Raw genomic sequence first — 288358 nt, 5'->3', positions numbered from 1 at the left:
TTGGTCGAGCCAGACAGAGAAACTGCTTCAAGGCATTTTATTGAGGATCTTGTAAGCTCAGCACACAGATGTTGAGTACATTATGAGGCCAGGGGGAAAGCTAGTTGATAATACAACTGCACGTCTGTGTATATTACACTTAGGACCAAGGCCCCTGACTCAATGCCATAATATCTTATGCTTCTTGGGAAAAAAAGTCAATTCGGAGTCAAAGATTTCTTTTGTCAGACAATCACTGAGGGGGCTTACAGGTATTAATTGGTGAATGCATTAACTACTAGACCTTTAGATTGTGATTCTGTCCTCTTAAACCTTTAAAAGAATCTCAGGTCAAAGTAACTTTTCAGGGAGATGTTGCTACCTGAGTATGTTGATTAACAAAATGAAGGGATGATCAGGACAGTGAAGGCGGATAGTGAGGCATCACAGCTACCTTGGGGGAGGGGAGGATAAGGACAAGGTAATGAAATCCAGAGTGGTGAGGGGTGATGTCATGGTGGGACAGGGGACCAGACCTTGTTTGTGTGTAAATGGATAAATGGAACAATTATTCTGTTGACCTCTGATGCATGTTCAGTTGAATTTCAAGCAATCAATTCTGGGTTCCATTGAATTTGGAAAATGTATTTTATTAGATTTTAGTATAGTATAGTATAGTATAGTATAGTATTTATTAGTATATTGGTATATTAGATATTAGTATTTTATGCATACAAAAAGAGAGGGCCTAAAGATATTGAGTCTGAATCTGTGCATTTTTTTTTTTTAGAATTTTTGAAAAAACTTTTTTGCATCATAATTTAATTATTTAAGCTATAGATCTTCAGCATTGTAACTTAGCACAACATAAATGTAGAACAAGTTGATACTTTGGTTATGCAGAAAGTTTGAAAGTAATTGGTTCTTTTGAAGTTTTGAAACAAGAAAATTATTGACTTTGGAACTAAAAGTGGACAGACAGTAACGAATCCTCAACGTCCTGTGTTGATATATGCATTAGAAATTCATAGATTGATTTTTTTCACTTCTGCTGTGATCGAATCAGATTTCATTATCCTGGGGCTATTATTATTGTACCACTTTGTAATTGCTGACAGATGTTATCTTACACATAACTATTGTTTTGCAAGAATTTTTTGAGTTAATTTGAAATCATTGATGATAGTATTTCAATTATAAGACTTAACATAATAATATTCAAAAGATCATTATTTCAACAGGGATATGAAGTTCTCTTTCATCATGTCAAAGCGGTTCTGAAATTTAAACAAGGGTTACTGTCAGAAAAGCCAGGGGAGTGCATTTTGCCAGCAGATGTCACTGTTCATCTGCAGCAATGACACTAAGAATAAGATACTGATACTAAACTTTAACAGAGAAAAACTCACAAAAAGTAATACATTATGGATATACGAATAAAGCATACACATAAGAAAATTGATTTTTTAAAAATTAACACGTATAACACATATTTCTTATGACATCAGAGTATAACTGGAAATACTACATTCTAAGCACGATGTGGCAACATTCAACTAGTGTCTCCAACATTTCTGAATGAATGGATTTCATTACACAATAAAGTTAAGTGCTTTCGGGGCTTCTCTAAACTGTTATGTTAAAAATATCACTTCAATTAAATCTCCCTCATAAAAAATACAATGAAATGGAACTACATTTTTATTAGCTGACATACATGCATGTAACAACACAAAATTCTGAGTCTTAATTTGACAATAACTGATCTCACTAAACAATTTCCTGCACTCTAAATGGCTTCCTTGAAACCCAGCATATATTACCTCCATGAAATTCAGTAATTCCTTACTGTTGACACGGAGTTCACACAACTCTCATGGATCTTTTTTTGTGAAACCATTAGCTCCATTAGATAAAATGATGATTGCTGCACTACTCCGAGAGATGGCTCTGGGGGTTTTCTCAGTGCACACATTTCCAGATGTGATCACCAGGTATTTGAAAGAACAATTTTCACCATTACTTGAACCCCTGTGGGGATGCTTTTTCCTTTATGTATGACAAAAAAGTTCCATCCACAATCTTTTGATGTCATGTTGGTTCAATGTACTCATTCATTGTCTTATGTCAAAAGGTTTGGCCCCTTCCGGGATAATTATACTTTTATCATTTGTTCTTTGTGGTTTTCATTGTGGTCTTCTATCAGGTGTTTTCTTTGTCCTTTGTGTATGGGAATTTAGTGTGTGAAGCTGTAGGACTGCTCCATGTGCAAAGATTGGTAGACAACTGATGTTGTCTCTCATCTGCATTCTTAAAAGCCTCAAACCACAAGCCACATGAAGCTCTGAGTCGCTAAAACACATCTGCTGCGCCTGGATGCTGCAGGATACACACATGTGTATAAATAGTGCTAACCCCTATTATAGATGCTTGTAGACACAAACACATGTTCTAAAACACACAAACTCATGAAATATCCTAATTTTCCGATATGCCTATCTTTCATTTTTCTATGTAGAATTCAAAATCTGTTTCTGGTATGCCATTTAAAATATTTCTCTCCAATTTACATACTTTTATAAACACCCTGAGTGAAATACAAAATCAATGTCAGAGGCCTTCTATCTGCAATCTGCTTGACAAAACCTTTTCCCTGGAGATTTCCAACATACCTAACTAGCCCTGTGCAACTAAATCCAAGATTAAAAAACAAAATAGCCCTTTGATGAGCTAAAAGACCACTAATAACTCTTAATTAAGCAGGTATTTGAGTGGGGGGATGCCAGAGGGCTGACATAGATGTCAGTTTCAGCTTACATGCCTAAATACCAATGGCAGCCGGGAGAATTAGTTGGATGCAACCAGAGCTCATTCATGGAGTGTTTTTCCAATAGCACCATGTATTGCACATGTTTCAAATATGTTGTCTACTCCTGGGTAAACAAGTGGTGAACAAGAAATAAAAGAATATGATCAAGCCTTGTATGGGACATGTATGCTAGCTGTGAGGCAGTGGCGCGGTGGGCTGTAGGGATAACAGAGAAGTTCAAGGTGGAGGTGGGACCCCATCAGGGATCAGCTCTGAGCCCCTTCTTGTTTGCAGTAGTGATGGGCAGGAGGACAGATGAGGTTAGACAGGAATCTCCATTGACCATGATGTTTGCAGATGACATTGTTATCTGCAGTGATTGCAGAAAACAGGTTGAGGAAAATCTAGAGGGGTGGAGGTATGTGCTGGAAAGGAGAGGAATGAAAGTTAGTCGCAGCAAGACAGAATATGTGTGTGAATGAGAGGAGCTCAGGTGGAACGTTGAGGCTACAGGAAGTGGAGATCAAGAAGTTGGACGATTTCAGGTACTTGGGGTCAACAGTCCACAGCAATGGAGAGTGTGGAAAAGAGGTGAAGAGACAGATTCAAGCAGGTTGGAATGGGTGGAGAAAAGTGTCAGGGGTACTATGCGATAGAAGACTATCAGCCAGAATGAAAGGAAAGGTGTACAAGACAGTGGTGAGACCAGCTATGCTGTATGGCCGAGAAAAATTTCAAATGACAAAAAGACATGAAGCAGAGCTAGAGGCTGCAGAGATGTAGATGTTGAGGTTCTCTTTGGGAGTGATCGGGATGGATAGGATCAGGAATGAGTCCATCAGAGGGACGGCTCATGTTAGATGTTTTGGAGAGAAGGTCAGAGAAGCCAGACTGAGATGGTTTGGTCATGTACAGAGGAGGGAGAGTGCATATATTGGTAGACAGAAGCTGGAATTGGCGCTGCCAGGCAGGAGGTCTTGATGAAAACCAATTAAAAAGATTTATGGACCTTGTGATAAAGGATATGAAGGTGGTTGATGTGAGAGAGGAGGATACAGAGAATAGGGTTAGATGGAGAAGGTTGATTTACTGTGGCGACCCCTGAAGGGAAAAGCCGAGAGAAGATTAAGCCCCAGAGCACAGAGATCACATGGCCGTCTGAATGTAATTAAACAATCACATGTTAGACTCTTGTTATATAGCATTCCAGAAGTCTGCAAGAAGTCTGTTATGAGAAGACAATTTTGTTATCCTCAAGTAAGGAAGACCAAGCTTAACATTTAGACGATTATTATAAAATATGGGTAGAATCCAGGCTACAAAATACAGGTGGATGCCACAGATGCCTAATTTCTACCAACTGGTGTGTCACTAGTAAGTCACACAGGCCCTATAAAATGTAATGTATAATCAGTATTTTGAACTATTTGAGTAACCGAAACCAAACGCCAATGCTGCTACGCTCTCATAGATGCCACATTATACCCCAACTCTGTAATGAGTGCAAACGGCAATTCCCTTGCTGTATTTCATCTTTACTAGCTTTTATATAGGGGACATCAATCCAGGACTAGCAACCAAACCATAATCTATTTGTAAACATCCAGCTCTCAGATGTGGTTGTAGAAAGAATTTAACCCAATCCCTCATGCATAGACCCTGATATTTTCACCATGTTTGTATCCTGACAGTGCTTCTGAATTTTCTTCAACTATTACAGATGCTCGAAGGGCGTCTGACCAGATGCCTTTGTGGTCTCCAGTCACAAAATACAACTCAAAGCATGATTAGTGGATAAACCTAAAAAGATTTCATAATATTCTTTCATTATGATTGTGCTTTTGTGGGAAGGTACACAATGTAAGTGACTGCAGAAAAAAAAAGATGACTTTCCACATATGTCGCCCCTTTCTTCTTCTCAGGATCTGGAGGACATAACAGTCCCAGCTGCCTGCTTTATGTAACATCATAGACCACATAAAATAAATGAGTTCATGGTCACAAAAAATGCATCTCCTGTAGTTTAACAATCTCAATTAAATGCCTTATTTGGGGTCATTTTTAAACACAGGGTAGACCACAAAGTCTAAATTTAGCACGGTTGGGTGCTCATTCCTACATTGTAATGCACTTGTCTTACTGACTAAACATTAATCGCCGTGTTGTGATTTTGGAAAGCAATTAAAAGCATCTTTAGTGTGTTGTCACCAGCCTATCTTTTAATGAATAGATGGATTCTTGATGCTATAATCTGCCTTCTAACCAGCTGCAGGCAGCCAATATCTAATGTTTATTTCAACCAAACCAATGGAAAAACTTATTTATTCGCACAGTGAAATACACAAAAACACCAAATCGATGGCTCCTGATTAACTGGCATTACAATGATGCAAGTGATAAAAACCTAAAAAGACATAGCAATAAACAAGTCAAAACAGTGAATCAGCATGAATGAGTAAATACCTCTTCGGTTTCCCTCAAGTGATAACAGAGACATAAAATAACTCAAACAAATAGCGGAAGACATGTTCCTTGCACAGTGCAATAGGAACATTTACCATCCCAACATTAAGTTTGTAGCAGGACTATTCAGCAGGCCATTACCTAACTGGTCCATAAAGATAAAAAAACTGGCCTTTTCCACAGTAAAAAGAGTTTTCCAATCAAATGCTTACTTCTACCTTACTCCTTTACCTACCTATCTTTAAAGACTCAGTTTCAGTTGATTCCCCAGAATTGGAGGAAGGCTGAATGACAGAATAGTTCTACAGTCAACTGCTCACAACAGGCTCTGTGTGTAACAGGTGTAAGATGGACCTGATTGCAGCACAAACGAATCAGGTCTGCAGTGAAGCAGTTTTATTTCAGCGGGCACACAGATGCGTCAGTGGGTGTTGGATCGGGTCGGCCGACGGTACCAGCGGTGAGGAGCCGACGGGGTGAAGCTGACGCAGTAGGTCGGGGATGAGACGAGAAGCAGAGGCCGGAGGCAAGTCGGGTCGATATCAGGGAAGCAATCCGGAAATAAACGCTGGAGAGTCAGGCATGAGAGCAAAGACAATCTGGCAAAGACTGAGTGGAGTGAGGTTGCATATAAGCTGGCTTGATTGGAGATGGTGAGCAGGTGACAACAGCAGGTGAAAGCAGTTAAGCTAATGAGGGGTGTGGCTGAGCAACAGAGCAGGGGAGAGGGAGAGCAGACTGTGACACTGTGGACTAGGAGTAATCTGGACAGCATTTCTCTGATGCTGTATTTCTTTATGCTGTAGAAATTGTTTTATTTTGCCACTCTGAGCGAAGTAGGAGAACCATTGATCTGTTCCACTGTAGAGACTGGATCCAAATAGGTGGACTATGCACTTGGACATTTGGGCAAAGGCCTTTAAGTTAAAAGTGAAAACCACAAACTTGTGGTAATATTTTATGAAATCCACTTCCCAGAAAATTTGTCACAGAAAAGCAGAGGGAATTCTCTCTTATGTCAATATGGATGTCTTGGGGGCCAAAAACCTTTCTTATGTACATTCTTCCTTCACTGATAGCTCTTCTAATGAGGGTAATTAAATCACAATTATCTCAAGGACTCTCCTATGATGATGTCATCATTCATTGGAATTTAAATATCAAGACTGATGTGTTATTGAGCTTTCACCCTTTAAGCTCTCTAAATGATCATGCTTCTTCCTGTAGTCACAGCGGAATAATTTATTTTGTGTCTGAGGTGCCACATACCTAGAGATTTTAATGAAGTGTGAGTGCATTACTCTCATATCTTTGGCAACTCTTAACAAGGTCTCCAGAGATATTTTTGTACCACAAAGAGAGGACAGAAAGGACTTGCACAAGGGCCTTATGTGAGTAAATTGAGATCAGGCAAGCTTCAAAATTGGCTTTGGAATGACCAGGGTTTCATATTTTTATTGTCTCAACAAATATATTCCCTCATTAATTCACTTGGAGATTTCATTTTCATTGAAGCTCAGGGGACTGAAACCACTCTTGTTTACTTCAAAAAAAAAGGATGAAAGTTTGCCTGCAGCAGGGACAACCACTTTGCGGTGTTCTCTTTTTGGAGGTAAGACCTGAACACAAACATAGGACACCACACCAAGACCAACTGGGTTAGAAGCAGTAGTTTTACTTAAACCAGTGAACAGGTACATGCAGTTTGGGTAGGGGGATGCAGGGCGGATACAGGGAGACTGGGTAGGGGGACAAAGGGCAGTCCAGTCCAGGCGGGGGGATACAGGGCAAGAGCAGGCAGCCCAGGTAGGGGGGGAACACAGGGCAGGGGCTGGCAGACTGTGTAGGGGGATGTAGGGCAGGAGCAGGGAGTCCAGGTTGGGGGGACACAGGGCAGGAATAGACAACTAGGCAGAAGGCACTAGCATATACCAATGAGGGAGAGGCCCGGTCGGGGTTGGGCAGCCAGGCGGCCAGCACTTGCATACACCGATGAGGGAAGCCTGGTCAGGTCACAGGTGTCCAGGCAAGAGGTCCTGGTAAACGCCAATAAGGGAGGAAACCTGGTGAGGAACAGTCAGAGAGACACTGGGCAGGAACAGGCAGAGGAATGCTGGGCAGGAATAGGAAACCCAGTCAGGAGCAGGTGGCTGGGCAAAAGGCACTAGCATAAACCGAGGGAGGTGGTGGCCTGGCTGGATGCACAGGTTTTCACTGTTGGGGAGAATGGCAGCCTGGCGAAGTGCACGGGATTACACCACCGGAGGAAGTGGTGGCCTGGCAAGGTGCATAGGATTACACCACCAGGCAAAATGGTGGTCCGGCAAGATACAGGGGTTTACACCACTGGGGGAAAGGAACAAACAGGGAAAAGCAAGGAAATTGGCAAATGACCCAGCAGCCAGTAAGGCTCAAACTCTGGCTTTTGAACCCTCAAAATTGCCAGGAAACAGGACCAGCAATCTGCAGCAGGTGTGCACTCACCGAGCTCATGTCCAACGCGAGCCCAACCCTGACAAGGGCACACAGTCAGGGTGAGCTGTGGCTGAAAATGCACTAAATATTTGGAGCTGGTGCAGTCAAACCTGCAATTCAAACAAAATGGGGTTTAACCAAATTAGGGTTCTATTTAGCCCCGGACATATGGCAACTTCTGGCAATAGAGGAGAGACTGGGCCTCCTACTGCAAACAAACCAGCTCATATTTAACTCACTGAAGACAGTAAAATTCTATGTTGCAAAGGCAGAAGCTGCTGGAATAATTCAGTAAAGAGGCAGAAACATGTATTTAATTCTAGATGTCCTAGCAATCCCCTCCCCAATATTTATGCAAAGTACAAAAAAATTTTTTTTGAGGGATTCAAAAACAAAAAGCAAACAAGCAAGAAAGGATCATTATGGTTTATTGGAACACACAAATATTGACTTTTTTTGAGATTGTACCCCTTGAGCAACAAATTGGTTGAGCGGTTCAACTTGCAAACCTGACCAGCCGGCAGCAGCAAAACTGGGACCTGCTCTTAACACTGATCTTACTGGATGGCGATTCAGAAGTCCATCATGTATAACTGAGCTGTCCTTAGTTTGGACAGGATCTACGTACATCTGTGGACTTTGTTTTTTGACCCCTGCCTGAACCCCAGTTGGAGGACAAGCCTGGCTTGGACTATTTTTATCATCTGCGAGAATGACTCAGGAGGGTGTATGACCTAACCAGGAAAGCCCTCGCTGAGGCCGAGTCTAAACAGAAACAGGCCTGTGACACTTGTTGTTGTGGATTGGATTTTGCTCCTGGGACACAAGTGATGGTCTACAGCCCTGAGAGGAAAAGGGCCTTTCCCCTAAACTGATGAGCCAAGGGGTTGGACCCTGTATCATCTGTGGATGTCATGTACAGGGCCAGGTTGATAAGGAGGGACTGTGCAGTGGTCCTGCACTAGGACAGACTGGCACCATACTGACCAATAGCAGAGGGTGAGTCAATGATACCTCATCTAAAGAGCTTGCTGGGGAGGCACCCAACCAACCATGCTGACAGCAAAGGGTCCCACACCATTCAAAGGAATCTATAATGGGTTCTAAGATCAATGAAGACAGCTAACAAGCTATGGGGGGGTTAGTGTCCTATACAGGTGCACGTGTTGCAGTAACACATGCTGTACTTTTGCATTATGGGAGAGCAGACTTTGGAGACACCATGAACGAGACTGCTTTCGTCGAGTTTTTTTTTTTTCTCAATTTGTTATACGTTTTTTGCGTATAGAACCCACACATTGATTAAAGAGGATAATCTTGAAGAAATGATTCCTCTCCTCTATTTGCCCACTGAAACCCTGGTTCACCACAGTTGTTTTTATAAAAGTGGTGGCTGAAGCTTTTTATAGAGTGATCTCTGTTCCTGCTCTCTAGCATATCTATTTAACCCTATTATGAGAGCAGGTTTTTGTCTCAATCAATGTGAAAAAAATTGAGAATATTCCCTTAGCCTCACATACCAACGCATCAGAATCATTTTCTTGTTATTTTTCAAGGAACTATGGAGCATCATGTGTATGTCAACATCAGTAACAATATCTTAACCTAACCAAAGTATATGCAGAACATGTATTTTCCACAACTTTCTGTTCAAAATGAGAAATTACATTCCTTCACTGATACTGCAGTGGCAAATAGATACTTCTCTGAGTTTGTGGAAGAACAGCGCTCCAGGTACGTCGAAAATAATGAGGAAGGGCTCCAATGCATTGGTATGCGATCCAGTCTTGGGAGTGAGAGCATGTAGATTTGAAAGGTAAGGCAAAACAATTGTCATCTTGTATATTTTCAATAATTTACCCAGTGTGACTGAACTCAATAAATCACACTAGGATAGGTAATCAGATCAGGTCATGTGGTATGTGAGTTTCAAAAAAAGAAAGAGAAAAAAAGGCACTTCTTTCTCAATCAAAGTTCAGGGGGACGTTTCTCTCCTTTTTGGACACAAACACTGGTGTGACCAACCCAGTACGTGCAATTTCAAGGTTTTGCTGCTTGAAAAGTTAACATTAGCATCTGGCGCTGTCTCTCTAATCAGGCTTTCTTATTACATTCATGGTTTCTCTGCTCTGGAAGCTTTTCTTCAAGAAAAAAGGTGTAGAATATTTTCTTCCATGTGATGGACTGTCCACTGTTGGTCCAAATGATTACTGCATATTGAGAAGTCTGCAAGCACTGTCTGAACTCTTGAGCGTTTTCAGTCATTTGGCAGGTAAGTGCGAAAATGAAATGCTTTTCATTTTGTTAACTTTCAAAATGACTTTAATGGTAACCTCAGCTTCACGACCATGTACATATTTGTACATAGCTTTTGAATGAGCTTTTCATTTATATCAGTCATATAATGCCAGTTTGACATAAAAACAGATTCCTTTGGTGGCCAGACTTGGACATAAATCCCCCCAATATCACACAGTGGCTATTACACAGTAGTCAACACTGCATTCCCTCTGAATATTGAATCCATTGCACTCATTTTGGTCCTCATCACATGATCACCCACACGTGGAACTATATAATAATCAACACATAGCAATCAGGGAAACTATATGAATCTTTCCTAAGTCACAGTGGAAAGTCACAGTGGAATATGCAGTTTCGGTGGAGCCTAATACAGATACATGAACTTCATCTAAAAACCTGATATGATCTAATTAAATTGTTTTATTAAGCAATTGACAAAAAATGATGTATAGAGCAAACCTTTGGAAAAAGGCCTTGAGAGTATCAACACACATTTCCTAGTACATATCAGAAAAAATGTAAAGAAACTGCAACAATCATAATAACTACTTACACTTTTCAGACTGTTGATTTAACTGATCATGATGTTCCATTAGAAGTTCAATATTTGATATAATTGCAGTTTACATTGGATGTGAGGAAACGTATGTCTATTTAAGTGATTCACCGCACAAAATTGAAATAAGAGATAGGAAAATTTTGAGCTTGACAGGGGATAAAATAAACTGGGCTGAAACCACTTATTATACAAATGGTTTGCAGGATTCTTTTAGCAAGTCAAGTTTGTTTGCAGCCTAGTATGACAAACACCTTCATGCAAAATTGAATATCCTATTCCTTTAGGCCCTTGAGTCTAGTCAGGACAAACTCCACCAAAGACAAAGAGAAAGCTGAGCAAAAGCTTCAGAAAAGGGATTCTTCTTCCGGGACTGGCAGATTCATGATGGATGTTACATATACAAGGAAAGATATCTAGAAAATAATGATTTACAGCTCATTAAAACAACTGCCTGATGCTTTTTAGATAGATAGTTGTCAGGGTTGGGCTCACAGCAGGCATGCGCTTGGCAAGTGCACACCTGCTGCAGATTGCCATGCATTGGGAGAGCATGGTCGGGCCCGGGTATCAGCAATCAACGAGGGCTTAAAAGCCAGAGCTATGACTCTCATTGGTTGCTGGCTAATTTCTCTCTGTCTCCTGCGTTACCTCTCACCATTCACTCCTGTCTCTTGTCAGAGTACGCCAGCACCTCTGGCCTGGCCGCCAATCCTGACCGGGCTTCTCCCTCATTAGTGTATGCCAGCACGTTCCGCCTAGCCTCCCATCTCCGAACGGTTGTTTACTCTTGTTACTCTTGTCGGTGTATGCTAATGCCTTCTGCCTAACCGCCCTGACCAGCTTCTCCCCTGTCAGTGTATAATAGAGCCCTCTGTCTTTCCCAAACCCCATCTGTTTGGTGCAGAGTCCTGTGTCTGTGTGTGGGTCGAACCTCTGAACCGTAACAGATAGTTGTAAGATGCAAAATGATACCAAATGAGCTGCTATGAACAGCATTTCAAAGGAAGGGTCAGTTTTCAGTTCCACCTTCCCTGCAGTACTTTTCATCTTGGTATCATGCTAAATGCTGATTATAACATATATAAAAATTAACAGTTTCCAGGGTTAACCATATAAGCTACAGTCATACTAAAGATGTACAATAAATTTGAATGGTGGTCATCCATTCATCTTCCACCCTGTATCTTACACTTATGGCTGAGTCCCCATCCAGCCGTCATTGGGCAAGAGGTAGGGTACACCAGTCAATCACAGGGCTATACACAGTGATAAACAACCATTCAATCTTTCATTCACACACAAGGGCAATTTTACTAGTTTACCTTATGCATGTTGTAGACTGGTGGAGGAAACCCATGTTTACAACATGCAAACACAGAGAATTCCTGTCGAAATAAAACCAGGGTCTTTCATGCTGAGAGGAATAAGCGCTACTCACTGCGCAACCATGTCAATGAGGTTTTGTGCCATTTTTTGAAGCTACAAAGCCATTTGCATGCTTTGCTACTTACTTCATCATCGTACTAGTAGGTCCAGAGTTATTGAGAACAGATGGCTAACTGGTAGGGTGTAGAAAATAAGCTCTGAGGGTTGGATTATTAAAATGAGTTGACAACGTGATGTCAGTTGATGAGTTGAGTCTGGTTAATAGCAAATTGGTGTCTTTCAGAGATTGCATCTCTATTTAAAAAAAAAAGGCTGCTTTCCTTTCCATTTTTCTTGTGAATAGCAAATCCATATGCTTTAATATTAGTTTTTAAAATCAAGTTTTAAGTCAAATCATATTTATATTTACAGCAGCTCATCGCAGAATCGTCTCATGACACTTTACATTTAGAGTAGGTCTGGACAGCACCTTTGAAAATGATTTTCAGGACCCTGTATTTGCCGATATCACATTGCTTCTCAAATAGTCCATGTGACACTGGGGAACATGCTTATTGTGTAGTATTAGCTCTATGGTGTAGGTTTTTTTTGCACCAAGCATGCGCACACAGCACAGAGCAGGACATGAAGATCAGTGAGCAAACCCTGAAGAGACACCTCTTCATCTCCTTCCTGCGTTACCCTGAAAGGGTCGCCACAGCGACCTAACCCTCTCCATCTAACTCTATTCTCTGTATCCTCCTCTCGCACACCAACTACCTTCATATCCTCTCTCGCTATGTCTATAAATCTTCTCTTTGGTCTTTCAGTCTTCCCCCAGACCTCCTGCCTGGCAGCTCCAATTCCAGCATCCGTCCACCAATATATTCACTCTCCCTTCTCTGTATATGAAGAACAATCTCAGTCTGGCTTCTGTGACCTTCTCTCCAAAACATCTTACACGTGCTGTTCCTCACTCCCAAAAAGAACCTTAACATCTACATTTCAGCAACCTCTAGCTCTGCCTACTGTCTTTTTGTCATTGGAACTGTTTCTTGGCCATGCAGCATCACTGGTCTCATCACTGTCTTGTCCACATTTCCTTTCATTCTGGTTGATCTTCTACCTCATAGCACCGCTGACACTCTTCTCCACCCATTCCAACCTGCTTGAACCCATCTCTTCCCCTCTTTTCCACACTCTCCGTTGCCCTGGACTGTTGACCCCAAGTATTTGAAATCCTCCAACTTCTTGATCTCCAGTCCCTGTAGCTTCAGCGTTCCACCTGAGTTCCTCTCATTCACAAACATATACTCTTTCTTGCTGTGACTAACCTTCATTCCTCTCCTTTCCAGCGCATACCTCCACCTCTCTAGATTTTCCTCAACCTGTTCCCTGCTCTCACTACAGATCACAACGCCATCTGTAAACACCATGGTCTATGGAGATTCCAGTCTAACCTCATTTGTCAGCCTGTCCATCACCACTGCAAACAAGAAAGGGCTCAGAGCTGATCCCTGATGGAGTACCACCTCCACCTTAAACTTTTTTGCTACCCCTACAGCCCACCGCACCACTGTCTCATAGCTACCATACATGTCCTGCACCTTACATACTTCTTGGCTACTCCAGATTTCCTCATACAATACCAGAGCTCTCTTGGCACCTTGTCATATGCTTTCTCTAGGTCTACAAAAACACAATGCAGCTCCCTCTTGCCTTCTCTGTATTTCTCCATTAGCATTCTCAACGCAAATACTGCATCTGTAGTACTCTTCCTAGGCATGAAGCCATACTGCTGTTCACAAATGCTGACTTCTGCTCTCAGTCTAGTTTCCACTACTTTTTCCCATAACTTCATTTTATGGCTCGTCAACTTTATCTCTCTGTAGTTGCCTCAATTTTGCACATCCCCCTTATTCCTAAAAATGAGCACTATCAAACCTCATCTCCATTCTTCAGGCATCTTCTCACTCTCTAAGATCCTGTTGAACAATCGAGTCAGAAACTCTACTGCTGATTCTCCCAGACATTTCCACACCTCCACTGGTATATCCTTAGGACCCACTGCCTTTCCACTCTTCACCCTCTTCAGTGCCTTCTTCGCTTCACTTTTACTAATCTGTGCTACTTTGTGGTCTACAACAGTCACCAGTCAGTCCTCTCAGTGTCCCACTTCTTTGTTATCCACTTTCTCTGTCTATACTCCTTCACTTCCTCATTCCACCACCAAGTCTGCTTATCTACTTTCCTTCTAGATGACACTAGCTGTTGTTGTCCAATCATCTGGAAGCTCTCCCTGACCACCCAGAGCCTTTCTCAACTCCTCCATGAAAATCATCAGCTTCCATCACTTTGTGCTATGCTCTGCCTTTGTACTCACGATCTTACTTGTCACCAGAGTCATCCTTAAAACCACCATCCTATGCTATCTGGCAACACTCTCACCTACAACTACTTTGCAGTCACTGATCTCTCTCAGGTTACCTCGCCTATACAAGATGCAGTCTACCTGCATGCTCCTTCCTCTGCTCTTATAAGTTACCATATTTTCCTATCTTTTCTGGGAAAAAGTGTTCACTATAGCCATTTCCATCTTTTTTGCAAAATCTACCACCATCTGTCCCCACTGTGTTCCTATCCTGTATACCAAATCTGTCCATCACTTCTTCATCCCCTTTATTGCCCGCACCCACATGCCCATTGAAGTCTGCAGCAATTACCACTTTCTCATCTCTGGGGATATTCTGCATCACTTCATATAGCTCTTTCCAGAACTTCTCCTTCTCCTCAAACGCAGATCCCACCTGCGGGGCATAGCCACTAACAACATTGAGAATCACACCTTCAATTTCCAATATCAAACTCATTAGTCTATCTGAAATTCTTTTCACCTCCAGAGCATTCCGAACAAACTCCTCCTTCAAGATAACTCCTACTACATTTCTCTTCTGTCAGTTACATGATAGTACAACTTAAAGCCTTAAAGCCTCTAGGCTTACTACCTTTCCACCTGGTGTCCTGGACACACAGTATATCCACTTTTCTTCTTTGCATCATACAACCAACTCTACCTTTTCCTGTCATAGTCCCAATATTCAAAGTCACAACTCTCAGTCTCAGACTCTTGCCTTTCTTCTTCTCTCTCTGCTTCCGAACACGCCTTCTTCATCTCCTTCTTTGACCTACAGTTGCCCAGTTTCCATTGGTTCCCTGTAGTTCACCAGTACCAATAGCAGTGGTTGTTAACCCGGGCCTCGACCGCTCCGGTTTGATCTGGTTATTATGATTGATTTGCACGTTTGTTTTTGGCAATAGTTTTAAGCCAGATGACCTTTCTGACGCAGCCCTCTGGATTTATCCAGTTTTGAGGCCGGCTCAGGGAGACACTGGCCTTTGTACCCCCGAGGCTGCATTAAACCCTCAAGAAACTCACTGAAAAAATATTCAACAGGGATTATAGGAAAGACGGGGACAGACGGAGCTAATGAGACAAATAAAGTCACCCAAAAGCTAAGACAAGGAAATAAGATGAAGCTTATTTCGCGCTTAGTCTCACTGTTACTACGGAGGGAGATGAGGAAAGATCGATATGTTTACTCTCTAAAAATGTTGGCAGTGGACAGCATGAAGCCAAATAAATGAAGGCATCACTTAAAGACATTACACCCCTGTTACCCCTGAGTTTTTTTTCCCAGTAAAAACATGCCTAAGATTGGCAACAATCATCCCGCTTTAAGAAAGCTACTTCAGTAAACCAGCGAGCACTGTTATGTTAATAAATGTTTATAAAGTTATTCTTTGTTGTAAGTTGATCTATATGTCTTTTGTCTTTTCATGTCTTTAATGTTTATAAGGATACAGTGTTGTGCAGAGGTGTACATATAACAATTTTATAGAGGTGTACATATAACAATTTTATAGACAAAACAGTTGGTTTCATGGTTCTGGTGACATGACAAAATAATGGTTTTAATATTCATAAGAGAAATAATGGTCACCATTACTCAAGTCGCAAGTGGTCCAGTTGTAGTTTTCACCCCACCCGAGTCAATGGGGGGGATGGCAAGGACCTGCGGCGTAATATGAAATTGGATCTCAACAGATGTATCTTGTTAACAAGGAAATCATACATTTCGAAAGAACAGATCCTTTAAAAAAAAAAGGATGCACAGTTGCACAAATGGATGCATAGTTTGAGCTAGATTAGAACTGGCCATGAAGATGAATTACCCACAATGTTACCAAGAAAGATTTTTTGAGAAGTTTTCAGTACCATCTGCACGTCAATAAAGTTGCCCTCCACAAACTGCTGAATTGAAATAGCTATGTGCGTGTGTGTGTGGGCGTGTGTGTGTGTGTGTGTGTGTGATGTCTTCCTCTCCTTTCGCCTTTTCCCTTTAGGGGTCGCTACGCCAAATCAACCTTCTCCATCAAACCCTATTCTCTGTATCCTCCTCTCTCACACCAACTACCTTCATATCCTCTCTCACTACGTCCATAAATCTTCTCTTTGGTCTTCTTCTAGACCTCCTGCCTCGCAGCTCCAATTTCAGCATCTGTCTACCAATATATTCACTATCCCTCCTCTGTACATGACCAAACCATCTCAGTCTGGCTTCTCTGACTTTTTCTCCAAAAAATCTAACATGCTGTTCCTCTGATGGACTCATTCCTGATCCTATCCTATCCATCCTGGCTCCCAAAAAGAACCTTGGCATCTTCATCTCTGGTGTGTGTGTGTGTGTGTGTGTGTGTGTGTGTGTGTGTGTGATTACGTTCTGCATAAAATGTCCCTGTGGATTATTCATAAATTGCTCAGTGACTATAAAAATTAATCTTATATATGGCTCAGAGGAAGAGTCTGCCCTTGACTGAGAATTCAAAACTTACTGAAGAACCCTTGTCTTGCAGCCAAAAAGTTTTTTTTTTTACGTGGTCACCCCAATCTCCATTTAGAAAAAGTATCCGCTGAATGAGCAGAAACCATGAGCTATCCTCAGCTATCGGCTGCCTTTGAAACTGAACAGATGGTTTCTTATGTTGGATATTACAGCTGTTTTCATTTTTTGTTTTTTAAAAATATCAACACAATCAGTGTTCAGTAGTTACTAGCTCACAAGCCCTCCTTCAAAAGCGAGAAACCAAAACAGCATGATTTGCCAGGAGGTTTAAATTCAAAGTTCCTGTTTGCTTTTGACTTCAATCTCCCCATCACGTGAATCACATGTGGAGGGACTGGCATCCATAACAAAAACTGCCTAGGTTTACATGATGTCACTGTACCATATCTGAATATGAGCACTAAACCGGGCATGTTGGTCCCAGATGAGCTAATTTCCTCAACAGTGCTCAGCACTTTTACGATGCCTATGCCCCCTGAAATATTTAAATTCTACCTTCCCCTTTAGCCACCATATATCTTTTATTTTGTGAATGTATTTTGTTTTTGGAGTTGAGAGGGTGTGACAAATAGATTTTCCTTGATTATCTATTCATGCCATGAATACTTCACCTTTACACATTGTACTTGCATTAATATTACACTGGAATTTGAGACATTAACATGTGATCATTCATACAAACCTGGATTCCCATGATAGTAGAAACTTTTCATCTACTCTACCTATAGGCTTTTGTAATTTGTAAATAGGAGATAATGTGTGTCTTAAAAGTGAAATACTCATGTGATGTCCAAATACCCCAAAATACAAGATATGACAATGTTGAACTGGCCTAAATGCACCCCTCACTATATCTCAGTCATCTTGTTGTCACTGACGAGAGAGATTTGAAAATGATTCGGTAGTTTATGGAATCAATGTGAATTAATGGCTGATATCATGGAGTGGAGTAAACTACACTCTTTCCTTGAGAGTGCCTGATGAGGTCCTCACACTCTCAGGTTATCAAGTTATGTTCTCATTTCTTCTCAAAGTAGAGCCTGACCTTCAATGGATGTGAATAATAACAAAGGGAGTCAAGCGGCCAAAAACTTACCATGTGACAAGAATGGATTAAATTTACTGATGTTTCTGCTTAAATTAAATACCACAAGCAAAAAAAAGAGAGAAAAGAAAACAAAAAACAGATGGTGCAGAACCAAGTAGCCGCTAGGAAATCAAAATAAAGTTTAGCAGATCCGCCACTGAAAAAATAGACTAATTCTGAAGACATCAAACAATTGTACACATACAGTGAATAAGAGAGGAATATTTCAATCTTGTGGCTCAGAAGACATTATGCAATGAACATGCAATGACAAACAGTATTGGTTTTACACTATTTTTTCCACAGTAAGAGAAATATTGAACAACTTAGACAATTCTCAGTGGATGTAATTCTGATGTATTTACACAGAAAATCTTTTCCGCACAGACGTATTTGCTAATTCTCTGTTTCTGCAAGCTTCAATAAAGAAAACACAACTGCTTAAGCCAAGTTCAGTGTGCCCTTGAAAGGAGTACCAGTATAAAATGAGCTGCTGAACATTTATTCATCCGAAAATGTCCCCTTTACTTGTATCATTACATAGTAAGGTGAAGGGTTCCAGACCTGATTGAGAAAACGGGAGTTATTTTAATGACAGTGTGATCTGAAGCCATTCATAATAGTTTTTGCTGGATAAAGATTATGGGTTGGGTGGATTATAATGAATTTCATATAGTTGTTATTTATTTCTATTTCTCAGAAAGTATGAGGGCCCTCATGACTTTTCCCAACTGATCATAAGAGGATAAATCATAAGAATTGCCTAATCTCCAAGTTATTTATAGCCAAAACCACGTTAATCTCATTATCAGCTGCTATAATATGCTCCGTCTCAACACATCTAAGGTATTTTCCATATAACAGCTTCTGCAAAATCTGGTAAACGGGTCCACTATGATCCATTTGCTCTGTGTCTTTCTGCATTTTTTTCAGGTGCCTCTCTGGAGGAGTAAATCAGAGGTGGCTTCATATGCAGGCCAAAAGTAAAAATAAAATTAATCGATAGAATGATAAATTCGACACTTTTCACAGATCTTGAAGGACCCTGGTTCGATTCTGACAAGGGGACCTTTCTGCGTTGAGTTTGCATGTTCTCCCTGATGGATGTATGGATGTATGGATGTATGGATGTATGGATGTATATGTATATGTATATGTATATGTATATGTATATGGATATGGATATGGATATGGATATGTATATGGATATGGGTATGGAAACGGATATGGAAACGGATATGCAAAGGCTGCACTGAGCAATTGGCTGCGCCAGCAGGGTGCAATAAAATAATTTAGGACATTTAATTCTATCGGGTTTGAGTGATGTCAAGGTAAAAAATAACACGGCTCTAAACCACAGTCAGCCAGCTCACATCATATTTCTTCAAGAGCCCATGAGGATTAAATTTATTTTTTTTACATTTTCCACACTGGAAATTCATCAGTTTCCTTCAAGTATTTTTTTTTTCTCCCTGTAGCAACAGACCGAGAGATGTTCTGATTCCACAGAGAATAACTTTACATTCATGTCTGAAACCCGTGGACATCAAAACTCAATGTTTTTTTCTTAACCGCAATCAAAGAGTTCATGCTCCCATCTACTTCAGTTTTCTGCTTGCATTTTATAAGAAATATAAAAACAAAACCTGGCTGATTATTATGAAATTTTGAGAATTATGGGCCAAGGAAGAATCCAAGGGTTTATGAGAATAAGCCATTGACGACATGATATAACAAACAGCTATTTCCTTCAGGTTGTGCGCTTATGATGGCTTTAGGTTTATAATGATTGACTTCTTTTTTCCATCTTTCTCCCAAAACAATAACATATCCATTTCTCATCTGTAAAGTAACATTAATTAAGCATATCATCGCAGTAAAGTTGTATTCTAACTTTATGCTGCCATTATAAACATATATGCATCATGCAATTGAATCAGTTTGACAGGTGACATTATCTGAGGAAAAAAAACATTTTGTTAAAGATGTTTATTAGGAGTTATGAATGAAGATCAAGATTGACAAGATCAAGATGAAGGAAAGAGCAAGCTGTTGAGATGGTAGCAACCTTTCCATTCACAGTTCACAAGACACCAAGCTGTGTATCTCTCATTCCAAAATGACATATAACAAGCACTGGAATTTGACTACAATGTCATATTTAGTACTTGTCGTAATGGTAACAAGGAGATAACTGATTGTGTTTGTCTCTGTTGCCCTGTGTTCTTAGATGTAACTCATCTTGCCTTCAAATTGAAGTGCAAAGTATGAAAAGGGGAAGCACCGAGGAAGTAGTTAAACATCTACAAAACCCTTGCGGACAGGCTGAAAAACTCATGAAACCAATGTCACTCATAAATAAAAGAAAAGCTTGGGTTCCAAAAATAAAAGCAGTTAGCAAATAAGTAAAATATATTGTGCCTTTAAAAGGGCACTGCTACAATGCTTCTCAGATGTTTGAAACAAAATAAGCAGATAGAAAAAAAAAAAATATATATATATATATATTTCTTGTAAAAGCAGACAGAGCAACAAAGTGAAGTCAAGCAAGAAGTAAATAACCATCAAATAGGACATAGGAAACATTAATTTCATTGAGGTTTGTCTGTAATGTTTTAAGGGCTACTTTAAACAATCCACACATTCAGCAGAACTCACAGAGCAGGGGGAAGTTGATTTCTAAGGGCAGGAGCAACTAAAAAAGCACAATCACCTTCTGTTTGCAATTTAAAAGATTGAAGTCTGAGATTTGAGATCAATGGAGGGATGCTAGAACTGGAGTTGCAGGGGCCCTCCAAACAGTTCTAATCAATAAAAAATGTGGGAAATAGGCTACATATTGCTTTTTATTCTTCGATAATTAGTTGTTGATTGATGTGTAATAACTACGATGTTCTTTGTCTCCAGTTTTCAGAGCTGGGACTCAGCAGTGGGTGGTTTTGGTAATAGCAACCTTGCATGCTTGGTTTTAGCTGGGGATCAGTTCTCATTTAATTAGTGTTCACATGCCATTCTGATGACGCCCTCCCTCTGTTAAAGATCAGAAGTTATTACGTCACTTGGTGAAATGGCTCCTTGGTGATTTGACTGGTTAGCTTTTACAGAAGAGACATGTAAATCATGTTGTCAAACTTGTTTGGGCTACAACATTAAGGTCTTTCATCGGTCACTGTAATTAGTGATTCAATAATAACATGGAAGGGAAGCTACTGTCCAGAACAATTGGAATAATATCTTCTTGTTGTTTGGGAACATATTTATTTATCCAAATGTGATAAAAGTGAAGAATAGGCAAGCCTCTCGAAAAATAATTTTTACTGAATTGTTTTATATTCCTGTGCATGTTTTTTTTACATGTTACAAATGTATATATTTTGAATCATTTAGCTGTCTCATTTTACATTTCACATTTCTGTGTATGGGCTCTGGTTCTTTAATTTTTCTTCCAAGACTCTTTGAAAATAAAATGAGTTGTTAAACTCCCCATTAATTTTTATGCAATTTTTAAGGTGTTAAGTAGATAAATGGAAATCCTCTCATTACAATGGAGTGATGAATAACTAACTGATCAACCTCGAGACTATTTCTCCGGTGAAAAAATAACAGTAACATCTGCAAACATCTGGCTTTTCTGACAGGTTATGAAAGTTAATTGCCTCTGGTAGTCACCTGTATTTATTAGCTCCAACATAGATCAACCGCCATGTAATCATGTACTGCTGTTGGGCAGTACTACTCCTCCCTTTCCAGATGCTTGTTTGTTCATCTCCTAACATCTGTGAAACCGTGTCTCCTAAAAATCCCCTTGATTCCTCATTTCATGCAACGCTCAAAAGTTTCATAGTAACTTGGAGTAAAAGATAGTGAATTATTACCGACTATATCATTTTTTCCGGCAATCTTTTGCTGCTCACTGGCCCTGCTTCTGGGAGTTTTATTTCAAAAACAGATCATAACTGTGTTTCAGGTATGTTTACCAACCTTTATAAGACCTTTGAATCTGTACAAATTTGAATGGATTTTTTTTTTTTTTTTTTTTAACAAGAGGCTGAAAGTTTTGGCTGGAACAAAAAAGAGATTTCAAAATTCAGAGGTCCACAGTTTACTTTTGTTCAAGAGACCCCCCACAATTTTTCTCTGCCCTGGAGTTAGGAAGTATCCTCCTGCACAATGTGTCCTTAACTTAGGTGATCAATGGGTGGAAGAGCTTCAAAGACTTGTTACGGTGTGATGCCATATGCCCTTAATGAAATATCCAAATTAGATTTCTGGCATAAACATAATCAAATACATGAAATGCTCTTTGAGGCAGCAGTCCCTGTTTTATACATGAAAATGTTTCTGCTGACCGGTTAGAGGCATTAGGATTCAAATAATAAAAACGTTTGTCAGTTCACAGTATTTAATCTCAATTCAACAATTACGCTTTATGTTGGGCAATTACAATATTAAGTGCAGCAGTAAGGCAAAGGCGGAAACAGTCATTTTTCAAAATAAGATCCAGAAGGTCTAATGTAAAAACTATAATTTGAACCCAGAGAGATTTTCTTTGCGGACCAGTACCAATTGTTCCGTGGACTGTTACCGGTCGGGGGACCGCGTTTGGGGACCACTGCCTTCAAGGATGATTAATTTTCATCATAAGTTACTTTTTTACCTCAAGGCGTTTAGAGAATGAAAGAGAAATATCAACTATCCTGGCATAGTTTGCAAAATACAGACTAACTGAGAAGCAGACACCAGATACTCCCAAGTGATAATGAGCAACAGCTACAACAGTCCTGGCTCCCAGCCCTTATATTTATATTATAAATAGACATGTTATATTTCTGTCTGGAGGGGAACAATGTAATTGCTCTCAATCTAAATCAGAATCAGAATCAGGTTTGACAAATGGGGAATGTTTTCCCGTGTACCTTTTCAAAATACCAAAGAGAAATGTTGACGGTCACGGCTTTATTTACTATTAATCTATTTTCTGATTGCAGCTGCAATACAGGCACACACACGCAAATGTTGTGGCACGTGAAAAACAGTCAAACAGGACTGAAAAGACAGAGAGGGAGGATAGCACACATGTGCAAACTTGAGAAACCAGATGATCTGTTTGAGACATTATTCTTCATATTTTTTTCTTCTTACCAAAGACCTTTCATTGAATGTGTACGGCACAGATGGATTATTGATTATATCTTTATACTTGGTGGATATACCGTATTTTCTGGACTATTAAGCGCACCTGAATATAAGCCGCACCGGCTAAAATGAACAAATAACTATATGTGTACATATATAAGCCGCACTTGTCTATAAGCCGCAGGTGTCCACGTTGTAACATGAGATATTTACACAGAAAGCTGTTACATGTAAACATTTTTTTAACTTTGAATTAAATATATACAGGTAAGATCCACAAATTTGTGCTGGAAATGCTTTTTTTTACAAACAGTGCCTGTAACATGGCTGATGAAAAAGATAAATAACAAATGACAAAAGGAAAAGCCCATCCACTTTCTATCCCCACTTTGTCCTACTCCAGCTGATTGTTATCTACGCGCTAAAACCATTAAAATAATCTTCTTCAGTGTCGGAACTGAACAGCAGCAGAAATGTCTGGGCCGTCTGCTCTCTGTGTGTTCACCTAGTCTTCAAGAACTTTTTCAAGTTTGTCCCATCTGATTTTTTATTTTCCTCTGAAAGCTTTTGTCGCCTTTTTGCATTGAGTCAGTTTTTCATGCTGCTGTCTCCAGCATCTCACCATCGATTTTTTTTATACCAAGCTTACGTGCAGTAGCGCTACCACCTTCTTTAACAGCCACGTCAAATCGCCTTTAACTTAAAAGCTGCATCATATGTATTTCTTCGTGTGTTTTCCATGATGGGGGCGTTTGAATGAGGCATAATTTGAAGCGGCTTATAGTCCGTAAAATACGGTACATGTACTTAATAGGCCTTCGGCATATTAGTTGTTTATTATCTTCTTTAAAATTGAACATTATTGCCTACATCAGCTGTTCTCCAGAGGCCTGGCAGATACAAGATAAATTAATGGAGCTCAAGGCTACCTCAGATTCTGCAAAGGTGCAGAGATCAAACTCCCGAAGGAGTTTGTTGGACACTGCTAAAAGATCAGATTCAGCTGTTGGCTTGCAGTGTTGATCTGCGCAGGTTGTTATGATAGGAGGTGACATGATGCCCAAAGTAAACAGTGGATAATATATCTTACACATCTGTAGAAACTCTTAGAATCCCACGCAGCAGGCCTTTCGGAACTCCCGAGGGTTCCCAAACAGTGAGGCCAAACTAAAGCCATCTAGTTGTGTTGCACTTCTCTTCCTCACCATGATCACCCCAGCATACATTTGGATCAGAAGTGTCGGTAAGGATTACAAAAAAAATAAAATAATATATGATCCAGGCAGCTATATTGAGTTACAAGTTCTACACTGACATCCTGAGATACCAGTACCAGAATGGTTGGAGCTAAGATTTTAGATTTGTGCCATTGAAATATATTTTGAATTTTAACTACCCTGCCAAAGAGGAAGACCCAGTATTAACATTATGCTCCTGTGATAAATAGGACAAAATGGAACAAAAAATCATGGGTCGCAAATTAGAAAAAAAGTCAATTAAAGTGGCAAAAATCTACAGACCAAAGTTTTGACAAATCTGTTTCTGTTTTTTTTTTTCTTTCTCCCACTTTCTATTTACTCAATCTATCACACTGATTGTTATTTTCCCTGAATGGTTTCCACTGCTTTTCTCAAGTAAAGAGGTAAAATATTTATCTCCCAAAATTATAAATGAAATATCTCATGTCTCCCACTGTTTTCCATTGACAAGTAACAAAAAAGTTACAATCTTGTTCTAAAAAGAAGGTTAAGCAAGTAAAAATCCATAAAAAGGAATCTCATTCAGGAGTTCAAACAAGACAAGATCTTCCAACCAGTAGTAAAACTGTGATAATATCTAGCAACTCTGGTCTCTTTCCTGACATCTATTTTATTTTTTATTTTTCACCTCTGCTTGATTTCACTTTTGCTGATTGTGCAGAAATACCCACGACTCCTTAGATCAGTCTCCGGCTCTGTTTTAAATCCATTTAAGGTGTTTCCACTGTTTTTTCACAGTCATGTAGAAATCTCCTGGAAATACGAGCTCCTCTCTAAACCACAGGGCTAAAGAAGAAGGAAAATGTTTCAGCACATGCCTGTCTTAAAACAGGACAGGCAGCAATATATATTCATGCCAGAGTAGTTGCTGCCAGAACCCTATGAATATCCATATTGCGCCCTTATGTAACTTTCCATTGACATGTTTTTCTGTCTGCTTCGGTCCCTCATGAATCTGTGTGTGTGACATAACAATAAAACTGCTAAGCTAGCAATTATGCATCTCAAAAAATATACACTAAAAAAAATAAAGAGAACACTAAAATAACATCCTAGATCTGAATGAATGAAATATTCTTATTAAATCCTTTGCTCTTTACATAGTTGAATATGCCGACAACAAAATCACGCAAAAATTATCAATAGAGAATCAAATTTATTAACCCATGGAAGTCTGGATTTGGAGTCACTCAAAATTAAAGTGGAAAAATACACTACAGGCTGATCCAACTTTGATGTAATGTCCTTAAAACAAGTCAAAATAAATCAGTGTTGCTTCTGAAGTGGACAGTTTGATTGACTTGGAGTTACATTGTGATGTTTAAGTGTTCCCGTTATTTTTTTGAGCAGTATATATACCTTTATACTTTTATTTTTATATTCTTTGGTTAAAGTGCCAAAGCAGCATCTACTGGCATTTTCATATAGAAGTTGTAGTTGTAGAATATTTCACAATACTATTTCAACTGGCGAGTTTTAGGAAATTGTTTTTTTTTTTACTTTAGATAATGGACTTTTGAGTTTCCCAGGCAGGTTTGTTTTGTTTCTGGTTTTGTAAGTGTGCAATTTCAAAGGCCGTCTTCAAAATCTGCTGTGATTTTTCTCATCTGCTATTTTCAGTTCAGCCTGACCATGTTTCTGGGCTTGTTCTATAACTTTCTGAGAGTTTCTCCTGTCTCATGTTCTCTTTCCCATCTTAGATCTGTTTCTTATGTGAGACACCAGGTGGAAAGATAGTAAGGCTAGAAGCTTAGAAGCAGGTTTCAAGTTGTAGTATCACAGTACTGACAGGAAGAGAAATGGAGTAGGCGTTATGTTAAAGGAGGAGTTTGTGAGAAATGTTCTGGAGGTGAAAAGAATTTCAGATAGACCTATGATTCTGAAACTGGAAACTGAAGGTATGATGCTCAATGTTGTTAGTGGTTATGCCCCGCAGGTGACGTGAGTTAGAGGAGAAGGGGAAGTTCTGGAATGAGTTAGATGAAGTGATGGTGAATATCAGAGTCAAAGTCAGCTTTATTGTCAATTTCTCCACATGTACTGGACATGCAGAGGACTCAAAATGATGTTTCTCACAGTCCCACAGTAAGTATGAAGTGCAAGCATTTTCTCAGAGGTGAGACAGTGGTAATTGGTGCAGACTTCAATAAATGTGTTGGTGAAGACAATAGAGGTGGTGGAGAAGTGATGGACAGGTTTGATAACCAGGATAAGAACACAGAGGGACAGGTGGTGGTGGACTTTACAAAAGGATGTAAATGGCTCTAGTGAATACATTTTTTTTTTTTTTTTCAGAAAAGTGAAGAACATAGGCTAACATGCTGGTAGACTACATCTTGTATAGACGAGGTAACCTGAGAGAGATCAGTTACTGTAAAGTAGTGGTAGGTAAGAGTGTAGCCAGAAAGCATAGGATGGTGGTTTGTAGGATGACTGGTGAAAAGGAAGATCAAGAGGGCTGTGAAGATCAAGAGACTATTCCATGCGCCTTATAATGCAGTGCGCCCTATGTATGAAAACATTTAGTAAAACAGACCATTCGTTGAAGGTGCGCCTTATAATCTGATGCGTCTTATAGTGCGGAAAATACAGTATATACAGAGAAAATGGTTATCAAACAAGAAGTGGGGCACTGGGGGGACTGAAGAGGATAGACAGGGTTACATGGTGATCCGGCATACGGTAAAGATAGAGGTGCAAAAACAAAACAAAGGATGTACAATGACTTGTATGCTCGGTTGGACAGTGAGGAGCAAGAGAATGATTTATACAGGTTGGCAAAAAAGAGAGATAGAGATGAAAAGGATGTACAGCAGGTCCGGGGGATTAAGGATGGAAAGGGATATGTATTGAAAGATGCTTGACGAGTGAGTGGGAAGATGGAAAGAGTACTATGAAGAGATGATGAATGAGCAAAATGAAAGAGAGGGAAGGGTAGAAGTGATGACTATTATAGAACACAAAGTAGCAGAGATTGGAAAAAATGAAGTGAGTAAAGCATTGAAGAGGATGAGGATTAGAAAGGCAGTTGGCCCTGACGACATACCTGTGGAGGTACTGAAGTGCTTAAAAGAGGCAGCAATAGTGTTTCAGGGTGGAATATTCAAAATTATCCTAGAGAGTGAGAAGATGCCTGAGGAATGGAATAGAATAGTGATGGTGCCCATTTTTAAGAATAATGGGGATGTGAAGAATTGCAGCAACTATAGAGGGATAAAGTTGATGAGCCATACAATAAAGTTATGAGAAAGATTAGTGGAAACTAGACTGACAGCAGAAGTCAGCATTTGTGAGTGGTAGTATGGCTTCATGCCTAGAGTACTACAGAAGCTGTATTTGCTTTGAGAATGCCAATAGAGAAGTACAGAGAAAGTCAGAGGAAGCTGCATTGCGCTTTTGTAGACCTAGAAAAACTCAGGTATTGTATGAGGATGTCTGGAATGGCAGAGAATTATATGCAGGACTGGTGCAGGACATGTATGTGAGGCAGTGGTGAGGTGTGGTGTCGGGGTAACAGAAGGTCAAGTTGGGGGTGGGACTTCATCAGGGATCAGCTCTGAGCCCCTTTTTGTTTCCAGTGGCGATGAACAGGCTGATAGATGAGGTTGGACAGGAATCTCCATGGACCATAATGCTTGCAGATGACATTGTGATCTGTAGTGAGAGCAGGGAACAAGTTGAGGAAACTCTTGAGAGGTGGAGATATGCGCTGGAAAGGAGAGGGTTGAAGGTTAGTCGCAGCAAGACAGAGTAAGTGTGTGAATCAGAGGAGCCTAGAGGAACAGTGAGGCTACAGGGAGCGGAGCTCAAGAAGTTGGAGGGTTTCAAGTATTCAGGGTCAACGGAGAGTGTGGAAAAGGGTCAAAGAAAAGTGCCAGGGGTACTATGCAATAGAAGACTTATCAGAATGAAAGGAAAGGTGTACAAGACAGTGGCGAGACCAGCGAGGCTGTATGGCCTAGAAACAGTTACAATGATGAAAAGACAGGAGATAAGGTAGATAGAGGTCGATTTTGAGGTTCTCTTTGGGAGTGACGTGGATGGATAGGCTCAGGAATGAGTCCATCGGAGGGAAAGCACGTTAGATGTTTTGGAGAGAAGCCAGACTGAGATGGTTTGGTCATGTGCAGAGGAGGGATAGTGAATATATTGGTAGACAGATACTGGAATTGGAGCTGCATGGCAGGAGGTCTAGAGGAAGATCAAAGAGAAGATTTATGGACGCACTGAGAAAGGATATGAAGTTAGTTGGTGTGACAGAGTAGGATACAATGAATAGGGTTTGATGGAGAAGGTTGATTTGCTGTGGCGACCCCTGAAGGTAAAAGCTAAAATTCAAGATGTGACAAGTGTTTATTCTCACATGTGCAGTGTAGAAACATGTCTCCCTGTACAGTGAAATTCCTACTTTGCTGTCCGCAGTGCATTTGGGTATGTCCTGATGGGAAGTTTGTAAACTTCTTCATCTTCAACGTTCTCCATCTAGCCCTATTCTCTGTATCCTCCTCTTTCACACCAACTACCTTCATATCTTCTCTCACTACATCCATGAATCTTCTTCTTCCTCAAGACCTCCTGCCTGACAGCTCCAATTCCAGAGCTCCTCTCTTGGCATCGTGTCATATGCTTTTTCTAGGTCTACAAAAACACAATGCAGCTCCCTCTGGCCTTCTCTGTATTTCTCTATTAACATTCTCAAAGCAAATACTGCATCTGTAGTAGTCTTTCTAGGCATGAAGCCATATTGCTGTTCACAAATGTTAACTTCTGCTCTCAGTCTAGTTCCCACTACTCTTTCCTATAACTTCGTTGTATGGCTCAACTTTATCCCTCTATAGTTGCTGCATTTCTGCACATCCCCCTTATTCCCAAAAATAGGCAGCATCACATTCCATTCTTCAGGCATCTTCTCACTCTCTAAGATCCTGTTGAATAATAGAATCAGAAACTGTACCGCAGCCTCCCCTAGACACTTCCACACCTCCACAGGTATATCATCAGGACCAACTGCCTCTCCACCCTCTTCAAGTCCTTCCTCACTTGACTATTGTCTACATTAGCCACTCCATCTACCCTTGCCTCTTTTATTTTCCACATTCATCAGCTCTTAAAATTACTCTTTCCATCTTTCCATCACTCTTTTAGCATCTTTCAATACATTTCCCTTTCTACCCTTAATCACCCAGACCTGTTGTACATCCTTCCCATCTTTAGCTCGCTGTTACGCCAACCTGTATAGATCATTCTCTCCCTCCTTACTGTCCAGCCAAGCATACGGGTCATCGTACGACCTTTGTTTTCCCTTTGCTACCTCTGTCACGGATCGGGCGGACTCGGACAGGGAACCACACCTCAGAGCAGGAATCTGGATTGAAAGCGCTTTATTTGGGTTGAAACGGCAGGTAAGGTGTCGCTGGTAAGCCCCTGGCCCCGAGACAGAGTTGCACAGGGCTGGGTCTCACCAGGACGGGCCCCAGGTAGGGTGACGGCAGGACGGGCTGGGTCTCACCAGGACGGGCCCCGGGCTGGGTCAAGGCTGGATCTCGGGCTGGGTCAGCGTTACACCGGCCGGCTGGGTACGGTCGTAACGGGGTAGGGGTCCGGTCATGGCAGGGGTCCTGCATACTCTCTGCAGTGCAAAAAGCTGCTCAACCTCCAGACCATGGTGGAACAGTGTCCACTACCATCTCCTTCGACTCGTCTGTGTTGAGGGTGTGGTTGTTGTCCTCACACCACTTCACCAGACTCGCCACCTCCATCCTGTGGGCCATTTCATCTCCACTCCTATCATTGCAGTGTCTTCTGCAAACTTCAGGATGATGTTGTCCTCATGGGTGGTGACACCGTCGCTGGTGAGCAGGGTGTCGAGGATTGGGCTGAGGAAACATCCCTGAGGAGTGCTTTCATGATGATCCTGGCTGAGGTTCTGCTACCTATCTCAACAGACTGGGGTCTGCCAGTCAGGAAGTGCAGGAGCCAATCACAGAGGGTCGGGTGCATGCCAAGGGTGGATATTTTGTTTGTTAGTTTGTGGGGGTATGATATTGTTGAATGCGGAGCTGTAGTCCTCAAAGAGCATCCTGATGTAGGAGTCTTTGTTTTCTACATTGGAGGGGGAGGAGTGAAGGGTGGCAGCTATGGCATCTGAGGTGGACCTGTTAGGCTAGTATGCAAATTGCAGGGGGTCTTGGGTTTCTGGGATGTCATTCTCAATGTGGGGCAGCGCCACTCTCTTGAAGCACTTTATGATGATGGGGGTGGGTGCTACTGGCCTGTAGTCGTTCAGGCAGGTGGGTGGGCTCCTCTTGAGGAGGGGGACGATGGTTGTGTTCTTGAAGCAGGTGGGGACAGTGAACTGACTGAGAGAGAGAGAGAGAGAGAGAGAGAGAGAGAGAGAGAGAGAGAGAGAGAGAGAGAGAGAGAGAGAGAGAGAGAATTAGATTGAATTCAACTTTATTGTCATTACACATGTAATGATACAGAGTAACGAAATGCACTTAGCATCGAATCAGAAGTGCAAAAAGCAGAAGAGCATTTGTGCAGAATGTGCAGTATTTACAGATAAATACAGTATTAAACAATAAATGCAATTTTCTTTTTTTTTTTCTTTTTTTACAGCTAGTGCAAGTAGAGGTGGATAAGATATGAGCAGAACATGTACAGCTAGAGTAAGTATGGTGGATAATTTATGTACGGTGGATAATTATTATGTGCAAATTATATACAAATAGGTAGTGATTAGTATGATTAACAAAAGGCAATATACAGATGGAACTATAAATATTCAGGTATCTTATAGATCTCTATGCCCGTCTTATCTAAGTCGTCTACTGTTCTATCCGCTCAGAGAGTGTGGCACCTGAATAGTTCAATTGCAGTTTTGGGTATTCCATCATTTAGCCATGTTTCAGTGAATATTGTGACGTTACAGTCCATGATTCTTTGGTGGTTGGTAAACCAAAGTAATAGCTCATCCATTTTGTTTGCCAGAGATCACACATTAGCAAGTAAAATGCTGGGAAGAGAGCCTGTGAGCACTTCTGCTTAGCTTGGTAGCCTTCGAAGTGCCGACAGATCTTCTTAACTCGGGGATTAGACGACAGTTGATGATAAAACTGTCAGATGTTTGTAATCCGATGTCCAAAAGCTCTTGGCTGGTGTAGAATGTTGGAGAGAAACTATTCTGAGTTAACAGACCCGGACAGAGTAGAAAGAACACTGCTATTTTGCAAAGTCTGAAGAGACGCTGAGCCTTGCATTGTGCACGCGCTGCCATCTTTGTCAATCAATGCAAATAGGCTTAAGTAAAATGGATTGCTATCAAGTATTATTACAATATTAATATAATCTTAGTGGGTATTTGTTCATCATCCCATCAGTGCAGCCCTTATGCACAAGTAATGTGATTCGTCCATAAACACGCTTGTGGTTCACAAGCAACATGCAAATGAGACAGACAGATGACCTTGGAGAAAGAATGTATGGATTCAAAATTAGCAGTCTGCGTCACATAAGATAACCCCTCTTTTGATTGGTTTGCTGTACTGCAGTGTGAATAACAGGCTTGATTCCAGTTTGATTGCGCCAACACAACAGAAATGAATCACTCTCCTGGATGCATCTCAGTCATCGAGACATTCACAATCAGACTGGCTGAGATTCATTTCCAGGTCAAAGTTTGGAGGATATTTGCAAAACCCCTTTGAGGGCAATGGGAACTTCATGTTCATGTCATGTTCCCTCAAGGTTCTATGTGTTAGAGATGAAGGGAGGATCCACACGCAGACACAGGACTCCACCAAGTAAACGGCAAGTTTACTTTGACGAGGTGAACAGGTTCACACAAACTGGGTAGGGGGGCGTTGAGGAAGAACCAGCAGGCCAAGCAGGAGGTGCTAGTAGTAGTAGGGAGCCGCTTTTGGGGGCGGGCGGCAAGACGGAAGGCAATAGCATACACAAATGTTGGAGAAGCCCGGTCGGGGACCGGTGGCCAGGCAGAAGGCAAGGGACAGTGAATGGGGAGGGGTGATGTTGGAGACAAGGGGCGAATCGTTTGAGATAGTGTGGGAGACAAAGGGACATCTTCGAATGGCCCAGCAACCAGTGAGACTCAAAGCTCTGGCTTTTAAAACTTCAATGATTGCTGGTAACTAGGGCCAGCCTTGGGCTCCCAACACATGGCAATCTACTGCTGGTGCTCGCTAAGTGCACGCTGACCATACATTGCCATGAGCCTAATACTGACAATATGTAAATCTTTAAATCAAACTGGGCTGAACACCCTGCCATATTCAGTAGTCTAGCATCAATAGGCAGGAGTAAAACAACAAAAAGAGCAAAGGGTTTTACTGCCGGGCTATTATAAAAGCCAATACACACCATCTGACCCACAAAGGATGTGTTAATCAACTAAGCACCTATGGTGGTCAAACCATAAAACAACGCACAGATCTGGGGGTTAGGGGTGTTGGAACCGCAAATTAATGCCCTTTATGAGATGTTGTACTCTCTGAGTTATTTTCCATTTGGATCTCAAGTAGACCTCTCCATTATTTGAAAGGATGGACCTGTATCCATGCAGAAAACAGCCTGAACTTGAATGTGAAAGACAGACATAGTTATCAGATTTCAGAGATAATTATCATTAAGGTGTCAATTTACATCACCCAGTTGATACAGCTCAACTATGTGTCATGGCGTTTTCATTAACTGTTTTCTAGCCATATTGCATGGAACGCATGAAAGCCAGGAGAGCTGATAAAATACATACAGTTCTCTCTTTTCTCTCCCTTGCTGGTTGAAAAGTATGGTGAACTCACTCAAACAGCCAAACAGCTTAAAAGTGCACTTAGTGTCACTGTGACAGATAGCAAGCATTTAGAACCAGCTTTGAACTTTGTCTTGCACCAACGATCATAAAGACATTTCCTCTGTTTAGGGCTTTTGAAGTTACATTTTCTTGTTATAAGCAAAAGCTAACACTCAAAGTTATTCCGTTTCTTTTAGACCTTTGTGACCTCTGCTCTCTGACCCTCCCATGGCAATGGTACTTATAGTATTACCTCATTCTGATTGCACATGGAGCTTATAGATATGCTCGGGCAGGGAAATTAGGACCACGACTTCAAGTTTGTGTGGAATTAAAATGCAAACTCAATACACGCACTGGCCAGCTGCTCCATGGCTACATTTCATTCAATCATCTGTTCTCCTTGAGACTAGGCAGGCAATAACTGATGGACATTGCAAAAGCAGCTGTATTCACATGATCACAAGATCATGTCTGAGGCCATCGAAGGTGATTCAGCCAGCCAGAACTGGTTTCGTGTGTAACTCATACTACAGAGACAACCCCCGAAGAGTTAGCACAGCCCATAATATCATTTCTGTGGTGATTTTCTTCACTGAAGGACCAGAACAGAATTTTAGGAAATTTGGAAATCTCAGAGGTGTTTTAATACCGTATGGAGTGTATCACCATCTATACAGATGGTAATATGGGAAATCCATGGGAAATTAATAAAATCCATTTGATTCAGCTCAGGTCTCTGCTGTTCGACATGTAAGGTTTTTGAAATGAAAACATAACAGTCACTGTGCTATGTTTGGTGAATGAATGATTTCTGATTCACAATGATTAATTTGTAAATCTTCGATGCAAGTTTAGAGTGTTAAACAATGGCGTGAAGACCCCTCTTCGCAGATTAGCAGACTTACTGCTGGGAGCAGTAATTCAGTTTGCCAAATGCAGCAAGGGCAGATCTCTCATTTAATGCTGGAGGGTTATCAATTACACAAGGACAAACAGAGAAACAGTATCACAATTGCCTTGGCAGATCAATAACTCATATATTATTACAGCCTCAATGATCACTTATTGTCAAATCTGTTGATTGTGGGCTGACATAATGTGGCTGAATTGAGACACTTACAATAGATGATTCATTGTTTTAATTATGGGGGTTGTCTCAATCATAAACAGGGGCTGAAATGGAATGGAGCAGTTTTATATATTTCTGGTTTATGGTAAGTTGAGAAAGAGATAGAGGAGAAAGGGACAGAGTATAATGAACGCAAGGTGACTGGCCATGCACCTTCACGCCAGTCAACAAATTCACACTCTTTCTGTTGTGCTTCACCTTCAGTTGAAATTTTCATAATTAAATGCAGTAGCTGCATAAGCTTTAATTTTTGTAGGTTGCAAGCTTCCTCTTTTGGTTCTAAAACACATATGGTGTGAATTAGCCTGCTGGCAACTGACAGGATCTAGAGTTTTTGTTCAATGGACTTGGCCCAGGCAGAAATTTACTCATCCCCTGTTGATTCTTGTGGAAAGTCTGTATTTACTTATGCTGTAGATACACAGGCTCAAACCTAAACAAAGGCGATCTCGAAGAAACATGTTAGTAATAATGATACCAACAGTTGTAGCTGTAACAAAACACCAGTGTTTGGTGGGCAAAGAGCTGGCCAAATCATATCAGATAGCATATTTTCAAACTTTGGAGCTGTCATTGACATTAAAGTCATCATTTCTGTTAGCAGTATTAATTTTGACCAATTCGGGTTCCTCCATAACAGGAGCTTCACTTCAGGTTGCTCGATAATAAGGATTTCTTGTAGCATGTGACTCGGGTTAATCAATAGCTGCAAAATTGTATGCACAGGTCAGTGGGGAGGCTGCTCTTAAGTGGGCTCAATCTGTACAAAGACTCTTCCAAATAGCAAATAATCACTGCAATATCAAAATAGCATTTTTTCTCTACCGACACCTGTGTTTGCCAGAGAAACTTGATACAAGCTTGTACTTCAGCAGGAAGTCGGACAAGGAGGAATCATGGCCAAGTGAGGCTGATTCCATCACAGCAGCTGGTGAGAATGTGGATACCTACATTGCAGTGTGACTGCAAACGTTTGAACCCCACAGTAGTCTAAAGTCAAGCTGGTGGTGGATTTTGTAGTAGTGACATGAATTTCTGAACTTAATTGGCTGTCCTACTGAACATACACAAAGTACCCTTGGCTCCTGAAGCTCTTGTGGAAGTTCATGGGGGATCCCGGATAATCCAATCTATTTTAGGAGATTGGAGCAGTGCAGTCAACTCAATGATTCTGGAGGAGAAAACCCCACACCTGATCAGAGGAATTTCCCTGAATTTCAAGTGGGAGTGTTTTCCTTGTTTAGACAAAGCATGTGAGACGCAACCTACTGACAGTCAAAAACATGAACACCCTTACCAGAAGGAAGAATTTCAGTTTTTTCCACATGTGAGGAGCAGACAGCCATGATATGGGAGTAAAACCAGAAAGCCACGTGAGACAAATCAGATCTCCATCCAGTCTGGATGGATATTACAAATACCCACAAATCTTTTCCAAACCATCTAATTGCCTTTGCACTCAACTTCTTCTGAATCCGACTATGCACTGATACTCCAGTATCAAAGCAAAAGAAAGGAGTTGGCTGTATTAAAGCGAGACCAGCAGCAGCTGCTGATTAATAAAGTCGAAATCCCCTGGCTGCAGGATTAGAAAGACAAACCTGTTCACTGCCTGGTTTGACTACAGATCGATGTGACACACACTGATAAAAACTCATCAGTCATCTCCTGCATGTGGATGGCATCTAGCTGTGTCAGGAATGCCTGAAATTGAGACATGGAATTACTAATCGATATCACTGGTCTCTTCAGCAGTAATATTAGAATGCCATACAGGTCCTACAAGTCTGATCAGATGGCTCTGATCATCATCTGTCAGATGATTGGAACTGAGGTGTTTGAACAACTTGAAAGGATCATTGCAGATGTTCAAAAGAGCAACAGGTATGCTGCGATGCAACCATCTTGGCCGTGTTTTCGGAGATTAGGTCCAAACATCAGACTGAATTTTCTGAGCAGTTAAATCTGTCTTATATGATGAAAAGGAGAGCATGATTCTCTGAAATGATCTTGAACCAACAAATCAAAATACAACTTTCTTGAGTGTGTTATAGCTACATCGTTGTGTATACATTTGCTCGGAAATACAAATGAAAGGAGAAATTGAGCATCCGCTCATCAGTGAGCTCACATATCGTGACAGCAGAGGGTTCATTATCCATCGAGCGTTAATCATGTCATTGACGTTTCCCTCACTGGAAACAGAGTGCCAATTTCAGTTCAGTAACTTAAAGCAAACCACAAAGCAAAAATAATGTGTGTCTTTCTGCAATTCTCCTGTTACATGACGGTTACTCAATGTCTACATGGACATCTGGCAACACTTTGAGATCTTTTTCCACTGGTGTGAGAATCTGTCATTCTTTTCTTGTTACGATTATATGGAGTTAAAGGCCCTAAGGGTTCCCAACCGTTGTGGAAATTCATGTATCCCAAACAGGGGTCGTTTAAGATAATGCAGTATTTGTGGTATGGCTTTGTAGTGAAGAAGCAAGAACCACAACAGACAAGTCAGTAATGGATGAAGTTATGATGGAATGGATGTAATCAATTTTAGTTACCTTTACCAGAAAGGTCACTCTTCTTGGGGTTTTGGCAGAATCATATTTCACATTTGAATAATTCTTAACCTATTCATGCAGGTTGCATTTCAGTCATGTATAATAATATATTGAAGTTGGTGTTGTGCAGAAGATAGATTAGCATTCATGGAGGGGTTGTAAATGTAATGATTTTGGGAGTGTGATGCCTGACCCAAACACAAGGACAGTCAGGAGGTAAGGCGTCTCAAGGGGTTTTCTCATTTTTTCAAAGGGGATGAATGGAGGGTTTTGCAGGGTCCGGGTGTTTCTGGGCTGGCAACAGGCTTTTCTTATCCTAACCCTGGCGAGTACTGATGAGCAGTAAGTGTGCCGACACCCCAGCTGAAATCATCCACCTGCTCAATCAGGCTCACTGGTGAAAAGAGCGGCACACAGACGCGTAACCTCGAATCCCCCAAAATGCTGGTGTGAACCTGGTGAAGTAACCATTGAGGAAATATTCATTCATAAAACAACTTCAGGTGTATTGAGTATTGCCAAAAAAAGAGTGCATAATAAATAGCAACCACTCACACAGCACTCATTGATGCAAATTACAAGGGGTGATCCTATAGCAAGAACTTGTGGTGTCATTATCTGTTTTTGAACTCTTGGTAATCTTTATTTTGGATGTGAGTTTATTTTGGTACTGGTTCATTCCAGGACTTTGTAGTTTTTATAGTTGTTATGTTTCGCAGCAGGTGTCTTCTTCCTGTGTCTTCTTATTTCTTTGTTCCTCTCTCCTGTTGCATTTGCGGCACTATTCCCTTTGTTTACTAGCCAATTTTTTCACCTCCCTCCTCCTCATTGCCATTAATCCGTCATGCTCTCCTTTTTATCAGTCACGTACTTATCCGGCCCTCATGTTTGCTTGTCTGTCATTGTGTTGAGGTGGAATATTAAGTTTGGTTTCTTAAGACACCCCATGTTCCATTCTTTTTGTCTTGTCTTGCTCTTGAGTTTTACTTTGTTTTTATTTTGTTCATAGTCGCTCTGAAAAGAAAGCTATTCTATACTACAAAACAATGTCATAATCGTGGCCTTCCAAATATGGGCCGACGGTTGCAAATAACTTGATTTGAGCGATTGGCCACTAACACTCAGAGGGAAAAACGTACACATCTGGACTATAATACTAACAGTTAATAAGATACAAAACTCCTGGCTCTTTTGGCCCTGCCTACAGATTAACCTATGAATTTGCTTTTCAGGGACTTCATAATACTTTATGCTAAAATGCTGAGCCTGTGAATGTCCGTCTTGAAAAAATTACTCTGGTGTCTCATTTATTGCACATATTACATTTCTGTCATATGTCAAAGTTCACAGTTGTCCTGGTGAAATTCATGTAGCTCTTTGGTTTACCATTGCGCTGCACGTCAAAATGTCTTCAAATCCAAATGATGATTGAAACAGTTGCAAACATTTATTTTGAGAGGTACAGCAGCACCTGAACAAAACATAGTTCTCCCACGAGGCTTAGATCCCACCCTACTTCCTGCTGTTGTAATATTCAGCGAGAAAATACACATGAAGGCCACACACACTGCTTAGTGCAGCCTTCAAACAATTTGGCTGACATTTATCTGGCAAGAGTACGGCAACAGCGACCTCAGTAAGTACTAATGTAAATGTTCAGCAAGTCTTTAAGTCATTGATACACCTGCAATGTGTTGGCAACCAATCATAGTACAAATCCAGCGTGTCTCAAGAAATTTGCAGATATATTGAAACAATGGAAATTTCTGCTCCTGTTTCTATGAAAGTCACAGCCAGTACAAGCGGTCACTGTCATTTCAATGGAATGGGTAAAATATGAAATGGTCAAATATAGGATTTTTCACTAATCCAGTCTATTTTCACCATGCATGCTTTTTCTTCATGTGCATTATAGGCCTAAACAAACATACAGTCTTATATTTATTCCAAACTGCAACCCCTTTTTCCATGATGGTCAAATGGAATGAAGCTAAATCTCAATTACTTCTTTATCAGTTCCATCCAAGCCTTGTATAAACCGAGCTTCAGAGAGCTTGGCAACCAGGCTGGCAGGGTTGTTTTGACAGGCTTGCAATTTGTCTTCTAACCCCTAGAGCCGCCGTACTTTGCTCTGCTTTGCTACTAGCAGTGCAGCGGGCTTCGTCCTCTTCTCTGCAGCAAGATCCTCCCAGTTCACCTCCAGTGCAATAACCCGTGTTCTTCCCCAGTGCTTGCCTCAGCAGGTATGAGGACAGCTGCTTCTGCCAGTTACATCTGTTTTTACACTGATTTCAATCCTTCAGGGTTAGTTTTTTCAGATGGATATCTGAAGAAATGCAAAATTCACTTTGGTGTGGCAACGCTGCCTCAGTTGCAGCCTACCTTTTTATGGCAGGAAGTGGATATTCTCAAGTGATCAACAAATTTATTCTTGCTGAACCTTTTTTAACCAAGTCCTCTACAGTCCTCTCATTGCTCTCACTGTTTCAGGGACATCAATAATTATGACAAAACCTGCCATCCACTCCCTTCGTATTTTTTCCGGTTGGAAAATTAAAAAATACCACAAAAGACGATGAAACTACTCGAGTAATGAATTGCTTTATCAGTAACTGCCATAATAGAGATTATGAATTTGTTTTGCAAATGCCCACAATCGAAGGCACACACTTAGCGGCTACCAAATCTTTTTTAGACCCAGAACAATTAAAGTCTATGGTTCTGACATCATTCGCATTCCTGGTTCACAGCAATTAAAGTTTAATGGATGATGACATTAAAATCGCTTGTTAATTTTAATCAATATGAACCAAAAAACTGTTTAATGAGATATTTTTTCATTGCTCATGATGCACGAATTCATAACAATAACTTTGCACAACTCTCTGATGTTTAAACTCAGATGCATCAAGGAAAATATCCAATCTTTGTCACATTTTCCATTGTTAGATGTATATATTATAAGCAAATCATAGTTGGCTGCATGACCAGCGTCACTCAAGGCAGGTTCACATGGAGGCACAACCAAGGGCTCAGGTGTCTAGCCAAAAAAAACTGGAGCAAATAACTGTATTAAATCTATGTCCAACCACTCATAAACCAGGATGTGTGCCAGCACCAACAAACATTAGTCCAGGAGGGGGACAAGCAGAGGGCGAGCCCTTCAACCCCAGATTTGGGCACTCTGAATGTAGGCAGGCACTGGCAGATGCAAGCTGACTTGGACCAGTGTAAAGTGCCATAAAGGTGGGAGCAATAAACTATTGTCTGTGGGCCGCAAGTGGCCCATGGGCCGCGGGCCGTGAGTTTGAGACCTGTTTAAAGTCTAAACGCTGCCAACTTGCCTACATCATTGAACTAACCTTGCCGTACGAGGATGCCATCGAGGAAGCTTTTGAACGTAAGAATTGGCGGTATGCCAACTTAGCAGCTGAGGCAGAGGACAGAGGCTGGAGGAACAAAAAGCACCCGATGGTGGTGGGGTGCAGGGGCTTTGTAGCCAGCACAATGGCATACTCCCGAGAGAGGTTGGAGTCAGGGGACAGACCCATCGATAGGCCATCAGAGAACTAGCCAACACCACAGAGAGGACCAAAAGAGAGCAAAAGAGGCAAAAGAGAAGTGACACCTCCTGGGCAACTAAGGTAAATAGCTAACTGCAAGGTATACACACACAGGCCTGATCAACCTTTGGTGAGTCTGCACCACTACAGGGTGTCCTGTGATAAATGGCTGTGATAAATGTGAAGCTGAGCTGCACAACTGATAACGTGTCCCACTGGTCATTCCTCAGAGCATTCATCTCTTAAGACTTCCCCAGCAGAGCCCTGCTCTGCAGCCAGCCCGCATGGCCACCATATCTCAAGACCAGGAATTATAACACCTAAGCCTTTCATTGAATCTATGATGGTTTCCATGCTTTAAAAAAAACAAAACAACAAAGAATTATATGTGCCGCATAAGTTCTCTTTTTTTTATGTTTTTGTTTTTTATGAAACAGTTCCAACTATAAAGCCAAGCTCTTGGAAGTTTAGGTTTTGTCTGAGGTCAATCAGTTTCATTAAAAATCTAGCTTCAAAAGGCTATGCATTATACCGCAGTATTTTGGCCCATGCACAAGTTAATTCACAATGATTCCAAAACAATTTTACTTTCTTTTAAAATTCTATTTACTATATTGGGTCTGATATGTCACTGGTTTTTCACATAGTTTTTTTTTTAACTAAAACTGCATTTTTTTCATCTTTCTTAATTTTCACCTTTTCAAATTAAAGACATTTCTTTGCTCTTAAAAACATAATATTCTCGCAAAATAATACACCTTTGTAAAACATTACCCATCTTTCCTGCAACTGAATGGATTTTTGACAGTTTTATCATTTGTACTTCATTTGTATGAACCAAACGGCTTGTTTATAAATAGATGTCAACAATGTTACTTTGAAGATACAACAAGATTTCCTGGCTCTCCAAAACTCACAGAGGTAAAATACTAACATTGATATCTTTGATGGAAAGGTATTTTGTTTTGTTTCTTTGGATTTGTCACCAGAAGACTAAAATATATTTAAAATCATGGTAGGGGGGAGTCGGAGAATTCACAAATTAATCCACAAATTAATTCCCAAATTCACGAAAATTGACAAAGTGACGATTGATGAAATGGTAGAAAATAAATACAATTCTTATACTGGGATAAAAACTTCAAACTCATCAAAAAACAGTAAACCCTGAGGTTAGAGAAGGTAAACACTAACCTCCAACATCTGTTTTTCCTTTAACAACTAGTTGTCATGAAATTCACAACGATACATTGTACTAGCTACAACATAACAGATGTTGAGATAACCATCAAAGATGCTATTTGAAAGTAATTTTGAAAAGGGAAAAAAAAATCAGCAACAGGCATCCTCAAATTGTAAGTTAGAACAAGAAACAGAAAATGCACCACCCTGTGTCACTTTTGATTGAACAAGCCTCCTAAGGTTAAATTTAAAAACAAACTGGTGTGTGCTATTGACATTGCATATCCCCTTCCCTGTCATTGCTAGCAGGGCAGTAACCACACTTAGTATGCACGTGTGATGTCATGTAAACAAGCAAATTACTCCTTCAGCATCCGAGTAGACGAGGTTTGGTCATTTTGGTCAGGCAAACCACAACTACCATATGTTCTTTAATTGGGATACAGAGTGTGTGATTAGTATGTTCCTTTAAAACCCAATGATCTCAGCAAATTAGTCACAAGTGTCAGACATTAGTGGCTGAATAATTCTCCATAAAGCATCCCTCGATGTATTGACCTTTCTACTTCCTATGTTATACTTAACTCTGTCATTTAAAAACCCACAAAGAAGTTTGAGCTCCAAACTATTTCCATCTATATAAAGGCAATTATAAATTATAAACAGTAGGGAGAAACTTATCCCTGACCTTGGATAAAGAAATCATGAAATATATAAACATATATGTTTTTGTCCTTCTGGACTTTTGCTAACTGTGCAAAGATGCGATAACAAGATGTTATGTTATCTTCGGTTACGGCTCCTAATTGACATGTACGTGTCATCTGTGAGAAACATTCAGTGACAGCATTTGGCAGAAATATCAAAGATAGCCTTATACAGGAGTCAGAGGAGGTTCTCGGTCTTCAGGTTCAGCTTTTGGCGGAGTCTTGTCAAAATCTTCTTGTCGTGGCAACGGGACTTGAATTTCTTCACTTGAAGAAGACTTGAAGTTCACCTCTCATTGGAGAAGACCCGAGCACTCGGCACTTTTTTCAATTTATTGAAAATTGACTGGGGGAGGTGTTTCTGGAGAACCAGGAGGAATCCAACGCAGGCAAAGGGAGAGTATGCAAACTTCACACAGGCCCCTGTGGGATAAACCAGTGTTGTTCTTGCTGTGATGCCGGAGCACTAACCACTGCGCCACAGTCCCGCCCTTAAACAACTTGATTGCTCCCAAGTAGTAGAATGTTGCTGCACGACACTTTCTGTGTATATGTGGGCCACATCTATAAATATTAATATATTTTTTTTTCGTGCTGTGTATTTTGTAAATACAGTACTTGTGTTGTCACTCTTAACCTAAGTACTCCTAACCAAAGAAACATTAGAAGTCCTCAGAGATGATGATGTTTTTGAAAAAATTGTAATTGCATGGCTACAAAGCTGGTCTTCTTAGTATGTTTGCGGTGTTTCTGCCAACGTCCCTTGTTATATCAACATCAGGTGACTGGAGTGCTCTGTAAACTGCTTGAGAGAAGACAGGTTTTTTTTAGAAAGAAAAAAAAGCTAATGAAAGTATGCAGCAAGGTGAAAGTGTCAAAAGGTCAGTCGAGAATCAGGCTCCAGTCTCTCAGAAAATGGTGTTCTTTGTTTAGATGGATGACCTCTGGAGCCACTGGAGCCATTAAAGCCTGAATAGAAATTACAACTGCCCTGAGGCTCACATGTTGCTGAGTGGCGTTTTTGTGGTTGTGGTTAATGGGTAGACGGTGCTCAGAGAAAAAGACGATCGGTCATGCTTTTCACTCTGTGCTGGAGCCAAAACATGAGCCTGAAATGCTACATTTGCCATTGTTTACAACTGCTGTAGCAGTCTGACAATCTTCTGAAATGACTAATAACCTGGCACAAGAGGGGCAAGTAACTGAGGTACTTAAATAAAGTGCTTTGCTGACTCCTTTCAAGATTCAAATCTTACCACTGTCCTTTTTTGTGACTTTTCTCACTATAGTAGCACTTTTTGCATATCCTTTAGTAATTAGTGAATATTATTTGAATTTACCCCAGGTAAGTCAAGTTGCTCTCATATTTTACCAAAAAAAGCCCAGTTTAATATTTCTCCAGGTTTTCAGTACTAAGATGTCTCGGATTTCTGGGAGTATTTATGGCTGGCTATGACATGTTTTTGTTAATTATTTCATTGTTTTATTAGTGCCTTTGGTGTGAAAAAAAGCCCTGTAATGAAAGACCAATAATGGCATGACTTCATGGGTTTGGCATATGCAAGTGTCATCTGGAAATTAGCTCAAATTAGGCCCGAGGAAAGCAAAAAATAAAAAACAAAATAAAATACACATGAAGGCTAAAAGGATAAGAATTTGAATATAATTCTAAAATCATAATTTTTCTGTCTCTAAAAATCTTAAATACATTTTGCTGCTATTGTTCAGGTTAATATTTAAAACTGCTTTTGAACAGCATGCAGGCCATTTCAAAGCCTTCTGGCCAATAGTGCTAATAGCTGACCCCATGCGTCATTCAAGAACTGCTTACACCCCCCTTGTTGTAATCACACAGATTAAAAGATGGATGGGTCAGTCAAGTTAAGTCTGATTTAGGATACTTGGATGTTGATACTTGGAGTCAGTTTGCCTATCTTCCAAGTGGCTTCTTCAGTTTTGATTCTAAACCACAAGGGAATGCCTTAAGTGTTTAGCCTTTGGGGGTGTTATCCCCGCTGAGGAAACCACTTTGTTTAGTTTCTTGGTCATTGCACTGATGGTCATTAGTGAGTCATCTGAAACTAATTTTTAACAAAATCTTCAAGGGGTTTGAGAATTTCACAAGGGCAAATGTATATGGTGGTTGAAACAGAGGTTGAAACTCCACTGTTTTGCAGACCATGTCATTTACATGGATTAGTTGGTAGTGTAGACAAGCTCAGTTAACATCTATTTCAAATGGAAAATATGAGCTTTTAAGCATCTACATAGCGTTGGCTATTCATGACACACCCATATACAAACTTTTTAAGAAACACGCACACAAAACAAAATAAATTCCTAATAGAGTTTGCTGTCACTTGGATGACACAAGTGGTGCTGAAGTGCCATCTTTTTTAAAGTTCCCCACACATCCCATCAGAAAATATTACCTTTTTGGAAAGGTCTGTATCAAATCTGGAATATACTATATTATTCGATTCAGCGACTTTTTCTTGACTTCAGATAATTTAGAGCCAAGTCTTCAAGATGATGAGATACCGGTAAAAGTACAAGGTTTGACAAGAATCTAATTATAATATTTCAGCATTTTTAAAGTTTTTTTTCTGTTTTACTGTTTACTGTTACTGTTTTTTTTGTTTTTGTGCCATACCTCAAAGGAGAGGCACCACTTGTCAGAAAGCGGCCACAATTTTTTGCAGCGTCATCCCTTTAATTTCAAAGTGAATGTAAATGGAAAACAAACTGGGTCTCTCTTGCTTCTGTGTGCAACCAATGAATAGTATTGGCCGGAAGGAATGTCATTTTTCACCTTCTGTTCAGTGTCACTACAACTTGATGAAGTTGTGGGACATTGTGGTTAGAAATGCAAAAAAAAAAAAAAAAAGTTAAAATGAAAGAACCTTATCCTAATTCCTGGCAGTGGTTGCTTGGAGACATTGCATCCCCTTATAGTTAAGTTTAATTCTGGGGAGAATCTTTTTTATTTCCCTTCAAAGAGAAACTCAATGGTTTCTATGTAATCACCCAAAGAAACATTTACAGTTCCTTGTTTGTATCATAGCCATGTTCTCAGACCTCTAAGTCCAACATTAATCATCTTCTGTTCCGTCAAATTAGTGCATGGTTATAATTACGGATGAAATTATATAAAAACCTGAAAAAAAACTTTGCAGAGAAAACATCAACCATGGCTTTGGCTTGGCTTTGACCCTTTCCCCTTATCCGCATTCTGCATACTCTGAAGACAGTCAAGGTGTATGACAGAGTAATTGCAGTAAGTATTTCATTAACTTTTAATGTATACGCCTGACAGAAATCATGTTCTAAATACACTCTTAACTGCGATGTGAAAATATATAAAAAATATATGAAATGCTCTCACCACCTGGGGATACACATATTAAAGTGACAGATAAAGTCAGATGGCAAAAAACAATATCCCCAGGGTTCTTTTACTGCTTTGCTGTTCAGACTACGAGCCCAGTGTGATACAAGACTCACCCTCTTACATCATAATGTGAGCTGTGCCAAAGACACACTCAACTTTTTATTTCTGGTTTCCAAAAAAGGATTTTCTTATGATAATTGTGCATGGCACATCTTTTAACAGTTTCCAATGAATGATGTTTTTTGTTGGGTTTCTTTGAGCGCATAATTATTAACAATTGCAAATTAAAATCGAGAACTGACGCAATATTGTAACACTGTGGAAACCGAGGGCATGTACTGCAGTTTTTTTAAAGTTGGAACAAATTGCAACACTTAGGCCGATATTTTGTTTGAGCACTAGAAAAGCCTAGTAATGTATAAACTCTGAGATGAACTTCAACCTAAACAAAAACCTTAACACCATTCGAGAATAAGCCAGCAACTGGTGGCTGGATTCTATTATGTTCTTAAGCTCTGGTTGACATGTGAGATTAAAAAATGAATAAAGCATTATTATACACACAGACAGATTGGCTGGCTCTACTCCCTCCACCTAAATACAGAGCAACAGAAAGAACTCCCTGCTCCTTCCATGCTGGAAGTCAAACTTCCACCCCAGATGGAAAATATGGGTGAATGATGAGCAAACAGTGGAAAAATTTCCGGCTATGGTTTGAACATTTCTAATTGAAACAGACAGCGCCTGACTGCACAGACAAGGATTTTGTTCGTATGTATGCACTTCAAAGGAGTCACGTGCACCTCGAAAAAATAAATCCATAACACCTTCAAGTGTGAAACTTCTGTGCCAAAAGAAGCACCGGAGCAGACTGTTAGCAGCCATCCATCTTAGCACTCTGTAAGAAAACATAACATTTGGCAAAGCATACCATTAAAATTACAAAAAGGAAAAAACTTTCCTCAGAGCTAAGCAGAAAAAAATGCACTTGTGGCTACATTTGTCATTATTTGGCTCATATACAGAAAAAGTTTTGTCTCCTAACTAGCGTAAGAGGATTTTTTTTGTTTGTTTGTTTAATGAAGAGAAATAATCTACATACGGCATGTGCTTGATGATTCATATTTCAACTAAACTTTATTACCTGCTGATTTTGTTTCTAATAGGCAGGATGGTGGAGAACGTGGTGGCTGGAACTCATGCAAGCATTCCAGAGTATCAGGCAGAAGGTCTTGGTGGCTGTTGTCGCTTTACCTGAAACCAATGCTTGGAGAGCTCGGAGAGATATATGCCAAGTCATGAATCTCAAGAAAGCCCTATTTTGTGCATAAACAGCCTTTATGTATTTGACCTCTGTATTTTCTATTATTATAATGTTGTGGATCCAGGAAATTCGGCAACAGTCCATTCTAATTTCAACTTTACATTTTGCCTGCAGATAAAAACAATTAAGAAAATATATAGAGCTCTACAAAGATATTTCTAAATGCCCATTTTTTGAGAAAATAAAGCCATTAATAACTATCTATACTAATGACCAAAAGACAGCAGGCAGAACTAGAGGTTGCAGAGATGAAGATGTTGAGGTTCTCTTTGAGAGTGACCAGGATGGATAGGATCAGGAATGCAGCTATCAGAGGACCAGCACATGTTAGATGTTTTGGAGAGAAGGTCAGAGAACCCAGACTGAGATGGTTTGGTCATGTACAAAGGAGGAAGAGTGAATATATTGGTAGATGGATGCTGGAATTGGACCTGCCAGGCAGGGTGTCTCGAAGAAGACTCAGGAGAAGATTTATGGACGTAGTGAGAGAGGATATGAAGGTAGTTGGTGTGAGAGAGGAGGATACGGAGAATAAGGTTAGATGGAGAAAGTCGATTCGCTGTGGCGACCCCTGAAGGGAAAAGCCAAAAGAAGAAGAAGAAGAAGAATTATCTATACTGTTAATCCTGTTTTGGAGCTTCTCCCGGCCGTCATTGTGCAAGAGGTGTGGTAGAACCTGGACCAGCCGCCAGTTGAATGCATGGCCAAACATAGAGACAAACAACCATTCACTCTTTCATTCACACTTGTTGGCAATTTAAAGTCTCCAGTGAACCTGCAGCATGTGTTTAGACAGTGGGAGGAAACTGGAGAACACAGAGGAAACTCACACAGGCATGGAAGAACATACAAACAGGCCACACAGAAGGGCCCACAGCCAGAATCGAACCAGGGCCCTTCTTGCTGTGAGGCCGAAGCACTAATTACACTTCTGTGCCACTCTCAAAGGAAAATGGCACATGAATAATCTAACACTCACAAAGTACCTATATATATATATTTGATAGTACCTTACAATTTGTCTTTACAAGAAAATTCTTCTAAGATGAATATGCCCTTTGTGACATTACATAGCAGCTCAATACCTTTCCCAACATTTCTTTTCAAGTTTCTTCTTCTGTTGTGTGGATAGGTTTACTATGAAAAGGCAATTAATTATAACGTACTTTAATGTACTCGCTAGCACTATGAGCATTTTCACATTGGGCCCGGTGTATTCCCAAGTGTTTCATTCATTCATTCACGACTACCACTTATCCCAGCTGTCAGCGGGAAGCGGGGTTCACCCTGAAGCAGTCATAAGTCAATCGACAGGGCAACAGATAGAGATGAACAACTATTCACTCTCTTATTCACAAATCTGGACAATTTTTCCATTTAACTTTCTGCATGTGTTTAGACTGTGGTAGGAAACAGGGAAACCCACGCAGACACAGGGAGAACATGTAAAATCCACATATCCCCTGTGGGAATCAAACCAGGGTCCTCCCTGCTGTGAGGCAAGACTGTTAACCACTACGCCTGTGCTTATGTTGAAATGCATAATTTTAATTTTGGTCCAAATTCTTTGATATAAATGCAAAATTCAATGTACCCTATCTGCATTTGCTAATTATTTGATTTGATTTAGGTGAGCGTCAAAACTTTATTCTAAATACTCTTGTGAGAGTAGCACCACAGGACCTGCTTTGCTTGCATTGGATGTTTTTCCACCCTTACTTTATACTTTCCAAATACACTTAGTTTTCCAATGAAACCTATGATCAACAAAGCAGACCAGCACTTGCATGTTTTACACATTCATTAAGCACTTCTTTTTAGTGATGAGTGAATGCAGATGGGGCACATTAAACTCTCATAAACAGACGGTGGGTACGGCATCTGTGGCTAGATTCTAGTAGAGGAAAATTTAAAACCTTTAGGTCTTTCATCTTACTTTACTCCAATGTTATGTCCAAAGCTTTAGCCATAAATAACACCTACATTGGTGGTTTGTGTCCCATTGGTATACAATCAAGTATGCTAAAACAAAAATGCTTTGAGGAAAATGCTGATTTTGTTTCAACATAAAATGTGTCTGTATGTTGTCTGTATTTACAACTCCGATTACTGCTGCTATGACAATTTCTTGCCATCTCTGTATTTACATCCACCTTTGACAGCAGGGCTTCTCCAAAGAAACAGAGGGTTTGTAATTTGATGCACATATGTTCACTTTAGTATAAAAAATGTTTAATTACCAATTTGCTTATAACATATGGATATATCCAAGTACATTTGGTCCTGGAACACATGCCTATGCCATATGTTCAAGGGTCACATTGCATACTTCATAAGTGAATCCAAAAATGCTCATGAACACTCAGGGAATGTAAACTGAAAAAGGAAGAGACAAGAATCAGGATCTTACAGAGACATTTTATAAACTATGAAATACAGCCAGGCAAAAAGGTTGTTTGTTGGTGCGTTGAAATTAGGAACAAATGGTCTCACCACACAAGGATTTCGTTGTTCTCAAAAGATTGTTGGATAACAGAGACATTCATGTTCCTGTAAGGGTGCTTTTGTGGCCAAAAGACATAGTAACAAGTGTGCGACCAGCTTTTTCAACATTCTCTCTATCTCAGTCTCTGTCACACACACTAACACTCGCAAACGCACATGTCAATGCACTTGACTCCAGTCACTTGGAGGCAGCACTGTTCCTTGAACAAGAGGTGTCTCAGTGACTGTCATCAGAAACTTGGCTCTGGTGGCCCAGCTGGTGTGGCTCACAACCAAAGAATCTCACAAGGATGGAAGCCTTAGTGCTGATTCACAGCTCACATACTAAGCAAATTGGTAAAACAAATTGCTAAACATCCATGAAAGTCCCAGAGAGACACATTGAGACGCATGCCTTTCAGCCTAACGTGTCCCCCAAGGCAAAATTATCTGAAACCTTTTCTTGTCTTTTAAGGTAAGCGTGCCATTAGGAGCAAACAGAAGATGGAAAAACTGTGGTTTCAAAGACACGCGTCAGAGAGTTTACGAGGACATAATGTCTGTCTGGGAAGATGTAATGTTTCATTGAAAACGTGGTGCATTTTTTGAAATAATGATATATGTTTAGTCTGCTTTAGGAAAAATGAAATCACAGAAGCAGTATCTCTTTGTCGGTGCTCCTGTAAAATAACGAGGGTTGGATTACTACAAAAGAATCCCCTGGATTAGTCTGGAACAAACTTTGAATCATTCAATGGCCTAATATCTTCTATCATTTGTCTTGTTGAAAAGTGGTTATTGTCTGACTATATACGGCCCCGGTGAAGCCTGTGGAGGAGGGGATATTGGTGCATGCTTTTGTACACTAGTCAAACCGATTGTGTTGTAAAACTTTGTGGGATGGATAAAAATAAGAAAAAACAAGACATCTGCTAAAACCTGGCTGGATAGTCTGTAACATAACTGAAAAACAGCTTGAGGTTGTTGTTATAATAGATAGCTAAAGTAAATATGATCTCCGCTTGAGTGGATTTGGCTGATGAGCGGCGGGCGACCAGATGCTTTAATATTTTGACTGTCACTAAAAAGCCGCAAATGAAGTTTAACTTAACTTGCCAATGAAGATACATATTGGCAGGGTCCACTTTAACATAGAAAAGTGTAACACATTGCCTGTTGAATGTAATATAGTACAGCTAACCATATCGTTTCATAACATACAGTGGGGGGATGAAACATGGAAAACAAATTTGATGAAGCCAATACTCTTCGTTTTGATTATCTTGTAAACCATTGAGCCGATGGGAAGTTAATTGCATATAAACTCTTAACAGGCAACATATTTTATTTGTGGCATATTAATCATTTACTTTGGTGAGTAGATTTGTATATTTTTGCAGCAATCTGTGCCTCCATATAGTGACTTTCTCCAAGTTATGCCTCATTTCTTTTTGTTATTTAAAGTTCTTGTTGGATAATGAGCATCAATAAAAGATTTTGATCGATCACATATCAGTTCCCGGCCCTTCTTGATTTCCCTGGTCAGTCCTTGTCAAGTTCACAATCATTCACCAGCATATGCATGAATGCCATTTACGATCAAGAAGTGAGAAAGAGGTTTCAAGTTTCTTCACAGCTTTTTCAACCAAGAGAAATAAAATGCCTCTGTGTTGGAATTCTGTGATGGAACTAATCAGGAATCAGATAAACACTGTGGTAACAATGTCCATCTGCTTGCCAGAGAAAACTGGGATCTTGAACGGTTTAATTTCGATTGCACTATCATAGGGCATCAGGGGAGATAGTTTACAAACACAAATTAAAGCCAGTACTGCTAACCATGAGTAAATAGATCTTCAGATAAACAGTAATTGTGGTATTTGTTTGAATTTATTCACACGTATTAACTCTTCATCCATTTCAAGGTTATTCTCAACGAGTTTTTGGAACCCAGAATTCAAGTCCAACCCAACTGACATCTGTGGCAGTTCTACCAGAAGAAGAAATTCCTTTATTGCCACATACAGATGTACCTACAGGCACAACATCAGCTGAATTTGACTAATGCATTTAACCCATCATGGATGCACCATGAGCAGATGGCAGCTAAGGAACTGCTCCAGGGGAGCAGTGTCTTGCTCAACAACACCTCAACAGGCAAGGAGAAACCAGGAAGTGAAGAAGAAATGTTGGGATTCAAGGACAACCACTCTAACCCCCTGCTCCACACAACCCCACAAATAAGTTCTGTCAAATGTATTTGTTGGCCAGATCCTTGTTTAGACCTTGTATAATGCAACAATGAAGTGTATTCATGATGCATCCCATTTTTCTGTCAGAGACTTTTTTTCCATTTCTTTCTCATTTTGAATAGATTTATTGCTAACGCTAGATGCAAAGAGATGAAATCCCCCTGACAGCCGATCAAGGATGGAGATCAGAGGAAGAAGAAGAAATGTGGAATTAATATGTAGACCACCCATGTGAATTGACTCTGCATGTCTCCAGTTTAAACCTCAATCTGGAGATAGTTCCTATCCTTCAGAGACTGCGAACCAGCCTAACCATTCAGACCTGCTGCCCTCCTACAGGTTAAAACCACTTCCAACCCCTGTGTGCTCAAAGCTGAACGCCCTGCTTTTGGCTTTTTAACCCAGAGGACAGGGGCAGCAGCAGTAGAGGCCCCCTTCATCTATTTCCTGCAAAGATAATTCTTTCACCTTGTGGAGCCTGGAGGGGTTTTGTGAGGGTCATGTTCTTTGACTTTTCCTGCACCTTCAATAACATTCAGCAACCTCTCCTGAGTGGGAGGCTTGAGGTAAACAGTGGGAAACTCAGCCAATCAGACTTAATAAAAGGTATAGACTCTGACCCTACTGCTGTTCTCATTTTACCATAAACAGTGAAATCTAAGTAAAAATATTTGCCCTGGGCGGCATGGTGGCGCAGTGGTTAGCACTTCAGCCTCACAGCACGAGGAACCCTGGTTTGATTCCGACAAGGGGGATATATCTGTGTGGAGTTTGCATTTTCTCCATGTCTGCATGGGTTTCCTTCGGGTTCTCCGGTTTCCTCCCACAGTACAAAAACATGCAGCAGGTAAATTGGGAAATTTGGAAAATTGCCCCAAATGAGTGAGTGAGTGAATGGTTGTATGTCTGCATATGTGGCCCTGCAATTGACTGGTGACCCGTCCAGGGTGTACCTCTTTTGCCCGATGACAGCTGGGACAGGCTCCAGTCTCCCACACGACCACGATCGCAGGATAAGCGGCAGACGATGGATGGATGGATGGTTTTTGTCCTTTGAATCATGTGTAATGGCCCTGTGAGTTGCACGGTGTTTTATTTCCCATTCTCCATTATCATTCATGCTGGTTATTATTTATTTGATTTTATGACAAATTACCAATGTATCCCGCAGATGTCTGTAGTACCATTCCATAACTTGGTGTACATATTCATAATATTTAACTAATTACCTCTAAGCATTTTCAGTAAGTTCTCATTGACACCAGTGTCCTCAGTCTGGCTCCACAAAACTGCTCATGCTTTCAGTGAGATAGTCTTGAAATGATGTACATAACAAGTGAGTTATTCTAACTGTCAAATTTATTTAACCTAACGGTGTAGTTTGTCACTATGACTGATGTGATCTATGAGTGATTTGATGTTTGTTCAGCAATCCAATACCAGAAACTATAGCAATATATCATATTGGAATTATGTAATTGTTTTACATAAACACACAACTCATTCTGTCACAACTTAATGGCATCTGTCAGTTAAATATCAATGTAGGACACTCTCTCTGCTTGATACAATGATCTCATTGTTTTTTGTTGGGAGGCCAGTTTCCAGCATATGAGATTTCGGTTTTCAAAATGTTAAAATACTCCTTTAGGTACTATCTATTTTGTAAATGGGAACTTTTCTTTGCTGGGAAAAAAGATGGACTTGAGAATAATGTAAATATGTGGGTTGGTGCTTCCTGATTACTTTTGCAGATCTTTGGCTTCCTTGGTTCATTAGATCAGTTTAGCAGAAGGCGAATGCAGCAGAAAAAATCATACTGCCTACAAGGAGCAGCTGAATAGACCCACAAAACCAGGTGAGGAAGAAGGTCAGGCTCACGAAACTATGCACCTCATGTTTCCCAACCACAAGCAACTCTTTTTTTTTGTTTTCTTCTCTCACACTTCTATCTTTTTTTTTCTTTTTCTTGTTCTTTTTCTTTTTGTTTTTTTTTGTTTTTTTGGCAGTGGATGGGTCAAAGTAGAAGGATACATTGGAGATTTGGAGGACATAATATACTGTAGCGTGGGACAGGGACTGGCCAGCGGAACCCCAGAATCCTTTGCGAATGATGATGATGATGCCTGTTAGGAGCTTCTCTTGGTTCTATGAATTATTGTAAAATGTTGTGTTCAGTGTGTGACACTAACTTGCACCTTTAGTTGCCATAACAGGGGAGTGCACTCTAAGGCTAACTGTTAGCGCTGAGAGAGAGTCCCGCTGGGTTTCCACTGTTCACTGCCTGTTAAATTAAAGCCTACTTCTTAAAAGCAATATATCCTTGATTCTCATTATTTGCCAAACCCAGGCTTGCCATAATACCATGGGGCCAGGCCAAGGTTTTTTTTAGTAGAGAACAACTTAACCCACTCAATCACCAGGATACTTGGAATTTATCAGGATATTTACAGTGACTAGATGTCTAATAACTTTTGTATGGTTCACAGTGAAGGTAGTCAAAGGAGTAGTTAAGCCTACAAGCCAAGTACAAGGAAAATGGGAAGTTTGCAGAGAAGTAAACCCCCTCTGTTGGGCTTCTCTGGTGTCTCCTGGCTGCAACAAAATCTGCATGGAGGAAACTTCAGGCCTTTGAGTTCCAAGTTTGAAAGTTGATGCATTGCGTAAGGAACGAGTCCCACGAACCCCAAAGTACAGTGTAGTTTGGCTCACTGGTCCTGTCACAATAGATGAACACAGTGAAACTAGATCGATTTGAGCTGAATAGTGGAAAAAGCCTGAATGGTTTAGAAATGATTGTCCATTTAGCTATCTCAACAGTGACGGATGATCAGCTACATACAATGGAGGTACTTACTTCAAATTCAAACAAGGTTATATTTCAAGTCATACCACATCCCAGTCATCTATTACCCATGAGTAAATGAAAATTGAAATGATTTTCCGGTAAAAAGTATGACAATTAAAAGAACCATATTGAGGATGGTTTTGGAGCTGAAGATAAGTAAATTAATTCAACATGACCATAAACTGGATGAAAACAATCTGTGTGGGTTCAGGATGATAATGTTGCTCAGCTATGGCTTCTAAATATGTTTTCCATTCATCCTACATCCTATAAAAATCTATAAACAAAATCAGGCATTGTAAAATCTCGCAACATCCAGTATAAAACTAGGTGTCCAACCTGGCGGAAAATCCCAAGTTATTGCTCTTAACATATAATATCTGATAGACCCTTGACTATGGAACAAGAGCTGCTGAACTTCAGAAACAGTGTTTTAATCACTAGTCAGACATTTAGACATTTAGACCTGGGCTTCTGGTCCACATAACAAACGGGATTTAACATCGGGACCCTCCATTCTGAATTCATGCAAGTGTCACAAGAGTACTCATTCAACCAGCTATTTCACCAAGCAGCCGAGCAAAATACATTATTGGAACATTTGATTAACTTTGGCATATTCCTCAAACTGCCAGCTATAAATTACATTAAACTCACAGCCTTAATCAATTCGATGAGTTTCTATGAAATTACTTGGCTATTTTTTTCCCAGAAGTGTGCCTGGATATCAAGATGTGATTTGCTAAAATATACAGCGCTGGGCCTTATTTTTGTGAGCAAAAACTTATACTGGTCAAAGCAACTGGCTCATAAGTATAGAAACATGAAATGTATATTTTTATTTATGTCAGATTTTTATTTGCCTGCCTCATTTTGATGGATGGTGAATGTGCTACAGCATATTGCTGAGTAGACATTTTGGGTGAACTCCTCTTTTACACATGAGGCCCTCTGAACTCTGCAAATGCGAGGCAGAAAAAAAAGGTTTCACTTAGAAGAAGATTTATTGCAGCAATAAATAATGATTGCAATTGCTGCAGCAAATTATAGGGGAATTATTTTGTGTTTTTGTTTCAATGTTCACCTTACATAATTGACTGAAAAACAAGAAGCTGCATGAATCATGATTAATCTTTTTTTGTACAAGGCCTCACACAATAAAAGAAGGATTGCATTAACTAACTATTTTATATTTATATAACTCCAAGCAAATCAATAGAAGTTTTTTGAGGGGGATGTGAACATCATTTCGCCATTCCTGTTTTAAATTTTAAGTCTAAACTAAGATGTTGAAACATTTTCAGAAGCTTAAATTCAAAACAGACGTACATTTTTTGATGTGGGATGATTCTGGGAGCATTTGGTAAGAGGGACGGGGGAAACAAGGCCACAACACCTCTGACTGCCATCCGGTTTCCCTGTAACAGCACAGAACAGACCAGAAATCTTCTGTGAAATCCATTACTGATAAGACCTGGATTATAAAACATCCACTATCATCTTCTTGGAATTTTCCTCCCCCACAAACACAGACCATTAGACATAGTCGCTGGAAGAAATTAGTCATTCAATGGGAAACTTCGAAGGAATACATCACGAAACATAATGACTCATGGTATAATTTCAGACCTTTTATCTAATAGGGAAATTGAACTGCTACAGTTTTACTTGTGCTGTACTAAAAATGGCCTACGTTGTTTACGAATGAATTCATTATCTTTGCTTTAATGAGGAAACACCATGTCAGCACAATGCAGGTCATGATGAACTGTGTGTTCCTTTACAACTATGTTATCAAAACACTAACTTGTGTGTCAGGCTGTAAAATGCCTTGAAATGACCAGCGAGGGACACATGGGACGGATGCTCTTCCTGTAGTTTTGTTAACATGTTAACTGCAGCAATATCAAAAGACTGTATTTTCAGCCATACGGAAAGCTCATGAATATTTTATTAAAATATATGAGCCCTACAGCGACACATACACCAATGGTCATGTTTAGCGCGTCAAGCTTCCCGTTGTAAGATAAATTGTCAAGAATGCAGTGAGAATTTAATTTAGACCCTTATTTTATGTTATTCAAGGCTGCAAGGATCTCTGTGTCTATGGTAGCCAGCGCACTCTTCTTCGCTATAGTGTGCTTGTGTGGCAGTACTGGGACGGCGCTCAGCTCTGACCAGACGGAGGCACATCTGTGCTACCACAACCTCACTACCTCACCCATTCACACGTTTCATGCCCTAACTCTGTTATCTATTTTTATCCTTGTTGGTCTCAGCCCATTCGAATTCTGCTAATTTTTGTTTATTTTTTTCATTGCGATTGTCACTGTTTCTGTTCAAATCCTTCTTGTTGTTGTTTTGGTTGTCAATTCTCACTCTTGCTGTTTTTTTTTTCCATTCTGTTGTCTATTCTTATCCTTGATGCTGTTAGTGTTGGTTAGTCTGCTGTCTTTTTATTTGTGGATGACATTTTCTATCTTTTAATTGTCTTCTAATTGTCTCTATCATACTTATATTCATATTTATTGATACTATACCTGTTACGCAGCTGTGAGAAAAGAATTTCCCCAATGGAGATCAATAAAGTTTATCTTATCTTATCTTATCTTATCTTATCTTATCTTATCTTATCTTATCTTATCTTATCTTATCTTATCTTATCTTATCTTAAACAGATTTATGTTTGTCAGTGATTTTTCAACTAGTGGTACTTCTTGATGGGCCAACAAATGGATCTTCATAATGCCCAGGGAAAACGGGTCGTTTCATTTCTGAAGAGAAAGACATTGTTACTTAAGAGGACTTTAACCTCTTAAATACCCTAGGAAGAAATCGACAGTTTGCAAAGATATCGAACAATCACGTTATTTAGTAACCCCTTCATACTTCATAAAGGTTACAGCATGTTCTAGATGTTTAAATAAAACACCTTATGAATGTGCCAAGAACAGCAGAATTTTAGTCATACTAATTCCAGTTTCATTACTTTGCTATATACTGTTGAATCTTCGAAATATCAAGAGCCTATTTTAGGAAATACTCTCTAAAGTACTGTTGTTGTACAGGTACAGTAAGTACTTATCTGTGGCCATGTGATAGCCCTATAGACACTTGCCAGTTGATAGCTAACCATCAACTGACTTTGGCCCTGACATACAGGACTGGAGGTTTGGATTTCATCTAAACATACGTCTTCAGAATGTATGTCAGTCCCAAAATTGATCCTGTTTCATTGAACCCCCAATTCTAACCCCTCAATGCCAGACAAGTCCAAGAGAATTTTACCTCTCTTTCCATGCCCCAGCCACTTATCACTGCATGTAAACAGGAGGGGGCATAGGTATGGAGAGACCTAAGCCTGGGAGAACATCCCTGGATCCCCCTGTGCCCTATCCATTAGGATAGGTTTGAGGGAGCTGGCCGATTTATCCTAATCCTAAATGAAAATTAAGACCATCGGAACAAGTATATGTTCCAGGCTGGAACATATACTTGTTCCGATGGTCTTAATTTTCATCGTATTTCCCTCAAACCCTCTTGAGCTGTGTCTGCTTTGTATGTCTCTTTCTTTTGTGTTTCTTGTATCTTTAGCTGTTCCTGGTAGACATGACTCATTTCACGTGATGGAACACCTGCATCAATATATTTTCACCTGCATTTCGAGAACCCATACCCATCATTAGTATTTATTTGTGATCTTTGACTTCTTCTCTCTCTTTCTTTTTTCCTAATGTTTCCTTCCACAACCGGTCCTCTTTCTACCCACACCTGTGTTAGATTTGTTTTTGCCAATATCCAGGAAATTCGTTCCTCACCACACCATTGTAGCCAAAACTGCTGGTCAGAATCCAGTATCTTAAACATTCCTGTTCCTGAGCTACAGCTTGAAGAACCACACCATGTATCACTGCGTTACCTCTCTCTTCCCCACGATTTATTAACAAACTACATGTATTGTTCCCATTTTGATTAAGTAGTTCTATCTTAGTACTCCATTCATAGCATACTTGTCAAATTGCTTTAACATATCGGTGTGCATTTGACCTGATCGTGACATTTACATTTTAGGCTACATTTTTGCAAGATACAATTTCATCATAGAAAATTGGCAAAGCATAATTTAATTGGTTTCCCATAACGGCAAGATTTTATGCCTTCACATGCCTCTGGGAGCTGAATCATAGGGAATCTTGGAGGAAGGTTCACAGGTCATCATGACGGCTGTTCTGCCAGCTGCGGGGGTCTGGGGGGATGACTACAGAGGACTTTCTCAGGGAAAACTGCATGGGGAAAGAATGACACAGCACTATGTTTGACCAGAATAGGCATTTTTATTTCCTCACTGACTTCACGGACTGAAATGCTGACTGTCTGGGCCCACACAATTTCACCCACATAAATAGTAACTGCGTTTGTCATTTGGCTTGTATCATTTGCTAATCCCTCTCAAATAGATTTAAATGACTCTTTACAACTTACAGGCCTCTGCATCATGATTGAGAAATAAGGAAAAATAGTATTAGGAACAAAATTCGTTATCCTCTTTTAAGTTTTGAGCAGAAGGAAAACTGAAAGGACAGAAGAAACAGGAATGAGGAAAAAGCTGCATGTCCTTATTGGTCTAAGGGTGTCAGATTAAAAATGTCTGAAATGTGATATTTCAGTTATTGGACTGTAAGACTGTAGAAAAAGCTGAGGGTTGTTCTGGTTTGAATGTGGTACAGATGGAGTCTCACATCAGGCAGTGCAGTCTTACATCACTGCCTCAAAAGTTATCCCGTACCCTCTAGTTTCATATTATTTGGAGGTATGACGCAAAAACTATAACCTCCTTCTGAAGCTCCCTGAACCCAGATATTTTGTCTAATACTGTTGCCTCTCCTGTACAATCAAAAGATATCATGTCACAATCACTGAAAACAAAATCCTTAAATGAATATATAAATAGAAACCATGTGCTTGCACCTCCTATCTTAAAATACTTGAAATGGTTTTTACAACAATATTAGTTTCCTGTCACCCTTTTTTACTGCTCTGCAGAGGCAGTAGAACCAGCACAAGCTCTCAAGCAGATTTACTAAAGCCAATAATGATATAAAGATTAAAGTTGCTTTCAGTTAAAGCTGCTTTTGACCAAACTAACCTTTGATATTATCTATCATGGCATTTTTCATTCATACTGTGAGAGCAAAATGTGTCATTGGCATCTTCCACAGCATCTGGAGTGGCGTTCCAAAGACCAAAGAGAAGATTTGTGGATGGAGGGAAGGGGGACATGAAGTTAGTTGGTGTGAGAGAAGAGGATACAGAGAATAAGCTTAGATGGAGGAGGTTGATTCGCTGTGGCAACCCCTGAAGGGAGTAGCCGTGAGGAAAAGAAGAAGAGAAAGAATCACTTCAAAATTGTGATAAGTGTATACAAATGGATGTCCTGGCTTTTAAATTGTCCTCTGACCTAGAAATTTATGAGCACTAAGATCATCAAAAAGTGACCAACATTAACACCAACTCTTGGGTCTGTGATTATCTACTCCCGCTTACTTTCTCTCTCTCTCGTTCTCTCTCTCTCTTTGTCTCTCTCTTTCGTTCTCAATTGCTTTTACTAAGTCTCATTTTCTTTAATTTGACATTTCTGAGATTGAGAATGTAGTTTGTGTGCATCAGGGGGCAGAATGAGCTGTAGTGAGTGACTAATTTGTATCTATTCTTCATTTCTAAATATGACTTTTATATCAATTCTGACCTGTCTATTTTGACATTAGCATTAGTCTAATGGATTTCTCAATGGATTTAGAATGTTGGAGTAATTTACGGGACATTTGAGGAAGCATGCGCCATAATTTACTTTTTACTTGTGATGTATTTAAACAAAGTATTTATCATATCATCTTGCCAGGGGAAGATAATTTCAGAGACCTCACTTGAAAAAAGAATAGGAAGTTAAATTAGTCGAAAAGTAAGGATTTTGTGTCATTTTTTCATGCTTGGTGAGTTTTTTTAATCCCATTTCTCTCATTTTACTTTTCACATGCACATTTGTGGAGAATGGTATCTGCATAGTTTCACTATTTCAAGCATCTGTCTTGGATGGGTTTATATATGGTATGTATGGCAGGTGTACAACTACATTTTGCCAAATATCATTGAAGTTCAAAAATCAGAATGGTATGAAGAACTGGCCGACCAGTCAAAATTCAAGAGACATTCTCTCAGAGAATTACAGCTTATTTTGGATTGTGTTCGGGTCAGTGTGACCACGCAGGACCAGGGTCATCTGCTCACGCCTGTTTAAATACTTATGCTGTGAGCTGACGCAGTTTGGGAAAATTTGCTTTATTATATGTTTGTGTGTGAAATCACATTAAAGAGGGTCAGAAAGTAATCAACCAAAATACATGAAAATATATTTCTGGGTAGATTGTTGGATTGGTTACACACAAATCTCTTTTTCTACTAGACTTTGTTATAACCATTAATTTGTGTAAGCCATGTTCTTTTAAAAATATGTGTATATGTGTATGTGTGTGTGTGTGTGTGTGTGTGTGTGTGTGTGTGTGTGTGTGTGTGTGTGTGTGTGTGTGTGTGTGTGTGTGTGTGTGTGTGCTGAAAACATTTTCATTTGGTTATTCATGGCATTTGTTTAGTTTTCATATTTTAGAAATGCAGGTCCAAAGTTGTATGTCTGGTACTTGTAATAACAAGTCTTCCCTGGAGGCTTTAAGTGCAAACTTGAAACTTGAGTTTAGGAAACATTTAGCAAGAGTGTTGCAACAACTCACTGGCTTTTAACTGCTTAATAATTCAGTTCTAATGTAACCAGACGGTGGGTCATTTAAATGTCCCAGACTGAACATTGTACAAATATTAAAGAAATGTGGTAACATACAGGAACGTACAGGAATGTGTCTCTGTGCGTGGACAGCAAAAGAAAACACTTTTGACCCAGACAACCACAGTCTCTATATGATTCTTCCTGCAAAACTAATGAGCTTTGAAGCAGGTGGGGGGTTGAAAAGACTCTTGTGATGCTCTGCAAGACTTAGTGGTTGAGTAAAATGGACAAACAAGAGTCCAAGGTGAGGCACATTGGAATGTATGAGCAAACTGATTTTCAAAACAGTTGTGAAAAAGGCATTCTGATCTTTTTTTTAGCCTGTAGAAACATAGATTTAAGGCCAAATGTGTAAAATTGAAGTTTCAATAGTATTCTGACGTAGATTTAGCCCAGCCAGCATTAGATCTCTTTGTAATGTTATTACATTTAATTGACTCCTCATAAAGGGTCATGACGTTTTATTCATGCCCTTGTTTATCAAGAGCCTTCTTCTTCTTCTTTCGGCTTTTCTCCGCAGGGGTCGCCACAGCGAATCAACTTTTCCATCTAACCCTATTCTCCGTATCCTGAGAGTAAAAGTTCATAATTGATAATGTACTTGTATTACTCCAAAACATTTTCCAACAATTTTCCAACACTGTTGTCTTGTTCAAACACTAACCAACATGCTGTGGTTTTCATCATCCTTACCCTTATGTCACATTGCCAAAGTGTGCAAAAGACAGCTAAAAATGAAGTACAGCAAAAAATTCACTAGCCAAAAGTTAATCATAATATTTCTGAGATGATTTTAATTCCTTATCGAACACAATTTTCATGTATTGGTACGGAACGTTACCAGTCTTTTGAGCATGATTGGCATTTGAATAAATGCATTATTGGTTGATCGTTACATAGAATATATCCTCAGTAATATTTCCTTAATGTGCAGCACTAAAGTAACAACACTAAAAAGCTACAACAAGGTTATGTCAGAGCACATAAACAAAATCCAAGTAGAATTGCTCACTTTCTCAATAAAGACGAGTAATATGGCCAAAACCACTTTTTTTAGTTGGTCAGCTGGACAACTGTTGGCACATTTTCTCACCCTTTAAAAGAGGAATGTTGCTCAGCTGTTTCTTTTGGCAACTCATGCCGTGGAAAACTACTGTCTCCATGCTGACAGAATATTTGTCCCTTGAGGAGTCAACATCCCTCCACCCCCCCTTTAAGTTCAAAAGGACTTCTTTATTCCTTCCTCACATTTGTTTTGGCAGGCCAAGAATCAAATTGAGGCTGTTCTAGCGGATGGCCACTTCAGGCCATGTAAATCTATGTCTGGTTTACGTTTGATGAAAAACCGGAGCCCAGCTGAGCTGGGATTAATAATACCATAGCCCACTGGTTGGATATGACTTAATATCGATCAATTTTCTTTTAAGGTTATTTTTCTGCAATGCCACACTCCAAAAGTTGTCTAAATACTTGTTCAGCCATTTGGAAAAAGCAACGAAAGAAAATTCAGTTTTCGAGACACCAAAAATGAGATATTGACTTGGAGCATAAAACCTATCATTACTGGCCCTCCTAAACCCATATTAGTCAATATTTTACTCTTTTTCACCATTGAAGGTTTGAAACCTCAGCTCAAATCTTGTCTGAAGGCATAGCTGCACATGTGATATTTGATCGTGTGTAAAAGCCCATAATGTACAAAGGTGAAAGTCTGTCTTCATGGTGCCCTATTGCAGAATGTTATAAGAATAAGAATAAGAATAAGAACAACTTTATTAATCCCGAAGGAAATTGCAGTGCCAGAGTTACAGTATCCAGCTAATCCTGAATCAACAAGGTGGCATATTAAGTTATATCAGAGTTTGAGTATCCATATATAATATACTGCAACTTCATTTTGTAGTACTTATTACTGCATTTTCTTGAGGCCCATATTCTGTAAATACAAGACCATTTTTGGACAATAATCCACTTGATGCCACTTATCTATATTAATCAACTTCCTCTAAAGTCAACATGGGCTTGATGTGTTTCGATCAGGGGTTCAATATGAAAAGGATAGTCATCTTCCTTTAAAATTACTTATAAAAGTCTATTTTTACATAAACATACTTTAATGAGTTTTTGTCACATCATGGCATCCAATTAACAGACATTATCTATTTCTATATCGCATCCACCAGCTGTGGTCTGGAATGTTGACCCCTAAATCTGCCACCACTAATTTCTTTGCCAACATGACAGTGGTGTGGCGATGATCACCATGACAACAAACTAAATTAGTAAATACCCCAAATTATTAGACAATTTCTTTTTATGGTATTTTTGGACCTGACAGCAGAGACATGAACAATATTTATAACTGCCATATAAACATTGGTGCTTTTTGCTTAATTCTGCATCATACACTTTAATCACAAAGAAACTTACTTGTTGTCCTGCAAATTTGAAACTCTCTACATTTTTGTATTCCACACCATTTGAACTCATTGCTCAGTTTTTATTCCACCAATTCTTACACTATCCTTCCACAACCCTCCAAAATAGTGAAACTAAAGGTTCCGATTCAGTCACTTATTATTGTTTTTTAATAACAGTATAATTCATTTTGCATACAATTCAATCATCATAAATTGGTAAACTCTGACATGCCATGAAATTCTTATTAAAACCGTAAAATACATGGGGCCGCGAAGAAAACAAGCTGTAAATTCCAAGTCACATTTCTTTTGGTGATCTTTAATTCAGACATAGAGCTCCATAAATCATATGCAAGCGAGATGATGTGCTAAATCTCGTTGTCTTTGAACATCGGTTGCAATTTAGCCACTTTAGCTGTTAAATCTACTGCACTGTGAGACTACTATAGAAGTGCGTCAAACAATCTTGAAAAAACATTACCTTACATGACTTTACTGCTTCACCACCTACTCCATATTTATCTGCAACCACATGGTATAATAGCTCACTGGGGAAATTGAGGCATGTAAGACAAATAGCCAAGCAATGGTAAAGTCCACTGGAAAGTCTCAAAAGAATACATGTACAAAAAAGTACAAAACCATCTTTTTTCAGGCTGTCAATGAGTGGCCTTATTCTGGAGTCATTGCAGTCCAACAGAAGAACAGACATCAGTCAGTGCCTCATTTCAAATTGAAATTAACACTCCACACCATAATAATTTAATCATTCAGATACTATGGTTGACCATTCCAATATATAACATTTGGCTACTCATAAACAGGGAAAGTTGGTTATTCCTGTAAAAAGTGTAATCCAGCTGATGTGTGATTACTTGGGAGGAGCAGCTATGTAATCCTTAAATAAACTAAAAATTGATCCATCACCTTCACATCAGTAAGCTGATGAAGGAAGGTGAATATGTTTTCCCAAGGGATCATTTATTGGTGGCATCACCAAACGTTTTTGACTATTCACAATGGAACACCTCTGCATTTGATTAAACGAGAAGTTGTCGCAACAGTAGAACAGGTATGCGATTCTAAACGGAGAGAAAGACAATGACTTGTTTATGGGCTGACTCGTGCATTTTGCTCATTTCGCCAGCAGTGCATTGAGTAGTCAAACATGACACCAGGCAATCATTTAAAGGGAACTTAAGTGACCCTTCAAGCCTGAAATGCTGCTATCACTTTCCTCTTCACTGAGATAGTGACAATTTTAAGGCTGCTGTTGTTTAACTGCACAATTTGTGAAAGCCAAACTAAAAGAATCCAGAATCCTTGAATTAGCTCCAGAAAAAGCAGGGTTACCCTGATGGGAGCTCACGCATCCCTGACATTGTCAGCTACATGGAAAAAAAAAGGGACAATGTTACAAACTTAAAGACCCCGGCACTAAAATGAAACACATATGTAAAAGCTATATCGAAGCAAAAACCTTCAACGCACAAACAGCTAAAGAACATGAGGAAGAACAGAAACGGCAGAAAAACTGTAATATCAGGGTTCTGTCAAATTCCTCTTTGATTCTGAGACTCCCAGTGAAGAGGGAAGATCTTGGGTTTTTTGTGGTCACACCTGTCCAGGAAGAACAAACAGTCAGTATTTTCAGTATCCTGTCAGGACAGACTCCATCAGCCTCTTGGAAGAAGATAAGCAATAACAGCTTGAAATCAGGCCCTAAACTGGACAACAGCTGGAAAAAACATAAAAGGCTGGTCCGAAAAAAACTGGCATAAGATCGGACATCCAGTCTGAAAGATGCTTGGCCATTACAGGCAATTACATTGACATTACACACAATTCCTTTTCTTAAACTTAAGGTAGCGTCGTACCAACTTTTTAGAGACTTTGTTTGAAGCAAGGGCACACCAACACGCACTGCCAAGCAAACAAATATGAAAGTTAAGAAAGCGAAGCGGCTAACCGTATTCCTATACATCATGATTATGATATAATCGCTTCATAAGACTCAACAGATGCGGCTGTTGTGGAAGAGACATTTTGTCTGCTGCTGGTGAGAGAACAACTGGAGATAAAACAGCAAGACTGCAACCACAGAATCTGGTACAACCCACTTGAAACTCCTTTCCACAAAGTGATCACAGATGCACACTGGATTGACAACAAACCCCAAGAAATCAGCAGACAGAAACCATATGGGGTGACCGTCAGGATATATCAGGCATCAATTAAGATGTTTATGTGCGAGCTCAAGTGGGGCTACAACGGAAAAATGGGGGCGGTGTGGTTGAGTTTGACTATGTCACAGTGACTTTTAACAGAGGGGGTTTATACATTTGTGAAAATGTCAGTTTTTCATTGTTTTTCACAAAACCGTTGAGCAATGACCTAAAATGAGTGGTGTTTTGCACAAAATACCACAGCAGATCCCCACGGTGTGATGAAATTTTCGAGATAATGCCTTGTGGGCAGTAAAATATATATAGTTTTGTTAAAAGGCAATTGTTTTATCATTTACAGGATTACACTGAAAAGATAGAAAGATATCATTTTAAATTGGAGGGATTTTATAATTCAGAAGACATTTTTATCACATTATTTAATGTTTTAATTTTGTTTCCAGGAGGACTTGAAATTCGAGCTATTATTTTGTTTAGAGGCATTATTTCGTTTTTCTAGTTTAATACAGTGGCGCAGTGGTTAGCGCTTCCACCTCACAGCAAGAAGGTCCCTGGTTCCATTCCATCAGGGGGCCTTGGTGTGTAGAGTTTGCATGTTCACCCCCCCATGTGTGCCTGGGTTTTCTCTGCGTTCTCCGGTTTCCTCACCCAATCCTAAAACCTGCAGTTGGTTGTATGAGGACCCTAAATTTCCCAAAAGTGTGAATGACATGGTGAATGGCTATTTTTATATCATGTGGGACTGTGATCAGTTGGTGACAGGCCCAGGGTGAACCTTGCTTTTTGACCAATGACAGCTGGGAAAGATTCAAGTCCAGCATGACCCTGCGTGCAGGATAAGAGGTGTAGATAATGAATTAATGAATTAATAAACGTATGAAGCATCTTTGAGTAAACGTTGAGCATAATTTAAGTGTCTCAAGGCAGAGTTGAGTGTGCTCCTTTTTGGAAAAAAAAAATACAGTCACCGCAATTTACCACAAAAAGTAAAGTAATATCATTGGCAAATTATATCTACATATAGGGGCAGTTAAATATAATAAAAGCCCCTGCATTAAACCAAAGCTATAAGTTTCATTTTTTGATTTGTGTCACTCAGATCACATTTAATAGGTTAATATTCCAATGTTCCTGGATTTGCAACACGTTCACTCTATGAAGAAAAAGAAAAAAAAAAGTTTACTTGACTAATTCATCAACAGGAAATGTGTTGACAACTACAGTTGACCAACTGGTTTTGTAAAAATTCCCTCAGTCTTCTATCTAACCATAACTCAGTCTTTACTAGGGTGGTGGAGAGGTGATGGGGAGGCAATGTTTTATTTGTTTATTTTTTTCACCATGTGTTGTGCACATGAAGTTTGAGACTGCAAGTTTGAGGGATATGCCACATACCCTTTTTTGGGTACATATGTAAAACAGTTTCCTTGAGCTACTTTAGGGAACCAATGCAAAAGGCAACAGAGGCCAGCCTGCCATGTTTAGAAATGTCACTGAAGACCTCTTTTGTACGACATGATCCTCTGGCCTCAACAGATCAGATTGTTTACAATTTCAAGAATGAGCTGTTAGATTAGATTAGAACTTGACAAAATTCATATTCTATTTCCTAACTGAGCATGAAATGTATAATAATCACATATTACACATAAATATATATATATTATATTTGTAGTCACTTGGGAAGGCAGAGAGTTTAAGTTTTTATGTGAATGTTTGATCGTGAAATGCGTCTACAAATAGGTGTTAGGAAGTTATTGCTGTGTAGATGTGAGAATCCCCAATGCTTCATTCATCTTAGTGGCAGAATTTTGGACAGTTTTTCTGTCTGCTACTGTGTTGTACTCATCTTCTTGTTATTTGTATTTTCTGTCTCACACCTATTTTTGGACATTGATTCACCACTCAAGGTCAAATTATTGAGGAAAATGACTGACTCACTTTCCCAGCAAGATCATATCGGCACTGTTAAACATACCTCATAAGTTTTTTATTTTAATCTTCTAATATAGCAATAGAATCATCATTTTAGAATTTGATCTGCAGGCCTTTAAAGGTAATGTGACAATCTGTGGGTGTGTTCAGTTCTGGTTGCTGTAGTGTTAGCAGAAAAGGAAGAATATATATATATATATATCTGTTACCAAAAAACATACCTTAAAGGTATGTGCATATGGAACAAGATAACCCAATGCAATGGGCATGACATTCCCAAGTGATGCATGACAGGGATCAACATAATTGTATTATATAGTGATAGTAATATCAGTAATATGTCACTCCATATCTGTTTCTGTTTCATATGTGAAATCAATAATGCACTATATTGCCACAAAGGCTATTTCGCTGTGGTGTGACATCGACATGTGACATGTAAGTTGTTACAAAACGACAAGAGAGCAATGTTTCGGGAAGGTCAGAGCTTTAGATGATAAATGGATTAGGTTTAATTTATCTCTTTTGTTCATTTTTGTTTATATCTTACTATATTTTTGAATGATTGAGGGTTAAATATGGAAGTTTTCAGAAGGTAATATACAGCATGACACAATGTACTGCTGGATGGACGTTGATGTGAGAACACCTTCTGTAGCCAAATATGAAAATAGCCTGACGAAGGGGGAAATATTCCCTTAGCGTTACATATCGACGCATTAGGACCCCTTTCTAGTAATTTTTCAACAAACCTGGGGTGTCATGGCCACCACAGCATCTGTATCTATATCTAAACCTAATTACATTCCTCCACCGGCGCTGTGGCTGAATACGGACGCTTCTCCACGTTTGTCAAACAATGATGAGAAAGGGGTGCCTAAATGCATCTGTAACTGAGTGAGAATGTGTAGGATTTAACAGTCACTGCTTTCAGTGCCTGGTTTATATGTAAGTTCTCGCTGTTTATCGTTTTTTTCTTGTTTACTGTTTTCTTTCCTTATTTTTTCTTTACACATGTTCATCTTCTGCTTTTCTTTCCTAACATGAACCAGCTGTTCCGACATAGGTCTTTAATGGGTTTCCTCCCTCTTCCAACAGACCAATTTCAAAAACTTTTTAACTCTCACGGGAAACTATTTGCACATTGGGAAACAAAGGTGAATTCTTCTATATCAGCCTTTGATAAGATCTTTCCTTTAGTCCTATCTCTGATATTCTCACAAAGACTTACCCTTCATCATGTTAATCAAAAAGGTGTGGATCGTTCCTTACCTCTTGCTTCTGATTTTTCACCAATAGATATGCTACATCAGAGGAAATATGTGACTTTTCCAGGTTTGGTATCAACTCAATCTCATTGATATAATTTCTTCATGGAAACAAACGCATAACCATGTGAACAATTTTAATGTAAGAGACCGAATGTGCAAAAATGTTGGAAAAAAATCAGTATTGTGGAATATTTGTTTTCACAATTCCCTCTCCCTTTCCTGTTGCCGTGATACAACACTGTGTGGCTGAAAATATTTTTGGCTGTCAAAATAAATAAGGGTTCAAATATCAGTGTTCCCTCAAGATCTAATGCAGCAGGAATAGGTTGGAAAAAAATCAACAACATTGGATTTAATGAGCACTTATCATGGGAATCCAATTACTCAGCAAAAGGCAAAATAAGTGGACACTGAAACAAATCCTTAATTTTCAGTAGTTTTATTGAAAAATGCCTCTTCTGTTTCAGAAATAAATAAGAAAATAAGGCTGTGGATTTCACAAAATGTGCAGTTAAACATTAGAAAAGCAAATCTATGTCCATAGTCTTGCAACCAAATCCAACGGCATTGATAGAAAATATTCTGACATAGAACTTCTCAGTAAATATACAACACAAACATGCATTTCCACATTTGGTAACAAAAAACAGCAACCTTTCTTTGGTGTGTTACAAGAAGTCTTGCCATTTGGTTTACATGCTTTTCAAAACATCACACAGGGCAGAACTTTAAGATAAAATTGATAAAATGAATGTACTTTTTGTGATGCAGTACCTGAAACAGCTTAAAGGCTATATTTTGACAAATACAGCAAAGGAAGTCTGAAAACATTTGTTAATGTAAATATTGTGTTTTCTTCTGCTTGTGTTCACAAAATGGTGCATTAAGCTTTAAGAGTCCACTAAACACCTTCCAATGAATTACAAGCTGACAGGTAAAGGAACACTGACCAAACATAGGTTTGTGATGAACCAACAAGTAGGCATGTATTTATCTTGCTTAACTTTCTCATGTCAAAAATACTATATATGTTCATTATAACCAAGGGTATCAAACCCATATCAGTAATAGCTTTGTTCAGAATATCACTTCATCCTTGCTCAAGTAACTTAATCGAAAACATCTTACTGTAGCTAGCTATGATGCTAGTGTTTTTTTTTTTTATTGCCTCTTGGTAGCAATCTCTTTCCTCGCTGGCTTCATGAGTAACCCGGTGATTGTATTGTCTCAAACTCTTCCGCGGGCTCCACAGGTAAAGACATTACTTCAGGTTCAGGCGGGTAGCGGTTGGCTAGAAAATATTTGGGACGGCCAATCAAAAAATGTTTCATCTATATAGTTTCACATGCAAATTTTACTATTGTATTGCACTTTGGACTTCCGAAAATGCCCTGTGTCACACTATTCTTCTTTCTTGCACTGAATGAATGAATTATACACATACATATGGACTATATAAAACAAAAATGTAAGCAAAACGAGAAAAAAAATTGAAGTCATTAAATTTACATAAAATAAAATCATCAAGCCTATCAGATAATATAATGTAGTAAAATAACCGGATGATACTACAAAAGACACATGAAATGGCAAGACAGCAACATTTAGCACTGGTGTGGCCCACATACACAATGAACATGATGATTAAAAGGTACCGATGGAACATGCTTCATTCTGGGTGAGAGCGGTTTAAGGGATTTTTAAGGCACTGTAAACAGAGGTTATGCTGGTGGTAAGTAAGCAGAGAGCTACAAGGCACAAGCTTAGTACAGATGTTAACTTTGTTTTTAGTGAAATGTCCAGATCAATACATCATTTACAAGGCACAAAAATTAGTTTTATTTACACATATCACCTCTACATTAACATTGTTTTCAGTTATGAAATCCTCTCTGTTAGTAGTTGTGTTGGGCAGTATTTGTACATGCTCCTTCCTTTATAGGAATGCTGTAGGGTTTGGAGGGGAGGTGGTGTGTTTTTTTTTTTTATTTTTATTTTTTTTTTGCTTTTTGATTTCATTCCCCCCCCCTCCCCAACAGCTTGTTGTTCAAGATGCAAACAGGCCAGCAGGTTGCCATCACTGTAGCTTGTAGCGGTGAGATGATATTAGTGCCAGTCTGCTCCGTTCTGGTTTGGGGTTTTTGGGGGGTTTTCGCAACATTTTTCTTAGTGTTCAATAATTATGTCCTCGGTGATTATCCTTACATGCCCCTTAGCAAACCAGCAAACATCTCAGAAACTGGACTTCAAAGTGTAAAGCTGCACAGATGACTTAGAGTGTTTACTATGCCAAACCTGAAAATAGTTCAAAGAAGGTGTGAGTATTCTCTGTTGACAAAAAGTTATTATATTTCTTTCTAATATCTGATGCAAGTAATCATATCTAGAGGCACGTCCATGCCAGTTTTAAAAAATTATACAGCAAACATATGGAGGTATTTGAAAATGGGAGTCCATGTGCCCAGTTGTTAGATCCTTGCCTGTAAAATTGTAGGAAAAACATAGCTGCCAATGACTCCTTGGATTTATCCAAATGCTGCAGCCTTGTAAAATACATTGAAAAATGGATGGGGTGGGAGGGCTGTAAGGGGTTTCTATGCTCAGCTTTTCCAAAGGAAAACATCCAACAGTAAACTTTAAGAACTCTTGCCCAGTTACCTTTTGCAGTAAAGGGCTTTGCTACTTCCAAACCCAAGGTTTCATACATCATTTGTATATGTATTATGTCCACATATTAGGTTTAAAGATTGAATTCAAAAGTAGAACATCAGCATCACATTAAATATGACTGTCGATGTCGACAACCTGTAGGCCAATGTCCTGCTCTAGGAACGGATGCAGAGAGCTCCAAGAACCACATCCAAAGTTGTTATGATTACATTTGCCAAAGCTGTTACTCATCATCTATAAGCTCTTTCTCTATACTATTACAAATACTATTAGAGCTTCAAAAAAAATAACTTAACGGGAGGGTGAATCATGCTTTTTGTCTGATCTGAACTATCCCTCTATACGTATTCCCATGTTTTATACATAATCCAGTGCCTGTCACACGCAGCTTTAGGTTTTAGAAGACATCCCTCAGTTTTGAATTGTAGAAGAACTTGAAATATTATGCAGGCAGCAGCAAAAACCCCTGAATTTATTGTTTCCATCTGCAGAAAATCTTCTCTTTTATTTCACCAAAATCACTGATTTAGGGGAATTATCTTAAGGGAATTGCCAAAGTTAATATGCATATATGCATATGCATCATGCAGGCTCTTTGGCATAGATGCGATAATTGGGGCAAGCTTAATAGAGGTCAGTAAATGTTTTGGAACACCCATATTCATAACTCCATATATTTTCAAAGAAAGAAGTGGTGCACTGAGTTGCATGTAATTAGTTTGCATACACTTAGCTTTATCTATTGTAGTAAAAAGTCCCATGCAGAACCTAAGCTGTAGTGAGTGTACCTGTGTATCCTTGTCCATTGTATGGAATGCCAACACACTGAGAGGAGTCGCAATATCCAGAGGGTCCTGATGGTCCCCTCACCCCAGGAGTGCCCTGGCGACCTGGAGGGCCACGAGGGCCAGCGGAGCCAGAAGGACCTGGGGGTCCCGTTCTTGACTCCCCTGGTGGCCCTGCAAAAGCAGTGAAAAAATGAAGCCCGTGTGAAGGGCGGACAGCAGCATGTCTTTGGCACACATAACCCCGGGGACGTCACTTGTAAATCTTCACTGAAGATGGTAGGGGGTCTGCAACTGTATAATTTACATTTTTTTAATGGTTCAATTAAAAACCTTGACCAAAAAAGGTCTAGAGTCTAGAGCTGTGCAGCCCCACTCCTCCCCCAAGCCCCATCTGTCTAGACAGTGAAAAGTCAGGATGGAATTTTCCCTCTCACTCTTCTCTCTCCCTTAAGTGATTCCATGTGTCGTCGTTGAAGATACTAACAAAAGCTCATTGTACGACAATCAGATTTTCAAACACACGCACATGCACACTCAGCCATTCATCCATTCACACACTCACTCACATCTCACACTCATTCACACTGACATACACGCACACATACACATTACAAGCATGCGAGTCATTGGCGTGTTTCCTCCTGATGTTCATCAGTCGTTTCTCACTTCATTCACAGAAAAAGAAAACTCAGTTGTGGTTTCAACATCAACACAGAAAACCAGATTATTTTGAAGTTCTGTGACTCGCCATGGGAAAAGAAATGTTTTGAATTTATGAATAGTTTAAGTATAGCAAATTATGAATTTATTACAAATCAGTAAAGCACTTTGCCTCACAGCCTTTAATAGAACTGGACTGAAAAACTTCACAGGGGGGTAAAGCTTCTGTGATGATGACTGTTAATGCATTCCTGTTTGTGTCCAAATTCCAAATATGCATGGGGCTTAGACAAGCTAAATATACATAAATCCAGTGAGAAAAATTTGAGATTATGTTTGTGTTCCTTCCGCAGATTGCATACAGTAAAACTGCCCAAAATAAGGTGTCTGACAGATTGAAATGGTAGATAAAAGGTCTCATCTTGCTGTAATGTAATTTATTCGTACAAACAGGATGTTTCTATCATCTAGCAATTTGCAGGTGAGAAAGCAGATGCTGTCAAAGTTATAAAATAAGTTGCCTTCACACCTTCACCCTGTCTGCAATAGCAAAATGTTGCACTGAAAACATGGAAGTTTGTGTTTCTTGGTGGATTGGGACAGAAAATTGAACAATGAGATGTATTTCTCTTACCTGGTGGACCAGTTGCACCTCTTTGTCCTCTGATACCGGTGCCTGGAGAGCCTTTCTCTCCCTTCTCTCCTTGCAAGCCTATGTAAACCAACAGGGGGAAAAAGGAGGGATATTACTGTAGGAAAAATTCTGAAAAAAGCCACAAACAGCTCACAGCCAGAAACAAATGGGAGTATAAAGGGCAGGTATGAAATATAATAAGACTGGGGGATAACGTGAACCATGTGTAGACTACACAAGATACCACTGAGACCACTGTTACAGTTTCCTAGTCTGCCGTACAATCAGTATTGGCAAGAGCTTAATACTGTAGTTGCACACCATTTGTATATTATCACATTTCTGTCATAACACTTCCTAACATGCAATATATTAAAATAGACAAAGGACCTCTTTCTCCTTGATTTCCAGGTAAACCAGGACTTCCTGGGAAACCAGGTCGGCCCATTTGTCCAGGCTCTCCACGCATTCCCTGTTCACCAGGTTGTCCCGGTGGTCCTGCTGGTCCAGGACTGTTGCTACGGTATCCAGATGGAATCTGATTGAGCATCATGTCAATTCTGCTCATTTGACCTGTTGGGCGGAAAAGCACAGTTGGTCGGACTGAATAGAATAGAATGGAATAGAATAGAATAGAATGGAATAGAATAGAATAGAATAGAATAGAATAGAATAGAATAGAATAGAATAGAATAGAATAGCTATGACATTCTCTAGCTGTACATCCATTGAAACCACTCATACATGAGTAAAAATGGATTAAACAACATACCAGAAATAAAACATACAGAAACATTAAAAGGGATTTGACTCACTGTTCACAAGCTGTTCACAAACTTGTCTCGCAATGGAGCGCATCATGTGCTGAGATGCAAAGTCACCCTGGAAACAAAGAAGACTCGTGAAAATCTTTTCTAATTTTAGTCATATGACATCTAAATTGAGATTAGAATTTAATCAAATTGTACCCACCTTCTCTCCTTTCTCTCCTTTAAGACCAACAGGTCCCTGTTGACAGGAGGATTTTTAATCGACATGTTTTTAAGGTGTTCAAATTACAAAAAAAGAATAGCCTTATAAGAAATGCAGCTAGGGGTTAGGGTTATGTCCCTCTTCCTGGGGTTTCATGCATGCTTATGTAGCCTTTTAAGTGTGAGTTGTTCAACACATACTGGGTTTCCAGGGTCTCCTTGTTTTCCTGGTTTCCCAGTGATTCCTGGTACACCTGGATTTCCTGGGCTTCCCTGAGAAGAGGTAACACACAAAGAGTGGTTTTTATTTTGAGCTAATGAACAGTAATCTTCATTTTCTTCTTCATCATGCAATCTGTTTACTGTCACACAACAGCATTTAAGTGGAGCCCCCAGCTTTGACATGTGTGTGGGGGGAGGTGGGGGGCTGCTGCCAAAAAACTAAAAAAAAACAAAAAAAAAAAAAAAAAGATGGAAAGACAAATGCATAGACACACCACCCAGTGCTAATAGCTTTTGGAGCTGGCAGGATGGTATGGTACATGTGGATTATATACTGGCATGATGCCTTTTGGCAGAATGGTTGGATTAAATAGAACAGACTTCCCTTAACCACAGAAAAAAAATAATTAGATGCATGCAGCATCATTGTAGCAATGAACAAGAGAAAAGACTCTGGTCTGCTTTTTCACATGCCTTTCCAGCAGAGTGTTACTGTGGAGCCAATGGAGCAATTGTTACAGATTAATTCAGGATATAAAAGACACACAAAGAAAGATTTGATTTGGCTTTTCCTGTAAATCCAAAAATGCAAGCTCACTCACCATAGGCCCCGGTGGGCCTCTGGGTCCAGATGGTCCCTCCTTTCCTGGTGGCCCCTATGTAGAGAAAATAAACAATTACGCATGGGGTACAACACACGTGGGACTGTCCATGCAATACATCAGTGTGGTGTCTTTATATAGCTTTCATCCATGAGTCTGTCAATTTATATTACATTTTCAAAAAGTCCTTCATTTATTCAGGCTGACAAAGATTGAAAAAATGCAGTGTGGCTACAGGGACATAACAACAGTACTTCAGTATACACAGAGCAGTGTGTGTAAATGTTTGTAGAATGTGATGAAGTAAGTGTTTTATCCCTGTGTACGCTTCTAAAACAGTGCATACACTACGCAGAACAGGAAGTGGATTTTACCCGTGCTCCGCTTGGTCCAACGGGGCCCAGAGGACCACGTTGTCCAGGAGAACCCTAGGAAAAATCAGACACACTTTAAGAAATTCTAATGACAAGGTACAACACATTTATACAACTCCTAAATGCCTGTCATCTAGAAAATCAAACAGTGTGTGCGTTATTAAGCCAAAGACAATATATCATTTTACTCTTCCAAACAGTTTATCATTCAAAACATACTATATATCAGATAGATGCATTGACATGGGGTTTTTCTATTATATAATTTTATTAAGCTCTACTATTTAAGATCAGACATGTCAGCGATTCCCATTATCTAACAAAAGAACTTTCTCAGTGTTTGGTTAAAAAGTCAATAAGTAGTAAAATATGTTATTTCCTGTTGTTATGTGGGAACTGTCGCAGTGACCTCTGGATGAAAGAAGACTTCAGTAGCCAAAACACTATATAGTTAGCTTACCAACCCACATACTCAACAATATACTGTGGCTCTGCTCAAAGGTTGCCATGCCACGTAGACATCTTTTTAGCTTGAAATATATGAGCCTCTGGACCGACAAAGCAACACTCTACAATTGTAAAAAGAACAAGCCCCAGAAATGACAAGATTTCACCCTGAGCCGACTTTATGTGAGAGAAGCTCAAATTTCGGAAAGACATGGAATCTTAACCAAGTAGTCAGGATCATGTTAAAATACAAGTCCAGGGAAGAATATGTTCCATTCCCCTTTTCCCCTTTGGTAACATGAATCTAGGCTTCTTAATAATTTAAATGCATTACTGGCCTACCGTTTGTCAATCATCATGCTGATTACAGAGTGTGGGTGTCCCTAGGGAGGGCATATTAAGCCTCCTGCTTTAAGTGTGGTTTAAGTCTTGCTGTTTGGATTGAACACAAGCTGTAGTAACAACACGTCTCGTTGTGGATATTCTACTGTTTCCTATTCATAAACCACAAAATGAGACGGGAGTTCTTACTTGCAAACCAGGCAGACCTGGATCTCCAGCATCTCCCTTTGGTCCCTGACGACCCTGGAGGCGGAAAAAAAGATACATTTGTCAAGCAGCTTAAACACAACACACTGTTTTAGCCCGCTAGTGATTTGTTTGTGTTTTGAAAAGAGATTCTTTGCTATCATACTTTAAGGCAATAAAACACAAAATCAATCAGAATGTCTGTGTTCTTTAATGCATCAGGGCTCAAATTAATAATGGATGACTTAAGTCAATGCTATGTAATAGCAAATTTTATCACCAGTTTTAATACATAACGTGCAGCGATTATAAGTTATCCACACTTGTGACTAATTCTATTCTCCTTCATTTCAGTTTAACAAAGTGAGTGAACTTACAGGTTCTCCAGGTAGTGAGAGTCCATTTGGTCCTTGTGGACCTGGTGGTCCCATTGGGCCAACCAGACCAGGCTCACCACGTGGACCCATTGAACCCTACAGCATTAGAAACATAAATCAAAGATCTTATATCCTCAGCTCTTAGAAAGGAACGATTATTTGCTCCATGCATGTAAAAGGGACTTGATTTGTGCAAAAAGAGCCACTATATAAGTGAACGAATTACCTAAGAAAATTCAGTCTAAGGTTGGCTGACTTTTTTTTAAATATTGTCCTTTTAACACAAATTAACTAAAAAGAGATTAAGAAATTAATGTCTTAGACAGATAATGTATATCATGCTACAGATCCTGCATGGTTTAACTCACAGTTTTGCCTTGGTCTCCTCTATCTCCTCGTGGTCCCTTAGAACCAGGGCTGCCCTGGAAAAGACAGGAGCCAGAATCAGAGCGTGAGTGCAACAACAGAAGGAGATTCCACAGAAAAACTTAAACCCAAAGCAATACAAAAATCCTTGCTGGGGCTGAGCAAGGTTACCAAGAACTCATATTCCAGACCTCTCTTTGAAACATTCACTGTTGTTTTTTCCAATAGGCATTTATCTTTTGACACTTCCCCCCTAAGCCCACATTTCATTGCATGCCACTGGTCTCATCCTTAACTACTCTCTCCAAAGGAAAAGAAAAATACCACATCTGATGGGGGAGTCTGGGGGGTGGGGGGTCAAACTGTATAGCAGGCAAATGTCAATAATTTCTGCTTGGCTATATGGTTATTAGAATGTATGGCCTGGCCATGATGCTCAACTTCTGGGAAAAATATTTTGTCAGACATGTAGAAGGTAAGGAGAGGGCAGGAACCCGTGGGATGTGCAGAGTCTTTACCGAAGGTCCAGGGGGTCCTTGAGGGCCGATGCTGTCCTGTGTGCATGTGCAGGAATGCGGAAGGGATGGGCATTTGGCCTCATCTCTCTATGAATGAGAGAAGTGGCATATATCATTTGGAAAATAGTACTAAACAAAGTATTAAAATGCTGCAACACTTGACTACATACAAAAGATCACTGGTTTAAAAAAAACAGACAACCGTGTGATTTTATGACATTGCACCAAGTGAGATTTTAGGTTTGGATCAAGTTTAACGAGAAGATACCACTATAGAATATTGACTCCTAAGATATAACTAAAATCAACAAAATGAACAAAGTCAGCATTGGGTGTCGAGACCCAGTGCCAAGAAGCAACAGCAAACTTTCTGACAGTGAGCTATGAGTTACAGAACTAAGCAGCTGCTGACATGATGCATAAACATGTGATGCAAATTATAGATGTACAACTTGTGATTCATTGAATGTCATGTTTATGTTTAGGTTATGTTTATTTTACACAGAAAACAGAAAACAAATGTGATCAAAATGAATGCTCAGATGTAACTGGAGGGACATTTTAGTCCAACCACATTTTTAAAGACATGTAAAGGTTAATTACACAGGGGAAATGTTATTGTTAATATCATGAACAAAAAATTAAAACAGTGTCTTTCCATATTTTTTCCTTTTATTTCTAGAATGAATTGTTCTTACTGTGGATGGCAGGTCACAGCATTTGTCTCGTGTGATCCAACTCAGGCTGCAAATAATATCAAACATTTGCAGCTGGAACTATGAAACAGAAAAAAGACATCGGATGTGTTACAAAAGGCTTCAATTTATCATGAAAATGTGCATTGTTGAAAATAGACAAATATGGGAGCCTCAGAGAAAAAGAAAATCACAGGCTTATTCTCTCCAGCTGTCACCAGGAAATTTTAAATTTAATTGTGCATCTATACTCAAGAGGATATTGAAGGATTTGTTGTATGGAAAGCTGTAAGATTCCTTCCAAATGTGTTTTCCGAGCCACTGAGGTTTTGTTTTGTTTTGTTTTGTTTTGTTTTGTTTTGTTTTGTTTTGTTTTGTTTTGTTTTGTTTTGTTTTGTTTTGTTTTGTTTTGTTTTGTTTCGTTTTTCATTTCAATTTTGCCTACCGATGCAGACTGCCTCCTTCCGTTTCCACTTTTGATTTTGCCAAGTACTTCATAGCCCTCCAGTGTGATGTTGTTGGCCTCCTTGATGGGCTTCTCTGCCACCTCTTGGCAGTCCAAGTGGAGCTTGACTTTGTCCGGAGAGATGCTGATGTGGAGCTGCAGGAGGAAGGGAACGGACAGAGGGATATCTTAGCAAATGATTCTCATCTTCTCTAAATGTCATACCTTCCAACTTTGTTGCAACTACTTTATTTGGCATGGAGTAAAAAGATCACCGGAGCTGCGGAAAGCTGGGTTTGGGATTCATTTCCATTTGGAAGGGGAATAATTGCCCTTTGAGAGAAGGGAAATTATTTGAGAGACCCATTAGGAAACCTCACAGAATGTTTTTAACCATTTTGCTTCACATTCATAAATATTCTTATACTCTGTTTCACATAAATGCTTCTTCTTCTTTCGGCTTTTCCCTTCAGGGTTCGCCACAGCAAATCAACTGTCTCCATCTAACTCTATTCTCTTTATCATCCTCTCTTCACACCAACTACCTTCATATCCTCTCTCACTATGTCCATAAATCCTCTCTTTGCTCTTCCTCGAGACCTCTTGCCTGTCAGCTCCAATTCCAGCATCCATCTACCAATATAGTCACTATCCCTCCTTTGTACATGACTGAACCATCTCAGTCTGGCTTCTCTGACCTTCTGTCCAAAACATCTAACCTGTGCTGGTCCTGTGATAGACTCATTCCTGATCCTATCCATACTGGTGACTCCCAAAGAGACCCTCAATATCTTCATCTCTGCGACCTCTAGCTCAGCCTCCTGTCTTTTCATCATTGTAACTGTTTCTAGTCCATACAGAATCGCAGGTCTCACCACTGTCTTGTAGACCTTTCCTTTCATTCCAGCTGATAGTCTACTATCGCATAGTTCCCCTGACACTTTTCTTCACCCATTCCAACCTGCTTGAACCCGTCTCTTCACCTCTTTTCCACACTCTCCCTTGCTCTGGACTGTTGACCCCAAGTACCTGAGATCCTCCAACTTCTTGATCTCCACTCCCTGAAGCTCACCGTTCCACCCGTGTTCCTCTCATTCGCACACATATATTCTGTCTTGCTGCCACTAACTTTCATTCCTCTCCTTACCTCTCAAGATTTTTCTGAACCTATTCTCCCCTCTCAGTACAGATCACAATGTCATCTGCAAACATCATGGTCCATGGAGATTCCTGTTCAACTTCATCTGTCAGCCTGTCCATCACCACTGCAAACAAGAAGGGGCTCAGGGCTGATCCCTGATGGAGACCGGCCTCCACCTTGAACTTGTCTGTTACCCCAACAGCGCACCGCAGCACTGTGTCACTGCTAGCATACATGTCCTGCACCAGTCTAACATACTTCTCTGCCACTCCAGACTTCCTCATACAATACCAGAGCTCCTCTCTTGGCACCCTGTCATATGCTTTTTCTAGGTCTACAAAAACACAATGCAGCTCCCTCTGGCCTTCTCTGTACTTTTCTATTAACATTCTCAAAGTGAATACTACATCTGTTGTAGTCTTTCTAGACATTTGGCCATACTACTGTTCACAAATGCTGACTTCTACTCTAATTCTAGTTTCCACTACTATTTCCTACAACTTCATTTGTATGGCTCATCAACTTTATCCCTCTATAGTTGCCACAATTCTGCACATCCCCCTTATTCTTAAAAATAGGCACCATCACACTTTGTCTCCAGTCTTCTGGCATCTTCTCACTCTCTAAGATCCTGTTGAATAATCGAGTCAGAAACTCTACCGCTGCCTCTCCTAGACACTTCCACACCTCCACAGGTATATTATCAGGACTGCTTTTCCACTCTTCTTCCTCTTCATTGTCTTCCTCACTTCATTTTTACTAATCTCTGCTACTTTGTGGTCTACAATAGTCACCTCTTCTACCCTTGCCTCTCTTTCATTTTCCACATTCATCAGCTCTTCAAAGTACTCTTTCCATCTTCCCATCACTCTTCTAGCATCTGTCAATACATTTCCCTCTCTATCCTTGATCACCTGCTGTAAATCCTTTCCATCATTATCTCTCTGTTTTGCCCATTGTTTAGTCTTTGCAACCTAAGGCTTATCAGAGGTATTGATACCATCCAAAGGTGATTGCTGATTTGATATAGAACTTCTAATTGAAACATGTATAAATTAACGGAGTAGCCCTCCGTAGATAAACAGTGATTGACATTTCTTGGACCCTTAAAGCTATTGAAATGAGTTTCATAACAACACAGAACAACAAAGGGCAATACTATGATGGTTCTTTACAGAAAATCTGGCTAAACATCTTGAAATGTTATTTACAGTTTGCCTTTCAATGTTTTATGCTTTTTCCTCTAGAATGCAAATTTTTCCCAGTTCTTGAGTCAGGCAAGCTTTTTTGATGTCTCAAAAAGGAGGCTAACGTTTATTCAAAAAACATCATACAAACCACAGACTAGGCCTTGAGTCTTGGCAACTAGTCACAAAATCATACTTGATTTCCTTGGCAACAGAACAAACATTTTAGTGACCACAAAGAGAGACGGGTATACGGTAATTTGTCCCAAGATTCTCATGGTGCTATAGGACATCATAATGCTCTAGAGGGCTTACCAAAACAACATAGGATGATTTAGCAAGTTGGCAGATAATGAATATGTCCATATTACATCACTGACCAATTTGTAAACACAGTGAAGAAGTTTTTGTCAGTGAAAAGTAAAGTCCAAAACAATCAATGTGTAGTGACCCTCTCTGCTCTAGCATAGGATGGTACTTGCTATCAGCTTGTTGACAGATGGATCCTTTTCATTTGCCGTGGGGTTTCACTGCTCTTTTGTATGTCAACACTGAAGTCTAAAGACATATGGTCAGACTCAAGCTGACACTATCGCCACTGTTATACACACAACACATTTTCACGATTTCTATCAGATGAGATATTGTTCTTGGCTTCGTCTAGTCATGCACCCTGAAGATGTAATGCCCTCCAATTCATGCATTGTCCTAATGAGCAGGTGTAGGTATTCTTTATGAGAAATCGAATGTAGAAAATGTTAGCCTGTCTTGAGAGTGTTTGGGAAAATATTACCAATATAAAAGTTCTTTTACATTTTTAGTGCAAAGTGTTACTGCTGCATGAGATCTGCATGAGTCTGTGGATTATTCTGGTTGGCAAATTCAAACATCTCATCTTTACATGAGTGAGCATACAAGGAACTATGGTTGCTCTAGCAAATTCTTCGTTTCTCATATTGTGGTTCTGTGGTTCATTACTGCTACTTTATGATTCAACAGCATGCAAAGGGTGCTGTTCTCCACAACAAAATAGAAGCAAAAAAAGAGTAATACTCATGGCTCCACAACCAAACAATGGCTTTTGTGTTTTTCAGTTCATGGAGACACAGTACAGAGTACTGTTTATTGGCTGTAGCAATTCACCCACTACCCCACTGTAATTGAAGAGTTGTGTCTCTGACTCAAGGAAAATGTCATCCTCATGTTGTTCACAAGAAGGTTACCTCTGTGGACTTCCACCCTTTGAGTGTGGAATGAGGGGCTTCCCCAGCAGACCATAGCGAGTGGCTAGCATCTGCTACAATCATCTTTGAAAGCTTTCCCACATGTTAGATTAGCAGTAAAAAATCCAAATCCACAAGCACTCTCTGACCCAGTGCAGGATATGAATCGCATTAAGGGAATCTCATAGACAACATATAGAGGTTAATGTCAAAACTCTATCAAAATCGATTTCGAGAAAAAGCAAAACTTCCACAATTCCAAAACTGGAAGTTCCAAGACTGTAAAATGTAACTGACAAAAATTCAAGTAAAACTCACAGATGTTATGTAGAGGAGGGTTCAGCTGGTGTGTCACACGCGGCTAGCCACAGTGTGAGATCACTGTGGACAAAGTGTTGGCAAACTACTGAAGACATGTAAACAGACACCGCAATGGCCAGTCAGCAGTGGCACTTACTCAGCAGGCCAGTTAATAAGCAGCTAGCAAGACCACTGCAAACTCGGTTCACAGGCCAGCTGGCCACCTTCAGATTACTGTCTCCACCATGACCAGAGACCAAGCGTGTACGCACATAAAAACACACAAGTGGAATGAGATCATTTACATCCAGTCCTGAATCAGCATGTTCCTGCCTCTTGTTCATTCATGATATTATCCACAAAAAGTTGTGTGAATGCAAATAGGGGAAAGTCATTTGCAAAAAGCCTTTTCTTTTTAGCACACTTTAATCCCTGGTCGTAATCTGTTCATAAACTGCTTGATATAGGGTCAGAAAACAGGTGGCCTTTGATGCTCTGCAAGAACCGTGGAGATTGAAAAGGGGTATTCATTTTGATATTGGAAAAATGTTGCGTATTAATAGTGGCTTTGAGTCCCTGGAAAATTAAAGTACAATTGGACAGGACTTTGGTTACAATTTATTCACCACTGTGGAACTTGGCATCATAAATTGCATTTAGTTGGTATCAAAGTATATATATATATATATGTATTTTTTTTTTAGTCTCTACACCCTGCAATGGCAGGGTAAAACAAAGGGGGCTTAATGGTCTCTGCTATGCTTTTAATTCTATCCCGTCACTCCAAGAGGTGCTATATAAATGCTGCATCTCACTATATGTGGGACAAGCAGTAGTAAAACTTAAAAGAGAAACAAAAGTTCCAACTGACCGTAAGATGAATATTTCATGTTAATAAATCAGCCCTGTTTAATTTATTGCAGAAAAAAATTATGGTGATAGTACAGACTGATTTGAGCATTGAGAAAACTAATGATCTAGATTAGTTCTGGTTTTTATTGTTAGAGCTGAAACAAAATTCTTGGCAGTTTAGGTCTTATTTAGTGGAAGATTTCCAGACATCTGGACAGATTGATTCAGAATTTATTTTCACAACTACCAGTGCAGTTTCCAGCATTGATGTGGCAGGACCTCCATGGTAAGCTGAGGCAGTTCGCATGTTAAGCTAGATCACTGAGGTCTTAGAAATGCTCTTTAAATTAATTTATTGTCTCTTATCCTCATTTGTTATATTAACTAAGCAGAGGCCAAGAGTTTTCATCAGACAATCACTTTAAGATGGATAGCAAGAAAGTTTTTTGAAAAAAAAAAAAAATTAAACCAGTATAACAGTCCTAGAGTTAGAGATATATAAAAAGAGAGAAAATGAACTGTGGAAAAAAATTAAAGTGGTTTAATAATAATATAAAGAAAAAAAAATCAAAAAATGACTGTCTAACATAAATTTCAAATAAGTGGACAGTGGAGTCCACACAATTTCCTTTAAGAATAAAGCCCTATTTACCTTGTGGAAGCTTCCATGGAAAATTCGTTTCACTTGTTCCTCATTAAATGTGGCTCTCTGAATATCTCCTCGGGTGTCCTTGTTGTAGAATGTGATTGTTTTGCTCGAAGCTGAAATAGAAGAGCCTTTGATGAATTCCTGAAAGCATGCTATGTTTTAGTGGCTCGCAAAGCACAGACAGAACTTGGGGAGCAAATGGCCGTTGTGAGAGAAGATTTGGCCCATACTCATGCTGATCTTTGCCATTTGCCACATTTGCAAAAAATTATCAATTCAATATATAAGCCTTTTAATTATATCAAAATCATATCCAATTAATTCACTGTGTCCTTTGTGATAATAACCTGTTATTGATAAAAAGTGCTCCGCAATGCCAGCCTGAATTTAGATAGAGTAAAAAAAAACTGCTGTTTATAAAAGAATTCTAGCATACTTACGGTTGATGGTGACCCCGACCTCAGGGTTGTTATTTTTGTCAGAAATTTGCCAGATATCAAAAGACTCAGAGGTTGTGTCGGGCAGAAGGCGGAAGAGCAGAATGATAGTGTAAGATGGGGGAAGACCCTCTGGGTGAATCTCCCTGTCAGTGATGAAATGTAATGAGTCATGATCCAATAACTTTGCCAACTGTTACAGTGACATTCAACACATCGACAACGCTGACAGAAATATGGTGCCCCAGCCATTAACCCCTTCTACAGTGTTGCGGCATGTGGTCTGTCACATAGGCTGCAGAAAAAAATGTATATGATTGCTAGTTTTCCCTCTTGTGCCACTAAAATTGCTAACACATTGAGGCTATATTCTGTCTTTTCTCTATTGCTGCAGCATGAAATGATTCCAGTTGCGCACATTAAGCTAATAGCTTGGTCCATGTACACTAAATAAACGCAATTAAAAAAAAAAATCAGAGAAGTATGCCAAAGAGACTTCCATACATCGGTAGTTTTGCATTACTCTAAAGGAACAAATAGAGAGAAGAAGGTCTTGGGTCACGGTCCAATTTTTGTACCATTGTTAAGACGAGGTCCTGCTCCTAAAAGGTCCTGGTCCTGAAGAATTTTGCTAGCCACCTCCTTTAACAACAAATATGGCTGACATGTGGGCTAATTGCCCTAGGGCACTCAGGAAATCCGTTTGACTACAGGGGCAATTCAGCCACAATTTGAATAATGATGGTGGGCTGTACGGCATTATAGTAAACAGAGCATAAAGGATAATCACAATCTGAGATTCCCCTGTGTTATCCACTCAGATTCCTTTCATCCTGAGTTCTTACTTGGTTGGCTGATTCAGGAAGGCATCCTTGTGTAGCCTGTAGGCAATATAGCTGTTGAATGAGCCTGGCTCCATAGACACACCATTCATGCTGGCAAAAGTGCGGTCTGTGATATTGAAGGCCTCCAGCATCCTGAACCCTGGGGGACGGGGGGGATAAGAATCAGGTTGGGAGTATTTATGAATTTATAACTATTGAAACATAATATTGCAATAATGGTGTTTTGATGGTGTTTCAACAATCTCTGTAAAGAGTAATTTATCTGTGTGTGAATGTTGATCGTGATGCTGTTTGCTTACCAGGTGTGGTGAATCCATTGATATAAATCAGAGGGCAAGCTAAAATGAAAAAAAAAATGTTAGAGGTTGGAAAAAAAATCTGTTTAACAATGGTATCCGTTGCTATTTTATATTTTTCCTGAGAAAAAAAAATGTGTTTAAAAGAGTGAGGTTCCTGCTAACTCCACAGGTGCACATGTTTTACATGTCAAGAAAAAGATAGTGCTTTTTCTCCCAGAATGCAATTATTAATCTAAAACCAATGTTAAGGTTGAATCATTTGTGTCTTTCTTACTAGAGGTGGCAGTTTCACAGATGAAAGTGATCAAGTTATCCTGGATCTTGGCGAAAGCATCATAGTCGTCCACTACAAATACATGTCTCTCGCTTGGTTTACTGCCGATGTTTCTCAACTCTGTCATATCCACATCAGCCACCCCAACCACAAATACACTGTAGCCTGTCGGGGGACAAAACACACAAAATCAAAAAACCATTGTAAAGTCTCCAATAATCACAGACAGTTTTATCAACAGAGGGATTCTTGCAAGTTTAATGAATCTGCAACAAATGGCAGCACTAATGATGGAAATCAAATATTTGGAGCTAAAGGGTATTCGGTTAATTGAGAACAGATTTCACAAACACTTATTCTATGCCGTTTTATGTCTACAAATTGTGTACTTAAACACATATGACAGTATTTAATGGCTCCATACGTACCGGAGTGTTGCAGTTTTTGAGCATTCTTTTTCACATCATCCTGGGAGCGTCCATCTGTGACAACAACCAGCACCTTGGGAACATTTTTCCTCATGCCACTGTCAGAGGTGAAGACCTTTTCATATACATGTTTAAGCGCGACACCTGGAAAAGGGACAGAGAACGTCATCATATCACATCATGACAATTGCATTAGCAGGATGCAAAACATTTTCTGTCTGTTTACCGGTCTTGGTGTTTCCTCCTCTGTAACGGACCGTCTTCAAAGCGGACATCACAATGCCCTTATTGTGGTAAGTGTTCAGCTTGAACTCAGTTTTAGCATCATCACTGTACTGTACAAATGAAACCTGTTTGAAGAGAATCAAAATAAGAGTTCAAGAGCGGTTGAAAAAAAAAGTTTAAAAATTAGGTCACACTTAATATTGCAGAGAGTTCATGCTGACCTGCATGCCACTTGGACTGATGACCTCAAATGCTCCAGTCATGCTTGTGACAAACTGGATGACCTTGTTGAAGCTCTCATCTCCAATACTCCAAGAGCCATCAATAAGGAAGACCAGGTCTGCCTTGGCACCTTTGCAAACTGCAAAAATGGATTGATACCTATTTATAGGCTATTCACAGATGAGCCATACTCAATATGAGGTCAGCAAACATAATAGGTCTTCTCACCATCCAGTGCAGGGGGTACAGTGGCTGGAGCAGGAGGGGTAGGGGGCACTGTCGGAACTTCGGTGGGTTTGACCACTGAGAAAAATGAAAACAGACAATACAGTAATCAAGTCAGAAGAAGGGACCTTTGTGTAGAATCACACAGAAAGTGTTTATTCTGTTACCTTGTAGTATTATTTCATAAAAATACAGCAATTTGCTCATGGTGATGAAGACGCAATCTTACATGTACGCTCCTTGACACTGACTCCTGGTCCCTCAAGGTTGGGCATCTGGGTGTACACAGTCGCAGTGTAGAGGGTATCAGGGGTCAGCCCGTCAAAACAGTGACTACTCTGTGAACCACTGATGGTGATTTCCTGAGGTCTACCTTGAGATGCTGAAGAAGACAAAAACAGAGAAAACAGAAGTCAAGTTACAATAATTCTATAATACCCCAGAGGTGGAAAAATAAAATGAACTCACGGTCAACAGGATCGACTCTCAGTCGATAGGAGGTGGCCGCTCTGTGAGGGGCCCATCGGATGCAGAAGGACTCATAGCCAACATTGTAGGTGATCAAGTCTGTTACGTTCAGGTACACTGATTGGAAGACATTATTATAAGAAGAGTTAATTCTTAAAATAGGGGAAAAAAAATATTTTAGCAATTCAAAATTGTAAATAATGCAGTTATAAACTCACATGTGGTGCCTTGGCCCTCAAGAGGTGCACTGAAGCCTGTGTTGTACTGCGCTAGTACCTTTAAGTCATAAGTGGTTCCAGGTTTAAGGTTATGTAGTTGGTGAGAAGTAACATCTCCAACAAGCGCCTCCATTGTGTCATCAGTGCCTGAGGGAAATAATTAATGTAATGAAATACATATTTTTTTGAAGAGGTAAATTAAATAGGTTAAATAAACTATGCCGTATACAAAGTTTCTTCGGCAATGGACATGCCCTCTACATCCATTAAGACACATCTGTACCTTCAGGTGAGTAGATAAGCTTGTAACCATTGACTCTGGACGGTGCAGGATCCCAAGACACTTTGAAGCGCGTATACCATTCATCGGAGACACGGAGGTTCCTGGGGCCCAGCATGCCCACTGTCGGCGACAAAATAGGGAAAGAATAAACACAGGCTTTGGTGCATTTGACTAATAAGTCAGTACTTGGTGTGCTGAAACACTGAAGTCTGAACATGGTAATTACTGCATCATGTAAGTTAACACAGTATGGAATTAAGATAATGGGACAAAAAGAAGTTTATCGATGGCACTGCTGATAGATTACATCAAATCAGAAAAATCAGGAATTAAATATTGCACTGCCTAAGGGGAAACAGAGGACTTATGACACAGAATAGGGTTTCTTTAGTTTGAACGTCAAGTTAGCCAAAGTGCGAGCTGGCAAAATTAGCATATCAAAAGGTCTTGTCTGGCTGGAATACAGAAAGTGCACAGTTTCTGCTAAATACTCTAATGCTTTTGGCCAACATGAAAAGTCAAAAGCTTCTTGTATTCCCATTTGGCTATAAAACTGTGTGTGCTTAATCAGGGGATTGGTTTATTCAGATTTTTGCTGTACATTGCACATCCTGGGAACGAGATGTTCATATGAAGGACTGCATTATTATCCATTAGTGTTTGTCCAAATGCACAATTTCATGTCCTTAAATTGTCTCTGCCTTAGGCAATTGGATGCACATGAGATGCAGCTCAAAAACCATTGTGCACAGATCGAGTAGTCTATACCTGTGTGTCCAGTTCCATCCAGTTCTCCTCCTGGTCCATCACCATAGATAGCAGTAACTTTAATATTGTAAGGAGTGTCTGGATCGAGGTTCTGCAGCACCACATTGTTTCTGTTCCCTGGTACTGTTGTCTGCAAAATATTAGATGTAACCAATCCAGAAAACAATGGATCATTGAAAAACTTAATACTTGTGGTCTTTGTAGTATCATTCTTGAGCTCAAACCCGATGAAATTATTTTCTCTTATTTTTTAAACAGATGGCAGTCAATAGAAATGAATTAATTGTGGAAAATAAACAATGAAATAGGCTTACATATTCCTCAATAGGGTCCCCAGTAATTTGCGCATAAGTGATGCGGTACTGCATCACAGGACCATCTGCATGTTCCCAGCTCACAGAGAGTGTAGAGGTAGTGGGATCGTACACATTCATGTTCCTGGGGCCACTGCGAGGAACTAAGGGAGGAAACATTTGGCAAAAATATTGGTTTTACCAGATTTTCTGGCTCTCAAGAACTGAAATATAATCTGTTTCATTTGTAACAAACATCATCTTCTAACTTCCTGTCAAGGGTTCTTACGGGTTATTCCGGTGTCACTAATAGTGGGTCCTTCACCATCGCTATACAGGGCAACAACTCCAACATTGTATTCAGTTTCTGGAATCAGCTGCTCCAGCAGGGCTGTTGTGGTGGTCCCTGGTACCACAACCTACATCAAATTGACAGAGATTTAAAGTGAGTGATCAGTGTCAGTGTCGCATATTGCAAGTTCTAGCCTGTATTTGTTCAACAGCCCATTGGTGTCAGACTTAACTGGGAGGATTGTACATTATGCTTTGCCGTCAAAATGTGACTTAGCGATGTGGGGTGAAACCTCTTCTTGTTAAGAAAGCTGATTATATGTATTATTCTCTTTACAACCTCAGCTGTATCAAAACTGCATCCACTCTCATTATTAGTTTTCTCGTGTATGAGTGTCACAGTAGGAAAATATTAAAGTTAGGGATTTTTGCAGCAAAACCAACCAGGTGTTGCATCGTAACTCACCAAAGAAAGGCAAGAGCCGGCTATAAATTTCCTCTGAAACTGAAGGTAAAACACACCACTCTTCGAAATGAACTGGGATTTGCCCTATTATTCAGATCCTATCTTACGAAGATCAGTAACGTCTTAAGGGTCAAGCATTTTGGTAAAAGCTAAGGAGACCTAATGGTTGACAATTAAGTAGAACTTCAAAGGCTGCTTGTGTATTCTTTATGCAGGCCAATAAATCCTTTCCATGTGAAGATTTGGGCATACAGCGGTTCCAGATGACATTTACATGTTAAAAGCGGAAGTTGCAATTAGAGAATCTCTCCTTTAATGATCAAAGTCTTGGTTTCAAACTCAGCAATTTACACTCGTGCAGGGATACAGATGCAACATTTGGTGAGCATATAAATGTTTCTTTGAAACAACTCAGGATGAGGCTTTTACAGTCCCCTTGCCAAATGGCATACTGTAAATGTTGTCTTAAGAGGGTTGCTGCCTGGGTATCTGCTGTAATGATCTTATGTTGATGATTACCCCAGTTTCTTTTTGTATAATGTTTGATATTTTGGGATGCAGACACTAGCACATCATTTTATTTCAGTGGTTTTCATCACTCTAAAATTCACATGAAACGTGGTCTTTCCTGAAAAGCCGGAGAAAAACTGAAATTAATCTCGTTCGGTATTACTTTCCATTTAGTGAAAACTCACCGATTCCTTAGGCCTAGCGCCAGTCACAGGTGCATAGACCACTCGGTACTGCAGAACTGGACCTGTGGCAGCCTCCCAGCGAACATTCAGAGTGTTTGTGGTCGGATTGAAAACTTGGATGTTCCTTACAGGGCTACGTTCCACTGTAAAGTCCAGAATTTCAGGTGGTTAGAAGGGGAAGGTAAATGTCAAGTGAAGGTTCAGCAAAAATATTGAAAGAAAACAGGAGAAGAGAGTGACGACAGGGTTCAAAACTGGAGGTGTTTTGGGCAGATTGCAAAGGAGGCTGGACAGAAAGGACGAGACAAAAAAGACCTAACGCATGGTAAGACCTGGAGCATGGTCAAAGGTAAATAGATAAAAAGCCTTAAACCAAAACTATATAAATCACCTCATTAAAATAATGGTGAATAATAATTATTCATATATATATATATATATATATATATATATATATATATATATAAAACTCAGTTAATTATTAATAACAATTATCTGGATTATTATTAATAATTAATTAATAATCCTGTCGCTTTACTGACACTATTAGCAGGTAGAGAGAAAATATGACCAAGAGCCTCCTTCATGCAAGTTGCCTATGGACGCTAGCTGCCATTTACCATTACAAAGATATATCAACTGAATCGCCTGTATGTAAAACATCTATATCAGCACCAGCTTGTCAATCTCTCATGAAGACACATGATGGACCCCCCCCCCTTTTATTTTATCTATTTTACTTTGGTTGACAGCTTGAACAGACCCAGAATGTTTCTGTAAAATATGAACAACATAGCAACTGGCAGAAACAGGTTTAAACAATACTGCAATCAGCAGGACACATCCTGTCAGTGCCCCAAAGGTTGATGAAAAGCATCTTCTAAGATCTACTAAGCATTTAAAGCATACATGCTTCCCTGTTTGAAGCTTGCACACTAAAAAAGCTTTTGTGCTGCTGCCCATTATTACACCATTAATGCAGGGCAGGGGTGGGGGGTGAATACTGTTGGCACAGTGAGTGAGCTTCCACACTTTCAGGATTGCTCTGATAGTCATTATCTATGTTCTAGCACATATGATAGTTCCTGACTGGAACAAGAATAATTTAGAGCAATGCTGTTGGTATGATGCTACATCTTGTTGTTCTATACACACACAAGTATAGAAATGTACAGTGCATGTTATAGAAATTGATTTGACAACCAGTCCATGCCATAAAGGGTCTGTGTAACAAAAAAGCTACTGAACATTGCCACTAAAAGGAAAGTTGGGGTAACAGGAACATGGATGAAGCATGACTTTCGCCAAGTGAGTTGAGAGCCATAAAAAATATAATGCTCTCCATTCATTTTTACCGTCCTTCTGTTTCTTTTCCCCAAAGGGGAACCAATTACTCAACATGCCCCCACCTCCAATTTCCAAGCCCCACCATTATCCTGACCACTACCCCGCATTCCAACCTATAAATGGACAATATTACAGTAAAGAGAGAGGAGACACCATTGTAATGCTGCCAGTACAGAGGAATTCCTTCCTACACGATCACCCCGCAAAATGCTGACTCATTCCCCACTGAGGTTAGTGGTTAAAAACAGTTGGAGAAACTGGAAAATCTGCATTCAAATTCAAACCTTAGCTACAATATGATGACGGTGCTTGTCGCATATGTTATGTCCTATGGTCAATACTTCATGGGAGGTGCGCATTAATAAACATCTTGAGGAGCGAAGGATATTCAAGCTTTCAAGCGTATTATAAAATAAATATTCTGACCTGTCTGCCTGCTGCACAGTAAGAGTGACCTAACAAGGTCACTGAGTTCCCTCTGGGAAGACATTCTCTTAAAACATCCTCAGTCTGCTTGGTCTTTTTCTAACAACTGTTGTAGTTTTACTTTAATTGCAGAAAAATAACTGGAACATAGTTCCGCACGAAGAGTTACTTTCAAACATCTTTATAACACTGTTTCATGCAAGGGCAGGGCTTACATGTTTTGCCATTCTCTGACATGCGCTGTCCCTCTCCAGCAGAGTAGACAGGAACCACGGTTGCAGTATAGACAGTATCAGAATCAAGGTTCTTCAGCACAGTGTTGTATGTGTTGCCTGACACTTGCACCTAAAATACAAGAGATGCCGGTTGCTTTGTCAGTGGAAGTAAAAATAAATAAGAACAAGATGCCAAATTCCCAACTTACCATTTCTTCATTACCCCCGGCTGCAGGAACGTAATAGATCTTGTACTGCCGCACGTTGCCTTCAGCGGCCTCCCATTGGACATTCAGGGTGCTGGTAGTGGGATCAGTTACCCGAAGGTTCCTAACACCACCCAAAGGCTCTGAATTGCATAAAAATATGACAGCCCTTAACACTGTGTACATTCCGTATTGATCATTTTGATTTCATCATCACAAGTGACCTTAGCAACTGCAATTACCGGTACATAAAATGGCTCGATTGCATTCTAGAGCGTCAAACTTGAAAAGAACTTACTGGTCTTGCCAACTCCGTTCAATTCTCTACTAACACCTCGAGCATAGACCCCCACGACGGTGATGGAATATTCGGTGTCAGGTGTCAGCTTGGGAATAAGGAGTGATGTCTTTTTCCCTCCAATCTGGGTCTGGTTTAGAAAGAAAAATCAGAATCAGAAATACTTTATTGATCCCGGAGTCTCAGATGCTCTATCCAGAAATAAATAAAATGAATAAATGGGAAGTGATCAGCAGGAATAAATTAACAAAGATAATAAAGATAATAAAACAATCAAGAAACCAAAAATTTTACTTTTCCTGGCTTTACAAACGACGCCAATTTCTGAATTGAATTTTTTTGTTTCCATAACCAAGATGATCGCACTGGTTGTAGATATGGGGGTAGAAGATTCTCAAATAAATAGTTTGCTAATCAGTGTGAAGCCAACGTCCATCTATTTCCCTGGAAAGCAGTGACATTTCCTTAATGAAGAAAGATATTGGATCTGTTTATGTAATGGAGTGAATATAAATCTTGATGGGTTCTTAAAAATTGAATAATCTGATGGATAGAATCCCACCAACAAAATTCTGAGCTGCCAATCTTTTATGGGAAGAATAGCTTCAGTGTGTTTGGACTTCACAACTATATATTGACTGGTCCAGGTAAATCACTGTGCAAATGGCTAGTGCACTTAGATGTCTTTTTGTAACAAGTGTAGCCAGTGATGAATTTATTGCATTTGATCTGGCATCAGCAATAAAGCAGGGATGTTAGAGAATGAAGTATGGGCCTGAAAGAATAAATCCACTTTTACCCTGTGAGTGTGATGGGTTTCTCGCAGATAAATTTTTTCAATGGACAAAGACAAGACAATATAATACAGTACAATCAAATTTGATTGATGCTAACCTGTTATCTTCCAGTTTTGAATCAGCTATTGGGAAAACTACATTTTCGCAATCTCTTACATAAAAAATGTTGCAACTAAACACAAAAGGCAAGCGTAATCTTAAATTGTACAATCCAATATGCAAGACTAAGTGGATAGAACAAACTGCAAATGAATAGCAAGGTTTGTAAGGGCACCAGTGACAGGCACTTAAAAAACCACATACTGCACCATATGACAACTATGGCTGAGTACTCTGTCATTACACGAACCCATATTGACCTGGCTGCGCAAGCCCATTCTGCCTTACTAACATTCAAGCATAACACACACACTTATTGAACTAAAAAATAATAAAATAAATAAACAGTCATCCAAAGGGACTTCCAACGAGACTGCCAAAAATGCAGGACCAGTGGGAGACAGTCTGCTGTGTCAGAAAACATTGAGAAGTACTGAGGGCTTTTGTCCGCATTGCTAATGTGACATCCAAACAAGAAACTAAAAGGTTTGACTGAATATAAACTATATGAATGCAATTCAAAGAGGCAGGGCTCTGGATTTCTGGAGGCAGTGAAAAGCAAATCCAATGACTGAATCAAATATCACGAAGCCATTCACTTCATCGGAGTGAGAAATGTATATCTTATGTCCAGAGTAGAAACCAAAAGTTAGCTCATATTTTAAATTCTAGTATTACTTATAACCGAAATGCCATCTAAATGAGTAAACACAATGAAATCATCAAAGGTATCGATGTTGACTTGGCTTAGAATTATTGTTTGCTCCTGAGTTTTTAAGAACTCATTCTCCTTGCAGTCTTTTCATTCTTTGTTTCCTTTCTGTTATTTATGAGATCTGTTTTTGTTTTTCTTTTTGTTTTGTTTTACAAATATATATATTTTTCAGCGATTCTCAAACTTGTGATCAAACAATAATAGTGGTTTAATTCTGATTTTCATGTGCATGATCTTGAATTTTTCATTTAACATTTATGTATATGCATTTGAAATGAAAAAAAGCATAATACCCGAAGTATATTAGAAGTATATTCCCTTTTAAACAGCTAGCCCAAAATCATGACTAAGCAAGACATATTTGCTGCTTTGTACTTGTTATATTTTTTGAACACAGTAGAACCATTCATGATTGATCAGAAACATTCATTTTTATTTTGTCTATCTGCATAGAAATATAAAGGAATACGAATACCATAATGACTTTAATTGCAGAGAATGAATTTCCCCACGGCGATTAAAAAAGGATTAATTATTATTATTATTCTCTTCATTGTGATCGACTGATAGTTGGAGGCCATGCTGTTTGTTAGACCAATAAGTTTAGCGTTATTGTAGAGTGTACACATCATGACTTTACTGGAAAGATCTGCAGAGGCAGCACATTGTGGCGATTCACAATGGCCGATAGTGCTTGTTTGTATATTGCATTACTTACAGTTTGGCTCCTGCCTCCAGAAGTAGGGACATATGTGATCTTGTAGTTCTGAACACGCCCTGGGGCTGGATTCCATCTGGCATTGAGGGTGGTGATAGTTTCATTGAACACCACCAAGTTGGTAGGAGGTCCATGTGGAGCTGCAAAATGCATAAAACTCTCATTAATGCTATGTAGGAGTGTGAATTTATTTCATGTTGTAAGAGATGATGCTTCATGGACTTCCTTTTAAAATATCTTTAAAGATGCTATCCTTGATAGAATGAATATACCCATACTTTATATGCCAAATAACTTTTGTTTAGCAAGGGGCCTATATGCCTTTTGACTGGTTCATCTATTGACAATGACATTGTAGATTTTTTTTTTCCACTGTTCGGAAAAAAATCATCAATCAAGGAATGCAGATTTAAAGAAGAAAAGACGATTCACTTCAGTGATCCTGTCTTTTCTAAAGCAATGATGGATTTCCTCAAACAGCAGTGGACTTGTGAAAAGATTTATGATGATGATTAATAGATGGAGTGAATATCTACTAATTAATAGATAAATAGCTGAATGTTGGATAAATTGATGGATGGATGGGCAAATTGAAGGATGGATGGATGGATGGATGAATGGATGGATAGATGGATGGATGGATAGATGGATGAATGAATGGATGGATGGATGGATGCATGCATTAATAGATGATTGATAGACAGATGGACTGATAGATGGATGGACAGATCATTGGATGGATGAACAAATTGATTGATTAATCAATGGAGGGATGATGGAATCCTGCGATTCACATCCCAGTGTGGGCAGGGCATGCATATTTTGGAATCCATCCTTAGCTGCTGAGTTTGACTGCATAACAATATAATGGTGAACAGCCTTGGGATGGATGGCATGAACACTGACACAAACATTAAGACGGACAGACATTTAAAATGACTGGCTTTGTCGGCTGCAGCACAGCAGCACAACAGCACTGGAGCGGCAGATGAGTTAGGTGCTTTGTTTGATGACAAGGGCTGATCCATAATCAATAGGGCGGATGACTGGGCAAAATTATAAAACATGCATCCTCTTGCTTTACCCGCAATATACTTACTTGACCCAACTTGCCTGGACACTATAGAGGCAAAAATAGAAATGTATAATGGGCACATCCTTCACTTAACACTTTATATCAACCCAGAAGGTACAAACCATGTTGTAATCATTGGGATGTCTTTTTGATCAAATCTAGCAGAGAAATTCTATGATGCAACTACACAAAAACACTGTCTTGGATTGTCACCGTAGAACTACTAGTGTATCTTACATGTCCTCTCAGTTCCGAGTAGATCCTCGCTCTCTGATTCATCTGGATAGATTGCAGTGACAGACACATCGTAAGGAGTGTCTGTTTCCAGCTTCTCTATGAGGTAGCTTGTTTCATCACTGTTCAGAATCGCCTGGTGAAGAAAACACAAACACAGTATGTGGGTAGGAGCTTGATTGGTTATTGCCAATAAAAATCGTGTTCCAGGAACACAATATCCACATTAAAGTGCTTATGTAATTGGTTGAGGGCAAAAGTTTGTTTTTGGATGATACGCCTCCTCTGAGGATGTTCCTCTTAACATTTTTGCTGAACTCACCATGATCCATATGATTTTTTAAAAAATATAAATATCTTAGACAAAGGGATCATTCTTACATATTGGAAGTTGGCCTCTCCTTGTTTCGTCCAGCCAATGCGGTACATTGCCACATCTGGTGCTCCATGCTCCCAGTGTGCTATGAAGCTGGTTTGGGTGACATCTGTGAAATGCAGGTTCTTTGGGGAAGGAACCACGTCTGCAATGATATGTTAAGAGACATTAAATTAAGAGAGTTAAGATGCCTTGAGGGCTCTAAACATTACCTACAGTCAGATGACTGGAAAGGAAATGGGGTACGTCTAGTTGCCATGGTGATGCATTTGCCCTCTTACCAGTGGTTGCTTCTCCCAACATTGTCCGAGCTGGACCCTCAGCATAGACTGGTGTAACTGTCAGGGCATATTTTGTCTGTGATGTCAGGCTCTCGAGTTGCTTGTCGGTTACACTTCCATCTACTTCCAGCTACATATGCAGAGTGATTAAAAAATATGCATTAAAAACTAATCAAAACTTGAATTCAATTCTTGATAAAATAATTGTTCCCTCTTTAGCCTTATTTTTTTCCAGAAACACAGTTTTGTAGCCTCACTTCTGCTTTTTTAGTTTGGGCAAATCTTAACGGACATGTTGCTAAGGGACTGTAAAATCATGCAAATGGCTGAACCAGGAGGGATTTTTTCTGCATTTGTGTTTTTTGTGGCACGTTGTTAGTTAATGGGACACATCAAATCCATAAGGTAAGTAAATTGTTCTCTTACTTACTGGCCAGCTTCTTTTTCTTTCCCACACACTACATTCTTGACAATCAAAAGATCCCTTGAGTGTCTTACACATGTTCTTCCAGCACAAGAGCTTTAGCGATTACAACCTCCTGATTTTGTGCCAAATAAGTAGTAAATAGCAAGAAGGTTGCTGATGTTGCCAAAGAATTCCCAGAAGGGATTCAAGTACGTTGAGGCATTTGTCTATTCAGTATGAACAAAACCACCCCTTTACACACACAAAACTGTATTCATATATTATGCATATGAATACATATATCATTATCTGAAGACTTATCGTGGTCATAGGAACCACAAACACTGGGGTTGCAATAAAATATTTTAAAATGTATAAATTGTCGTCAATTTAATTTTAAAACAATTTTAATATACAAGACGCTCAACTTCAAATCTTCGCAATACTCTTGTGAGAATTAATCTGCTAAAAGCACCGGTATATTTTCTTGCAAGGCAAAAAAACAAAAAAGAAAGAATACACAGCAGAACAATATTAAACTTGCCTCCTTGGGTTCTCCTGATTCAGGCTTGTAGGTGATAATGTATTTACGAACAGGACCAGGAGCAGCATCCCAGTTGAGAATCATGGTACTATGGGTGACATCACGGACCCTCAGTTCACCCACAGGAGGAAGAGGCACTGAAGTGTAGACAAAATATTAATGTTAGCATCAGTATATATTACGGTACAAAAGAATGAAGAAAATATTCAGTCCACACAGCTCTCAATTGACCAAAGAACCATTATACTGGTTTCCACTTGAAACTTTACAATGCATATGTTATAAGCACTTGAAAATATTGTTTATGAAATGGTCAAACCAAATAAAAAAAACACAGAGTCCAACATCCATGCTCATACTAATCCATGCCAGCCCCCAAAAAATTGGTTCTACAGCAGGAAAATCATTTTTAGCCGGGACATACATGTGACTCCTTGATCAGTGAGTGGTTCACTTGCAGATTCTCCATGGAGGGCAAAGAGAGACAGTGTGTAGGCTGTGTTGGGGACTAATTTCACCAGCTGGACTTCAGTTACATCTCCTCCCACTCTGATCTGAAAGGAAACAAAAAAAAAAAAAACAATGAACACAGTCTCAGCTGGTAAGCGATGATAGGGTCTCCTAAGTGACATACATAGAAACAGATCAACAGAAAGAAATATTCTGATGAGGACATTCTCTTGGCTGAGTCAGATCATGTAATATACACCACTTTGTGTCTGAAAATGTCCCTATGTATTTTGCCAATTTTTCAGCTTTGGTGTATTGTGAAGCAAGCAATGTCAGTAAACAAGAGTCATCATATAATCTTTTTCACAGTTTGAGCACTGATGACTCTTGGTGGGAGCATTTCATTGTATTTTACAAAGTTAGTGTGTAGTTGTGTACACAACTGTATGATTATGTAAAGCATAATTACACATGCATGCAGCCATTTATTTATTACTCACATATGTGACATTCACAAATAACTGAAAGTACAGTACACCTCTTTTTTCCACACACCCTGTACTTCAGTTGCCATCTGAATGTCTCTTACCTCCTCCTCAATAGATGGCTGGGTGGCATTGATGGCACTATAAAGTAGCATGTAGCCTGTGGCACCCTCCGCCTCCTCCCATCTCACACGCATGGTTGTCATCTGCTCATCAAAAATGTCCATCCTCCTCACAGCACTGAGGGGCACTGAATTATCATGCAGTGATGTTAAAATGAAACAATCAGTGGCAAGTCATCTTTTGCAGTTTAATGATTTACACTCAGTGCAATGTATGTGCTTTTGACAGACACACTACCACTAAGTACTTAATGCTCTGAAGGTCATCTTCAAGAAGCACTCAATAGTTTTTCAAAAAGGAAGAAATTATTGTTATAATGTAAAATATGTATGAACCTATCTTACTGTCTGTTATCTTTGGTAACAACATGTATTTTTCACACTGGACCAATAACTGTATGTTTCATTGGATGGCAGCCACAGTCTACATGCAGCAAAGACATGTCTTTAGAACCCTTAAAATAGCATTTGTAAGGGAAATTCATAAAATTAAAAGTTAAAAGATTCTTGAGTTCTCACGAACATCTTGAAATTAAAAACACTGTTCTCTGACAGATATGCCTACCTGGTTACCTAAAATGGAATAGTGTCTTTGATTCACTTTAAGTAAATTAGGCCCAATATGACCAATCGGGACCACCGCATAGTCGGGTGATTTATAATAGTGTCAAGCATCAAATTTGGTTGGTCCTTTCCATTCACACGCCAACTTCAACTATTATGTCATTTAAAGTAGATTTCTTCAAATAAAAAAAACAAAGGCCAAGCAGTAAACCAAAACCCCAGAATGAGAAAACCTACATGTGGTCTCTGCTCCCTCCAGGGGGTCACTGCTCTCCTCACCCACCACTGAATAGACAGCGATCAGGTACTCGGTGAGGGGGTTGAGCTGCTGAAGAACCACTGTGGTCTGTTCGCCGTCCACAAACACCTTGCAAATGACAGGGAGGTAAGAGACTGTTAAGTTAAAAAAATGAGAAAATCCATTTAAAGGATGTTTGACAAAAGGAAATCCATTCAGACTTTTTCAGGTTAGTTCATCTTTTTGCAACTCTTTCCAGTTTGTTCAATACAATCCTCAACACAAGTCTTCACTTGAGTAAAAGTTGCCATATGCCTCTATTCTGAGAAAAATGTACAAAAATACAAATAAGCAATAGGAAAATTCTGTGATGACTGAAAAAAAAGTTGAAAATTCAGCCAACAAAAAAACAACCTATTTTACAAATTGTGGGATCATCCAAGGAAAAGTATTGAATCAATATTTGTTTCCAAACACTCAAAACCGTGAACTGTGCTTTTGTCCCTTGCCAAGTGTCAGATCAAAAAAAGTAATGAGACTGCAGTAGGGCAAGAGAACTGCAGAAGCCTAGAAACAAGCATCTAGTGGAGTTTCCTATTAGTCTTTGAAACTGTCATTCACATTTAAGGCTACACCAGGAGAAAATAAGCTGCATTTGCTGCAGTTTTGGGGATTATTTATGAAGTGGAATACCTGTTGTGGTTGTCCTGACAGTGTCCTGTACTCAACACGGTATTTTTCCACCGGGCCATCAGGGGCAGTCCATGTGGCTCGGAAAGATTGATGAGTCACCTCTGATGTTACCAGAGCAGTGGGTGCATCAGGGGCACCTCCTTTCAGTTATAAGCATAAAAAGATAAAACGTGCATCATGAGTCATCATGGTGAGCTTATACATGTGCAAAAACCTTTCCACTTGTTTCTAACATTTTCGCAAACACATGCACATTCTAGTAAACGTTATCCTCCCTGATAAGTTCCTCCATCGCGTCCTATCACAGAACTTTAATCTGATTAAGAAGCGTGGAATTTCCGTTACCAGGGAGTCCAAATGAATTTTCAGAGAACAGAAAGTAATAGATCAACAGACTTTCCCCAAGGGTCGGCTGCATTTGTGCACTTAGTGCTTAGTCAAAGTGGTGGTCCTGACATGTCACTGTCTGTGAGGCTGGAATTTCTTCAGGAGGTTTATAAAAGTTAATGCTAGATTTGGGGAAGGACCAGTTTGTTCAGACAATATGTAAGGCCTTCAGTAAAATCCGCTGCTTAAGTCTGCACAACCTCTTTCTGTGTTTTATAGTGACACACACCTGGTCCTTTGACACTGTTGCAAAGATTGTCAGTTAGATTGTCCACAATGTCCAACAGGAAAGAGAAATCGGCCACATTGTACATGTGGATCTCATCCGGATCAGAAGCGATGGACCTCAATTCATTTTCATCAGCATTCTTCACACCTGTGAATCAAGCAGTCATTAGTTGTTTGATATCTATGTGAATTCTTGTGAACTAAAGGGACATGTATTTGCTCACCAATGGCATAGAGCTCAATGCCTGTGTCACGCAAATTCCGAGAGTTGAGAATGACATCGTCCTGGGACTTGCCGTCAGTAATCAGCACACCGATTCTGCGAGAGTTTGGGCGCATGCCGACATTCTCTTTGAAATTATTCTGGAGGATGTAGTTCAAAGCCAAACCTGTAAAAAAAAAAGGCATGAATTTTCACTTTTGAATCATAATTTCTTTCAACGAGTATTCAAGGAGCATGCAGAATACAGTGCAAATTTGCATCAACAAATATATGGACATACCGGTCAATGTGTTTCCACCTTTGTACGGAAGGTTAGCAACAGCTTCCAGGAGGGATTCACGAGTTCTGTGAGCATCCAAATGCCATTCAGTCTTTGGATCTCCACTGTACTGAGCAAGACCTAAAGCAATTGAAAACATTTTTTAGACTAATGAATAAACAACTTTATCTTAATAAAGGAAAGGTTGGTTTCAATAATGGTAGACGCACCAATCTGGACCCTTTCAGGGCCAATTTCAAAGACTCCCACCATTCGTGCAATGAAAGCACGGATAGTCTTGAAGTTGAGGCGTCCAATACTCCAGGAGCCATCCACAAGAAGAACAATGTCTGCTTGAGCAGTAGTCTTACACATTATATCTGAGAGAATTAAAAAAACATCAATGTCATAACTGGACAAAATGACTATTTGAGACCAAATGACATTCTATGTAAAATGGTGTGTGAGCGGGGTTTTGAGTATAAGTGAGATATGAAGATGGTTGAGAGGAAAAGTAAAGAAAGAATGAAGATTCATGACATAGCATTTGACAAAATGAATACCATCCAGAAAGAAACCCTACAAACAGCATCTTCACAACAAAATAGCAAGGATGCAACAATACATCTCTTCTTTGATTGAACATTCTAATCGGTGGTTTGTTTTATTTTCCAGATATCTTCTTGTCTATGGCGTAGCAGGATATCATCTCCCTTCGTTCTTTTTTGTTTGCTCTTTTTTTGGATCCATGTGTTAGTCCCAGTGGCAAATGTTGAGAAAATGGCCATAACTGCTTGTGATATATCAAAGGTCTTCATCGAGGAGAATCCTGTGGCCTTCAGAGGAGCATGGAATTATTCAGATCACATTTCCACCTGTGTGATGATGAGCCAGTCTCCCTCGGCACCTAAAAGAAGTCTGCAGATATGCAATTTGCGTACACAGATGTTGCACTAACTGCCTCTGTCTGCAACTGAGCACAGGTTATATTTTTGATTTACAACCGGGTCAATCCCCTCCCCACATAAATCTAAACCCAACACATATTGCCAGCTGCCACACGCCACTGCCAGCTGTCAAGCTTACACAAGACAAGGATTAGAAAAAAAAAGCCAACATCCCATGTCACCTAATATCTCAGTAGAAATGAAAAGAAATGAAAGAAATCAATTGAAATGTCTCCATATGAGAAAGTAAATGTGTAAATGGAATACAGGTTTACTTCGAGTAACAGATCATATATACATACATACATACAAGTGTGTACTGTATATGTGTATATAGATAGATAGATAGATAGACAGACAGACAGACGGACAGACAGACAGACAGACAGACAGACAGATAGACAGATAGATAGACAGATAGATAGATAGATAGATAGATAGATAGATAGATAGATAGATAGATAGATAGATAGATAGATAGATAGATAGATAGATAGATAGATAGATAGATAGATAGATAGATAGATAGATAGATAGATAGATAGATATAGATATAGATATAGATAGATATGCTATCCTGGCAAACACTTTGTTTCTCTTTTCACATTTCAGTCTTCCACTCTCCAGCTTATCAAACAGATTATTAAACTGACTGAAACAGATTATGAATCAAATATACCCTAGCTGTATTTGTACAGGAGGTAGTAAAAGCAATGTGACACAATAAGGAAAGAAAGTAAATTGGGACAGATGGAACTGCCATCACTTCGGAGTAAATTGCTTTTGAGGAGAGGAGTGAGAAACTCTTTGGTTTTTATAAGGAGTAGGTCCAGAGTGTGTTTTCTGAAGCAAAAGTTTCCAGTGTTATGCCATTACTGCCAGTAGACACACAAAATGCTGAAGGCTGACTTGTTAGTAGTAAAAAGTATAATATCCTGGTATCTTTGTTTCATGTCTGCTCATGCTGCTGGTCTTTCATCAGATCATGCAAGTTACTTAGATCATCTTTGTGCTCCAAAATCACTAATGATAAAATGTGATTGTTTACTTGTACATTCTAGAAATTATTTAAACATTACCTGGTGTTTGAAAAGGAGGAAGCTCAGGGTCCTCAGTGAAAGTGGTTCTCTCCTCTCCAGCCAATGGCATGCTCTCACCTCCTTCAAACATGCCAAATACATTCACTGTGTACTTGGTATCAGCTCTGTTGAACAAAATAATAATTTTGCATTTCAGAAAGGTACAACAAAAAATTGAAAGAGAGGATATTAGAATACCCAATACATAGTTCAACAGCCTGTAGGCATACCTTAATTCCTCCAGTACCACAGTGTTGTCATAGGGGCCAACTAAAAGTTCCCCCAGGTCAATGTCATTCTCAACAGGGTGGAAAGTGACTTTATAACCCTTGACATCACCAGGCGCTGGGTCCCAGGTTACACGGAAACTTGTTTTGGTTGGTTCTGAGGTGTGAAGATTTTGAGGACCTTTGTAAGGTGACACTAAAAATGAAATAGAGGCAAAGGTTGTAAAACGTAACCCACCTAAATGATCAAAAACCTATGCTGTGATGATTTTAAAGCTTTTGATAAAACAACATACATGTGGTTCCAACTCCTTGCCTCGCTTTGCCTTCCCCAGAACGGTAGACGGGTAAGACAGTGATGTCATAGGTGGTGCGATGTGAAAGACGCTTCAGCACAGTAGATGTATTGCCAGCTGGTACCTTAGCTGCTAACTGACGCCCTCCAGACTGTGGCTTATAAGTAACACGGTAGTTGATTACATTCCCAGGTGCTGCCTGCCATGTCACTCTCATGCTCTTCTCTGTCTCCTCAGAGACAACAATGGCCTTGCCAGCAGCAGACACTGAAAAAAGGGAAAAAAAGCAATAAAATTAAAAGAGAATAACTGATGGATGGATAGTCTGAAGTTTATTGAGGACTTTGGATCTTGATCAAATAGGAATTCGTGCTACATTTATTTAAAGTCTGTGTTTCCAATATACCTTTGGAAACATAAGCAACACGACTTTTCTGAGAGTAAGTTAACTAAACTCTGACAAGTTTGGCTACCTCGCAGTCTTTCATGCAGATCTGAGAAGTTTCCAGATGAATGTGAGTACAAACCCACCACAGTATTCCTGATTATTAGAAGCATACATTTAGAAGGCCTAAATGTAAATGATTGATTAGTTGGTTGAAGAACCAGACTTGGATGTCTTGTGACATCTGAGCAAATCCATGGTTCCAGCTTTTTCCATTGTGAGCGTGTGTGAATTTTCAGCAGCTTTGAAATGGGTAGAGGAAACTGTTAGAGACGATCTCCCTCAGAAATATCACTTTTATAACGGAAAAAGGAAGCCTATCCAAGTTTGCCATGTGTGCCTCACCATTCAAAGAGACCTTTGAATTCTTTAGAGCACTGAAAAGGGCAAAAAATAATGTAAAAAGAAGAGAGAAGAGTTTAAGTAAAATTGTATTTTTAAACAAAACCACTGCTTCATGGTTATTTTGGGTGTATATGCCACTTTCCCATATTTGCCAGAATCAATAACAGTAATGGTGGCTGTTTTATTTCCTTTAACACATTCCATTTCCCTTACTGGTGGACCGATTTCTTCCTAAATAGTGCAAGTTTCCATTCAGTGATCCTTTCCCATCCAACCATGATGATGACCTAAATGGCTATGACCAGGGTCTATTATGTCTTGTGTCACTGATGGAAGCTGGGTGAAGATAAAATGTTCATTCCATCATCTTTGCACATACACTTCATGTGCATGCATGCGTTTTAAAAAGTGCATGACGCATTTAGAATGCTGGAACAAAAGCAGCTGTTGAACTCAGATTAATGGATCCAAAGAGATTTTTCACTTTGATAATTCCTAAATCAGTGCTACGGATTGCTCTTAAAATGTATTTGTAAGTCAATAGGCAAATGAAAAAAATATATGGAAATGAGTTTTGTGATGAGAAGAAAGCCTGGGCCTGAATTTCTACCTTTTAAAGTAATGATCTAAGTGCAAGACATTTGTGATGCATTGATGAAGCACTTAAGATTCACTTTCCAGATAAAGTGGCCTGAAGTTTACAAAAATAAATAAAGAAGGAGAAAAACAGCAAACGCAATATTAAAATAAAACAGAGATAGTAGAGAAGTCCAAAAGCAGAAGAGCCGGAAGTAAACAGAGTTAGGAGATTAATTGACTTGCCATCTGTGGTTTCCTCTCCAACCAGAGGCTGTCCCTCTCCATGGCCATAAGCAGCAAAGACAGAGACTTGGTAACGTGTCTCTGGGGTCAGACCCTCCAGAACTGTGGCTGTCATATCTCCCGGTATTGTCTTTTCTCCAGACTCCTCAGTGTAAAGAGACTTCCACCTGATCCGATACTGACGAACATTACCAGGGGCCGCAGTCCAGGACACAGCAAAACTCGTGTCAGTGACATCCCTAGTCTCCAAGTCTCTAGGTGAGCCAAGTTCTGTGGATAAGTTACATAAGACAATTACATCCATCCTGTTTCCATTTTCTTTCTTACATAACACATGGGTTTAAATGGAGCTGCAAATGGTCTGTGCTTCAAAAAGTTAGTATTGGTTTCAAATATTTGACAGTTTGATGCGAAAGAGGCCCAGGATGAATTTAATGAAGACCTCCCACTTGAAACAAACAGTTCTTTCCTCTCAATGCAGTCTGCTTGTAGAACCCTTTTACTTCATTAATACACATAATTAATAATTGACACACATTGCATTAATAATGACACTTTGGAAAAAAATCTCCAACACGAATCACAAATTGTATATCCTTAGGTATCAGGTCTCCCAGTACTTGATTCACAATAGTGATTTCAGTCCAGTAGCAGATGTCATAATCTGACCTTGTCTCATAGGAAATTGTTTATTTAGTCTTTTGCGATGAGCAGCCCACTTGTGTGTGGTGGAGGAAGATTAAGTGCTTTGACTGCGACATGGGGAATCTGGATTTATCTGACTACCAAAAGTGCTCTGGGTTCCTATGTGCAGCACCCCCCGCACCTCTATTGTTCTGGTTGGAGTGGAACCAAATTCATGAAGTAATGCCAAATAAAAATGAATAGAAAAAAGCCTACACAAACAACAAAAATCTGCTGCATGTACAATGCACAATCACTGTGAATCTATTCAAGATTCACTGGCATCATGCATCCATTTGTCAAGTTGGACTCTGATCTAAGTCAAAAAATAACAACTGTGTCTGCCGATGAGAAGGATCTGCTCTTCAGACTTTGCAATGCAGTTTAATGGCCACAACTGTAAAAAGATGAGAATTCACAGATTTAAGATAACCATACAACAATGAAAGCCTTTTCATTGCACTGACTTAGTTCCAACGAATGGATTTTCATTGTCAAGCAAACATAAAAGGATGAACTTGACTGACTATTACGGCTGCAAAGATAGATGATAATGCTTTCTGCAGACGGTGGCCTATTTTACATCACTGCAATGATTTGGCAGTCTTCAGGAAAGACATGGCATGACGACCCATTTCAGAGTAATCATTTTGATAAACTTTCGATAAAAAACAATCATTTTATTTTCATATATCTACATCTCCACATTGAGCTACGGGGTAACTAAACAGAAGAATTAACTTCAATATGACATTTTGACCATGATCATTCACTGTTGAGCTATGGTTTTAAAAACATAGATCCCTCTCTCTCTAAAATCCAAAAATGTTTCTTTATATTAAGACAAAATAATACTCTACATTAAGCCTGTGGACAAGACCAGATTACACTAATATCAAAGCCTCCCCCGCATTTTCAGAAAACTACATATGACTAAGCGTTAGTCCACAGGGCATGTGCTGACAGAACTTTCACATCTGCTACCAGTAAGCCAAAAGAGTCCACACCTGTAAAAAAACATTAAAAAACATGTACCAGCTGACACCATCCCATGCACTGAAAATTATCTTGAATATTCAAGATTTATGACACCAGTAGTTGACTGGGCAGTGTTGTGTTAAGCTCTCATAACATTTAGGTTTCAGTCCTCTTCTACACACCCTCATTATGCCTTCTCCTTCCTTTATTTTATTGGTCTAAGTCCACTTCACCTCCACCACAGCCACAAAAATGGAGTGCTTGCCATTAATGTGTCAAAGTTGCATTTCTCTGGGGTTTTACATTTGAGAACCTTAAAAAGCATCCTGGCAGTGGTACTGCCAGGAGGCACAAAGCTGGACACTGCCAAAAAATTCCAAACCTGTGAAGAAAAACAAAGTGTAACCTAGGATTATCCTCCTCTCAAAGTGAGGGCCAGTCAAAGAGGTGTCTGTAGACACAACCCATGTTATGCTTTGTTTGTCTCTTGAACATGTGAAAGCCCATACCTGTTGCTGTGTTATGCAAGTATAGGTTTGTGTGCTTAAGGGCCTTAACAATGCCTTCTAACATTGTAGGCTGTGCTTTTCAACCATCCAGCCACCAAAGCATATTGGTTTATATTTTCTAAATATTTGTTCTCTCCTTAACCATGATTTCTTTCTCTATCTCTGCTTGTCTCTGCTTTACTGTGCAATATCTGTATCAAATACTAATACTAAGTGCAAAAATCTGGAATTATACACATAGATAATACATAAAATAATACAAACGTAGTTGTAAATATACTTGTTTTAACCTTGTATATACTTTATATACCTTTATTTTCATTTTTGTATTGAGTTTTATTTCTGTTCTTTTTACATGTATGCTTCTATTTCTAATGTGTACCCTGTGAGTAGGAGCCGCTGCAACAAAGAGCAATTTCCCCATTGGGGATCAATAAAGTGAGCCTCCTCGAGCTGCCATCTTACCATGATGGAGGGGTTTGTGCATCCCAGTGATCCTGGGAGCCATGTTGTCGGGGGCTTTATGCCCCTGGAAGGGCCACCCAAGGCAAATATGTCCCAGGTGAGGGACCAGACAAAGCACACCTCAGAAGACCCTCATGATGAACAGTAACTTTGGGTCCAGTTCTCCCTTGCCTGGACGCAGGTCACCAGGGCTCCCCCTTGAGCCAGGCCCGGGGACGGGGCTCAATGGCGAGCACCTGGTGGCCGGGCCTTCCCCAATGGGGCTTGACCGGGCACAGCCCAAAGGATTGACAAGGGTCCCTCTTCCCCTGGGCTCACCAGCCACAGGAAGGGCCAAAGGGGTTGGGTGCAGTGTGAGGCAGGCAGTGGCTGCAGACCTTGGTGGTCCGTTCCTCGACTGCAAAGGTGGCTCTAGGGACATGGAATGCCACCTCTGTGGCAGAGAAGGAGCTGGTGCACGAGGCTAAGAGATTCGGACTTGATATGGACTGACCTCGACGCACAGCGTGGAGTTGGGAACCAGACCTCTGGAGAGGGGCTGGACTCTTTTTTTCATTCTGGAGTTGCCCCCAGTGAGAGGCGCCAGGCAGGTGTGGACATATTGAATGCCCCCTGACTCGGCGCCCGTACGCTGGGGCTCAACACAGTGAACAAGAGGGTAGCCTCCCTCCGCCTTTGGGTGGGGGGTCAGGTTCTGACTGTTGTTTGTGGCTATGCACCCAACAACAGTTCAGTTTACCCATGCTTCTTGGGGTCCCTGAAGAGGCTGCTAGAGAACGCTCCTACTGGGGTCTCCCCCGTTCTGCTGGGAGACTTCAATGCTCATGTGGGCTACGACAGTGCACCTTGGAGGGGTGTGACTGAGAGGAACTGCTGGACCCCAGCTATGAGGGATGCCGTCAAACTGATGCCGAGTGTGAAGCAGCCAGGATGAGGATCAGCACCTCCAAATTCAAGACCATGGTGCTCAACCAGAAATGGGTGGAATGCCCACTAAGAAAAGGACACTGTACCAGTCTGTCATAATGAAGAGGGAGCTGAGCCAAAGTGCAAAGCTCTGGAATGACCAGTCAATCTACCTTCCCAACCTCACTTATGGTCACAATCTTTGGGCTGTGACCAAAAGAACGAGATCGCAGATAAGGCTGGCCGAAATTAGTTTTCTCCAAAGGGTGGCCTGACTTTCCCTTAGAGACAGAGTGACAAGTATGGTCTTCCAGGAGGAGTACGAAGTAGAGCCGCTGCTCCTCCGCATAGAGAGGAGTCAGATGAGTTGGCTCAGGCATCTGGTCAGGATGCCCGAGCCAACATCTTGCACAAAACGATATCTTCTGTAGTAATAAGAAAATGACAATGTAAGCTTGCTTATTAAAGCTACATTTGTATATTCATTGGGCATTGTCTGGTATCTTCCAAGTGAGCCCTCTTCGTCATTTCAGGATGTAATAATACAGTCTCACTGAAGGCTTCTGTGTTGGCTGTCACAAGAGATGGCTTCATGTCACCCACTCTCTTCCACTTTTGGCCCACAAGGAAATCACAGAAATGGACACTCAAAGCTTGTGGCACTTTGAACAATGAGATTACTGTTCGGGAATGCCAACGTCACGACAGCCCTAATATGCTGGCTAAACAAAATACTTTGTCATTCAGCTTTTTCCTGTGTGGGTGAGCAGTTAAGTGACAGAACAGTTTTGACTGGTGGAAACAAACTGTTATCGATAGCTCTCAATGGACCAGCAACAAAGTATGTTTATTGACATCATGGTCCCATTGTATGAAGTGATAGTCAGTAAGTGATATTATCCATTGCAGTGAAAACTAACCAAGTGACTGAATAAAAACATGAGGACTGACGGTTGAAAACATACATCAAAAATGTCCCCTTTTAAAGTGTATACTAAAGAATGTGCATATATGGTAAGAATCTCCACCAAGTCAAAAATACACATGAGGAGCTCCATGTTTATGACACCCGAAATGCAAAGTTCGATTTATTTTTAAAGATATCCCTTAATCAATTTTAAGGGGGGAAAAACTTGTGAAAAATGAAATATTTTCATAATTCTTCATTTCGTGCTTCACATTTCTGCCCTGCATTGGCAACCAGGAAATAGCAAAAAAGAATGTCAAATTCTTCCTTACCTTCTAAGGTGGTTCCTGTTCCCAAAAGTGGATCACTCATTCCAGTAGAATAGCGAGCAGTAACAAATATTTCATATTCAGTAATTGGCTGGAGGTTTTTCAGTACAGCCTGGGTGGTGTCTCCTTTGACAGATATCTCCTTTCTCTCCCCTCCCTCAACAGGTTTATATGCAATTTGGTACTGGATGACATTTCCTGGAGCTGCCTGCCAAGCCAGTTTCATTGAGGATATGGTCTCATCAAAGACACGAAGGTCACGAGGAGAACCACGGACTGTGAGCAAACAAAAATGTATTTGAAAATTAAAAAATAATTTTTGCACTTGAAAATCAGTTATTTGCAACCAAAGGAGGCTCTCTTAGTGTCATGTGACTCACTTTCTTTGGTAATGCCATTAACCTCCATTGCGGGCCCTTGGCCTGTGACATACTCAGCAGACACAGATACACGGTAGGTTGTGATGGGAAAAAGCTCCTGGAGTACTATGGTAGTCTCTGGTCCAACTGTTTGTGCCTGAAGAGTTTCCCCAGTACCACTAAGCGGGACGTATGACAGGTGATACCTGATGACTGATCCTGAAGCAGATTGCCAAGATACTCTGAAACTATCTGTTGTCTCCTCTGTAACCTGTATATTTCGCACCGGTCCTTGCTCTGAAAAGAACACAACAAGAACTACATATTGGTACCTTGCATGATTGTTATAGAGATTCTGGACAGTATAAAAGAAGTGGACATATTCCCCATAACATCACCCATTGACTTGGGGATTTGAATCATCAAGCCATAACATTGTCATTTTAGACAACTTTAGATACTATATTTGTAAAAGAGTAAATTATTGTTAAAAAAATGTAAAAAGATGTATGTAATGTTGGAGCTTTCTGGCAAAATAATTTCCTTCTGGATTTATAAGGTTCTATTCTATTCTATTCTATTCTATTCTATTCTATTCTAAAGTTTTAGTTTAACACCCCTCCTCAAAATTTGAATTATTATGTAGCCATGCCTTTACGTCTAAATGTGCCCTTGATTTTCAGAAATGATCATTCTGCGCTTTTGAAACTCAAGTCTTCAACAAATTTGGGGTTGTTTTTGTGACCAAAGCATTCTGCTCCAGAAAATCAACAGATTGAATTTCTAGGCACTTCAATCCACTGATTTTAAGTAAATGCCACAAACCTTCAAGGGTGGTTTCTTCACCAGTCAAAGGGAAACTGTCTCCTTTGTCGTACTGAGCAAACACATTGACCTCATAAGCCGTGAGGGGGAAGAGGTGTGGCAGGACGGCTGTGGTTGTATCACTGTGCACTGCCATGGAGATGTAGTCTCCAGTGATATCCTCAGCCTTGCGGAAACGCAGTAAGTAAGACAGAACACTGACAGGAGGGGCTGTCCATGTGGTACGGAAGCTACGAGAGGTAATTTCGGAAAATGTCAGGTCTGAAGGTGGAAGGAGACCTGTAAAAAAAGGATTACTTGTTGAGACTATTTTCTGGTAAAATGGCAATGCAGAAATGTAAGATGTTTTGTCTTCCAACTTACTCCTCTTTTTGATTTTGAGTAATTCCTGTTCAATCCTTAGACAAATAGACTGAGTCAGCTCTTTGGAGATCCTCTGAAAGGCATCAAAGTCCTCGACCTCGTAAACATGAGTGTCTGCTGGGGGATTAGCAATGGCCTCCAGCTCAGCCCTTACTGCATCCTTGACACCAACAGCAAAGATTTCCACATCAATATTCCTCAGATTGGTTGCTGGGTCCTTAAAAGAGTCTGATGACTTTCCATCTGTGATCAGCACCATGACACGAGGTACATTGGGTCTTGCTCCACGGTTAGCAAGAAAGACCTTCTCCCTGACATAGGTCATGGCCTTGCCAGTGTTAGTAGAGCCTCCACGGTAAGGGAAGGTCCGCACAGCTTTGACAACTGCACTTAAATCATGGTGGGTGTTGAGGAAAAACTCAGTGTGTGGATCTCGGCTGTATTGGACCAAGCTTATCTGGATCTTGTTGGGTCCAATGTCAAAAGAATTGACCAGCACCTCCAAGAATGCACGGACTTTGGCGAAGTTTTGTAATCCAATACTATAAGAGCCATCAACCAGTAGGATCACATCAGCCTGCACGTCCACACCAAGGGAACATTCTTGAAAAGAATGAAATAGAAACATCAACCTACAGTTGCATGTATGACAGGAATATCTAACTTTAACATGACAGACCCACCGAATCACCTCACCTGTTGTCACCTTGACAGGCTGAGTCTTTTCCATTGCCATGATGGGCTCACTTGGAATCAGACCTTTGAGGGCATAGAGGCTGATCTCATACTCAGTCTCAGGCGAAAGGTCACGAACATTGATGGAAGTAAGCCTGGATCCCATATACAATTCCTGCCTTTTCATTCCTGCTAGCATGGGAATAAGGACAAGCTTATAGCCAGAGACATCGCCCGGGGAGGGATCCCATGTTACCCTCATTGACTTGGATGCCATTTCTGTGACCTGCAAGTTAGAGGCTGGCTCCACCACTGAGAAAGAGAAATAAGGAAATGAAAGTTATTTTAGGGGTATCAAATTAGTATCAGAAAATTATTATTTTGTGCAATATGAAAAATTGTTTTTGTGTGAAGGCATTTGAAGTACGGCAGGTTTATACTTACATTCCTCACCACTGACTAGAACACTAAGCTGTTCATCAACTCCAGAGCACACCTCTTGAATGATCTTTCTTTGGACCTCTTGGATCATATCAAAGTTTGGAACATTGTACACGTGTTTGTCGTAAGGTGCTGAGGCCATTTCTCTCAGCTCATCCTCATCTGCTCCTTTGATTCCTGAGTGCGGAATGTGAAGTAAAACAGTGTTAAATCGCATTTTTTTCACCCCATGGCTGCATCACAGATGTGGTGGACTGCTTTTAAGGAATTGCTTGTAAAAGAAAAAAACAGTATGTTCTTTACTTTATCACGTCAAGTAGCTTACACCAAACAATTAAATGGAAAGTCAAATATTTTCCAAGAACAGGCAGATTGTCACACAGGGGAATAAAACCAAAACACTGCTCTAAAAAGCATACCTAGGACAAATACTTCCACGCCAATGTTCCGAAGTCTCCGAGCATTCTCTTCCACCGGGTCCTGGGATTTTCCATCAGTGATGATCATGGCTATCTTTGGAAATGATTTCCTGGATCCAGCAGCTTCCGTAAAGATTTCTCTCAGCAAGTGATCAATAGCATCGCCTTTAAACAGAATAGTATGTGTTTCTTTATTATATATTTGTCTTGTAGTATTACACATAGAGCAAAATGCCCTACCGTGGGACAGTTTTAGGATTATCTCGTCTTAAAATTCATAGCGCAAAAACACCTTGTTATAACATTCAACAGTTTTAGGCTTTTCATATTCAAGGATAGTCATCAAAAACTTTTCCACCTCTGCTCTTTGCTCTGACAAACTCCTTACCTGTCATAGTATTTCCACCCTTGTAGGGCAGGGTGCTGATGGCTTGGAGCAGGTCTCCTTTTCTGGTGTATTGTCTAAGGGGGAACTCTGTGCGTGTGTCTGTGCTATACTGCACCACAGCCACTCGAGTCTTGTCCTGACCGATGTCAAAAGCTCCAGCCAAGGCACCAATAAAACTACGGATGTGTTTGAAGTTCTCTCTGCCCACACTCCATGAGCCATCCACCAGGAATACCAAATCTGCTATAGCACTGACAGAACACTCTGTTGACAGGTAATGAGAACATCAGACAGTTAGCTGTGAACAGTGCTTTAAAATGCTGTGTTTGATTGATTGAGATGAAGAAAATGTATAAATATATATAGGCCTGGCTTCAAAGTAAAGATTTAAACCAACAGTTTAAATCCCAGCAAGGGATTTAAACTGTTTCCCTTGCTGGGAATAATGAAATCTGGAAGAATGGAAGAATCTGAAAATAGTTTCCAGAAGAAGCAAAAGGTGGGTAAAGCAGCTCTTGTGGCACAATGAATGTGTCATTGCTCAACAACTCCCACCTACTCTGTTCAACTGCATAATCGAAACCATGTATCCAAGCTTCCAGACTTGCTTTTCTTTTTTTCTAGGTGTGCAGAGTGGTTTCAATTATAGAAATCAATGTGCCTTCCCCAGACACTGTTGGAACCCTGTCTGCATACGCAGTGACAACCCGACTGAAGGTAAAGTGGCTGCCTGACCAAATTATTCCATGGGAAAAGACTGATAATGACTGCCATGGGGGAAAAATTATAGTAGGGGAAAAAAAACATGAGCCATATAAAGGAGAAACCCTCTGCAGCTTTTGGCTGACAGTACAGTAAACACACTCACTGATTGCATCTGACTGTGGCCTCCTGACTTGTCCGGTGGTGTTACTGGACTGAACTGAAACACAACAAACACTTGGAGAGTTAGCAATGCACATTGTCACTCCTGTCTCACACTGAGCTTTTACACATTGGGGAACAGCTAGAAAATCAATACATCATAAATGCTAGCCAAAGGAATGAAAACCACATGCATACACATGTCAAACACATGTCTTTGTGCTGCATTTATACTGCGTAGTCATGATTTCTCATGACTACGTCTCACGATGAAATTACTGCATGAATAAAGTTATTCAATTTCGAAGGGGAATGGACCCAAATTTATATTCAGTTTGTTTCTATGGTTTGAGTATACTTAACGTCATGTTCATAAGTATTAAAGACATTTTTGATTATGACGATGACTGTTTTGAGTACTGAACGGTATTTATTGTTATTTTCGTCAATCGTCCACGAATTTAGGTTTTCTTTTTGCTTAACAAAAGAAAACAAACTTTGAAATTTAACAAGTTAGGGAGAACAACAAAAAGAAAAAAAAAATTCCAACAAAAATAAAGATAATGTACGAGTGTGCTATTTCTATTCCAAAAATCATCATGCTCCCATTTTCCCAAAGCGTGATAAACTTACTGGTAAGTTGCCCAAAGATGGGGATACTCTCCTCTGATCCATAAAAGGAGCTTATGGACACTGAATAGTCCAAGTCAGGGGTCATGTCAGTGATTGAAGTCATAGTGGAATACGCATTGAGTGTAAAGTCTCTGGCCAGTTCATCTAAGATAGAAAAATAAGAAATGCTTCAGTGGTTGCAATGAACAGTTGGAATACTTTGTGTCTTTAATTATAGGTAATACATATATTTTTGTTTAAACTGACCTGAATTTGATTCAACATGTATTCTGTAGCCCTCTATCGTTGATGAGGGTCTAGTCCATGACATTTCAACTGTGTTCTCATTTAGAATTTTAAATTTCAAGTCTGAAGGGGGTTCCACTGCAAATGAGAAATAAAGCAGCGTCAAACCACCAAAAGAATATCAGAAGCTTGTATGATTGTCTTTGTATTTTTGAGCAAAATAAGTAAGACGATTTCAACATCAAGCATTCACATTGGTCCCAACGACAAACACTTCATGACTGAAGTGGACTTGTTCGTTGTTGGAGAACAGACACATAGCACTGACGTCCATTTACGAAGGTGACAAGTAAAGAACATGTTATAACACTGGAAAAGTGTGAAAAGCCATTTTGGGGGTTAAAAAATGGCGTTTGTTTGAGTTGCCCGACCAAGATGGCTGGCAGCTCAAGCACTGGCATACATAACATGTGCACGACTCTATAGAAACTTTACTTGGAGTGCAAACATTGAGTGAACCATCCAACACATGCTTGGTGCAGTCATTACAACGCATGCCCCAACCACAAACTGCTTCAACCACGGAGTCGATCTCAGCATCACAAAAATACAACAGTCAATTCGATCACAAGTTACTGATTATACAATGGAATCAAAGTTGCCATATTTGTTAAAGTAACTCTTGACACAACTGAACATAGTATGTTGTATATACACAGTATATAAACATATTCATGTTCTTGTTTACTCAGTTAAAAGGCATAACTATGATTGGCACACATCCATTGCAAACCTTTCAAAAAAGAATACACAATTTGTCATCTGGAGACTTTTGTGTACTTTTTCAGTGGCAGCATAATGCATAAGAGAATGGTAGAACAAGAGAACTTTACACACTCAAAAACCGTATGAGATAAATCGCAACAGAGCAAATACATCTTCAGAATAATTCAGGAAAACATATATATTGTGACAAGAGGAAAATGCCTTTAAAACGAGCTGATTCGATCACAGTGTCATGCATCATGTACATGAGAAAGTTGTTTGGTTCAACAACTTTGATTGACTTGAGTTTCCATGTACAGTTGGGACCACACAGACAGGTGAAAAACATATTTCAAAATGATATTCTTTCTAATAGCATCGAGGCTATCTGCACAAAAGCAAGAGTAGAATTTTTTTGAAAATGACTGTGTTCACATGCATCAAACATTCAAGTATGTTAGACTTTGTTACGTATAGATATTACACATGTAAGACAAGGTTCCCTTTTAGTTTTTCAAGAGTACCATGCTATTAGTTAAAAATTTGCCCAAATGTTTTCATTAGATACTTAGCAGATTATCTAATTTAATCACAAATTACATGCCTCTCTGTTAAAAATGGAATTATGTGTAAATAATGCATTATTTTGACAGAGTAGAGAGATTTGGATAATCAAACTGTGAATGCAAGAAGCATTTGTGCCTCCATTATCAACAGTGGTAGAGTGTCATGACAGGGACGATGTAAGGTTCGCATGCAGATGAACTGAGTGCAGAGTTTGGCCATGTGACTGCATGGTAGCTGTTAAGGAGAATGCCACATTAAGCAAGAATATCATTCTAAAATACACTTTGGAGAAGGAAGCTATAGCTTGGGGCACACTGAATGCACAAGCAGATAACAAACAGGAGCCCAATAAAACAGTTAAAAACTGGGATTGGAGGATCACCAACCTGGCATATCAACTCAAGGAGTCCAGACAGACCGTGTTTCCCCACATGTCTCCACGAGTACTTGGGTCCAACAATGGTAAGGGATGTGGAAGTGTGTGTGTGTGTGTGTGTGTGTGTGTGTGTGTGTGTGTGTGTGTGTGTGTGTGTGTGTGTGTGTGTGTGTATGTGTGTGTGTGTGAGTGTACGTGTGTGTGCGTGCAAGGCGAGGTTGTGTGAGCATGTGGTAGGGGATGTATTGCAAGTAGATAAAACAAATTAAATATTTCAGGCAGGTCTTCTCTCATAGCTGCCATGCCACGACCACATTTGTGGTGAGATGGTGGGAACGTGTCGTTGTTTTGAATATCTTTGACCAGATGTCCAACAGCGTTTAAAATATACACAAGGAACAGAGATGGTTTTGTTGAAATAACCATCTCCTGTACTGTTGTTTGGACATTGTGGTCATTATATAGATGTCTATCCATCAATCCCTAAGAGAGGACATCTCTGGCTCCAACAGGCTGCAGTCTGGCTACTGTTCTGTCAGTAACCTAAGCCGTCAGCCAGCCAGTTACCCTGGCTTCAACTACTGCCAGGGGGAGAGACAAAGAAAAGGAGGGAAGAACACCGACCCTCCAAAAGAGGCAGGACAAATGCCAAAGTAATTCCACAACATGTGCTGACATTAAACATTAGCGCATATTAACTTTCCATATGCGCTGCAACTCAGCGGTTTCGTGAAAACCCGCAAAGAACCCTTAGAAAGGCTCTTTGTCTTTGTGCTGTCGGAGGACTCATTGCTATTCTCGTATTTCATTTTTCCATTCTGCTGGTGGAGATCTGTGAGAGTAGACTTCCCTCATCCAGTCAGAACATTTTCAAGGGGGGTAGGAATGTTACTTTTTCCATACCCCATGGCCATATTTTCAGTCATTTGTTGACAAAATGATTATATATTTATGAGTCCTGGACATAAATTAAGACAGAGTGCTAACACAGAAGTAATCAATTCTGGTCAATCCTGGAGCAGCATACAAATACATTTTAAGGCATTTAATCAAAACAAAATGTGATTTATACTGGAGATGAATTGTCATTTGCTCATTTTTCCTTGATAGATATCATAAATGTATCTTCCCCTGAAACTATTGTATACTATGATAGTTTTACAAAACATACATTGTATGTTTTGTGAAACTATAACTCACTTCCACTGTTAAAACTATTGTTCTTGTGAATGAAATTACTTCAAACATGACAGGAAGTTGGAATTATTCACAAGATTTTCATCATCCAGTGCAACCACAATGCAGGTATTATAACAAGTGAGCTACAGTCCAAATGCTGATTACTGAGAATGTGGAAATGTCTGGAAACTTCTTTTGCAAACTTGCTTTTTTATTCAATTAAAACGGCGTCAGTCCTGGTAAACCACATGAAAACCGAATTTCTGTATTAAAAGGATTTGTCCTTTGTTTTTGAAACAGTAAATTGGAAATCGGAAATTACATAAACCTCAGTATACATGGTTCATATTAACTAAAAGACATCTGAATTACCATTTTAATATGAGTACAGATCATCTGGAGTAAGGGGGGATTTAATAAATCTGCGCGGATAAATCTGACTAGGAACACCACAAAGGAAGCAAACGCATGAGTCATGACAGTATTCCAAAAGTCACATACTCAGAGTGCATACACATAGAATAATACTTTATTGAATTGTATTGATACATTTTTCTTTTCCATGTAAATAAAGACATTCAAGTAAAAATGCTAATCCCTGGAAGACAATTGACCAACAGAGATGATTTAGAAGAACAGAAGGAGGAGATAAAAGTGACAGGATGTGTATGGAAGGGGACTAGACGAGAGGCGGATTCATTTACCTTGCGCATATGTGGAAGATATCAGGGCTGCGAGGAAGGCAGCTATGGCCAGATACAGCCCTATCTTCATGTTTGCCCTTCAATGGTCAGCAGGGCATCAATCAATCTGAAGGAGAGAGAGAAAATCTCAGCAATGGCTCCTGGTTATATAGCATAATACAGCTTGTGCTCTATATGGGATTGCCTGGCTTGACAACCAGAAGACAGTTGTGTTGGGATTTTCTTTTCACCAACATAAACACATTCTCTTCAACTCAATGAGCAGCAGCTGATGCCCACACACTGCGATGAGGTGGAAGCTATTAGGTAGAAAGCGACTGAAAAAACAAAGTACTAGGTTTGAGCTTCATGAATCTTTTTTTTTTCCCGGCTCTTTTTTTTTTTTACCATTCCACAGTAGCATAACATTTCAAGACCGTATTTCAACTTATTAGTTAAAAGAAATTTAGTCAAAAGCATCTTGGCCAAGTAGAAGGAAAAAAAAGCTCATTTTGAATCTAAATCTTGAAATTGTCACCTTTTATTCATACTCTTCTTTTCAGGAAGTTTTGATTAATGTTGATTATTTAAAATTTGTAATTCATGCATGAGGTCGACCCGTGTCTCTTTGTTCCCTTTTTTCACTATCCCTCATCTCTATCCTCACAGTATATTGGTGTAACTTACTTTTGTTAACCACGGACTAAGTGCCCCGCCTGGTGCACAGGTAGGAAAACTGCACTTAAATGCACATGGCTTGCTCTGTTTTTTGACATAACGAACTCTTCTATTGATCTCTCAACCTCTACACCCAAACTAAAAATAGCTTAACAAAATAAGTATATATTATGGCCTGTGACTGCTCTACTTGGTTTCGTGAAATTAACAGTCTCCGTCCCCTCACTCAGGGTGACTGAGTTCCTAATGATTAAATGTTGCATTTAACTCGTCAACGGATTATTTTGAAAAAAAAAAAGGTAAAGTAATAAATTAATTCAAATAAATAAAAAAAAGAATAAATGCCCGCCATATGGAATTTAACTGAGTCGCTGCGTCAGAAAAAGTGCAAAAACACAACTTAATATAGTCATTGACGATGATAGATATGAATTTAGTACCCTTTTTTATTGAAAAAATATATATAATCATAAATACAATTAAGGGAGACGACAAACTCACCTATTAAAAAAAGAGGAAAAAAAAACCTTCCAAATCGATGAACAGACCAAACGTGAGGAGCAGCTGAAGTGAAGCCTTCTCCTCCGCCGAGTAACAAAAAGTTCAGGAGCTCTTCCTCTCCTCTCCGGCTACTGGAAGCTCCGCCAGCAGATGTCCAAGGAGGAGAGGCCTCTTGACTAGTGGGAAGAAACCTTTCCACCGTGGGCTACTTAACAGGGGGGGGCAGTTCCCAACCCGACCACCGGGGCTTCTGACGAAACTGCAGCCGACCCCCCCCCTTTCCTTTCCCCCCCTTTGCCCCGCTGAGGGCCGCTCCTCCGGTACTAGCTTACATCTTCCTTGCATTCCTTTGGTCCAGTGTGACTCTACAGTTGTGGCCAATCATCGGGAGGGGAGACCGTTTATTTAGTTATGTATGAAATGAATGGTTGACATGCGTGGATATACATTTTAATTAAAAAAAGGGGGGGGGTAAAAAAAAAATAGACATTAGGTTACACTCCAGGATGCTAGATTTATCGGGGTCTTATGGGGATGGGGAGTAAACTAAACTACGATCGTGGGATGGTGATGGTGTTAAAATGAAAGCGTGGGCGAAAGGTTGCATTTTATTTGGAAATAACGAAGTTGTTCTGTTATCTAATACCCTCTATGTCCAGCTCAGCTGCCGGCCTGGTGGGTATTTAGCGCCCTCAGGTGATAATAAGAAAGACCTACACCCGTGTAGATGGATAAAATAAGGGGGATTGGATACCGAATGAGATGGATAAATTGCTTACCGTATGAGAAAATATTTACTCAAATTGAGATTAATAATTTACTTGGAATCATGTACATTTGAATATGTAGGGATGGAGTGCAAGGAGAATGTTTAGGTTGCTGAAAGGATCATTCAAACTATCCAGGATAAATTATGATTCCGAATACTATTTTGAATTTTTTTTGGTTTGTTTCCAAAGCATGTGCTTATTTTCTTTCTCTGTTTTTAAATAAGCTACAGCAACTGTCCATAGGGCAAACAGCGTTAGACAATGTGTCATGTTTAAGGATGGTGTGCTTGACCCAAAGACACTCAATAAGTAGGGCGTCTTAAGGGGTTTATTGACATGGAAGGTGAATGGGGAGCTGTGCTGGGGCAGAGTTGTCTCCTTGGGAATGTCAAGGGGATCTCAGGAACTAGGAGCTGACCAGGGATGACAGGAACCAGGGGCTGGCAAAAAGAGGCATCAGGGCTCACAGGAGCTGGCACAGAGCCATCAGAAACTAGGAACTGGTGAGGGAGGGCAAGAAAAAGACTGCAGGGAGGGTTAATGCACGAGGAAAAAACAACAATCTGGTACTGAAGGGCTGGTGGCTCCTCTTATCCTCCACTCGACTATGCCTGATCAGCTGTAGGTGTGCCGGCACCCCCAGTTGGAATCGGATCCCAACACAATGAATGAATGAAAAATGCCGGTTGCTTTTTTATGCAAGTCTGAAGAACATTTTGTTCAAATAATCAGCAGCCATCACAGGTATTGATTGGAAAATAATCTTCGTTCATATAACAACTTGCCAAATGTTTTATTTCACGGCAGTTTAAACATTACAAAGCCCAGTCTTGTAAAGATTACATCACTGGAAAGTGATGTCAAAAGTCTTTAACTGCCTGAGATTGTTAGCTTCATCTTTATCTTCTTATCCAAAGAAATAGAGAGACAAATTATAGTTTTTAATTTAACCAGTCAGCTGAACAATATCTGAAGGAAGTCAAACTGCTGTCTCTATGGTACTACAATTTTGGAGAAAACTAGATATAAATCTTTGATATTTCATATAAACACGGAAAATAGCTATTGTGGATGTTTCAACATAAAGCCTGTTAATATTTTCCCAAACATCATTTCCACTGGCTACGAACTCAGTGCTGGTTAGCCACAGCAATTAAGGAATGGCACAGGGTCCACTATGTTATAAAGCAGTATTTACTTTGGGATTTTGAAGCATGGATTGGCCATTTGTCTGCAATGACTACAGTAATTTCGAGGAACATTTGAGGATCAGCAAAGCCTGCCACATTGGAATGTTGACTTTGCAATGGATTTGTAATAAGCAGTTTGCATGCATTACTAGTGCATGTTAAAGCTAAATGTTATTTAAGCATCACAGAGAAGAAATCTGCTGATAGAGATGTGTGTATTGACATGCACTGAGAACGAAAATAATCAGAATCCAACACCTGAATACAAACAAACAAAAAAATTGCCTTCAACCATGAAGCCTGACTATGAGCCATTAATGTGTTTAATTCTGTCACAACATAATTAAAAAATACACTTCACAATGCACTATTATTATTTTATTGTTAAAAGCATGCGCAAAATAAAGTCTTTTAATCATTAAAAAAATATGTGAATGTGTACACATCATACATCACGTACACGTCACACTCTTACTCACACTGTAAAGAGTGTTATTGCTACTTTTGTTCAGATGTGCGATTCAATGTTTTTGTAATAACAATCTTTCTCATTTATTTAGACTAATAAATGGGGCGCAAAGACTCATTTCAGCTTTTAAAAGACAATGCAGTATTATCGCCCAGTGTATAAACATGTGGGGTACACATACCTTAGCAGATATTTCTCTGCAACAACCTTTTTTCTTTGGAATTGAAATCTTATTGTATTTGAGACTGGACTGCACACAACTGAGAATTTAATTGTTTAAAAACCGCAAGAAAATCATGCTGACTCAATAAGAGTTTGGAATACATATATTTTGTAACCACACAAAACTAGAAATAAATAATTATTCAGTTAACCAACAACATTTTTGTGGAATAGAACAGTGGTGCTGGTTTGATTCCCATAGGGGGCCTTTCTGTGTGGAGTTTGCATGTTGTCTACATGGGTTTCCTATGGGTTCTCCAGTTACCTTCCACAGTCCAAAAACAGGCAGGAGGTTAATTGGAGTAAGTTGTACAGATGTGTGAATGAGAGTGAATGATTGTCTGTCTCCATATGTGGGCCTGCGATCAACTGGGATAGGCTCCAACATCCTTGTGATGCTAAGTGAAGGAAACGCTGTAGATGATGGATGGATGGAAGGATATTTATATTCCTCGACCCAAAGGGGTAGGCTTTCTCTCACTAGAAAAAGTTGATTGTTAATGTATCGACATCTGCTGGTCAACAAGTGGTACTGCATCATAAGGAGGGCCCTGATTTAGGACTTCAACCTCAACAACCAAGCATTAAGCATATTTATGTCTGTCTTGACATGAAGCCTTCACTTTGATGAAGAGATCACGGAAAGATGTCTGACACCACACTTCATGCTTACCTATTGTTACAGGGTGTAAAATTTATAATAGCACCCTTATGACTTTTTCATGGCTGTTTCGAATACTTGGCGATGTGTTAGGGGTCTGCATTGTGCATTGAGCCAGCACTGAAGCCCTAGTACCTTAATCATAATAAAAATAAGGATGATCAAAGACAGGGTCAGACAATCTTCATCAAAACGAGATATCTTTTAATTTACTCTCATGAAATATAACAGGCTACAGCAGAATCCTCCACTCTCCAAGACCATTTATAGATAAGTTTTTTACAAAGTAGTGAATACGTACAGGGGGAGCAGAAATACATCACTGGTTGCAGAATAAGAAGTGATCTGCTGCCAAGTAAGACGTAATAAATTAACAGAATTCTTTCACCGGACCTTGCCAACTTTATAAAAACCTATGTATTTCAAATTTAAACAAGAGATACTTAAATAGGGGGTTATAAATGACACAGGATTGGAGTAAGGGTGTGACACTTTAAGTGCATGTCATCTAATCAACATAATTTACAACATGGACCAAATTGAAGCCTGAAAAATCTTATTGAATCCTGCCCAGTTTCTTAAGAGTAAGAGGTGGTGGTCCGTTTGTTCTTTATTAGAATATGGGATATTATTCTCACTAAACGGAATAGAATACTTCATGAGTGGCATACCAAGAAATGATGGTTAAAAGCTGGAATGATTTGTGATGTATAATCTATGACAAATAAATAGTTTCTGTCAGACATCAACACTTTGAATTGCAAGGATTTCCTCATTGTGTAGTCACTCTATTCTGAAAAACCATCGAGGTATGTATATGTATTATAGTACATTCATCAGCAGGACATATTACAGTACATAGCATGAACAAAAACTATGTCAAATACATACATCCTTCAATAATCAAGCTGTTCGCAAAGCACCCGTTAAAATAAAACACAAATACTTGAATCATATACAGATAAATAGGACATTTAAAACATGGGTAGGAAGTCACATTCACAGCAGCCAACAAAGCTGAATACAGACACAAACTCTAGCATAATCTTAAGCTTTCGCCAGAAGATGAGGAACTCAATGCTCTGGTATTCTTATACAAACACTCATTTACAGACCAGTGTATTCATGCTACTCGACACACAGTCCAGAACAGACCCAGCAGTTAACCAACAAATGAAGAGGCAGTGAGCCTAATTGGGGATATCTGCACTGTTATTGCGGGTGTCGTATTTGTGGTGGATGATGAGGAGAACAACGCCCAGAAAGAAGCAGATGGAGCCCACAGTAATGTAGGCAATGCCCAGGAAGGGGTTCTTCCCTCCCATCCAGGAGATGGTGCTTAGGATCATTCGCTTGCGACCGTCGAAGCTGAGAACTGGATAATCTGATGGCATGGTTAGGGTATAAAAACTGACTGGAACATTGTAAAATATTCCCTTGTTTTAAAAGAAAAAAAACTTAGGTCAGGGCTAAGTGGTGTGAGAAAATGTTGTAAAAAAAATGCAGGGATATTTTTCTGGCATTAGTAGCTGAGAAATTGGCCCCTCCAATACAGTTAGGTTAAACTTTTGTTTTTATAACTGTGTTTATGTTTTCTGGAAACTTGAGAAGTTCTTCAACCTGGCTAAACAAGCCCTGCCTTTGATGTCTATATGCAAAAGCTTATTTACGGAGTATCTGAATAAATTTGGTGGCTTAAAAACAGGGATCCGACCTGCTCCAGGACATAAACCATGCAGTGTGAAACTCATATTTATGCTAACACTAATAAACGAGCAGGCCTGGTTTTTCTGAATGCATATTGGTGTTCCATCGACAGTGTGAAGGACAAGGAGCTGCACTGTGCTTATTTGGACCTAGGGATAGAGCAGATTTTTCCCCACAAACGACATGTTCCCTGATTCTGTTTGGAGGATTTGAAACATTTAAATTTGAATTAAAAATCAAGGATAGCATGGCTCATAAGGTCAGAGCCTTTGTCCTTGGAACTAGACATTCCTGTTTCAATTTCCATGTTCCTTCTATCCAGTTGAAGTATTGTTGAACTTATCTCTTGTCTAATCCCAGGAGGAGAATTTCAGCAGCAGAATGACATAACAGTACTAATTTGATCATTTTGCCTTGGGTTTTGTTGTTTTGTCATGGACAAAAGGTTTTATGCAGTTAATCAGTATGGTATTGGATTTTTTCTTTCTACATTTTTCTTGTTTTCTTTGTACTACATTAAAAACAACCAATTTCATACAGTCAATGTTATTTTGTGCTATACAGTTTGGAAGATGAACCTATTGCTAGCAACTACCCTCTAACCAATGGATTTCTGACCCGATGCAAGAATAATACATATATACATATATATATATATATATAAACATATTCTATTTTAATGATTTAGGAAGGCTACGGCACTAGAGTTACTGACGAACTTTCTAAGCAAAACAGACCTGCTGTGTATTTCACAATTCTGGGATACCGTTTAACTGGCCAACTGTGGTTTCGGTAGAATAACAGAATTCTACCAAAGAACAATACCCCTATCTGCTGCAGCAGCAAGGTCTGAGGGAAATCTAAGTGCTGAAGGAATCGTTCTGTTTGTCATCGCTATTACCTATGTTTTGTTTTGCTATTTTCCATTATCTTACTTTATTAAGTTTTGCATGATGACCAACTGTCTAGTCTTGTGGATGGACAATAAAAAGGATACTGTATGTGATATCCAAGACATATCTGCCACTTGGAAGAGTTGGGGTTGTGGTGGACTTTTTCTGGATGATCCGGTAAAGCTTGCGAAAGGTGGGTAACGCAGCTGTGCGCATCCACACAATGAAGTCTTCATTGATGAATCCATTGTTTTCAGGGTCAGATGGATCCAGGTCATAAACTGCCTTTCTCCAGTTCACTGGCTTGCTTGTGCCTAAGACAAGAAATAAGTTAGTTGAGAAACTCTAAAGGTTACAAACTGAAATACCCAGTACATTATTTTTCACATTTACCTTGGAAAGCTACAGTGAGGTTGTTGTTTCCACCAGGATTCCTGAACTTCACATGCTTGTCTGTCCACCAAGCAATGCCCTTCTTTATCAGAGGAATTTCACTTCGATTGCCATTGGAATCAATATGATAAAGTTCCAAAGTGTCTGCAGTAAACATTACACATCATAAGTGCTACGAAAATTAACTTCAGTACTGGACAAAGCCTGTATCTTTTTTTAAATTACAACTGAGGGTTTCAATGGCATAATCCTTATTTTAATGTGAAAACATGAAGCATTTCTCACCATTGAAAAGGCTGTTAGCTATGGCTCCACATGGAGCAATGGGAAGGCCATCGCTCATGCGATATGGTTCACATTCCTTACTGGGATTCTATGAACAACAATCAGCATTAAGCAGGTGTAAGAGGCATTCATACAGATTTAGTCAAGATCGAAAAGAAATAAATTTCAAAACTCACTGTCAGCGCAGATCGATCACCATTGAGTTGGCTGTCATCCCTGGATTTTACATAGCGTCTGTGATTCTGATAGAAGTTGGACAGGCCATAGTACATGAAAACATTGCTCTGCAGGGAAATAAGAATAATGACATGGATAAGTTCCTCAGAATCAAGGATTCCTCACGTCTCTACCTGCAAAATCAAAAGCATAGTTAGGGGTTTTAGTTTAGGTTTTCCCCCCAAAAGAGAGTAGTTGCAAGTCGTCAATGTTTTAAGACATTTAGAAAGTAATTCAAATTATGACTACATTTTGCAACATTTCCAAAGTAATGTCAAGTAATATTTTCAGCTTTGATCCCAAATGTAAACACAAATCTCAACATAACATCAAATGATGCTGGTCTGTCAAATGTGAATACTGTTGAGAGGAAAATGTAGGTGGTTGAGTGCTTTTATCCGGGATCAATAAAAATCCTTTAAAAGTTGCCAGAGCAGACTTAAAAAAACAGAATAATCAATAGCAAATATCAACTGTCCTTTTAGTTGAGCTCAAATTAGATCTTAATGGATATTCAGGGTCTGAGTGTTTTTTTACCCCCCCCCTATAATTGCATTCTATCAATCTGAGGCCAAAAGCATTTATTATTTATACTCTTTACAAATCTAACTGACATGGGGCCTGGGCTCACCTCAAAGGGCTGATCCAACGTGAAGTTCACAGAGCAAGTGCATGGTGTTGTGCCGTTCCAGCTGTAGTTTTTGGCACAGCTGTAGCATGGACTGAGCGTATCAGCACCAGTGTAGTCAATCTGAAGATAATGGGTCAATTACTCAGGTATTACCAGGTAAGAATTTAAAAATGAATAGGAATAAAGGACTGAATGCTTTACTTAACTCCTTATCATACTTAGTTTGTCAAAGTTTTGTGAGAAATAAGTAAGTACTTGCAGCATATACTTGACACTAATTATGATCATTATCTATGCTTTGCACAAAGTTGTGTTCAATCATTATCCAGATTTTACAAAACATTTACCTTGCATATGGTGCTGTTATTTTGTGTTGTGTAAAAAATATTCACTCATTGATTCTAGATAAGCCCTGTTACCACAGTACAATGGAGTATACAATAATACACGATACAACCTAATTAAAATCCATCCAGCTGAATCTGATAATATAATAAAACTTGTAATAAACTTAACAATATAATATAAGAAGGCATTAAATGTGGTAGTAAGCTGAATGTCTTTGTATATTAACCGTTACATTTAAGCAACCATGGAACTTTCCTCCGAAACATGGACCAGGCTAGTATAACCAGCCCAAGTGCCTATTCAGATACCTCGAACTCCTTGATGTTGTTTGAAGTAACATACAGGCCGATGCCGATGGGCATGAAGATGAGGCCGATGACGAAAAACGCAGGTAGAACGGTCCCTGCAGTCAAGATGGGCTGCCAAGCCGGTAGTCTTTGTTGTTTGAATGCAGTATTGTCCGGTTTTTTACTTTTTACAGTCCCTGCAACGCCGTGGCTGGAGCCGCCCGAGTGATGTCCGTCCTCTTCCTTAGCATTGTAGCTTGACGCCATCATGGCTGCAATCCCTTTCGACTTAAATAATCTACTTTGCTCGACAGCCTACGATCCCTCGTTTATTCCCAACGACGAAATGGCGAGTTGGAGGGAAATTTCCTCTTGAAAGTGTGTTTAATCCACAATGTGTTTTTTACTCACTATACATATTTGTTGTGATTGTCTCGCTGTTGAGCTGATCCCGTCCGAGAAGAAGCCGGAAGTATATGGACCAATAGTGTGGCGATACGTCATGATTACATCATTATGGAATTAGCACGGAGGGGGGTGGAACTTGTGAGTGTTGGGGATGCGGCTCCCTTATCCCATTAACATGCTCAGTCTTCGAGCATAAGAATATCAAAGTGAAGAGATTTTATTAACTTAAATGAGAATCATATTGTGAAATTTGATTTATAACAAAATTGCATCATAAAATTTATGGAATTGTATTGACATTTTTTGCTTTGTGCATTAGCTGACCAGTGTTAGGGATTACCTGCTTGTTCAATGCAAATAACTTACTACTTCAATGCTTTACAAATTATGAATTCTGAGTTACTGAAGGTATCAAATTATGAATATGTATGTATAAATATCAAATGTATTTAATGCCTAACGCTTAGGACTCATTTTTCAATGAAACTGAATAGGTGAACCCTCAGCATTGCAAATTGAGAATTCAGGTTACCACGGATGGTTAGTCTCGGTCATTCATTTTTCCATCAGAAAAGTTTACCGAAACACAAATGACTTGTAAAATTAAATTCAAGGTTTTCTTCAAGCGATCTCAGAGTAGGGAATTCAGGTCACATGAATTCCAAAATAAATGCATACTAATGTATTCAATGTTTATTCGTAAATGTTTGGTTTGACTTGTAAATAATAGTTGGCAATTGAAAGGCTTGTAACAAAGATAAATTCTTAATTTCCATTTTTTTTTCCACATGTTGGTGCTGAATATTTTACAGTAAAAATACAAATTCAAAATTCACTTTGATTTTTCAAAAACAAACTGTATGTCTTATAATGTGTTACATCATATATAAAATACAGGAAAACCAACAAAATAGCAAACAATAATGGAGTCAGGATTCTTAATGGGACTAGCTGTTAGAGATCCCTACATCTCTAATAATGATAATAATAATAATATTAATGGAGTCAGTTACATAGAGCAATAGATAGTTTAGACATTATGTGACATTTATCTGACGAATATCACATCAAAATAAACACTGTAAATAAAAGTTATGTGGTTCCACCTAAATGATGACACTTTACAATCTCAGATAGCAGTTCCTTGGAGATGCATGGAGAGATATAAGAGCTTTTATTTATAACCACTACCACTGTAATTTTTTGTCACTGTAGCACCATAAAATGTATTTTATTGTTTGTACATCAATAAAAAAATCACAGTTTCCCTCCATTTTGATAAGTAGTGGTATTAACAGTTGACTTCCTCACTTCAATCTTCATTGACTGACTCTCAGGTCCGCACTCCAGCTTCAGTCCACTTGAAATCCCCAGCATCGTCTTTCCAGTTTTCAGGCTCTTCGACATTGGAATGCGGGTCAGCCCTGCACGAGGAGCTTGAACATCATGCCCAGTCTGTTTGACAATTAAAAAAAAAAACAGAATAGTTTTTCAGATTGGACGATGAAGAAAGAAACCGTTTCAGGAGACTGAATGACAAAACTAATGGCAGAAATATAGAATTTCTGCCCGAGGCAGGCACATGCACAGTAGAAATTACATGCCTAAAACCGTGGATATTAGTCATGCCTTTATTTCAAACCACAGTTCTATATGTAATGTTTGTGCATGTGCAACATATTTTGTACGACCCTTGGGGCAATGATCTTCAATGTTGTCCATGTAAGATAACACAGTGAAACAACCATAAATTGAAAAATAACTGTTGCAGAAAACCTAATCAAAACTCAGAAGTGCTCAAGCAATCCCACAGGGCCATTTTTGTCATTTCTGCCCTTTCAATATCTACAAAGATCATGGTGTAGAACTTCTAGCCTTAAAAGGCTAGAAGTTAAACATTTTAATAGATTCACTAAAATCGGTCATAGCATTGCTCCAGTACCCAATGGCACATGCAGAATATTAAAAAAAGTAATAGAACTTCTTCTTCTTCTTCTTCTTCTTCTTCTTCTTCTTCTTCTTCTTCTTCTTCTTCTTCTTCTTCTTCTTCTTCTTCTTATTATTATTATTATTATTATTATTATTATTATTATCATTATTATTATTATTATTATTATTATTATTATTATTATTATTATTATTATTATTGCTCTTCCCTGCCTGCTCTTAAGCTTCAAGCCTTATCTAACCTTTCCACCTGGTCTCCTGGACACACAGTGCATCCACTTTCCTTCTCTGCATCATGTCGACCAACTCTCTACCTTTTCGTGTTATAGTCCCAATATTCAAAGTCCCTACTCTCAATCCCAGATTCTTGCCTTTCCTCTTTTCTCACTGCTTCCAAACATGCCTTCCTCCTCTCCTTCTTTGACCTATATTAGCCCAGTTTCCGCTGGTTCCCCGTATGTCATTGGTACCAATGGCTGTCGCTGTTAACCCGGGCTTTGACCGATACGGTTTGATATGGTTATTAGGTTTGATTCGCGAGTTTGGTTTTGGCAAAAGTTTTAAGCCGGATGCCCTTCCTGACACAACCCTCTGCATTTATCCGGGCTTTGGACCGGCCCAGGGAGACACTGGCCAATGCCCCCCCTGTAACAAGCTCAGGGAGACACTGGCCCGTGCGCCCAGAAGCTTCATTTCATCCCCCAATAATTAAGATTTCTAAAAATGAATTTCCATACTGTGAGTATCTATTGCAGAATTAGCTTGAATCGAAATTGTATATTTAGAGCTGTATACAGACTGCGGGGTGGAAATTAAGATGTTTAAAGTTTAAAAATGTTGCCGTGTTTTTTTATTCCAACACTGACAGTGTCTATTGTAGAGTAATATTTTTGATATAAGGGAGTATGAAACAAACCCCACTGAAAGTATTTGTGGTCGTAGATTCCTCTTCATTTTTTTTTTTGGCTGCTGATTTCAGGGGTCATCACAGCAAGTTAACTACCTCCATCTAACCCTATTCCCTGTATTCTCTTCTCTCACACAAACTAACTTCATGTCCTCTTTGACTTAAACATCTTTCATCTCTTTGGTCTTCTTCTAGGCTTCCTGCCCAGCAGTTCCATACACAGCATACTTCTACAAATATATGCACGATCCCTCTTCTGTACATGCCCCAGTCTTCTCGGTCTGGCCTCTTTGACCTTTGTATCCAAAACATCCAAAGTGCTGCTCTTCTGATAGTTTCATTACTGATCTTATCCATCTTTGTGATTCCCAAAGAGAACCTCAACATCTTCATCTCTGATACCTCCAGCTCTGCTTCCTGTCTTTTCCTAAATGCCACTGTTTCAAAACCATACAGCATTACTGGTCTCACTAACCTATTGTGTATTCTTTTTCATTCTGGCTGATGCTTTTTATCAGCATCAGCCATTTTTTTTACCCTCCGTGAGCTGCCACCTTACCGTGGTGGAGGGTTTGCGTGTCCCAGTGATCCTGGGAGCTATGTTGTCAGGGGCTTCATGCCTCTGGAAGGGTCACCCAAGGCAAACAGGTCCCAGGTGAGGGACCAGACAAAGTGTGGCTCAGACCCACTGCCTTGTGGGTTAGTCTGGGAAGACAAAAGGCTAGGGGAGCAGACCCTGAGAGAAAAGCACGTGTTGGGAGCACACGCAGGCGGGTCACAACAAACCGTGAACCCGCCAGCCTCCAGCAGCATGTCAGTGTGCTGCGAGGTGGCAGCCCCACCAGCTGAATAGCCATCGCAGGGCCAACTACCCAGCATGGTGAAATAAACCAGTTATGAAACCAACCAAAGCAACCAGATTAAACCGGACGGATCTTCTCGGTAACAGACCCCTGCCTGCCCCCGGACTACGCCAACTGGATCTCCGTCACAAAACCCGCATTGCCTGCTGGAATGTCCAGACACTCCTGCGCCCCGGCTATGCCACACTGCTATCCCGTGAACTCTCCAGGTATAACATCACCCTTGCTGGCCTGTGTGAATCACGCTGGCGCGGAACTGGAGAGACCACTGCTGGCGACCATCTTTTCCTCTGGAGCGGCCCAAATGATGGCAGAGGCCTTTATGGAGTAGCCCTAGCCATCCCACTATACCGGAGGAACACTGTCATCAGTTGGAAACCAGTTAGTGATCGACTGCTGTCTGCCCGCCTCCAACACCAATATGGGAAGCTGACAGTCATTGTCACCTACAGCCCAACTGACGTCACCCCAGACCATGCCAAGGACACATTCTATGACAAACTGCAAGATGCCATCCAGGCCGCACCCCCCCATGACATTGTCATTGTCCTCACCGACGCCAATGCCACAATCTCCATTCAGGATCCGACCCTCCCGGCTGTAACTGGCCCAGTCTCCGTCGATACCGCCACCAACGACAACGGCCAACGGTTACTTAACCTCTGCAGAGCCACCAACCTCTGCATCGCTGACTCTTGGTTCCCCCGAAAGCGAATCCACCACTGGACCTGGCACAGCCCGGACGGGAAGACAAAAAAAGCCATAGACCACATCCTCATCTCCCGCTGCTGGAAGACATCGGTTACCAACTGCCGTGTCTTCAGAGGCGCACAGCTTGGCAACACCGACCATCGCATGCTGATAGCCGACCTGCGGCTAAAGCTCAAGGCGGGGGCCTCAGCCAATGCCTCCCCCAAGATATGCGCCACCGGCACATATCCCGGGTGACAAAGCTCCGGTTCTACAATGCCTCAGTCATCTCTGTCCTTGGCCGCTGAACAACACGCTGGCAGCCAGGCTTGATGGATTTGACTCCAGGGCCCTGAGGACATTAGAAGGCATCAGCTGGACCCAGCATGTCACCAACAAGACCTTAAGGGATCGAACCCAGCAGCCCCCAGCATCTCGCCTCGCAGCAATGCGGCGAGTTCGATGGTATGGCCACATCATCCGCCTGCCGGCCGAACATCCCACAAGCTCCATCTTGGTCTTTAATCCCCAGCTAGCCGGATGGAGAAGACCCAGAGGTGCCCCCCGCACCCGCTGGCTTGATGTTGTGGCCCAAGACCTCAGGGCCTGCGGTGTGAGCCTGGCACAGGCACGGCAACTTGCCAACGACAGACCCCAATGGAGAAACCTGGTAGCCACGGTTGGCTCTACGCATCTCGTGCAAGAGGACTAACTACAACTACTGATGCTTTTTAACACGTTACCCCTAAAACTTTTCTCCATCTTTTCCATCCTGCTCGAAAGCATTTCTTCACCTTGTTTCCACACTCTCATTTGCTCCAGACTGATGACCTTAAATACTTAAAATTCTCCACCTTCTTTATCTCCACTTCCTGCAGCCTCATGGTTCCACTAGGGTCCTTCTCATTCATTCTGTAGTTGTATATGATTCAAATTTATCAATTCCAGGTGAGAAAATGCATGGAATTCTTTACATTTATTGACATAAATAAAAATGAAACCCTATCGGTGGATGTTTCAAAGCCTGGGTAAGTTAAACCCGAGTAAAGTGGAAACACAATTATAGCAGTATGGATTACCTTTGCCTTTAAACAAAACTTACCATGCTTTGCGTGGATCTGGTAGCAGTGGGTGTTACAGAGGAAATGGTAATGCTGCTCATAACCTTGCTCTGTGTGCTGCGGGTGGTAGTGGTTGTGATTTGCCGGGGGGATCGTAAAACTGTCCCTGTTGACAAGGTTAATTCCTTGCTCTCCCCTACAGTAGAAATTGGCCTGATCACCATCTTAGGAGGGATACTATTTCCAAGATGAATATGGATCTTGTTATCATCAGTGGTAGTGATGATGCCAGTGTTATTGTGGCCCTTTCTGATAGGCATGGGGACCATCTGCTTTTCAGGAGTAACCTTAAAAACAGCCCTACCCATGGTCATCTCTTGGGATTCTGAGAAGGCAGATGGTTCCTGTTTTAAGGCAGTACTGACAGTCATTATAGTGACAGGGGACAGAGGCCTTCCTGAAGCAGAGGTGGAAGCTGGGCTACTTTCTGGAGACTTTGCTCTGCATATAGTTGTGATAGTGACTGGAGATTTGGCTCTCTGGGGTCCCTGATGTCCAGTGGTGAGCTTCCCCCTGGGGGTTGGATTAGAATTGGTCGGAATTATTGAAATTCTGGATTTAGGATGAGATGGGCCATGCGGAGCTGACCTTGGGAAAACCCCCTGAGCAGTAGGGCTGCTAATCTCAAGGGTAGCCATATTCCTTTGATGGTCTGGTGTCACACGGATATGTAAAGGTTGGCCTTGTCCTTGAGACATATTCAGGTCTGATGGCAGCATATGCAGGTGTTTTTCCAGGTTGGCCTCATGTGCGGTGTTGTCCTTTTTCCTCATCCAGGGAATCCAAGATTTCCTCATACCTAGATCACTGCTAGGTGAAGTGCATCGCTCAATGCCACTTGTCTTTTCTGATGGTTTCTTGAGACACTTCTGTCTTAGATTACTCATTATGTGATTCTCCTCTTGAACAGATTTCCTGATAAACACAGCTGGAGTATCCTCCTCTGTTGGTCCGTTGGAAAAAGCTTCTGTCTGAATCCCCGTGGATGTGACAGCAACATCAACCATTCTCCTCCCATTCAAACTGGGCCTGAGTGCACGACTGTGACGCTTCGCGATCTCCAGCTCTTTGGTAAGATGGAAAACTTCAGTGGCCATGTTCTTTGCTTTCTCCTCTTCTTCCAGGAACCTTTGCTGTAAGACAGAGTAATTGACTTGCAGCTGAGAAAGCTGGTCTTCATTGTGCATCAATTCATGGATCTTCTCCTTGAGCACTGTGACATCGGCTTGCAATTCCCTATTTTTATCCTCCTCTCTCTTGTGCCGTTGTCGCAGTTCCTCCTCCTGGTTTTCCTCCTCTCCCTTCTCGATTGCTTTGTTCCATGCTATCTGACTCCTCATTGCCTCCACTTGCTGGGAGAGAGTGTTAGCTTTGCCTTGTTCAGTTATGAACCTTTTCTCCAACATGTCATACTGATCCTCTGTTTTGATTAAATCTCCCTCCAGCACTTCAAGTTGTTTGAGGCGATTTTTCAGGTGCTCAATTTCAAAGGTCAGCTCTTTTATTTTGTTATCTTCACTTTTTGTCGAATCAGACAGTTTTCCCTTCTCCCATTTTGACAGATTCTTTATGAATGACTTCTCATCTTGCTCAAACCCATCCAACCTCTTTTTCATTTGAGTGACCTTTGAATTGAGATCTTTAGTTTTATCTATTTCATATGCAAGTTTAGTGCTAAGCTCCCCCTTTTCTACAGTTAGAATTTCTACTTTGTTTTCCATCTCTGACTTTAACTTTAAGAGTTTTTTGCTTTCCTCTATAAGTTTCTCAGTGACCTCCATAACCTTCGCTTGCTCTTCTTTAACCATGTTGCTCAAATCCTCATTTTTCTTTTCATCTGACACCATTCGTTCCATCAGAGTCTTCCGTTCTTCCATTAATGCTATAGACAGTGACTTCAGCTTACTTAAGTCATCCTTAAGGCTCAGCTCAGATTTTTCTAACTTGAGTTCAGAGGAGTCAAGTTCTTTCATTTGAATCCTGAGAGCAACAACTTCATCGGAGAGTTCTTTAGTCAGACCCTTCTGTTTTTCTAAAGCAGTGCGTAGCTGCACACATTCATTCTTGCTCAAGTTAAATATGCTCTCAAGTTTCTCTAAATCCAGCATTCTCTCCTGGACTTTCTCAACCTCCAACCGTAGATCTTTACACTTATAATCCTCCTCTTGTAACCTTTTCTTCAGCTCTTGGCACTGAGTTTCAGTTTTGGTAATTTCTTCATCCTTTCCTGCCATCTCCAGCACCCTCTTCCTCAAATTCTCCAGCTCAGAAATTAAGTTTGAGTTCCCCCATTCCCCATTGCTAATCTTCTCCCGCATCTCCTGGAGTTCTTCTTCAGATTTCCTCAAAGCCTTGTTGTTCTGCTCGAGCTCTTCCACTGTCTGTGTAAGCTCTGAAATTTTGGCATGGAGTTGATGGTTGTGGCGCTCCTGAGTGGCGAGCTTGGCCGCCATCTCCTCTTGCTGCTGAGTGAACATGGCTGATTTCTCTTTGAACTCTGCCTCTAAGCTAAGAACCCTGTGGCCATCCTCTTGCGCACATTCCCTGGCATCACTCAGTATGTGTTCCTGCTCCTGAAGCTGCTGACTGAGTTCCTGGACCCGCTGACTCTGCTGGTCCATTTGCTCCAAGTGTTGTTGACGCTCATTAACCAACATGACAGCAAAGGCCTTGAGCTTGACCAGCTCCTCTTGTACCTTGACCAGCCGTTTGGAGTGCTCTTTCTCCTTTTTGACTCGATAGGCTTTCTCGTTCTCAAGCAGCATCTTCAGTCTAAAAAATACCAGAAGAAAAAAAGGGGCAGGTTGTTAGGGAAGCATTTCATGAATGTAAATGTAGCTTCTTGTTTCTGTCCTAGTCATTGAGCCTAACTAACAAGAATTTCTGTACCACATGATAGACATTTCAAAGCATATCATAAACTAAGGCGTACCAAATAAGCAGTAAAATCAAGTGTTTATTTTTGTCTTGACTATTTTTGATCTGTTGATGTTTTAACCAAGTTGATATTAAGAGCTGTTTTCATTCCTTTTGGTTTAATTGAGGAAAAGGGCAAAAACTGCTGCAAATGTTTAATTCAATTTTATCACAAACTTTGCTGCTATGCTGTTAATGCACTTCCCCCCTCACATCTAATTCTTGCTTAAACAAAATCAAATGCAAGGTTGCATGGTCTCCTTATAAACTCACATACACCAATAAAATCATGAAACAGTCCTTTTTTATAATGCGTATAAATATTCTACGTACAACCATAAGAACAGACTCTGTGTATGCACGGCTTAAACAAACTATATAGGCTCATTCATGATATTGCTATAATGCTGGATGGGTTCACTTGTGAAACAAAGTAGTTGCCAAATTCCCTGTAGTTGCCAAATTTTAATGCTTTTCACATCACATTTTTGCACAAAACAACGTTCCTTTCATTTAACAACATGGATTGGATATTGCTTCAGCAGGTTGGGCACCAATATCTTATCAATGCAAGACAGTAGAGAACATCAACATTTCCTCCTCACTAGTTTATATTAATATTGTGACCATTTTCTTTGTTTTAATCAGCTCATATTTTACCCTGCGCTTCCTAGGGAATTTGCTGAAAGGCACTGAAACTCCTCAGTCTGAGTCTGATGAAAGACAAGCTACTGGCCAACTATCAAAACAAAGTGTTGTACAGGAACCACCTTTCTTAACAGATTAGCCATTGTGTTTTGAGCAAACAATTGAGGTTATATAAAACAGCATAAAATTGATGTGCTGGTAAAAGTAATACTTTAAATTATAATGTGTTTATTACAAGTGGTTGTTCTTTCCCCCCCAGGACTTTAAAAAGAAAAATATGAAAAGGTCAGGTCAAGTTCTGAATTTTGATGTAATCATCATGGGATGGTTTCAGATCAAGCCTTGGTATGCTTGACTTTACACCCATGCTTGACATGGACGCTTGTTTGAAAAATGATACAGTTTCTTGTAAAAGTCACTAAATCTACCAGTGTCACTGAAATATTTGAACTTCCCCAAATGCAAATTGACCTGCTTTGGTTTCGGTGTGTCCCCTGCCAATTTCCTTCTCCAAATAACTTGTATTCATTTTAAGATTCCTGGGCTCTAAAGGATGTTAACAGTGCCTCCCACTGCAATCACATAAACGGCTTTGCGTCCTGATTTGATGACAGCATTGTATCACAACAATTTGATCTGGATGTAAACGCAGCCTCGGGGCGGCACTGGCCGGTGTCTCCCTGAGCCAGCCTCGGGGGGGGGGGCGGCACAGGCCATAACTTTTGCCAAAACCAAACATACAAATCAATCATAATAACCAGATCATTCCAGATCAGTCAAGGCCCAGGTTAACAGCGACAGACATTGGTACCAATGACCTACGGGGAACCAGTGGAAACTGGGCTACTGTAGGTCAAAGAAGGAGAGGAGGAAGGCATGTTTGGAAGCAGAAAGAGAAGAGGAAAGGCAAGAGTCTGGGATTGAGTCTGGGGATTGAGAGTAGGGACTTTGAATATTGGGACTATGACATGAAAAGGTGGAGAGTTGGTCGACATGATGCAGAGAAGGAAAGTGGATACACTGTGTGTCCAGGAGACCAGGTGGAAGTTAGTTAGGAGTTAGTTAGGAATGTCCTGGAGGTGAAAAGAATGTCAGATAGACTAATGAGTCTGAAATTGGAAATTGAAGGTGTAATGTTCAATGTTATTAGTGGCTGTGCCCCGGAGGTGGGATGTGAGTTTGAGGAGAAGGAGAAGTTCTGGAAAGAGCTAGATGAAGTGATGCAGAATATCCCCAGAGATAAGAGAGTGGTAATTTGAGCACACTTCAATGGGCATATTGGTGCAGGCAATATAGAGGATGAAGAAGTGATGGGCAGATTTGGTATACAGGATAGGAACGCAGAGGGACAGATGGTGGTAGATTTTGCAAAAAGGATGGAAATGGCTGTAGTGAACACTTTTTTCCAGAAAAGAAAAGAACATATGGTAACTTATAAGAGTGGAGGTAGGAGCACACAGTAGACTACATCTTGTGTAGACCAGGTAACCTGAAAGAGATCAGTGACTGCAAAGTAGTTGTAGGTGAGATTGTAGCCAGACAGCATAGGATGGTGGTTTGTAGGATGACTCTGCTGACAAGGAAGATCAAGAGCACAGAGTGGTGGAAACTGAAAAGGGAGGAGTGTTGTATGGTTTTCAGGGAGGAGTTGAGAAAGGCTCTGGGTGGTCAGGGAGAGCTTCCAGATGATTGGACAACAACAGCTAGTGTTATCAGGGAGACAGGTAGGAGAGTAACTGCCGCGTCATCTGGAAGGATGGAAGAGATAAAGATGGAAAGGATGTACAACAGGTCCGGGTGATTAAGGATAGAGAGGGAAATGTATTGACAGATGCTTGAAGAGTGATGGGAAAATGGAAAGTGTACTTTGAAGAGCTGATGAATGTGGGTAGATGAGGTGACTATTGTAGACAACAAAGTAGCAGGGATGAGTAAAAGTGAAGTGAGGAAGGCATTGAAGAGGATGAAGAGTGGAAAGGCAGTTGGTCCGGATGATATACCTGTGGAGGTGTGGAAGTTTCTAGGAGAGGCTGCGGTACAGTTTCTGATTCTATTATTCAACAGGATCTTAGAGAGTGAGAAGATGCCTGAAGAATGGAGAAAAAGTGTGATGGTGCCCATTTTTAAGAATAAGGGGGATGTGCAGAATTGTGGCAACTATAGAGGAATACAGTTGATGAGCCATACAATAAAGTTATGGAAAAAAGTAGTGGAAACTAGACTGAGAGCAAAAGTCAGCATTTGTGAACAGCAGTATGGCTTCATGCCTAGAAAGAGTACTACAGATGCAGTATTTGCTTTGAGAATGCTAACAGAGAGGTAAAGAGAAGTCCAAAGGGAGCTGCATTGAGTTTTTGTAGACCTAGAAAAAGCATATGACAGGGTGCCAAGAGAGGAGCTCTGGTGTTGTATGAGGAAATCTGGAATCGCAGAGAAGTATGATAGACAGGTAAAGGACAGGTATGCTAACTGTGAGACAGTGGTATGGTTTGCTGTAGATGTAACAGAGAAGTTCAAGGTGGAGGTGGGACTCAATCAGGGATCAGCTTTGAGCCCCTTCTTGTTTGCAGTAGTGATGGGCAGGCTGACAGATGAGATTAGACAGGAATCTCCATGGACCATGATGTTTGCAGATGACATTGTGATCTGCAGTGAGAGCAGAGAACAGGTTAAGGAAAATCTAGAGAGGTGAAGGTATGCGCTGGAAAGGAGAGGAATGAAAGTTAGTCACAGCAAGACAGAGTATATATGTGTGAATAAAAGGAACTCAGGTGGAACGGTGAGGCTACAAGGAGTGGAGATCAAGAAGTTGGGGGATTTCAGGTACTTGGGGTCAACAGTCCAGAGTAACGGAGTGTGGAAAAGAGGTGAAGAGTTGAGTTCAAGCAGGTTGGGATGGGTGGTGAAAAGTGTCAGAGGTACTATGCGATAGAAGACTATCAGCCAGAATGAAAGGAAAGGTGTACAAGACAGTGGTGAGACCAGCGATGTTGTATGGCCTAGAAACAGTTCCAATGACAAAAAGACAGGAGGCAGAGCTAGATGTGGCAGAGATGAAAATGCTAAGGTTCTCTTTGGGAGTGACCAGGATGGATAGGATCAGGAATGTGTCCATCAGAGGGACGGCTCAAGTTAGATGCTTTGAAGAGAATGTCAAAGAAGCCAGACTGAGCTTGCTCGGTCATGTACAAAGGAGGAAGAGTGAATATATTGGTAGATGGATGCTGGAATTGGACCTGCCAGGCAGCGTGTCTCGAAGAAGACCCAGGAGAAGATTTATGGACGTAGTGAGAGAGGATATTAAGGTAGTTGGTGTGAGAGGAGGATACAGAGAATATGGTTAGATGGAGAAGGTTGATCTGTTGCGATCCCTGATGGAAAAGCCGAAAGGAGAAGAAGATTTTGGACCTTAATGTTACCAAATTGAAGGAGCTGCATTTAGGGCAGCAGTTGGTGTTCAGGGAGTACAGATCACCCACTTTTAGAACGAGTCACAAGCCACTCCCTTTAAACAGCAGGGACAAGCACCTTTCAAATCACACTGACTATACTACCAAAGTAAGATGGCATCTCTTTGCTCAACAGGGAGGCTTTGATACATCAGTAACTGTGAGTGTTGTCATTCACAATATCCTTTTTTGATATAAAAAAGCTCTGAGAAAAATAAAACCAACTGGCACAGAATCATTCAATCAGGGAGACCTGCTCATCAGTGCATACATCCCCTCCTCCCACCAACTCAGTTTCAGCTGTGTGAATCATACACACTGCCATTTGAACTTTTTTTCCAAGGTCCTCTACATTTTGAAGAGCTCTTATCATTTGTCACTATATATAACTGAATCCGCCAATGTTAATAATACATTGTATCTATGATTTTTGGTGCTGTGTAACTTGCATTCTAATGACAGCCTACTATGATAGAGGCTCTGCTCATTGAGCATTTGTTACTGCTGTTGCCCCGTCGCTTTCTTCTCAGATTTTTGTGACACTTTCTAAAGGGTCAGTCAAAGAAAATGTGAAGGGGTGTGCATTTAGATTCTCTAAAATCTGAATTGAGTCCATGTGATGTGTTAAATTTGGTCTTTTTCAGCCAGCTGAGTTGTAAACCTTAGCTTTACTATTCACTTGCTACGCAAAATGAAACAAAAACAGTAATATATTTCAAGTGAATTCTTTAATTAAACCTCCATCTTGCTTTTTAAAATTGATGTATTTTAGAATGTATACATAGAAGCGAAAATGTGCTCTTGGCCCTATTATAGCAACTGTGATAGCGACTGGGTTGGGATGGCTGGTATGGAGATCATGTGGTCCATTTCTTGTGTCCGGCGTAAAATTTTAACTTAGATGGAGAGTGTGTGCACACAATACATCCATGCAGCATGAGGTGTCTCAAGTTTTGACAGCTCTGAAATCAACATGTCAGTGGCCTGTTGTCCACTCTTCTTATGACGTGCTGCGCGTCTTCTGCTTACTTGTTTTTCTTAAGAACAGGTCAAAGTTTTATTTTGTTGATGCAGATATTTGTCATGAGAATAACAGCAAGACAAATTATGGATCAAGCATCCAATTACTCTTCATTTAGGAGGATACAATTAGAGAGCATCCTTTCACAAACACCTTCAGTGGATATTAATACTGATATCCCAGGTTCTTTTTCTCCCCCTTTCACACATATGATACGATCATTAGTGCTGGAAAATGCACACCTCCCATTTTCTGTCTCCGCACAATGTCTCCAGGCTCCTCTGGATAAAAGTAAAGGTTAAAAGCTCAGTGATTACTTCATTTCCTCCAAGGAGTGGCCACACAACCTCCATCCCCTGACCTCCCTCTCCCAAAGCAAAGACCCTGACCCTCTTCTCATTCACACTTCTAATCTACATTCCTGGTTTTTACATGCAAAGCATGGCGCCTCCCCCTGTCAAAGTAAAATATTCAAGGTTATCACTTTAGTAAGCGATCCAAGCCCCCATCGCCTCCTCCTACCATTTCACTTTGTTTATGAGGCCAACTCACATGCATTCTCACATGTTGAGAGTCACACCTCTTCCACTTTGGATGACTTATCAAAATGATTAACTGGTTCATGTATTTCAAAATCCCCCTCCCATCTTACTCAGGGGCTTCTTTTTACCGAACAATCTCTCTTTTCTCTCTTGCCAACTAAACTACATGAAATATTACCATATTAAAATCATACATTCAAATAAACAGCCTCTCATGTTCATTTTCCTTTTCCATCTTCATACTTCTACTCAGAGGGACTATGGCAGCATCTGTTGTAAGTTTATCTATCTTGGAACAACAACCCCCACTTGAGTTTTTTTTTCACTTCTTTGTTCTTTTTTTCAGCATAATATGTTTCCTTTATGTTGCTTTTCTGTACTTTAATCAAGGATGTAAGGAAGAGCTGTGTTGTGCTGTCGATAAAGCCCCCTAAGGTAAACTGATTGCAAGAAATGTTCCCCATTTCCTGCAATGAAGCATGAAAGCCTCTTGTTTTCCTTTTGTTAACATACATCTTTAATGTATGTGTCTGTTGAATAGCTCCATCTTTTTTTGTAATTGACATTATTCATGGAGCCAAAGATATTCGAGCAACAAATCAATTTAACTATTCCCTATTTGTCTCAAATTATTTCAACAAAGAGTAGTTTTGTGTTTCAGCTCCCAACTTTCCACCCCTTACCTTTCTCTCTCCTGCTCCAGGAGGTTAGTGAAGTCATCACTCTTGTTCATGTAATCAATGTGCTTGCGTTTTTCTGTGTCCAGCTCATGAACAGTACGTCGGTGGCACTTTTCAGCAAGCAGTAACTGACTCAGCATTCGCCGGTATGTGTCCCTGTGCTTCTCTTGCAGGCGTTCCAACTGCAGATGGAAGACCACACACACACACACACACACACACACACACACACAAGCACACACATGCACACACACACAAACTACTGGAAATGCTTTCACTGTGATTAAAGATTTATGTACATTTTTGTACATCATGGTAATCAAGAGTCTGGAAAACAGTTGTCACTCCCCATATTTTGAACAGAAAAACTACAGTGACTGACTTCAGTTACAGTCTTTTGGTAGACACTTTGGTTGCGTGGTTTGCTGCCGGTGATGGTACCATCCCTCTGTAGAGCATGGAGGGCCGAGCAGGGTGATACGGGGCCATACTGAGATTCAAGGGCCTCTTGCGGTGTTTTTTTGCACTTAATCATGGAGATCACATCTTCTCTCGCCTGCAATAATAAATATATAAAAGAGACACATGTAATAAATGAATGTGTGGATGTGTTCCTTATCCGATGGAACAGAGAGAGGTTGATTTTTCCCAGGTACTCAAAAGTATAAGTGAAAAAGAAGCTCTATAGACATGTTGTGCTCTAGTATTAAATGGACTTTTGAATTCCCTCTACATTCTTTTGTAAATGGTAATGTGTCATATTCCTCTACATAGTCACTTGTTTAGGAGAGACTCATGTGCTTCCTCCAGGTGGTTAGAAAATTTCCCCACAAGGCGGAGCTACTGTACAAAAAAAAAACTAACTTAATTCAACACAAATGTATAGACAAGAAGTGAACACTTAAAGGCATGCAGTTTCCCAAATTCCATTTTATGTGTGTTGTTACAAAAGATTGTGGTCGTTGCACATGTCAACCACCTTGTTTCAGCTGATCAAATCATCTCACCTGAACTTCCCCTTCCATTATCCCCAGAAGTCTCAGTAGATCCTCTTTGGGCAGATTCGTGATGTCCCACCTCTTCTCCGCCATCTCAGTGGAATCCAACAATAGCTTCTCTTTGTCAAAAATCACCTCCATTTTATCGTCACCGCCCTGTTGTTGAACTTTGGCCTTAATGCTCCTTACAGTTAGACCCACTTCCTGATCTGGGCTGATATCATGACTACCTTGTGGAACTTCGAGCACCTCATTGGCCGGATCATCCAACCCGGTGCTTTTGGATCTCATCTCGTACCTGTTCACGAACAGAGAAGGGAGCTTGTTATCCTTTCAGCATAGACTTATTTTTTCTTTTGTGAAAATCCCCGCACTTGATTGTAACTTTCACTTGTGACAATCTGAATACCACTTAACTTTATAAGTGGAAATTTTCTTTGGATATTGTCACAATAATTAGTAACCCTACAAAAAAAAGGAAGCTTGAGAATTCTGACTAAATTACTCTGAGGTATTCCAAAGATTTAAGACTACACCTTATCGCAAATGCAGATTATTATTATGTTAGATACTTTCCTCTGAAAATAAAGATGCAAAATTGCTGACTTGTGAGTGTGTCTCGAGTTGTTTATCAGAGACTATATGTTGATGGTCTGAAAGCATGTTTGAGTGCATTAGCCTCATTTGCAGGGTCCAAGTTAGAGCCAATTTTTATTATCACTGTAACTGCAACATCAGATTGCTACATTTTATTAGAAATTAGTATAAGACTGCAACAAATGGGCTCACACACAATCATTATCAAGACAGCAGTGGCTCTCTGGTGTGTAACAGCCTGCGTGTTCGCTTTCATTTAAGATCTCTAACTATGGCCTTGGGAAGCCTAGCAAGTGCACCCTTTGTGATCGATTTCAAATATGACATCACCTCCTGATCAAACACAAATGTAAGAATACGCCAGGGCTTAAAAAAAGGCCTCTGTTGTAATCTTGTTAGGTAATGATCTCAATAATGTTCTGAGCTATTCATTACAAACTTACAAATGTAGTCTTGAGAACATACACGAGGAAATTAGTCTAAGAGGCCAAAAACAACATTAACTATCATTGTCTAGTCATTACAGAAAACTGCAAGTTCAAGTATGCTGTTTGTTCCAGAAAATACAGTATGTATGCAGAGATTCGCCAACTGGACTATCAAAGGTTCTGGTTCTCTTGAAAGAGAAATGTTTTTAGCAAATGTTATCAACGACCTTAAGACCACAGTGAATCAATGATGCTTGAAAATAACTTCTTTGAATCCCTGTTATTTCCAGGAAATAGGAACTTCCAAAAGGAGATAGAAATGTCAAGATGGCAGCGACAGCATCTCTGACTTCAAAGAAAGAATAAAAAAATCTGACAAACCTACACTTAAAGTGAATTTCTTATCTTGCCACAAAGAGCAAGCAAGTACATGTTGGCTCCAGAGAGATCTGGGTCTTAATCGGAGATAAAGTGCAGTGACTTCTGTCCTTTGCCATGACAAGTAGTTTCAGCTGGCTTCATTTAATTCACATGTTGCACAGGAGAACATGTATGCTGACCCTCCAAGTAAGCAGTATTAAACTTGAGCGAGAGCTGAGGAAGGCTAATACCCGGGTGGCATTCAAACTGGCACTTCCGGGTCCTGAATGTGAAGAAATGTTTGCAGTGCCGTAAATGACTTAGGAGGGCAGTGCTGGCAAAATAGCTGAAGTATGAAAGCAGTGTAATTTCAATTTTCTAAGGGATGGCATGAAAATCCACAGATGTTCCTTCATTTGCTCAGCTCAATTTGCAGTGTTGCACTCCAACAGAGCATAAAAATGAGATCACTGTGACACTGCAACAGAAAAACAACAACAACAAAAAAAAAAAAAAAAACAACAAAAAAAATCTGTGATGTATTGACCATCTGAAAAAGTTCATTAAGGGAACAGAAAGCTCATGCAACCCATGGGGCTTCAAGTGTTGCCAAAAATCATCCCGCTATGTTAATAAATGTTAAAGTTAATCATTGTTGCAAGTTGATCTATAGTTGTTTTTTTCCTGTTCTTTAATGTTAATAAGGATACATGTTGTGCAGAGGTGTACATACAACAATGTTACAGACAAATTATACTATTTGTAGTTGTGGTGGAGAGTAGGGGGGGGGTCAAAATGTTTTCTTCTTCCTAGGGGGGGGGCGTAACAGAAAAAAATTGAGAAACACTGATTTAAACACACCAAAAAATCAAAGAGCAATGCAACAGTCCATTTTGTGATGCCGTTGAAGAGTATCCTGATACATTTAAATCTGCTCTCTCCTTTTAGCAGCGGTTTGGTCACCACTAACTTTTAAGTGATAGATAATTACAGTCCTAAGTTGCTAAATTGTTAGTTACACTTCACAGTATTTGTCTGGTCCATCATTTTAGTGTTTTTACTGAAAATGCGTTTCAGCATCTTTTGCTTCCTGCTGATGAAACAGTGTAAAACCCAAACTCTAAACAGAGAGATTCTATAAATGGGACCCGTGAGGGGAAGGTTTCTGTTAAAATCTGCTGTTTGCTGAGCAAACTGAACACACTGAGCACACTTTCAAAATTACGCATCGATCCATTTAAACATTACTTCGCGCTGCATCTACTGGTGACTAGATTGAGTTTGACAAGTCTTTTTTCACAGCAGGCAGCTGAAGACAATTATTTATCAATATATTCCCATCAAAATGTGAATGTCAGTTTTGGAGTTCTTGACCATATTGGATTCTCAAACAGAGCAACTGTGGATTTTAGAGTTATATGACCCACATTATAGTCTCGCATCCCAGTTGTCTTTTTGTAAAATACAGGAGAGCTAGCAGACAAAAAGTATTTGGTCTGATGTCTGTGATAACCACCTACCAGCACAACCATGTTATTACAATGTTACAGGCTCCCTGGCATCCTCCGTTTCAGTTATGGCATGTAATGTTTCGAATATGAAAGCACCAGCAAGGCCCCAGTCAAAGCCTGAGTCTTAATTTAAAGTGGGACCCCAGATTTATCTTAGAGCTTTGGACACGAGCAGCTGTCACGTTTTGAGGCACCGCTGTCATTCCAGAGTGAAAAAGGGTTGTAATATCTTGTCACAAGACAGCAAGTGGGTCCACGGGCGATTGTTATTTCACCTCTTTCTTTATTTTGAAATTTTGATTTGATAACAGAAATATCAATATCTTTCAGATTGCAGGAATTCTTTGTAAACATTGCTTAAACATTATACATTTGAAAAGTACTTCGGTTTTTGTATTAAAACTATTCAGGGAATTAATTTATCAAGTGAGCAGTACCAAGCACAAATAATTATATCAAAATATCCAATTGTACTTCTTTTCTGTCTTTAATTGTAATTTAAATGATTGTGCAGGATCAAACAAGGCGATGAACAGATTTGTCTTCTTTTTTTAAGACAAAGGGTCTCAGTAATCACTGTGCATCATATCCTGACATAATTATGTAATACCTGTGATCCCGTATTTTGGACCCAAATGGGATTCTTGGATCTTTTGGGTATTTGTAAGGACGTGTTCCAATATCCGGTGATATTTTCTGTAAGGAGTGGGAGGCACTGTCTCAAGGCAATTGTTAAAAGATTTAAAGATTAAAAAAATAAATAAATCGGGAAAAAAAAAAGAAAGAAAAGGCATAAAGAGCACACACACACATATATATATATATATATATATATACCAGTACATATACATATTTATATCCATATATGTATGTATATATATCTATCTATGTATATACATAGATAGATATACATATGTATATATATATACATATATACCAATACATATACATATTTATATACATATATGTATACATATATAGATATACATAACATATGTATACAGACAACTAATATAAAGTAAAGAAAAAATGGGCCTGATGAATCGGAATTACCTGCGTTTTAGTACTGCAACATATTAAATTGATGAATTAAGTACTGGTGACATATACCTGTTCATGAGTGTTCACATTGTATAAACTGAAAATTCTTTTGGGCATGTATTCATTTTCAGAAGTCTGGCCAAAGATTTTTTCTATTTTCTCGCCATAACTTCAGTAAAATAAGGTCAGTATTATCGGTACACATTGTCCCTGTCTAAGATGTTCAGTGAGTTGAAAAAAGGTGAGGTGAAAAGGTCTAGAGTTACTACCCTAAAGCTGCATTGATTTTCTAGACATATATGTGTGCAGCTCTAAATAATACAACAATGTGCTACAACAGAAACAAATATTTCATCCAGAAAGCTTGGATCAAGTCACAGTGCAAACCTTCCATCCATCCATCATCTTCCGCTTATCTTGCACCCAGGGTCACAGGGGAACAGGCTCATGCTGGAGGCTATTCCAGCTGTCATCGGGTGAGAGGTGGGGTACACCCTGGACTAGTTGCCAGTCAATCAAAGGGTAACATAGAAAGACAACCATTCACTCACTCACTCACTCACTCATTCAGGGCAATTTTCCAAATTTGAAAATGATTTTGAACTGTGGGAGGAAACCCACACAAATACGCAAACTCCACACAGAAAAGTCCTCATGTCAGAATCAAAACAGAGTCCTCCATGTTGTGAGGCTGAAGCACTAACCACTGCGCCACCCCAGCGCAAACCTAATGTGACTAAATAAGGGGGGAGAAATGTAATTTGCATGGGAGCCTTTGGCGACTTCTTCTGCTACAGGACACTAATAAAATATAGCATCATCTGAGCTACCCTTTTGTCTTGACAAGACAAGCAAAAGAAAAGTAGCTCACTGAGCAGTTAATTCCTATCCAAACAGTGACAGTGGCTGGGGTTTAAAATATGTCAGTCAGTCTGAATTTTTCTAAGCACCTTATGTTTCCCATGCAGGGGCAAAATGCAACTTGGGTCTGTTCCAGGATTATGACTCACAGTGCATTCCTGCATAGAATGTAAGTGATCTCAGGGGTCATATTTTACATAACAGCCATCCTCTTGGAAAGAAAAAAAGCAATTTTCACTGTCTAAAAATAGCAACACCAGCTCAGACCGATCTTCCTACAACTTGAGTTTTCAGGAACATTTTGTGGTGTTAAAAAGTAAAACTGTCAGAGACCACTTGGGAGGAACTTAAATATGTAATGCCTGACCGACTGCAGTCATGCCCCTTTTACTTCATATCAGTTTTCATTCTACAGTTGGCATGCCAGAGAAGAGCAGAATGGTATTCGATGTGATAAGTTTCATCTTGTAGTATTCTCCTAGCGTCACTATAACTTAATACTCTCACTGGAGTCGTCCTTGGCACCAGCAATCAAGACATTACTGGTGGCCAAATGAAGAGGACTGCATAATTCTGTTAACTGTGACGGCTGAATAGCTGTTTAGAAAAAACAAGGTAGTTACCGATTTAATCAATTTAAAAACCATGACATGTTGCTGATGGTGATGCTTATGGCACGTCATTGCATTTCATCTCTGGGGAACTAACAAAGAATAATATCTCCACTTTGGGTCATACATCGTAAGCGCTGTTGTTTAAGAGAGAGAAAATGAATGAATAATGATTTAAACAGCTTTACTTTTTCTAAAGAGTGAAGTTATCACCAAGCATATGGATCACTGCAGCTGGAACAGATGAATCACCTTCATCTCTCATAATTAGAAGACTAACCACAGGATGGGGACACAGGAATACAATCATTGTTTTGGACAACCAATTCAGAGTCTACATGAATTTGTTTGATGACAGAAAGTATCATTTTCTGTCGGTGAATCCTAAAAATAAAAAGCAGTTTGTCCTCAAGATCATTATAATGTTTTATTATCACCTTTATAGCATTGGTAGCCAGGGTGGGATCATGTTCTGGTTGGTATATAAATAGAAACATGAGGATGAAGCAGACTCAGATATGGTACAATGTTAAGAGGTCAGCCATTTGTCTGAGGTCTCATCTAAATTTGTTCTTGTTTAGGATGTATTGTGTAGCCAGCAAGGTGAAAGACTTTGGATTACTTCGGGTGCCTGTAGTAAGCATGTGGTACTACAATTGAGTCCGTAGCTAATTGTAATTGTTGTGATAATTTGATGTCAAGTCAGTTTGACGGTTGAGAAACTACAATTGAAAAGAGATCATTAGGGTTTTTTTGCTCACAGGGGTTACTTAAATTCTCGAAAATTCTTTTTTCAAAACTAACATTATTGCATATGTGGCTTTTACCACCATGAGGACTAGTTGGCCTCTAATGTAATCTTTTCAGTATCGAAAATATTGACCACATTTTCATCTAGGGAAATTCTCAGAAATGGCAAATTGTTTTAAAATATAGTTACCGTCAAAACAGTGTTGTATCATGTCTTCACGACCATATCAATAAACTCTGTATTTGTATTTATTCAAATACACACATTTAATCGAGTGATCTATGTATCTGTTTGCTTCTTGCTTTTTTTTCTTTCTTCCTTTCTTTCTTGATTTGATTACCAAATTACTTACTTACATACATGCTGCCAGCACAGGGTCTCTTAATTTTTCCCCTATGTAGATTTTTTTTTTTCCCACTTCTAAAATGTTATTTTTTATACTCAGACAGATACAGTGATGCTACAAATGATGAATGTGCTGGTAAGGAGATGGAATACATTGTTTTAGGTTCCAACATGCCTTATATACATTTGCAACACACATGGAATTTACTAAATGCCGTTATCACTTCAAAACATTAATGTATGTCGAGCAGCAGTTTATGACAAATATAGAAAGTGTTGCTATCTCTCATAGTGCAATTACTGTAGTATCAAATGATCTTGAAGTCTTGGGTTGTTATGGAAGTTAAGAACTTATTTTTAAACCAAAGGGACATGAGTTATAAGTGCCACTGACCTGCTAAATATCCAAATGTGTCTAAACTACATTTTTGGAATACAAGCTGTGGCTCTTATATGACTGGAGCAGTGCATGTGTTGGTGACAGCTGTTGTTGAAGCCCACTATGCATAAGGGAAGGACACCGGCCATAGTGACCAGCTCCATCTAATATTATATTGTAATTCAATTCAAGAAGAAATACATGGACACGCCTGATCCAGGCCATATACACAGAGAGAAACATATGCATTTTGAGGGGCGAGACAATAGACATGCAGAGTCAGAAAGGAACGCTGTAGAAATAGTGCAGGAGACCTTAAAGGTGTCAACAATTGTGGCAACAGCAATTGTACCCTGCTCAGAATACAAGTTACCACACCACGTGTTAGACAGAATAATTTAACATAGTAGGGTGTTGCGTTAATGTTAAAATGTATTTCTCTATTTACTGTTTATTTTTTTCTAGACAAATAGCAGATTATTTCACCAAGACCAATGAATGAAAATGACAAGCATTTACTTAAATAAAATACAAATCTTAATCCTTACTTTTGCTAAAAGTTAAAATGCAGTATTAGAGGCCCTTATAGGCCATGCGGTATTCACTATGATGTCAATGCTATGGAAGCTTGAACAGTTACAGTATGATATCCGTGACCTGCGTGATGAGTGAGGTGACGCTGGACTAAAGTTATTCTATGGAATGTGCGGGTGACTATTTGATGAATCTCTCTTAATAGCATGCTTGTTCTGTTTTAACAGCAACCACAACATTGATTTACAGTCAGAAAGATTTGGTTACGAGCTGGGGCAGATGACTGCTCAGTCAACATTCTCAATTTTGGCTTTTTCAAGTGGCCAGAGACACTCAGCACTATCTGTCAACACAGAAATTATGTATTGAGATGAAACCAGTGCAACAATTTTTCAAGAAGCAGTTCAATTTTACCAGTTTTTTGTTCTGTGTGGGTGATGCATCAGCTCAAGAGGAGGAGAAAGGTTGCCAAGGGGCTCTGGACACTTGTCAAAAAGGGCAGGAGAAGCCACACCCGCAGTCAAATCCGATGCTAGGAGTTTTGATACATCACGTTTACATTTCAGCTGAGGCAATGTGCATCTTGACAAATGGACAGTGGCTGGCAGGAGCCATATGCCTCCTCCAAAAAGTCTGATGATCTAATATGTATGAAGTGTAATTCATTTTATGTCTTTTTTTTTTTTCTTTTATTCCTCATTTTATTTTCATTAATCATAGTCAACAAATATTCTGCTTGAAATATAGTCTACTACAGTTTGTGGAGGTCTACTGGTCTTCATAATCTGTGTTTGTTTGTGAGGAGGTGCAGTTAGGTTAGAGATGAAGCTGCAGGTTGTGTGGGCTCTCTTATAAGACTAATAAATTCTCAAGTGGGACCTGATAAATACCCCAACTCGCTTTCTCTTTGTTCATGTGACTCATTTTATCGTCATCCTCGATTTCTGGTGAATTAGTGGTCTTCACTGCCCACACGAAATCCACAAACCTCCACACTCTAAATGGTCTTATTCATACTGCAGTGTAACATGTCATTCAGGGAGAAATGTTTCATTCATGACTGACTTATCTTTATGCACTGTAAAAATGACAACGCTGTAAACCCATCAAGTACTCACTTGTCTTGTTGGTTAATTCTTCTAAAATATGGTCCTGACGTAAGATAAATAAATTACATATTTAAAGGAAGTTGCTATGAGTCATAGTACCATTTCAACAAGGAGAGCGGCTCATGGTCAGTCAGTGGTCCTTATTGGTTGAGTGACTTGATGATAGTCAAGAAGCATCTAAGTCTTATCAGTCTGACAGGAGTGAAGCAGAACAACTGATAAGTTTGGTACTGAAGCACATTGTTTTGTTTTTCAAGGACAAGAAAGAAAAAGATTGCCTTCATTAACACCAGCTTTATGGAGCGTTACCTGTTGCTGTGTCGTCCTAAAGTTCAAGCAGTTACGCCTTGAGTAATCCCAAAAGAAAAGATACAAGGCAGTAAAGTATCCAATATCCACTTGTGATGTCCTCCTGCTTTGGCTTCTGAGCGATGAAAGGAGCCATCCTTTGCTCTCTTCTCTCTCCCCTTTCAGTTCTTCAGGTCAGGGAGGGAATAGCAAAGCAATATCTGAGTCCTTCAAACTCCCTTCACCTCCACCCCCTTCCACCCTCCCACCATCCCCTCCCTCTTTCCCTCCCACAGCCTGTCCGGCTTTGCTCTCTGTTTCTAGAAGTCACTTGAAGAGTCGTCGAACAAAAGGAGGAAGGTAAAGGGGCAGAAGGATTTTCTTTGTAATAAAACTGTTTCAGTTTGGCACACTGTCAATTAACCCTCTACTCTTTTTGACAGGACTTTCAGAGGGTAAGTATAGGACTACTGTTGTGGACTTGCAACTACCACAATGCTCCTATGTGAAGCTGGGTGAGTGCTAGATATCTTAACTGCCCAGTAAGTAAGCTCCCCAATGATATTCTGTGACAGCTGAGCAATATCATCGGGCTGGGAAAGCAGCACCCAAGCCTTCACAGAGATCTAAGAAACACCAGTTGCTGACTTCATGGGCATGAGTGTGGCCATAGTTTCCAGGACCTCAGCAAATCCTTTTTGAACTTGAGTTTTCAAAACAATCTAATTTAGGTTCTTACGCTTGGAAATTCCTTCTTCAATAGTAATTTAACTTTGCCTCCGGGGTAATGCTTGCTTGTGTGCAGAAGGCAGTTTAAAGTCAACATGTCAAAATTTCAACACAAATTACAACATATTTCTTCCCTCTATTGTAAGGCTTACATCACGCACTTATCCAAAAAAGTATAATTCTTGGTCTGAACATTCAGGTTTAAAAAAAGACTATTTTTGATTACAATTCATTCTGTCAAAAGCCAAATGTGGAGCCCTTTTCTCAATGTGAACCCAGGACATCATGTTCATTAGAGAACTGCTTATATAATGAACTTGTCTCTTGTATTTTATAAAATAAAGGTCAGGTTTGACAGCTTGTTTTCCCACCAGTGAGTATTTGATGTTACGCACATCAGGCATCATTACAAAATGTGAAGGGTAACACATAATATGACAATGATTCTGAAAAAGACCTCAAACAGGAAAAAGTTCAAATTATAATAAAATTGATAATAATAAACTGAGGAATCTTGCTTCAACTTCAAACACGGGAGAAATATGCTTGTTCGGTCTTTGCCTCCAAGCCAACTTCAATATCTGTCATTAGTTAATTTTTACCTAATAATACAGTCTGTATTTATTCTTCTGGATTCGAGTCTACCACCCGCTGGGCCAAGTCTAGATGTTATCTACAGATGGATAACAAAACAAACACACACAAGACACATCAGCAGAGCAGCAGATATAGTGATGTCATGCTAACATGACTGCATTCGCTCATTCATCGTCATCGCTCTTGTGTCACTGTGTTGCAATGCAGCTTTGACCCTGGTAGTACTTTCTCATGTAGCTGTCAAATAAGGCAGGTGTGGGACTGATGTTATGCTGTCCATGAAATGAAAATGCACATTAGTGGACAAAAATGCAAAAATGCACTGACAATGAGACCTGGACTGGGAGGGCTGTCTGGTTGATAACCCCTTGTATTAATTCCAGGCTTAGTTATAAAGTTTTCTTTTTCCCAAGCAGGACTTTGGACATTGAAATACTAAATATGCTGGACAGTTTATCACCGTTGGAACATCTACTTCCATTGTCTACCCTTGTTTCGCCCTGTATGTGTTGCTTTTCATCAGAGCAGAGAGAAAATAAAGTATATTCAAAAAAAAAGACTCACATTTGTTAAACAGACGTTTTTCTTCCCTTGTATGATGTAATCCTCCTACATGTGGTATCAGAGAGGAAGACCTACAGTTTCCAAAATGAAGTCATGAGAAGTGCATTTTGATGGAGTCCCATGATTCCCACACCCAAAGTGAAGTAATGTGTGGATCCCATGAGGAAGAGATTTATAATGATTTCACCCCGTATACATAATGCCCAAAGGACAGTGATCCCACCCGGGCTTGCTAGACTTGATTGTTGTAAATCACAGAAATCTGTTTAAATAGCTCTCATTCCCACACTTTGAAGGAAGAGAGCTAGTATTAGATAACGTGGATGTTGTGAGGATTGCGAGAAATATTGGCTTAAGTTGAAATGTTATCACATGATGATATAATGAAGCCAGCCCCGTCCCCTAATTATATAACATTCACTAATTAGCTCCCCACATCATCACTATAAAGACAAATGGATAATTTTCTACTTGCACAATTTTCACTAAGTTATTGTATCCCTCAGCAAAGCAGCTGCCTTGTCCAACAGGTGGTATTTAGTCAAACCAGTCATGCAGGTTTTTTGCAAATCTCTCTCTCACCTATACTTTTTCCAACGGTCACCTTAGCACTCCAGGGCTGTTATTTATCATTTTGATGTGCTGACAGATGCTAATGAGTTGTCCAAGTTCAGAGAAGAGGCTGGGACTAGAGAACAGGGAACATGGTGTTCCTGGCTCAAAGCTGTCGGGTCTCAAGAGTGAAAAAAGGAAAGTGATTATTGTTAAAACTCACAAACTTATAACCCGGGGTGAATGGGCTGAGGTTAGCGCAAGATGAGTGAAAAGGGGAAAAAAATTGTGAACTGTTCCTTTATCAACTCATTCTTGAAAAGGAATAGCTCATACATCTATTCCCTGTTTTGTCTGTCTTATATGAGGCTGTATAAAATCTGTCTGTATCTTAAATGTTCAGGTTGTGACGCTAGTTAGCTTAGCTCATCTAAAAAAAAAAAAACAACAATAAAGACAGACAGAAAAGAAGACAGAAAAAGAAAAAAAAGGAAGGATACAAGCAAAGCAGCCTGTCTGATATGTTTAAAAAACAGTTTGCTCAAGTAACAAACACTGAGTTTGAATTCGAAGTATGCATGAAGTATACATTAAAAAATATTGAGTCCATTATGTTTAAGGATGACTTTTTTGTATGAGGCTTTGTGCCAGGTGAGACTTAACTAAGCTCAGATATTTGACTGCATATTTAACAGATTCGGTAATGATCTTCCCATTAAGGAGCAGCCAAATAGGCAGGATGCATATTCTTAAGGTCCAACATATATACACGAAAATCACAATGTAGCTGAAGCCAAATAAATTCTCTGAACCAATTTATAGTTACTCCTTATTTCCTATTAGCAGGCAGCACAGGAAAAAAAAATCTCCTCTACATTTTGTAGCTGTAGCTTTGCATTAATCACAAAAATGTACATATAAAAATGTGCATCTGGCTCAGAGCATTTTTGGAATTGATTTCAGGAAATATTCTGAGAAATGGGAGAAAAGCAACAATCAAAACCATACTTAAAACCCCATTGGAATTATTTTGGTAGTGTTTAAAGAAGCTATTTTCTGGGAAATTATAATTACCCAGTTTTCACATCAATATATGTTGAAAATTTTTGTAAAAATGCCCTATTTATTTAGTATTTTGCCAATCTTATGACAGGATTACTTGGAATGAAGTATGGAAATACAGACCAAACATTACATCATTGGATTTGAACTTGTATTACATATAGCGAAGCATGAAATATTGTACAGGGAATTGCCCATCTGACTTATTTCAGGCAGGTGGCTGTTAAATCCCGAAATGCCAGTTTGTTGATACAATCCTATACATAATGGTTGCCCATACATCTTCTTTATGTCCCTGTATAAAGCACATAAAAAAGCCTGGAAAGCATTTTCTACTTTCTTTTATTCTCTGAGGTTATAGTGATGACTTATAGACTTGAATGTGAATTATATATTATTTCCTGTCCTGGCTAATGAGACACAAAAAATATACCATCCTGTGTTCAGATTATAAATATGCCAAGCCCATATTTGGCAGTTTATGTTTAATAGGTACTCCGAACATGTTTAAATTTGGCCTCTTATGTTTAATTGCAATGTAAAAACAGGGCGGTCATTCTTAAGGCGGCTTTACCTTTCTGAGAAGGGGTAAGCCATGTTTCACAGACTTTCCCCCTCCATCTTTTGGTCCCAGAACACTTTCCCAAGGTCAGGGCAAGGACACACTTACCACTCATCTTATCAACACGGAAAGGAGGCGTTTTTCCATCTCAAGCACCTCATGTGAGACACTAGATTGCAGACCCCTCGAGATCATTCCAGGCAACAGCTATGCTCCATACAGTTTAATAAAGCACTGAAAGTCATTGAATGTCCTGCAGTCCTGAAGAACTGTCAATGAAGCTACTCATTGGCATGCATTTGAATTAGTTTGGAATTAATGCTTCTTCTTCTCAGTTCTCCTTAAACGTCCTCTCTTGAAATAGTCGGAGAAACGTTACCCTCTCCTGGCGGAAAAACATAACTACAGCAACACATGGCGACTGTTCAAGGACAAGGGAAACCCCACCTTCTATTTGATTGGTCAATGTGTAGACTGTCACAAGCTCATTGGATTCTTGAACGTCAATCAAGTGACGCATAGGGAACCGCAAGAAAAGACAACGCTAGTGGTGAGAAACGTGGGTTAAGTCGTATGAATGGTTGTACTAACATGTTTTATCGTTTTTCGACGGCAATCGGCGTCGTCTTTGTCTGAAAACAGTAAGAGGTGTCGCTTATGCCAAAAAAGGGGGGCTGAATCCACTGTTAGCAACACATGCTAACGACTGTACCTGTGTTAGAGCTCAACAGCTCAGCGTCAGAACCTGTTAATTATACGTAGTAACATTCATTAAGTGTACAAATATTAGTAGTATAATGTAAAATGACGTGTGCAGATGGTCCAAGAGCGTTACAATTGGACAAGTGAGAGGTTAAATAGCTGTAGTATTGATTCTGTGTACCCATGTTCATCATGTCATTTACGCTATGTCGCCACGAGGTAGAGCAAGAGATCAAAATAGAAAACTTTGAAGGAGCCAGACAACAAATTTGCGTTTTGTAATCGTTGGTCTAGATCAGGGGTCGGCAAACCGTAACACCCAAAGAGCCATTTGGACCCGGTTTTCTCGGAAAAGAAAACCCTGGGAGCCGCAATACTTTTTGACGTTTTTTAAAAAAAAAAGGTACCACTGTATATGTTGCTTGTTATTACCTTTACACTTTGTATAAATACGTGTGTCGTGTGTTGCTTCTGAAATTCAGAAAGTATTACAGAGAAAATTAAATCGTATTTATGTAATTAACTCATTTTGAGCTTTGGGCTTTCAGAGCGTTTAGCGGAGCCTTGACTTGAATTTTAAAAATAAATCGGGAAAAAAATCACTGTGTCAGTAACAATAAAAAAAGAATATTTGCAAAATATCTTCATAAATATCTATTTTACCTGGCTTATGGGACTTCTGCTCCTGAACTTCGGCGCACAGCATCTGCAAATCGGGACTTTACCGGCTGGCGGGTATACCGGCTTCGGCGAGTGTGACGTTATTTTGAGCGGCGAAAAATAATAAATATAATTTTATTTAATATTTCAAGATCACAATAATCTTCCAACTTAGAACTAAAAACTAAAAAAAGGAATTAACACAAATGGATTATACTTCAATCAAATATTTATAATTTATTTTCCCAAGCCACTCGGAGCCGCAGTGTAAAGATAAAAGAGCCGCATGCGGCTCCGGAGCTGCAGGTTGCCGACCCCTGGTCTAGATACTCCCTGGAAAAGACAAAGCCAACAACATTTTTAAGTAGATTTGGTTCGACACACTTTAAATTTTCCCTTGAATGTCATAGAAAGATCTTATCTATTTACCTCTTTTTAGAATTTATCTGCACTGATGTTTTTTTATTTGTGTGTGTACAGTTTTCTTGTTCAGGCATGGCAGCCTCCAGGAAACTAGCATCTTTACGTCTGCCTCCCCTGCCCACCATTGGTGAGCTGATAAAGCTGTACAACCTGAGAGCAGAGAAACAGCTGTCCCAGAATTTTCTTTTGGACATGAGACTGACTGGTCAGTCGTAATGTTTCAGTCTTTATTTCTATTCGGTTAATCTAATCTGTTCTGCACCAATATCTGCCCCCTTTACATGTTTCTCAGGATATAGTCGTGGGCATTTGCTTTCTATATGACATCTGCCTCCACAGCGCTTGTTACATGGTATGAAAACTGACAGGCTTTTTTGTATGGGTGTAATTGAGTAGACATCCTGCTAATGCGACTGGACCCAGTCAATGGTTTGCGTTCCTTGCAGAGCTACTGCCTTAATATAATTATCAATGATGCAACACATGCCTGAGCTACTTATTTGTCCTTTGAAAAGGTGACTTTCAGATCAATGCATCTTATCTTTGTCACAGAGAGGCAGGCAGGTATTGCTACATCTTATTCTATTTATCACTGTATGGGTGAATACGACTGTGATGAAGCCTACAGTGTAATCAGTTTGCAGTTAGCAGATTTTTCGTTGATATACCAATGGATATACCAGAGAATTTAGGATGCTCATGTATTTTATTTTCAGACAAAATTGTGCGACAGGCAGGCAGTTTGATGCACGCCCATGTGTGCGAGGTCGGTCCTGGTCCTGGTGGCTTGACACGTTCCATCATCAATGCAGGGGCAAAGGATCTGCTCGTGATAGAGAAGGATACGCGTTTTATCCCGGGGCTAAAGGTAAATGGAGAAGCCATAATAGTCGCAAGGTCACTGGTTAATTTAAGAGACAAACACAAATATACTCATGTATCATTTTTAATAAAACCTAGTAATCTGTATTCTGGTGCAAAATAATTAGCCACCCAGGATGAATGATTGTTATATAGTTGTGATGATGTTGATAATGTAAGTGTTATGATTCTTTCCACAGCTATTGTCTGAAGCAGCACCAGGCAGGCTGAGGATTGTCCATGGTGACATACTTACCTATAGAATGGACAGAGGATTTCCAGTAAATGTCTCTAAGCCATGGGGGGAAGGTGAGAATATTCAATTATACATGCTCTTAGAAAGGAGTAAATCCATATACCTTTTTTTTTTTTTTTTTTTTTTCATAAGGCGCATCAGATTATAAGGCACACCTTCAATGAATGGCCTATTTTAAAACTGTTTTCATGTATAAGGCGCACTGCATTATAAGGCGCATAGAATAGAAACTACTGTAGTGGCTGGTATTGCGGTAGGCATTCACTAGATGAAGCTGCACTAAAGGGGATGTCAACAAAACAGTCAATTAAGTCAGCCAGTCAAACTTCATAATAGAATTCAAACCAACGTTCTGACAACTCCATTCACTCCCAAAACAAGTTAGTGCATTCACTATACGGTACCGTACGTACTGGTAGCTCTCACCAGTATTTGCGCTGCCTTCGTTGAAAACAATGTTTTACCAACTCCATTCTCACAGTTCAAAGCTTTTCATAAAACGAAAGCACCAAGAAGGACCGCCTCTAAATTTATTGATCATGTCGCTAGCTAGCGCTGTTGCCTTCATTCGAATACGGACTGTAGACAGGCTTCTACTTGCTGCTCTCTGTTCAACCCACTGTTGGAGTTTGTCCTCCAACTGTGGCCATCTCGCTTTTTTGCCTCAGAAACTCTGTTTCATCTTCTTTTCTTGGTGCTGGTCATCATGTTGCTTCCTCCACTTCCGTACCATTGATTCATTAATGTTGATTTCTCTTGCTGCTGCTCTATTCCCATGATCTACTGCGTGACTGATTGCGTTGAGTTTGAACACTACGTTGTAAACGTGGCTCTTGAAAGGTGCCATTTTGAGGTCTTTATACACACAGAAGTGGTGTGGGACTGGAATTCCCCTTTACCGCTTTTACCGCTGCTACTTCGGTTCCGCCCCCTGACTACGGTAGCCATAATTAACCAATATTGATCCATGTATAAGGCCCATTGGATTTTAAGGGCGCACTGTCGGTTTTTGAGAAAATTAAAGGCTTATAGGTGTCCCTTATAGGGCGGAAAATACGGTATGTATAAAATGTGTTTTTGTATGTGTCGCTCTACAGATCCACCAAATCTTCACATCATAGGGAATTTACCGTTCAGCGTCTCAACCCCCCTCATTATCAAATGGCTGGAGCATATAGCCAACAGAACTGGGCCCTTCATCTTTGGACGCACCAGACTCACACTTACTTTTCAAAAAGAGGTTGCAGAGGTTCGTGACCTTTGAATACACATTGTCAGTCTGAGCAATAAGCATATGTTGGAATGCTATTTTAACAATAAAGCCTCATTCAGGCATAAACTGTGGTCAGTGCTGGGAAAATCAGGCCCAAACATTCAATATCTTCTGACTGGATGGAACCAAGGTACTGTATGTTTGAAAGGGACTCCAGAGTCAAAGCAGAAATATCTTTGAAATATAATTAAACAAAATATACATTTCAACAAAACCTAAATATAAAATCCTGAGGAAGAAATCTGCTGTATGCTTGTTTTCTCATTTTCTTCATACTTTATAATCAAAAATGGGTGGAAGCTTGGAGATGGCATGAGTCACTGATTTGCATAAATGCATGGACATAATCATTTTTGGTGTGATTTCCTTAATTAGCCTCCAAATAGTGTGCACAGATAAGACATTTTAGACGCCATAAAGAGAAGATGTATACCACTATTATTTCTAAAAAGAAGAAGAATCTTATACATTTAGTGTTTTGCAATGCACTTCCTGCATAGTAATTTATCTGTAGTTTAAATTACGATTGATCCCCCCTTCAGATCTTCAAACCGCCTATCTCATCTTTGCTGCTGTCTTTGGCTTTCCAGTTCTCTCTCAGCACTGCTGACCAAAGACTGACACAATTAATTTATTCCTAATACTTCAGCAACTTTTGTTACTTATTGATTGAACACATTTTTGTGTTGATCTCAGTTAGTCTGTGTAATTTAAATATTGTTAATGACGGCAAACTCAAGGGATTATTAATTTTGTGTCTACATATCGACTTGTAATACATATTAGTACACTTTTTGCTATCTGTATCATCATCTTAATATGCATAAGTACTATAAATAAACTTGACAATGTGTCAACTGGGAAAAGTGACATCAGTCAGCATTTACTACATGATTGGTATGGGCCTAAGTTTTTGCTTACTTTCAGTTAATGGCCATTGAGATCAGTTACATTATTACCAGACATTATGTTCTGTGATCCCACCAAACGTCCTTGTCTTTATGTATTAATGAATAGCAGCTCACAGTCGATCTCCTCTTCATCCAGAGGTTGACAGCCTGCACTGGCAGCAAGCAGAGGAGCCGGTTGTCTGTCATGGCTCAGTATCTCTGTAACGTCCGCAGCTGCTTCACCATATCTGGACGGGCATTTATTCCCAAACCAGAGGTATGTGGCCTTTACTATGTTTTGTGTTTTTTTATTTTATTTTTCTTTTTTTTCTTTCACACAATTTGTTTTAAAAAAAATCAGCATTTGAAAGTGTGTGTGCTAGCAAATTTTTGTGCTGCTGCTGTCTTTGCTCAAAACCCATCCTCGTGATTTTCCTCTTTTATATCACGATAAAAATCCAGGCATTCTCTGAAATTAGGGTTTCCCCATTCTCAGAATCCATATGATAAAATCAAGAAATGTATGTGTTTCATGATTATTTCAGTGTGGGGTATCTAAGTTCAAACTATCCTTGTCAAGACTACAGTGGCAGATGGAAGCATTATTATTTCACAAGTGTTGCCCAAGGACGCGAGTGGAGCTGCGACCTCCTCTCATCTCATGTTCTCTGCTATTCATCTAGTTCTATCAGTCTTTTATATTGTCACCATCATTCATCCCTCCTTCACTCGACATGCTTCCAGGTCTCATCAAGACTGTGTTGAATCAGTGTTTTCTCTGTTATCTATCTGGACCATTTCTGGGTTGTAATGATGCCTGGTGGGTATTTGAACTGCTGTGCCATGTAATGAGGGCCTATTTCTTTTTTAGGCCCAATTTCTCGCTGTGTGTTTTAGCTCAAGTGTGTATCTGTGGAGAACTAAAGTCCTTTGCTGTTACATAACATGAGAATTTCAAGATGGTTGTATTTTATTTTGAGGGCAAGGATTTATTGTAGGACTAGCAGACACATTAAAGAGGGAGACTTGCGCCTTCAGTATTTTGAAAATTCAAAAATTCAAACTGTACATTCTAATAAACAGCTCCACTGAGATGTGTATTTTGCGATTAGAGATGGAAGTCTTTAAAACTCAAGTGCTCCCTTTGATCTTTGTACAAATGTACCATGATTTTATTTTCCCAAAGAAAAGAAGAGGCATAAAAGTTATGTCAGAGGTGGCCTGTTGGTTCCTTGAAGAGGAGACATTCTTTTAAGAGAACCACTAAAGGTAAATATTTAATTTGGGGAATATGTCTGTGGAGGTCCTCAGTCATCCAGATCATGGTGAATTCTTGTTGGAATCTTCTTATCTTGGCAACTGGAGGTGAATTTCTTGAAAACATTTCAACCGTCATCCGAGAGGCCTCTTCATTTCTAATGACCTATGGGGAGTTTCTGAATATAACGTATCCGGGGCTCTCTGGAACTGCTGGTCAGCAGTGAAAGAAAAGGCAACAGCCCGTATATCCACTTGTATATCCACTACAATTTCTAGCTCTAACAGAAACATGGATTACACTGGAAAACACAGCCACACCAGCTGCCCTGTCCGATATGTACACATTCACTCACACCCCCAGAGCAAATGTGCGTGGCAGTGGAACCGGCTTGTTAATCTGCCCGTAATGGAAATCCTCTCCTGTTTCCGTCCCACACTTTTTTCCATCCTGCTTTGAGTTCCATGCCAACCTTGTCACTTACCCAGTGAGACTCACTATTATAGTTGTGTACAGTCCACCCAGGACCTTCGGGTTATTTCTGGAGGAACTTGATGCACTCATATCACACTTCCCCATTGACGATTCCGCTCTTACTCTTCTTGGTGGCATCAACTGTGGGGAAAAGGACAAGCTAGAACCACTAGTTTCTCTCCTCTCCTCCTTTGACCTTCACCTATCTCCCTTCCCTCCCACCCATGCAGCAGGTCGTCAGCTTGACCTAATCTTCACCAGAAACTGCCCTCCGACTAACATCTCGGTCATGCCTGTTGATAAGAAACAGCTCTCAGATCAGCATTTCATCACCTGCACCCTAGCCCTCTCCCCCTCTCCCTCAACTCCCCCCACTGCCCACCTGGTCTCTACACGCAGACACCTCCATTCACTGAATCCCATGGATCTTGCCTCATCCACTACTGCTTCTTTCCCCTCGATCAATTCATTTTCCCTCCTCCCCGCTGACGAAGCTACTGACACACTGATTTCTAGCCTCTCCTCCTCAATCAAACAACTCTGCCCCCTCACCTCCAGACCTGTTCGCTCAATCCCACCAGTTCCATGGCTATCTGACACTGTGCGTAGTGACAGACGGACTGTCAGAGCAGCTGAACGCAAATGGAAGAAGTCCCTACTCCCTGATGACTTCCAAACCTTCCAATCGCTCCTATCCACCTTCTCCTCCATTCTCTCAAAGGCGAAAGCCACTTTCTATTGCTCCAAAAATTCAATCCTCTGCATCTAATCCCAAGAAACTCTTTGAAACCTTCACTACACTTCTCAAACCCCCTCCTCCCCCTCCCACCTCTTCCCTTCTGCCCGATGATTTCGCAAACTTCTTTGAAAAGAAAGTAAATGACATCAGATCCTCTTTCTGTCACAATCCAACTAGCTCCACAGCCAATCACCCATCTTCTCCCTTCCCCACTCATCGCACCAGTCACACCAGTCACCCCTCTGCTCAAGAAACCAGCACTTGATCCACCTGACGTCAAAACTCCAGACCCGTCTCCCTTCTACCCTTTCTCTCAAAAACACTTGAGCGCACAGTCTTTAATTAACTCTCACTTCCTTCAGCAAAGTAGCCTCCTGGACCCTTTTCAGTCAGGTTTCAAAGTCTCTACAGAGACAGCCCTCCTTGCAGTGTCACAATCACTGCAGGATGCGAGAGCGGCCTCTCGTCTGTGCTTATACTTCCTGACCTGTCAGCCGCGTTCGACACAGTCAACCACCAGATCCTTGTCTCCACCCTCAAGTGTCAGGGTGTCACAGGATCTGTACTCTCCATGTTGGCATCCTATCTGACAGGTCGCTCCTACCAGGTGACATGGCAGGGGGCTGTGTCTGAACCACGCAGACTGTCTACCGGTGTTCCACAAGGTTCGGTTTCAGGCCCTCTCCTCTACTCCCTGTACACAACATCGCTTGGTTCTGTCATTTGCTCCTATGGCCTATCTTACCACTGCTATGCTGATGACAAACAGCTGATCCTTTCCTTCCCTCTGTCAGCCACACAGTTGGAAACCCGAATTACAGCTTGCCTGTCTGACGTCTCGGATTGGATGGCAACTAACCATCTTAAGCTCAACCTAGAAAAGACTGAGCTGCTCTTTCTACCAGGGAAAGGTTGTCCGCATAGAGACCTGGCCATCACCATCGACAACTCTGTAGTAAGGCCAACCACATCTGCAAGAAACCTTGGTGTGGTCCTAGACAACCGACTGTCGTTCTTCACGAACATCGCAGCAGTCGCATGTTCCTGCAGATTCCTCCTTCACAACAGCAGGAATATTGACAGATTCCTCCCGGAGGATACAGCGCAGATACTCATCCAGGCTCTAGTCATCTCTCGTCTGGACTACTGCAGCTCCCTCCTTGCCGGTGCCCCTGCGGTGACCATCAGGCCTCTGGAGCAGCCCGCCTGGTGTTCAACCATCCCAAATTCTCCCACACAACTCCCCTTCTAATGTCCCTTCACTGGCTCCTGGCAGCCGCCCGCATCAAGTTCAAGACCCTGGTGCCCGCCTACCGGGCAGTGAATGGGACAGCCCTGTCATATCTTCAGGATATGGTCAAGCCACATGTCCCTACCCGTCCCCTCCAATCTGCCACCTCTCGGCGACTGTCCACCCCATCACTCAGAGCCCCTGGCTGCCAATCGAGCTGGTCTCGGCTCTCCGCGGTCTTGGCTCCTCAGTGGTGGAACGGACTCCCGGAAAAGGTCCGAACAGTGGGGTCGCTGCCCATCTTCCGCCATGAGCTGAAAACGTACCTCTTCACCAAGCACTACCCCACTAATCACACTTAGCACCCCCATCCCCCCACCCCCCCCAAAAAAAACAGAAATGAATGTAGGTATGTATGTGGTTTTGAGATGCTATTTGGTAGAGTGGTGACTTCTGAATAACGACTACTGGTGCTTTGGATCTCTGGTTATTGGATTTCAATTTTTGTAAGTCGCTTTGGATAAAAGCGTCTGCTAAATGACCGTAATGTAATGACTGTAATGTGACTGCCAGGGTTTTGGACAGGTCTAGGTTATGGTGGCCTGTTGTGTAAATGGAAGAGTTGATCTGCAGAAACTAGGCGTAAGGGAGGTGGTTATGCTAATGGTGGTGTTGTGTGTTGGAACAAAAGAGCAATTTAGTGGGATTACCTGGATTGGAATGAAAAGGGCTGGTTCTGGTGGTGGGCCTTTCCTGGTTGTTTGGAGGGTGCCAATGGGCCTGGTCTATTTGTGCAAATCCTTTTTGGTATCCATCCAAGTACGGCATTGTGCATTTGTGAAAGGTTGTGTCTAAGGCCCCTTCTTCTGTTCAGAGATGTTTTTTCTGTTTTGACAAAGGTGGCTTCTTTGACTCATCTCTTGAACCATCTGTCTTCTCTGACCATAATATGGACCTTGCTGTTTTCAAACGAATGGTCCTTGTCCTTCAAGTGTAGGTGGACCGCGGACTCTTGTCCAGAAGTGGTGGCTCTCCTTTTGCAGGGGGTGTTTGGTCGTTCCAATTTAGACTTCATCACAATCCTCAGTGCAAGCAACAGCATACACCACGTTCTCTATCTTGTGCGTGGGTGTTTTGTCCTTGGGGTGCACCAGTATTTGCCTCACTGTCGTGTTGTGAGGTTTGAAATGTACAGGTATATGATGTTTGATGAACAACCTTCGGAGCTTCTCCGAAACACCAGCAACTTATGGTATGACAATGTTATTTCGTTTGTTACTGTTTTTCTCCTGTTCTCTGTTTCTGCATCTGGTGGTTACCCAGCCAGGGTAGCCACAGGAACGCAAGACTTTCCTAACGTGTTCTATCTGTCTTGCTTCCTTCAGTGGTTGATGGGATGTCCTTGGCCTGGTGGCATAGAGTTGTGGAGTTCTGATTACCTCCAGTTTGTGCTCAAGGGGGTGTTGTGAGTTGAAAGGTAGATACTGGTCGGTGTGTGTTGGTTTCCTATAGATCTTGATGTCCAGGCCTCTGTCCTGAACCAGTGGGTTCTAATTTGGGGAAGAAAATATTGCATTGAATGGTGCCAGAGCTGATTGTTCATTCTCCTAGAGGGCTCCAAATGATTTTGAGCTGTCATTCTGAGTGTCTTTTTTGTCTCTCTGTTTGTGTATATATATATATATATATATATATCAAACAGTTGTGTAATGACACTCTGGGTGCTTCTTGGTACTGTAATCGTAGTAATATACGGAATGCATGCACCCACTTAGACATGTACAAATGTGGATGCAGTGGCTTAACACTGCATGGACATGGGTGAATCAGTGCCTCCCACATGCCAGAACAAACAATCTATCCCCGCTAAATGTTTAAATGAGCACGGGATAGAATTGATATCATTATGATAGATAATGGCTATTTGACGAGGAGACCTCCTGCTGCTTGTGTCTTATAAAAGAGCAGGGAATAGTAGTGTATATTAACACTATTGCACTCTGGACTGTTGATTGTGCCCCCTTTTCACTAGTTTGTCACACAGTATAATTAATAAGAAAGCTCAATGGCTTAACATTGCTTTGTTTTGTACGGCAGAGTAATTATGGAAATTGCACAAACAATAAAAATGTCCTGCTTAGTTTATGGAGCAACATCGGCGGAGAGTAATGATTGAGGTTGGAACCTACAGGAATATCGACTTCATTTGAGACCCCTTGACCTCTTTACCTTGTGTTCCTGTTTATTCTAAAACTGGCATCCCCACAGGGTTTCAGTTGAACAAATCCCTAGAATTTAAATGTAAGAATTTGGATCTCTTATGTCCATCATCTTAGATTAGTGGTTTTGCTGTGTGTTAAAGGACAGAAAAATTGATGCTGCTGTTGAGCTGCAAACAGATGTTTTAATCTGTTGGTGTTTCCATTTATGTTAGTGAAATGTTAGTGTATCCTTGCCTTTTTGTTTGCTTTTGGTTCAATTAAAGCAAAGCAGACGCACATCAGGAATAATTTTAAACACGCTTATTTATTGATACATACAGTTTTTTAGTCTGTATTGAAACAGTGTTGATACATACTGTTTGGTTGTCTGTGAAGAGTTTGAGAATGGAGGTGTTTTCTGTAATTTTCTCTGACATTATTCTGGCATTTCCTTGTAAAATATAGAATTAAGTATGCACAGAGCTTGAGAACTCCATGATAAGAATTCTGATTTTATACCAAAGAAGCCCTTGTGTAAATGTGTGACTATGTTTAATTTGTAATGGCCTTCTGAATGACTACTTTTTCTGGAGTAATTCTCTGAACTTTTAGATTCAAATCCCAGATTAATGTTGACTATTGCTGTCCCACATTGAAACTTTTGTGGTGACAAGTTTTTCTCTTAATGACGTTTAGATAATTTCCTTCTGAATTTCAAATAATGGAATGGCATTTTCTTAAAAAAATTACATTTGTATAATGGAAATTGTTGATTTTAAAAATGCATAAATATTATAAGATCAATATTTGTCAAATACAAAAGATTATTGACATTTAACACAGAAAGATATAATGTCTAAAATTTAGCCATACAATGTATAAAATTTAGCCAAATGTATTATTTGTAGCCCATGTTAAAAAGACATGTATGGTGTGTTGAAGTGGTTTAATATTGTTTAATGAAACAAACAGCAAATAATTGAAAAGGTGGTGAAGCTTTACAACTATAACCCTGATGAGAAAAAGACATTCGCTAATGGTGGGGGGAGGGGACAGGAAGACTGAATTGAGTCGATGGGAGCTGGCCAGTGTAGGCTAATTGGATACTGAAGAAGGAAATGTTGAATTCATTTTGCATTAGCACCTCCCGGGGCCTATATTGATGTAAGATGGGCAGGCAAGCTCCTCTCCTGGCTGTTTCATCCTCCAGTTGTGTTCTCCTTGCCTCTGGACTGCACCTCTCTTGTTTCACATTGAATGGCTGAGATTGTCCTTGAAGGTTCCTGAGTAGCAATTGGTTGCTTTGATGGTGTTTCCCCAGGCTCTGTGTGCTCTAGGTCTGCCCTGCTGTAGTTCACACCTGCTTCTCTTCTCCTTATTAGTCACAGTCCCTCTGTGAATTCACACACAGGCAGATTGACTGATCTTGAAATTGCTCCACAGCTATACATCTATCTTACACCGCCTGCTTTCCTGCTCAGTCTCTTAATTATATGTATTCCTAATTTATACTCTGCTCGAGAAGAATCATCAGGGCAACCTCACGTTGAACATGGACATCCTGATCCTGCTGAAAAAAGCTGATTCTCACTGTAGTTCTCCTGCCTTCTCTAGAATGATACCTGTAATTGCGGTGCCTTTCTGTCTGTCACATGCATGTCCCGCAATAGATGGCAAACATTCTTATACCTTCTGTCAAATTCCATTGTGTACCTAAAAGGATCGAGCATGCTGAGATCATGAGGTTACCCCTCATTAGGTGTGAACTAGGCAAGGTGGTGGACTCAGTAGACAATGCAGAGTAAAAATCATTCAATAAATTGCAAAAAAAAAAACTGTTTGGTGGTGAAATAATGGGAAACCTTTAATTGAAACAGACTCGTTAAGTGGAAGTGAGGGTTAAGTGTTCACAGATCTGGTTTCATTTGATTTAGAAAATGGAGTCCGTGATGAGAAGTGATATACCCAGCATATCAGCCTGTTCACAAGCAGTGAGGACTGATTCACGACAGCAATATGTCTGAAAGAAAAACGAAGCTCACCCCTAGCACAGCAGATGGCTGTATGCAGCAGCCATCAGCTGGGTCTGAGTGATGTCTACAGCCATCAACTTTCAAGTAACTGACCCTCGCAGGAGCAAAGCCCTACAGATGTTCACCTTGTACTCAGTCATCTACCAAGACCATGGGCCAGATGAGCAGAGGCTAAATTAAATTTCTCAATGCTCCATTGAACGTCCATAATGGATGGCAATTTCTAGGGAGATTGGCCATGGTATTTTTATCCATTGTTTTTTTTTTAATGCTTTTTAGTTTCCACCAATCTAAGGAGCAGGCCTATTTTCTTCATTAAAAGTAATGGAGTGGATTTTCTTCATTGTTGAAAGAGACCACCACAGTAGTATGCACTGCAAGGCTTAAAGATAAGACATCCCAGCTGTAACCTGAAGTGGACCTCCTCTTACCTCAACTATGTAAAACAACTCAAATGGATGGTATTGCTTCCTTGCTGGACCCCAAGATGCTCCACAGTCATGCAATTCATCCAGACCTGCTCCTGTCTTGTGGGAAAGAGTATAGAGAAAAGTTATTTAAATGGCTCGCACCACCACTGTAAATGTATGAAGGCTTGCTTTTGATACTTCACAGACCCAAGATTAAAAAACAAATGCTAAAAATATCGCTCCTCACCTATCCAGTTCTTTAATTCAATTTTTGCAGCAAATAAACTTGATTTTTTGTTTTCATTTGAAAATGCAACGTGGTAATTGCAGATTTAACAAATGAAAAAATCAGCACATAATCATGCATCCAAAAGGTCCACAAGAAGTCACCTGAAAATTAGCCAGAACTCACATACTAATCTCGAAGGAAATTAATTGAATTATCTAGAAATTCACATTATATTAATAAGAAAAAAAGTTACACTCAAAAAAACCAAAAGTACTAATTGATTATCCTTTCTATACTTTTTCAAAAAATACAGGTAAATACAGGAAACCATCCAGATTAGGCCAAGTTAATGTGAGGTGCTTCCATCCACTTCCGGGGATGAGGTGGAGGTTCCAAAAGTATGCCAACTTTATTCTTGAGAGTTTTGAAAACTGCTGTTCTACAATACTATAATCATCATAAGGTTCTTTCCACACATATTCTTACCCTTGACTACAGTAACTGGGGCACATCATACAGTATTCATTCAGGTAATTCAGTATTCAAAGTGCATTTATATTATTTTTATCTTGTACAGTGTATGTCCCTATAAATATGTTTATTTTGCTGCTTTTGAGACAACTGCTGTGGTATATCACTGCCTTTTGAAATTGTATTAAATATCAATCCAGATGAAAAATCTACATTTGTAATCTACACTTCAGCCATTGAGCCTCCCTTCACCCTCAGCTTACCGAATATTTCAAGCCATGCATCTCGCTCTGAGCTTAGAGCTGAAATATTAAAGCGCCTCCTTTGAACTGTCAGAATGTATTGTTTTCCGACAAGCCCTCCTTTTGTCATCTCCATAGCTTTTACTGCCTTTCTCAGCAGTTTACTGCGCAACCAAGGTCGTTGCTATTATTCTGCAGCTTCACATGTGCACTGGGACTAGAGGAGAGCAGCTCCAACAAAGGAAGGTCATTTTCTCCCAGCATTGATGAGTGCATTATATCTTAGGTATGATCCTTCACAGGCACAGCTGTCCAAAACAAAGAGCCACACATTAAATTTGACGGCACACTGCGCTTCCCCTGTATTTGGGCTTCCCCTGTATTTTGACCTATGTGGTTATAGGAATCTTGCTACTTTGCTTTAATATTAGTTTAACTGTAATGAGTCGACCAAGATGGCAGGTGAAGTGTATTATTATCAGTGTAATCACCTCATCATCGTATGCATTTCCGTCTTCTCTTTCTGTTTGACCTTTATAAAGGTTATTTGCAACTCTGGAAGGTCAATGAAATAATCTTGGTGGAGGGGAAGTTCAAAGAAAGGCGTGATGCATGATTAACCCCTGCCTGTAACCGACTAACACTTAACTCCCATCTAAGCTCACATTCCAGATCTGTCTTGGCGTCACCTCGGGGTGAGAGCCTTTGATGGAAGATGTAGGTTAAATACATTGAAGAGAAGATCTTATCATTGTTTGCCCATGAGAGGGCCAGGTATTTAATTTGCACCATTGTTGCCCAATCAGGAGGAGTCCGAGATCCGTTGAATAATCTATGTTTCAGGGAAGTATTTTTGCAGACAGTTGATGTCAGCGAAGCTCTAATCAGCTGTAATGAGAGGCTAGAATACTCCTGGAAAGTCACTTTTTATTTAGAATCCTGTCTGAAGCTAATCCGTCACAGGTTTTGGAGTTGAAAAACATACTATGCAGTTTTCACATACAAAATTGTGCCAAACATAGACATCCTCAAAATTTGATGATGTTGGACTGGACCTGGTCGATTTGTATGTCACTGTTCTACAATTTTCTGCTCATTCAATTATGTGCTAACCTATTCATGCTTTTTGTGTGTTTATGTTAGTTTCCAACTTGTCAAGAGTTTTGATTGATGCCAGGGATCACAAATACCTTTCATGACTGTATCCAAATTGAATTTTTTTTTTTTAAATGTAGAAATAAAACGTTTGTCTTTTTGGCAGTCTTTTATTGATTTGTTAATAACAATAAGTATTATTAGGGTAGATGTAGGGCTGGATGGATGTATAAGTCAGCTGATTTTGCTTGATCCCTGCCTTTCAGAAAATGTGTGCGTTTTCCCAAAACAAATATTTAGAGTCAAATAATAAAAAAAAAAATGCAGATTTATTTTTTTCAATTCAAAGAACATGGCCACCTTTTAATACATTTCCAGTAGCTTGTATGCTTGGCACCAACTCTGTTTCAGCTTCATTTGGACATCAGATGAACAAATTTAAGTCGGGCGTTTGAATACTGACGTCAGCTGAATTTGGGGTAGAATAAATTGTATTGATCAGTAAGAGAAATCCTCATGGTCCCTAATGCTCCACACAATTTGGAATATCATCTGTTTTTGGGATTGATATTTTGTTTGTTATTAATCTAGTTTAACTATTTTGACATTTGGTAATTAAAATGACTTTTAACCGCTTTTGCTTGTAATACATTCTGTGCTTTTTTGCTGACGGTACTTGTGTACTTTTGACTTTTAGCACTTCTTTTCTAGCCTCAAATATATATAGTGCCATACATCAATCTTTGTGGTAATCTGTTTATTTACAACCTTATCAAAAACTGTTAACTATGGCTAGAGATAAATTATTAGAAAAATTTATAATGGTTATTTTTAACATCCAAGCATCTGGTAACTGTGAAACATTAGCCTTTTACAAAAGGGAGAAAAGATCCACTTATAATGACATTAATATATTAGCCTCCATTATCATTTCAGTGGGTAAAGACTGGGAGCTTGGTTGTGGAATTAAAAGTACTTTTTTTTTTTCAGTATCCATTTGCTCATTGTGATGTTTTATGGATGTGTATTTTAGTTGGACTGATACTGGTCCGCATTGGGATCCGCAAGGCTGCCTATCAGCCTACACTCAGCATGGACTGCACCATCTAACAATCTGTAGATATGTCAAGGGAATGCAATGCTATTAAATGAAGCTTCACAGCAGATAAAACCAGCAGGTGCATTGCTCTCATAAAATATTTTATTGGTAAAAAATAGAACTACTTGCACAAGCACATTGAGACAGTGGTATCAGAACTTGTGAGCTGTTCACAAATATGCTCCTGCAAAGTAAGAAGTACGAAAGCATCCACAGAAATAAGCTGCAGTTATCAAAAAGATAAACTAATGTCTTGGTACATTATATGCAGATTTGTTTCTGTTTAGATGTTTAGGACCTAGCTGTTGTTGCACTCTGGCCATCTATAACCAAATCAAATTGCATGCAGATGATCAAGCATCACAGCCACAAATAGTTGCCTGTTTTCTTTTCCCCACTGAATACCATCAGTCAAACACCATTCTCTTCTTTTTTTAAGAGTGACAGTTTTGTTATGTATTAGTACTTGTACAAGGAGCTTGAAATGCTCAACTGTCTGAAAGAAACTGCTGTCAGATACAGTAACACATTAACGGTGCATTTGAAAAGTCTTCTTATAAAGAAGATATGACATGAACATGTTATTGTGTCTTATATTGTAAGAATACTGATCCCCCAATGCATACAAATGCCTTAGAAGTCTTGTTTACAGACCCATAGTGAAGGTATGTTCCTGAAAGAAATGTATTTTTTTGTTTTGAAATATACCACACTTGAGTCTTTCAAATGAAACACTACCCAGTGAATCTTTCTGTGCCTTGAGAAATAAGAATAAAGAGGATTTAAAATAACCCTCGAAAGCCGCCCTGGCCTGTACACAGACATCGAGTTGAGTTGAGACTTAGTCGGGCAGAACAAATCACAAATCCATAAAACATTTGCAAATGTATAATTCATGTACAAACAACACAATAAAAAAATAAAAAGAATTCCAGATAGTATTAAAATGTGTCATCATGAGTGGATTTGGCACATTTTCAAAACACAAAATGTGTCAGTATTAATTGATGACATGGCACATTCTTTATTTTGTTTATTGCATTGGTTATGGTGCCTGGACAATGAGTTATTGTCAGTCAGCCAACTCTGTTGGCAGGAGCCTGCAGTGGGCAGGGTGACTAAGGTTGGTGTGTAAACCTGGCCCAAGAGGAGCCAGCAGTACTGCCTACAGTGACACCCGTGGAGTGCCGGCTGCAGCCTGCAGGTGGCGAGCTGGACCTAGCCATCTGCTGTCCCCCTAGGAAGCATTCTGAATGTTCATAAGAGGGAAGGAGAAAATTTGCCATTCTATACATCACTGCCAAGGTCTGTCTTTAGTATAAAAAGAATATTCATCTGATTCCCCCCTCCCACAGAGACCAGTATACCCACACTTTACCTCTGGTACATGATTCAGTGAAAGCAAAACACTGCTGCTGACATATGAGTAGGTGGGAAACGTGACTGAATGTGTATGTGCTGCTGCCGTATGCGCCTTTGTGTTGGCATGCCATGCTTTCAACATGCATCAGCTTTCTCCATGTCAGCATTTGCAACCATTTGACTTGTGAGGCAAGCTGGGCAGCGGGAAAGATGAGAAGAGACTAGCATGTAAAGACAGGAAGCAGGCAATTGGTTGTTATTAGGACCGACTGCAGGAGCAGACTGTGCTGATGCACTTGTGAAACAAGTCACATATGGAGAATGACTCAAAAAGTTCTAGAGGCCAGCAACAACAATATCAAGCTGACCATGACACAAGAAGCCTGTCTCTCTATACTTAGTGCAGTACAGAGGACAATTTTCCAAAGATCTGACCAGAAAACATGGGTTCTGTCTTCTCTTGCTGGCTAGTGACAGCGACAGCCAAAGTACAACGAGCAGGAGCTCTGGTTAAAGACTGTGGTGACATTGTAAGAGATAATGATGCCCCCTTCCTCCTTAAACACTAAATCACTGAGCGACATGCACAACCCTCCCGACAATAAAAAATCTGAATGCCGAATTTGGTTTCCATGGTAGTGTGGAGGAGGATGGCAGGAGTGAATAGCGCATGCAAAGAGCCTGCAGGTCCCAGTGTTTACTGTGTGCGTAGAGACACACATGACCATGTGTAAGCGTGTGGGTGTGCTTGTCTGACGGTGTAGAGGTGTTTGTGCCAGGTACACGAAGATGGGTACGAATGGGTAGCTGTTGCATTACAGACAGATTGTTTGTATTGGGCAGAAATATGAAAACTAAACCGTCCACTCTGCCCAACAGTTCATTCTGTCACTATTTGTTTCCTCCTCTCTCATATTTCCACCTGCAGGGAGAAAAGCAGGCATCTGTTTTCCTGCGTTTTCTGCTTCAAATCCAGCCCAGCAGCTGATGTCTACTCCTGACACACCTTTTGAACACTTAGAACAGGGGTAATGTTTCTGCAGCTGTTCAGGCACAGGCATATTGTGTGGCTATGTCTCAGTCGACTACCGGGCATTCCACTGTATTAATTCACGGACAGGCTCCACACAGAATGCTTTAGAGGCAAATCAGTAACATCATTCTCACAGCTAACAAAAGTATGGCCATTTATGGAGGGTATTCTGCCCACTGCTTACAGGCATTCATTAATATTGCCTGTTTTGCCAAATGGGAGTGTTCCGAACGATTGTAAATAGCAGCAAAATGATTGCTTTTTCTCATTCTATTCAGACCTTTGGCAAGAAAAAATATCTGCATGGAAGGCTTCTTTATATACTTAATCCATTCCCCAGGGACCTCTGTGATTTACTGATGAAGGATTTCTGCATTTGGTTAGTGGCTCCATTCAGTTCTGCGGCACCTTATCGAGACTCCTTATTCACATTCACTGTGGTTTGCTCTAAGGCGCTGCTCAGGGAATACCTCCACTGCTTGTGCTTGCGGAACAGAAAAAAAGAGGAGTACAGCATGAAAGCGGAGAGAAAAGGAAATCAAAGTAGTTTCCCCTCGTTTTTTTAACACCTCCGCCTGGAGTACTCTGTAGCGTAAGCGGCAATGGTCCCCCCCAGGCTCATCTGCCATAAGCGGTAGCGTACAGAGTGCTGCTTTATTACACATAGTCCTGCAGGCTGTAGCCAGTCTTATTGTCTAATGGGGAGAGGGAACAGTACTGGTGCTGGAGCTCCTGCTGCTGAAGGAGCTGTTGCTGCTGTTGCTGCAGAAGCAATTTATCAGGGGGAGGAAGCAGGACCAGGTCCTGGGGGCCATGCCGCTTTCCTGAACAGGACATGCAGAAGATGGACCCCCCCATTAAGAGGAATCCTGCCGAAACAAAAGCCACATACACGGCACCTCCAGGCTCAAACTTATTGCTCTCGGGTACAGTGGAGTCCAGGAAGTTGGTGATGACCTCATTTGTAAACCATGAAGCAGGTACCAGACACAAAAAACCTGCAGTGACAAAACAGCCGCCACTGGCGATTGCAGCGTGCCGTTTTGAGCGCCGTCCACCTCCCCAGCGTGTGCATTTGAGTCCCAGTGATGCAAGGCAAAGGCCCATGGCAGCAAGTACGCAGCACAGCACCATGGTGGTGCGGGCAGTCTGCAAGTACGCAGGAAGGGACAGCACCGAATATTTCAGTGTGCAGCTGAACATGCCTGTGCTGTACCATGTGCAGTCCATCCATAAGCCCTGCATCTGGGAAATGGCCGCAATGATGTTTGAGCCCACGTCAGCGCTCACCTTCCAGTTGGGGAGCAGAGTGGCCACCATAGCACCCATGATGCCCAGCATAGCCAGTACAAATCCAAATATTTGCATGCCTGTGGATGCCATATTCCTTTTTGAGTCAACAATTTTGCTGCCTCAGCTACGTCCCTCGACAGGTATCATTCAGCCAGCAGCGGCTAGGCTTGTAGACCCCAATGCCGAGCCGCGGCTCTCTCCTGAGCTGGTCGTGAAGCGGCTGCCAGTCAAAGCCTCAGTTCCCCAGCTCTTTAGCTGCAGCCTCACTGGTCTGGAGGAGAGAGACACAGTGAGAAATGGAACTGAGTGGGATGCGCTCGTGCACCCTACTCTCCCCCCCTTCCAGTCACCTCACACAGACTTTTCTGGGTGGAAACAAAGGACAGCATAATACACGTGCAAGAAGTGCTGACTCTCAATGACTTGATAAGCCAAATACAGGCAGTTGTTGTTGTGCATGTGTCCTGCTTCTATATACTGCGGTCTCCCTTGCCTTAGCGGTGTCTCACATAGCAGTTATTGGAGAGGCAGAAATGAGTTTGTGGTATTTGCAGTGCTCATAAGCAATGTAGACTTAAAGCTGCAGAGCCTGGAACTCATAAAATACATATATTCTACCCTAATGATTCAACCGCATTCTTCACACACACACACACACACACACAAAAAAATCTAATTATCCTTCACAAAATAGCGTATCGAAATGAGATATCAACTATAAATTTTTAACTCAATAAAATGTAACTTTCTTGTAGTCCTTTTCAATAAAAATAAATAATAATTTGTTAACGCTTTCCTACTTTTAATAACCAAATTGCTAGGAAGCTACGCCAAATCGTTCTCTTGTTTTGTGCTCCGGAGACAGGGGGAGATGGAGGGGGGGGGGGGGGGACGGGAGGGGGGCAATGAATAAATCCGTTCTTACCCCGGCTGGTGCAGAGCGGTGACGCGTCACGTCGTTCGCAGCGATTCCCGTAAAAACACACGGCGAGACACCGAAAACGCGTCGGGATGCTGGGGGGGGGCGAGGCTGACAGTTCAGCCTGGACCGCGATTCCAATCAGGACATCCATTTCCTTAGCAACAGCATGCAAGAGGACATCCCAGCTCGTCAGATCACACGGGATCGAGTGGCGGAGCCAGGGAGATATGGTCGTCTCTCTCTCTCTTTCTGTCTCTACCTCCCAGGCTTTTCTCAGTCGTCGCCGTCGTCGTCCCCCCCATCGCCGGTGCACTTGTGGGTGCGCGCTTTTGCGCGTCCTGGCGAAAAGCGTTGTATGCCTCAACTTGAAAACTAAAAAAAAAAAAAAACCGGCCAAACCTCACCCACCTCTTCCAAGCAAACCCCCATCCCTAGTTGTTCCTGACCCCCACGCACCCCCGAGCTGCCTTATCGAACGCGCATTTGTCATTTTTAACCTCTTTTGTTCTCTCACCTTAACCTTTGCCCAATTACAGAAAACAATACTTTATCCATGTATCTAGCTTTCTGGTTTCCCCTCGCAACATGAAGAACTTTAAAACCTTTGAATTCAGGGGATGATGTGATGATGTGAAGCTTAGTAACTGAAAAATCTAAAAAAAAAAAGCTCACCAAACAACCAAATCAACCAAACAAAATAACATGTACATGGAATTATATTTGACTATGAAAGTCATATTTAATTTAGTTCAATCCTACGATCTTATACAACAGAATGTGAACTGTTTTTGTCAATACTTGTTGTAATCTCAGTGTCGGTTTTTATCTATATTGTAGCCTCCTTTAGGGAATATATTTAATCTATACGTAATGGATCTGAGATGCTGTGAAGAGGAAAGTGGCATAAACTAAGACAGAGTTGCCATAACTACATGGGTAATACAACAAGAGTGCTTGCCTTAGCTGTAACTGCAAAAAGTCTGAATCAAGATGCTTGTTTGAAAGTCGCCAAGCTCAAAAGATTATCTTTCATAAGGTGTTAACTGCTTTTGGCTCTAAGAAAGTTGATTTATCGTTTCTGCTCTCTCTCCACGTTCTTGAGTGCTCTGCATACTGTACCTTCACGGACCTTTCAGTCACGGAGATATCACGCGCCGCACCATAGCTTCCCATTCGAGTCAGCGCCACCACAACCACTTTCAGTGTCAAGTGAGTTTTGAAGGACTCCTAAACATGAACGATGACTGTAAAAGCATCAGGGGCTGGGGGAGATGGAGCATAATGATGGTTGTAGTAGAAGCAGGACAACCTGACTTGATAGGCAATCATTGGATTACTTCAAGGGTTGGTGGACATGGCTGCCCCTCTTTAAAGGTGCAGCTATGCTTGGTGAAGAAGGCAAGAAAACCGGTGACACATCAAATGGGAGTGTAAGGGATGGTTTGTTACATAGGGGATATGAACTTAAAAACCAATGTGAATTGTACAAAGTCCATGTGTAGACTTGGAGTTACTCAGTATGGTGCAGTAATAGGACCAGCAGATGTAGTCCTCACTATTAAGTATTTGCATAAATACACCACAGGGATAACACAGTGAAAGAGCATCTGATTGTCTGAGTGTGTGCGCAATTGAGTTGTTTGCTATGGTCAACGCTGCAAAATGGAGTGAAGAGCAAACAGCAGTAACAAAGTAATTGCAAGTGATTCTGTGGAATCACGTACAGACTTCAAGACAGGCACAACTGAGGCCATCTACAGTTTATCAAGTCAAAAGTTAAAGGGTCATTTTCATATAAGTTTCAGCTGATTGTGACATCATTGGAAACATGACACAGATGTGCTGCATTGGGCAGGTGTGACAAGCAGTTGAAAGTTAGTGAGACGATGGAGACAATGCTGAGAGGATGAAATATACTTTTTTTAGGACAACTCGATTCAAAAGATTAGTCCGTAAAAGCAATGTGTAGTTTGGGCGAATGGAGCCTAAGGACATATCCAATTCAGCTCTACAGATCCCAACAGCCAAAAAACCTTACAGAAGAATTAAATCTATCCACTTTTTTTATTGAGCTCCTATGTAATCATAATGCTATAGTGCTGCTAGTAAAAGATAAGAGACTTCTTTGATAAACCAATTAAGATAGAAAACTGTGCTATCTTTGTGACTGGAGGAGTTGGTTGGACTTGTATCTTAGGAAGCTTTGTTTGCTTATGTCATGGCGCAGAGGCCAGAGGAGCATGTGTATCCCCACCATGTCAAAATGACCCTCCCCCAGGCATCATCTCCTTCAGACATCCATCAGCAGGAGACTAAAACTCACAGCTGCTACCCTGGGTTTGCTTGGGTTTTTTTTTCTGTAGAGGGCATAAAACAGGAGGGTCTGACTACAACGGCCTTGATTCCTCAATGACAAAGAGGACAGAATGTGAGCTGGGGAGAGTAGGACTAATAATACCCTTAGTTATGCAAATGTATAACTGGTATTTTATAGTGTCTGCAAATTAGTAACTTCAGCCAGACACTGGCCACCCTGATGTGCAGCCATTACTCTTAGATAGGTTGGTAGCAATTGATTTGTTCAGCTATTGACCTGTTTGTGTAATATGTCCCACTGCTCTCCAACCTTCATTGTTTTCAAATTACCCACCCCCCATAGCCCCATCCTTAAGATGAGAGCTGCCTGTTTTGCTGAGGTGGTATGTGAATCACATTTGATGTTATCTCCCATGTGATGTCATTTGAACAGTCGTTTCCCTGCATTTCCTGTAAAATCTGACCTCCTCTAGATGGAAATTTTTCTCTTTTTCTTCACTCACATAGTAGTGCCATGTGTTTGACCTGCCCTTTTGTAACTGATGAGATCCTGGGTGCTGATGCCGGCGTTATTCTGTGAAGAATATGATAAATAAATAAGAAGATTATAAAAGGAATAGCTGAAAGGGGAGGAAAATGGTGCAAAGAGAAGAGCAAAACACAGTTGACAACATGCAGTGGATGGGTGCAGATTTGCGACGCCTTGATGTGTGAAGATATTGCAGGCTATTATAAGCTTGGTCCCCTTGACTTTATCACCACACGGCAGAGCTTTCAAGCCTTTCTGTGGAACAGGTCTGAGGCAAGCCGTACCAACCTTGGTCTGTCTTTTTATATGCACAAAGAGCTTTTTTTTGTTTCTATGTCCTTCCTCTGTATAAGTGGTTTTCATGTTTTCATGTTACAAATGAAATATGAGGAGTCATGTGATCGTTGTTATGTCACTGTTAATTCAATGTTGCGATGCAGGACCTGGGTCCAGTGTCAGCTTTTGTAAATGGGTATTGCTATCTAAGGAAAGACACTTAATTTTGGCATGTTGCAAAATTAATGGTTTGGGAAACAAGTATTAAACTGACTCTGTTAACCCTTACCTAAGTACACAAAGTGGAATGGCATTTTTTGATTTTTACGTACTCCATCAAAACTTATTTTTCACATGATGTCCAAAATGTTTGCTTTTCTGCTCTTTCCATAATACCACAGTTCTGGCCAGACCTTGTGATTTTCTGTGACAAAAGCATTTCTTAAAAGAAGCTGAACCTGTCAAATACCAGGGCTACAAACTTGGCTGTCTTTGCTGCATGCCCTGGGCAATTTCATGGGTGGCACGATGGGCTGCCTGCACAGGAAGCCATGTCCTTCCCCCTCAAGCTCCTCAAGCAACTTCAGACTAGAATATTCAGATGCATTGACTGCTGCTTTCTCCTCCTAAAGAGGCTGTCTCCCTCAACTGATGTAATGGGGGTTGTCTTCTCAAGGTATTGTCATGATTAATGCAGCTCGTCCCCTTTGGTTGCAGGAGCTCAGTGAGCTATTCCTCCTAGTATTCCCCTGGCTGTATATAGCTGTCATCCATCCTTCTAATTTTTCTTGGAACATGCCATTATATAAGTTCAAGTGTTGGTGGTTCAGGTGGCCTGCTGGCTCGTCCCCAGGGGCCTCTGCCATCTCGTCTTGGTTATGCTTAGAGGGACGTAACAAATTACAGCTCACATGCCACTGGGTAGAAACTTACCAAGAAAGAGACATTCTAGGTGGAAATGAGAAGGGGGAGCTGGAGAACCACAGAACAAAGCCTGAGTTATAGATTTCCCGATTGAGCTCCAGGAAGGAGGAAGAAATATGGTAGGACATGAGTGTATTAATATAGACATGTGACTGTTGTGCCCAAGTAGATCAGGAAAGTCAGTGAAGTGCAGACAAAAAACATTGAATACTTTAAGATGGAGATCATTTATATTTTGCCTTTTTTCAAACAATCTATTATGGGAAACTGCAGTTTAAATTGTTTTGCAGTAGCTGAGAGATTGCATTATAATGCTTTCCATCAAAGTATTTTTAACAGGTTTGAGAATCACCAGAGGCTTTTGTCATCAACCAAAGCAGTCTCTTAATTTTCTTGTCAGTTTTTTAAAATGTTATCAAGCAGAACAAATTGCAAATGCATAAAAAAAAGAAAATATTATGTTCCATTAGAGTTCATCTGGTTTTTGTAATGTGTAAATACTTTAAATTACATAAGGAGAAAAATAAATATGTGGATAATTTGACACTGTAAGATACCATAAAATGTCTACTGCTATGGTAATCTTAGTTGTTACTACTATCAGAATTTTGATGCCAAAATCAATGGTAATTTTTAAAGAAATAAAAATTCTTCATGCTTTTTTTAACAAAACATTCTAGTAATAGACAAACATTAAAGCATATTTAAGCAAATTAGTCCTCCCAAGGTAGGGCTCCCTTTAAAGAGAAATGTTTTTGTAATCTCCTATTGTGGAATGCACCTCTAAACTCATTACTGTATAACCCATAACCAAGCTGTATGAGTAAGCGCAATCACAAAAAAATTGGAAAGTTATATCCACAATGTCCACTTTATACCTAACCCCCAGAATTCACTATGAAGAGAAAAATTATAAAATGCGAAAATGCAGGTGAATGACTCAGGAGCACCATGGTAGTACTTTGGGCAAGGAAACCCTTGGCGTTTCCCTTGGAGTCTTGAGCAAATGTTCTCCATTCTACCTCCGTGTCTACGAGAAAGTGATTTTTTCCCTGCCTGTAAGACATGGAATGGACCATACAATGGTGCACGGTGTGCATGGTGTACACGGTGTGTATCATGCCAAATAAAATGTATTCTGTTGACTGCATGCATCGGGGGAGGGAAGAACTGCTTGAAGCCATATTGTTAAATAAGCACCAGTCTGTTGTTGAGGAGCTGAGCAGTGAGAGATGGTGTAAGAAAAAAAAAAAGCATGAAACAGAAGTCGTCTGCCACAGACTATGTCTGCCAATGAAGTCCTCCTTTTGGGTAGCAGAGATGCCCAGCATGAGACATGGAAGCTGGTTCACCCAGCCACTGTCCTTGTAACTGGCCCATAGAGAGGCCTTCACTGAATCGAGTCTTGGAAGTATTTGGTTGTTGGGGTCCGCTCTGGTCATTTCCCCTGGGTGCCGCAAGGGGGGCGATAATGTTTATTCGTGCTGAAATGTGGGGTGAAATGTGGTGGTACTGGTGAACATCCAGATGCTATTTCAGCCGTCATCACAGACACGCCCACATACCAGTGGGACAGCCTCCTACCACTGAGTGGTCTTAATCAAAGATAAGTAAGATCTGGTCCCATCAGATCCACCTTAAATTGATCTAACCTCTGCTGGAGCATCAAGAAGTGGGCTGGAGGCCCTTTGATGTGGTTATATGTGTCCTACACATTCTTCTTGAGTCCATACCAGACAAAGTTTGCTGCCACAAATTTTCAAGACAGTTTCCTACCAGGATGGGGGAGCCAAGCACAGTATCAAAACTTGCTGCCTTCATGCAGTGGAAACAAGGGGCTGTGACTGTTCAGTGGCGACATCAAAAATTAGTGTCTTGCTGTCAAAGGAACCTCCGCCAACAGCAGTTCAGTATTTGCTGTTCTTAACGAATGTACATCCTGATTGGTGGCCTGATCTGCTGCCACATTGGTGTGGTCAAGCCCCAAGTGGATGGCTCCAGCAGTGGTTCAAGAGAGCTTGTCCAGGAGAAAGTCAGCCTTGCGTGCAATGTGCTATATGTCTGTGGTGAACTCTGTGATGTGAGGTGCCACTGTTGGTGGGTGGGCTGACCACCTTAGCCATTGCAAATGCTAGTGGCTTCATTGATGAAAGCTGTAATCTTTTGGCCTTCAAGTAGTGAACGGCAGTGTCGAACCGCAACGTAAAGTGCCAGCAGCTCCCACTCAAAGGTGCCGTACTTGCATTTCATTCGGGCGTAACTGGCAGCCAAAGAAGGCAAGCAGTTGTCTGGCCCATTCTAGCCACTGCTCATGCATGGTACCCACGGCATAGTCCAAAAAAACTATTGTCGCGGCAAGCAGAATTACCATCTGTGAATGCAGTGTCTCGCTGCAGACCACTCCACCATATGCCTTAGTGCCTTCCCCTTCAGGGCCTTGTACAGGGGGTGTATAACTGCAGCAATGTTGGGGACAAAACAATGGTAAAAGTATACCATTCCCAGGAACTCCTGCATGGACCTTACAGTCACTGACCAATATATTTTAAGACCGCATCTACCTTAGACTGGAGTGGCACACTCATCTTTGGTGACTCGATAGCCTAGAAAGTCAATATTGATCAACCCAAATAGCACTAAGCCGGGTAGATGATCAGTCCATGCTGTCTGAGACCCTTGAAAAGGTCTCACAGGTGTGTCAGGTGCTCAGCTGTTTAGGAATATGAGCATGTGGAAATAGCAACCAGTAACACACAGGCAATTTCTTGCGTTTAATATGTAGCGGCACATCATTCAATTAATTAATTTCAAAAATCAACAGAAACTCTAGTGCAGGCCTGGCCAACCTGTGGCTCCCAAGCCACATGCGGCTCTTACGTTCATGTCGATTTTTGTGTTTGCGTGTTTTTGTTTATTTATTTTTTAGCTGTGTGGGAAGGATGCTGGAGCGGCACGCGATTGCACAAGTGAAAAACACACAAACACAAAATTTTGACATGAACTTAAGAGCCACATGCGGCTCGGGAGCCACAGGTTGGACAGGCCTGCTCTAGCGCTTACCATCTCTTCACGGGATTGCGTATAGAGAAACTTTCCCTGTAACCCACTACTGCGGAATGCACCTCTAAACTGATTACTGTGTAACCCATAACCAAGTTCTGTGAGTAAGCACACTACCACATCAATACCAACACATGGGGAATAACATTACATTACATTACATTACATTTGGCAGACGCTTTTATCCAAAGCGACTTATAATAGAGGACATAGGGACTGCAAATACACTTGCAAATACACGATGCACAGGAAATATACAGAACAGTAAGCTTGGGTTAGTGAGTTGTTTTTTTTTTTTTGACAAGACATACACAAACGTACACACACACACACACACTGCATAGCCTAACTTGCTGCCTAACCTGATCTGGGGCATCAGCGCAGTAAAAAGTCCTGAAAGAGAACAGTTTTTACCTGTTTCTTGAAGGTTGAGATAGATGATGCTAGTCTTGTTGCTTCTGGAAGTTTGTTCCACCACTGAGGTAGTAGAACTGAGAACAGTTTTGCCTGAGATCGCTTAGAGCGAGCAAAAGGTACTGCTAGTAGGTGAATTGTAGTAGGCGAACTTGCTGATTTGTATCTATAATTCCCACTACAAGCAAAGGGTTTAAGGTTACATGTCTTACTAGAAAGCTTTTGGTGGTGGTTCATAAGAATAAGAATAAGAATAAGAACAACTTTATTAATCCCGAAGGAAATTGCAGTAGTATTAGTAAATTAGTAAATAGTAAATTACTATCAGCTCAAGCACAAGTACAGCTGCTCACTGCAAATTTGAGTTCTCCTTTCAGACACTATGGGTCCCTTCATAGTCAGTGAGAAATGAGAACAAAGTTCTTTCTGATCAGGACATTTCATACTTGCTGAGAAAATGTGGCACAGAACTCCAGTGATGTCCTCAAAAACCCCGCCCACACATCATGTGGGCTAAGCATTGGGGGACTTTAACAGAAACAACAAGAATGCAGAGACAGTACGGTGACAATGGCAAATAGTGAAACAATCATGTTGATGGTCGTTTCACTTTGTGCAATGTGAGTGTCGAGCTGCTTCAGTGATGTATACAGCTCTAAGTTCGTTTTCCTCTCCCTGGGGTACGTGCTCTTTTTTTATCCATACACTGTTTGGCCTTTTTGAATTTGCCACAAAAGTATCACCATCTTTTGCAAAAGATGCTCTCCTCAGTGCACAACGTTTGTGCTAGATTGGCCAAGGGATGAGATATGTAAATGAGGCAAGGACTAAGGGATATAGGATATAGGACCAAGGCACTGTTAATACTGTTGATATAGGGTTAGCCATGTGGTGGAAATTGTTCAGTTACATCTTTATTATGTTGTAAATGTGTTGTCAAATGTTAGTGTCAAATCTGTGAGTTAAGTAGATGGCCGCTTGAATGAGGTTCACCTGTTGTTTGCTGTGCACTGCGTTCAATATAAAAGGCTTACTGATCAATACTCCTGCCTTGTTATTTCTAAAGAGCAAAACCCACAGCTCTTAGCAATACTTCCATACTCAAAACTATCCACTGCTGTAGAACTTTCTGGACAAGCAGAAAAGAAAGACTGACATCTCCTCTGCTTTTCCACATGAACCACACCCACTTCCAATTTCGGGTCAATTAGTTCTTGAACATCCTGCAAGAAAGTGCTGCCCAGATGAAGTGTTGAACAAGTTGCAAAAACTCCCCAACCAGGGCTGAGAGAACAAAATTGTGTCATTTTGTTCTAGCAGCCCTCTTGTGGAATATGTAGAGGCCTTTACTGACACTTTTAATTCAAACGTTTCAAAATATTGACAAAACCGTGTGTTTTGTGTGCAAATGTGATGGGAGGGAGGCGTTCAAATGTTAGCAAAACTCAAGCTACAAAAGGTATCCAAATTACTTGTTTGCTTTGAGTTAATTATCGGCAGCCGTAGCACCCGCTACTCCCCTTTTCATTTATTTTCAAAGTATTTACCAATACAGTGCCTTACTGGATAACCAAGAGGACCAACATTGAAAACCCTCATTACGGAAGGAGTTGCCTCATTTGGTAACATGTACTACAGTGAAAACACCTACTTTTTTCACCTACTAGCAGAAATGCTAAAAGTTGTTACATTCAGACTGTCTCCTGTATCTGTCAGCCGTGAAAGTTTGATTCTCACTATCGCGGATCAAGTTGTACAGTTTGGGGTCAATAAGTCAGTGTGCAACCCCAGTTGAGTATCCCCCAACATGTGCAAAGTCTGCATCAGAGGGCCCAGGTAACTGTGTATAATGTAAAACAGTATTTTGTTGCATATCGAGGTTATGGGTGGGGTGGGGGGGATTAACAGCGTTGAGTGTAATTTATTACAGGTATGCTACCTAGTGAAGCCATGTATCTAGGCTATTCATAAATAATAGCTGCAAAGTGACTTAGACAACCTAACAGTTAAAATTCTGCTGCCAGTATAGTCTCAATATTGACTTTTCCCCTTTGCTCTCCTCCTAAATCATCAACTTCAGAATATAAATGGCCTAATTATTCCAGCAGAGTGGAATTACAGGCATCCCCAGTTATTGCTTCTTCCCTAGCAGATGGTGGCCTGATCTTACATCACTGAAGCATTGAAAGAAGCCTTTTGAAATCCATATAATTTCAATCCCACTCAATCAGTGCATTGATATAGGCTACGTGCCAGGCTTGGGAAATTCGTTTTTGTGAATAAAAGCGGCATTCCAAACCAATGGATGTAGCCATTAACTTAGGTAAAATCATTCTGATGGTATTGAAGGGATGTCTAGGGACGGGGTAAAGAAAGTAGATGGGGGTCATGAAATGTCTTTGACAAATTGATTAAAGTTATAACAATTTTTCATTTATTTAAGACCATTGTTTTCAAAATCATGTTGATTAAGTTCTAAATGAGCATGTAAGAAAACTGAAAAAGGGACAAAGCAATAGCCAGACATTCTGTAAACCTCTCTCTGCCCAGCAAAACGGTTCCTGGTTTTATTCCAGTGGTTGAACGGTTTCCACTTTTGTGTTTGTGTTCTCGCTAACTCCGCGTTAGTCCTCTCTGGCTTCTTTGTCTTCCTCTCATGGTCCGAAATCAAACAGTAGGTTAACTGAAGTCCCTCAATTGCCTGTATGTGTGAATGAGAGAGTGAATGGGATTGACAAGCAGCCAGTCCAGCTATAACTCTGCCTCTCATCTCAGTGACAGCTAAGATTGGCAGCGGTCACTTCACAACCACATGTGAAGAATAAATGATATAGACAATGAATTTTTGATAGATTAAATTGAAGTGCTCAAGAAACAATATAATTCTATGACGAATTTCCCAAATAAGCAAATATTGAGTAATACTCACGTACAATGACACGATTGGGCAAAGGAAAGAAAAGCAAAATAAAGATGAAAAAGCCTAGATTATTGGTCCCTCTTTCGTTGCTACTATGTTAAACATGTAGAGATTAGAAATGTAGAGGCATGTAGAAATTCTGCATGAGCAGCTGGTCATACATGTCTACCTCCCAGAGGTAGATCCCAGCAAGACTTTATTTTTTCCCTCCTCTGCATGTGGCTCACAGGACCGTTGAGACAAGGAGCTGCCACTGTGGCAGGCAGCTCAGCAGTAGCCACGCATTCTTGAACAACTCTGGCCAACCTACAGATTTGATAAGATATATCCCCACAGTTTACAACGGCTGCACAAAACACCTAATTAGAAATCCCTTATGCATCTTTGCACCACCTTTATTTTCCCTTCCCTTATCTTTTCAACGCCAGCCCCCCCCGGCCTACAAAAAGAAAACGGGAGCTGTGAATAACAGTGAGTCACACAATCCAGAAATAAAAGCTTCAAGGATGCGATGAGCTCTGTGGGACATGTAGTCTCGACAGAATGGCTATTGAGTTGAATGAGATACCTTGTGAGCTGTGGCTCAGTTGGTATAGCAGGGTGGTCCCTCCAACCGCTGGTTTGATTTTTGGCTCTTCCTCTTCCAAATGCACCCTAGTTGATTTTTCTGGTCGGTGAATGAGTTTGAGTTTGAATGGGTGAATTTAATCCAGTGTAAAACAATTTGTAACCGCAAGGCGATGATAGCTCTGTATAAGTGGAGACCATTTAACCTTATCCCCCTGTTTACTAGGTGGGGGAAGGGGCATGACTGAAATCATATATATGTTTGTTGCGAATTTGTATCATCTGAACAGTTTTAGTGAAGATAACAATATGGAACATCCACTGCTCTGCATAGTGGTTTAAATATCAACCTCCCAATCCCTTTGCCCAATGTCTCCAGACTTGTGAGTATTATATATATTTTTTTCTATCCGTTAGATTATCTTGAAAAGCACTCAAAGCCAAAGAGCACTCAGAGGCAATGAAATGCATTATTATTATTCCAACAAATACAACTGTTACTCATCTCAGACCCAGGATCTGTCTGCTTCGCCCCTCCCAATGTGGATTTTCTCATGAGAAAAGTAAGGCTATTACCAGCCATGGCCAACAGACAGATGACTGTTGGGCTGCCACCGCTGGTGAGCACACCCCCATTCAGGCCTGAGAGCTCTCACAGCAAACACTTTTGACAGATGGCCTTGTCATAAGCTGCAAATGCAGAAACTGGAATGATGAAACATTCGTTTAATGTGGCTCGCTCTCTTTGAGCCAAGAGATAAAGCAAGTAGATGATGTCTATCCAGGGCAACAAGCATAGAGAGGGTTAATGCATGTGAATGTGTATTTGCTTAAAAGCGAGGCCTTTTGAAGGGCAAAGGGTGAGGTTCTGCTGAGTCCGCCACAATTTCTCCAACTGTGTGTCATGTCTGCTTAGGGCCGACACCCAGAGGATCGCCAAAGCTATTCAGAACCTATAGCTGAGAGCTTCCCCACCATCCCCATCCTCCAGTTCCACTGACTTACCTTTCAGCTATCTGCCAATATACACCTTCACACAGTTTTGACAAATAGACAGGTGGTAAGGTTTCTATAGGCTTTCTGATTTTTTTTTTTTTTTTTCTTAAATTTCTATTTTGCCTGAAAGGTTAGTGTAGGTAGAAGAATATGAAACACAGCGATAATGTTCCACAGGGTCATCCATGAAGCAGGACATGAGATCCCTGGCTGCCCTACACACCAGTCTCTGGATCTTTTATTCTTCATGCTCCGTTGGTCTCACCCACTGTGGAAGTGCTCGAGCTTGTGCGCGATGAGGAGGACAGTGCTTTACTGAGTCAGGCTCATAGGTATTAAGAAACTCAGTAGTGATGCAGTGACAGGAGAGAGTGAGACTCAGTTTCCATGGTCCATCGCACAGGTGTTACTGTGGCAACTGGAACTGTCTCGCCAGTCAGCCGTATTGCGTCATCTTTTTTTTCCTGTATCCCTCTACCCCAAAACCCCACCCTCTTTGCAGTTTTTCAGCCAACTCTCCACCTGCTCTTACGCATCACATGTTTATTCATTTGCTTTAAACAAACCCCACCGGACACACATACTCTGTGCAATCAAGTCCTAAAGTCTTTGCTAACCCCCTGCTGTGTGTGTGTGTGTGTGTGTGTGTGTGTGTGTGTGTGTGTGTGTTGTGGGGATGTAGGTGGACGTGGGAGTACTTCACTTCACTCCGTTGGTTCGGCCCCAGATCCAGCAGCCATTCAAGATGGTAGAAAAAGTTGTCAGAAATGTTTTCCAGTTCCGCAGGAAGCACTGTCAAAAAGGAATAGAGTAAGTGCTGTTTTTATCATCTTTCCCTCTCTCCCGGCTTTCTTCTTCTTCCAATATTATATCAGCATGCTCTTCATTTTTGACAGCTTTTAAGTTTACTATCTAGTGATCTGATTTTTTGCAGCATTGTCTCGCCTCTCGCTCACAAATTAAACCATCTACTCCAACTTTTGAGGGTTCTCAGTGCTGACACAACCTCCAAGCTGCTTTCAAAACCGGCAGGAAGAGATTCAAGCGCCCACATAAATGCACACACTGCCCGTCGCCCCCACGCCTGTTAGGGAACTGTATGCAGTCCTGGTTTACAAAAGAACCCTCGCTTTGTGGAAGAGTGGAGCCATTATGACTCACTGAGGTGGCATTGGAAGAAGAGGCAGCATATTTTATGTAACAGCAGTGGGTTGATGGAAGCAGCAACAAACCAAAAAGGTTTACCAGCTCAGGAGACAATGAAAAGCAACTGTATGGGTACACAATACAGAAAGCAGTGTTGAGGTAGCTGTGTTTTGAATGATATTTTTCGAAATGAAAATTGTGATTTGCCAGCAGTCCTCTGTGCTTTCTGTCTGACTGTGCTGAATAACAGAAATGTAAGATTCATGAGTCATTCTGGCCATTTATGTGATTTCAATCAACTCCACAGATCTGATATAATGACTAAGGGATGATTTCGTCTGCTTTAATGCTATTAAACCTATTATGTCGATGTGACACAAGAGAAAGAAACTACAATTATTTTTTTCTCGTGTCTTGTTTCAGAATGTTGTTCCCTGAGGCGAGACGTGTGGAACTGACACAGGAGATGATGCAAATTGCAGATGTGGACCCCACGATTCGCCCTACGGCACTCACAATATCCCAAATAAGGGCTTTAGTGGATACGTACGCTCATCTGTGCAGCCGTGAGCCCTGTCTGCTCACCTATGAGTTCAGAGAAGAGCTCAGACTGAAGCACCTCTCCTGGCCAAGAAACATGACGACAGACATATTCAGGGACACGGCAACCGGCACATCACTAAGCCCTCAGCAACCGTGCTGAAAAAAAAAGCACAGGTTCCAAGAAAAGCCTGCTAATAGCATCTGTTAACACCAGGAGACAGCAAACTGCTCTTAGCTATGACATTTCCACTTGACATAAGATTGCATTGAAAAAAAAAAATTATGGACCCAAGTGTAAGAGGTAACTGTAATTGTATTATAAATTCTGGGACAAATGAACAAAGGTTCTGGATGGATCAGATCCAAGACCTTTTCCCCAGACTGAAATCTCAAAAGAAGTATCATGTTTTTGGAAGTAACTACGACCTGTGTTTACGTCCCATTTCTTCCTTCAAATTCAACTCATACCATCTCACAGAGTTGGACCTGAAAGAGACATATTTGGAATCAGGGTGGCTTAGAGGTTGAGAACAGCATGGCTGCTCCATATCCAGGCCAATTTTTTCTTTTTTCCCACTGTATTCTCAAGCCACAGGGGAGATGGGGCTCTCATGGGGGAATGAACGATTTGTTTCTTTTTTTGTTTTTTTATGAGAGTGTAAGTTTTGTTTTCCTGATGACTGTGCATTTTCATTTAAAATACTTTTGGTTCAGTTATCACTTGAGCCAGATGTTGAGTGTTAGTAGATCCTCACTGAATGTTCAGTAAATTTGATCATGCCTGAACCTTTATCAATTGATAAACTCCTCTGTCAGTGGAAAAAACTACCGCCAGCAGAGTCTGCCTCATGCCAGTGTGGCAGATGGTGTGCTCGTGCTGCTTTGCCAGAGGAGGAAATCACTCACTTTTGATGGTCAGGGGTGTTAAAGCTCCAAACACAAACCGGTTTCATCCTAAAAGATTACTAAACAAGACATGCTTTATAAATATGTATAGATAAGTCAGTGACCCCGAAAAAAAATGATAGCATCATTTTACGAAGAGATATAAGTAGGGAGAAAGTGGATTTTTTGAACGATGATCCCCTCGAAACCATTTGAACTCCTTCCATCGAGATGGGAGTGGACTGTGGCCAAGACAAATGAGGGCAAATCGCTATTAACATGAGCCACTTCAGCACTGAAGAGTACAGTAAAACCATTAGCATACAGTGAGTGGTCAGCTGATCAGATGAGTTCATAAGCGCTACATATAATGCTGTTTTCTCAATTATTTAATTTACCTGTTAACAAAGGTTTGTAGTAGAGTGGTAAGATTTTACAGCTGTTGAATGTGAGCTAATAACTCCCTACGACTGCACTCACAAACATTGAGGTGACATTTGTGCTTGGTTGGCTGTTTGTCTTCCCAAAGCCATTACTGTAACATGGAGGAATTCCACGTGGCTCAGTGTCAGATGACGCCAGAAGCTAGATAAAAACGCGGATCCTTTAAAGGGGTCAAAAAACTGACACAGCTTACCGGATAACACTACTTGTATAATAATCTGATATCAGCAAATAAAATGAAAGAGAACCTGCAAAGCTTTTTCTGCATGTTTAATAATTAAATTGTATATTTTTTTCCATAAGACATTACTTTTATTTCTGACACGAAGGTGTAGAAATGTTACTTTTCTTAAGACGGTTAATCTGAGTGGGGGAAGTCAAACCCAGGAACCAAGGTTAAGATTAGGCACATATCTTTGCAGCACAGGTACACTTTTCTGCTGGTAAAGGACACGCGAAGCTGAACCCACTTTTTAAAAGGGCAAAATGACAGCACAGTTCTCCGGTTCTCACAGATAAAACTTTTATTTATAAAAGAGTTGTTTAAGAATGGGCATTCACATTCATTGGTATGCTAGCATTAAAGGCATTGCAAATTCGAAAGGGTAAAAGTACTAAATACATTTTTTTTTTTTTTCAATTTTAAATCGTACCTAAACATCCACTTTATCCTGTAGCAAACATTGTTTTACAAAAATAGCTGGATTTATTGAAAAAAAAAACTTTTCTTGATTACCTGTACAGCATCAAGTATATAAAGAGAAAACAAGGTTTTTAAGCTACAAAAGATTGTATATACAAAATAAACCTAAAAAGAGGGTTTTGGAAAATAATTTCATTTTTAACAATTCATTTTAACAGCCACATTGCAGAATAATCACTTGTACAGTCCAATGCATTACACTGGAAATACAATCCTCAGCAAAGCAGCCAAAACCCAGTAGGCTACGTGTAAACTAAAATGAAAATATTTGGAGTTGTATTGCATTGTTTATTTCACTAAGCTGAAGGGTTCATGTCTTCACCCAAAATTTACCAAAAAATTTTACACATACTCAAACCTATTAATAAATAGAAATTGCCAATAACATTATAACCTGTACAGTAATAAAAACATTTCAAATATATAGGCTAACAGTGTACTTTAGTGCACAAAATACAGCAAAACAAACTTGCATGTCCTCCCGTTTGCCAGCATCTTCTATTGTCGGGAAGCGACTTTACCGCAGCAGGTCTTTTGGTGGCTCTTTCACTGTCCGTCAAGACTGATCTGACTGACAAAGGACTTTTTATTTACTCCTTGTCTCTTCACAGAAAAGGTTGCGATTTCCATATGGCCCGCCAGTCAAAATTAGGAACATTGAGGAGAAGGGTCACTGAGATGGTTTATGGTCAGTGGATGAGGCAGATTCCATGCAGGGGGAAACCTGGCTTCAGTCTTAACCAGGAAATCACAAGGCTGAATGAACAGACCTCTGATTTCAAAGCCAGCCACGGCAGTCCACCCTGGTGATACGGGAGCATTAGCCAGCCCTCTGCATTACAATCAGGTTCTGAGTGTGTAAACTTCTAAAAGAAAGGGGGCTTCCCAGAGTCAATGGCACAGTTCTCAGCTGTGTCATAGAAACAGTCTTCATTCACCACTGAAGTCAGGCTTTGAACACTGAACTCCCTCTCCAGCAATGTGTTGAGGTCCACTCCCCCAGAGGATGATGCTCCGTCTGTCTGGCCGTCCAATGAGCGGCTGGTCTGCTTCATGGTCAACAGCAAACCCTGACCCCTCCTGAAACTGCCAGTTTTTCTCTTCCCACTACTGCCACGGCCTTGTGATCGTTTAGGTTGAACCTCTAGCGTGTCGCCCACACCCTCTGGCTGGACATACGGGGCCGGTGAGCACTTCAACACCGCGTCCTCTGACAATGTAAGTTGCAGGAACTGACTGTCAATGGCACTAATCGGGGAGCTGCTGCCTCCACTGTTCCTTCTGGTTCTGCTTGTCTCACTAAAGCCATCATCATCCTCATCATTTAAGATATCAGATTCCTTGACAGAGGCGGGGGGCAGCTGCAGGTCACACTCAGGCCTGGGAGACCAGCTTTGCTCCGCAGTGAGGATCTGTGATTCAGAAGATGTGCTGGGGGCCGGGATCCCAGACAAACTATTAACTCCACTGCTCAGGCTCCCTTCATCAGAGTCTGCTCCAGTCTTGGGAGTCCCTGCCTGGATGGAGAGATCTCCACATGGCTGTTTACACAACCAGGAAGCCCTGGAGGATCCTGGTATTGAAGATAGAGATTGTAGTTAGAAATGCTGCTCTTATCTGCATAAAACACCTGAATCATGTAGCCTCCCTGAAGGGGTTTTATCACCCAAAAAATTAAATATATGAAGATCTGTAAAGTTCATACATCCTTGCATGTGGTAGGACTGCAATGAAAAAGAATGACTCATAATCCAATGCGGATCTAACATGGGAGTGAATGCAAGTAGTGGGTGGTTCTAATATCAGGAGTTCTTTAAACCTGGGTCCTCCATAAAATATACATTTATGTTTTTCATCAGAATTAACACGCACCTAGCCTGCCAGAGGAGTCTGCAGAACCACGCGGGCGCTCTTTGCAGTTCCTTTCCAAAGTGCCCTCGCTTTTTGTGTTTCTCTTGGCGTTCTCCCTGAGAGTGGAGCGGATCACCTTGATGATGTTGATCTTGCTTTCTGGTACGCTGAGGATGACACGCCAGGCGGTATCGGGTCAGTCTCAACTCTTGCCAAAGACAGTTTAGCCTCAACGAATACAGAGGCTCCAAGTTCATAGAGTCAAATGTCAAGTCTGTAGCTTGAAATGTCTTTACAAAAAATTGCAAAAGCTTTATTACTACAATGAATGCATGAGTGGACATTTTATACACAGTGGGATCTGTAATGTGAAACTGTCTTCATTTGCTCATGTACTAAATATAGGATGCTGTATACTTCGTACTGGCATTTATATGACTGCGTTTACATAATTTAACCAACCTTTAGTTTGCAACCTTTAAGATTTAGCTTCCGTCCTGAATTCATGGCGTCTGATCGTCATTCCCGCAATTTCACTAACCATCATTGAGTATCACATTGAGCAATAATCAACCAAGTGTGTAATAGCTGAAACAAATTCCAATAGAATCCATGTATCTATCCCAGAATTAATCACGGCTGATTGCACCTAAAGTTTAACCTCTGACCTGCTGCACAGCTGGAACACGGTCTCCGGTCTCCCTTCCACTTCAGACCTGGAGTGAACCAACTCCCAGAAGCAGCTGCTTTCTGTTCCAGTTCCTGAGAGAGCGGGGAAATAAAGATATGCTGTTAGTCACTCAGTCCAAATATGGTTTATGGTTCCAGAGGGAAATAAAGAGGGAGGGAAGAGAGATGAACAGAAATGCCAGCGTAGGTGTGCAAGTACGGACAAAGGGAACAAGCTCGGGCATGAGAGTGTGTCAAAGGAAAAATTTAGAGGCCGATCTTTGTGGATGATTTAGAAGAGGTTAATGAAGATTCTTACCTGCTGTATTTCCTAGCCGGACCTGCAGTGCAGACAGTGGGATGAGCAAACGGAATTTGAAAGGGTCGGTGTCGCCCTGACCGAGCACCGAACGAGGGGCGGCCTGACCACAGATGATGAAGAAAATCAATGTAAATGTTAACGACACATTATTTCCGGCATAGTAAAAACATGCAAAACAATACACAAACCATTTTCTTCTTCAGCTTGTTGTTTTCCTTGTACACCAAAATCACCGCTTTCTTGAACACTGGAAGGAGAGAATGCATCAGCAACTTAGTTTCGGCAAAGACTGCCTCTTGAGGGAAATATACTGCTCAAAAAAATAAAGGGAACACTTGAAAAACACAATGTAACTCCGAGTCAATCACACTTCTGTGAAATCATAGTGTCCACTCAGGAAGCAACACAGATTCATTTTGACTTGTTTTAAGGACAGTGCATCAAAGTTGGATCAGCCTGGAGTTTGTTTTTACACTTTAATTTTGAGTGTGATTCCTAATCAGACCTCCATGGGTTGATACAATTGATTTCCATTGATCATTTTTGTGTGATTTTGTTGTCAGCACATTCAACCGTGTAAAGAGCAAAGTATTTCATAAGAATATTTCATTCATTTAGATCTAGGATGTGTTTTTTAAGTGTTCCCTTTATTTTTTTGAGCAGTGTATGATCGAAGGAGCACAAGTCATAAATTCATTTTCAATGCCATTGTGAAACCTTAAAGAAAAAAAAAAAATAAACATCAGGATTCCTGTAATATTAAATGCACAAGGAACTATTGTTAATTCAACGACACGGATTGTGTGAGTTGATACTTTATGGCTCAAACCAGTGGAACAGGGGAGCAGCAGTGGCAATGAGGTTGCAGAAGGAGTTGGCATGGTTGCATACATTAAGGTGAAAATCTGGGAAAGAAAAGCCTCTTCTTCTCCAACTAGCATTGGCGGTTTTGTCCAGACTCACCAAAAACGGTAATGTCAGGGTCTTTTCTCATACGACCCAGTGATGGATGGGGGTTGAGCCAGACCACTGTGGAATGCAGAAGAAACTCTCCCATAGAGATCTCTGTGACCTGAGTGATGGCGCCAGATAGAAAGGAGACCGTTTGAGATACCGGAGGCAGAGCAGGAGGAATGACAAACCAGACATTTGCGTAAGCCACATACCAAGTGTCTGCAATAGTTCCCGCAAAAATAGCTTTTACACAACAGCTGATCTCAGAACTATTTAAATCCAATTTTTTTACAGTGCCCACAACTATATTGAGCACTGCTTATACTGCATGAATGCTTATACTACACTGGTCTCCAACTAAATATGGTATCATATGCAAATATATTCAATCCCCAAAAGACAAAAGAAGGACCAAGGCGCTCTAGCGGCAAAAAACTGACAGCAAATCAAAGTGATCAAAACTGAAGGGTCAATTCTATTAGATCAATTTGAATTTGTATAACAGGGCCTTGTGAACATTTTGAAGCTCAAGATGAAACCAGTGGCAAAAGCGGCTATGAGCTGACGCGTGGATCCGATCCTAATGTAACAATGATCTACCTCTTTATCCAGGCTGGTCTGCTCTGCGACCAGTTGATCAAAGACCGAGCCATAATCCTCGTAGATCTTCTGCATCTCGTTGATGTGACTGGCCACCTTCTCCATGGCTTTGAGAGCCTCTGCAGGGGTTACGACACGACAAGTATTCAAAAAGAATCAATTTCTTATTCGGCCAGATGTGCGAACATGAAAGCCTGCCCTTCCCACATGTGCATCTGCCGGGGAATATACGTGTGATTGTACGTGTGCGCGCGCACGTATGCACACACACACGCACGCACGCACGCTATCTGCCCATACCAGTGAGGTGGTGGTGCTCTTCGCTTTCAGCATCAGTGAGGGAAACAAGCTCCCGCAGCAGCAGGGGATACTTGAGCACCCTTTGCACCGGTTTAATCAGGTAGGACTCCAGAGTGGAGGAGTGCTGCTTGGTGGGATTCTTTGCATCCAAGAATTCCTTAAAGGCCTGGTCTGTCTTTGCTGGGGGAAAAAAAACAACAAAAAAATAAAAACAACACACTTGGTAAATATGGATACATCAGCAGTTTTCTATCTTTGTTTATGGGTGTCCGCCTGTCCTGATGTTTTCTTTGTTTCCCTGAGGCTTTATCTGCTTCATTGCAAAGTATAGCACTGAGAATACTGGCTCAGAGGAATATAGATCCTATGTCAGATCCATAGTCCAGTGCAGATTCATGGTGTAGTAACATGCCTCCAGCAGGGGGTGGTGTGGGTTTCTAAGCCAAATATCACCTTGGCAGGATTCACTCATACTAGGACACACACACACACACACACACACACACACACACACACACACACACACACACACAGTCAGTCAGTCAGTCAGTGCAAAGCACTAACCAAACAACTGAGAGCAACTGGGGTTCATTATTTGGCTCAAGGACACTTCAGCATGCAGACAAGAAGGGCCAGGAATTAAACCCCAACATTTTGATTAGCAGGATCCTATGGAACCACAACCATAGTAACCAGAACCACCCGGTGAGTGAGTGATGCACTTCTCGCTACTTCTACTGTTAGTAAGGTAATTGTATATTAATTCATTTAGCCATTATGTGAACTGCTTATCCTGCACTCAGGGGGTGCTGGAGCCTATCGCAGCTGTCATTGGGCAGTAGGTAGGGTTCACCCTGGACCAGTCAGCATTTGATCACAGAGCCATGTATGGAGACAACCAACCATACACTCTCTCATTCAGACATCTGGGCAATTTAGGGTCACCAATAAACCTACATGTGTTGTGAAGAAACCAGTAGGAAATTCACGCAACCATGGGAAGAACATGCAAACGGTCCTTCTCGCGGTGAAGCGCTAACTACTGTGATACCATACTGGTTGATTTCACATATTTTTGATTAGAGTGGTGCAATAACTAGTCTTTAAAGTCCCTTGTCTTTTTACTTTTGTCAGAATGTATTCTTGTTAAGAGTAAAACCAGTTCTGCTCTTTTGATCACCTTTTTCAGTCGCTTAAAAATTTTAAATCTTGCCATATTGCCTGTGAGTTTAAGCCTATTTAGGACAAAAAAATGTCAAATAAATGGTACACACACACACACACATACATATATATATATATATATATATATATAATAAAACAGTTCTGCACTTCTACTTAGGGCTGATCTCTAACCTCAATTTAATAATAATAATTTGTCCTTTATTTATCCCTGGCATTGGGGAAATTCATTCTCTGCAATTAACTCATCATGGATGAACCATGAGCAGTATGCTGCCATCCACCAGCGCCAGAGGTTCAGTGTCTTGCTCAATAACACTGACTGATTCGGAGGAGCCAGGAATGGAACAAGGAATGTTGAGCTCCAAAAACAACTGCTATACCTCCTGCGCCCCTAATTTTGCCACCACTCTGTGACACAAGGACTGTCAGATGGGAGCACAGCTGTGTATGTTCTTTCAGTTTTGATAAATCCAGTGTGCTGAACTGATACTGTTATGCTAAAAAAATTAAAAAAAAAAAACAAACCACATTTTGCTGAATCAAACTAGATGTGGGGGATTTTTAATCATGGCAGGGATTTTCACGCTGGCTGTTCCCGTTTTCCATTGTCATGGGGGGGGGGGGGGGGGGGGACAGGAACGGTTGTTTATGCCAGCAGCATGGTGTGAAATGGCAGGTTTAATACAGAAAGAGTCTTCTGTAAAGGTGATGACATTTTCCCTGAGCAGTAGGCTTCCACCGAGGGGGTCATTAAAGAGTTAATTATAGCACACCCAGCTGCAGAAAGGCAGGCACATCGACACCTCCCTGAGTAATTGGCAGGCAATTAACGAGTCGACGATTAAACAGAGAAACTAAGCCAAATCAGGGCCCTTGGCATGGTGGGAGAGGGAGGGGAGCAATGGAGACAGCAGGGACGGTCTTGTAATTACTTAAAGGGGTTGACAAACACCCAAAGGTTTCTTCAGTGTCCTTGGATGAGCTGGTTGCGGTGTGGAGGGGGGGTTCTGTGTCAATTCGAGCAGATCACATCACGGCGGGCGCACTGGGTAGAGACTGCCTCTTGGAGACATCTGTGATTTGCAATTATCGCCCTGCATGTTGTTTAGATTAGTGCGGCAACGCCACTTTACTGTAGGCAAAGATTTGGTTAAAGAAAAAGGATGAACAGTTTGTTTATTTAAATTTTTTCTATAAATATTGTGGCATCTCTTTCATTTTACTTCAATGAAGAGTCATTTTGCGTGGACTGGATCACAAGTGACATTAAAAAAAAAGTAAGAGAAAAAAAATCAGTAGTATGACCTCAGATATACAGTCTCGGTCCATCTTAATTCGAGTCTTACATTTTTACCCCTTTAGCTCAATTTCGGAATAATCACTTTTCATGATCTCTCAGGATATTATTTTCTTTCAAGCTCCTAGATTCCTTTCATTACACTCTGTGGACCACTTTTATTCTGCTCTAGGTAACTTTCACACGTCAAAGTGTTTTCATCTTGTCTAATCCTATCAAACAGCCATCCTGCTGCTTACATCAAGGAATATCCTTTGCAATTCGGTAATGGGATAGATCTAACCTTTCAAACCCATTTGCACAGTTCTGTTAAAGGTGGAAATCCAAAATACAGCAGCACAACACCATGTTTCAGTCGGTATAAATCAACTGCAGATGTGGAGACAGGGAGAGGGACATAAGGAGCATTTTGACTCCTAGTTGTCAAGGTAAATTATAATATTTGCACTTAAAGGCTACTTAACATTGACATGTTGTAGGTTAAGTGCACTTTTACTGCAGTATTTAAAAGCTATTCAAATGTAAATAAAATCACAAATTTATAGGATAATAAAACACATTAACTGAGCCATTTTGCAAACCTGCGTTTGCATCTATTACTTCAGAAATAATTAGCTGACAGCAGTCATGTGTGTGAATGTACTTTTGAACTACATCTAAAAAATATATTGCAATACATGAGACTGAATGTTATCAGTTACTTTACATTTTATGGTTTAGCTTTACAACAGGGAAATTCAATGTTTGACCCCTTTGGCCAGATACCCCTCTGGATGGATTACAAAAGCTATAATTAAATACGCTTTTCCATCTAAGTACTCATTTATAACGTCCTGCCCGCTTTTATTTTTAAATCTGTGCATACTGACCAAGGACAAAGCAAAAGAAAAAAAAAAAGTTTCTAAGTAATATTTCTTTGGATTTCATTTCAAATTCCTTTTAACTTGTGATTTGAACCCATTTAGTAGCGCATGAACGCTGGGGGGCAAGGCTCGCAATACTTTGGGGAGATTACCCAGCAGCAAAGGCCACATCTTCATCACTGAATGTTCTGAGTTGTCTCTGGTGCACCACGTATAAAGAAGTTGAAATCTATGATGCATTTTATCTGCGAGTTCTGGCTCCCTATGTTTGCGGTGCGTATCTGCAGTTGTGTGTGAGAACATGTTCAGATCCGTTTTACCTCGCTCTAGAACCTTCTGGACCTTGATGTGGTTGGCACAGAAGCCACTGTAGAGCTTGAAGTGGTCAGCGTAGTACAGGAATGAACCCCCAAGAGAAAACAACAGCTTCTGTTAACAGAAGTGACATGACAGAGAAAGGGAGAGAGAGAGAGTGAAGAAATCAGTACTGAGTGTTGGCCACCGAAGGAGAGACCAATATCACGCAAGGTCTGAGGATACACGATGAAAGAGTGGAACATGTGAAGTCATGACCAAAACACTCTATCTTCCTCTCTTGGGAGACCATCAGAACAGCCGCTCTGCTTTTCACCTAACCTTGAGAACACCAGCTTTCAGCAGCTCAAAATCCTACCAATAAAGTACCGCCTCAATCGATAAACCCCACACTTTGTCAAGTCAAGCCTATTAATTAGGCAACAAGGCTCCTGTCACATCACCTTAGCCATTTATAACCCACACTGTCTCAAAAATCATCTTTTAAATGGTAGCTAAAGTAATCAGACAGCCTGCCTTTGTTTGCCCTAATGGAGATCACATTGTAATTGCATCTATGCCTGTTTAATCCACAATATGAAGCAGAATTTTTTTTTTACAATAACCTTGAACTGTGAGGGTGTCTCTAAGGTGCTGAGGTCAGGGGAAGAGGCGATTCTCTCCTCCAGTGTCTGCAGGAAGATCCTCTGGAAGTCCAGCATCTCAGGCAGGCTGCCAAATAGACTCTCCATCTGAGAAGCAGATTGGGGTTTGGATATTGTTACAACACTCACGGAATTGTTGGGGTGAAATCGTGGGGATGTGATGGATGAAGATTTACAGGGAAAAAGGCCAACAGAGAGAAGAAGTGGGATTTGAAGAAAGAAAAAGGACAGTATATGAAGCTATGAGGAAATAACCAGAACCAACATATATTTCATACTGGTGAGATAGCCAGCCCCCCCCCCGGAGTGTCATAAAACCTGTACATGGGCAGCTCCATCACATACAATAGCACTTATACCCTCTTAGCAAACGTTCCCTGACACACATATCCTGGGTCAGCACTTCCCCCTCATTAAATGCAGTTTGAGGGCAAATGTGCCCTTGTCCACTTTGCATCTCTTCAGATCCCACTATCCCATAACAGACTTTTAATTTGCCCCTGTGCTCATTTCCCCATTGACTGGTGTATCTTGAGGGGGGGAATGTCATCGGTTTGAGGTTATGCCTGGCTTGGCACTGCGCACACAGCAACTTGCAGTTGGGCCATAGAAACACAAAACTCAGGTAGAAAAGAATCCTACTTGCGTAAGGATGAAGGGGCAAAGAAACCCAGCAGTGAGGATAATGTTGCATGTGAAAGGCATGATAGTGAAAGGCAGACTGACTATCTGCGTCACTATTGGACGCTAGAAGGTCAAGGGAAAGGAATGCTAATGTCCTCTAGGCAGTCATAGCAAAAATAAAGGTGATATAATCTAGCATTTACATCGCATCCTGACAACTAACAATCAATGCATCACTTTATTTAGCATAAGTACACACTTTTGAACGCTCCTTTCACAGTCATTTGACCATACGCACACACACGTGCACTCACAAACCTACCTCGTTTAGGGTGAGGAAGGTTTCACTCTGCAGAGGTTTCAGGTAAATCGTGAACAGACAGTCCAGATCCTATGAAGAAAATCCAGATAATGAAAAAAAAGGTCAGTGGCAAGAAATCAAACTAAACATTATTAATGAACCTGCCAGTCATTTAAAACCCCTTTTATCTCCAGATCAATCCTCAGTCCTCTCTTTTATAACTCTCTGCATCTCTCCCACAATCCCTAACCTCATCCCTCCATCTTCTTCTCCCCTCAACCCCCCCATCTCTAGCCCCCATTCCTTTAATGTGGTTGTAGCTTGTCTTAGTATCACTGGGGATATTCTCATTAGGTTGATTTATGAGCTTCCTCTATGTAGCCTCCGAACCAAAGCGGGCAGTGTAGCACAACCCACTGTTTAGGATATGGCGAGAAGGTCTTCACCAGTGCTCACTGATAGAAAAAAAAAAAAAAAAAAATCAGCTGCTTCAGTCAGTAATCAGTAGCCAAAAGCTGTGATTGTGCAGTGGAAAGGAATGAATAGGAAAAAAAAGGGAAGAGGTGAAATGATGCAGTGGCGAAAAGAATGCAAGTGCGGCTGTCAAATAACTGTTACAGTTGCACTGGAAAACCTGAATATGAACAAATGACTGATTTTTTATTTTCCAAATCAAACTCTCTTATGAGGTTTTCCCCACTGATTTTTTTTAAGTCAACTGAATAAACTGCAATCAAAATGACGGGTGTAGGAATTTCATCTTTGTAGCTTGAAAACTGTGATCAAAACACAAAAATTGTCAAACGTTTTAGAGAAACCTGTGTAAACTGAATCCAAATGTTCATCTCCTGAAAGGGACGGCTGTAATGCAACAATACACAAACAAATATAAAAAAAAGAATTTTGTTCTGTAAGATGTTCCTTGGTGGAACCAAATAATTATTCAGCTTCTGAGAGAAAATTTTCACCTTAACATAGGACTTCTCTGTGTCGACTAGCTCCTGGATGACCTTGCATAACCTCTCAGTTCCACTCATGTGCTTGGGGCAGGGCTGCAGCAGAGTGACCTCGTCCTTGGAAGTCGATTTCAGTGCAGCTCCCTGCCTCACTGGCGGCTCCTTTGTATCATCCAACAGACCACCAGAAGCTGAGCCTGCTCCCTCCTGGAAGGACTGGTAGAGGGTGCACACTGTGTCCACACTCTGTGGGGGGCGACAGAGAGACGGGAGGGTATTAAGGCTGAACTTATGACAGGGTACAATTGGGATATCTTAGACACACACACACACACACAATCAAAACAGACCCATATGTGAAAATTTGTTTCATCCCTCATATTAACCAGTCATTACTAATTATTCCTTCGCTTTATAAACAAAGTGGCAAGTTATTCTCTTGTGTTTGCAAGGAGCTTCATGGAGATTTAGTTATTGTCAGTGCTGCATGCTAATTGGTTTTGCATCAAATACGTCGCATTAATGACGAGTCGACATGTTGGGTCTTAATTGGTCTTCTGCTAGTTTGTACAACTGGAGCTTGAAGACGGGATTCTCGGGGACTCATTCTTAAATTAGCAGCTAATAGCTTACTGAGTCACATAATATTTAGAAATTCTTTAGGCTACATGATTAGTCTACATTACATGAAATGCCATGAGGAACTCCACAGCAGACCAGTAACAGAACTGCTCAACTACAAAAGACAACCTCACTTTACTGAATTTCCTCAGGTGCAGAATTTAACATCAGCCATCATCACTGTATTGGGAAATCCTGCCTCTGCCGGGTAAGATTCTATAGTATAAGCAAGTGTGGCAGAAAACAAGGCGTTATCAGGGTCTGTGTTGTGTTCCCCAATCAATTGAAAGTAGGGGTAAAGAAAATTCACTCTCTTTCCACACCGTGTCTGGCACTGCTTGGCAGTTAAAGTATGTGCATTCTTTTGATGGTTTGATAAATAGCAAACGTGATTTAACAAACCTCACATGTCACTGATGTACATTCCGTTAGCCTAACCCACTGTTTACTCAAATATTAACCACATACAATCAGCTGTGTGATTTCTATTATTGTCTCAGAAAACAATGATCAACTAACAAGTAGTGTTCACCAAAACAGTACATTTCACACAGTATTTCCAGAAATTCTGAGATAAACTGATCTAATTTGTTGCGAGCTTGCATGTTGGAACTGCCTCTATACCAGGAAAGCAGCTGCTCAGCACAGGAGACCCCCCTGTGTGTGTTAGTGTGAGGGAACTGGTATTGAAAGCAACACATGAGCAAGCATTCCCAGCCCGGATAGGCAGCAGCACTCACAGATCGATACACCCTTCGCTCTGACACTCCAGATGTCAATGTGCATGCACGCTTCTCTGGCGGGTGCAAGAGCTTGTCAGAATCACTCAGCTTTGCAGGCAGACCCCCACCCAAACCTTTCCAAATGAGCCAAAAGACAATCAGAGTATTCATCAATATAATTTGACTCATTAGCAAAGTCATTATACGATGGTCACTTAGGCGATGGTCCTCAGTATTGTGTGTTTGTGTGCATATGTGCATGAAATAGCTAGAAGAGGAGGAAAGAGAGACAAAGAGGAGAAAATATGGCTCCATGTCCCACTTGTGCATCTTGGCTAACCCTCTTTCAAGTGTTCCACCACCCACTAAAGTGCTCTACTCTAGACCCCTTTGGGCTGATAATTGCAACGGGACTTAATGTGTTTTGGGACTGTGTGTCAGCTGAGGGGCAGAGAGACATGAGTTACACGCAAATTACGGCAAACGAACCTGTTCACTGACTGAAGATAGTAATGTCACCATGGCAGCGGCAATAAGGCAGTGTTTTTGGGCGCATCAACGCTGGTAAAGCGGTCATCTGCGTGCTCCCCATTTTGACTGGTAATGTTTCCTGTCATCTAGTTGAGAATGTGAGGATACAAATACATGGCATTTCCTCACTTGCTCACCCAGCTAAGATAGGAAATTACATTTTCTCGAGATCTTTTCTTTCAACTTGATTCCTTCCCACTCACTTTAAAATGTTGTGTAAAAATCATTCTCATAGAAAAATCTAGTTTGAAAATAACTCAATTTAAAACAACTATGTTTATCTGAAATAATTTTAAAATTCAAAGAAAAAAAAAAGACTACTAAATACAATGCTGTATCACACACAGAATACAGTCAGACTTCACAGATAGCCCTGGAGAACTCAATATTCTGGCAGGTGCAGTCTGAGGGGAACGCCAGAGGTTGAAGGATATCAGAGAAACGTGTATCAAATGGCCAAATGGTAAGTCATAACAAGAAGGCACCACTGTGTGGTGACAGATTATGTTCATATCTACTTTTTGCTCTTTCTCGACACCCCCTGAGGGAAAAGGGAGTCCCTCTTGGTCTTTGGAAATGCACATTCGCCCAGGAGCATGGCGTCACTCAAGTGCGGAGTTAATTCTCATCACACCCACACAGCAGAAGGTAATGGGCTCATGTTCGCCTTGTACACACAAATGAGATGATGGAAAGGCTGCAGAGCCAGTGAAAAATGAGTCATCTGCTTGTACATACGGTTCTAATACACCTTACTAACTAAGACTGTCATCCAGCCTAAATAGCTCAAGCCTGCACTGTGGTGTGATTGGAAGAGATGGAAAGGGGACCTACACACCACTATGACTCAGGGATTGTGAGTGCCTCACAACAAACCCCACCAACACAGATTGACAGCCAGCCCAAATAACCAATTTAAAGCCGGAGATAGAAACCTGTAAAGGCAGAGGAGAGAGCCCAAGAGTGCCAGGAAAAACACAGCTCTGAATTCCTACTGTTTTTTGATTAAATAGAAGTTACTGTCAACTTTCAAAGAGCCTGTTGAGTCACATGTCATCAGATCAACTAAATCTGCGTCAAGCAGCGTCATTTTTCCCCACTTAAAATGACATACCCCCCAAAAATTACATCCAGTAGAAATATGTCCACAAATAAAATAGTCAGCATAAGGTCGATCTCTCATTTTCATAAAAGTCACAGTTTATCCCAAACTAGCCTACATAACAAAGTAGGTACACTTTAACAGACTGCAGTGCTAAGGACTATAAAATGGTCCATTTTGATGAGGCCGCTTCATACTCTATCAGAAAATAATGGTAATTTGTATACATTATTTCTCTCTCCCTGTCCTCTGCTCACCATGAAGAGCAGCCTGTAGAGCAGTCTCCAGGCTGCTGTGGCCTGTCGTTGGGTCCTTCTGGCCAGCGAGCATCCCTTCCTTCGCAGCTTGGCTCCCCTTGACGAGGGCATACTGGCTAAAAAGACCAAGTTCAAATCCTAATGGTCAGAGGACCCACTCAAAAGTGTCGAGTGCCTCCCCCGCTGGTTGCAACACTGCTTTTCATCCAATGGTCATGCAACCTCCACCTCCACCTTTTCTCTAGTCCGCCCTTATTATTGAAGTCTGCTTCCTGGCTTAGGCCCGGGTCAATACCATTTTCAGTCTTGCGAACTCCTTTGTCTCTTGGCCGCTGGAGGCTTTGATTAGAATCAACCCATTAATCCTGTATGCGTTCATCGTAGGAGCGTAAGCGAGTGGAATAGTACTTGCTGTTTGCTAGTTTTGTATATCAGTCCACAGTGGACAGTCTGGCCACTCAGCTTCCTCAAACAGAGAGGAATTCTTTTAACTTCGTCCTCTTGCTGCAGTCTCTCTTCGTGGTCTTCCAGCACCTTAACCTCCACACCATTATGTCTTACTTCCTTCAGTCAATCTGCTTCCAGGTGTCACCATCCCTATTTCATCTCCCTCTAGTTTGCCCTCCCCTTTTTCAGCTGTATGTGACCTCTGTGTATAATTTCCAGACAGTTGAATGGAGAGGCTGCAGGCTGTATCAGTGTCCAGTCTATCAAAAGAAGCAGTACAATGTAGACTGTTCTGGCTTGTTACCTCCACACACAGAGGAATGGCTGACTCAAAAAAGGGAGGCTCTAAGCCAACAGGGCTAACGGGCCAGGAATGTTAACAGGGACGCATGTCTCACTCAGTGTACATGAGACTTTAACATGGAATAAACAAAAGTGGGATTCATCTATGAAATCTAATTTACATTCAAAACAATCTCGACATGACAAATAAAATGGGCTTCTCCAAAATAATGGAGAAGTTTGGTGTGTGTGAGTGTGTGTGTGTGTGTGTGGGGGGGGGGGGTCCCATGTAATGTTATTCAACCTGAATTGAATTCAATTGAAGGTCAGCTAAGACTAATTTAATGATAACACAACATTTAAACAGACAACACCTCACTTTAACAAGAGGCTTTCAGGGACTCAAGGCAACAAAGCTCATCGATACCTGCTCAGTTTGTAATAAAAAGTCACTACTCCGACCAGAACATCATTTTTTTTTCCCCAAACAGCAGATCTGGCCTATAATGTGCTACATTTTAAGGGTCAGGTAATGTTGAGATCCTATCGTGTATTTCATGTTCAAGACAAATATCACAATGCTGAAGGATTTCATCCTTTAGATTTAATGACTTATACTTTTAAACATGCCGCAATTAACTGAACTGTTTAAAACAAAGTTGGATTTTTCTTGTTCGTAAATTATATTGATTTATTCAATAATTAATTGTCAAGATACATGTATCTTACAGTTATTACAAGATTGACAAAATACACACAAACTCTATCACTAAACCTTGGAAAATGTGTTAGAATATATTTCGGCTCAGTTACGGAGACGTCTAGCAGGCTTGGTGCTCCATAATATATGTAAAGAAAAAAAAGTCAGTCTCCAGGGTAGCAAGATAAAAACTAAACGGCGTCTGCATCGCCCTTCGCTGCTACAAGTTATTTCATTCAGAGCTAAGTCTGCTCTGGAGAAGAAATGCTGCTCGAATCAAAGCAGTGTTTCGGCAGTGGAGCTGTTCCATCTTAGCTCAAATAAGAAAAACAATACAAGGAAACAAGAGAGTAAAAAAAGGTGGATCAAGCATCTGCTTGTCACCGCAAAGGCAGCTCACTTGGTAGAGCGGGTGTCCTTACAATCGGGAGGTTGGGGGTTTGTTACAATCTCGGCGGTTGAATGCAATCTAGTGTAAGGTGCTTTGAAACTTAAAGGTGAGAAAACAATAGAAAAGTTGAGACCATTAACTGGAATTAGCAGTACCTATACCAGACAGGAAAAACGGAGCTGTAGAGAGAGCGGGGAGGGTCCATTGGAGGCAGTTAGACCAGTGATTCATTTGCCATGTTTGTGGGCTATAGTGCCACGGTGCCATCTTCTTTTTCAGGGCTCAATAAAAGAGGAAGTGCACTTATAAATCAAACTGAGTGCAAGGGAGGAGAGAGGAGAATGAGGAAGGGCCGAACCCGTTGTGCTCGGCTCGTTGAGCCCATTTATGCATTTTATTATTCATTCTAAGCAAATATTATTCCACCGAGTCTCTGGAGAATTTGGGAATGTGTTTTTAAAATGAAACCAGATTCCGATAAAAGAGCTCTCTCTGGTCAATCCCCTAGGGTTTTGCATTCCCCTCAACTGTAATAAAAGCCGGTGCGAAGGCCACTTGCTAATGTTATGTTAAAAAATTAAAGGTTGCGTGAATATGCTTGTAACCAACATTTAACAGTCTGATGTTAAAGGATCTTTTAGCACTCTGACCTGCATAATGAAACAGCACAATCTTGAACAAAATAAATATGGCAGTATCCAAACTATCTTGATTGTTATGACATAATCTTGATTATCACAGTTAAGAGTATGCAGTTTGTGTTTTTCTTTCAATGAGCTTTGTTTTTAATGCTAGTTAAAGCCTTTCGAAAGGTTTTAAAGGCATTAAAAAAATAATCTGATATTTGAATACACAATTTTACAGGATTTTCCTGATTTACTATTTTGTTCTATGGAGTTTCATATTTGAAACGGATTAATAATTTCCTGCTGATGTTCGGTATATTTTGCCTTATTCTAAAATTACATTTCACTAAATTTTACACACAAATATGTACACACACACAGCAACATACTAAATAGATCCACTAACAGTACTAAGTAGATCAAGAAATGCTAACAGACAGACAGACAGACAATAGTTATACAGTATTTGATATATAGATACATTGTACCACGCTTTTTGGGAGGAAGCCGAAACATATATCAGCCACCATGAAAACAATGTAGTCGCCACAGCCAACCTATATTTTTTCAGACAGCACTACTGCTGAGATAACAGCTGCAACATCAGAACTTTATCTTTATTCTACAACTAAACAGTTGAGATCATGAAAAACCACACACTGGGCCTGAGGAAGAAAAAAAATGCTAGATAATTTGAATACACTACAAAAACTCAAATACTGTAATAAAAAGCCATTACCTTTAGCTGTAGAAATATGCCTACGCTTGCACTTCCAGTCCTCTTTTTCATTAACACACATATAGCCACCTCAGGTAAAACCTCCAACAACATATATTTACCGGTCCCCTGTCTCCTTTAGCATCTCTCTGGCAGAACAAGCAGTTGGCCATGTTCTGGACCAGGCAGGTCAACTTATCCTTTAGGAGGCGTCCAAAGTTGAGCAGTACAGAGCCAAAGAAGAGGTCCTTCTCCTCTGCTTTGCACCTGGAGGGCCAAAACCAGCACATGACGAGCAGAGACCACAGGGCCTGGGCCGGGGACAGGTCCCGTATAAAGTGTTCAACTAGGGCCTTCAGGTAGAGGCAGGGCCCATGATTGTCTTCACCCTGCATTGGGGCCACCATTGGCACAGGAACCGCCATGGCAGACGCCCCTGGAGTGGAAACTCCAACTAGAACTGGGGGCCTCTCGGTCCCTTCATTGCTCCAGTCTGCTAGGTTTTTTCTTCTCCCCTTCTGTCTTCCCGAGTTGTGTCTAGCAGGCTGGACTGACAACAGCAGAGTAGCATCAACTGCACTGCTGACGGTAAACCCAGATTATTAGCCTGCTCACACCCAGATGGCAGCTGATGGGCTTAGTCATAACACAAGCCTCCCTGAATTACACCCCCCAAAACAGTCACACACACAAGACAAGTAAATGGTGCACTCCAAAGTTTAGGTAGAAGACAGTTGTACCTGGAGGGAAGACGGGATCATGTTTAAAAATGATACTTATATCCACAGGCATTTGCTGTATCTTTTTGAAGTTATAACAGTAGACTCAGAAGAGGAGGGAGAGGACTGAAACAGAATTTTTTTCTTTTTTTTTATGTTTAAGCAATACATTTTTAGAAAAGATTTTGAAAGAGTATATTTGACAAAGGAATTAAAACATTGTAGAAAAACTGAGACCAGCAAAGGGAGGTAAAGAAAATTCCACACATTGTGGACCAAACAGCAGCTTTATTACTTGCACTCTAGTAAAGGATGGCCTCTGTCATAGCATGCTTTGTAAGTCGATTCAGTGGCTCTTAACAAAATGTCTGGCCTTGACAAAGAGGATTAATTTGTCTGTCTGTTGTTTAATCTTTGGTTTAAAAACATGATGAACCTTGTCTTAATTTGCCAATGAGGACAGTATAATTTGGCTTCTTTGGCAACATGACTGAAGTAAAATGGCAGTAATCAAACAAACTTTTCAGTATCACAAAAGAATAAAATATTTTACACTAAATGTCTTTCAAAATCATCAAACTATTGAGAACATTGTGCCTTCATCAAATAACAAATGACTTTCTAATTTCAGATCTGACTTCAGCTGCCTACTGTATTTTGTACAATTAATAGACCAGAGAAAAAAAAAAAACAGCCAGTGTTAAGAATGTAAAGAAAAGGCAATTCTGTGTTGATTTTTTACATTTAAATGCAAAAATGGGTAAATAACAACAAAAGGTTAATCAAAAACCGTTTCTAATTATTTTCTGCCAGAAACTACAAAAAAAAAAAAAAACCCAGAAATTTTAGTCTGAGCATTTCAGCAGTGATGGTTTATATTTGCGTGTCATGATATAGATCATTGAATAGTGTTTGTTTGTTAGCCAGTGCATGGATTCATTTCGGTGGCCTCCCTGATACCTCCCCTGATACCACGTGGCAAAGCCAGAACCCTGTCAGACCCCATCCCATGTCCCTCCATCTGTCAATTGGGATATCCTGGTATGCCATAGATCTGTGTGTGTGTGTGTGTGTGTGTGTGTGTGTGTGTGTGTGTGTGTGTGTGTGTGTGTGTGTGTGTGTTCACCAGAATAAGCATGAACGTGCGGCTGGCCTGCCTACCAGGAAAAGGCAAACCTCTGACTGTCAGACACTTAACTAGTGCAGATTAGTCGATGCATTAACAAAAATGGATGCCCTCATTTTGCATTCGTACATACTCATTTTTAGAACTGCCTTTATCATAAAGAAAACATTATGCATGTCAAATCAATTCAATTTGAGATGCCTCTGCCAATTATGCTGAACCTATTTAGTTGACTACTGCAATCTATCGGTTAAGGTCATAATGATGCCATAACATTAGCATTAAAACAATTGCTGTGGTGCTCTGTGACCAAATATATCACTGAGTAGCTCACATAGCACAGGAAAGACAGACTGGATCCTGACACCAACAACACAAACTCTGCCCAGTCAGCATGAACCCACGAACACACACATGCACACACTCCTTCTTCTCTGTAATAACTGCAAATGGGAACACAGTGAACCAATTAATCAGCGGAGTTGGCCTGGTGAGGTGGCCCATAACAAGGGGCGACAAGCACCTCGAAATTGGTGATTCCATTCTATCCATCTCATCTGACTTTCGGAACGCTGTGCGAGCACCTTTATGCTGATATATGGCTGATTTTCACCCCACAGACTCGATTCCATTCTCCTTGCATCAGCAAACAAAATGATGGTCATGCAGTGATTCAAATCCCTTCTTTTGTGAGGGAAAAATCTGATACTTCAGCATCAATCCTTTTTTAAAATCACCATCATAGTAGCTGACTCCCAGATGGAGGCAGAGGGATTTTTTTCTGTCAAATAGGCATGTATGAAGAGAAATAAAAACAAAGACATAAAACATTTCTCCCTGCACATGTGCTTGTCTTCCCTTCTTCCATTAATTACCCGGGAAAAGAATAAAGTGGGGTGCTCAGCATCAGCAGCAGTGGTGCAGTGCAGATCCCAGAGCAGTGGGACTGACTCATGACGCAAGGCAAATAAAATAAATGAATCGAATGAGAACATAGAGAAAAGGGCAGGATGCTGCTGCCCCCCCCCCCCCCCCCCCCCCCCCCCCCCATTCCAGGATCTGACCTCAGGTTGAATGCTGCAAGGAAACCTCTGGCACAGGCAATTACAAGAAAATCATGGCAGTCATAACAATTAATTATGGACATTTAGCCCACATAGTCATGAGCAGTTTAGTGAGTGTGCACAAGACATGAATTCCCAATGATTATAAGGCTTGACTGCATTTTGGACACTTAAACCCCGACAACACTAAAATATCAGCCATGTTGATGGAAGCGAAGGAGAATATGCATGAACATACACAAATTCATACTGAGCTTCTCAGCACATCTGCATCAAGAAAACAAGGCTTTCTGTGATGATCACACTCACATGCACACACTCATCACTGCCCTCAATAAATACTGCTGTATGAGATTCTGCAAACTTTGATAGCACTGAAGCATAATTTCTAAAAGGCACAATCAAACTAAGTTTGATGACTTATAATCTTAGCTCCCATCGCAAACCTGATCAGACATCAAAAGCCACAAAATGGGAGAAATAGTAGAAAAATCTGCAATTCATGTGTGATGTTCAATTCCATGTTTTTGAAGATAATCATCTTTTAAACTGGTTTGACATGAAAAGCAGGTGATGCACTACCTGCAAGGTACTATATTGCACTTAGATCAGACAGTTGTGGAGAGATGATAAGGTGTCTGCTTCTATAGCCCTTGGCACTCATGTCTAAACGTGCTGAAGCGTTTGCGATCAGTGCTGGCCTACACAGCTAAAAAATGACAAACGTGCGTGCGTGCGTGTGTGTGAATGTATGAGGTGGAGGAGTATCATACAGCCTCTTCCCCATGCTTGTCTTTCTCCAGCATGACAGTAATAAGCTGTGTTTATACGATGGCTATGATGGAGTTATCTAATTATGGTAATCTGGGGGACTGGTGCCAGTTTGGTTTGTGACAGCTCCACAGCTGCCATTGCAAGTGGGCGCAAACACAATGTGCAACACAGCGATTCAAATGAATAAACACAAACTGCAGAAGCAGAGAATGATGTAGATATGTACTTGACACTGGATACATCTTTTTTGGCACAGGGATATTATATTTACAGCTCTCCATACCTTGCTGTGTTTAACTGGCTTGTGTGTGCAGTGGCAACGTCCAGTCTCCAGTCCTATGGCCTCGCTGCCATCAGCCACATTGCATACATCTACAGAGACAGAAGGAAAAAGTTTTATTTGCATACAAGTGACCACATCGGACACTCACACCATCCGTCATGACATCTGTAAAATAGTTTGCTATGCTGGGATAAATCACTTCTGTGATGACACAACACAAACAATAGTTACAATTACTGTCTAAATCCTGGGTGCTTGCCAGTCGCACGCACAGCTTTACACAGGTCAGCCTCAAATCTAAAAATGACAATTGCATCAACCATCCCACAAAAAGAACAAAAAAAAAAAACAACTTGGCAATTTGGATTAACACTGTGTTATCTGTCTCTTTGGACCCTTCTGACTACTTTTTATATAAATTTCACTCCCAACTACTCATTAAATTCAAGGACAAATTCTAGCAGTTGGCACGCGAAAAGACTTTTCTTGATAGCCTGGGAGTCAGGCCAATGTGACGGCAGGAAATAAAAGCAAACTTCTCGACCTCCCATAGCGCAGTGCTTCTCCTTTCTGAACTGGCAGCTGCCGCCAACCAAATTTCTGACAGCTACACCAGAGTTACTAAATATGTATTTTCTTTTTTTTATCTCATCGTAAGTATTTGCATTAGATTGAATGAAAATGTCAGGCAGCTTCCCTCCAGGAGTATCCTCATGAATCTGCTTGTGTAGTTTGTGTTTGACATGTCCTATTTCCCCACTATCAGTATTTACTTCCTTGCCACCTTATCACACTACCAGGGAGTCTATGCCCTCTAGAGACTGATAGGAAAACTGCATGTATTTTGATCACAACACTGACTAATGAGGCCCTCGAGTCATTAATCACTTTGTTCAATTACAGCTGAGGTGGGAGAATTTTCGCACCAAAGAATTACTGTCAATGAGATTACACATCAAATACTGTTTTTAGCAAGAGACTCACAAAAAAGGCATGGAATCTGCAGGGTCTGGAGAAGAATGTGTGCCTTGATAAAGTTTGGTGTATTTGATTCAAACTCTCTTCAGAGGTCTTCATGCTGTCCCATTGGGGTTAAAGTGCAAGTCATCGTGTGCGGAAATCTTTAAGTTACCATAAAAGATGTGACACCAAACATTATCAGTTAGTGCCAGCTGTGAAGACAAGATCTCATGTCCACAGTGAGATTAAGGGGTCAAAAGACCCTGCTGTCCTCTGCTCTTCCCCCAACATACACAGAGCAGTGAAATTTCATCAGCATAAGGTGGATGGTAACATTAGGAGTTTTTCATTAATGAAACTTCCTTTCCTAGAACAATTATAATGTCAAAATAGTGAATTAAGACGTCACACTTTATAGAGACAAAATGTCACTCTGTTGCTACTTGTATGTCACATGCAAGGACGGTATCGCCATCCACACCAATTTAATTGTCACTGTTGGGTCACCTGAGGAGGATTTGGCTCGATGGGTGATTTGGGGAGGTGCTGTCAGATGGTGACAAGCCACATTTGCGGTGGGTGGTATGTCTCGCCTCAAGCTCAAGTGGAGGCTTTGCTCAGCAAACAGGGTCTGGATCAGCGACAGATCAAGACCCGACACATTCTTGCCATTCAGCACCAGGATCTCATCGCCCGGACATAAACCTGGAGTATACATACATCATATATATTATTTTTATGGAAAAAGGATAGCAGAGCACAAAAAGATGTGACAATAATGGTTCTGTGTTTAAAATTATCTGTATTGAAATAGACATGTCGGCACCTTTACTGAAGGCAATTCCATCAGTAAGCACTTGACTGACAAATATCCTGCTGTTCTTCTGGCTGTCTATATGTCCAGTCACTGCAAATCCTGGTAAAAGGAGAAGAAACAGTTTGATTCACACAGTAAAAATACATCTATAGCATACCAGATTGTAAGACATTCATATCTGAAGTTGACTCACCAAAATCTCCAGTACTGCTCGGCCTGCTCATCTGCAGTGTAAAGACATTTACTGGGACAAGCTCCAACTGTCCACTGACCTACAGAGCAATGCCAAATAAATCAATACTGTGATACAAACAGTAGATAATGAATACGACTCCAAGTCATTTGTGAATGCGTCATGTCTCCCTTCCTCACCATATCACAAAGGATCTCGCCAGAAGCTGGTAGTCTAATCTCAGTGTTGCAATCTGTTTGTCTGCAAAGTCTGGGGCAGTGCAGGTCTGGGTCCAGCTGTTTAACCTGTTTACACAAGAGACCATAAATTGTTCAGCAGCCTGTATGCAAAGAATTAACCAACACATCCATCCATCTTCCCCCACTTATCCGGGTCGTGGGGGCAGTAGCCGGACCAGTGAGGCCCAGACTTTCCTCTACCCCACCACATGGTCTAGCTCTTTTGGGGGACCCCAAGGCGTTCCCAAGCCAGCCTGGAGGCAGTCTGACCAGAAACCCAAGCCACTTCATCTGACTCCTCTTCTTTAATGCAGAGGAGCAGCGGCTCTTTTCCGAGCCAACCAAGTGTCTGGTCACCCTGGCCACGAGGAAACTCATTTTGGCCGCTTGTATCCACTATCTTGTTCTTTCAGTCACTACCTACAGTTCGTGACCATAGGTAAGGGTGGGAGCGTAGTTCGACCGGTAAATTGAGAGCTGAGCCAAAAGGCAAAGCTCCCTGTTCACCATGACAGACTGGTACACAGTCCACATCACAGCAGATGCCGCACCGATCCGCCTGACAATCTCCTGCTCCATCCTTCCCTCACCCGTTAACAAGACCTGGAGATACTTGAACTCCTCCACTTGGGGCAGGGCCTCTTCCCCAACCAGGAGTGGGCATTCCACCCGTTTCCAATTTGAGCACCATGGTCCCGGATTTGAAGGTAATGATCCTCATCTCAGCTGCTTCACACTCAGCTGCGAACCATTCCAATGAGAGCTGGAGATCATGGCCTGATGAAGCTAACAGAACCACATCATCTGCAAAAAGGAGAGACTCAATCTTGCGGCCACGAAACCAGATCCCCTCGATGCCCTGGCTTCACCTAGAAAATTCTTTCTGTATGAGTTATGAAAAGAATCGGTGACAAAAGGCAGCCCTTGCGCAGTCCAACTCTCACTGGAAATGGGTCCAACTTACAACTGGCAATGTGGACCAAGCTCCAACACCAATCATACAGGGACCAAACAGCCCATATGACAGGGTTCAATACTCCCGAAGCACCCCCACAGGATTGCCCACGGGACATGGTCGAATGCCTTTTCCAGCTCCACAAAACACATGTAGACCGGTTGGGAAAATTCCCATGCCCCCTGAACGACCCTGTCGAGGGTATAGGGATGGTCCACAGTTCCACAACCGGGACGAAAACCACATTGCGCCTTCAGAATCCGAGATTCAATGAGCCGAAGGACCCAGTTATCCAGCACCGCTGAATAGATCTTACCAGGGAGGGTGAGGAGTGTGATGCTCCTGTAATAGGAGCACACCCTCCAATCACCACCCAGTCCAGTGGCACTGTCCCCGACATCCATGCAATGCAGCAGAGGTATGTCAGCCAGTCCAGCCTTACAGCATCCAGAGCCTTGAGGAATCAAGGGCGGACCTAATCAACCCCCGGGGCCCCGCTATTGAAGAGCTTTTTGACCGCTTTATCAACTTCAGCCCCGGAAATAGGTGTGTTCGCTCCAGAGTCCGCTAGCTCTGCTTCCTCAATGGAAGGCATTCCTACAGGGTTGAGGAGGTCTCTGAAGTATTCCTGCCACTGATATACAACATCTTGAAGTGATGTCCGCAGCGCCCTGCTCCCACTGTACTTAGTGTTGATTGAGCAAGACATGCGGCCGCAAGTTTGACGATATGACCACAAGGTCAATCAAAGAACAGTGGCCTAAAGTATGTTGGTGCCACGTGTACATATGGACCCCTTTAAAAATAATAATAAAAAAAAAAAAAAGAGTGGCCTGGTTCCAGACCCTGTGCTGTGCGTTGTGAGTCTGACTGTATCCCATCAGAATCTCTCAGCCTCGGGCACCAGCTTGGGATCCTTCCTTTCCAAGGTTCTCCACACCAGCTACCGCTCGGCTCACTCTTCACCCTACCCCCATGGCCCTTTCGATGGGTGGTGAGCCCAGGGGAAGAGGGACCATGTTGTTCCTTTGGGCTATGCCTGGTCGAGCCCCATGGTGAAGGCCGGGCCACCAGGCGCTCACCACCTAGCCCAAACATATTTCAATGCTAATGCTTATTCTGACAGCTGCTACCTATTTTACACTTAATGATGAGGAGTTTGTGGTAAACAAAACGGCCAAGCCCAGGGGGATTATAGTTCATACAGGGCCATCTAAATGTAGTCCCCCTTGTGAATATGACGCCATATTAAGAGGTTAGTTTTCAAGCCCTTCAGAGAGTATAAAAACAGCATCTGTTCCAACGAAGACTATTTTACCGTTAACAAGACAATGCTAGATCCTTTTTAAGGCAGCATCTTATATGCCTTTGTGATAACACAAACAACTTCAAAAGAGCTGTGACTAATAATCAGAACTGTGTGTAGAGACACAACTTGAACTCGTTCCACGTAAACTTTTTCTTCACTGTAGTTACACATCGTCATGTCTCTGCATACAGTTTTGACACCAACCTTGCAGACTGTAGAGATAAAATCAGCGTCTCTCTGGTGTCTTCTGGTGGGAGCGTGGACTTTAGGGCCATCAGATGTGTGGACACACTTTGTGGTACTATTGTTGCTATCCCACACACCGCCCTCAGGGGGCGACATGGAGTAAATACTGCTCAGCACATCCACTCTCTACAAAGAAGCAAAATCGGGGGAATGAAGGGAGGGGGAAGATAAAGGAGAGTGAAACATTGGAAGAGTGAGGAAAACACAATTAGGGTGAAGGGAGCGATAGCCTTTGAATAACTGCTAACAAATCAATGCAACTCCATTGGTACAAATATTTGGCTGTGCATCAAACAATGGAGCACAGATGTCATACAATCAGTGTGTCAGAAATTCATTTAATTGAGACGGCAGTTGCTTTATATAATAGTCAGTCTAATGATTGAGTACACAAGGCTTTTGGAAAGGGTCACCTGCCATCAAAATGATTTCTGCATTTTTGTTGGAAAACCACCAGGGTAAATTTGACTTTAGTTCTGGAAAAGGGGAGTATTTATTTCTAATTTTGATTATTATATCAGGGACTTGACAGGTTTTCTTTGTGGCATTGACCGCATAGTTTAAGCCATTGCTTTTCAAGTAGTGGGGACACGGTGCGACGCCGGGGGGGGGAACATTCTTATGGTGTAGTATTAGCTCTATGGTGTAGGGTTTTTTTGCACCGAGCATGCGCACACAGCACAGGGCAAGATGCGAAGTGCAGTGAACACACCCTCAAGAGACACCATGGAAAAATATTTAAGAGGGATGATAAGAAAGACAGTGAGAGACGGAACGAATGAGACAAACGAAATTCAACTGAAAGCTAAGACAAGGAAATATGACGAAGAGTATGTAGTGATGGCTTCACTGTGACTACAGTAGGGAACGAGGAAAGACCGTTGCGTTTACTGTGTCTAAAAATGTTGGCAGCGGACAGTATGAAGCCAAATAAATCAAGGCGTCATTTTAAGATATTACATCCCTATTACACTGATAAGTCGCTTGAGTTTTTCAGCAAAAACCTGCTGAATATTGCCAATAATCATCCCGCTTTGTGGGAGCTACTTCATTAAAACCAGCAAGCACTGTTATGTTGATACATGTTGATGAAGTTATTCTTTGCTGCACATTGATCTATGTTTCTTTTGATTCTCTCTGCAAAACACTGCAATGCTGTGCAGTTAAAGGAAATGCAAAAGTGCAGAATTGCAGCACAATTTTTTAAGTCTGTAGATCCCGAAGACTCACTCAGTCATGCCATATGAACCAGGGAGTAATTCGATTAAGGAGTTAAATGATTTAGCACTTTGGAAAAAAAGAAGATGAGACTATGGTTTAAACTTATCCCCAAGGGGGATAAGTGACTCAATACCAATGACTTGTTGTTAGTACATAGCAAAGGTGTAAGTGAGCATGTAAGGAGCAGTGTGTGTGTGTGTGTGTGTGTGTGTGTGTGTGTGTGTGTGTCTGATGCATTTTGTTTTATGTGCATCAGTGCATTTCAGGAGCTGCTTGTTTGCTTTTGACACATCACCTCAAGAAGAAATCAAACTCATTTTCCCCACTAGACAAAAAAGTCAAGAGAGACTCACCAGGTTTCTGATTCAAAGTTCATCTAACACCACACACGTGCATGTGGAAGCAAACATTATGCTTATTTTCCATCTAAATGTCCCAATGAGGAGCCAAAATAAAGGCCACTAATGTTCTAACTGAAATGTTTCCCTAACGTGCTGGGCTGAAAGAAAACAAGGTGTTTTTTGACTACCTTGACTCACCCACTTGGAGATGTGAGGTCATACTTATTGAGGCTGGAGGAAAAAAAAGTTGTCATGGTAACTGGTCGCATGACAACCCCTTTTGTGTTCTGGCAAAAGGGTGTGACAGGAAAAAAAACAACTAATAGTTGGTTGCCTCTGCTGACCTTAGTGGCATTTGACTAACACTGTACAGACATTCATGGTCAGAGAGGGTTATAACAGGCTGACGGTTGCCTAGTAAGAGTTGCCAAGACAACAACCCAAGATAGGCTCCAAAAAGGGTCATGTGTGGTGAGCATGGATGCTGTTTATGTTTGCATTCAGCCAAAAAAAAATCATCTCATATTTCAGGCTTTCCTCTGAAGTGAGTGGAATCTTATTTTCCCGAATGAACTGTTCTCCACCCTGGGGACTTTAAAAATGAAACGTGAAGTAATCATTTGGTGGCCACTGCATAAATACAATCTCTCTTCCACTTAGCAACTGACTAACAACATATTAGTGTTGCCTCAAATAGACAGGGTGACTATATAACGAAAGCAGAACAGTTGAGAATTATTTTCAGCCATTTTCTCAATTTTCCTCCCACCCATTACGTGTATTGCACTACTCATAGTTTCCTTAAAGCTCCACCCAAGGTCCTTTAGACCATTTGACAAACACACAAGGATGATACAGAGGTGTGTCCTCATGGCAAGTGGAGTGTGGCGAAGGGTGGTGACACAGAACGCTGGATTTGTCTGTCATGTATGAAAGCTGTTGAATGATAAATGATTGTGATTTAAAAAATGGGGCACACGGAAACCATTTGTTTCAAGTTTCACTCTCCCTGTTGAAAAGAGGGAAACTTATTTGATATCCAAAATAATTGGAATTTACTTCTGGTCATTTTTTTAAAAGCAGGGCTGAGACAGAAAAGAACTATATAACATATATATACACACACACATATATATATATATATATACATACATATATATATACACACACACACATATATATATATACACACACACACACACATATATATATATATATATATATATATATATATATATATATATATATATATATATATATATATATATATATATATATATATATATATGTATGTATATATATGTATATATGTTGCCTCTTGATGGCAATTCCCTTCCCTCACAGAAGGTGTGGGAAGTGAGACGTTGGCCAAATTTCTCCCCTCAGTGTGACCTTAGTTGAAATCTAAACAGAGGCCAAGTCAGGTAGCCTGACAGGGTCAGTCCGTATGTATGTCTAGATTTATGCAACAGTCTGTCAAGCCATATATGAACTCGACCTCTAGATAGAGTTGGCGAGAGGGCAGTAAAATGAACAATGAGCCACCAGATTGACTTGATGAGACAAGAAGAAGGAAGCCTCTGTACAAATAGATCTTTCACTTGGCTTCACCTCAGAGGATTAGTGACCGCTAAATTGAGCCAATCCAAGGGATTTGAGACTTAAATAGAACAACAGGAGCAAAGTCATCATGACGCAGAAAAGTAGGTGTCAACGAAAATCAATACAGGTTCCCTTCCCAAAGAATCTTAATCGTCACAAAAAAAAAAAAGGTCTGATGCAGAGCAAAGATAGAAACGCTCAGTCTAGAGGGAAGCATGCCTTCAAATCGGATTTGTAATTTGTGAAGTATTGATCACCTTTTTTAGCATTTTTCTGTGAGCCGATGGACCAGAAAACTAATAGACTGATTATCTAAGCCAACAAATTAATTCATTTTGCAAATGTAATACATGTGGAATCCTGCTTTGTTCATCTAATATGTAACACAAGAGTTGAACAAAAAAGCCAAGTTTACAACAAAGGTTAAGTGTTGGCTAAAAGAAAAACAAGGCTGTACCCATTAACGCTCTGTGTCTTGATGGAGGCTAAATTTCACTTGAAGAGTTTTATGGTTGATACCGTATTTTCACGACTGTAAGGCGCACACAAAAGTCTTAGATTTTCTTCAAATTGTGCGGTGCGCCATATAGCGCAGTGCGCCCTGTGTGTGTTGTTGTCAGGCGGATGTAGTAGAGAACACCATGAGAACGTTAAAGGGGGAAGTGTGGGCATTGATTGTATGTAAAAGAACGGGTATGTGCATTATGCAGAACATCGCTGTTTTAACAACCCTGAACACATTGCTGACAAACACATCCAGCCCAGCCACATCACCAACATGGACGAGGTGCCACTCCCTTTCGACGTCCCAGTGAGTCACACTGTGGAGAAGGGGACAAGCAAGGTAGCGAAACGCACAACGGGGCACGAAAAGTCTTCTTGGAGACCACAGTTTCACTAAGAGTGGAAGGCATCGGGAAGGTGCCGGGCGAGTTACGCCACAATTTGCGAATGGATTGTGGACACTTGGGCTAACATGTCTGCTGGCACTGTTATTCGAGCTTCTGCATCATTTCCGAGGAACCGTGAGGCACGGAAAGTGACTCTGACAGTGAAGAAAGTGAACCTGGCATGTTTGATGGAGATTTAGCGCAGCTGTTTAAATCAGAAACAGAGGATGAGGACTTCGATGTTGTTTGATTGAAGACAATTACCGGTCAAAAAATGTGAATACCAAACTCAGTTTAACTCCCGCTCTGTTCTTAAATACATACACTTGCATGCTTGTGTGTGTGTGTTGTTGTTGTTGTAAGGCGGACGTAGTAGAGGACACCATGAGAATGTTAAAGGGGGAAATGTGGGCGTGGATTGTATAAAAAACGCGCGCCCTATAATCAGGTGCGCCTAATGTGTGTGTTAAATACAATAATGGCACACATAACTGAGACTGCGCCTTTTAGTATGGTGCGCCTTATGGTTGTGATAATACGGTAAGTAAAAGTTGAGGTATAGTTTGATGAACCATGTCATGTAGATTTATTATGCTTGTCATTTAAAGATCTATTGTGATAATTGTGTATATGGATTTTAAAAGGTGTTTAATGACCTGTGTTGTTTTCCATTGTTCATTAAAAAGCCAAACTAGGGAGGAACATTTGAAATTAGCAACAGCTATAAATTCTCTTTACAGGACATCCGTTCCATTCTTTGTAATTAAATTGTCAAATTTTGTCTTCCCTATCTAAATGAAAGGCTATTCAATGTGCTATCTAATCTCTTCAGTTTTCGCCAACAAGAGGAAAAAAGTGTTTTCAAATACAAAGCAGGGGAAAACAGGAACACTCAACTGCAACTGTATCTACATCTGTGAACTGAATCACCAACAAAACGAATAAATCTGCGCTAATCTAGGCAATGCCCTTGGGATAATGAATGTATTATTGTTTTGCTTCTGTTCACTCAGCTTCCCCTAACACCTGCCTATCACTTTAAAAAACCAGAGGAAGTCAGCAACCTGCTACTGCAGAAGTGGCATCTGATGTCAAAAGATCAACAGGCACGATCACAGAAGAAGCTGACGATAAAAAGTAGAGCTTCTTACAACAGACACTCTCCCTCCCCGTTGGCATAGCAATGCAAATGGCACATGCACACCTACAACTTTGGCCGACCCTTGCCTCTGTGTCTTTATTTGCTTTCATTTTGACTTCTGTCTCCAGCGATATTCTTCTCCCTCATGTCTCTCTTGGGTTCAAAGTGTAAGGGTTGCCCAAATGATATGTTTTTGTATCACAGGGTAAAATGAATGAGACAGAGCCCAGTGCAACCACATGACGTCACTAGACAGCATTGCACCGTAAACAACAATGGCAGTCTACGACCGAAAAGTTTTGTTGTATTCAAGATATGTTAAGAGATTTTATTATCAGTTTTATGTAGCTGTTACAAATATTGATCAAGTATAACAATAATGTCTTAGTAACTATTACTGTGATAAGATTTAACAAAATACTTGTTTCTGAAGCAGCTACTTCATTCAGACCCTGATATTTTGGTGATGAAAGAGAATAAGAGAACAACTCAGCATATTAGGACTCAACACCAATAGAAATTTAAAACATCTGCCAGTGATACTGGGGGTGATGAACAAATAGTGACTCACCTCCGTACTTCGGGAAGGTAGGAAATGCACTTGACATCCAACCTCGCTCTCAAAGACCTAAAAGTCAAGACACAGCCTTTGAGTACAGACAGTAGGATGGCATGCAGGCAAGACAAAAAGCTTCTGTGCAACACAATATTAAACATGATACTATTATCTAGTTAATTATAAACTCCACCTGATACTGCTGCCAAAGAGGGTCTAAAGCTTTTGAAGGTACAGTGGTAGAATTATGCCTGAACATGTGTGAATGTGTATGTGTGTGTGTCCGAACACGGGGTGTTGTGATGTGTCTAGTGCAGTAGTTAGAGGGAAGGTGCATGCCTTCTTCCTGTCTGCTTGCTACCTCTCACTTTCAGAACTGCCCCTGGCTAGCACTTGTGGTGAATGAAGAAGCAACTCATGCATCAGTCTTCTCCTGCCAGTACAAAGCCTCTCCATCACCTAGACTTATGCCACACATGGTAACAGTGGCGTTGCGGCCCCAGACTAACTTGACAGTGGACAGGCCCATAGATATAGTGTGCAGGCCCACCCAAGTGGATAAGCCCTGGCACCTATCAATCTCTGCCCCACTGCTTTGTGGGCGAGTCCGGGATGACAATAGGCTAAGGGAGCACAGCCCGACACAAAAGCATTTTGTTGGTGGCACATGATATGCACCTGAAAACTGGAGCTCTGGCAGCCCCATGCAACTGCTAGAGAGTGCCGGTTGTCTTGGGCCCTCCTTTCCACCAGATTATGCCCTCTAGCAGTGAAGAAGTACTGCTGAGACACGCGCACCCCAACCAAAAATGATCGAAGTCTGGTGGCGACAGGGTGTCCGATGACTGGAGCAGGTCTGAATGTGGTTGAAATCCCTAGTCATAACCCTGCACACCAGCAACACGGGGCAACCTGATTGTTGGCAGCTGGGGTTGAGTGCCAGCTGCTCCTAGCAGAACCGTGTGCTTCTAAGCAGCCTTATTTAGGAGCCACACTGCTTACCCCGATTGGGGAGGGGCCTAGAAAAGGTGGCCTAACTCAGAGCATCCTAGATAGGGAACCGCACCTACCGGTAAATTCCAGCCAGCGGTTGAAATAAATAGAAGAAAATAATTGCTCTCAAACTGTCTAAATGGAACATATGAACCCTCCTGGACATTGATGGAGTCAGTGACACGCGACATTCATTGCAGCAGAAGTTAACCACTACAATGTTGACATCGCTGCTCTAAGTGAAACCAGGTTCCTAGATGATGGCTCCCCGAAGGAAGTAGGGCAGGGTCACGTCTTCCACTGTAAGGGAGACCAAACAGTGGGACAGCATCAGCATGGTGTGGGACTGGAAATAAAAACACACTTATACAAAAACTCCAAGAAACACCAATTGGTATAAGTGAAAGGCTTATGTCACTAAGGATCCCTCTGGCCAAGAAACAATATGCCACACTTCAAAATGTTTATGCTCCGACTCTTCCGTGGAAGGATGACGCGAAAGACCACTCCTACCAAGCATTAGATGAGGCTCTCGATCGCATACTCAAGAAGGACAAGGTCTTCTTGTTGAGTGATTTCAACGCCAGGAGTGGGGAAGGACAACAAGGTGTAGAAGGGGAGTCATTGGGAGTCACAGTATCGGTCAGATCAATGCCAATGGCCTGCAGCTGTTCAACCTCTGTGCTGAACATGAATAGACCATCACAAACACCCTCTTCCAGCTCAAAATTAACACAAAACATCCTGGATGACCCCATGCTCTAAACATTGGCACTTTTTGGAATACATGATCGTGAGAGGTTCTGATATAAAAGATGTCTTGCTTACCCGTGCAATGAGAGGGGCAGAGTGCTGGGCATGCCATCAACTAATTATAACCAAGCTCCATGTGAAAATACTCCCTGCAATCCATCCCAAGAAGTCAAGGAAGAAAAGGCTTAACTGTTACCAGCTTGAAAAGCCTAAAGATGGGGACAGTCTTTACCGTTCCCTGGCTGAAAACCAGAGGGACATCGAGTCTTTGCTGCACACAGATGTCTCCATTGATGCTAAATGATCTTCTGTCAGCTTAAAGCTCAATGAGGCAGCAGCCCAATCCATCGGCCACCGGAGCAGAAAACACCAGGACTGGTTTAATGATAATACAGGCGAAATAACCACCATGCGAAGGATGAAACCCTGAAATGGGACCTGACAAACGCATACAAGAAGAAAGTGGTCAGTTGCCTACAGCATCTAGAAAAGGATGCAGCCATAGAAAAACCACTTTGTTATCAACTGCACCCAGGAGAGACCATGCCTTGCATATACGGACTCCCAAAGATTCACAAGGAGGGAGCTCCTCTCAAACCGATCATAAGCATTAACTCAATCGCACACATCATCGCCAAACGTGGCAAAGATTTTGTCACCTTTGGCTAGCAACACCACACACCTTATCCAGAATTTGCAGTACTGTGCCGGTAAGGTCAAGCAGATCAGGGTGGACCCAGATGAAACCATGGTGTTGTACAATGTAACCTCACTTTTCACATGTCGACATGCCATGCATAAGGAGACCTGAAGCCAGCACCATATCTACAACCCCAGCCTGTCGATTCAATCGCTCTGACTGCGGCAGACAGTGTGGATCAAGGATTGGACATTATTGGACACAATGGACAGAGTCTGAGAGAGAGAGTGAGAGAAGAATGGTGTCTGTGTGGCAGATAGATCAATGAGAGGACGGACATCTTGAATGTCAAAACCTCTTGGTCTAAGATTCGTACCACGTTCCCCCAGTCTTGGTTCTGTCACCAGCGTAGTTAGTGAGTTGTGTGCGACTAGCTCCCGGCAGGAGGTAACTCAAGAGCCTTTTACTTACTTTTAAGTAAATATATTATAGTGATATATCCAATATATTATAGTGAATCACATATAAAGCTGACTGGTGTGATCCAGTGCGGTCACTCAAAGGGCTTAAAGGTATTGAATAAATGTATTGTTGTAAAATGCAAATATGTTGGAATAATTACTAAACCTAATCATATAACCAATATGGTTCACAATACGCAAAAAACACTTGCTAATATACTGTAAGTTTCTCGCACGCACGCACGCACGCACACACACACACACACACACACACACAATAACACTACATTTCTAAAGTGGTTTTAAGTAGCACCGCTTCACTGTAAACTGACTTAATTTTAAAAAGCTTCACCCACTCTCCCATAAGTCCTCAGCCTTTTCTGGCCTACTTCCCACAGCTATTTGCCCCACCCACTCCTGACTGTATACATACGTATCTCTGTTAACATGGATGAGGGAGAGTAACTACAACACAGGAGACTGGCAGAGAGCATGACTGCGGTAAGACGGTGGAGTGTAGGGCTAAATGGTCTGGTTAACATGGATAGCTCCGTTCATAAAATGTGACAGAAAGGTGTTAGCTAACACTAAGTGTTGATCCTCTGAGTAACCGAGCAAAGCATGAAGAGAAAAAAAAGTGTGTGTGTGTGTGTGGGGGGGGGGGGGGGGGGGGGGGGGCATTGGGAAAAAAAGCAAAAATAGTGTAATCGATTTGGGAAAGGACCGACCTGAAACTTACTAAATGTGCAAATAACCAGGAGCAAGGAAAATAATTGGTCATTTAGTTAAGTAGTGTAGAGCACACAAAGAAGGAAAGCAAGTGCAATGGTAAGATTTCTAGGTAGCTACAGAGAAAGTCCTGTCTTGGTATAGAAATGTTACAAATTAAGTGGACTAGTTTGGCTCCTTTTGCTTCCAAAGCTATATCCTTCTCTTCCATACCAAACAACAAAACAGCCTTAGGGGAAAGTGACACAGAGATGGCCACAAATACATTACTCCATAGTTACAAACAATGCAGAAAAAAATTATTTGACCACAAGTAATGTTTCTTCCTGTTGTATATGTGGAAATTCTCTCTCACACACACACACACACACACCCACGGCAGGAAAAAAATTTGTATGAGTAAATGCAAATCAAACATTTTAAGATTATCATTGAGGCAGGTTGCGAAAGATTTCATTGCAAAGAAAGCTACTGAATAACTTGGATGTTATACAGTAGCTTTGTTTCCATAGGACTCGTATACCAAAATAAAGATGCAGCATGAAGGAAACTAAAAGCAAAATAAAGTTGCAATTGGGCAAATCCACATTCCTCTCTCCTATATACCTTGCTAAAGAAAAGATTTATAAAAGATTTGAGCAAATTAGCCAGTTTCCTGTGGTGATTCTTAAAATAGACCACCAACTGTAAAGTATTCTCTTGGGTTGTGCCTCCAAGGTATAGAGGGCTAGAAACTCGTACCAAATAACAAGTCTGCATGGGTCTAATTAGTAACGAGAGAGCTTAAACTCCCCCATGCTGCAACTGGATTGGAAACACTCCCGAGTTAATGTTGGTCAAATGTTCAAGTAAAAAGCAGGGGAAATACTTGGACTGACATGCGCCCAGTTAGTAACATCTCCTTTTGGTGGCTATGCTCTATATTACACACCATGCATAACTTAAAAACGTAAGAAAAAATGAATCACATTCCTTCTTTCATGTCAATCGGTGGCAGATGTGTTTGAGTAAGGGATACAGAAACATATTTGCAGTTTAGCTTGTTAATGACACTGCTCAAAGTGTGGTGAATTTGTCTAAGACATATATCCCAGGAGACATGTATGCATCGATGAATGCACACATACACACGTGTGAGCAGTGAGGGCTAATGATTTTTGGATGACTGCATATGTAGAGGTAGGTTCCCCGCTGCTCAATGCATGAAACAGAAGTATCTAACACTAAGAATCTAATCCAGACCATCTGAAGAGTTTTATTAGTCTGGAGTTCATCATATATTACTTTGTGTCAGTTTAAATTCTAAGCACCCCACAATGCTTTTTGCCTCAACAGAGCTGATGGGCTCACTACATATCAGCTATAAAATGTATTGTCCTCATTACCCCAACTTTTAATTTAGCTTCTGGGGCTGGAGAAGATATACTGTGCTTTTTCTGAAAAAAAAAAACACCAATAAAACTGCTTTTTCAATGCAGCATTCATCTGCGCTTTGTATACTGTGGCAGGCTCAGGGTAAATTTATATTTTTGAACGCTTAAGGTTAAAGACATGTGAAGAAGTTATATCTAGAACATTCACCCTGCAACCTGACTTCACAAGTCAAGAAATCTGATACATCTTTGACTGACAAAGCCTTGTTGGTTTGTAAGAATTTTGTTGGTTCATATGTCTGATGCTAATAGATCTTACAAAACTTGAGTTCTACAACCTTGTAACCATGTACTAAAACCTTTGGTTACTGAGGTTTCTATTGTGTTTTCTATAGTACCTGGGATACAGATGCCCTCTTGTCTTTGCCTTTCCTGGTCAGATTGTCGAGGCCTTTCAGAGATGAGAAGAGCCCCCGCCTGTGTTTCGGGTAAGTCCTGGACAATGATCGCCTCCTTAACGCAGCCTCATCCCTGGAGCAAATCTGACACACAAACACATATAATCTGGACCATGATTATTTAACTCCACAAATAATCCAATCTGATCAGAGATCGCAATTAGTTTGCTATTTTCCAGAAGTAAAAAGGTTATGTGCTGATGTCTTTTTGTTTCAAATGATTAAAGGATTTTCAATGGTAGGGTTCGATAAATTAAACATATCTGCATAAGAGTGTCAGAAAAAAACTTTTGAATGGGTCAAATATTTTGTTGTTTAGTCTTCATAATGAGACTCCTCACCAGAGCATGAAAGGATGACACCGAGAAGATCCCAAGGCGCCCAAGAGTGGTTTTGGTGTGCCGGCTGGCAATAGCTAGCAGACTCTTTGGGTTGGGCAGCTCTCCACCTTGAAGACTGGCCAGGTAGCAACGCATCCTGAAGAGGTCCATGTTAAATTTCTCCAAGTTCTGCTCCCACTGTTGGATCTGACAGATGGGAAAGGGAAGAATACATTTAGTAAATAAGTAAAATTAGAGGCATTGTTTTGATATGGAAGAGAGGACCTTAAGGGAATGGCAAGAGGAAGGAAAGAAAAGGCAGAGTAAGAATTTGTTGATCAGGGGTGTTTTACATCTAGCTGCAATGGCTTACAGATGGTGCTGGATACAGAAGTTATGATTGGCAGGGGGTTGAATGGAGAGGGGGAACAGGAGGGTGGGTTGGGGAAACTTTGATGCAGCAAACACTACATCCACATGGCAGTTTATTCAGATGGGTTTGGAGGAACAGTGATGTTGAACAGACCAACAGTAAAACGCTCCCCTCCCCAAACACAAATATCTAAACACAATTTACAATCACCTTCCTCATCCCAGTCTGCCTGATACAAGCATTGAAATTTAGTTATTTTATTGGCCGGGCACCACTTTTAATGAAACCATTTAAGTTCGACAATCCTTCATAACAACTGACTTACCATAATAGGTCTCGCCTGTACGGTAAGTAATGCTACCCTCGTGTAGTTCCATTACATCTTACTCGCATTGATGACATTCTCTAAGGTTAGGAACTCACAGAGGTGGGTGGGACGGTGGTCTTTTTGACTTTTCAAACTTCTTGAATATAAATCCTCAAAAGAAATTAATGCTATTTGGGAAAAAGACTTGTGCATAGTCTTCATTTGTGACTGCAGGAGACCTTGTGCAAGTGACCTTGGTTAAAAAGCCTTAATCTATGACACTGAATCCATAATACAATGTGGACCCTGATGGCAGCAGCTTGGAACCGCTGGCTTTGTTTTCCAATGACCTTAAACTTTGCCTGTTAACATCTCACGTGACAGAAACCTCACAATCCAACAGACTGAGATGTTGAATCAATTTTTGAAAAGGTATGATAAATATGTATTGAAAGGTGAAACTGTATATTTGATACTCTTAGAGAAAGCAGGCAACATCTAAAGAAAAAGATGTAACATTCTTTCCCTCTTACCAGAACAAAGTTGAATTGATACGCTACAGCCCTACTCAGTGGCTTCTTATCATCCGACTTAGTATAATTTATTTGGCATTTGAGGCATGACCTTGTCTGTTTCTGTGTGTTAAAGAAAATAAATGACTTGGCCCACATGAAACTAAACAGATCATTCAATAACTTGGTCTTGTCAATTAAAAGGAGCATTAGCAAACTTAGTGTAGGTACATGATATGATTAATTATCCTGTCTGTCCTTATTTAATATATCTTGATCCTTTTACACATTCCCGTTTGGCTTGAGAAATCTGTCTTGATGAATGCTTGCCAGATCTGTACTTGTGCTTTCTTTTTCGATTAATCTTTTGGTGTGAGTAAGAGAACATTTCCTTTTTTTCAGATTACTTACATGTAAAACACTGTATCTTAAAGAAATCATAAAGTAATAACAGTAAGTAGTTTGAGGATTACTTCAGACTGCAAGAGGTCTACTACAGAGTAAATTATATCAGCCAGTTCCTCAAAAACTAAAAAAAAGAAGCTACAACGGAGACACTTGAGTGTATGCATGAGACCCTGCCAAACCTCTGATTTCCGCACCACCTAATTTTTTTTTTTATTTATAGTCAAATATCCACATATTTGGTCAATAATGCTCAAACACCGATATGTACATGAAATTCAATGAGATTCAATGTTAAAAGCCTAAAAGACTTGACCTGCTGCATTATGGGACAATTGAAAGTGAATCAGCACATATAAGTCAATCACACACCAGGCTCCATCAGTGAAGAGCAGAACATGTTCAGGCCCATAAAGCCAGGCCTTGGTGCCTTTTTTTAACATCTGCCTGCAGCACTATGTAGAGGGCCTAATGCATGATAAGCAAATAAATACACTCACACATTTGTATGTGTGTGTCTGTGCATGCATGTTTGGGGACTGAGTGTAGTTGGGTTAAAGCCAGATGTCATAAGACATTCATTAGGGCCAATATCAGTCAACATGAGTAACGGTGGGGGAGGGTACATCAAAGTTGTCGCTGTTATAGCTAGACAACTTAAACAAAACCTTAAGACAACCTCAACAAAACCTTAAATCTATCATCAGCCATTGGAGGTCTGCATCAAAGACCGTTCATATTTCTCAGACCCTGTCATGGATTCAAACGTCCATGTGTCTTTTAACCCAGTGTGAGGTGACATACAGTCTAATTGGAAACCTACAAGGACATATCAGTCAGTCTCATTGTCCAACACAGACGAGTCCATTGCTTTTTATTGCAGTGACCCATCTAAAACAGAGTATCACTCTAAGCAAGTCCCAGTCAAAACAAATGGTAAAAGAAATGTCAGAACATTTATTTATCTGCATTCTTCACTTCAGTATTATAATTTCAATAAAAGTGAGCTTGCCACTTGAAATCAAAATTCTCATTCTATTATTCAAATAATAATTTAATAATTTATTATTATTATTATTATTATTAATATTATTATCATTAAGATAAAATACTCAACACCAAAATTACCATCAATGCATACCTTGAAAGAAAAGAAAAAAATCCAACAAAAACCATACATTTCTGCTACAAAAATATGGACTTGATAAAGCCATATCGTTATACTTTTCTATAACCTTCAGGTTGGCTACCCCAAAACAGTGCGTGCTCTAGAATATTCCCCAGCCTGGAAAGAGGAGGAGAGTAATGCATGTTGAGAGCCGATTACCAGAAAACATCTGGAATCCTAATCTGACGTTCAGGGAGTGGGATGTTGCCCTGGGCCCCTCATAATGCATTTGGATATTGCTGCATTTAGGCCCTTTCTTTCACCATAAGGTAAAACATAGTTGGGGACTGTTATATCACTCATAAAACTTGTGAAACATAAGTAGAGCACATCATAGGGTTAGGACACAAATGTTGTGGAATGTTGTGCATTAGTGTGTATGAGGATCCCCAAAAACAGCACCTTTTACATCAGTTTGTTGAAGGCAGACATTTAGCAAAACTAGTGTGGAAGAAGATATGAATGTTTTTTTTCAACGTACCCATGTTATTGTTGGCAATAGGATATAATCAATATTGTCTGCACCATCTCACCTGATTTTCAATGGCCTTGCGGTTTTTGGGATCACTGACAACAGTGAGCTGTAGTTCAGCCATTTTCTTCATTTTCCCGTCCATGTCAATTTTCTGCAGCAGGCTACGGACCTGATTCCGCAGGAGGCGCACAGTGTCTTCCTTCCCCTGGCGCTTGGCCAGCAGTGAGGCACTGGCAGAGTGTATTGCAGTCACCCAGTTTTCCAGGTCTGTCTGGTTGCTGGCCTGCAGGAAGCAAGAGGGACAAAAAATTCAATTTGATGATGCAAGAGTATTCCTGTGGATTGACAGGCTGAAAGGCATATACAGTACATCATTGAGACGGTACTAAATTACCAAGTCATTTACCTTAGTTTTCACACATAAAGGTGCACTCAAAACCATTAAAAGGCTCTCAAAAATCGGTCGGGCACTTTATAATCCGGTGTGCCTTATGTATGAATTTTTGTTGTGCTTACTGATCTTGAACCACTTTTGTGGTAAACTGCGCTCAAAAATATGTCAAAATGTTTTCATAAGACTTCTGTAAGTGACAAGGCCGCTCTGCATGTTTGATGGCCGGACCATTCCCACCTGACCCAGGGATGTTATATTAAAGTTGGTCCTTGGTTGAATATGGGTTGCAGCGTCAGACGATGTTAGAGAACTAATTATGTAGTGCTGGAATAACACATTTTTCCAACCTCACACTAACTTGATGTCCGCTATCATTGGCAACAATAAACCAATCAGAGAGCAGCACGCAGTACGCTTACCTTTGCCACTTTTTGCAATACCGATACATACTGTGCTTCAACATATTACTGTACATTTGTGTGTTTAAGGCCCCACAAAAGTGGCACCTGTTAAGAGACATGCTTTTGAAGCAAATTTCAAACTCAGGGCTATTGTGAATGAGCTGAAAGAGTGTAAAGTTCTACTAAACTGACTCTTTTGTTTCACTTTATATACCTTTATATCGCTTTATCATGCACCTTATAACACGGTGCACTTTATGTATGAAATTAGACCCATGCATTGATATTGCGCTTTATAATGCGGAGCGCCTTATGATCCACAAAATACAGTGACACAAAAACACAATCGGATTCCACATTGACCTTTGCAGGATCAATAAAACTTGGCTATTAATACCTTCATGAGCATATACTGCCTATAACACATGTTCCCTTCAGTTTCGTGATTTTTGATCACTTAAGATAAATCGTATCAAATGTGAAGCCCCTTATTTTAAAGACGTCTAGTTTGGTGAGGGAAAAGAAAAAAAATTAAAATCAAATATTCTTTCACCTTGAGAAAGGTAAAGCTATTGTACAAGATCAGAAACTTCAGAGAGACATTGTGAGAATTCTCTTTTGACCCTGTTAGAGCTGGCACTGGCTATCAGAACACATTAATCGGGAAATGCATGCTTGACCTGGAAGAGGTAGACATCTCCATACGAGTTGCTGAGGCAGAATACATTCTCCTTTTTTGGGTGCTCTGGAATTGACTGGACAATGCTGTCCTCTGCTAGGAGAGCGTAGCGAGGTGATTGCTCCTGCTCTGGAGAACCTCTACTGTAGGTCTCGTAAAAAAGCAGGGTACATCCTGAAAAAAAAAAAAAAAAACAGAGCGCAAGATAAAGAGGATGCAAATAAATGAGCAATGACAGCCACAATATCTTGATATTTATCTCATCATGAGATGGCATCTTATGAAAAAAGTTAAGAGTTTAACTGGACAGATACTTTGTTAGAAGCAATACTTGCACATGTTTTAAAAAGGAATATATTGGAATGGGACACTCCATGCTTCTTAAGGCTTCTAAGAACTCATGGCAACAAAATGTGTGTTTTATATACACACACACACACACACACACACAAACATATAGATATAAATAAAGGGTGAAATGACTCACAATTCAGTTTAATAGACACTCGACTTTCGGTTAAGAAATTGCACTCAAAATAAATGAAACCATCTTACATTTTAAATTACATTTTTTGCATGTTATATTTCTTTGTTGCTGGGTTTTTAGTCAGGTATTACATTTTAATGTAATACTTATGATGCATTAAGTTTAAATCTTAGAATCATTATAATGTGCCTTGCATTTTCATTGCTACATCCCTACACTCATGCCGACAAACACTTGATAATTGTATATCCAGCACCAAAAACATAATTTCCTATAAGGATAGAAACATGAGATAGTAGTATTTATTGAGGAAAGAAAATATAAACAAGTATAGTGAAAGTGAATAAAATTACTATTTACTTTAAGTCTGTAGAATTAAACGGCAGATAAGCATAAAAGCTTGTCTTAGGAGTACATCTCTACAGATCAAACTCACCTTTAAGAGTTACCCAGTACTGCTTCCACTTGCGACGCAACACCAACTCAAGTTTCCGATCTTTGTGCAGGGTGACTAGGGGTTTGAAAGAGAGCCATCCAGCTCGCCTGACCACACCCTGCTCCTTTTCAAACAGCAGGTCAAGCTGCTCAAGGGAGCCTTCGGCTGATTCACTGCTGCTCTCTCCCTCTTCTGTACCCGTGGAAGGGTCTCTTCGTTCAACCCCTCCTGGTCCAGTGTCCATCTCCAGCTCCCTCATAAAGTTCTGGTAAATGTTCTGGCGCAGGGCATCATTGGCCGATTGGTGAATAGCCCCTGATGATTGGGCCCTGGAGGCTCCTGGGGCCCAAAGGAGGCTTGAAACCTGGGAAGGGGAACTTCTGTCTGTAGTCAGACCATCAACTCCACTATCGAAGGCATCACTCATGTCCTTGTACCTGGGCTCCTAACAGGACACAATGTGAAAAAATTGTGTATTTTTATATAGTACATACTTGTAATTCAACAGTTTCAGTTTCATAGCATCAAGGTATGGTAGGACAAAATCCCACCTTGTTCCCACTATGATATCTGTGTTTATTTCAAATTGAAGAACACTTTTCAAATAACAGTAAAAGCACTCAATCCTACTTCAAAGTCCGTCTTGATCTTTCACTCGGTTGAGAAATTGGGACAGATATTCTGCAAAAGCATCTAGGAGGTTGAATTTTGGAACCCTCCAATTTCACATCATTTAATATCTGCAGTGGCTTCCTCTTCCCCAAATGAACACTTGATGGAATTGCACTCTTTCGTGCCTAATAGCAGCCTACCTACACTTGACTCAATTGCAGCATCGATTTTCCCCTTTGCAACAACCTGGAGGGCACTTAAAATATGGGCACATAGTATACACTGCCATTTCTTATCGTTCATTTGTATTGGCTGACTTAGTCATCCAATTCTCTTATGCATGCTTCATCACTTGTCTATTTTTTCCTTTCTATTTGGCAAAGTCAAAATTGCCCCATAAAGCTGATTTGAGGATGTCGAGCATGCAGAACTTTTCATCTAATGGATAATCATACCTCTTTGATACTTTATTGATTCCTGCAGAGGTATTCTCTTCACACAACCTAACACTATAAGGGCAAGATCAGGTTAAGCCACAGAGCAGCAATCTTTATTCAAGAAAAGGATCTCATCAGACCCATTATGCAAGGGTTCAGCTGACAACCATCTGTTGAAAGTACGTTTCAGTGATACACAGAACATCTGTAAAAAAAACTGGGGAAGACTAATGAAAACTAATAACTACAGCATTTATGTTTTATTTCTTTATCTTCACCTTCTTTTGTTAAGCCTGACCAAATAAACCCACCACTACCACCCATCTGCTTCTCATTAGGTGTAAGTTCTATGGTTTTTGGGATCAAAATATGTCCTCAAAACTCACAAAACAAGGCCCACTCCAGGGGGAGAGGAATCAAACGAGGAATGGTTCTGATTTTAGTGGGCCCACTGATAGGAGACACTGGAACAGGCTCAATGGATGTATGCAGCAATAAGCAAAGTGACAATCTTATTGTTCAGTGCAAACCCTCACCTTTGAGCACTTTAATGCGGCTTTCTCAAGACATTAAAAGGTGAGTTTTACTGCTGACACTTTGCATTTTTTTATTTGGCTGATTTCATCCATTTTAGCTGTATATAATTAAAAATTGGCTAAATTTGTTATCAATGTTTCGGTGTGGTTTGATTTCTTGAAAACAACCCTCCTGAAAAAAAGTCTTGAGGCAGACAGGCTGGCTGGGGGCCAAAAAAACAGAAACAACAACAATCTTCAAACGGTTATATTTCTGGATAAAGCAACAAATACGCAGATAGTAAATCTGCGTTTGATAGCATGCCTCCTAAACCTGCTAAGGACCGACACATGGCAATAGATTAGCATGATTTTGGCAAGTAGTAGATTTAGAGTAAGGCATTAATAATGTAACATGGAGGATATATTTACACTCAATCAGTCCACTGCATATTTTTGTCACTATGGAGTGAAGTTTAAGCATTCACAGTAGTCATATTTTGTTTAACACTATGCACCACTAAAATGCCATTAATTGTACTTTCTTTGGTAACAAAAAGGAAAAATACAAAAACACTTGAAGTCTGTGTTGTCGGACCCAGATGACTGAACAACAGTCCCTATTAGCAGACTTATTCCCTTGGATCATGAGGGAAACCCAGAAAAATCAATCAGACTGACCATTAGGACATTCATTAAGCTTAGAGGGTGATGGTAAATGTACAGCTAGGAATTAGTTTCACTCTAACAGAGCTTTTCAAAGGCTTACAATGAATCTCTTGGCGCTATCCAACAGCATGCTCAAAAAAATTTAACAGGGTTCAACTTAATGAATTGATGGCAATACAATTGCTCGATTGTAAGCGAGAGTGTTTGTCTTCGGTTTGAATAAATGTTTTGGAATCAAATCAAATATGGTAAGAATGTAGCATTTGTAAGCCAAATCACATGATTCTTAAACAAGTGCAGTTGTATTGCAATCTGTATTCATTTCCAGAATCTCCACTGACCTAAACATCATAAGTATACTGATGGAGAAACAACAATTAGCCATTTTCCCCCTACTTCAGATGTAGCCTGTACCACTGCTCTTTGTTCTCCCTACTTTTGGCATTAATGGATTTTTTTAACAACCACTTTAAACACTCCAAAAACATCACATTAAAAAAAACAGTCTTAACACACGTCTTTATGATATAAAATGTTTAAGCACTATCCAAGTCTTACTGTTCTGACTGAATCACACTACGACAATAACAAAACATTAAGTTACTAATCAAAATGTACCCACCCAACTGAAGTTGTCATGGCAATTGTCCAAACGCCTCAAACCTATTTTTCACAGAGAATCATCCATGTCTAACATAGTATGTGTCTCTCATCCTTATTCTACCCTCACACTAACAACAACACCCAGTACTGGCTCCCTTCGAAATTTCATTTTCTGCAGCCCCACTGTGCCCAGTCCTCAGACAGCTGGTGTTGTGCCACTTAACATCAGACGACAGGCTGTTAGTTCCTGGCCATGCCAAACCAAACGCGGTGGCTCACAATCCGATAGCCCGAGCCAGACAGGAAATGCAGACACTACTGATGACCTGTCCTGCTTAATAAGCTTTTAATCAAAGGCTAAGTTCACAGGTGAAGACAGTGAGATTGCAAAAAACTTTCCTCTTGGGTGCCTAGAATATAAAATAAGGAATACCACAGGGATATATATTATGTTTTTACACACCATACAAACAGAATCTCTACATGAATATTGTGAGTAATACAAGCCTTCATCATCTGGAGGGTTAAGATGAGGTTATTTGATGATAAAAATATGTCCAGCATTGACAATCTCAATATTAATTCCTTACAGATGAGCTATAATTCCAAGTCTCTAATGAATGAAGCTCAAAGTTAATGTTATTTTAAGAGGGTGAAATTGTCCCCTGGCCAATTGCTGCCTTATCCTTGATGATGCAAATGAAAGTGATGTTTATCATTTAATCGACTTAATTTACCCCATCCAACACAATTTAACAATTACAGGATTTATAAATATTTATTAACAGTATTGCAAAAATCCAACCATATGACACACCCTCACTCATTTACATAAAACTTACCTGATGTTTTTTCTTCTTGTGAGTGAGGCTTCCAGTCCAGTCACTTAAGCGATGGATGTGGTTCTTGATGGAACCTTTCTTGTTGAAACCTAAATCTCCCCCAGTCTGCTCCTGGTGCGTTTTCGGGTCAGGGTGACGGTCTAATTCATCACTCATCGTGTGGGCTTTAGGCTTACGAGAGGGCAGAGTGTATGAGGAGTACAGCCTGTCTTCGGGGCATTCTTCCTGCAAAGTAACATCCATGACTGATGCTAAAGAGGCTCTGTGTGGTTGCCGGTTATCCTGGGGCTCCTGTTCATGGCAAGATAGATCTCTGGCTTTGGGAAATGTAGCAGCCATTGTAGGATCCCGATACAGGTCTGCGATGGACAGAGGGGGGGACTGCTCACTGAAAGAATCCAACTGGTGAACAGGGGAGGCCACCAACGTTCTACTAGCTGAGCATGGTTGGAACTGATCACAAAGCTCAGTGCCAGGCCCCCAGGGGGAGTCATACCAGGAACCTTCAGAGCTCAGGGAGCTCCCTTTACTAGTCCGTGCAGTGGAGGAAGTAGAGGCCGGTGGAGGACCACTACAGAGGTTAACAGGTCTGTTGCCACCAGAGCCAGCCAGACTAGGGGATGGGGGGGATACCAGATTTGGAGAGAACTTAAGGAGCTGGACTGGCCCTGTGGCATCATCCAGGAGGAGGGGATTACCTGAGGTGTTGGTGAACTCAACCCTGAGACTGCCATCCTTCTTGATCACCACCCGTGGGCTACTCTGTTGTACTAAATCCTCCTGTCCTCCACTGTGGCCATTGAGTTCTTCACCATACGGATTATCATCATAGTCATCTGATACATGCCGCTTGCGTATAACACATCCAGATGGCCGATGCCAGCAATGCTCATTCCGACTGCCCTGAGCTCCCTTTGAGACATAGTCATGGTGACGGGTGGAGTAAGGCTGCCGGGTTTTGGAGGGAGAAAGACATCCGTGGCCGATGCATTTGGATTTGTAGCCTGAACCTACTGGTGCATTTTTCCACCATGTGTTGGGTGACAGAGGGTCTTCTATGGCTGAGCGAAGTTTAAATGAGTATGGCTTCTGTGTGCCAGGGAGGACAAAGCTGGTGCCTTTAGGGCCCTGAATGCTGTACTGGCTCTCGGAGTTTCCCATTGCAGGCTGAAACATGAAAAAATATAAAACACACTGGGAGAAGGCTATTGGAAATAAAACCAAATATTCAAAGCAGTGCATGATTTGGTTTGATCAAATGCCAATGCAACACACATAAAATGAATTATTAGATACACTTAAAATAAAAAAGGATAGTCTCTGTATAACATTCACATGACTATTAAATGAGAATCATCTTTTCCAAGTATATCATGTGGCATATCTAGCCAAAATAGCTAAAGCAATCCTGCATGGTCAATCCCTGTCATGTTTTACTCCATTATTCCATTTGTTCAACAAAAAGTCAGGCAAGATGAACAAGCTTCAGGCTTGTATGACTGTTAAATGCAACAGTGTTCAGGGCAATGGAAAAAAACAGTCTAGACCATGGGTTCCCAAACTTTTTCCTACGAGGGCCAAATAACTTTTTCCTTCTCTGACTGAGGCCAAGCCAGTTTGTAACAAAAAGTGTGATGGTCGCAGAGGTGTCTAAATGTAAACATTTATTGTTTCCAGAAAGCCACACAAAAACAAAAATTAACTGTTTCTGGGATCTTGATGGGGGGGGGGGGGGGGGGGGGGGGGGGTTAATAAATAAAAAATAATAATAATCAGAAAATAAAAAATAAAATCATTAATGAAATAAATAACCAAATGACAAATAACCCTTTTCAAGTTTTTCACAGAAAAAAAGACCAAGAAACATTAACATTTTTGTAGACACAACTGTTTGCAGCTCTCTCATATCAAATTCACTGTGAAAACCCTAAGGCAAACACGCTATGAAACCGAACTGATACCAACACAACACATTTCACTACCAGTATGGTTGTAGAATGGATTTTATCCCAGTAGATTTCATTATGATTATATTTGTATTATTTGCATTATGATTATAAAATCATAATGCATCTCTGGTATTGTTCAGGGGCCAGGCAAAATGTGGAGGCGGGCCGTATCCGGCCCCCAGGGCATAGTTTGTGGACCACTGGTCTAGACAGTCTGAATCATTTGTATCATATTTCATACAAATGGACTTGAATTCTGAGATAATTGCTGCTGAGACAGTGATGCATCTCATGCTACCTCAGATATGACTATCTAATAGGTCTAACTAAGATGAAACCGCTTTAGTGCTCTTTAGGGCTTCTAGATTAGCACACCAAGCAGATAAGGGACTGGGAATAAATCTCTTGGCATGATTTGGTGTGGATACACATCTTTCTCTTGACAGTTAAGACCAGCATAGACGTCTATGCATAAAATGGAAAATTTCCATTTTAAAAGACCAGATACGTTTTAAGAAGTACCAGCTTTATTCTAGTTTAAGTTTATGCTTGTAAGAGGAGAGCGGGTATCCAAATATATTCAGAAAACGAAAAATGGTTGCGGCAAACATTTTTTGAGATCACTCTCTAACTCACCTGTTGCAGAGTCTTGGTCTTGGGTCTCCTTTTGACAGGGTTCTACCTACCTCATTTCTCACAATGGATACTATCCTTGAGTATATGACTCATCTGCAACATAAACAGAGAAGAGAGAGAGAGAAAACTTAATGTACAGAACACTGTCACTTTACAAATGAAATTACAACATATGACAGTTTAAAAAGAGAGCTATTCCACCAAATCAAAAGCAAACTTGGTAAATAACCCGTATTTGACAAACATCTTCAATAACAAACAGAAATGAGACTCCACACACATTTGACGTGGTCTTACTTGTCAGAGATTTTTCAATCCAGTAAAAATGTGATTATTGAAAGATGAGGACATTTCCTCCAAAAAATGAAAAACGTTCCTGATAATATCACAAAGTTCTGAGTAGTTTTGTGCCCAACAAGCATTGTATAGTTCAACCAGCACAGTAAAGTAGTGCTACCCTGGTCCTTCAGCTTGAAAAATTTGAAAATTCTCTCCACCCCTTCACATCTAACTCTCCTCAGTCAGCCATCCAAGCTAAATATTGGTTGCAGTTTTCCACAAGTAAATGACGTCGTCTTTAAATGTTTGGGAAACTTTTTGAAAGCCGCTTACAGTTTGTCCGTCTGTTTATTTTTAAACCTTAGAATCCTGGCTCACTCCTTTTTTCACGAGTCACTAGTTCACTTTGTCCTGGGGCGAGCTCCAAAACCAGAAATGGATGAGGAGCAGTCATTGTGCTGAACACCCTTCATGAAGACGTGTGGCTCCTGTCAGTAATGTAACCCCACCACCATGCCCATCCCCAAGCATGTAGCCCATGCCTCAGGAAGGCTTTCAAACACTATGCCAATTTTACTGCCCTGCAACACACATATAGCATGCAAAAGGTTAAGGTGCAAGCAGCACATTGCCAAAATGCCTAACTTTCAGGATTAAGTGATGAGCAGCCTTGTCTCTTTGGCCTTGCTTTGATTCACCTCAAATGAAGTGAGATTAAATTTTGCAACAGAAATGATGAACCGTATTTGTGGAAGTTCATTGAGGACATTAACAATTTATAATGAAGCGCATCAAATAATAATAACACACACACCCACGCGTACACAGGTATATAAAAATACACCAGGTCATGAAGTATGCAGAAATATAAAAGCGCCATGTTGCTCCAAGGTGCAGTTATTCCTGGTCTTTTGTTTAGACTGTGTATGAGAATGTGCCAGTTGAAAGCCTAGCGGAAACTTGGCCTGTTAACGAACTTGAACCATCACTCTGAGCTGATCAGAGGATTAACCAAACACACGCCTCATTCGTCATGAGTGAGCAAGTAGAAGCGGACCAAACAACAGCAGCAATGGCTCTGTGACAAACAGCACTCGGCGCTGGAACCTTGAGCCCATTCATAACACATTTCAAACTGTGAACACAAGAAAAGTTTCCAGTGTGGATAAGACAGTCAAGCTGGTTCACACTGAGCAAAGCCATGTCTGTGGTGATAAATGTACGATCCACTGAATTTGACAAGAACAACTCTTAGCAACTTAAGCTGCTGGCTTATCAACACGTGAAGCCAGTGAGTGATCTATCTAAATTTAGCAATCCCATTATTTAAAACCATCACCAAGCATGCACCATGTGATGTGCTGACTAAGGAATATGAGTTCATAACTATTCATGTGTTTTGTATCTCAAAGGCTTTGTGTCGTCAATGTTCAGGTAACAGCTGCGGAAAACACAAGGGGTTGTGTAAGGCTAATCGTCTGGCAAGTGACAAGGACTGCTTTATTTTATCACAACACTTTTCCTAGCATTGCGCCCAGGCTCACCAAAGTTGTAAATATGAAAAACTAAAAGGCATGCCAGCACCAAGAAAATACACAAGTTTGTCTTCTATGACTTAAACTGGAGTATTGTGCGACCATTCTGAGAGAACAAGACAAGTCTTCCTTTTAGCTGCCAGAACTGCATATGGTCTTAACTCTCACCCTCTTGCCATTCAGTCCTCTACTCCCCTCAAAAGATTTCTTGCAGGCCATCTGCTCAAGGGCCAAGAGACCATTGCCACCCCAACACTCGTCGACACACTGCGACCTGGCATTCTTCTCTCAACGCCCCTGAGTGACTCCCATATAAGCTCCATGTTTAGTCTGGCACCACCTACGTCTGGAGGCTGGGAGCCGGGATAATGGATAGGAAAGGGCCACACCTCGACACGGTACAAACAGTGGCTACCGTGTGTTAAGGAAGTACATTTTGAACTTAAGTAAGTCCACTATGCACATAGTAGGGAGAGAGCCACACTTGGAATTCTGATGCTTCTGGTCTTGAATGTAACTGACATCTCTAATAACATGGCAGTGTGAAATATACTGTAGGTCAAGAAAAAGGGCACCAAACTGCACAGAAGCAGCCTGATTTTGTTAGTGCAATATAACTCAATAATAAACAAAAACAAAGCACACAAAAATGCCTCGTATGTGGTGTGTGTGTGTGTGCGTGTGTGTGTGTGTGTGTGTGTGTCTGTGCGTGCAACATACATCAAAAGTTATCCACTGACAGGACCCCATGTTCCTCTATCAACATGCAACTTCTAAAGCTAGTCATTTCTTAGAACGGTGCCTCATGCCTTGATATTTTCACGGTGTAGATTGAGAACAATTAGGTAATTTATTATTAGCAATGACTGTAAACACAAATGCTCCACTGTCTCCCCCATCAGATCACAGCCCAAGGGACTTGTCTCTTATCACTTCCCACTGGCAATGTAACTCTTAAAAGAGTAATATTTCTAAGCTCCCATCTTAATATCCATAATTGTGCAAAAAAATCAGCTTCTTTTTTCAGTGCAATAACATCAGTGCATCCTCCTACAGACCACAGCAATCCTGTGTTATGAATTAGACTTATTACTATCTTGTGGTAATTTGCAATTGAGAACAATTGTCCCCAAATAAATCACTTCCTGTAAGCTCATGTTACAGGTGGTTAAAGCCAAAGCCACCAAACATCCATCTGAGTGTACTAATCGATTTTATACAAGTAATAAACTTCGCTTCTGACTAACAGTCCACGCCTGTTGAAATATTTATACTAAGATAAACTTTATTGATCCCCATTGAGGGAAATTCCTTTGTCACAGCAACGTAACAGTTATGTCAAAAAATTTAAAAAAAGGAAAATAAATTTGAACATAAATAAAGAGAGACAGAAGATAGCAAGACATCCAAGGATAAATAGAAAGCAGCAACAACAACAACAACAGCAGGTGCAACAGCAGCAGCAGCAGCAACAACATCAGGGATAATAATGGATAATTATAATGGATAATGGATAATTAAATAATGGATCATTATACTGCCATTCTAATAAGAAGTGCTGTGAAAAAGAACTTATTTTCATGCATTTCTGAATACTGTGTGACATGTGCAAGTCATTTTCATTTACATGGGTACGTACCGATGAGTAAAGTCAATTAATAGGCAACTTGTAAGCAGCACCTGTGCATAACAACGAGAGAAACCTCAAAGCTACCTTTCCAACCCACCCTCCTCTAAAGCCAGTAAATAGAATATAAAAGGATAAAAAGATAAAACACAGTCTGCAACATGTCTTACCTCAGTGGCCAAGGCTTTAATCAGAAACCTCTTTCAAGAGCTCGCAAAAGGAGAAATCTAGCTAGTGTTCTCTGATCTCAATGTGGATTCTCCCTGTGAAGCCTTGGTGAGTCTTAAAGCAACAGACACACATGCTGCATTTGACTTACACACCCGGGCATGCTGGAGGACACGTTGAAACTTCCTCCCAGCTTGAGACAGAAGCGAATCACTGTCCTCCAGGGGTATCCCCGAGCAACAGACACCAACAAGAAAAGGAGTGCGGAGAGGAAAGAGTGAAACATTCCCAACAGAGGAGCTTTTTAAGACGGGGGGGGGGTCATGTTTTACAGCTTCCATTAATTAAGAATCTCCACGGCTCCACATAGTTGTTTTTCCTCATATTCTACTTTTCCACTGGCGAGGAAGATGCTGGGTTTGATATATCCAAGGCAGTTTTCCAGAGCTGTTTGAGAGAGATTCAGTGAGACAAGCTGGCGTATTATGGCTGAATCGCTGCCTGGGAGGTCCTGGGGAGAGCCAAATGACTGGAGCCCTTGTCTAACCCTAAATACCACAATGACCCCATGAGCAAGCCAGGGTGGCAGCCAGCTTTTTTGAGAGCATCGGTCTATTAATATGTACCAGAGTTAAGATACATAGAGCTTCTAATTCAGATGAATAGATCATACTTGACTGAGACCAGTACGCTGGTGGTAGTTTTAACAAAAAAACGATTCGAACATACTAAGCCTTCTTCTTCCTTCAGATAACTCTGTTAGCTTTTACCTTTAATCTTAATCTTTAATTTCAATGATGATGTTTACTTCAGCATCCACATCTCTGTAGACAGCCTGCTGAACAACCTCAACATCTTCTACGCCCACTTTGAGAACCCAAGCCACAACAGAGGTGAGTCACACCAACAGTGGGACCTTTGACCCCACCCCCCAGCCCCCCACTCCTCCTCTGTCCCAACAGTATAATCAGACCAGGTACACAAAATGCTGAGAAGGATCAACATTCGCAAGGCAGCCGGACTTGATAACATCCCGGAGCGGACCATCAGACCCTGTCCCAATGAGCTGGCTCACCACCACATTCAACCTCTCCCTCAGCCAGAGCACCGTCCCCACCTGCTTCAAGAACACAACCCAAGAAGAGCCCACCCACCTGACTGAATGACTACAGGCCAGTAGCACTCACTCCAATCATCGAGTTGAGAGTGGTGCTAGCCCACATTCAGAACAACATTCCGGAAACCTTAGACCCCCTGCAATTTGCATACCGGCCCAACAGGTCCACCTCAGACACCATAGCTGCCACCCTCCACTACTCCCTCTCCCATCTTGAAAAGAAAGACTCCTACATCAGGATGGTCTTTGTGAACTACAGCTCCACATAAAACACCATCAGACCCCACCAGCTCACACACAAAATGTCCTCCTTTGGCCTGCAACCCACCCTCTGTGACAGGTTCCTGGTCCTCCTAAGGGATGTGTCCTCAATCCCATGCTCTACACCCTGTTCACTCAACTGTGTCACCTCCCATGAGGACAACACCATTCTGAAGTTCACAGTGATTGAACGCATCATCGGCAGAGACAAAATGACCTACAAGTTGGAGGTGGCCAATCTGGTGATGTTGTGTGAGGACATCAACCTTACCCTTCTTATGTTTCTCGGTTTAAGAAATGTACCGTGTGTACAACGGTCAATGCGACGTTAGAACGGGTGGTTGCTTGAATGGCAGAGCATATTCCAGAATGAAGTAGCGGGTCGGTTGGTACAGCTTATATAGTGTACGTAGCATCGACATTAAAGCATCAACATCAAGGGATCAACATTAAGGCATCAACATTAAGGCATCAACATCAAAGCAACAATATATTCCTACGGAATATTACAACCCTCAACACAGACAAGGCCAAAGAAGTGATAGTGGACACGAGGAAGGAGAGGAGACCTCATCAGCCACTGTTCCTCCAAGGTCTTGAGGTTGAGCAGCTTCAAATACCTGGGTGTCCACACACTGTAAGTGAGAAACTCACCTGGTCCCTCAACACTACACAAACAGTCAAGAGGGCTCAACAGCAGCTGTACTGTACTGTACTTCCTGAGGAGGGTCAGGAGGTATGGCATGTTGCATAGACCCGCAGTAACTTCTACAGCTACATTGTTGAGAGCCTCCTGACTAGCTGCTCCACTGTATGGTACAGCAGCACCACTGCTCTGTACAGCAGACGCCTGCAGCAAGTAACAACTACAGAAAGGATCACCAGAACCCCACTGCCTTCTCTGCAGAGAATCTACACTGCAGAGTCCGCAGGAGAGTTGCCTCCATCACCAAGGATCACACCAACCGTCAACATGGACTGTTCACACTCCTACACTCCGACTGGAAGTACAGGAGTTTGAAATGTAGAACAACACGACTAAAGAACTAACCATTCTACCCGACTACCATCAGACTTCTTAACAGCTGACACTTTTTCTTCTGCACTTTGTATGCAGCTCAGCCAGTGCACCACTCATCTGTATATGTAATTACTGCCCATTTAAACCGCACTCATCCTTGCACCTGCACTTTGTGAGTTGCACACCAAGCTGCACTCAAATTGCCTATTGCATTGCCAACACTGTTCATATTTATAATAATGTTTACACTATAATTATTTCTTATCAATACATATCTATATCCAATATATATCCACATCTGCACTACGGGCAGCAAACTAGGAATTCCACTGTACAGGGAAACACGTTTCTATACTGTGCAGGTGACAATAAATGCTTAAATCTTGAATAGGACTGATCCATTCACCAGCTTCAAAATGCACAATGTTTGATGTCCTTACAGCCATCACGATGGACAGTTGAAGACCCTACCAAAACAGCAAGAACAAAATAATTTGAAAATGCAGTGTTTTTGAAATAAAACCCCAATGAAAATGAAAGCACTGAGGAAGAAACCCTGACACAATTGAGATGCGTTTTTTTCCAGCAGCTTGAAGCAAAATGTCCATCTTTTCCAGAAAGCATCTTAAAAAAGCATGGCAAGCTTTCCTTGGTGAATTACTGAAATATATTCAAATTGTTGTGACCAAGCCATATCCCGGCGGACACAAAGTTGAGACAGCCATCAATCGGAAAAAAAAAACGTGCATGCCTCCAGTTGTCTAGAGTTCACATAACTGTGGTCACATAGTTACAGAAAAACTGGACCCATTCAGAAAGCCACATTAGAACACAAGACAGCATCCGAAATGGACAGAGTGTTCCAGACTGTTCCTGAAATTGCTACTGATACTTTCAGGACCCAGTTGTTTATTATGTTTATTACATGGTATGATATGGTTTGTGTCACAAACATTCCTTCGAGTGGAAAACTTTGGTCCTATCTAACTATGGTGGCTTCTGGTAATTTATCTTTGTCTCACTTTGTCTCTCAATTCAAAGTCATGTTCACCACAGTGAACTGATGGGCTAAGTCCCGTCGGCCTTAGCTTGACACAAAAATGACAGGTCCAGGACACGCACATTCGCTCCACTCACATGGACTAAATCACTTTATCAGCAGCACAAAAAGCTCTTTGGACTAGTCTGTGTGCCTCTTAACTCTTTAGATGGAGGCAGCTAAATGGTAAGTCAACATGAAAAGACTGACAAAGAAGAAATAACTAAAAAGGCAAAGTTGAGCATGGCGTAAATGGAGCATGTACTGAGTTCAGTGCCATATGGCTCCATGTTCAGACCTTTATTTGTGATCAATAAAGGCCCCACTGAGCTCACTGGAGAATAAATACAATCTTTTCATATCGAAGCGCTCCATAGCAGATACTGATGCAAACCTTATGTAAGATGGCACGAGAAAACGGCAGCAGCAGGTGAGCTGCCGCAAGATGCGAATTTCCCCCTGGGAATCAATAAAGAATTCATTCATTCATTCGTTCATTCATTCATTCATTCATTCATGTCTGTTCAAATAATTAAGCTGCTAATCTAATTTAAACTAAAGTGTTTATCGGTAGCTAGCCAAACACCGATACACAAGAAATGATGGGCGCAATCCCTGCCATAATGCCTCACTACAAAAGTTAACAAGTGCAACATTTGAAACACACAGGACGTATATCTTTCAGGATATATCATTAGGGAATTCTGGCATAATGCTCCACTGTCAGGTAGTACAGGGTTTGAGTTAATTTTACATCAGATTTTGGCCTTAAATTCACAGGAATAAAAGGAAACCCCTCCCTTGAAATATGCGATCCATTAATGAAATCAAAGTAACATCAAAATGTTGAATTAAAGTGATTTTTGGATTATGCTGCAGTGACTGTGGAGGTTCTCAATCATCCAGGTCATGGTCAATTTATCCGAGAGGCTTCTTCCGTTCAGAACTGAAGAGGTCGCTCTCTGAGGGGTGAAACATCTTCAAGTAAAGAAATTCAAGTCCACTTGCCAAGACAAAAAGATTTCGACAAGACTATACTGCAGTGAGTTATTTGTTCAGTGCAAATAAATAGCAATTCCCTCGTTTCTGCTCCTAATAGTTGTATTATCCAGGGGTTTCTTTTGTATATTTCAGGGGGTCTATTGTTGGATGGTAGAAACGGACTTCCATTTACCATTTATTAGACAAAACAAGCTATTTAAAAATGTTGTATTTGATAATGGGAGATTTAATAAGCACTTTTAGCTTTTACATCCTGCCACTGAATAAATGCGTTTTTAAGATATCAAAAATGTGACCTTGTGAGTTGTTTTAGATTCTGCCACTAAATGACAATGAAGGTTTTATCCTATTTTGAAAAGCAGTATTCAATTTACAGAGAATGTTAACACACGACACTACGTAATGAATAAGCACTAGCATGTCAGAACTCAGATGCATTCATCCCCATAATGTGTTTAACAAGAGCACATGAACTTCCATTTCAGTTGTGCCACACTATCAGATGTAATCTATTATTTTGAATAATTTGAATGCGGTGAATAAACTCAGGGGTGGTGTTTATGGGACTGGGAGGTGGGAGAAGTCATTGGGAGATATATGGGTATGCTCAAAAGGTTTACTTTGGGTACCAAATAGCATGATGGCACCCCTCATCGCTGGAAGTTGTTGATGGTTTCATTTATTATCCATTTAATATCATGATGGCATGATACTGCAGCTCAATGTAATATTGTGTATTAAATCTGTAAGGGGAAAATAAATCGATCTTCATCTGTCATTTAAGGACACATTACCAAGCAGTCAAGCATGCAAAAGAGATGCTTTAGAGTTTATAATTCAACTGCAAGGGCAGCTCATGGGATTTATTTTGAGACTAGATCCTATCAGTCCACGTAGTTGGTTGGTTTTGCACTTGATATAACGTATCTATGTAAATGATTTGGCTCTGAGATTCATCAGAAAAATATCCTTTTAAAAAACAAACAAGTATGTATTCACAAAATGCACAGTTAAAACACAGTTCTATTTCAACAAAATAAGCCTAAATGATGGAAAAGGGAAATCACAGAAGTGACCAGTTTGCTTCACCACCTTTTTCGTCATTCCCCTGTTCAACGATGTGTCTCTTCCAAATCACACATTTTTTGCGAACACAAGAGGGACAATATGTGTCGTATTAGTGTGTGTGTGTATATGACACATGAAAGACAGCTGATGAAGCTGATGTGGAAATCAAAAGCGAAAGCGGTAATGCAACATCATATAATCTTTGTTGGACAAGATACCAAATTAAAGCCTCCTCCAGTCAGCCGAGCTGTATCAGCATCAGGCTCCTGCTGGCTGGAATAGGTTAGGTCTCGGTTTGTGAGCATGTCCATCGACCCTAATATTATTATTTTCTTATTTGAGTTGCATAAAATGATAAAGTGTGTGTGAGTGTGTGAGGTCTGGCAAACAGCTGGAGAACTGCAAGTGCAGATCAGCTTTCCCTCAGCTTCTCTTCTAATTAAGCAGCTTAATGGACAAGGGAAGGTCATTTAGAGGGTTAACTCTGAAGAGGAACTTGCATGTTTACAGTACGTGTTCAAAAGTGTTCTGGGGCTACAGAATGTTCTTCTCCTTTCGGCTTTTCCCTTCAGGGGTCGCCACAGCAAATCAACCCTCTCCATTCAACTCTATTCTCTGTGGCCGCCTCTCTCACACCAGCTACCTTCATATCCTCTCTCACTACGTCCATAAATCTTCTCCTTGGTCTTCCTTGAGACCTCCTGCCAGGGAGCTCCAATTCCAGCATCCGTCTACCAATATATTCACTATCTCTCCTCCAAACATGACCCAACCATCTCAGTCTGGTTTCTTTGACCTTTTCTCCAAAACATCTAACATGTGCTGTTCTTCGAATAGACTCATAGACTCAAAGAGAACCTTAGCATCTTCATCTGTGCGACCTCTAGCTCTGCCTCCTGTCTTTTCATCATCGTAAATGTTTCTAGGCCAAGCATCGCTGGTCTCACCACTGTCTTGTACACCTTTCCTTTCATTCTGGCTGATAGTCTTCTATCACATAGTGCCCCTGACACTTTCCTCCACCCATCCAAACCTGCTTGAACCCATTTCTTCACCTCGTTTCGACACTCTCTGTTGCTCTGGACTGTTGACCCCAAGTACCTGAAATCCCCCAACTTCTTGATTTCCTCTTCCTATAGCCTCACAATTCCACCCAGGTACCTCTTATTCAAACACATATACTCTGTCTTGCTGCGACAAGCCTTCATTCCTCTCCTTTCCAGAGCATACTTCCACTTCTCTAGATTTTTCTCAACCTGTTCTCTGTTCTCACTACAGATCACAATGTCATCTACAAACATCATAGTCCATGGAGATTCCTGTCTAACCTCATCTATCAGTCTGTCCATCACCACTGCAAACAAGAAGGGGCTCCGAGCTGATACCTGATAGTCCCACCTTCACCTTGTACTTCTGTTACATCTACAGCACACCGCACCACTGTCTCACAGCTAGCATACATGTCCTGTACCAGTCTAACATACTTCTCTGCCACTCCAGATTTCTCCATACAATACCAGAGTTACTCTCTTGGCACCTGTTCATATGCTTTTTCTACATCTACAAAAACCCAATGGATCTCCCTATAGCCTTAGCTGTACTTTTCTATTAGCATTCTCAAAGCAAATACTGCATCTGTAGTACTCTTTCTAGACATGAAGCCTACCACTGTTCAAAAATGCTGACTTCTGCTCTCAATCTAATTTCCACCTCTTTCCCATAACTTTAATTGTATGGTTCATCCACTTTATCCCTCTATAGTTGCTGCAATTCCCCACATCCCCCTTATTCTTAAAAATGGGCACCATCACACTTCTTCTCCATTCTTTCAGCATCTGCTCACGCTGTAAGATCCTGTTTAATAATCAAGTCAGAAACGCTACTTCTGCCTCTCGTAGACACTTCCACACCTCCACAGGTATATCATCAGGACCAACTGCCTTTCCACTCTTCATCCTCTTCAATGCCTTCCTCAGTTTACTTATGCTAATCTCTACTTTGTGGTCTACAATAGTCACCTCTTCTACCCTTGCCTCTTTCCTTTACCACATTCATCGACTCTTCAAAGTACTCTTTTCACCTTTCCATCACTCTTCTAGCATCTGTCAATACATTTCCCTCTCTATGCTTAGTCACCCGGGTCTGTTGTACATCCTTTCCATCTTTATCTCTCGGTGTATAGATCATTCTCTCCCTCTTCACTATCCAACCGAGCATACAAGTCATCGTACGCCCTTTGTTTTGTCTTTATTACCTATCTCTACCTTACACTGTATCTCCTTGTACTCCTCACTGTTCTCTTCAGTCCTCTCAGTGTCCCACTTCTTGTTTGCTAACCACTTTCTGTGTATATACTCCTGCACTTCCTCATTCCACCACCAAGTATCCTTATCTACTTTCCTTCCAAATGGTACTCTCCTACCTGTCTCCCTGATCGCATTAGCTGTAGTTGCCCAGTAATCTGGAAGCTCTCCCTGACCACCCAGAGCCTTTCTCAACTAGTCCCTTTTCAGCTTCCACCACTTTGTCCTCTGCTCTGCGTTTGTCCTCTTGGTCTTCCTTGTCACCAGAGTCATCCTACAAACCACCATCCTATGCTGTCTGGCTATGCTCTCAGCTACCACTTCAGTCACTGATCTCTTTCCGGTTACCTCGTCTATACAAGATGTCGTGTACCTGCATGCTCCTACCTCCTCTCTCATAAGTTACCCTATGTTCCTGTCTTTTCTAGAAAAAAGGGTTCACTACAGTCATTACCATCCTTTTGGCAAAGTCTACCACTATCTGTCCCTTGGTGTTCCTATCCTGTTTTCCAAATCTGCCCATCACTTCTACATCCCCTCTATTGCCTACACCAACATGCCCATTGAAGTCTGCACCAATTACCATTCTCTCATCTCTGGGGATATTCTGCATCACTTCAACTAGCTCATTCCAAAACTTCTCGTCTCCTCAAACTCACATCCCACCTGCAGGACATAGCCACTAACAACATTGAGCATCACACCTTCAATTTCCAGTTTCAGACTAATAAGTCTATCCGACATTCTTTATTACCTCCACAACATTCGTAACAAACTCGTCCTTCACGATAACTGCTACTCAATTCCTCCTCCTGTCACTACCATGATAGAACAATTTAAAGCCTGCTCCTTAGCTTGTCGTCGTACTACCTTTCCACCAGGTCTCCCGGAAACATAGTATATCCACCTTCCTTCTCTGCATCATGTCGACCAACTCTATCTTTTCCTGTCAAGGCCCAATATTCAAAGTTCCTACTCTCAGTCCCAGACAATTGGCTTTCTTGGCTCTCTGCTTCTGAACACACCTTTCTCCTCTCCTCCCAGGGCTACAGAATATGAATTTCAAAAAATTCTGAGTTGGGTAGATTTTAAACAGCTTCTCCCAAACTCGCCGAGAAAAAAAGTGGCAGAACATCTCTGCAGAGTTTGTTGAGCTTCGCACCACTGTCCAATTGATCACTCTGAGCGGAACTGTAGTTGAGCGTGACACAAGAGCTCCTGCTCTCTTATATATGAAAAGAATGCCTTTGGCATTGGAGGTGACACTCATTGTCACCAGCTGACAGGGAGGCTCTGAATCTGAAATTAGGTAGTGTAAGACACTTATATATCAATCTTATTGTAAATAATATCCCATTGAAGATATTTTTCAATTTACTTAGTGGGGGTGTTTAAAAGAGACAGAAATTCAAGAATGAATTTTTCTTGTCCTTGGTTTTTAAGTGCTCTGTTCCTTGTTTTCTGTTCATATTTATGTTAACCCTTGCCATTTTTAAATACTAATGGACTAGAAAAGTAACATGCCTTTTGATAATGGATGATTAGTTCTAAGCGCTCAAGGACAATCAAAATAGCAGATCTATTTGGTTAACACACAACCTTTACCGCTTTCTACTCATCAACATTGTTTAGTGAATCCAGCTCCAGCATAATACACCTGCATTAAAACCTGTTTGCAGACTGTATTATCGCCAACAGAATTGACTGCCTTTTGTGCACTGCAGCCTCATCTGTCACACTCTACGCAGTATGAGATCCAATGATTAATTAATAAGATCAAAACAGCAACTCACATTCATTACAATTGCAAAAGCTACTATAGTGTTCTATGGCAGTCGTGTGCAACTACCTCCAAGCTCCCTAATCCAGAGTGTTGACCATTGCGGTTAAAATTAGTTGCACAAAGTCAGCTGTTAGAAGTCAGACGGAATAACCAGAGGTTTCTGGAGAACAATATAAGTATTGAGGATTTGGGAGGAAGTAAATACATGCACTTTTGGTAATCAATGTTCTCATCGAAAACGGTCACAATGTATTTTTCGGACAAAAAAACTCAAAATGTCTTCCCAAATATTCACGTGAATAATCGTATGATCAAAAACGTTGAAGAGGCCAAATATCTAGGTGTCATATTGGACCCTTCACTTAGCTTTAAAAATCATTTTAAAAAGACCTGTAATGCCATGAAGTTTAACATTTCAAACTATTAGGAACGCTTTATCACTAGAAGCTGCAAAGTCCTACTTTGATGCCATGATCATATCTCATATTTTATATTGCATATCATCATGGTCTCAGGCTAACCTAACGGCTCTAAAATCTCTGAGATCTTTACATAATCTTCCCTGAAAATTCTCAATAAAAAGCCAAGGCACTAGCATCATTCTCAGGTCTTGGAAAAATATAAAATATTAAATTTCGACAACTTGATCAGGTACTCTGATATCCCTCTAGTCCACAAAATTTTACATAACGCCGCCCCATCTCCTCTTAAGACCAACATCCAGCCTCGCTCTTAACTCACAAGTCGAGTGTTAAGGTCGGTGTCTAGAGGAGACTGCAATGTTCCTAAAAGAAAGTCTGTCTTGTCTTGCCATCAAAGAATGGAATGGGCTTCCAGACAATCTAAAGAACAAGACTGATTTTTACACCTTTACACGGGCCGTCAAAAATTGGATTCTGGAGCACCAAACATACTCACACTAACAATACCAGACTGGTAATTTTCCATCAGATGTTACCTTTCTGGGTATCATCTGATGGCCCCCAGATGAGAAAAACTAATAATGTCACAACACTACATTCCATAACATTTTACATTGCACTTTCAACTTGCAAAATACTTATTTTTTTGCCTGTTTGTATATTGTATAGTTATTTTGTCTCTTTGTATATTTTGTATATATTGTCTATTTGTACAGCTTTACATTTGTTTTGTCTTTCCAAGACTACAGATGAAATTAGCCATGAGCTACAATCTGGTACAAACATCTCTGCCTCTGTGCTTAACGTAATTGCCCACTGTCCTAATAAAACAATAAATGAAATTAAGTGAATCAAAAGTCAAAATCAAAACAAACAAAAGCACACGCAGCTGAATTAATCCATCCATTATGTACCACCTCTCCTACACTTGGGGTTGCGGGGGATGCTAAAGCCTATCCCAGCTATCATTGGGCGAGAGGTGAAGTACATTCTGGACCAAACGCCAGTCAACCTCAGAGCCACCTACAGACAACCATTAACGCTTTAATTCACACATAAAGGCAATTTTCTCCATTTCACCTTCTGCATGTTTTTGGACTGTAGGAGGAAACCCGAGAAAGCCCACACACACAGTGGAGGAACTTGCAAACTCTATACTAAGGATCCCTGTGGGAATAAAACCAGGGTCCTTGATGCTCTGAGATGGCAGGACTACCCAGTGCGCCACCATGCCACACTTGCTGAGAAAAAAAGCGAAGTGTGGACACTGAGAAATCAGTCAAGATGATAAAAGACATGCCTTCAAAACAAAATGACATGCGGGTGGAAAATACAGCTCTATCTGGGGTAGTAGGGCAAACAACCTTAGTCTGGCTTTGTCCCAGAAAACACACAATCACTTGAAAATTACACACATATCTGCTTCGCCAGGGGGCAGAAGATGTGGGGAGGGTCAGTCTGAGTCCAGATGCTCTGAGTATGTGCATGGGTTGGGGAGGGTCTACTTCCCATCCATCACTGTCACTGGCATGCATAAATCCCTCTCTGCATTCTTGAGGCGCTCTGACTCCACAGAAGTGTGTCTCGGTCGACTACCACACCACTGATTCCCTACTTAAAGAGCTGTAATTCTAAAGCATGATTGAAAAATTTGATGTGAGCTGACCTATCACCATAACATGAACATGACAGATGAAAGCCAGAGGACAAATAGATGGCGATGAATATGGTAATTCAGTTGCAACCTCCCAATGCCAAGGTGCGCCATACATTCATGGTGAACTGGCCCTGTGACTGGTAATGTCTCACTGTTTCATTGCCAATTAAGGGCCTAAGTATAGATCACTGTCAACCCAAACAGATCATCAGTCACTTCACTCTCCCTGATCAAATTCAAGAACATTATTCTTTGTCGGGCCACAGGCAAGCACCCAGAAAACCATTATAGTCGTCATAATAGCTAGAGCTGGCTCAGCACCTTTTCCATCAGTCACCTGTGGTTGAAGAGTGACGAAGTGACAGGCAAAAGCTTTGAAGGTGAATTAAAGCTTGCTATACCTGTCTGGACCTATCTAGTTGGTTTATGCATATTGGTCAAGGTTAAGATGATTAACAAAGATGCTAATGCACATCTAATTTGGTAATTCACTTTTTCAAATAAACACAGTCAACAAGTTTAGGGTATTTCAGTCAAAATAGACTTGCAAATAATTTTTCATGTGGTGAAATCTATTAACATGCGGCTGATCATATCCTTCTTCCAACCTTCTATGCCACAAAGTCTCACAGTCAATCATAAGTGGAAACAAGCAGCATTATCTTCTACCACCGGGATGTAGGACTGTCCTATTTTGTTCCTCAAATCGGGCTTCAGGTGAGTAATTTCTTCCAATTCAAATGAGAATTTTCTCAACACATTCATGCACTGGACTCACACAGGTGAAAATCCTTGCCCTGCAAAGCAGAGTCGGGTGCTTGGTTGTAGATATGATAAAGCAACATATTACTGGCATCACATTGTCTACATCATAGCCTTGTAAATTAATGGTTAAAGTATTTCCCCCAAAAAATGAAGTATTTGAAGACAACAGACATTTTTGTGCCTACAGCATGTAAATGTGCAAAAAAGAACATAATCCAAGTCATAATACAGCTTATGTTGACATTATCAGTCCTTCTCATTTAATGTAACCCTTATAGGGTTGAACACATCTAATGACTTTCTGATAAGGAAACGGTTGTATCCTCTGCTGATTGGACTAAGATGGGTGAACATTCAAAGTGATGAGAAGACATTAAACCAGACTTTTGCAATCTCACATTTACAGGAAAGCAGCAAAGGTACTGTCACCTGGATGCCTGAGAACCTCCACAGAAAGACAAGGTACTCCTAGTGTTATTAGCTTTTAGTGATGTTTCAAGAAGCACAGCTATATTTGTGATCAAACCGGTCCAGAGCAGGTTTACTGTACAGATAAGAGAGAGAAACATGACTTAAACCGCCTGCTAAGAATCCTAAACCCGCTGAAAGTTTGTGACAGCAGAGGAGCCAAACACATACAGTCAACCCTGCATGGAGATATGGTCCTGGATCACTCATTCGCTTAAAAGTAACTGACATTCTTCTTATTCTCCCTCCTTGCTACTATTATCTATTATTGTTGTGTTTTTGCTTGAAACTCTGGCACAACAATTTCCTTCGGGATAAATTAAGTTATTCTCATCTCATCTCATTCAGACTTTAAACAAGTTCTCAGTTTGAAAAAGGCATTCATTCTTTCCATTCAAGCCTGACCTCTTTTAGTTGGCATGATAAGATTATGGATTAACAACAATCTTGACATATTTTAGAATGTCCTTATGACAGCCAGTTAGTGATCCCACCTGGATGCTTCCATGTGCAAGCATTTAAATGCAATTAAAATTGTCTGCAAGCAGACACAAATTTAGAACCTAAGGAATGTGGCATGAATTCCATAAAAGCTTAGTATTACGAAAAAAAAAACTTTAGCATGAAATTATATACTGGTGTTTAGTTATCACTCGAAATTAGCCGGGAGCTATTAGCAGACTATAAACCGGAGCAGGTGAACCACAAAGCATTAAAGCTTCATGTTGTTTAACTTGGGTTCAACAGTTGGAACAATGTTGCTTACTGCTGTTTCTCGTCCTAACTGGTCAGTCTAGTCATGTGGGCAGTGTAGCATGTGAGCAAATTCTGCTGTGGCAAAAAAAAGACAGAAAAAAGGTCACTGAGAAAACCATAGAAAAACAATCTGACGGTGGCATTTTGAAATGCCTCGCTAGAAAGGAGTGAAGCTTTTAAAGACTTATAACAGAAGCAAGGCGAAATGTGCACAGAGCAGCAATTAATTTCAGCTTGTGGCACACCAGCTAAGCACTAGCAGCTGTACTACATGTACACAGCTTTTACAGACCTGATTAAATTAAAGTTTTTGCCAAACTCATTATATTCCCCATCTATATGAGCACGCTCAGGAATGACAATGAGAATCCTGCTAATTATACAATCATCGAGTACTCAGCTTGATGACTGCATGAGAGAAACACACACATGAACAAAATTACATGCATGAAAGCCGGACGCACACTCTCTCTGGCAGGCTGCTTTTGTACCTATAAAGACCTAATTTTTTATTAGGTAAAAAAAAACACAACTGATGCTTAAAGGCAGATGTGTCAATTTACTTACAGTGCCTTAGCACAGACCGCTGATTTCGACAGGCAGATGCTCTCCCAGCACAGGTCACAAAAGGTCAAGGAGTTTCATTATGAGAGGACAAGGGTGGTATTTGTAATATTCCATGGGACTATGTTGCTGCCTTAATGTTAATGCCTTAATGTTGATGCCTTTATGTTGATGCCTTAATGTTGATCCCTTGATGTTGATCCCTTGATGTTGATCCCTTGATGTTGATCCCTTGATGTTGATCCCATGATGTCGACGATACGTATACTATATAAGCGGTATCATCCAACCGATACTTCACTTCTTCTTCTTATTCTCACTCTGGAATATGCTCTGCTATTAAAGCAAACACCCGTTCTACCGTCCCACTGATCGTTCTTGTACACACGGTACATTTCTCGAAACATTACAGTATTTATTCACAAGCCTTTCCGTCCAAACAAGACAGGCTTTACAGAAAAAGGAGATGACTACTTAACCCTGGTAGCAAATGGCTACCCATAAGCTACTCACTCACTCACTCACTCACTCACTCACTCACTCACTCACTCACTCACTCACTCACTCACTCACTCACTCACTCACTCACCTCGTGGAGATTTAGCAACAGTTCCACCCCACCAAAAGAGAGAACGAGAAAGACAAAATGCAGAAGGGAAAAAAGAGCTACCGAAAGCCAGAAACTCAAAATATAGTATGAAACAGATAATTGCCACCCTGTAAAAAATTCTGTTAAAACAAAATCAAAAAAAAAAAAAAAGATTCCTGTCAAGGCTGATATACTACACTAAATATCAGTGGTGGTTACAGGGGCAACCTGTTAGTTCCAGAAGATGAGTAGGACCACCAAACAACGTGTGACATGTCTCAGACTACATCGAAGCATCCGTGATGAGTGCTTGCATAAAGAGGAAAATTTGTTTGGCATTTCTTGGGCTATGTATGCATCTGTAAGCCCTGGTTTTCTGTGACAAGCCAAAAAGCATAACATAGCAAGACATAAAGTATAATGATATGTATGGTTATAAAGCATCTGAAAGAATGTGTGGTCATCCAGCTTGTTAAAAGCAGTTCGAAGCAAAGAAAAAGGCCTTTGGCACAAGATGACCACATGATTAGCTTAACCATGAGTAGACCCTCACTCACACATTCAGTAAAAACAAAGCAAACAAGGAAGAATGATAAAATGGAGATCATTACTGCAAAATAACATAGGCCAGCTGATAGTGAGGTCCTTAATTGAAAGATTAAAATAAACAGTTTCAGGGTTTTCCCCTGTTATCAGTGTAAGCTTGGGTATACCAACGCAGGTGTACGCAAGGTAAAATATCAATATCAATTCCAATGAAGGGGATTCCTTCATGGGAGCTGACCACATTGGTCAAGACAAAACTCCTACAGATCACAATCATCAGAGCATGAAAAAGAAAAGGAAATTAAGAGATGAAAATAAATTAATAAAAGGACGAACTCAAAGTCGTTAAACCCATTTCTTTTAAGTGTCTCCACTGGACAGAAATAGACATTTGAACCGAGAAAGTTGTCTACTGCCAAGAAAAAAGCAACTGATTATTGATAGTTCTGGTTAAGTAAAATCAAACTTGCTTGGTCTTGTTTGAATAGACCGATATGACAAATTGTGATGCAGAACAAACCAAAATGGATTTTGTTACTGTCACTGGGTTGATTGATAGAACATCAGCCACTATTAGTCACCAGTCAGCATGTTCTCCTTGGATCACTAACCTCATGAGACCTTGGATAAACTATTTCAAACACGAAAATGATTTATAGGAAATTACTTCACCCCTGTGTACACATCAGATCCTTTCAAATGCAAAGCGAGGTTCAGTGGGCATATAAAAAGGGAGGCTGCTGGATGCAGAAAAAAAAAATCTCCATAAAATAAAATGAAAGCAGATTTTATTAAAATCCAGACCCAGCAGCTGATTCACACACAGCTACTGCATCAATGTGAATGATGGCGGCATGGGTTATGCCACGTAACACAAAACTTTCTGTTATTCAACCAGAAAGAATTCGAGCACAAGAGCTGCTGTATAAATGTACCACATGCACACACACACAGGCACAGCCATTGTAGTGATGAGTCAGTCATTCCAAGTTTACCACAGAGAAACAGTCTAAACACGAGATGCTCCACATCATCCAAGTCTATTGTCCATCTGGAAAAGCCAGCAAAAGTTCCGGTTGACAGTCAAAACATCAGCAATGTTCCAGGACCTTTTAAAAATAACCCTACATTATGAAGTGGATATGGATAAGGCCATAAAGGGCGTGTTCATTTTTCACTTTAATATTTTTTTCTTTGACAGATTGGTGATCGTCTTTCATTCAACAGTGAAAAAAGAATTTCAAAGAAATTGATCTTTCCTCATTTCAAGCTCTCTCTTCATACTTTAGGCATTTTTATTTTACACTTCATATTTCACAACCTTTCTTGTAGTAGTAGTAGTTCTTGGAAGGCAAACCTAGGAACAGAGGTGAGAATCTGTTAACCATGCAGTTCAGTACCTTTGAGCCAGTACATTCAAGGCCATTAATATTGCGCAGCAGACAAAGTAGGCGTTAGCTTCTTTAATGACAGATGAAAATCTAATACCATTAATGGCCTCTGGTATTGCGTATCTGTGGAACTGGCTGTCTTGTATTTCTAAACTGATATCACATAACAATATTCCGAGAGCTAAGATCCATTGTGTCTGAAACAGAATTTAATAGTCTCATGGCAGGCCTCTGAACCCAGTCCAGTCAAATTATGAGAGGTCTGCCACTGAGTCTGATTGTTAATGACGTGACACTGGCTTGGGGAATAGACTAAATTAATACTGCAGCATTGTCCCATATTTTAAAAGCAATGGCCTGAACTCAGCATCATCTGCTGGCTTTGGTGTGAACCTTCGTGACCCTATTGACTCAGCATTTCTGTGTCTTCATAAAGTTGAGATTGTCCCGCAAAATATTCTTTTTTTGCACCTGAATATACTGATTGTGTAAATGATCCTCCATCCATGTACAACTGAAAAATAAGCAATGCCACACACAGGCTCATCTTAGGTTAATGACAACACTGAAGACGTTATGCACGTTAGGCTTTTATATGTCCTCTTTTCTGAAATAAGATATGGAAGGAAAAGATAAAAACGAATAAACTGTCTGACAACCCAGCTTCCTAGCCGTGCTATAAAATAAGCCTTTTCAATTGCATATCCTTTTACCTCCAATAGCCAAGGTCTATAAGCCAAATCAGACTTCACAATGTGATCACTTCGGGGAGTGGAGCATTTGGACACATTTATCTCTAAGGATGAAAGAATTTTCAACAGAGTTAACTGAGCTTGTCTAGGGACTGGATGCAAGGATCACAACTGACCTGAAGCGAAGAAGGTCCTGTTTCTGTTTACACTGCCCTGACGCAGAATGACTAAACTAACACAACAGAGCCTGGAGACTGAAAATTAGAGAAAAAAAAATCTCATCTTGTTGGAATATTAATCCACCAGCCGCTAAAGTCGCGGGGGGGTTGACAAGTAAAGGAGTGCAAATGAGGCTTAAATTGTTTTCCAACAGAACCCTTATGTAACCACTGCCAAAGACACCCCAATGTAGTTGCATCTGTGACACAGCAAATAGTGCAGACAATGGCATATTATGTCCTGTAAAATTGGCATATGCTACTGAGCAAGCAAAACATACATCCATCCATCGTCTGCACTGGAGCCTATCCCGGCTGTCATAGGGCGAGACACCCTAGCCTGGTTGTCAATCACAGGGCCAAATATATAGACAGACAATCAGTCACTCACTAAGGGCAATTTTCCCATTTTTTTCCAATTAACTTGCTGCATGTTTTTGTGAGGAAACTGGAGAACCAACGCAGCCACAGGGAGAACACGCAAACTCCATACAGGTGATGGTTTTGGATTCGCACCAGGGTCCTTTGTGCTGTGAGGCTGAAGCGCTAACTACCGTGCCACTGTGCCATACCAGAAAGCGAAACAGTGAAACAATATCTGTAATCTACTGTAGTAGACTGCAGTTACAACAATCTTGCGTTCTGGTGTATGATAATAATGCACCAAAGGGTAGACTTTGAGAAACAGACAACCTTGGATCCATGTAGAAGAAATTAGGGATACTCAGGATATTTAGCAAATTATTCAATATATGCTGTGTGCCCTGTGCAAGTTGTGCACAACAACTGAGGAGTGGTTGTATTTTCATTTGTTGAGAAACAGATCAATCTCCACCCAATTTTGTCCATCAATCTTGAAAGACAATAAACATGTGGCACTTAAAATCCTTACTCCAGAATCACCAGCTGTGTACACCTTCCAATAGGGCAAGTGTGACCCTTTGGCTACTTGGCTTAGGTTGCATAGATCAATCACAATATCTATTCTCAGTGGGATCAACTGGTAAGTGAATAGGGAGTGGGGGATGGGTGGTCATTTCCATTCAAATAAGATTACCAATTGGTTAAAAAAAACAGAACCAAAGCCAGTAATACCAGTAATACTGTTCTGCAGTATTTCAAATTAGCAACAAGTGCCTATTAAACCAGCTCATAAAGAGCCAATAGCCAGTTGGCATCAGTTTTTCTGGGAGGTTAATTGACCAATTATAACATATATTAAAGTTATGCATGAAGAGGGTTTAAAAGTTTCAAAAATTGGATGCTGACCAATGCTAATACGCACTTTACTACACTGAATGAAGTTCAGCAGCAAGGGGTAGAAAAAAAAGCGCTTTGAGCACAAAAACTCACTCTCTTCATCATCCCCAGCACCCTAGCTGTCAAGATAACAAACCCAATGGTGAATTGATATACCAAAAAATAGGTTCTGGACCCTGCACTCCTCCATCTCATCGGTCACTTTGATAATCGCACGCAGGCCTGGCATTGACAAGGACCTCACAAAGTATAGGCATGGCTACACAGCAGTAACAATATGATTTTTCCTCACAGTTCATTATAGTATGATACAATTCAATGAACAACATGACTTACTGTAATCTTACACTATTCTCAGACAAAATAACCACTGACAATCACAATTTAATTCTTTTAAAACTCCCCAGCTTTCTTTCAAGCAAAAACTGGACTGATTTTGAATAATGAGAATGAAATGCAAAGAATGATATAAAAAAATGAAAATAAAAATCAAACTATTGCTGACTTTCTGGCAACCGCCCTTAATAAGGTAAGGTGTACATCTTTGTGGAAGTCATTTTCTCTGCCAACCTTAGAGACAGCTTTTCTTCGTCCTTTTTTTTTTTGCTGGTGACCCCAAAGAAGTGCAACCGAATTCTGACTTAAGTGTTAATTCCTTCAAAGACCCCAGAGAGGCGGCAGTTCAGAGGAGAATAAGGGTTACATTGGTTGAGCAGGATGACACTGAGCTGGACACATGTTTCCTGTGACTGAAGCAGTGCAGTGTAGAAGATTACAAAGAACCTGACTGACCAAATCCTTCAAAGGGAATAGGTGTGAGTGTATGTGTGTCTGTGAGTAGAGAGAAAGACATCTGCCTAAAAGAAGTTAAAGATAGACTTGCTAAATTATGCAGCTCTCGTTACACGGTCTCTCTACTTTTTGGCAACGAGGATCATTGATTATTTTGGTCCAAACTGCTTGTGTTGTGTATTTTCAGTGCTGAGTTGGTGTTAGTTCTATGATTTCTGATTGTAGGGCGAAGCCAGTCATGTGTTGTCTGGTTGGCATTGTAATTTCAGTAGTGAATAAGAGGAGTCAGCCAAGATGCTGTCAACAGCAGCTTTTAGTTAACCGGCTTTATATAGAAACCACTCCAGATGCTGCTGACCATCCAGGACCAGAAAACACAGTGAGAGCCAAATATAATCTAAACCACAGCAGGAAGAAATAGAAACATAAATTCACCCTCACAACTACCTAACTGTACTGTCTACAAGGAAAAAAGAAGTTTCAGGCCATTGAAGGACAATTTTACTGACATAGAAGAAAAGCAAAATGTTTTGTTGAGTTCAATTGAACCCACTTTAAATTCATTTTGCCTGGAAAATGTAGCAGTCACATGCACCGCTCCACCTAGAGACAGCAAGAAGCCTTCAACCTCATGTGACAGGGAACAGAGACGTTGCCCATGCCTGGTAGGTCACATGCACCCCACCTTATATGGAGAAAAATGTGCTGTGGAGAAGACTTTAAAACAAGTGTGTTTTCACAAAGTACGAGCACTTAACAATTACGATGACAAGCATTTTGACACACAGGCACACACAGCCCAAGTTTTGCCCACTACAAATGTTGGCCTTCACATAGAGCGTCAGAGGGTAAGGACAACCATTTTTATAGAACATGACACCACAAAGTATCTGTCACACACAACTGATATTAAACGTAGATTATTTCATGAGAAAAGCGTTTGTGTTATATTTGTCATAGACACAGGATGTTACTGAATGTTTCACTTTAGTAAGGCAATGCTGTGCTGTCTGGGGAGGGAAGAGGATCGTCATTACATCAGACATTCTATTTGTATCAACTGGTTTATCCGACACAAAGGTCAAAACTATACATATAGGTTTTTTTACTCTTAACAAAACAGCCCAACATCACACACATTCCCTGAGGTTAAAGATCCAATCCAGACCAGTATACAAATTTGAAATGGTAAAAGCTGTGCGGTTCCCTGATTTTTGCCACAAATATGTGAACAACATAAGCTGAAATACACCCCCGACGTCTCAACAGTTTAGTAATACTATACTTTAAAAATGACAAGGGAAGGGGCATTACTGAGAAAACAGCAATCAAGGTGATAGGAGTATTTCTGTGTAGTCCACAGGACAAAGACATTGGCAGGAAAACAAGTCGGGATAAACCTGCGAACATATCCCTCCAGGAATAAACATGTACAGAAAGACTTTCCCTCTCAGCTTAATTGGGCTTGGCGCTTTTCTGGACATTGCAACTGTTGTAAAAAGTTCAGTATTAATATTTTACAGTACATTCTCAGACTCTGTATGTCTTTCAGTGATCATCAACTATCAATCCTTTGAATATTCAGCCTCCAGAAGTCAGCAATTAGCTACAATTCATATTATTGTGGCCTGGACCAGCAGGGGCACCTGTCTTGGAGGTAACGGATATGAAAGGGTCCGAGACATGCCAAAAAGCATGCCTGGCCCTTCCTCCGACTCAGTGGCTGTTTGCTCTGGATAGGACACCCACCCCAGCTCCTGGAGGTCCTGGTGCCCCTTTTGTTGTCTTTGAATGCACCTAGAGAGTTATTTGAAGCTCGAACATGGTCACACAATTACAGAGGCCAAGGGTAAACATCCACGCACTGCTGCAGAGCACACCCCAGAGTTTAGTGGAGCCAGGCTCCCACCCCATAAATCAGCAGAAAGAAAGGGGCTACATGTTGATAATCTCCACGCTTCTCATAGCTCACTGTGATTTATCGCACCATTGGAATTACAGCCAAAACACCCTTGGACGGGGACTTGTAAAATCCATTTGCAATGCCGAACATGATGAAAGGGGGGCGTTCATTTCATTTGTGCTTGCAGAGTTTTGCAGCCCACAGAACGCCGTGTTTATCGCAATAAAACATTGTAACCCAGATTTATAAATCCAACTTTTGACGCAGATATCCGCGGGCTGTCGCGACAAGAACCACTTGCGAGCCCTTGTTTTAAGGAGCAGAGGGGTTGTAAACGCAGATATAATCCGGCAAAGTGAATATTCATCAAGACGCAGCTCAGAACTTCAGTTAAGCGGCGGGGTGAACTCGTTTTCAACTGGCGAACCGGACGAAACGCCGCCACGGGTAGAATTAAGTTCGCTCCAACTTACCGGCGCTCGTTTTCTCCGGTGAAACGCAGTGATCAGGTGATCATCGGTCTCCCTACTCTCTCTTTCACACATACACACTTGGACGCAGCAACAACACGCAGCATTATAGCTTAATAATATCGGTGCGTCTACTTCCACATGTCCTTCGTCCACGAAGTCGCGCTGAGGAGACACTACGGCCTCTCCCAGACAATGTGGGATTTAGCTCCTCCTTCTCGCTGAAGGGGGAGGGGAAGGAGAGGGAAGGCGTGTGAGCGGCCGCGGAGCTAACGCAAAATCAGCGGATGGAGACTATGGTTTACGATACTTCATAAACAATTGAGAGTTGAAACCCCAAAAGTTTTAAAAGTTCATTCCAATGATTACACAACCGGGTTCTCTACTGCGATTCGGAATGTGTTTTCTCTCGCTGCCTGAACATTTTCACTGGAATACCAACGTTTCAACGGTCTGGACACGTGACAAATATTTGTGACGTCACACACGCAGACCCCCCCCCCCCCTCAAGGATTCCAGCTGGAAGACTTGAAGCATCCAGTGGGGTTTTTACCAAAGGGGATGTGTGTGTATATATGGGAGGGAGAGGGCTGACTATGGAGGACATGGCAAAGCACTCCAAGAATTAACAATCAAATTTTAAAACATTGAAAAAAAAATAAAACCAGAGAAGCAATTAATTTATCAATCAATACATGGATAAACAACATATTAATTTCATAAAGTCATTCCTTCACCCACTTGGGAAACAAGTCAGAGAGCATTTTACATTGCTTTGCTAATTTGCCTAACTTTGCCTTGTGCTTGAAAAGACAAAAACAAAATGTTAACAAAAGGCTGAATAAAGAGCAAGTCAGCTAATTGGATTATTCAAAACAGGGGCGTTAACAATAACGGAAAGGGCTTCTGATTTTTGGCCCTCTTGGCCAGGTCTCCCTTGTGAAAGAGGTTTTTAATCTCAACGGGACTTTTTTACTGGCTAAATAAAGGTTAAATAAAAAAAAAAAAGTGTTTTTCTAATGACTGAGCCAATTTTTTTTAATTTTCAATTCCTGGTTTAATTTTTCCTTCAAATATCAAATCATGAAGTATTTTCATTTCTATCAATTTATGTATGGATTTGTCTGTTGTCTGGTGAACTAATTTTGTCTTTTTTTAATTGTGCAATTCATTATCAACTCATGAAATTCTACTCTGGTGGTCCTCTACTGCTATTACATATTTATTATTTTGAAAACATTTCGCACTTAAATTACAATTACACGTTTGATACATGCATGCGGTTAGTACAGAAAAGAAGTGATGAAATCCAGTTTTAAGACTGACCCCAGCAAATATTGGATTAAGATAACATAATTCTCAATTGGTTTTACTTAATTTCATTACTATTTTTGGAATGCCATTGTGTCTGAAATAGATCATTGGATATCAGGAAGTTGACTAATATGATTTATTTGTGCAAAAGTGACCTAATGGGGGTCCCTGAGGGACACAGGCATTGGAGTCAAAAATTAGCAATAAATAAACTTCGGCCATTGGGTTGTTTCACAGCTACAAAAAAGGAGTATTAATTTCCCTATTCAATCACCCCCGTATCACACTGTTAGAATATCTGTGTGATTTCAAGTCAGATTTGTGCTGACTTGCTTGATGCCCTCACAGGGGAAGGTCATATGAATGTTGACTATGGATTTTGAAGGAGTACCAGGGGGTGTGATGTTGTTCAGAGCGGAATTCGACATATATTTTGGCCACATATGAGCTCAAAGTTCTGTTTAGCAGCACTGGAGACCTCTAACAGCTCTTCATTTCAAAAAAATGAATCTATTTATGGCACAAACAGCAGCCTTTTCTGTCCAACTGACACAGGATGACAGTCTCTTAGAAATTCAGTACTGATAATGTGGTGGTAAAAAATGTAAAAACGAATATAACTAAGGAAAAAATATATTGACAAAATCTGTAGAGATATGTGGTTGAATATTGGAAAAAATTCAACGAAAAGGGGTGTCAGAATAAAAGCAATCACAGCTGAAGGTTTTCTTTCCTTTTTTTATGCCGATGCAACACAAACATTCAACCAACAGGCTCGAGGGTATGAGGTTTGTGTTCACATGCATGGTTGTCAACACTTAAACCCGTCTTCTCTCTCTTCCTTTTAAAGCTTCTCCTAACCCCTTGTCCCCATGAGCCCGGCTGTCCCAACCCCCACCCTCGTACAGCTGCTGTACGGGTCATTGCTACAACTGTGTATGGGTATGTGAGTCACTGTTTGTGAGAGAAGGGATGGGGGGGTTGGCAGATCCCCTCCTCTTGGGATGTCCTTATCACTCCTACAGGTGACTAGTGTGATACATCCATTATCACCACTGTATGAGGTGCTGGGATTGTCACCCATCTAGCGTCCACATTACAGCACTCTTGTCGCTAAGGTGGGAGGTGGTTTTCAAGCCTCCGTAAACATGAGTAGGAAATTGTGTGCACGTGAGACTGAGGATGATTGTGGTCAAGTGCACGCTTACTACCTCCCAAACACAACTCCAGCAATACACAAAGGAGACCCTGCGCCGTAAAGGCGACTGAAGGACATGGGGTAGATAAGGTATGAAAAAAGCCATGGTGTTCTGAAAGGTCTTTAATAGATCACGACAGGTCTGATATAAGCGATAGCTCGCAGACGACAGGGGCTTTAAGTAATGAGAAATCAATGACAGTGACCGGTGAACTGCCAACCTCTCACATTGGTGCTGTCTGGGTCTTTAAAGAACAGATAGAACACAGTTAAAGGCACTGATTTACCACCAAGTACATGTGAGTGTATTAGCATCAGGCTAAAGCCCTTTGATGCTCTTTACTGCAAGGGGAAAAAAATGGACACAAGGAGCCCAAACTAATCACCACAGCTGTAACCGACACTTGTAGTTATTCCGCAGGACTAAATCTGGTGGTTACAGACAAAGGACAGGAGCTGCGTTGCATATCAGACAATGTCGAAACACTGTAAACGATGATGGATTGATCCCTCACGTGTTGCACCATTTGTATGTCTGAGTGATCGCCCCAAGATATGAAATTATTGAGAGATGGTGGCAGCAGGGAGTGGAGGAAGGGAGCTTGAAGCTGATCATTTGAGTTGTAGGATGAAGAGACATACAGTGAGCGGAGCTGAACTATATCTCTTTGTGTTGGGAAAAAGACAGAAGCGACTAATTGATGAATGAGTAGCTTTAAACCAAATGGACAGTCTGATACAACATAAAACATCAGATATCTGAATGTATCTCATATTTTAGATTCTCTCTCTGTCTTTGATGTTATTCACTGTAATTACTTCAAACTAGCAATTTTTTCCATGGACAACTACACAATGGCAAAGTTACACTTCTTTAAACTATATTTAGAGGAACTTCTTTCCTACTTCATGGAAAGACATATGTCAGACAGACATCTAGGTGTCAGCATCTTAGTGACGCATGGATTATATATGGTGTTTTGTCTAACAAATTAAGATATGAATTAATTTCTTAAAACAGGAGACAAGACACGCACAGATCAGGTTTGCCTGAACCTATGCCACAAAGGGCAATAGTCACAATCATAAACAACAGAAAGCCACAGGAAACACCTATGTAGTTGCAATAGCACTGTGTTCTGATTCAATTAAAAAATATACCCTTCCACTCAAAGTGTCAAGTCTGAAGTATGTTCAGGTTACTATATCAAAGAAAGCTTAGGTATTTAAGGCTTAATACTGAGAGTTACTTAATTGTAAGTGTTGAGAAACAGTAATGTACGGTAATCTGGGGTGAGAATAATGTATTTCAGGGCAAAATGGTAGTTCTACACTTTGCTCTTCCTCTAAACTTTTTTTTTTTCATTTTGGTTGAATTTTGTCATTATTTGACAAATCCAACTGTGTTCGAAGGAGCACATGGAAGAATAACATTATGAGAATCAAAGTTAATTCTCTTAATGAAGCTACTTCAACCAAATCTGTTACTTTTAATTTCTAATGTGGCTTTTGATGCCACTTGGGGAATTGAACAAATTCAATGAGCTTTAAATGCTAACACTCACGCAATATACTGTAAGAACTAAAGATAGCGGCTTCCAAATGGGCTTGTGACAGGAACACAGATTGCGAGTCATTAAACACGAGTCTCACTCACAGTGACCACTTTACTGTCGCTGTCACACCCACAGATCCTGCAGCTCATCGAGCAACGATAACACACAGCAAGAACAGAACAGAACAGAACAAGGTCATTTGAAACTTAACTGAGCCTATTTGATTGAATACATATGTAGACAAGAACATTTAATACCGTCACACACAAATTAGAATACGTTGTTTTAAACATAGTTTATAAGCCATATTCCCTCATTTTCATATGCTTTGCTATTCATCATCAGCTTTGAAATAGATTGAGTACAAATACATTTTACCAAAAGCATGTGAAAAAACAATCCTTGAATATTTTCTTTTGACCATCTTATTACCTACACAGAAATGATCCAATTTCCAATCCATGAGTATTGTCAGAATAGATAAGTCAGAAAAAGAAATTAAGTAACCTGAAAATTCTCCTTGTCTCCAGCAGTGAGCATTTCCATAGTAAATGACATAAAATGCATTTGCCTTGAAAGTTGTGTTCACAATTTAATCAGGCACTGTCAAAGCTGGTAGTCTATGTCAACACCATGTCATAACACAAAAGTAAGCACAGATGGACTAATGGTGATAATGTAACCACTGTTAAGTCCCCTTGAAATTATCTTTGAACCCCAGAGTGCTTAAGTCACTAAATATAATCCAGACGAGAGAGAAAATAACATACTTTACTGAAAGATTGAGAGGAGATTTTTTTCAAACGTGTTTCACCTACATTCGCACTTAAATAGCCACATCTGCAGCCTATACTGAAGGACAAGGTATGGGAGGAGGGGTTTGGAGGTAGGCCACACAGAGACACTTGATTAAGTTACAATTAGCCTGTATTAGGTTCATTGGGAATAACACATCACCAGTCAACCAACAGACGTCGAGAGACAAAAGCTCAATTCAGCAAAAAATATTTAGGGGCTGATTCCAATGAGGCAAATGGAATCAGTTACTCCAGAGTGTAATGTCATCGGAGCTCACCTCTGCTCCTTCTAATGCAATATAGAGCAGCGGACAATAAGGAGACAAGCAAGACAACACAGATACAAACAGTTCTGAGAAGAACATTTGGAGGCGGAGGAGGAAAGATGTGTTAATTCCTGATATGCAGTAAAAATCACTTGCGGAATTACTGGCATTTAATGGGCATCCAAAAGTGTACGAAAGGTTTTTGGGTGAGGAGGTATTCCTTTGTTCATTACTGCGATGATGATCCCTGTTTGGGCCTGCTAAAGTAACACACACACACACACACACACACACACACACACACACACACACACACACACACACACACACACACACACACACACACACACACACACACACACACACACACTACCCTCTGACTCCCCATCGAGAAACACTTTCACACTCATGTTAAGTTAGCTGACTACAGGGCCGTTAACATTATCTTGTTAAAATCAGCTTATTTCATTTTCTTAATTGGAAACACACACTTCTCTGGGTATTTCCCACAAAATCGTCGACTACCAGCACACTCCAGGGTGAGGGAAAACAAAGGAGTAAATTCAAGAAGTCTGTCTGTAGCAACTTTTAAAGAAAATAGGAAAATGAATAGCCCAGTGCTGTTGATGGACAGCTGATATATTCTACCAAACTGTGCTTACTGTGGAGGTGGGCATAGAGACAGTGATTAAGGCCATACAGTGTTTGTGATTACATAATTTCAGGTTTGTCCTGAACCTTTCAATGTCTCCTTTGGGGATGTATTTCACTCATTTAAATGAGAGCTAAAACAGGAAGACTATCATTCGCGTGTCCTGCTCATTCCTGTTGAGTCAGAAAGAAATTACACATTTTGTAAAGCGTGTTTACATCCAGTGTTCATAATTAGGTCATTTTTAATGGAAAACACTTGCTTTTTTATTCCATCCACCCAGGATATTATAACACAATACAGTGTAGTAAAATGGTTATATCTGTGTTTATTAGAAAATTTGCACATCGCATATTAGTACATTTTGCAAATATACATTGTAAATTGTAGGTTGTATGTTGCACATTTTCTACATATGTACTAATAAGTAAATAAGTATTTTTTGTTATTATTTTATCAGTTTTGTTATTTATTTTAACCCTCATTTTCTTTCAGCATTCAGTATGGAACAATAAAACTTCATCGAGGATGTCAAAATCGGTGGGTAGCTATTTAGTTGCTTTGTTTACAATCTGAGCTATCTATGTTTAAAAAAATTGAAAGAAAAAATATCTTAAAACTGGCCCTTTAGTTCATTATCATCATTTAATTCATAGTTAAGACAATTCATATTTCATTGTATTTCTTATTCTCCCTCCTTTCTACTATTATCTATTACTGTTATGTTTTTTTACTTGAAACTCTGGCACAACAATTTCCTTTGGGATTAATAAAGTTGTTCTCATCTCTCATCTCATCTCATCTCATCTCATCTCATAATTGCTTCTTCAAGGTGCTGGTAAAAAAATGGGAACTTATCAAGTTTGTCCATAGGATGTAACACAAAAATATTCCAATATAAATGCAATATAAGTGCACAAGAAGAAGCCTGTTTAACTATCTATAAATACAAAAATACAGCTTAAAATTGAATTGTAGTATCCATCTATCTACTGTCTACAGCTTATGCTACTTAGGATCGCAGTTGGATGCTGGAGCCTATCCCAGCAGCCAACGGGTGAGAGGTTGGGAACACCCTAGACTGAATAAAACAAACAATATCAAAAAGTAACTTTTGATATTTTCTGCAAATTTTGCAGTTAAATATAAGTCAATAGTGTCTACAGCTGTCACGAATACAAACATTATATTGAGAGCACTGCCTTTTGATTAAGCCTGGGTTTACATGATTTTCGAAGTTGAATGGATGGCTCCTCTGAGACGCCCACGCATGAGCGCCAGCAACAAGCAGAGGTGCCCAAGAAACAAATCATTCAACATAAAACTGTAAATCATTGTCCATTGTGCACACAAATACTGTATATACAATTAGGCCCAGAAATAATTGGACAGTGCCACAACTTTTGTTATTTTAGCTGTTTACGAAAAACATATTCAGGATACAATTATATACTCAATGTGGGTTAAAGTGCAGACTCAGATGTAATTTGAGAGTATTCACATCCAAACTGGAGCAAGAGTTTAGGAATTACAGCTCTTTAATACATAGCCCCCTCTTTTTCAATGGACCAAAAGTAATTGGACAATTGACTCAGAAGGTTGCAAAAAAAAAAAACAGGCTGCATGGGCTCTTCTCTCGGTAACCTGTCATCAATTCAGCAGTTAAAAGGTCTGGAGTTGATTCTAGGTGTGGCATTTGCATTTGGAAGCTGTTGCTGTGAATACACAACATGCGGTCAAAGGAGCTCTCAATGGAGGTAAAACGACCATCCTGAGGCTGAAAAAAAGAAGAAATCCATCGGAGAAGTAGCAGAAATGTTAGGAGGGGCCAAATCAACAGTTTGGCACATTCTGAGAAAAAAAGAGTGCACTGGTGAGCCTGGGAACTCAAAAAGGCCTTGGCGTCTACAGAAGACAACAGTAGTGGATGATCCCAGAATCCTTTCCATGGTGAAAAAAAAAACCTCACTCAAGTGAAGTACACTGTCCAGGAAGTAGGTGTATCAGTCTTTCTCTACCATAAAGATGGGATTAAATACAAAGGTCCCACCACAAGGTGCAGACCATTAATCAGCTTTAAAAATAGAAAGGCCAGACTGAGTTAGCTAAGAAAAAAAAACACCTGAAGAAGCCAGCCCAGTTCTGGAACAGCATTCTTTGGACAGACGAGACTAAGCTCAACCTGAACCAGAATGATAGGAAGAAGAAAGTTTGGAGAATCCAAAGCACACCACATCTTCTGTAAAATATGGCGGAGGCAGTGTGATGATATGGGCATGCCTGGCTTCCAATGGCTCTGGGCTACTTGTGTTTATTGATGATGTGACAAAAGACAGAAGCAGCCACATGAATTCTGAAGTATACAGGGATATACTTTCTGCTCAGAGTTAGCCAAATGCAGCAAGGTTGATTGGATGGCGTTTCACAGTATAGATGGACTTATGGATTCCCATAACATCAGCCTGTTCAGGGGGATTGCCCTACTGAATGCGGAAGGGAAGATTTTGTTTTCGGTCCAGTCCGTCTGGCTAGATCTAGAAAATGCCTATGTTTCTGTCCCCCACCAGCTTATCACCTTTGCCCTAAAGTTTTTCCACATTCCAACCTGTATCCATTTCACTTGCTCAAGACAAAACCTTAGGCAGAAAGAGACACAAACAAGCAAAAATTGAAGATAGCTGCAGTAGAGGCCTGGCAAAGTGATGCCCATGGGTTCCAGACTTCAGAAAGTCATTGTCTGCAAAGGATTCTCAAAAATACTGACAAGTGATATTTTATTTTGGGTTATGTTTATTTGTCCAATTACTTTTGAAACCCTAAAATGGGGAGCGTTTGTATAAAAATAGCTTCAATTCCTACATGTTTAATCATATATTTTTGGTCAACCCTTGAATTAAACCCTAAAGTGTACTTCAATTCCGTTGTAGTTGTTTCATTTCAAATCCAATGCGGTGGCATGGAGAACCCAAATCATTAAGATTGTGTCACTGTCCAAATATTTCTGGGCCTAACTGTATATATAGTGATGGATATATATATATATACACACACACACACACACACATATGTCTGCATGCTGCATGTTTGTGTGTGTGCAGCATGAGCCAATGCTGCACATACACACAAACGTTTTATCTGACCTAAATCATCAAATTAAAAATTTGTCCAAACTTTACAACTATATTGCATAGCTATATATGAAAGAAAATAAAAAAAGGTTAAGCAGGGGCTCACTTTAAATCAAAGGTTATTTTCCTTGATTAGTTTAGAGCTGATTCTTTTTAGGATAGGCTATGGTGTAACAGGGGCAGTGTGAAATCAAATATTAAAATAATAGCTTGTTTTCAACAAGGTCACACACTCTTTGAATTGCACTGATAAAGCAACTTGTCAAAAGTCTTACATGTCATGGTTTTTAAAATGTTAATCTAGTCAAACTTGCAGCCCGTATGGTATAATCGTCTTCATCGTTCACAAAACCCTGGTGTATAGCTGACACACAACACTAATTGGTAGCTTGGTTACATTAGCTGCAAACATAGCAATTACCATGTAATCATAATGAAACGACACAAAGTTTCTAGTCCTACTTCCTTATTCATGGTCTCTTGATAAATCACTAAGCTGATCCCACTGTCACACCAGATCTGTTCACCATCCAGCCCAGCCTCAGGCCTGATCCATGCCTATCTTTCTCTAGAACACCAGGTTTTGGTAGACTTCTGGCTTAATTTTTCCATATTTCCAAGGAGAAAGGATATAAAGAGATGATGGAAGCATACTTGGATGGCAGAGCACACTGTCAGCTGCGTCTCTACCTTCTTCTCTCTCCTTCATCAGAGTCTCTCCACCACCTGAAGCTCCTCTCATATCCTCGCCAAAGTTATTACTGCTTCCAGTTCTGAATTTAACCTACATTTCAGGATGTTGGTATTTACATTACCAGGCTTCTCCTCTCTTAAAAGTTGGTAATATGATGCAGCTCATTTGTGTCGATTGTGTGAAAGTAGTGATGGATCTATTACATCAGTAAAGTTTTTTTCTACTGGGATTAAAGATACATTTCCACATATTACACATTTACACATACTTACACAAACTTTAGTACGAGCTTCTATTTGTCATAAATAGTCACTTTTATATTTTTACTCAACTGCAAGGAAATGGCACAAAAGACTTAAATCATAATAGAGAAAGAAAAGTATTATGTGTGAAGTTCATGTCTCTACATTTATCTATGTAAGCTGACCCATTTGGAGGCTCAGTTACTTGGGAATCTGACTAGACAGTGTAACACTCCATTGGGATTGGCAGCTAAGAAGAGGGAGTAAAACAAGTTGGAGAGGGTTGGGGGGGCAGAGAGAAGAATAATGAGAGGAGTAACTAGAGGGTGAGGCCACAGAGGAAGGAAAGAAGGGGAAAATACTACTTGAGGGGATGGAGTGGAGAAAAAAAATAGATGGGATGATGCGAGGAGCATTGAATCAGCGCTGCTCTGCTTGTCACTCACCTGTCATTTCATTTGCAGAGGCTATGGGGCAAGGAATGTAATTTTTACATTACAGCAGATGAGGGGCTTGCTACGGTCTCTGATGTGTCAAAACAAGTGAAGGAAAGCGGAAAGACAAGTTTTCAAATGTAGATGTATGAGAGAAAGAAAGTCAAAGAAAATCAGTGGGAGGAGAACACGACATCGAAATTCAGTCTTTTATTCCTGTTATACAAATCGGTTTATGTTATTAGAATATCGGGCTTATGTGGAACTGATTTACTGATTGATGATACTGAATTGGACAAGTATGATAAAAAAAGACAAGAAGGAATAGAATGAGCGAGCCAAGAAAATATTTTATCTAAAGGTCTTCCAGGTCATGGACTTTTAACCCCCAAAAACAAACAGCCATACACACCCATGGACCCACTGACACAAGTGTGACATCTGCTGTGTACGGGGCCCTGTCATATTGTGGTCTGTGCTGGAACAGTCACAGATCTTCCCAGTGAGGCCCATCCAGTCCATCCCTGCCCCCTTGGGAAAGGTTCAGACTGCCAGTTCGGCTAGATAAGGAAAAAGATACGCTGCTATTTTTCTATTTAACAACACAGCAGATACATTTATATGAAAACCTCACACTTTTCAGATCCACTAAAGTATACAGAGGGAACGTGAGGCCATAGCCTCACAAGCCTGTCCATATTTCTTCTGCTTAGTGAGTGTTCTACGAATGCTCTATCTAAAAAATGGGAACTTTGTAAGGAGAAGGGCGTGTTTTGTGTATGTGTGGATTCAAAGCATTTATTGTCACATGTACAGTGTAGTAACTAGTTTCCCTGAGCAGTGAAATTCCTTCTTTGCTGCCTGCAGTGCATTAGGATATGTGCTGGTAGAAGGGTGTGTGTGTGAAAGTGTACATCTAATGTATGGGTGTTAATTGGATAGAGGTTGGGTGTGGGTGAAAGGAAGACTATGTAAGCATGTGTGGGTTAAAAAGAAAATGTTCATTGTGCATGTTAGCTTATATTGGTAAGGGAGTATGTAAATACATGTGTGAGTGTCTGAATGTATATATATATGTTTCTGTGTGTGTGTGTGTGTGTGTGGGTGGGTGGGTGTTACAGCACAGAGATCCCTGATGACCCAGTGGACATTAATAAACATGACCATGAATGTTTAATCCCTGACAGCAGGGATAGAAGGGGGACTCCTTTTTTGTGTTATCAACCAAGTCTGTCACATGTGCGCACACACACACTCAACAGATTGCCCAACCTGCAGGAGGTACACGCGTCATACATGGTTAATTCTCTGTCAACGGATCATTAAAACTCCTTTGCTGCATTAACTTATGCAAGTACATGAGGCAACCATGTGCGTTTCAGTCACAAAACTTCAAACCAGTTTCTGCAAAATGGCCTTGGTCAGAACATCAAGCAACCCAGGACAAAGACACTTCATAACAATCATGGCAGCAGCTATTTACGGACGCAAGAAGCCACAAGCTCTCTTTTTTCATCAGGGAATGTCTTAAACAAATTAGACCAACACACAATAATTCTACTGAGTTTGAATTTTTCCCACCTGACATCACCAGGCTAATTCATACGCGCAAAACCTTTATTTTTTTGCAAGTTTCTGCATAACTAGTTTATGTGATGCTTTAATTTGGTTTGTACAATAAAATCTGTCTTAACAGTGGATTTAACATTCTGGTCCACTGCAGAGGCAGCAGGGTTTTAGAGTGTATGCTTCCTTCAGGGACAAAAAATGGATCAGAGCTTGAAGATGTCATCTGATTACTGAACCATGAAGTTTCCTTCCTAAAACAACAGACGTAACAAGCAATTCTTTAATTGCCACATTGACCTCTATCGCCACAAACGGGAAATACAGGACGCTGGTGCATACATTAATTTTCCGGACAGATAAGACTCAATTCTTATGAGCTGATGGATCTCACTGTATCCAACCTTTCAAACCTTTAAATATGCTATCTTGGACTCTCTACAGCAACCTGTTACAGTATCCAACAAATGGTATCATCTGCTAGGACGAAGACAGCAGAGTTTGCAATCCGGGATATTATGGCTTTGCAGAAAACAAGGCTTTAACCAATAAACTAGTTTTCTAGTTTCTGCAAATCACTTAAGCCAAAACAGAAGCACAAATGTTTCACAGTGCTGTCTAAAGAGTATATTACTATTACTTGATATGAACAGTAAATTTATGCCATAAATGTCTTGGATCCACCCTAACCCCACCCCCCCAAAATAGGTGCTTATCCCATATTTGACTGTAAGGAGATGCCAGAGGATATTGACAAGTCATCAGGATCAGTTCGGATTACTATCCCTGCAGGTCAGTGACAGTGGTGTGTGAGTGTAAGAGGGAGGATTGGAGAAGCTGGGTCAGTGAGTGTGGCAGGAAGCGAAGCTAAACTAAGCTCAGTACAGTGCTGCATAAACAACCACACCTAAAAGGTGTGTAGTCCCTCTTTTTGCCTCTGCCCATTTACAAAACTTAGCCATTAACTTGGGAAAAATGTTTTTTAACAGTTGCATTTGGTTTCTTAAAGTTGGTTTCGTAAAGTTGAGATCGTGTCCATAAATCGGATGGCATTGAGTTGAGAATGATCTTACCCATTCATTCAAGTGAATGTGTTTCCAATTACTACAAAAAGGGCACCATACCCTTGTTGTCACAAAGTTAAACCCATCCAGATGGACCAAAATCTTTCTTAAAATAAGATTTTGAATTATGAACTGCTTGAATTCCCAATTACAGCATGATGCCACAGTGTTTGATGTGTATATTTCTTCACAATAACAAAAAAGCCAAAATATAGATTTAATCAAAGGCACACATATATAATTATACATATCTATATAACTTCCAGTATGTCAAGAATAATAAAAAAGGGCCCATTTTTGTGCTTGATACCAATCAGGACTTTGATTGAGGCATAAAACATTTTACAGAGCTACCTTCAAATCTACAGTCAAGCTCAAATCGCAACCCCCTCAACTCCCCCAACCCCTTCAAATAAGAGTCAGGAAAAGTGTTTGACTGTCTGCTCGGTCTCTTGTGACAATGCAGAGTAACAACTCTTATTCTTGGGGGAGCATCTACTTCTAATCATCATAAACAAACACTACCACTACCAAACACTACCTAGACAACCATAAAGCCTGAGGGTTAATTAAGAAGGGGTGGGGGTTAAATGGAATCCAGCAAACAAATAAACTAGCGTGTGGGTGAGTAAATGTAAATGCAAACACACACTCATCATTGTACTGAATGAACACTAAGTTTTGCCTCTGGCTGTAGATGAAACATGTCTCACATCTGCCGGGAGAGGCTGAGTCAACCTTTTAACATGTGTTTTTTATAAGGCCGTCTTTTACAAACGGTGAGGCCCAAACCTGCCTTTCTCGACTGATACATTTTATGTCACAAACCCCCTTTTTTCCAGACACACTGTGCTGCGTTGTCAAACATACACCTGCTTGCTTAGCATCTCAGCACACCTTCTTCCATGCACAAAACACCTCCCTTTCTCCCTCAAATACACACTCCGAATTTGTGTTGGCAGATTTAATAAGCTCCCCTGTCATCCAGGATAGCACACAAATACACAAACCCCCATGCTTGCCCCAAGGTCACAGCAGAAGAATGGTTGCTGACAAATATATTTGTAATGACCGGCTTGTCTCCTCTTTCCCGAACTTTTCCTTGGGTCTCAAGCTGTGGTGACCTTTACCCTCACATTCCATGATGATTTCATTCTCTACCACCAATTATCTTTTGGGACAAGTGGCAGAAAAATCAACGGGGGTTGTCTAGTAAGTCACAATGGGAAAACATTTTCAGATGGATATTTCTATCTAAACACATGCAGGAAGTTCCAACTACAAATGGAAACCCTACCAAGAAAGTTTGACAGGGTTAACTAGAAGTATATCAAATCCTAAACTTGTTCATACTTTTTCAGCTTGTTGTTTGTGTTTGTTGAAAGATTTAGATCATGTTGCTCCATATCATATAGGTGACACGTAGCCAATACACAAATGGCTGTGTATGTCAGGTAGTGTATTCGGTGTGGTGCATATACAGTAAAACAACTGCTACAACACGCTATCCTCTGTACTTACATACGCACTGACCTTGCAAACCCATACTTTTCTATCTGACTGTGAGCCATTTTCCTGCCCCTCTGTGCAATGCAACTAAAAACATTTTAATTTGCTCTAGGGAACGATTAAAATCGAAACTCATCAGGGATCTTGAGGGGAAAAATTAGATGGAATAACTGCCTTATGGAGTAAAAAATTAGACAGCAGAGGACAACAATTGTACCTTGAGAAGCTATAACTTGAATTACATATTTTATGGTTAAACTAGCTGTTTTGTTAGGCTGAAAATAAAATCACATCCTCAAGAATTGTCATCAGAATCATGTTTTATATGTGGACCAGCAAAACTATAAGAAAATCTAACACTTAGCAAGCAGAGGAAAAACATGCAAGCTAGTTACATGATTTAATACACACTGTTGGAATTTTGACAGTACATGTAGGTATTAAGCATTAAAAACGTTTATGGTACTTGTTCTGCTTTCCATGTGTTCTGTGTCTTAATCTATCCATAGTTGTCCATCTAACAAGTGCATTGCATCTGATGCATTTAACGTTTAACCCTTAATGTCAGCCAGCTGGTAAGACCGTGAGGTATTAATATCAGGGGATCAGACAAGTTATTTGTAGTATTCCTCATGGGACCACCAATGTCCATGCAAAATTTAATGGAAATGGGTGAAACCACTCAACTCATGGCATCATTCTGAGAGCTATGCTGCTAAAAAAGACAAAATATCATCAGAATCCTTTGAACTTGTCAGCAGTTGCACACATTGATGAAATTCTATGACTGTTACACTATGCAGTGCTTTACCAACACTATCAGAGACTAAGCTTTGATGATCTTAATAACAATAATTCTCAAATTTATCTGAAAGACAAAATGTCAGACAGACGACAGATATTCATTTATAAAGAGGCCATTTTGTCTGTCTGTAATTAATACATATTATTTTGATCATGGGCTTCTGAATAAATAGGTACTATTTTATTGCAGCATCGCATGAGATCCCTTCTCTCTTATTTTAATACCTTTCAGGTTACAGTTTGAAGAATGGTTTGTTGGAGCCTTTATACAAGGGAGAAACTCAAACAGTTGGACTTTACAGTATCAACCCTGCCAGAAATATCCTTGAGTAAATCACTGAATTCACCAAAACCTTCTCTGGGGCAAATGCTCTGTCTTTTTGCAAAAAGAACTCCCCTGTGGAGTAGTGACACTGCATGTTGAGCTTGCTCCTCTTTCACCAATACCCAGTAGTCTGCAGCAGGCCTGATCTCATGACAGGGCTATGTTTCAGACTGATGGAAATCAAGATTCCTCCAGCTTCCAAGAGTCTCCTGGCTTTTCAAATGGGGGCATCAAGCCAGGTACTAGCATCCCGAAGGGAGAGGAACGTTATAAATGCCTCCACAGTAGCAAGTAATTTCTGTGGGTCCTGAATATGAGGCCAGATAGGGAATGCCACTCCTGCATAACTAGGTGATACGAGATAGATGACTCTGCTACGGCTCTGACTGCATCTCTCAGGCTCATGAATTTGTGCCTCTCTCTCCCTTTCTCTCTACTTGGCACAAACTCCCCTGTGCATGAAAATGACACCTGGGTATCTTGCCATGGCAGACAGAGGCTGATATTGGCTTTGAGGCTTTAAAAGGCCAAATCGATACCTTTGATCAACTAACGTGGCAACTACAAAGCCGCAGTATACAGACCTCTTTTCATTTATCATACAGCTTCTATTGATCTGAAAAATGTACAAAAAATAATCTGATTAGTTTTTTAGATGCCAGGGCAGCATGAAGATCCTGCATTGCTGTAATTTTCTATGCCCTTCAGGAGTGTTTGAAGAAGGGGATATGATGTAACAAATTTCGTTTGTAGCTGAGGGTGTGTGTGTGTGTAAGTGGTGGGGGTGGGATACTTGTGTGAGAATGCAGCATAGAAACAAGCAGAGGTGAGGACTGCAAATTGTGAACTATCACACTCCAAGAACTCCCACTCTGCACTTTGCTGTCTGTCCACAAGTGCTGCAGTACCACGGTGACCTCATATGGCCAGATGTGGTACTGACACACAAGCGATTCAAAAGCTATTGGAGGGAAGTGTTTTTTTTAAATGAGTATCTTTAGTAACACTGACATAAACAAAGCGACGAGGTGATTTTCCAGTCAATTTCTGTCACTGACCTTAAGTCGCAGATACCCCTACATATAAACAGAAGGGGAATTATTTTTTTATTGCCACTTGATTTTGGTTGCTCATTAAATGCCTGTGGTGAGGTAATCAATATAAAGGTCACTTCAGTGTTTCTTGCTTCAGACAGGGCTGGGTTGTGTTTATAAGGCATATAAACAGTCATATTACACTTATGGTTTGGCACAGGCACAGTGTTAAGCTGAGCAGGTATGCATGGCACTCCCCCCCCCCAAAAAAAAAGAACCATACTTTATTCCAGAGATCCTTATCCCAAGTTATCTGCTTGTGGGATATTTAGAAAGGGTTTCTAATTTATGCTGCTTTAATTAGTGAACATGCCCTTTACTCTGCTGTAGATAAATGAGAGGGACACTAGATCTCTTGAGTTTTTTTTATTACTGCTTGACAGTGCTTGCCAACTGCCGTGTACAAGTGTGTGTGTGCGTGTGTGTGTCAGGGCTAACGGTGGATTCTAACACCGCCTGTTAAATCTCACTTTTGACAGGTCAGTAGGAGGAGAGCCCTGGCTAACTGCCAGGGCATTTGGGGTTCAGGTGAGAGAAAGAAATGTAAGGACTTGGGTATAAAAAGGGACACGCAGCTGGATGTTGTCAGCTTTATACCTATTCAGGTTTCAGGAGTCTAACTATAAATATTATCTGCGTACCAGTGTTTAGATTATGGGTTAAGCTCAGGTGTAATGGGATATAGAGCATAATGCAATGCACTTGTCTGCTCTTCTCTCACTCATTCTGTTTTAAAATACTGATGTTGGCAGTTATTCTAGTAACCCCCCTGGTTTGTTTCCAACATAGCGTGGACATTACTAAATTTATATATTGTATGGAAGGCACTTGAGTACCAGTCAATATAAGGTAAAGGGGGTCAGTAATCCGATCCTCTAACTCAATTTTTGCTGTTTCTGTTTGCGGTGGGCGAAGACTCCATTTTGCATTGGTTTGTTGTTAATATCAGTGGCTGATGTTATTTAAGTGAGGTGAAACTAGTAATAAAAATCTTTATTATTTGGTATGCGTTTCTGAAGTGTGCTGATGTGTGAAACTGACCTTTATCTCAGCTGAGTTCCATTGAAGTCACTGACTTCCCTTG

At 40.5% G+C, this 288358-nt stretch overlaps 6 protein-coding genes across 16 annotated transcripts; 1 reads left to right on the top strand and 5 right to left on the bottom strand.

Moving 5' to 3' along the window:
- Positions 1–69667: 69667 nt before the first annotated feature.
- col12a1a (collagen, type XII, alpha 1a) lies at positions 69668–121780 on the bottom strand. 2 transcript variants are annotated; one of them, XM_086147884.1, is made up of 66 exons: positions 121593–121780; positions 120435–120540; positions 116865–116981; positions 116619–116762; positions 115990–116043; positions 115122–115385; positions 114734–114898; positions 114318–114491; positions 113895–114185; positions 113199–113801; positions 112836–113114; positions 112032–112307; positions 111655–111927; positions 106874–107143; positions 105262–105528; positions 104969–105161; positions 104739–104863; positions 102943–103092; positions 102734–102853; positions 102455–102619; positions 102232–102378; positions 101616–101755; positions 100922–101051; positions 100103–100248; positions 99488–99617; positions 99064–99200; positions 98114–98243; positions 97838–97977; positions 97460–97592; positions 97247–97267; positions 96148–96287; positions 93819–93948; positions 93524–93663; positions 93315–93444; positions 91327–91469; positions 90164–90293; positions 89896–90038; positions 89582–89711; positions 88814–88933; positions 88531–88677; positions 88313–88429; positions 88074–88226; positions 87848–87922; positions 87619–87758; positions 87399–87522; positions 87173–87316; positions 86745–86909; positions 86471–86509; positions 86172–86310; positions 85330–85472; positions 84893–85002; positions 79538–79693; positions 79096–79173; positions 78398–78484; positions 77882–77935; positions 77514–77609; positions 77140–77193; positions 76162–76215; positions 75788–75841; positions 75165–75236; positions 74965–75000; positions 74808–74874; positions 74383–74565; positions 73993–74070; positions 72699–72869; positions 69668–71535 (listed from the first exon to the last, which is right to left on the bottom strand). In XM_086147884.1, exons 2-66 carry the CDS (start codon positions 120502–120504, stop codon positions 71525–71527), a joined length of 9207 nt encoding a protein of 3068 aa, XP_086004010.1. In that variant the 5' UTR covers positions 120505–120540; positions 121593–121780; the 3' UTR covers positions 69668–71524. The 2 variants fall into 2 exon arrangements, with proteins under 2 accessions (XP_086004010.1, XP_086003999.1); XM_086147873.1 differs by having other exon boundaries at positions 69668–70531; positions 121593–121778.
- A 3307-nt stretch (positions 121781–125087) lies between these two features.
- Positions 125088–130141, bottom strand: LOC147237359 (cell cycle control protein 50A-like). Its single transcript, XM_086147860.1, has 7 exons — positions 129686–130141; positions 129030–129149; positions 128359–128466; positions 128183–128270; positions 127898–128041; positions 127609–127818; positions 125088–126288 (listed from the first exon to the last, which is right to left on the bottom strand). The coding sequence occupies exons 1-7, from the start codon at positions 129932–129934 to the stop codon at positions 126095–126097; spliced, it is 1113 nt and encodes a 370-aa protein (XP_086003986.1). The 5' UTR covers positions 129935–130141; the 3' UTR covers positions 125088–126094.
- A 632-nt stretch (positions 130142–130773) lies between these two features.
- Positions 130774–154899, bottom strand: LOC147237358 (filamin-A-interacting protein 1-like). Of its 3 annotated transcripts, XM_086147847.1 has the most exons (7): positions 154691–154899; positions 154481–154573; positions 145864–146152; positions 145239–145412; positions 144860–145038; positions 135582–138372; positions 130774–131527 (listed from the first exon to the last, which is right to left on the bottom strand). In XM_086147847.1, exons 3-7 carry the CDS (start codon positions 146143–146145, stop codon positions 131330–131332), a joined length of 3624 nt encoding a protein of 1207 aa, XP_086003973.1. In that variant the 5' UTR covers positions 146146–146152; positions 154481–154573; positions 154691–154899; the 3' UTR covers positions 130774–131329. The 3 variants fall into 3 exon arrangements, with proteins under 3 accessions (XP_086003973.1, XP_086003957.1, XP_086003963.1); XM_086147831.1 differs by having other exon boundaries at positions 154481–154899; XM_086147837.1 differs by lacking the exon at positions 154481–154573.
- Positions 154900–159242: 4343 nt separating this feature from the next.
- tfb1m (transcription factor B1, mitochondrial) lies at positions 159243–195742 on the top strand. 8 transcript variants are annotated; one of them, XM_086147796.1, is made up of 8 exons: positions 159243–159285; positions 160578–160725; positions 161333–161388; positions 161582–161690; positions 162735–162886; positions 163958–164077; positions 192577–192704; positions 193464–195742. In XM_086147796.1, the coding sequence occupies exons 2-8, from the start codon at positions 160593–160595 to the stop codon at positions 193741–193743; spliced, it is 978 nt and encodes a 325-aa protein (XP_086003922.1). In that variant the 5' UTR covers positions 159243–159285; positions 160578–160592; the 3' UTR covers positions 193744–195742. The 8 variants fall into 8 exon arrangements, with proteins under 8 accessions (XP_086003922.1, XP_086003868.1, XP_086003931.1 ...); XM_086147742.1 differs by having other exon boundaries at positions 161237–161388; XM_086147777.1 differs by having other exon boundaries at positions 159259–159285; positions 160578–160647; positions 161237–161388.
- LOC147237357 (claudin-20) lies at positions 175536–180363 on the bottom strand. The gene is made up of 2 exons (XM_086147818.1): positions 179896–180363; positions 175536–179241 (listed from the first exon to the last, which is right to left on the bottom strand). Exon 2 carries the CDS (start codon positions 179058–179060, stop codon positions 178335–178337), a length of 726 nt encoding a protein of 241 aa, XP_086003944.1. The 5' UTR covers positions 179061–179241; positions 179896–180363; the 3' UTR covers positions 175536–178334.
- Positions 195424–270776, bottom strand: tiam2a (TIAM Rac1 associated GEF 2a). Its single transcript, XM_086147708.1, has 27 exons — positions 270635–270776; positions 244936–245028; positions 242351–243517; positions 238673–239117; positions 237751–237923; positions 236334–236558; positions 233057–233242; positions 232656–232799; positions 227324–227380; positions 221516–221683; positions 219009–219113; positions 218830–218908; positions 218646–218735; positions 218327–218524; positions 216860–216948; positions 206509–206742; positions 205562–205630; positions 204577–204702; positions 203977–204085; positions 200312–200491; positions 200012–200130; positions 199421–199529; positions 198646–198704; positions 198455–198557; positions 198135–198228; positions 197488–197633; positions 195424–197188 (listed from the first exon to the last, which is right to left on the bottom strand). Exons 3-27 carry the CDS (start codon positions 243509–243511, stop codon positions 196482–196484), a joined length of 5175 nt encoding a protein of 1724 aa, XP_086003834.1. The 5' UTR covers positions 243512–243517; positions 244936–245028; positions 270635–270776; the 3' UTR covers positions 195424–196481.
- Positions 270777–288358: the final 17582 nt, after the last annotated feature.

This window comes from Fistularia commersonii, chromosome 1 (genome assembly GCF_037954325.1).
Source record: "Fistularia commersonii isolate RoL2024-O1a breed Wild chromosome 1, RoL_Fcom_v1.0, whole genome shotgun sequence".
Classification (NCBI taxonomy): Eukaryota; Metazoa; Chordata; class Actinopteri; order Syngnathiformes; family Fistulariidae; genus Fistularia; species Fistularia commersonii.
This window is presented reverse-complemented; position numbering and strand designations above follow the sequence as displayed.

What these genes read in the sequence shown, in the direction of transcription:
- col12a1a (XM_086147873.1), bottom strand. Translation starts at nt 120,504, where the DNA reads ATGAAGATAGGGCTGTATCTGGCCATAGCTGCCTTCCTCGCAGCCCTG. An exon ending in GAGAGGCCAACTTCCAATAT is followed by an intron (nt 97,593 to 97,837) that starts GTAAGAATGATC and finishes TTTCTTCACCAG; the next exon opens with GCGATTCTGAACAGTGATGA. An exon ending in AAGGAGAGAAAGGAGAGAAG is followed by an intron (nt 74,875 to 74,964) that starts GTGGGTACAATT and finishes CTTTGTTTCCAG; the next exon opens with GGTGACTTTGCATCTCAGCA.
- LOC147237359 (XM_086147860.1), bottom strand. Translation starts at nt 129,934, where the DNA reads ATGATGGCGTCAAGCTACAATGCTAAGGAAGAGGACGGACATCACTCG. An exon ending in CGTTGGATCAGCCCTTTGAG is followed by an intron (nt 128,467 to 129,029) that starts GTGAGCCCAGGC and finishes ATTTCCCTGCAG; the next exon opens with AGCAATGTTTTCATGTACTA. An exon ending in CCTCACTGTAGCTTTCCAAG is followed by an intron (nt 127,819 to 127,897) that starts GTAAATGTGAAA and finishes TTCTTGTCTTAG; the next exon opens with GCACAAGCAAGCCAGTGAAC.
- LOC147237358 (XM_086147831.1), bottom strand. Translation starts at nt 146,145, where the DNA reads ATGAGATCCAAAAGCACCGGGTTGGATGATCCGGCCAATGAGGTGCTC. An exon ending in TAATGGAAGGGGAAGTTCAG is followed by an intron (nt 145,413 to 145,863) that starts GTGAGATGATTT and finishes TTATTATTGCAG; the next exon opens with GCGAGAGAAGATGTGATCTC. An exon ending in CTGGAGCAGGAGAGAGAAAG is followed by an intron (nt 138,373 to 144,859) that starts GTAAGGGGTGGA and finishes GGTATTTTTTAG; the next exon opens with ACTGAAGATGCTGCTTGAGA.
- tfb1m (XM_086147742.1), top strand. Translation starts at nt 160,593, where the DNA reads ATGGCAGCCTCCAGGAAACTAGCATCTTTACGTCTGCCTCCCCTGCCC. An exon ending in TTTGGACATGAGACTGACTG is followed by an intron (nt 160,726 to 161,236) that starts GTCAGTCGTAAT and finishes TTTTATTTTCAG; the next exon opens with ACAAAATTGTGCGACAGGCA. An exon ending in CATTTATTCCCAAACCAGAG is followed by an intron (nt 164,078 to 192,576) that starts GTATGTGGCCTT and finishes GTGGGGATGTAG; the next exon opens with GTGGACGTGGGAGTACTTCA.
- LOC147237357 (XM_086147818.1), bottom strand. Translation starts at nt 179,060, where the DNA reads ATGGCATCCACAGGCATGCAAATATTTGGATTTGTACTGGCTATGCTG.
- tiam2a (XM_086147708.1), bottom strand. Translation starts at nt 243,511, where the DNA reads ATGGGAAACTCCGAGAGCCAGTACAGCATTCAGGGCCCTAAAGGCACC. An exon ending in ACAAGAAGAAAAAACATCAG is followed by an intron (nt 239,118 to 242,350) that starts GTAAGTTTTATG and finishes GTGTCCTGTTAG; the next exon opens with GAGCCCAGGTACAAGGACAT. An exon ending in GAGATGTCTACCTCTTCCAG is followed by an intron (nt 236,559 to 237,750) that starts GTCAAGCATGCA and finishes TGCTTCCTGCAG; the next exon opens with GCCAGCAACCAGACAGACCT.